Consider the following 239,008-nt stretch of genomic DNA (forward strand, 5'->3'; position numbering starts at 1 on the left):
CAATAAATTGTCAAACTCACATGTCTAATGGAGATTCTCAGCCATGCTTGTCCCAAAGGTGCTTTTTTCAAAAGGCAACTGGACTTTTCTAGTTTGTTTGCTTTCTTGAAAACGTTTTGCTTCTCATCCAAGACCTCAGAACTGAAGAAGTTCCTTGGATGAGAAATGAAATGCTTTCAAGGGGGAAAAAAAACAAGAAAAGCCCGGTTGTCATTTGAAAAAAAAAAAGCTCCTTTGTTGAACTCACAGACTTGAAAAAATTTCAGGCTACCTCAGAAGGTCGTAACAAACACACTGGGTTTTAATACAATTATAATTTAATACAGCCACAATATGCCTCACGCATAACCTGGGTCTGCATAATCATCTATCTCCCCTCCCCACCTTTGTTGTTGTTCAGTTGCTAAGCTTTGTCCAACTCCATGGACCATAGCATGACTGGCTTTCCTGTCCTCCATTGTCTCCTGGAGTTTGCCCAAATTCATATTTGTTGCCTCAGTGACACTATCTCATCCTCTGCCATCCCTTTCTTCTTTTGCCTTCAATCTTTCTCAGCATCGGGGTCTTTTCTGATGAGTCCTCTCTTTTCATTTGATGGCTAAAGTATTTGAGCCTCTGTCCTTCCAAACCATCTCCCTTAACCCAGTTTGTATCTTATATCAGATTAGTCACTTCATGCTTCTGATGAAGTGAGCTACAGTTCAAGAAAGGGTATGAAAAACAGACATTATTTTCCTCGAAATATTGAGGGGAAGTATTGATAATGGGGTAGAGAGGGATTGAGACAGTGTGATGTAGTGGGTAAGGTACTGGGTTGGAGCCGAGGTGGCGCAGTGGTTAAGTGCAGCACTGCAGGCTACTGCTAGATCAGCAGTTCAGCGGTTCAAATCTCACCGGCTCAGGGTTGACTCAGCCTTCCATCCTTCCGAGGTGGGTAAAATGAGGACCCAGATTGTTGGGGGCAATATGCTGACTCTCTGTAAACCGCTTAGAGAGGGCTGAAAGCCCTATGAAGCGGTATATAAGTCTATTGCTATTGCTATATTGGAACTGGAGATATCCAAGCTCAAGTTGATCCATAGTTACAGAAGACCACTGGATTACTTTGGGACAATTGTCTCTCCCCCCCCCTCTCTCAGAGAGGCTGACACAAACTTGCAGTTTTAGATAAATAAATATATTTTGATTTTATATTTACAGCAGACAAGATAGTCAGGGAAAGAGGAACATTATGAGGTAAATCAGACAGCATACAGAACACCCAGAGGAAAAAGGCGGGAAAAAGGGAAACTCCCCCTCCACACACAGCAGCCAATCATAACGTAGATTGCCTCACGCATGAGCCGGCACTCTCCAATCAATCAACTACCACTGCTTGTGTTCTGGCCCATTGTACCCTTTACTACGAAATTCAATATCCTAGCAGATCTTGACTGAAAGATCGGAGATGTATCTAAAAAAGAAATAAAAGGAAGATTCAGGAAAAAGCTCAGGAAGGCAAAGAGAGGAAGTGGAGAAATGAAGCAGAAAGGTCCACTCAGGAAAAAAAAGGGGGGGGGAATTATAAAACAAGAAGGAAAGGCAAAGGAAAGAATAGATTAAAGTGGATGCTAGGAGGAAGCTGCCTCCCCCCCCCCAAAATGGAGCAAATAAAAGGAACCAAGAAAAATATATGCATGTAAGGATAATTGTCGCCGATTTCCTTACAACTTCATGCTGTTGATCTGAGAGATGTTTTTAAGGCTGGCCTACCTGCCAGTAAATTCTCTGTGCTGGGGTGGGACAGAAGAAGAGGAAGAGGAGGCTCTTTCTACCTGGCCTCTAGAACAGTCTTTCTCAACCTTGGCAACTTGAAGATGTCCGGACTTCAACTCCCAGAATTCCCCAGCCAGCATTCGCTGAGAAACACTGCTCTAAACCAGTGTTTTTCAACCTTTTTTGTGCAAAGGCACACTTTTTTCATGAAAAAAATCACAAGGCACACCACCATTAGAAAATGTTTAAAAAATTTAACTCTGTGCCTATATTGACTATATATAAAGTAATTCTCCCACGGCACACCTTACACTATGTCACGGCACACTAGTGTGCCGCGGCACAGTGGTTGAAAAACACTGCTCTAAACAAACATAAATTCCTTGCATTTATAAAGCCCGATTTACATGAACATGAATTCTGGGAGTTGAAGTCCGGACATCTTCAAGTTGCCAAGGTTGAGAAACACTGCTCTAGAAAATGCCTCTCCTTCTCCCAGAAAGGAGCTTTCCTTGCCTTAAGAAAGGGATTTCCCAGGAAGGTTTGAAACAGAAGTTAATTGCTAGTCATGCACTTGACTTTTTTCCCCTCCTCCTTTTTTTATTTCTACATCAAAGAAGCCTCCTTTTATCTGGTGCTATCTTGTTTGCTGTTATGGGTATTTTATTTAGATTTTGTTTTAGTTTTGTTAGTTGGGATTCCATGAGAAAGCAGGATGCCATTTTAAGCCCTCCCCCCCCCCCAGGCTTAGAATATTAAGATATTAGCTATTAAATAATTGAGAGATTGAGATTGAGATGCTTTATTTGTATGCCGTCCTTTTCCCTGGGGGGACTCAGGGCGGCTCACAACTCAAGGGGAGGGAGGACAAACAAGCCACAGACATAAAAACGATACATCATTAAAAACACAACAGTCATACAATTCGAGTGGGGTCAAAATCTTTAGCCCCAGGCCTGTTGGGACAGCCAGGACTTAAGGGCTATGCGGAAGGTCTGGAGGGTGGTGAGTGTACGAATCTCCACGGGGAGTTCGTTCCAGAGGGTCGGAGCAGCCACCGAGAAGGCTCTCCTCCGGGTAGTTGCCAGCCGACATTGGCCGGCTGATGGAATTCGGAGGAGGCCTAATCTATGGGATCGTATCGGCCTAGTGGAGGTAATTGGCAGTAGGCGGTCTCTCAAGTTTAATATCTAATATTAGATATTAAATAATATCACCCAATTGCTAGAGAGATATTTCAATTCTTTTCTCCACCCTTGCCTATCCTTAGAGACCCTGTGCCTTTTTCCCCACTGCTTTTGCAAATGCTGATCAGAAGTTCTGATTTATAAACTGTTCATGAGAGAAGCTGTTACATCACAGAAACAAACCCAGAAGCTTCCCCACTCCGGGGGGGGGGGGGTGCTCATCTCCATTTCTAAGCCGAAGAACCAGCACTGTCCGAAGACATCTCTGGGGTCATATGGCCGGCATGACTAAACGCCAAAGGCTCACAGACCGCTGTTACCTTCCCACCAAAGGTGGTTCCTATTTTTCTACTTGCATTTTTACATGCTTTCGAACTGCTAGGTTGGCAGAAGCTGGGACAAGTAATGGGAGCTCACTCCATTACGCAGCATTGGAGATTCGAACCACCAAACTGCCGATTTTTCTGATCGACAAGCTCCTTGTCTAAGTGTCTAAGTGCTAAGTGTGTGCATGTGCACACACATACATATACACACACACACATACACACACACACAGAGTGTGTTAGTGTACGGCCTTTATTTTTCTGATTATAGGAATTAATTTTCTCCATTCTCTCCTTATCTTTCCAAGATTGGCATTTTATACCAACTGTACAAAATAATTTTGACAAGGGGTTTTGCTCCCCAAACTATCTTTTTTTGTTAAAGCCCTACTTTTCTCTCTCAATCTTCTGTTCTCAAGATTCAGCTGACCCAATCATTCCATTCTCCATCATTTGCCTTATCTCTGAGCCCAGAGGCAGAAAATCCAGGATAACAAGGTCAGTTGTATGCCAGGTGTCTTTTAGTCTTCCCAACCATTGCAAAGGGGGTGGGAGAAGGAGAGATGAGGAGCCCTGATAGGGTCAATGTTATTTTAGACACAGTTGGACAGTCTTAATTATCAATATGTTTTTCCTTTTTCCTCCTTTTTCTTTTTCATCCTTTTTTCTTTGATTTTTTATTTTACATTGCTCTTCTTTCTATGTAGTAATGACTGCATCTCAAGGGAACCCTCTGCTAAAGTTCTGAAGTTTGCAGATGATACGACGATCATTCACCTTATTCAAGAATATGATCAATCTGCATATAAAGTGGGAGGTTGAACAACTTACTCTGTGGTGCAGCCTTAACAGTCTGGAGCTACACATGCTTAAAACTATAGATATGAGAATGGAGTTTAGGAGCAGCCCTTCTATTTTACTCCCTCTTACTATATTCGACAGCAATAGCAATAGCAGTTAGACTTATATACCGCTTCATAGGGCTTTCAGCCCTCTCTAAGCGATTTACAGAGTCAGTATATTGCCCCCAACAACAATCCGGGTTCTCATTTTACCCACCTCGGAAGGATGGAAGGCTGAGTCAACCTTGAGCCTGGTGAGATTTGAACAGCCGAACTGCAGAACTGCAGTCAGCTGAAGTAACCTGCAGTGCTGCATTTAACCACTGCGCCACCTCGGCTCTCAGCAGTAGAGTCCTTCAAATTTTGGGGTTCTAAAATCTCGCAGGCCTTGAAATGGATGCTTAACATTAGAACTATCATTAAAAAGGCACAACAAAGAATATTCTTACTGCATCAACTCAGGAAGCTCAGACTGTTCCAGCAGCTGTTGATACAGTTTTACAGAAGAATTATTGAGTTTGTTATTTGTACTTCTAGAACTGTCTAGTTTGGTTTGACTCAAGACTGCAGAAATAATAATTGCAATCAGCCTGCCTTCCATAGAAGATCTGTATATTGTGCAGGTCAGAAGAAGGGCTGGGAAGATATCTGCAGATCCCTCACATCCTGGACATAAATTGTTTCAACTCCTCTCGTTACATCAAGGCAATGTATGATGTAACCCAGGTAAACCACATTGAACTTTGTAAGAACTTTGTAAACATTTTGAATTAGGCTTGAAAGCCTATTATGGGCATTTTCACAGGATCTCTCTGAATTTTGCCTTGTGATTAGAAGGAAAGAGTCAATTAAATTCCTTTATATCATTCAGATGACCCAGCTGAGTGGGTACTGTTTCAGGTGCTGAGCTTCAGGATTAGTTAACAGACAGTTGTTATTATGTTGTTGTGTCCTCCCCATGATCCAATCAACTATACAGGTAACCCTCGTTTAGTGACTGCCTTGTGTAATGACCATTCACAGTTACACTGGTGATGAAAAATAACTTTATGATGAATTATCACATTTATGATCTTTGCAGGTCTTAAAGCAAAGGAAAGCTGAAGAAAGATTGTAAGCACAATTGTTGTTTGACTTGAAGTGATTTAACCACTTCATTTAAATTGCCAGTTACAGTTGTGGTCCCTAAATGCAAACTATCTGTATTGTACAAGCAGACCTATAATGCACTAAAGGTAGAATAGGAGTATTCAGGGGGGAGATCAGGATCTATTTTGTCCAGAGATAAATAGGACTGTCACAAATTTCTCTGATTGCAGAAACTTTCAAATTCTGCAGGCACATAATATGAAAAAACTGCTTGAGATTCAATGCTTGCTCTCTGAACCGTTACCCATCATGGTTTGAATCTGCAGTCAGCCAGATTCAGTTGGGTATTTGGAAGTCAGAAATAATTAATGGCATGTTTCGTTTGAAGCATAAGAGGGGTGAGGCAATTTTTAAAGAAATCCAAGGTATTAATATTTTAGGCAAGGTTAAGAAGCATGGGCACTACTACTTTTACGTAGTGATGAGCAATAGGGATTATCTTGATATATTTTGATATTAGATTTCTGAATAGGTTTTGTGAGAAAAGTAGCCCCGCCCCAGTAGATTGTTAATGTTGTGTTATAAATAAGAATGGAAATCTTTTCCTGATCCTTTCAGGGATCTTTGGTGCAATCAATCACTAATCATTTGTCTCTATATTTCTAGTTCATCCTGAATGAAAAGTTTCAGAAGATGGTAGTGCATGACTTTCATTTAACCTTTTGGATTGTCAGTCTTGAGAGATGGCCCAGGCAAGAAGCACACCGAGAAGTACTAACCCCACTTTATTGTATTACATTAACATGATCTTGCAATTCTGAAAGTAAATCTCTCTCCCCACGCCTTTACAGTACAAGAATCTAGGGAGGGTAACTTCTGAGACATTTACCATTCCTATATTCCTTCGGTAGACTCAGCTGCAGAGTTTGACCATTGTCTAGTCTATGTCTCTTCCATCTATCTCCCAAGATCTTCCCCACTTACTATTAAAGTTATTCAGAGGATGAGTGGGTGAAACTGAACTCGGCCACCCATTTCCACATTCTGAACTTCAGAAAGCTATCATACATGAGCAAGGATTCAAGTAAGATAGAAGTACTGCAAAGGGAAAAGGGGTCTGTTAATTTGGATGGAGAATGACATCTCAGGTAGATAGAACTACCCATACTAAAAGAACAAACATATCATTTAGGAAAATAGTGCAGTGTGTACCATAAACTAGTACAGTGTGCCCTGAGGGTAACTGTCTTTAAAGATTGTTCAAAATCTTCAGCTGATGCAGGATATGGGTGCACATGATGGTGATAAGGGAGTTTATTCAAGTTCAGGGCACTAGTTGTTAGGACACAGGAGTTATTGGAAATGCTATTTTCATATGTATCAGCAAAAATAAGCTTTCTTGTTTAAAACGGAGAGGAATTAAAGCAGCAAATTAAGACAGCCATTTCTGCAGCCCGGTCTCTTTAAAACGGGTTGTCATCTAGAAAGCTCCAATGGTTTATTTATTTCCTTTGGATTTCTCTTGAGTTATATATTATATTGCTGAATTAGCCTCAATTAGCATTTTCTGGAGAGGATTCGTCTTTATTATTGTTAATTATATTCAACTGTGCTATATAATTGTATTAGGTTTTTAATTGTAGTTGCTTTGAGAGAGCTGAGCCTTTAAAGGCAGTCTAGAAATTTTTAGAAGAAATTAATTTAAATGAAATACTACTAGATCATTGGATGATGTCCAACAGATTCACAAAGGTTTCCAATTTCTGCTTGTTTACTGTGAGTTACAACAAAAATGTTCTTACTACCACTAAACGTAGTTAGTCCGATCCCAATCTGTAATAAATTAGATGTGGATTTGTACTTAAATATGCATATTATATTTTTTGTAACTGGGACCATCCCTTTCCATTATTTTAAATATACTTTGGTTGATGCACACTGGCTTTTTACATATCACACAGAATCTGGAATAGAATACAAATTTCTATTGAAAAAAGACAGTGCTTTTAATTACAGTTTTTTTAAAAAACAAATCTGCAGCTAACCTATTATTTCCATTATTTACTTTCACTGCTTATGAATCAGCCTTCTCTGTCCTTTACTTTGCCTTCATCTACTGCTTGATTTCCAAAAGAGAAATAACATAGTTCAAGCTACATGTTTTGCATAGAAATATTTATATAGCATCTCAGTGGTATATGAAGTGGCTATGATACTGCTTGTTACCAGAGTAGAAAAAATAATTTATATATATTGAATAGATACTGATTATGTGGCATCAAACTGTTGTTGACTCAACAACCACACATATAGATTTTTCTCCATGGTGATCTCTCTTAAGCCTGTCCTTTCAGGTCTTTCAATGGTGCACTCATCAGCACTGTAACTGGAGCCACCCACCTGCTGCTGTTTGTCCTCTTCTTCTCTTTCCTTCCATCTTTACCAAACCCTTTTACAGAAGATTTGGTCTTTAATAGCCAAGACAGGATTTGAACTCATGGCCTCCCAGTTTCTATGCCTGATGCCTTAACCACTAGACCAAACTTATTCTCAGAAGTCTTATCCAACATTAAAGTTCAAATGTGTCAGATAGGTATCAAAATATATAAATATATAAATATAAATAATTATTATCTTATCAGTTCAAGGTATCATGCCATATTGATTTGGGGTAACATGGCTTTAAACAGAGCTTAAAACAAATAATAAGGAGCCGAGGTGGCACAGTGGTTAGGGTGCAGTACTGCAGGCCACTTCAGCTGACTGTTATCTGCAGTTCAGCGGTTCAAATCTCACCGGCTCAAGGTTGACTCAGCCTTCCATCCTCCCGAGGTAGGTGAAATGAGGACCCAGTCTGTGGGGGCAATTTGCTGACTCAATTTGCTAAAAATCTGTAAACCGCTTAGAGAGGGCTGAAAGCCCTATGAAGCGGTATATAAGTCTAATTAATTAATTAATTAATTAATTCATGTTGGAGTCCATTGAAAAGGAAATGGAACCTCCATTTATGCATTGAATACCTGATCACAGCAAGGAAAAGAATTTGTGCCCCTAAATACTCCATTATTTGCAAATAAGCCTCCATACTGTGGCTTTTTTTTAGGGTTGCACAATCATTAAGCCAATTGATCAGGCAGAAGGAAACTTCATTCACAATCTGTTCAATGATGAAAAAGGATATTGATTGGTATTATAATTGTACCACAATGTACCATGATGTGCAAGGAAGCAATATTTCTACTTACAGGTTTACATTCTTCCTGCAATATCTAATAAAATAATCCCCAGGTATGATCAATAATTATCCAGGGTTCGTATGAAAATCTCTGTGTGTTTTAAGAAGAAAGATAAATGTTATTTGGTATCCAACTAGCAATCGTCTAATGTGATAAAGGCAATTTATAATGATATGCCAAGGGAATTAAGGAAATACTTACCAAGCAGATGGTGCAAAACTAGGAGGGGTGGATAATATTTGGGAAAAGAGAGAAAATATACAGAAAGACACAGAAAGGCTAGAAAGCAAATAGAATGAAATTCCAGAGAGAAAGATAAAATTCCAAACAAATGATTTGTGCCAGAATTTGCATAGAAAATTCATTGTTCCTGAATGTCCTATTGCTGACTCCTTACTCTAGAACAGAGTAGCTGCAGACATTTCAAAAGGCTTAAATCAGTGACCCCCCCAACCTTTTGGGCACCATGGACCGGTTCCATGGAGAGAGTTTTTTCCATGGACCAGAGAGAAGTGGTTTCACATGCTGCCTGCATCCCGTGGAGGGGGCTTCGCTTGTTTGCGCAGCCCAGTTTCTGTCATGCCGCAAACCGTTGCTGGTCCATGGACTGGGAGTTGGGGAACCTCTGGCTTTAAATGGTTGGACATCAAGAGAGAGAGGGGGGTAAGCTACAAGCTTTCCTAAAGCCCAACAATTGTGCTTGTGTATCTTGCAGGCCAAACAGCACAATAATAGAGAGTTAGTCAACATAACAGGAAGCAAAAATGTTCTCTTACCTTGGGAGATAAACTAATAATTTATTTTATTAAATTTACATGACACCCATCTCTCTCTGAAAAGCAGCTCTGGGTGGCTTATAATTAAAATCATACATGTAGAGAATATTAAATACATTAAATAAAAAGGCAAGAGGCAGAAAAGGCAAGATCAGCATGGGGGCTGCCTCTTCTCAGTTACTCCACCAACCACTTCCAACGTCTCAGGTTAGTTAAGGTGAGTCAAGTTCCGATAGTATTCTAGAAAGCCAGCAAGATGGGAGCAGATTCACATCAGGCAGAGATATTCCAAGGAGTGAGGGGCCACAGCAAAATTTCTGTTTGTATGATTGAATGTTCCTTCATATATTACTAGTCCCTTTAGGTTGAAAAGTAAACTTCAATGTGAAGAATTTTTCTAGACTAGTATTTCCCTAACATGTTTGTTAGGAGTTTACATCACCAGAGTTATTGCAGGGTTAGCTCATTATACTACCATGTGAAAGAAGATAGGAGAGCTTCACAAAACCCATCAAGAGCAGAATCCAACATTACCCTATGGAACTCAAATATTTCCTTTCCACCCCAGAAATCTGGAGGCTAGCTTTTTCCAAGTTATTGACCTACAGATGGAGATTTCAATCATCCAGGTCATGGTTCTCCCAAAGGTGCTTTTCCAAAAGGCAACTGGTTCTTGGTTGTTTTTTCTTTGAAAACCTTTCGCTTGTCATCCAAGAAGCTTCTTCAGTTCTGACTGACTGGGGAGGGGGAAATGGAAGGATTTATATTTTTCGCAGTCGTCTGAATGACTGCAGGGATGATCCAATTTTCTCATCAATTTGGTATGAAATGGTTGCTAGGCTAGACAGTTTCACACAGTCACAAAAAGGCCCTTTCAGGTGACAGAAAAATGTTCCTCTTAAGCCAGAAGGTTCAACTCTATGCAGTGCATAGTTCCCAAATTTCAAACTATTGAAAATTAATTCTATGTATCTTTTTTGTGGATTTTTTTTGCTCACAAAGAATATACCCGGAATGGGCACTTTGTGAGGAATCATTGAGATGAAATATTTAATATACCCTTCCCGTGCAGAGAAAATATTGTATAAATAAAACCTTAACCAACATTTACAAAACACGTGAAGTCAGTCATGTATTTGCATCACTTAGGGCAGGTTTACTATTGTTCTCAATTTTAGTGCAATATTTAAACTCCAACTGAATGCTCAAGCTTTCAGATGAATGGATGCCTGCTTCTACTGTATCATTTTAGTAATACTTTATACACTTCTGTTCTTATGTTTTACATGGACTCCCCCTTATTAATTTGTCTTTCATATTTTCTATTGTGGTATTGCAATAGATTAGGCAGCCTTATTTATGTCTGATTGCCATCATTCTTTTTGCGGAAAGTTAGGGTAGAACTTTTTTCCCTGCCGTAACTCTGCCTACGTAATGCATTATCCTCTGGATCAGCAGTATTTACATTTTATAAACCTTCATAAATGAAGGGTAAAATTGATCTGAGTCTATGTGGCACAGCACCCTCTAGTGATCTATGTCCTGGCAACAAACAAAATATTTCCAGTGGAATAACTGTGAAATCTGCTGCATCTAAAACAATAATGTTACAGGCTTTCAAAGAGTAAAAAACATTTTTATTATTTGCTTATTTTATAGTATTTATAGCCTCTAGTAAGCCAAATGGATTTTTGTGGGGTTCAATACAGTAAAAATAAAAACAGGACAATAAAAATGCAATTAGTAAACATCCCCCCCCCCCCCAAAAAAACCCCAATACATCATAAACTAACTAATTTAAACTACTCCACTTTTCTCAAATAAAATCTGAGAGCTAATTTGGGGTAGTGGTTAAAGGCACCAGATGAAACTGGGAGATTGTTTTGTTAGCCACAAATCTAGTTAAGTGATTCTGCGCCAATCACTCTCTCCCAGCCCAAAGATAAGCAACTTCCAAAAACCTGCAGGAATCTTGCAAGAAAGGTTCAATGGGTATTTTTAAATGTGTCATGTATATAGAATAAAATATGAATGGCTTATAGCTGGGTTTTCTTAAGGGCTGCTTAATTCCCTTTCCTGAGGATAGCATATAGGGATCCATTTACCAACCTATTTTTAGAAAAGATCAAAGAGTAAATACCAAGGAAGTCTAAGCAGAAAAGAAATACAGAGAGAGAGAATACCCATAGGCACCCCAGTTGCAGAATTCTCTCCCTAGGAAAACCTGCCAAGCACTCTTCCCTTCCAGTTTTTATATACCTGCTGAAACTGTTTGTATTTCTGCTACCAGTATTTCTGTACCTAATCAACTCCAAGAATTAACTCTAAGGTTAACATCAGACCAACAATACACCAATCAAAAAACTTCCAAAGAGCCAATAGTAAGCAGCCCAACCAAAACCACCCCCATCAACACTGACGGGACAAAGCACCAAAATAGAAAGTCACAGCAAAACTGACTCCTTACTAGCACTGATGATGTTACCTAGTTTGGGTAATGAAACATCTGCAAGAAAACAAGCAGGCTCAGAGAGAACCAAGGACCCCTCAAATCAGCCCTGAGCCACAAACATTCTCCTTTATGGGTGCCACCAGTCTGTGTGCATCCATATGCATATACTCAGTCTCTTTTGGATTTCAGTACAGGTAGTCCTTGACTTACAACAGTTCACTTAGTGATCATTCAAAGTTACGGCACTGCAAAAGTGACTTATGACTGTTTTTCAAACTTATGACCTTTGTAGCATCCCCAAGGTCACATGATCAAAATTCAGGTGCTTGGCACCTGACTCATAGTTATGACCATTGCTGAGTCCCAAGATCATGATAACCTTTTGCAACCTTTTGACAAACAAAATCAATGGGGAAGCCTGATTCATCTAACCACCGTGTTACCAACGTATCAGCAGGGGTGATTCATTTAACAACTGTGACAAGAAAGGTCATAAAATGGGGAAAGACTCACTTAACAAATGTCTCACTTATTGACAGAAATATTGCGCTCAATTGTGGTCGTTAAATCGAGGATTATCTGTATTTGAAATGTGCTACATCTTATGTTGTGTCGGTTTTCTTATAGACAGCTTTGGAAAACAGCTTTTTCAAATCAGTCATTAGCCCAAAATATCAATATCAGCATGCTCATTCTTATGAGAATAATAGAATCATTGACAGAATAGAGTTCTCCCTTTATGGAAGGAATCTAGATGGAAGCACTGTAAGGTTAACAGAGAAAGCGGACATATCCTATTTGCCCTCATCTTCTCCATCTGACAGGCATCATCTTAAAATCCAATATTATCTGGCTTTTTGAGTGTCTTTAAAAAAAACCAATTTAGACTGTTTTCACAACAGTAGTCATTGAAACTTTCATCTATTGAGACTTGTACGTTGTCTGCTTTGTTGTTTCCCTCATCCATCAACAGCCTAGATTTATGTTATTTATTTCCTGATTCCAGCAATTGCCTTCAATCCAGGCATTTCACACCTATGATCTCTATAGTCTGTAGATTACATGATTTGTCATACATTCCTATGGTGAAATTGGAAGTGTCGTCAGTGCTATATTATTCCTAGCATTATTTCTATGTTCTTGAAAGTAAAAATTTGGTAGAAAAATGTTTGCAGCCTTGAGTTATTTCTAAAAATAATGAAAGGAGGAGGGAGTCCCTGTGGATTTTACTCCATTCGTCATTGCCGACTTTAGGGGATAATGCTCATCTCCGTTTCAAGGTCGTTGAGTCAGCACTGTCCAGAAATATTTTCGTGATCATGTGGTCAACATGATATCATGGAGACTTGAAGGCCCTGTTTCCTTCCCACTAAAGTAGTACCTATTTACTCACATTTGCATGCTTCCAACTGCTAGGTTGGCAGGAGCTAGGATGAGGATGAGAGCACCCGGAGCCCATGAGAGGCTGTTTTCACCCTCCAGGAGCATCAGAGAAAGCCTGTGGTGAAAACACACCCCTCCCCCCATAGTGCAGGAGGCCGAGTAGGCCAGGCCCACCATGGCTATGCCCACCCAGCAACTGGGCGGAGAACCAGGTTGCTAACATTTTTTAATCCCACCACTGGTCTTAACCAGTGAGCCACCACGCTACCCTCATATGACAATAAAAGCAGGATACAAATAAATAAATAAATATTTTGATTGAGGAACCAGTCTTTCTGATGCTGGAAAAAGTAATTTCAGATACATGTAGATCTAATGTTTGGCCAGGTGTTTGGTTTTTTTTTCAATTTTTCCACTATCATTCTTGTCACGGACACCAAGAAAAATTAAACAGCGTGTTCTCCTTTTGCTCCCCACACCCCACTTGTCCTCCTTTTCAATTCTGTTGGATTTTGTCTGTTCAGATATTTGGTAACCTTAGGTGAAAGAAAGTTTCTCCCACAGCACGAGACTAACTAAATGCAAGAATTCACTGATGTAATGGAATGCATGGATAACCTTGAAGGACAAAGAAAGAGAAGCTGCTTAGGTAACAATCAGACAAGAGAGGCAGGAGCCCTCAGTGGCTTCACAGTTGGTGGAAGAAACTTAGGAAGGATCTGCCACAATTGATACAGCAGTTAAAAGTGTAAGTGGGAGATCTGAATTTCAGAATGGAAAATTTTTGGTAATGTAGTCTTACAATAAGTAGAATTAGCTCATCTAATCATGTTTCTTGTCTGGTATACACAGGAGGCTGACAATGACTACTAACCATATGAAAACAGGTTATTATTTATGACCTAAGAGGTGTTTTCAGTTTTTTTTTAATATATCTAATTATCTCATTTCTCTGTGAGACTATTCTATTTAAGTTGTTGGCACCTTTTCCTGAACCTTGATTTCCTTGAACAAAATCCATTTTAAAATGAGCCTGAAGCTCGCATGAAAACAACCATGACTGTTTCTTGCTATTTCTAGAGAAGTATGTAGTTTTTTTAAAAAAAAATGTGGCTTACTTTGTATTTTCATACTGTGATCCTGCATTTTGAATGAACTTTGATTTTTATCCCAATGTTAATCCCGTGTTGCATGTTTATTTTTATGTCCTCCCTTTATTATTTTTACAAATAATTCAAAGTGGCAAATATATGTGCCTATTACCTCTTGTTCCTCCTATTTTCCCAACTATAATGACCAGGTGAGATGGGTAGGGCTGAGAGAGTATGATTGGCCCAAAGACACCCAACTGGCTTTCATGATTAAGGTGGGACTTGAACTCACGATTTACATTCTTTTGGCACTGAAGTTCCCATTTATATCTTATTGAAGTTCCCATTTATATCTTATTAAAATTCTACGATCAATTTTTCCCTTTGATAATGAAAGAGAAACAGACAACCAGAATAATAGTTTGGGGCTGCTTAAATCTGGAAAATCACTAGGTGGTAGAGAAGAATTAGAAATGTCTATCACTTTGGTGCCATCTAGTGGTCATCTGAATTATTGCAACCCATATCTGTTTTAACAGAATAACAGAGTTAGAAGGGACCTTGGAGGTCTTCTGGTCCAACCCCCTACTCAACCAGGAAATCCAATACCATTTCAGAAAATGGTTTTCCAATCTCTTCTTTAAAATACCAAGTTTTGGAGCATACAGAAATTCTGGAGGCAAGATTAATTGTTTCTAACTGTCAGGAAATTTTTCCTAAGTTCTAAGTTGCTTCTCTCCTTGATTCCCATATTTTTCAGAGTATAAGATGCACCAGAGTATAAGACGCACCAAGATTTTGAAGAGGCAAATTTTAAAAAAAAGTTTTTGCACTCTGCAGATCTCCCCAAAACGGCCCATTTTTCACAAAAATGGGCCCATTTTTTGTCCAAAAAAAGGGCATGAATAGCCTTTAGGAGGCTTGCAGAGTGCTCCTGGGGGCTGGGGGGGGAATTGAACAAAAAATAGTCTGTTCACCCATTTTTGTCCTCCCCAGCCCCCAGGAGCACTCTAAGTCTCCTAAAGGCTATGCACGGCCATTATGGTGAAGGAGGGGCGGGGTTTCAGGAGGCAAAAAATGCTGTATTCAGTGTATAAGAAGCACCCAGATTTTCAGCCTGTTTTTTGAGGGGAAAAGGTCTGTCTTATACTCCCCAAAATATGTAGTTTCTATTCATTGCTTCTTGTCCTGCCTTCAGGTGCTTTGGAGAATAGGTTGATTCCCTTTTCTTTGTGGCAGCCCCTTAAATATTGGAACATTGTTATCATGGCACCCCTAGTCCTTCTTTTCATTAAACTAGACATACCCAGTTCCTGCAACTGTTCTTTATCTCTTTCAGTCTCCAGGTAAACTTAGATTTAATAGCTTCCACTGGAGGAGGAATCCATTTCAAAAATAACACTTACATGGTTCTGCCTGTTGCCTTGAATTCTAATACCAGAAAAACAACTGCTGAAGTTATTATGTACCATCAAGTTATTGGTGACTCTTTGTGCTCATGGAAGGTAGGGTTTTTTCCCCCTTCATGATCTCTCCCTAACTTGTTCTTTCAAATCTTCGAAAGATGCATTCACTACTGCTGTAACTGAGTCCATTCATATTGCTGTGGTTATCCTCAAATTAGAGCCTTCCCCAGAGAACTTGGTCTCTGCACGATGTATCCAGAGTGGGATAACTTGAGCCAGGTCAGTTGTGCCTCAAGGGAAAATTCAGTGTTGATTTAATTGATGATTCATTTTTTTATTGGCTGTTCCTGTTATTCTCAGAAATCTTCTGCAACATCAAAGTTCAAAAGCATCAATATTCTTCCTATTCTACTTCTTTAAAATCTATCTTTCACTTCCAGAGAGAGTCACAAAGAATTTGGTAGCTTTCATGATCCTGATCTTTATACATATACAGACATATGACAGCATTTGAACCAATTCTCCAAGCCTTCGTGGCTCTTCTATTAAGTGTTGGTCTGTTGTATTATTTCTTAAGTGCTAGTACCTTTACTGTTGATGTTTGATCCTAAAAGGCAGAACCTATCAATCATTTTATTATCTTCATCATCAGTTCCAAGACAGGCTGTTCTATCAATTGAATTAGCTTGATCTTCTTTACATTTCATTTTAGACCCATTTTTCCACTGTGATCTTTGACTTTCATTAATAGAACTTACAGATCTTTTGCCTTTTTGGCTATGGCTGCAGTGTCACCAACACAGCACAAGTTATTTATGCTTCTTCCAGTTTTAAAACCACGCACAGCTTTTTAAACAGATATTCAGCATAGAGATTGGTTGAATTAAATAAAGGGAGAATATATAGCCTCATCATACTCATTTGCTAACCTGGAGCCATCTTTTTCTCTATGTTCTAGTCACACTCTGGCTTTCTGGTCTGTATATACTTTTCTCATGAGGACAATGAGATGTTCTGGGATTCCCATTTTAATGAGCACATTCCACAGCTTGATGTGATTGACATAATCAAAGGCTTTTGTGTAATCAATGAAGCACATACTGACTGACTGTTAAAAGTACAAGCTTTGAAATGCAGTGCAAAGACTTTACATGACCAGATAATCTCCTGCTGTTTTATAAATTGCTAACAGCTGTATAATACAGGAGAAGCCTCAGGTCTTAGTATATAGAGCAAATTGCCTTACAGCTATCGAGATTAGAGCTCCTAATATCTTATTCCTCTTTGTAGAATCTCTTGCTTTGCAGGACACCTATATTTGTAGAATCTGTGTAGGTGTACATAACTATTCTAGATACTTTTTTTCCTGAACATCTTTGGCTTATTTAATTGAACAATTCTTTTTGGTTTCTTGATCCCTGCCTCTAACAAAAAGCTTTCCTATGTTTGTAGGACCTTGCATTTTGTTATTTTTCTGCTAAACATTTCATCACAGTTGTTGTATTGTCAGCTTCAGTCTCTGAAATGAGGCAATTGTTTCTCTTAACAGGTAATGTCAAAACATTGCATAATGGTGTTGCAGACATGTCTAAAAGAAGCATCATTATTCCAAGCATGCTTTATAAATAGAGATGACATCAGTCATTTCTGATACTTCAGTGCAAGCTTGGTTCAGTAGGAACGTCATGAAACTCTTAAGTGCATTATTCATTTTATAGTCATTAGCATCAAAAGAGAACTCACAATCTTAATTTGTAACACATGAGAGAGCACTCAACAGAATCAGAAGGAAAACAATTTTCTTTTAACTTTGGTAAGATTCTTCTAAGGTCAAGATCTCCATTTATAGTTGGTTATAATTAAAAGGTTTCATGTTATCTCTTGGATCATTTTTTTTTCAACTGGCTCATTAATAATTTGACAAATAAAAGCACAGGCCAACCAACTCAAGGTCAGTCTATTTAACAAGAGCTAGTATTCTCAATGGCTATGTTCATATACCATATTAAATCATTTTTATTTAATCAAGGTCTGTTGAAATTATAATAGCCTGGTTTACACATTACGGTAAACCATATTTCGAACTTAGATAAAAATTAATGCACACAAAATTATATAAAAAAATTCAGCAAACTATGACATGGTTTAATATAATGTATGGACCAGGCCTTTGTAGAGACCAGCAAACTAGTCTGATACGAGGAAAAAGAAAACATAACTACATGTTCTGCCCCATCCAGATTCTAAGTCAGAGGAGCAGGGATGGGTTCCTGCCAGTTCTAACCTCTTCTATAGAAGAGATTCCACAAATCTACCCTGCCATTTAGAATTGGTTCCGGCTCCCTCCCCCTCCCATCCACACCACACTTACCCTGGCCGCCGCTCACTGATTGACTGGCTCACCAATCGCCCCGCCCACCTCTTAAGAGTCCTATCTAAACCTTAAAGTCTTAAAGCTGTCAAGTTTGAACACCCCTAGGATTTTTTTTCTAAAGGGTTAGGGGTGCAAGGGTCTTGTAACTTGACAGCTTTAAGACTTGCGTGCTTCAAATGCCAGAGTTTCTGAGCCAACATTTTGGTTGCTAAACGAGAACGTTGTTAAGTGAGCTTCACCACGTTTTACAAGTTGGCCATGCCCTCCCAGTCACGACTGCCAAGCCACTCCCACTCAGTCATATGGCCGGCAAGCCACTCCCACAAAGCAGGCCACACCTACAGAAGAGGTTCTAAAAAATTTTGAAACCCACCACTGCGGAGGAGGTTCATCCACTTCATTAGTGAGCTTTCTAAACAAGCCTTTAGTTCCTTGGGTCCCCCAAACTTGATTGCATGATCTAACCAGCGCAAGGCAGACAGCAAAATTCCCCCAAGTTTAGATCACATAATCATTTCTCCAGCACGCATGCCGCGGCGGCGTCTGCAAGAAAGAGTCGGGCGGGTAGCTTCGGGGCAGGCTAGAGGGGGCTCCTGCCCTGAGGGAAAGTGCCCCCGAGGCCGCCCGCCACATGTAGCTCTTCCTGACATCCCTCTTGGGCCCAACCGAGGAAGTCTTCCTTGCCTTGTCCCGGGCGGCAGGGCTTTAAAGTGGCGGCAGGGCCCCAGAGGAGGGCTTTAAAGTCCCGGCGCTGTCCGCCATAGAGCCAAACTCTATGGCAGATGGCGCCAGGACTTTAAAGTTCTGCCGCCGGGGCCCTGCCGCCACTTTAAAGCCCTGCTGCCGGGGCCTGAGCGGCCATGATCTCCCCCTCCCCAGCCAGCCAGCCCACCCAGCCCATTCCTCCCCCCCTCCACCACTGTGTCCAACAGGCCAGGCATCTCACGTTTATGGCGGACATAAACGTGAGACACCTGGCCTGTTGGACACAGCGGCGAGAACGTCCCTGCCGCTGCTGCGCTCCGCCGCCTCGCCCCCCGCCTCCTCCGACCCCACAATTAAATTACAACAATTTTGAATCCCCCCGCCTCCGTCCGATCCACATACCTTTTCCAGCTGTGGATTTCAACGCTCCTCTTGTCCGCCCACCATGATGAAAATGTAAAAAATTAAATAAAAAAGCAACTTACTTAGGCAAGGCTGCTAAGGCATGATTTGCTGCTCCCAGATCAGGAGGCTGGAGAATCACGTGCCTCTTTTGCATAGGAATTTTTCGCCTTTTAACCCTTGCTTAACTCTGAGCATGGGTTAAAAGGTGAAAAATTCCTTATGCAAAGGAGGCCCATAGTTCTCTTGCCTCCCCCTACAGTTAGCACTAAGCAGACTCAGAGTCACTGTGACTCTGGAGTCTGGCAGCAACTACCTTAGCCTTTTTAATTATTTTAAAAATTCTTTTCTTTTCCTCATGACACTGGTGAGGCCCCGTTTCCCCTGCCTCCCCTGACTGCTCCTATCTACTCTAATGATAAAACACATAATTTGTCTCTAAACTGGTTGCCTTCAATAGAATTTTAAAATATACATGTATGAATAAGTTAAAAAGATATATGACAGAAAACAAATCCATTCTGCCCCATGTGCTTCACATTTATCTAATTTATGAAGTGATACATCTCCCATTTGCCTTGAAATATTTTTTGAACAGAACGAATTAACAATGAAACAGCCCCATTGAGCCTATCTCCAGCTTATTATGAGCTCTGTGGAAATATTTCAAAAAACATTGCAGAGAAAAATGGTGACAGTGAGTTAGGGATGAAGTATGCAGGCAGAAAAATAACTGTATAGAATGAGTTGTCAATTAGATAAAAAAACAAATTATTATACTGTTGGTATAACTTATAATCTCTACAGAATACTTTACAGTTCATATATCACATTAAACTCTGGTTTCCTTCAATATGGTCAGAGTTTGCATAATACACCAAGCCAAAAACTAAATAAACTGCAATATGACTTTGTGTGTAGGTAGTCCTCGGGTTATGACCACTTGCTCTGTACTTGTTCAAAGTTAAGATGGTGCCGATGATGGGGACTTACAACCAGTCTGCAAAGCTGTGATCATCATAGCGTTGACACAACCAATTTAGTTGTATTTAAGTACAATGACAATAAAGATTATACTTACTTATACTTATGTGATCACCTGGCAATCAATTTCCATTAAAATGGTCACAGCTTCCAATGATCATGTGATCATTTGCACCTTTCCCTACCTGCTTCCCATAAGCGAAGTCAACGGAGGAGTTGCTCCTGCCACCCACCAACCTTTCACCCACCAACCCAGGCTTCAAAGTGTCTGTCTCCAGCATCCACATTCTGTTGTTGCCCACCTGTGGCGCTTGCTCGACTTCTCACTCTGTGGCACCCACCCACAGCACCAAATACCAGTCAGCTTCAGCCTCTGCAGCATCAGCAGTTGGGCCGTTAAGACTTGGATTACTGTGATGCTGAATGGTTTGCCTTGTATATGAACCGAGATAATTCTCCCATTTTTGAAACTGTATCCCAGTACAAGTGGTCCTTGACTTAAGACCACAACTGAGCCCAAAATTTCTGTTGCTAAGTGAGCTTTGTCCCATTTTATGACCTTTCTTGCCATAGTCATTAAGTGAATGACTGCAGTTGTTAAGTTAGTGACATGGTTGTTAAGTGAATCTGGTTACCTTTGCTTGTCAGGTTACAAATGATGATCACATGATTCCAGAATACTGCAACCATTATGAATGTGAGTCATATAAATATGAGGCCAGCTCAACATTACTCGGGTCAGGGTGGCCCCAAGCGCTCTGCCAGCGAAAACGGGCATCCAAGCTCTATTTTCGCCTACAACGACCTCTTGCAACCCTGCCAGCGAAGACAAAGCTCAGGATGACCGCCTGTGGCCCCCACAAGCTCCGTCTTTCTGGCTGAGGCACTACAGGCCAATCTTTCTCTGTACACAGGGTGACCCTGGTGACCAGATCTAAGCACCCTGCGGGCCGAATCTTGAAACCCTTGAGTTTGACATCCCTGCTTTAAGGGATGCCCACAGTAGTACCGGTAGATATAATGGTCACCTACATTAAATTCACCCATTCCCATCTAGTTTAGTTCACTGATCCCCAAGATGTTGATGTTCAATCTTGCCATCTAATATTTGAACACATCCAGCTTACCTTGTTTCATAGATCTTACGTGCCAGGTTCTTGTGCAATATTGTTCTTTACCTTATCGGACTTTCCTTTCATCACCAGACACGTCCACTGCTGAGCGTTCTTTCGGCTTTGGCCCAGCTGCTTTACTCTTTCTGGAGCTACTTATAAATGCCCTGCAGTCTTCCCCAGTAGCATGTTGGACACCTTTCAACCTGAGGGGCTCATCTTCTGGCATCATATCTTTTAGCCTTTTGATACTGTAGGAAGTTAGCACCCACCCCTCTCCTAGGAAAATGAAATATTCTAGGAAATATTAAAAAGGCAGAATATTATATTTTCCCTAAAGGAGAAACATGTTTCTAAAGACAAACTCAGAGCTTCAGCTCCCCTCCACCCCCAGCAGATCTACAAGACAAAGTCTGGGCCACCTTATGTACAACACAAAAGACCTTCAGCTCCAGGGTGATAGGATTAGCCCTCACTCAAGATCCAAACCAGGGCAAAGCCATTAAGCCATAATAGGAATTGCCCAAAGCCCCTTCATTACATCATCCAGCAAGATTCAGCCTGGCCCCGTGGGAGTCTGACAACCAATCAGAGTACATTCCTTACACAGGAACAGGAAACTCCAAGGCAGGGTCCCAGGAGGGTATAAGTCTACCCATGTGCATTTTCTTTGCTCAGGACCTCAAATCATGTCCTGTCCACCATTAAACCATCTTTCCAAGTAGTCTCCATGTTTCCATTGCCTTTCTTTCCACTTGGAACTGAACCCAGATGGACATTTCTTCCAACACTACTGACCATAGGGCTTCCTTGGCAAGGATACTGGAATGGGTTGCTATTTTCTTCTTCACTGTACCATTGTTAGACCTCACTTTAATCTTTCCATCCTGGATGGCCGATCACCGCGTAACTTATGGCTTCTGCACAAGCCCCTTTGCCACCACAAGACAATGATCCATGAAGATAATGGTTGATCCTAAAAGGCAGAAGTAGCCACTATTTCAATGTATTGTTTGTTAAGTGCTTTAAGGTTGGTTGCTGTAGCTGTCGTTATGTTGGTATTCCTTATATTTAAATTTAGTCCCACCCAACTAGTCATCCAAAACGTATCTTCTCCTTCAAATGTCTCTTCTCGTTGCCTGCTTGTCAACAGACATAAGTTTTAGCACCAAGTACTCTTGATTATTTGGTATTAGGCTTACCCCAAATTTCATTATATCACTCATTTCTTTGAATATCTCAATTTCGTCCCCCAATATTTAGCCATCACTAATCTAGCTGCCATTATCAAATTTACATCAATTATTTTTTTTGTTTCCTTTATATCCCATTTTTCCACCAGCATCAGTAATGCAATTCTCAGTGACATCTCTAATTTATATTCAAAAGTGCTTTAATGTCTCTAAACACCATGTCCCATATTTTTGTGCACTATCACTCCCATCACATATGTTTATATTTTCCAACCTCTTTCTTGATCCACCAACAAATATTTGTATATTTACCATCCAGAGGTGGGTTCCTACCAGTTCGCACCAGTTCGGTTTCAAATCTATCGAACCGATTAGAAGAGGTTCCACCAGAAAGCAGGCCACACCTACAGAAGAGGTTCCAAAAATTTTTGAAACCCACCACACACATACACAGAGAGAGAGAGAGAGAGAGAGAGAGAGAGAGAGAGAGAGAGAGAGAGAGAGAGAGAGAGAGAGAGAGAGAGAGAGAGAGAGAGAGAGAGAGAGAGAGAGAGAGAGAGAGAAAAAAAGAAAAAAGAAAGAAAAAGTGAGAGAGATGAAAGAAAAAAAGGAAAAATGGACAGAGAGACAAAAGGAAGGAAAGAGAGAGAGAGAGAGAAAGAAAGAAAGAAAACACATGGCCGGCAAGCCACTCCCACCAGGTCACATGGCTGGCAAGCCACTCCCACAAAGGAGGCCACACCCATAGAGTAGGTTCGAAAAAAATTTGAAACCCACCCCTGTTACCATCTATTTGATTTAATTTACATGGTGTTAGGTACCACCTCCATATCACTTTATATCCATTTTCCTTAACTCTGACATATTCTTATACACTCTTCTATTCCAAATATTTTTCCAATCGTTATCCTTTATTTCTCCCAAATCTGATTCCCTAATTAATTTTAAACCTTTTGCTGGCTCTTCTAATTCAGTTAATATTCTATATATTTTCCAAATTCTTCCTTTCCCTATATATTCTTCATTCATCGCACATTCTTTTCTAATCATTTCAAATTTTGCTGTCTTGTCTTTCTCCTCAAATCCTTCTTCCACTTTTATCCATTTCTCTAGTTGCCTAAAATTTATGTTGCTAAGTGAGACATTTAAGTGAATTTTGCTCCATTTTATGACCTCTCTCGCCAGATTTGTATCCAAAACTACATCAAGAATAGATTCCATAAGGCTCATGCTGTTGTAAAATTGCCTCGCTGTACAAGTACTCAATTTATCTGAGAATAAGATAAATTGAATTCAGACGGGCCTATTTCGAAATGGGAATGCAGAGGATTGCCTAATAAGCCTGTTAAGCTTTCGATGCTACTGCCTGGTTCTCTGTTTGTCTATGAAGAAAGTAAGCCTTCTCTTCCGTCCCACTTTTCCTAGAATTTCCGAAGAAGGCAGATACCAAACACGCCCAGAACTACGGTGATGTTTTTTTTTAAACCGCCTCTTTGAAATGGCCAAGAATCCCTTGTGATTTCATCTAAGGGCGGAAGCGGGAAGCTTTCGAACCAGAGAAAGCTCTCTGACGCTAGCCGGAAGTGCATAAAGCTCCGGGCGGATATAAAGATGCTCCGAAGGCTTTCGTTTCTCGTGCCTTCTCGGTTGCTAGGAGGGGGCCTGGCTCCAGCTTCTCAGTACTGAATCAGGTGAGGAACAGGAAGGGCGAAGGCTGCCTCGTCTTTTTCTTTCTTTCTGCCTAGACGTAACCTCCTGTCGGGTGGGGGTTGTTTAGTTGTTTCCCACGGGGTGGGGGTGGGGGATGTCAGGGCCAATACGGGGCAGAGAATTGCTGGGGTAGAAGCCTAGGGATTTAATTTTTTTTTGAAGGAAGGCTGTAGGAATCCTGGGAATTGTAGTGCTCACAATGCTGGACGGCATCATCTGGGGCAGGGGTCTCCAACCTTGGCAACTTTAAGACTTGTGGACTTCATGGGAGTTGAAGTCCACAGGTCTTACCAAGGTTGGAGACCCCTGCCTTATTTACACATACAGTACCTTTCCTCTTTTCCAAATGTATGAAGGGAGATGAATTAGCCTGGTATACCTGCAATGCTATCCACACCTGTGCTACCTATTGGAAAAAAGCCAGGTCTAGAAAATGCTTTGCTGGCTGAGGAATTCTGGGAGTTGAAGTCTACAAGTTTTAAAGTTGCCATAGTTGGAGATCCCTGATCTGGGGAATATCTCATATTTTTGGGGAAGATCTGAAATGCTGTGGGAAAGAGGTGGCCTCATTTTATTTGTGATTAAGCTTCTACATTTTTTATTTTAAGAGGCACAGAAGGTTAGTCCTATGAGCGATCTGTTGAACTACCAACAGTACTCCAGGGCGTAAATCTTGAGTTTCTTAAAGTAAGGGCTAGGAAAACTTAGAATTTTTGTTGTGGATGGTGCCACCAGGCACCAAGCTGAGGTTTTTTTGTACCAGCTTTCATTGCCAATGGTCTATGAACCGTGGAATGGACTTCCAAACAATGTTTTGGCCTGTTATCACCTGCCATTTTTATTTCCTAAGATGGGAGCCCAGAGGCATTTTTATAAATTATATATTATATGATGTTGGAAGAGTATGCTTCTGGAAAGTGGTAGCCCACTTTCCTTTTTTATATTAAGATATGTGTTTAAAAAGTTGGAGTAGGACAAGTGTGTGTGTATCCTGATTTCTTAAATTCAAGGTGGCTGAAAATAGAAATACTATGATAATGTGATGCAAGGCCTAGCCTCTAGAGAGACCAACATTCAATGTCACTTTTATCCATGGCATCTTACAGAGTGACTGTGGGCCGTACACTTTCTCTCGGCCCAGACTTCTCCACAAGGCTGTTGTTGGGATAAAATGAAGGGGATCTCTATGGAAACTGCCTTCAGCTTTCTGAAGAAAAGATGTTAATCTAAAAAATCATGACTAAAAAATATCCCTGTACCTGGCATAGCTTTAATGCCATTTAGCTCAGAAGAGCTTGCTTCTGATAGTAGGAATGCATTATAAAGAAAATAGATGTTCCTTTTTAAAATTTAATGTTCTGTCTTATTTTTAGTGCATCAGATGTGTTGGGTTGCAGTTCTCGTGTTCTACAGCCATCTTATACCCATTCTGGCTCATTTTATCAATTTGACCGGTTTTCAACTGTTATTCTTTTAACCTTTAATTTCAGTTCTTTTGTTAGCCTCCACAATCTTTTCTCTGAAATCTTATATGAAATAAAGTCACCATCATGTATTCAGAGAGAAGAGCTCACACCTAGAGACGCTTATGAAGGCATAACAATGTTAGTGTGTAAAACAATGTTTCTCAACACCTAAAGTGAAAATCCTAGGTAAATGTATTTAATCTCTTGAGCTCCATTGATATGGTCTCCACCGTTCAATCCCAAACTTTTTTGTCTTGGCAAATGTAGAAGAGCATTAGCTCTTAAATTACAAGACAGCTGTAGAAGAGCCTTGAAGTAAATACGAAGCAGCTATTAGTAAGACATGAACTTATTTCAGAAGAAAGGAAAGTTTGATAAAGAAATTCAAGATAGCCCTGATGTGTTTTAAGAGAGAGAGAAAAACTGGATCTGAATTATCAAATCAATATATCCTGCCATCATTGCCTGGGGAAAAACCAGTCTTTACCTCCTTCCTAAAGGCTAATAGAGTCAGGATCAGCCATATCTTGAGGAAGACTGTTTCATAAGGAAGGCAACATAGCAGAAAAGTACACCTCTTTAGGCCTTATCAGGTGACACTGTCTCACCATAAGGACCTGGAGCAATACTAATTTGCCAACCACCATGGATACATAGTCCTACAACTACAGGTAGTCCTTGACTTATGTCCACAACTGAGCCCAAAATTTCTGTTGCTGTGAATTTTGCCTCCATTGACAACCTTGCCACAGTAAAATGAAACACTGCAGTTATTAGTAAGTAGCAAGGTTAAGTGAATCTGGCTTCCTCATTGACTTTGCTTGTAAGAATGTCACAAAGGGTGATCACAATACTCCGGGACACTGCAACCGTCACAAATATGAATCAGTTGCCAGGCATCCAAATTTTGATCATGTGACCATGGGAATGCTGCAAGCATAAGTCGCTTTTCTCAGTGCTGTTATAACTTTCAACAGTCACTAAATGAACTGTTGTAAATTGACCTGTAACACGGAGGCTTAATTAACTCCCTCTAATCAGCTGATTCCCCAACTCTGTTGTAAATTAGTTGCCTGGGAATTGATCCTTCTTTCTCAATGCTGCTCTGTTTTCTCAATAGCACTGGGAGGAATTAGAAATGGCTGCCATTTGACCAAGCCACAGTTGTGGCACACAAACACTTTTAATATAAGTGGTAATGGATAAGACTTTGCAAAGTGAGTGTCCATGTGGAGACAGCCAGGAGAAGCTTTTGAGTAGAAGGGTCTTGCAGAAGACATGGTTGCATTATTAGAAATTTGATGAGGCGCACTTTGATTGCAATTTGCAAAGTGTTCCAAGTATGCAAAATATATTCATTTTGAACACTTTGTATAGCCCTAATGGCCGAGTCCTTCGTGTTATATACAATGAGCCATTGGTTGAAATGAGAATTGAATCTTTTTTTTTTTTGCATCTTTATTTTCCAGTACCAGACATCAAATGCTATTCTCATTTTTGAATATTGAATTACAATTTAGTTCTCAAAATGCTTCAGTTTATTACATTGCTGAGATAATTCTTTCAAGAGCAATAAAATAGTCTCTGGATATTGTACCTAGAGAGTAGCTGGCTGAAGGCCAGACAGTAAGTCTGGATTTGAATAAGTTTTTGCTGGATCTGGTCAGAGGTCTTTGATTTACTCTTACAGTATCTTCTGGTCCCAATGTTTCCTTAATTCTGCTCAGCTTTCAAAAAGGGGGTAAAGTTGATGTGTTTATATTTGACTTTTATTCTGTTACAAAGTTCACAGCATCATGCATGGTTTTCTAGGAGAACTCTTATTGAGTCATCTTATCAGAACCAGAATTGGATTGCAATATCTATACCAGGTGCCTGCAAACTGCTAGTATACTGTGTACCAGTTACTATCTCTTCAAGTAAGAGCTCTTCCTGAGTTTTACCTCAATTGCTTTGCTTTTATAGAGAGTCCTCGACTTATAATCAGTTAATTAGCAGCCATTCAAAGTTACGATGGACTTCGAAAAAGCCACTTCCAACCCAGATTTGAAGTTACAATGACACCCTCCCCATTACGGGACCATATTTTGAGCACTCAGTGATCAGCTTGGCTCCCGTTTATGGCCATTTGCAGCATCCTATGGTCACATGACTGTGATTTATGACATTCTTGATGGATTTTCAGTTTCCCCAAAAAACATGCCACAGTGAACAGTGGGCTTGCTTTATGACTGCCACAAAAAAAGGCATAAAATTGGGCTGGCCATGTGATAATCTTAACAACCGTCATAACTTACGATCAAAATTGCAGGATCAATTGCCGGTTTAAGTTGAGAATTACCTATCAATTGAAATTATAGCCCAAGATTTGTTTTTTTTTCCAATGGGAATTGGTAATCTTCTGTGTCAAATTCCACTTCCCATTCTTTCATTGCTAATTTTCCTAAAGCATAAACAGCTATTGTGATGAACGGCTTTGTTGTGATAGAAATTCTCGGCTGTTCAAAAATTAACACACAAAAAAAAGTCTGCAAACTGTTAATAACTTTTGCAGCGCTGTTAAAATTTAGTGCAGTGCTCAGAAGGGGATTGTTGGAAGGAAGAGGTTCTGTGGAAGGAAAGTATTATTAGACAGTCCACATCAGCAAAAGTGGGCTCAGTTAATGTTTTAGTGCTGACCCAAACACCTGCGTTGATGAGATTTTTGTAATATATGGGAAAGGCTACTGAACAATGCCCCGAAGAGGCCAGTTTAATATTACAGTATAAATGTCCTTGAGATGAGTAGATGCTATTAGTAGTAAATATCTTTTAAAAGGACCCATCAGATCTGTTTACCTGCTCCTTTATGCCTTCTAAAAATGACCCATTTCCATTTGCATGAGTAACTTTATATTATAAACTATATTTTTGAAATAGGGGAAGGTTCCACAATGGCCTTGTAGTTGCAAGATCCAATCTGGGTCGGTCACGGGGACCAGAGATTTTGTCTTCCGAGCTTTCGGACTTGTGCTGGAGCCCATCTTCATCTTCCCAGGCTAGAGAGAAATTCCCTGAGGATGGGCTCCAGCACGGAGCCAGAAAGATCAGAAGATAAAAACCTCTGGTCCCCGTGACCGACTCAGATTGGATCCTGCAACACTGTCCTGGGACACATATATTCATCATCTTTCGTGACTTTGTAGTTTCTGGGCCAAACTAACCATTTCTGCTATGTTCTATATTTTAAGGGTCGGCTCAGATGACCCACTGCAACTAGCTATGGCTTATATCTGTGAACTTATCCACTCCGAGGGGAAATAATAATTTATATCTGTGGTAATTTGGTTTTATTTGTAACAACACAATTGCAAATATGCCAAGTGTCTGAATTTTGATCACATGGCCATGGGGATGCCACAACAGTTGTAAGTATGAAAAGCAGTCGTAAGTCACTTTTTTTTAGTGCTGTTGTAACTTCAAACAGTCACTAAACAAACCGTTGTAAGTCCAGGGCTACTTATATATTACTTGTCCTTATAATTTAGTCTCGTCTTCTTCTTGTCACACTTTTGAGCCAGTGTCACATGTGGAACACATGTTCCCTTAACAATCTTCTGTTGCCATTTTTCTAGCGGCAACAGCTGTTACTCCTTCGTAGTGAGGATGCAGTGTATAAAAAGAGCACACAGAAATTACTGTGCATTTCTTGTGGCCTAATGTGAATGGTTCGCTAGAGCTACCCAATTATCAAGGAACTGGGAAATCACTCCAGCAGTTATGAAGACAAGAGAAAGGACCTCTTTGTCCAAGTTGCTTGCCTTCTGGTATTAGCTACTATCCCCCTCACCACTGTGGGGAAGTCTGAAGACTAAGGAATCTTTTTTCACATAAAGTTCTATAGCAGTGTTTTTCAACTCTGGCAATTTTTAAGATGTGTGGACTTTAACTCCCAGAATTTGGCCTTGCTGGCTAGAGAATTCTGGGAATTGAAGTCCACCCATCTTAAAAATTGCCAGAGTTGAAAAACACAGTTCCTAGGGTTGATTGCAATAAAATTTGACACCAGCACTTCCTTTGGCCTTTCTCCCTCTTTGCTTGCTTCTATGTCTTGGTGTCCCCGAGTGTAAACTCCTGCTCCTGAGCTCTGTTTGTCTGTTCGCATTTGTTTCTTTTGCTTTACTTATTCTGATTACTTTGGCTCCTTGGGGTTACTTTATACTTGTCAGACCATTTCCCAGGTTACGTCAAATCTGTTTTGCTTTACTGCCGTTGTGTAGCCTGTGGCAAGCTAGCAATCCTAACTGGTTCTCTTGCTGCCACATATAATTTTGGGGGGAGTGGGCTGGTATGTCATCACTAGATATAAAAGGGGACTTTCTTAATTTGTGGATCTTAATCTTTCTTATTGCTACTGCTTGCATTCTTTCTTTGCTATTACATGTGCAAAAAAAACCACTCGTTATTTAATGATAATTGCAGTAAGCCCATGAGTCATATTCTGTGGGATACTCATATTATCTGAAGAATTGTGATATGTAACTATGGATGGTCCTCAATTTACGACCACAATTTAGCCCAAAATTTACATTGCCAAGTGAGACATTTGTTAAATGTATTTTGCCCTGTTTTACAACCTTTACCGCCACAATTGTTTTTTTTTAAATGTGTTTTTTTATTTTCCATTTTCATTTCGTACAGTCACATATATACTGTGCATAACCGGGGCCATATAACAATAAACAATAAACACAGCCATTCCTCTTGTCAACAATACCCCCAAAAATAGAAACCCAATGTACCTCTTCGATCCTCCATACACCCTTTCTTTCGCCCCCTACAACTTTCCCGCCACAATTGTTAAGTGAATTATTTCATCTGTTAAGAGAGTGATATGGGTGTTACATGAATCTGGCTTCCCCATTGACTTTGCTTGTTGGAAGGTCACAAAAGATGATCTTGGAAAACTCAACAGGAGAATCATAGCATACTGTCGTCATCCCCCCCCTTCCCGCCCCCAATCATCCCATTTCTCTTTGCTTTAATTTTTCTCCATTTTATGATTTTAATAAGTTACCAGATTATTTGTTTTTTCTTCTATTACTGTGTTTGTCCAAAAAGATGACCCACCTTGAAAAAAATTTACAGTATGACTTGGATGTTAAGCAATGAATGCAAAAAAAAGTCCTGCTTTTGTATTTTCTTTGGTTTTAGGAATTTATTATAGCTTGTGGTATATGTGTAGTAATTGGTCTACACAGTAGTAAAACAATTTATTGCTGCAAATTCATCATATTTCTGTCTAAAAAACTATGGGTACTTAATGGACCACAAAAAAAAAAGAAAAGAAAAAAAGCCCTATCACATTTTTGAGCGCATGCGATCAAATTAAGCCCCACCCACAAAAGTAGCCCTAATTAAGACCCCACCCACCCCAAGGTGTAGGGAGTGGGGTGAGGCATACAGGTAAAAAATAAGCTAGGGCGGGGATGGAGGGTGCAGCTGCCCTACTTGCCAGGCCTCGCGCACCCTGACACCTGCCTTGCCTTCTTCTGAGGCTGCTTGCCCCCAGCCTCAATTTTACCTTCAGATGCCTCCCTGAAGGCAAAACGGAGGCCGGGGTGATGCATGCGAGTGGTGGCAAGCGGTGGTGCAGAAGAAGTGGGCCAGCAGTGGGCTCCTGCTGGGCAGGGCTGTTGGTGCCACCGCCATGAGGTGAGTCAATAATTATAACCCCCCAAAAGAAGGCCTAGCCTTTTTTGGGGGGGTCAAAGGAAAATAAGACCCAGCCTTCTTTTTGGAGAAACACGGTACTTTATGGAAATATCCTGTGTAAATGCTCTCAGTTGTTTTTCAAGTCCTATGAAGTGCTACAAGGGGGGAGATAGTTCTCCAAGAGCTAAGTCAGAAAGACAAGGACTCCATTAGGGTTAGGCTCTGAGTTTTCATTTTCTCTGACCACCACAGCAGATTTTGCAACTCTCCATGTGATGAACAAATCATAGCCTGCAGGGAGCATCCGGTTCTTGCAAAATCAGCTATCAGCAAAAAGTGCAAGAAAGAAGCACAGTCTGCTACATAATGGTAACCATTCTCTTCAGTTTTGGCCTACAAATACTGAGTCAAGGATCAATAGATGCATCCTTGAATCTTCCGTTAAATAAATCAGGGACCATAGGTTAAGTATTGAACAAAGTAGCCTCTGTTAAGTAAAGACCATTTCTTGCCCGGTTAATTTATAGGGAGACGCAGTGGCTAAGATGCTGAGCTTGTCGATCAGAAGGTCGGCAGTTCAGCGGTTCGAATCCCTAGCACTTGCGTAATGGAGTGAGCTCCCGTTAATTGTCCCAGCTTCTGCCAACCTAGCAGTTCAAAAGCACGTAAAAATGCAAGTAGAAAAATAGGAACCACTTTGGTGAGAAGCTAACAGTGCTCTGTGTGCCTTTGGCATTTAGTCAAGCAGGCCACATGACCACAGAGATGTCTTCGGATAGCACTGGTTCTTCAGCTTAGAAATGGAGATGAGCACCACTCCCTAGAGTTGGGAACGACTAACACATATGTGCAGGGGAATCTTTACCTTTACATAGCAATGGAGTGGGAGCTGAAGCAAGAGAAGAATAAGTAAAAAGGTAAAGATCCTTGTTTTTTTAGTCTATCCTCAGTAGGAAGCCATCAGAGATTAGAGACTGGCAAAAGTTAACAGATGTCTGAATTCATCACGTGCAGAGGAGTTTTGAAATTAGACCAAAGACTGCATGAAATTAGTCTGAAGGGCATAATTGCCTTGAAATCATAAGTTGCTTAATAATGTTGTAAGAAATGGGATGGTGAATTACAAGATGTTATGTTTGGAGACTTGAACCACAGAAAATGAGTCTCAACCCCATGAACCATGGGTAATAGTAATGTTGGGAATTGTTGTTTGGCTACATTTGAAGTTCCACAAGATTGTCTATCCAAAGTGTTAAAAAATTAAATTGTCTTTCTTTTAAGTAATCTTGTATTTTCCTGGGATCAAAATGTAAGTAAACCATAAACATCCTTACTGCTGATATATCTAGTTACGTTTTACAAGTTGATGGCGCTAACTTTTTGTTTGATGTATCCGTCTTATTTTCTTTCTTATTTCCTGAGACTGTCTATAGTAAATCATAGTGCTTTCTTTCTTCTCACTATAGTACAACATGAATGGCCAAACCAAATTTTTTTTGCTGACTGGGGGAAATTCACATTTCATTCTTTCAGGAATGAGTAACCACTAGTTCCTCCAGATGTTGATGACCTAGAGCTCCCCTTTTCCCTCATCATTGGCCAATTTGATTTTGATTTTGATTTGATTTTAACTTTATTTGTATGCCGCCCTTTTCCCTGAAAGGGACTCAGGGCGGCTCACAATTCAAGGGAGGGGAAAACAACAACATTACAAAATATAAAGACATACACAGTTAAGAACTCAACAATCATACCATTCGGAGTGGGGCTACAGGTCTTTAGTCCCAGGCCTGTCGGAACAGCCAGGTTTTAAGGGCTATGTGGAAGGCCTGGAGGGTGGTGAGGGTACGAATCTCCACGGGGAGTTCGTTCCACAGGGTCGGAGCAGCCACAGAGAAGGCTCTCCTCCGGGTAGTCGCCAGTCGACATTGGGCGGCTGATGGAATTCGGAGGAGGCCTAGTCTGTGGGATCTTATTGGTCTAGTGGAGGTAATTGGCAGTAGGTCAATTTGACTAGATCTTATGGGATTTGGAGCTCAGTGGCACCCAAAGGGCTGTGTTGGTCTTACCTTGTTATTACATGAACCTCTCTTCGAATTGAACAGAATAAGCATTGGAGGAACTATTTGACATCAAGGATTTCTCCTCAGATACAGTATTTCTGGAGAGAAGAGCGATATCAGAGTGCCTTGCTGAGAGGATACTTCTGCTAGACAACTGCCGCCGCCTAGTTAATTGCCTGTCACTGCTACATTTACATTTCCTAAATTAGAGGAATTAATAAAAACTTCAAAAGTCTTGACACTTCATTTCATGCATCAACATGATTTTTTAAAAACTATTCAGCTGCAGCAAAATATTTAACACTTGTCAGGTATATTTGTTGAAACTTAACTCTCTCCTCCTCAGTTGAATTTGAATAAATTCTGAGAAGCGCCATTGCTTGGCAGATGGAACTGGGCCTTCAGAGTCATCGCTTGAGTATGGTTGGCTTGGTATCTCATCACAGTGACTCAGTGGCTAAGATGCTGATCTTGTCGATCAGAAAGGTCGGCAATTTGGTGGTTCGGATCCCTACCACCGCATAATGGAATGAGCTCCAGCTTCTGCCAACCTAGAAGTTCGAAAGGAGGTAAAAATGCAAGTAGCAAAATAGGAACCTCCGTTGGTGGGAAGGTAACAGTGCTCCGTGCGCCTATGCTGGCCACATGACCACAGAGATGTCTTAGGACAGTGCTGGCTCTTCAGCTTTGAAATGGAGATGTGCACTGCCCCCTAGAATCTGGAACAATTAGCATGCATGTGCGAGGGGAACCTTTACCATTACCGTATACTTACAATATTACAATATTAAAATATTCACAAATTGTAGTACGTTTTTGATTTATAAATGATGATTGTTCCTGAATCTGGGGGTGGGGGTGGGGGAGATCTAGGTAAAGACATAAAATTATATTCAAGCTAAAATCCTTCTAAAATTGAGAGAATTTATAATGCAGTATATATGCTAATAATTTTCCCATAATCACAGGGTTTTTCTCATACCTCAGTTCCTATATCAGTCCTTGTTGGGTTCTCATGTCAACCCAAAGGTTAGATTACTTTAAAATAGTGTTACTGAAACTCGACCACTTAAAAATGTTGGACTTCAACACCCATGTCCACTGGCTGGGGAATTCTGGTAATTGAAAAAGTTGGCAAGTTTGAAAAACATTGCATTAAAAGGTGCTATAGATCATTAGTATGGAAGACACTTACACAAGTCTTTGGTCAGGTTATGTTAATTGATAATTGTCATGGGATTAAAACCTCTTATTTTTAAGCTATTATGGGCAAAACTATGGTATATCTCACATGGTGTTCAATAATTTCATGTTGGCAACTAAGATCTAAGTAAGACATATTCCATGGAAGTCTGTAGAATAGGATTAGTACAGAAATATCTGTTCAAATGACTATAAAAATATTTTGAAACTAATAAAATTAGGTCCTGGATTGCAGGTTTGCTCACCTTTCAGTTCATTCATATGGATCTTTTTCCCCCCTTTTAAAGATTTGGTTCAGTATTGGTATATACTTTTATACAATATTGTTGGGTATGTTACCTTTGTTAAATTCCCTTGTAGTTTAAAATTGTTTTAAGAAACATTTAAGTACATCTGCCTGATTGAATAGGAAGGGCTAACCACAAATTGCACTGTAAAATAATGCTTAACCATTTGGGGATGCAGAGAAGAGTAACAAGGATAAGTGGTCTGGAGACTAAATCACATGATGAATGATGAAGGAAACTATGTCTAGCCCAGTGTTTCCCAAACTTGGCAACTTGAAGATGTCTGGACTTCCAACTCCCAGAATTCCCCAGCCTTTAGCTGGCTGGGGAATTCTGGGAGTTGAAGTCCAGACATCTTCAAATTGCCAAGTTTGGGAAACACTGGTCTAGCCTATCAAAGAAAAGATCTTTAGTTGTCTTCTTGCACTTGAGGGGCAATCCCAAGGAGGAGACAATCAACTTACTCTACAAAGTACCTTGAGGACAGGACAGGTGGAAAATCATTAAAGAAAGAACCAACCTAGAACTAAGAAGTTTCCCGACACAGCTGGCCTTCAAAGGTTGTGGGTTGTCCATCACTCGAGGTTTTTAAGAAATTGGACACATTTGTCTGAAATGGTGTAGGGCAGGGCTTTCCAACTCCAGGCCCACGGGCCGGATGCATCACATGCTGGCCACACCCAGTTTAGTAAAGAGGAAAAATGTCATGATACCCTTGATATAGGGTCTCCTGCTCAAGCAAGAGTTTGACTACAGACCTCCTAGGTCCCTTCCAACTCTCAATTATACTATCAATAATACAATAGCAGAGTTGGAAGGGACCTTGGAGGTCTTGTAGTACAGTCTTGAACTGTATTAAAGGATCATGGCATTGGGAAGGTAGAGAACCACTGTTCTAGCCCAACCCCCTGCCTAGGCAGCAAACCCTATACCGTTTCAGACAAATGGCTATCCAACATCTTCTTAAAGACTTCCAGTGTTGGGGCATTCACAGCTTCTGGAGGCAAGCTGTTCCACTCATTAATTGTTCTAACTGTCAGGAAATTTCTCCTCAGTTCTAAGTTGCTTCTCTCCTTGATTAGTTTCCACCCATTGCTTCTTATTCTGCCCTCAGGTGCTTTGGAGAATAGTTTGACTCCCTCTTCTTTGTGGCAACCCCTGGATCAGTGTAGTAGTGTTTCTCAAGTTGTTCTCCAAATATGGTAGTCTAATCCTAAGGGTAGGCTTAATCATAGTTTAGTTTATTGAATAAAACCTACTTGACTGGGTCACCACAACATACCATACATAATTCAAGATTTATAAACCACAGAGGTTGGATTTATTATAGACCATATTTGAACCTCTCTAATCCATAACCAGCAGAATAGAGATTAGGTAGTGGAATTATCCCCATGATGGAGATAATAGTGTATCTAAAGAATAATTGTCAGATCATAACTGAAGGTTCATTGGATCTGGAGACTTTCTAGCTCTCCTTAAAGCAGTGGTTCTCAACCTTCCCAATGCAGCGACCCTTTAATACAGTTCCTCATGTTGTCGTGACCCCCAACCATAAAATTGGTGTCTCGGTTCCTAAAACCATCGAAAATATGTGTTTTCCGATGGTCTTAGGCGACCCCTGTGAAAGGGTCGTTCAACCCCCAAAGGGGTCCCGACCCACAGGTTGAGAACCACTGCCTTAGAGTATGTTCTAAATGTGATAAAATGGAATTTGGCATTCATTTTCTGCACTCAGCTTTTTCCACAGGTGTGGATAGCATTGTAGGTATACCAGCCTAATTTATTTCCATTCATACATTTGGAAAATAGCAATAGCAATAGCAATAGCAGTAGACTTATATACTGCTTCATAGGCCTTTCAGGCCTCTCTAAGCGGTTTACAGAGAGTCAGCATATTGCCCCCAACAATCTGGGTCCTCATTTTACCCACCTCGGAAGGATGGAAGGCTGAGTCAACCCTGAGCCGGTGAGATTTGAACCGCTGACCTGCTGATCTAGCAGTAGCCTGCAGTGCTGCATTTAACCACTGCGCCACTGCGCCATACAGGGTACTGTATGTATGAGGCAGAAGTCTCCAACCTTGGCAACTTTAAGACCTGTGGACTTCAACTCCTAGAATTCCTCATCCAGCTTTGCAGGAATTCTGGGAGTTGAAGTCCATAGGTCGTGAAGTTGCCAAGGTTGGATACCCCTGATATAAGGGATTCCCAAATCATTCTCCTGTGTTTGTGTACCTGGATGGGGATTTACAGTTTGGTTTTGCCTTTTGATAGGAATCTTTGATAGAAATGATAAAAGAGGGCGCATTTAAAGAGATGCCCCTTTAAAAGAAAACATTTTTTGTAAGTTTATTATTTTCTGTTGGGATTTGTTAAACTAGAAAGCACACGCTTCCAGTTGATTAAAGATGGTGCGTAAGTTCAGTAAGTGCTCCCGAAAGCAGCTGTTAAGTCTGTAGAGCAAAGTTGTGCTCTGTGGCTAGAGACTGAGACTTTGGAGCAAGTTCTTTTTTTATTGCAGAAAAGCAATCTTGTCTCTTAATAACCTCTATGCTGACCCTTCACGGAATAATTTATGGCCAAATGCAACCCGGTTTGCCGTTATTTCCAGCTTATTGATTTCTTACTGGACCTAGAGAAATAGGACTCTCCCCCCCCCCACCTCCTTTTGATCACAGAGTGCTTTTGAATATCACTTTTTTAATGCTGTTTTTGTGGATGTATTTGTGCATTACGGTAACTCCTGGAATATCTGTTATTTTTTAAGAGTCACAATTATTTTTTCTGCTGCCAAATGCTTAGTGCAGTAGCTTTGGGTTGCCTCTGTAGAATTTATACTGCTTCTTACATATTTTAAATGCAGTTTTCCACACTTTCCGCCTTCCAGATGTTTGTAAACATCTGGAAATTCTAGACATTGCCAACCCGGTACATTTGAAACTGGAAGCCAACCGCTTGGAAGAGTCTATTTTAAAGTTTGTAAGCATTGCACGAAATGTAAATCATGGCTTATCAAATGTACTGGCTTCAGTGGTGGGATTCAATTTGTTTTTACTCCTGGTTCTGTGGGCATGGCTTGTTAGGCATGGCATGGCTTGGTGGGCATGGCAGGGGAAGGATATTGCAAAATCTCCATTCCCTCCCCACTCCAGGGGAAGGTTACTGCAAAATTCCCATTCCCTCCCCACCCCACTAACCTGCTTTCCAGCTCCATTCTCCTGTGCAGGGCAACAAAAGAAGATCCAGCCAATCAACTGGGACTCAGGAGGCAGCAGATAGATCGGGGGTGGGGCCAGCCAGAGATGGTATTTACCGGTTCTCCAAACTACTTAAAATTTCCGCTACTGGTTCATCAGAACCAGCTGCATATCACCTCTGGCTGGCTTCATATATTATGCTAACCCACAAGCAAGCAAACCATATCATGGCTTAATGCAATATATGGCTAAGACTACAAGCATGTGCTGGGAAGATAAACTAGTAAGAATTAGCATTTGTTCTTTGTTGTTGTTTTTTAAATTTCTTAGAATATTGAGATCAGCAACTCCAAGGAGCCGCTAGTTATCCCTGATAGTCCACCCATGATCTGCATGCATAATTCAACATTTGGACATTGATTTTACTTTATAACTAAAAGAAACCTGTTTAGAATTGAAGAGCCTTGTTTATTTTTGTGCAAATTAACAGCAATTCATACTTTCCCTAGTTCCCCTCTCTGCCTAAAATACGAAATGCCAACCTAAGCCATCACGCTAGAAAGCCAAAAGCAATTTGAATATCTTGTCATACATGTGTGGGCATGGTTTTTTTTGTGCTTATCGGTGCTGTGTGGATTGAATAATTTTTCACCTCGATCCCTAGTGAAAATATGAAAGTCCTGGATAGTTGAATTTTCTGTGGTTAGAAAGTGTTCTCTGCAAACTTGAAATAAATTAATGACTTGTTGAAAATAATCTTAGTGTACTCCAGAGTACCTTTTGGAAATCAAATGAGATGCCTTGTTACAGATACAGATAAGTGTTACAGATAAGGTAAAGGTAAAGGTCCCCCCACATATGTGTGCTAGTCGTTTCCAGCTCTAGGGGGCAGTGCTTATCTCTGTTTCTAATCCGAAAAGCCAGGGCTATCCAAAGACGTCTCCGTGGTCATGTGGCCGGCATGACTAAAGGCCGAAGGTGTATGGAGCACTGTTACCTTCCCACCAAAGTGGTCCCTATTTTTCTACTTGCATTTGTTACATGCTTTCGAACTGCTAGATTGGCAGAAGCTGGGACAAGTAGCGGGAGTTCACCTAACACTAAAGATTCGAACCACTGAACTGCCAACCTACTGATCGACAAGCTCAGTGTCTTAGCCACAGAGCCACCATGTCCCTTGTCTTACAGATGGTCCTTGCTTAATGACTGGACTTTCAAAAAAAAAACCTTACTTACAACCCATCCTTGAAGTACCTGTTGCACATACTTGCAGCCACATGATGCCATTTTGGGCTTGCATTTACAACTGTCATGGTCACCTAACTTCAATTCGTGACATTTTTTGCCATTTTCCAGCAGAAAAAGCAAAATATGCCCACAGAATATGCTGGATTCACTTAACATCTTGGTGGATGACGTAACGTTATCAAATAGATACAAATATCCACAAAAATTTTGGGAAGAATCTCTTTTGGTTTTTAATCTTGGTCATATAAATCTTATCAGAAAGCTTACGTACCATATTACCTTTGTGATTTGATCATTTATTTCTGACTTCTAATAGAATTATCTGAGAGAGTACACAATAAAGAGGTTTAAGAGCTGCATGTGACCCAAACTTTGTAGTCCAGTATTTTTAGCGTGTGGAACAGGCAATGCTTACCTGAATCCATGAATGAAGTTGAGTGGTATTAGAGGAAAGTCCCAGGAAAAGAAGGTGGGACATTGGCATGAAGATAAAAGGTCAGTGGTTTGTTTTTGAGATATAAGTGCTTAGGCTGCCCTAAGCTAAGAGGAAAGCTATGGCTAATCTAGACAGCATACTAAAAAGCAGAGACCTCACCCTGCCAACAAAAGTGTTTATAGCCAAGGCTATGGTTTTCCCAGTTGCAATGTATGGCTGTGAAAGTTGGACCATAAGAAAGGCTGAGCACCAAAGAATTGAGGCCTTTGAACTATGGTGCTGGAGAAGATTCCTGCGAGTCCCTTGGACTGCAAGGCGATCAAAGCGGTCGGTCTTAGAGGAGATCAACCCTGAGTGCTTTTTAGAAGGCCAGACCCTGAAGATGAAATTCAAGTACTTTGGCCACCTGATGAGAAGGAAGAAGGGCTCCCTGGAGAAGAGCCTAATGCTGGGAAAGATTGAGGGCAAAAGAAGAAAGGGACAACCGAGAATGAGGTGGCTGGATGGAATCACCGAAGCAGTCGGCATGAGCTTAAATGGACTCCAGAGGATGGTAGAGGGCAGGAAGGCCTGGAGGAATGTTATCCATGGGGTTGTGATGGGTCAGACACGACTTCACAACTAACAACAACAACAACAAGGCTGCCCTAACCCCCATGATCAGCATGCAGCCTTCTTCATGTAGTGTAACTATGTGTGCTGCCATCATGTGGACATGTGCACCTGGGAGAAAAAGATCAAGCTAGGTGAGGATCTGGTTCAGTACTAATTGGTTCACAGGTTTTGATACTGCTCTTTCACTTGTGAGTGGAGATAGTATGCGTTGGTTCAAAAAGTTCATTCTTCTGCTTGTTCATTGATTGATTCATGAGAAATAGGTTGGAGCAGGACAGATCATTTCCTTTTAAAGATAAATACCATCTTGCAAAATTGGCTGCCCAATTTAATTATCTTACTTTAAGACTGGCCAAAGAATACCCAGCTGGAGGTAGAAGCTCTGTTGGGGCATTTTCTCATTTCTGATTTCGTGGGAGACTGAACTCCACCTGGCCTCCCTTGTCCTCGAGCAATGCATTTTGACTGTGAAATGTGACCAACGGCTCTTTGGATTAAGTCGATTGGTGTGCTTAAGATTTTTCTCTGGTCTCTCGACTCATCACCATTGAGGAGCTGCGTTTAGACAAGTGCCAAGTAATGAGAACAGCCATGAAGTGCAGGTTGCTGGAGGGTCTAATTACACCTCGAGTTGTGCTGCTTTTTTTCCTCACTTCCTTTTCTCCCATCAAGATGATGATTAGCCCTATTTATAGGGGCACTGGTTTTTACTATTCAGTGCAGTGTGCCGTGTGCCAATCAAATCAATATCATCTGCATTTTTGATTACTGCTTAATAACACCACTGAACATAGTTTAATTAAAGGAAGATAAAAATAGATTTTATCTCTCTCTTCTTCATCTGACATACCTGAGTATCTGCTGCTGCCTCTCTTACACAAAATAAATACAACTTGCCTGCCTGCCTGCCTGCCTTCTTCCTGCCTTCCTTCCTTCCTTCCTTCCTTCCTTCCTTCCTTCCTTCCTTCCTTCCTTCCTTCCTTCCTTCGAGACTGGCAGATGCTTACCATGGAGATCTGCTAAATCATAGATTATTCTGCTCTTTTGCAAGTTAGTCTGATTTCTGTTCCCAAGCCCAATGCATAATGATGTTGTCAGTGGAAAATGTGTGTGCATGTGTGTGTGTGTGTGTGTGTGTGTGTGTGTGTGTGTGTGTGTGTGCTCAATCATTCAGATCATGGTTGTCTCAAAGGTGCTTTTCAGAAGGCAACTGGACTTTCTTGGGTTCTTTTTCCTTGAAAACATTTTGCTTGAGATGGGATACAATGCAGGTAGTCCTCGACCTGTGACCACAAATGAGCTCAAAATTTCTATTTCCAAGTGACACATTGGTTAAGTGAGTTTTGTTCCACTTTATGACCTCCCTTGCCAATGTTGCTAAGTGAATCACTGCAGTTATTAAATTAGTAACACAGTTGTTGTTAAGTGAATCTGGCTTCCCCACTGACTTTGCCTGCCAGAATAATTTCAACTAACAGAACAAGTATTGTGTGATTCTGACGTAGTGCCAACAATGTTATATTTTATTTGATGCAACAAAGAATAAAGAAAATCACATGGACAAATCAGATTTTTAAGTGCAACAAAAAGCAAAAATAGATCTTCCAGTCTTTGAGGTTAATATGGGAAGTCATTACCAATAATAGGATAAATTGCTAGTGGACAATAAGGAACTAACCCAGATGTCCAGTGTGCATCCTTCAGATTAATATGAGATTAATGGGAATGGCTCAATATCTGGAGAAGCCAACAAAGGAGTATATTTATAGCTCAGATTTGAAATGAGGGGTCCCTGATGCTCTCTAAGCTGGATTGTTTTCTTGCAGAAGTTTCATTACCCAAACTGGATAACATATCCAGTGCTATTCCAATGCTACCACTGATAATATTACCTAGTTTGGGTAATGGGTAATATCTGCAAGAAAACAATCCAGCTCAGAGAGCACCAGGGACCCATCATCTGGAGAAGCACACACTGTCTTTGTTCTAGAGATACCTGTTTTAGAGATTTTTCTTGCTGCAAAATACCTGGTAGAACAATCTTGAGTTCCCTTCTAATTTAAAAATGAAAGAAATGTGAGTTCCTGGAATCCAATGGAGTTTTGGTTTCTTTGCAGGAGATGTCCACTATGACCCAAAAGTATTTCCTGGAAGGTCAGACATACTCTGTTCCCCTCATCCAGCCTGACCTCCGCAGGGAAGAAGCTATTCATCAGATAGCGGACACCCTTCAAAATCTGCAAAAAATCTCAGGTGACATCTTCAACAGGTAAGGGTCGCTTATATTAGAACCTCAGAAGGTGAAAACTGACATATCCGTAGGTTTTAATAATGGTTCAGAACATGCAAAAAACTGCATAGTCAGTTGGTCTGGTTTTATTCTATCTCCAGTAGTGAATAAGTGCTTTGAAAGTAGCTTTGTGAGTTCTCATTTGTCTTAACTATGAGAATCTTGAAGGAATTCTCATGGGTGTTGTTGGTAAGAGTGCAGTTTTCCAAATATAGCTGACTTTGGAAAGAGGGATGTAATTTAGATTTGATATATGCTTTGTTAGTATTATGGACAGTTTAACCATTAAATTGGGGCTGTGATATATTACTGTTGCACCCGCAGTTACTGGGTGGCTTATTGTCATATTGTGTCTACAGCTGCATGCAAACCACTTGGGGGTACAGAGAGGCTAAAAATATTCAGAAAGGGGCAGCCAGCATGACTAGGAAGCTAGGAACCCAAAGAAAGATTGAAGTACAGCATTCAGGGCTTTTGAACTTAGAGCCAAGGTTGAATAAGCAGAGATTAAAAGTATGTGTGGCTTTCAAACTATGAGCAAAGTATTATTTCTTCCTCCCCATTGTTGCTGAAATTGTCTACTGAAACTAATTGAGAGGAACTTCAGGAACCAATCTTCCAATGGGATTTATATAAATAAAAATTAATAACTCCCCCAATTCTTCCAAATATATTTACTCATGAGAAGTTATTTCATCTCTCCGACTTCTGCAGGGTCACAGATGTAATTATTTTTCAAAAGGGCAGTTGCCTCAGTTACCAAAAGGTAGCTTTCTTCCAATCTAGGACCAATAATTTTTCCTGTTGGTCTGTGAGACCCCAGATGTATACTTCGTTTCTTTATGGATCAGTATAGATTAGAAAAAAGAATCTTCAAACTCCTGTTCCGTTTAATGTTAATGACTGAAACCTCCTATCAGATTGTTCTGAAGGATCCTTTGCGATGCCACAGGTTTTGATTCTTTTTTCTACTTAATATCCACATGAAACCATTGGTGCCAGGCCCAAAACCAAGAACGACACCTGGTGATTCTTTCAGGCTGAGTTATTTATTGTTTTCATACCTTTAGACAAAATCCTGCCAGACCAAGCAGTTTCCTGTCTGCATCTACAATATACTCTGAGCTATTAGGGAAAGATCTTTCTTTCAAACATAACATCAGGATGGAGTTGCCTCTTCTGGAATGCTCCCCCTGCTCTTGGGAATCCAGCTCCTTACTACATTCCATCACAATTGGGGGAGTATGGAATCACATGTCAATAGTATGTCAGTACTCAGCTTGACCTCAGGTTGAACAAAGTCAAGGTACTATTAGAATCTGGAACAGATTTAGGTTCAGTCACAGCATGATGGAAAGGCAGTAGGTTCAGAAGTGATAGGAAACAAGTAATATTCCATCTTGGATATTCATGCCGAACTGGTTTGTAATCTGGGAATCCCGTGGATTTACAGCTACTGTTCAAGGAGCAGCTGGCAAATACGGTAGTGGGAACCTTCGCACAGCTCCATCTTGTGTTTTGACTGTGTTATATTTTGTATTCAAGAAGCTCTTTCTTCAAGTCTGTCATGCTATGGCCACCTCTTAGATGGACTGTTGCAATACATGCAGCTCCCCCAGGGGTGGGTTTCTCGCCCCGTTCCAACCGGTTCGGTTGGAACGGGGCCGGCGGTGTCCTCGTACACGCGCGCAGTGCACGCATGCGTACTAGCGTCTGTGCGATGCTCCAGCTGCTCCTGGAGGATCGTGCAGGCGCTGTATGCGTCCTGCGCATGCGTGGAAGCGCAGAACTCGTCAAAACCGGGTAAGGAGCGCGGGCGGCTGGGCCAGTCGCCGTTCCCGGAAGTTACTTACTTCCGGGTTCGCCGACCAACCGGTTCGCAGGGACCGCCGCGAAGCGGTTGAAACCCACCCCTGAGCTCCCCTTTGAAAACCCCTTAGGAAGCTGCATCTAGCCCACAATATGGTGGGCTTACTGATTAAATACCTTCTCATTTCATCAGCAAAACTGTGTTGGTACAAAAGCTGGACTAGACTTACTTAGTAACTTCAAGAGTTAGGTTGTCACCTTTAAAGTCCTTCCTGACCTAGGTTTCTACAGAACTGCCTATGGCCAGAATCATAATCTGATAATAGGAGGGCACCTCTGAGGAGTGTTATTATCAGGGGCCAATCGAGTGGCTCGTCTCTTTCATTGCCCGCTTTTCTGTGGAATAATTCTGCTAAGGTTTCAGAAAGCCATTAAGACCTTGGGTTGCTGGCATGAGCACGAACCCTTCCTGCGTTGGTTCTGTTGTTTTGGTTTTGCTGTCCCTTGGAGTGGTATTTGGTAAGATTGTTACATCCACTATTTTTAATCCTCTTACTATAGTGGAAGCCCATTTAAACACCAACTCATATACGGTTGAAATGGCATGTGACCTTTAGCACAACAGAATTATAAAACTTAGTTTTCTAGGTGGCCTTTACATTTTAAAAAAAATATTTCCCCCCTTTATTTTCTCCTTAAAAACACTCAGTGGGCTTAATGTCAGATGTAAATAAACCATATAGATATGTTTGTATAACGTTTAGGAGAGAGTGAATGGACTTTTAGAATGTTCTCCCTTCTTGGGCAAGTTGACTTCTAAAACACCAAAATGCAAAATGTTAAAAATCACAGGAAATAATGACTATGGTATTCCAGGATACAGATAAGATCACCCTTCTGGTTAATGCCTCCTAGGGGCAAACAGCAATTCATTTTGTGACCCAGAAGTAAACGTAAGCACAAATTGTAAATCCTGTTCTAGTCTGTGCAATAAAAATAGAAGTCTTATTAAATAATATCCTCCCAAATGTTAATAATTCTAACAGTTGTTGCAATCCAGAGGGCATCACGTGGGTCACCATTCTTCAGAAACCTCTAAGAAGGTTGCAAAACTCTTTTATCAATAGCTATAAGCTGTTAGACATGATCTGGTTTCTCCAACAGGCTATTAACTTCCGTAAAATTTTTCATATACTTTATCCATATAAAGATAACCAGGTTGGAGTGTTTTAATTTCTTGGCATTTTAGCAATCTTCCATTCTTGTACTTCTCTTAACAAGCCCATCACAATCAAATCTTGGAACACCAGCTTGGTTCTGCTCTCACTCTTGAGTACACTTATGACTGTAATTATTAATTCTTTCCAATAGCAGAAGAGACTTCCATCAGGTCTTTTGTTTCCTTTGCCTTGCCTTGGAGCTCTGTGATATAATTAATAATGATTTGGTAATTATGCAGGCCTCTGTTTTAAAAGTTTTGCAACCTTGGGTGTTCTGTACCAATCACAGGGGGAAATTTTCAAGGTGAGGGATTTGCCATTTAGCAGAGAATGACCTCTTCTTCCTGTTTTCTTGAGATAAGGTGTCTAGATCTCACTTTTTTTTTTTTTTTGTTAAAAAAAAGCTTCAGCTTATCAGAGGAAAACATTCCGTTTGAGCTCTTGGAGTGAGAATTTGCTTCCTGAGATCATGGATCAGGAGTGCCTGTGGTGCAACATGTGCGCTAAATATGCCAAAAGAACTTGGGCCTAATATCAAACTGACACAACAGCTCTTTGGAACAAATGTTGAAGCAAGAAAGGGGTTTTTCCCCCCTGTGTTCTAAAATTTCCTTAATGTAGAAGCTTGTTCCTGTGAGTGCAATCCCAAGGCTTTCGGCTTTCATTTTAAAAACAAAATTTCTCTGTCCCAGATCTCCAACATGGTACCTGTGGGCACCAACGTGACTCATAGACAACAGTGTTCCCTATAGGCTCTTCCCTTTTCATCTGCTGAGATTCCTACCCCCCCCCCACACCCTCTAGTATGTGGAGGACTCAATCTCAATTATTTCTAGGACATTAGTACAAACATACATTTCCAATTGTAAATTATTTTTAGAACCTTGCTTTGCATTGCTTATCTTGTGTTTTGGCCTCTTTTTTTCCTTGGTCCTTTAATCCATTCTGATTCCACATCTTGTTTAGGACAGAGTTCTTCAACATTGAGAACTTAAATTTATCCTCCTTTTTGGGAGGGAGGATATATGCTCCTTTTTGGGAGGGAGGATATATGCTCCTTTTTGGGAGGGAGGATCACGGTGGCTCAGTGGCTAAGACGCTGAGCTTGTCGATCAGAAAGATCGGCAACTCAGCGGTTCAAATCCCTAGTGCCGCATAACGGAGTGAGCGCCCATTACTTGTCCCAGCTTCTGCCAACCTAGCAGTTCAAAAACATATAAAAAATGCAAGTAGAAAAATAGGGACCACCTTTGATGGGAAGGTAACAGCGTTCCATGCATTTTTGGCATTTAGTCATGCCGGCCACATGACCACAAAGACGTCTTTGGACAGCACTGGCCCTTCAGCTTTAAAACAGAAATGAGCACTGCCCCCTAGAGTCAGGAACAACTAGCAGATATGTGCGTGGGTAACTTTACCTTATACAGAATATGTCAGTCAATGATGCTTCCCCCACTGATGTGATAAACAAAGTACTTTTGACCCCAACCGCAAAAACAATATTTCATTTTAGTTGGGCATTCATTTTAATTGTAAACTAATTAATGAAAATGGACAACAGAAAGGGTATTGGGAACCTCAGGAAAAAAATGTGGTGGGTTGAGTTTCTGAGATGACAGAGTCCTACGTTGTCTCTAAAACCCTTCCATGTGGCCTCCAGACTTGTCCAAAATTTTTGCCAGTTGCAACTTTTCTTGTAGGAAATGACTAAACATATGGTAAGTGATCCTATTTGCTATATGTAGTTTATTTGATTTTCATTAACTTAAAATGAAATAACAGACAACACTTCTTTGGTCTGTCATCATTCTGTTGTCATCAGTTTCATTTGATGTAATCTGTGATATCATGGAGTCTTTCTTGCCTATGCAAAACAGGCAAAAAGTCTTTTAACATTTTAAAAATTAACAAAATTTAGTATTACCACCTAAATATTCTTTAGATGCAAGGAAGTAATAAAATATATACATAGATAGTAAATAGGTAAGGTGTAGCCTTAGTGAGGCCACATCTGGAATACTGCATGCATTTTTGATCACCACATTACAAAAAAGGTGTTGAGACTTTGGAAAAAGTACAAAGGTGATTAAAGGCCTGGAGACCAAAACATATGAACATCTGATTCGATTGAAACTGCTGTTAAGAAGGAAGGGGAAAAAATAGAAGGAAGAAAATTACAAGAGGTGGTAACTTTCACCAGAAGTCAATCTTTCATTGTATGGCAGACTACCAGCCTCTTGGTACATTTGTCACCTGTCACGTCCTTCAAAAAAGTTCCACTTGCAGGCTACTATGGCAGTTTTTAAAAAATAAAAAATAAATTCAAGATTCTTTGCCTATTTATATTGCAGCAGCAACCGGGCTTCCCCACCATAGTCAATCTTACGCTCTGTTGGTATGGCTTAGTATTTATTATTTTGCCATTCATTCAGCCCTGAAGGAAGAGATTCAGAGAAGTCACTTCGCTTTACAAGCATGATTTCAGTCAGAGATTTAGTGGTGTGTGAGCTGTCTTGAGATATCACACTCCCTGGCTTGAAATATCTATTGCTGAGAACTGCTAGCAATAAAGTGGAGAGAGAAAGATCTGCTCTTTACACTTGGCTGGTAGATTACAACCTCTCTCTGCAGTCTTCTCTTTCTTGGACTAAATTTACTTTAGTTAATTAGCTTTGCTTGAAATTAGAAAGTCTTGAGAAGAGTAGTGCTGGTGAAAAGTCTTTTGTTAGCTAATTAATTTTTTTTTAAAAAGAAAAACTCAGTACTTTGGGGTAAATAAAATCTGTGCCTCAAAAGAAATGGGTTGGCTCTGCTTTCTCCTGGCTGGTTTGTAAAATATGAAAACCGTTCAGTTTTAAGAATATGTCAACAAAACCCAAAATATTATGCTAAACTATGGTTTATGTGTTCCTAATAAACACGGTGGCTCAGTGGCTAAGATGCTGAGCTTGTCGATCAGAAGGTCGGCAGTTCAGCGGTTTGAATCCCTAGTGCTGCGTAACGGAGTGAACTTCCGTTACTTTTCCCAGCTTCTGCCAACCTAGCAGTTCGAAAGCATGTAAAAATGCAAGTAGAAAAATAGGAAGCACCTTTGGTGGGAAGGTAACAGCGTTCTGTGCACCTTCGGTGTTTAGTCATGACAGCCACATGACCACGGAGACGTCTTTGGATAGCGCTGGCTCTTCGGCTTTGAAATTGAGATGAGCACTGCCCCCTAGACCCGGAAACGACTAGCATGCATGTGTGTAGGAACCTTTACCTTTAATAAACTATCATTATCTGGGTTTACCCAATATTCTAAGCCATAAAGCAAGGTTTGCAAACTCCAGTGGTTGGTTTCAGATAACAAAACCTCCAAAACAAAACAAGAAAGTTCCCTTGCCTGCATTCAGGCTTTTTTAAATGTTAAATTATAGAGTGCCATGCAGACAAGTATTATGTCCTTTTAAGTTTTAGAATGAATTAAAAAAAGTGGGAATGTGAAAAGAATAAGGAAGCTAGTTAAAATGCAGAAAGCAAAACACGTAGGCAGATCAGCAGGCATAAAGGACGTCAAATGGCAAAATAAAAATCTGGAGGATTAGAGGGAGATAAATCAAGAAAAAAGAACATTGCAGTACAGTTAGTCCTCAACCTACGACCACAATTGGGCCCTAAATTTCTGTTGCTAAGCGAGACAGTTTTAAAGCAAGTTTTGCCCCATTTTATGACCTTCCTTGCCACATTTGTTAAGTGACTCACTGCAGTTGTTAAAGTTGGTAACACGGTTGTTAAATGAATCTGGCTTCCCCATTGACTTTGCATGTCAGAAGGTTGCAAAAGGGAATCGCTTCACCCTAGGTAGGACAATGCAACCGTCATAAATGCAAGTCAGTTGCCAAGCCTCTGAATTTTGATCATGTGACCATGGGAATGCTGCAACAGTTGTAAGTGTGGGAGAAAAAGATTATAAGTCACTTTTTTCAGTGCCATTGTAACATTGGTCACTAAAGGAAGTGTTGTATATTGAGGACTACCTGTTATCTAGAAGGGCTGTAGACTTCATGGAAGAAAAGACTGGTTGCAAACATTTGCACAGGAGGACAAAGCAAGCTTAGGGAAGGATAAACAAAGAGGACTCTAGCATTCCAGCAGTTATAATTGCAGAATGTCAACATTTGCATATGTCTATGGCAGGACTGCATTCCAAAGAACCATGGGCAGGATCTCGTTAACAGTTAAAATTAATTTCATTTACTTCTAATTAAAATTGAATAGAATTACTTTCCAGTCGTGTAGTTAACCTTTTTCCCCCTTCTGTCACTTCAAAAATTGCAATTTGATTACACTGAAAGCATTTGGGATGCGGTGGCTCAGTGGCTAAGACGCTGAGCTTGTCGATCAGAAAGGTCGGCAGTTCGGCGGTTCGAATACCTAGTGCCGCGTAACGGAGTGAGCTCCCGTTACTTCTCCCAGCTTCTGCCAACCTAGCAGTTCAAAAGCATATAAAGATGCAAGTAGGAAAAATAGGAACCACCTTTGGTGGGAAGGTAACAGCGTTCTGTGCGCCTTCGGCATTTAGTCATGCAGGCTACATGATCACGGAGACGTCTTTGGACAGCGCTGGCTCTTCGGCTTTGAAACGGAGATGAGTACCACCCCCTAGAGTTGGGAACAACTAGCACTTATGTGCGAGAGAAACCTTTACCTTAAAGCATTTGGGGACTGCACACCACAAGCTCTCTTGGACTTGTAATGACAATCTAATTGTTCTGTTAACTTTTTCCATACAAGTGCAGATATATGTGAAAAATTAAAGTTCCCTTAATTCAACCGTAGTGTTACAATCATCACATGCAACTAAAGGTGCTTATAATAAAAGATGAGTAAACGTTTGTGGGGCTTCTTAAATCACATTGTTCCTGAAATGCTATATTGAGATACTGGGTGCGCACCTTTCACATTAGATCTATAGCAGCGTGAGATCATTTCCCTCCCCCCCCCCCCCCCCCCCGGAATGATAGATTTTGTGCATTTATATAACCACCTGCTTGATATTTCCAAGTCAATTTTATGGGCTTTAATTCGTCAAACAGTCAGATGGGATCTTTCCTTGTTTTGCCGCACTGGTTGCATCAATACAGAAGTGACACTCAAGGTTATGAGCTGAATTGCTAACAGCAGTGAGAAACATCTTCAGTTTCTCTCCCAGATCAACTCGGGCTCTTATCATGATCTTAGCTACTTCTTAGAAGTATTATTTTTGGCACAGAGATTTTCATGTGGAAAGGGCTGTGCAGTCTCAGATGGCATAACATTTTCTAACTTAACTGTGTTACTAGAATTGCCCACGACTGAGGCTAGCTGCTTATGGGTGCCATGCTGAAGAAAATTGCAAACACCTACTCAGTGACATTCTTGGAATATATTACAAATAGTCTTCAGTTAACTGGCTCATAATTGGACAGCATTGGATCATTCAACTGGATGGTTTATATCAGCTCTTATGTTTAGTATTCTCTCTCTCTCTCTCTTTTTTATAAATACCAGCTGCTGAACTCAGAAAATCATTAATCCGGTCATAGTCTGCTGATGGCTGTCTTGGTGGTGCTATGAGTTGCCTCACCTTAATCATCCCCATCAGTCATTTTCCTCGGAAGTCCTCCCAGTTACTTGCAAGCCAATTTTAATATGTATTCTGTATTTCTCAGAATTGAAACATGATTGACAGACAGCTTTTAAAGGAGCTTGGAAGTATTAATGGGCTTTCATTGTAGCATCTGCGGCTCCGAATGATAACTAGCCTGTCAGCTATGTTCTGCGTTACTTAAAAATGTCAGAATGAAGCCCTGAGTCGTATGGAAAGACTCGGTGACAGGTCTGCCCTCCACCTTAACATCCGAAAGGGCTCATTGTGGTATCCTGTGTAGGCTCCCAATGCAGCTTGTATTCTCTTCCAGATAAAGAGCTGAGAGTAGGGATTAGCTTGGTTCGTTTAGGAAAGCTTTCGTGGGAAAAGGGGCGGGAGGAGCTGCAAGTGTGCCGGTATCAAATCCCACACCGGCATTTGAGATAAAATCAAAACAGAGAGGATTCTGGGAAATGGAAGACTGGAGAGATGTCTGTGGAGTTGCTCAATCATCCAAGTTACGGTTGTCCCAAAGGTGGTTCTTCCAAGAAGCTTCTTTAGTTCTCACTGACTGGTGGGGTTTGGAAACCCCACCAGGGGTTATAATGGATCAGAAGCAAAACATTTTCAAAGGAAAAACCAAGAAAGCCCTGTTGCCTTTTGGAAAAAGCACCTTTGGGACAAGCCTGGAGACCAGAAGTTTGAAGATTAAATGACAGCAAATCAGTTAGAAATAGAAATAGAATAACAGAGGTGGAAGGGACTTTGGAGTTCTTCTAGTCCAATGGTTCTCAGCCTGTGGGTCGGGACCCCTTTGGGGGGGTCGAACGACCCTTTCACAGGGGTCACCTAAGACCATTGGAAAACACATATTTTTGATGGTCTTAGGAACTGAGGCACCAATTTCATGACAAATGGTTATGCAATCTCTTCTTAAAAACTTCCAGTGTTGGGGCGTTCACAACTTTTGGAGGCAAGTTGTTCCACTGATTAATTGTTTTAACTGCCAGGAAATTTCTCCTCAGTTCTAAGTTGCTTCTCTCCTTGATTAGTTTCCACCCATTGCTTCTTGTTCTACCCTCAGGTGCTTTGGAGAATAGTTTGACTCCGTCTTCTCTGTGGCAGCCCCTGAGATATTGGAATACTGCTATCATGTCTCTCCTAGTCCTTCTTTTCATTAAAATAGACATATCAAGTTAAATTGGCTAATGAAGACTTATAAAGTTTTATTGAAAAGAGTTTTGTTGAAAAGGGACTGCTAATTGAGAAAGAGTGGCTGGTGATCCCCTAGTGCAGTGATGGCTAACCTTTTTGGTGTCTAAAGAGTGTGCGTGCATGCACACGCAACCCCAAAATGCAATGTGAGCAACCCCCGCACATGCGCCCCGCCCCCACACATGTGCCCCCCCCCGTGCAATTTTGGCTTCCAGGTTAGTGCAGGAGGGTTTCAAGGCCCACGATGGGGGTACTAACGCCAAAATGCAATGCAAACATCCCCCGCTCATGCACGCGTGCATCCCCCGCATGCTCCACCCCCCACATGCGCGGCAGAAACCCGAAAACCAGCTGGATGGCAGGAGGCGCACTTGGATCCGTAGTGGAGAGGGCTCTGCGTTCCATCTGTGGCACGCATGCTATAGATTCACCACAGGGCCCTAGTGGATTAGGTGGGTTTTGGTTCTTCTGGTGGTTCATTTGATCCTAAAAGTGGGGGGGAGTTGGGGAAAAAACTCTGTGAAGAGGACAAGCACTTTAAGACCAATCAGTAACCAAAGCAAATGGCATGTTAGATGCCAGAAGACAGACAGTAGATAAGAAGATCAAGATTTCCCTATCAGAGGGTCACCGATGATATCCAGGCCAACTGCCAGAATAGCAATTGAGAGAAATGGAAAATTGCTCATAGGTTCTCCTGTCTTAATTCAGATGGAAATAGTTCTACTATTTAGCAACATTGACTGGTGCAGGCGCACTTGATACCCACATATCTTAAATGCATATTCTAATAAGTGATTCATGTTTAGAATAGCTTTGAGCTAAATGTTAGAGTGCCTTAGAAAAGAAACGATTGTCGCCCACACTTTGGAACGAGAGGGGGAGAATTATTCACCAAAGAATGCAAAACATTAGCTGGGGAACTAAAACTGTTTGACTGTTCTGGTAAAGCTTAGCTGAACTTGCTCATTACTATGTCTGTTAAGTAAATGAGATGGGGGGGGGGAATATACTAGCAAGCTATGGCCCTGCTTCTTTCAGGCAAATCCCTTGAACCCTTAAATATATTCAAGGACAGCCAATGTTATGAGGGAATCCCTCTATGCTGCCCTCAGAAACTGAAAGAGGATTTTGATGGGGCAGATCATAAAAAGAATTCATTTTAAGTAGCTTTGGCCTTTTGATATTTCTTTAGAAGAAGGAGCTGTTTTGCAAGCAGCACTTGTGTTAAAATATTCATGACTGGGAGAGACATGGGAACAAGGTCAGCCAATGAATAGGCATAGCAACTAAGTCAGACAATGGGAGCTTAAACAGATCTGAGTCTGTGCAGAGAATTGAAACAGAAACTTAAGAAGAAAGCAGTCTGCTGCTCTGAGAAGAAAACTAGCAATCTGTCTGGGCTTGTCTGCTGAAATGAAGCTAACTGCTTGTGTTCGCCTGTAACTCTTCTGCCTCGGGTTTACTTGGAAGAACCACCTGTTGGTATTTTACATTTATTCATCTATTCTTACGTATATAAAGAAGTTTTGCAATCCAGCTCAATCCATTATCTCTGTGTGCTTTCTGGATTTGATTTTTCTGCAACAAACTCTGACAACTTGTATTTCGAAGGTGATTAGGAAAGTGGTCAGGGAAAGATGTCCTTAGAACTGAATGAAACTTCCATTCCGTGGCATAGTATTTCTCAGCCGTGGCAACTTGGAAGATGCACGGGCTTTAATTCCCAGAATTCCCCAACCATCATGCATTGGCATCCAGGAATCTTCAAACAGACAAGCCTGAGAGACACTATCCTACGGAAGGGATATTGCGTTCGATTGAAGGGCACCATTCCCTGACTACTTTCCTGGTTAGCTTCAAGATACAAAGTGCTGCTTGCAAAGCAGCTCCTCCTTATGAAGAAATTTTATAGGACAAAAACATGTGGTACAGGCTCCATGAGGTCTGTGCCCAAGAGATTCTGTTCTGTGCATAGGCCCACCCACGTAGAACCTGATAGCTTTGATCTTTACTTCCCCCCCCCCCCCCCCCCCCGCTAGGCAATTTTGCACTTCCCAAAGTGGGACTGTCTACTAGCAATTCAGCACCTGGAAATCAGGCTCAAGGAGTAATCAAAATGTGATAAACATTAATTAGTATAATAACCCATTGCTTAATGGAAGGAAAGAAGGAACCTTGATTATGTTTTCTCACGGGATTTTTAACCGTCAACTTTGTGATTGCACTTACTCAGACTTCAAAGAGGAGGTGAAGAAGCTGTTTTTAAATCTGAAAATGAAAATAGTGGAAGGCCAACAGTGGGAGGTGGAAGTTCTACCCCTTCTGACAGATTGCTTGAACTTATTTTGCCTGTGGGGCAAAAGCACATGCTGCAATTTGCTGCTGTTCAAACTTTTGAGATGAAGGTGGGACTGATAGCAGACTTTTAACTGCTCCCCTAAGCAGCTATAAACAGAAAGCATCTATTTTTTTTCATAATAAGAGTTTAGGCTTGTGGTTTACAGGTTTGCTTTATCTTTGGGACTGTGGTTTATAGGATTGCTTTATCTTTGAGGGGAAAGGAGAGTGATATTCCTGGCCCTTTCCCTGGGGTCTAGAACAACTTGCTGAGGCCAGCTTATCACGGCCATTTCGCCATGGCCAACTCATCGTGGCCATGGTCACAAGTTGTGATAGTCATAAAGGGGTCATCAGGTTATTTGACCTGATTTTGTGGTCTTTTCAGCAACGGTCATAAAGCAAACAGAAGTGTTTGTAAATGAACCCATTGTTCACTGTGTGCCATTTTTTTGGCCCGAAACCAGAAATAAACACCATCATAAAACATGGTCATTTGGCTCCCAGGACTCTGCAAACAGCCATAAGTGGGTGACAGTTACCAAGTGCCCAAAATGTGGTCATGTGACTGCGGGGTGGAGCAATGTAGGAATTTTCAAAAATGGGTCATCAGCAATTTTTGAGAGGTGCAGTATAACCTTATAATGATCACTAAGCAACGGATCATGAATTGAGGACTACCTGGCTTTATTTGTTTGTTTGTTTGTTTGTTTGTTTGTTTGTTTATTTATTTATTTATTTCTACGATTTATAGGCCGCCCAATCCCGGAGGACTCCGGGCGGCTTACAACGAAGGAAAAAAAAGTAATAAAAAAATGAAAATAAAAACAGGTTAAAATCAACACACATACATTCGTTATGATCAGGACTGGACCTCAACAATGAGGTCAACAGCCCCAGGCCTGCCGGAATAGCCAGGTTTTAACAGCTTTTCTGAAGGCCATTATTAATAGCAATAGCACTTATATACCGCTTCAAAGTGCTTTAAAACCCTCTCTAAGCAGTTTTACAGAGTCAGCATATTTCCCCTAACAATCTGGGTCCTCATTTAACCCACCTTGGGAGGATTGGGAGGCTGAGTCAACCTTGAGCTAGTGAGGATCGAAGGAATCGAACTCCTGGCAGTAAGAGCAGAGTTAGCCTGCAACACTGCATTCTAACCACTGGGCCACCGTGGCCATTAAAAAGCATGATTCTGATCCCCTTCCAACTGCCTGCTTCCCTATGAATCCAAACGTCATGAAAACAAGCAGAATTTCACTGCCTTTTTCATTTTTGTGCTATGAATTCCCTGGGCACCAGCTGTTTTCAGCATGTTATCCCATCCATGTGGCCTCTTTGCACAATTAACTAAAGAACAGTAATTTCTCTGCATACACAACAGAAACATGAGAGAAGAGGACCATTCCAAGTCCGAGTGATATTGAATCTAGAGACTTAATTCCATGTGAGACATGCTTACCGGGACGAGAAGTCTGCTTCATGATCTTGTGAAGCCTAGATCAGAACAAGTACTACTTTGAGTTGACCAAAAATAAAAAGGAGATAAAAAAATTCATTCAAAATACTGGAACTACCCTTGAAGAGCTTTCAGAAGCTTCAGCTGGTCCAGAATGTAATGGTGTGTTGCAGTATGAGGTATCATGTGGTACATCCATAACACAACCACACAAGTTCCACTGTCTCCCAGCAGAATTCGAAGTTTGTCACTTTAAAGACCACAGGACAGGGCCCCAGGTTACTTGAGGGATCATCTTTCCCCGTGGCTTCCACCCATCCTACCAGATCTGGCAGAGAGGACATGTTCCAGGTTTTGCCAGTAAAACAATGTCACTTGGTAGGCCCTAGGAAGTGAGTCTTCTCTTTCATGGCACTTGCCCTATATATCAGTCTCTCCCCCAAAATATATGGAGCCCCTATTCTGTTGGCCCTTTCGAAGGCTATGAAGATCTGGCTCTTCCCCCAAGGACTGGATCAGGATGTTAGTATGGGCCTCTGGCATGGCTAAGTGGTATTGCTGAGGCCTTGACGTAGTTTTATTTGAATTCTTTAGGAATCCCTTCTTTATATTTAGTTCAGCGTGATTGATGGGCAACCATGTAAATTGGATTAATAAATAAATAAAAGTACTGACAATCCTGTAAATTACTCTCCAGGTTGTAACAGCAGTTTCTTTTTCCACGTTCAGCCTAGAATCCTTGAAGTTTGAAAAATAATGAATCAGGACAGCCTGATCTAAATGCTGGTTTTCTACAACAGAGAACTGGCTGTGTCAGTGAATATGATTGGTGTTCCCCTTCACTGGCACATTGTTTCTGTCCTTTAATCTCGATATATTTATTTTGCAAAATTGGGGAAGGGGAGGATATTAATCTGTCTCCTGCAGATATCAATCACTTTTTCACTGGCTTAGTGTGAAGGATTATAACAGTTCTTTGTTTCCAACTTCCAACTTTAATAACTTAGGGAAACTTGCCGTGTTTTCATTTGTAAGGCTAGCACTTTAGGCTGGATTTTATTTGGAGAGAAGATGGTGTCATACGTTCTAGCTAGCTTAACAAGGAATTTTTTTCCTGTTAAAAAGAGGATGTTAAATTATTTACAGGTATTTATTGAGTGTGTGTGTGTCTGTGTGTCTGTGTGTGTGTGTTCCAGCATAACTCTGGAACATCTCGAGCAATTTCAACCAAACTTGGTACACAGATGACTTACTCTCTGGAAACAAATACTAGGGGGTGGGTGGGTGTAAGACACCCCTGAAGCCCCTTGGGGGGTGTTCTGTTAAGATACAGCCTGCTGTGCCTTAAAATGGCTTCTACTGTACAACACAGTGGAGTTGCCATGGTAATGGCTTCACAGTACTCCACAAGAGGGCTCCAACATTAGAAATTACCTTTGGTCCTTGATGCTATGTATTATCATGTATGGTGGATTTGTAAAAAAGCTAAAGCATTTTGGATAAAAATATGGTGGATTATTTAAAATATTCTTAAAAAGAGGATAAAGTTCACTCCTCAGTTGTTTTTGCTAGATATAATTACAGACTGTACAGTTATAGAGACTAATTTGATTCTGAATTTAATAATGGCAACAAGATTGCTGGAAGAAGGAAGAATTGCTTATTATTCAAGAATGGACGTTAAAAATAGTAAACTTAGAGATGGCTAAAATTTCAGCATATTGGAAAGATTATTCAGATAAGAAATACAAGTTGGAATGCAGAAGATGGAGTGACTATATTCAAAATAAACATTGGGCTAAGGAACTTCAATTAGTTTATGAATGAACAATGAATGTTATAATTTATCCAAATTTAGCTTAATAAAAGGGGAGTTAATTGATTTTGATTTGATTTTATTACATTTATATGCCGCCCTTTTCCCCAAGGGGACTCAGTTAAAGTACAAGAGGGAGGTAAGACATTATAGTTAGTTAGCTTATGTTCGTGTATGATTGTTAAATGTTTATACCCTGTATTTTGCTCTGGGAAGTTGGGGGGAGGGAGGGTTGGAGGGGTGGCAGGGTTGGGGTGGAGGGAGGGAAGGGGAAGGGGAAATATTTGTAAAATTTATTAAAAATTTTCAATAAAAAAAGAAATTACCTTTGTTTATGTTTATGTTTATGTTTATGATGTTTATGTTTATTATGTTTATGTTTATTAACATTTATAGGCCGCCCTTTTCCCTGAGGGGACTCAGGGCGGCTTACATAAAATGGGGGAGGGGGGGTACAAACAATAGACACAAAATAGTACATAAAGATAAAAATAGAAGCAACATTCATTCATCATTCGGGTGGGGGCAGATTATCTTTATCCCCAGGCCTGGCAGGCTAGCCAGGTCTTAAGGGCTATGCGGAAGGTCTGGACGGTGGTGAGGGTACGAATCTCCACGGGGAGATCGTTCCAAAGGGTCGGAGCTACTACTGAAAAGGCTCTCCTCCGTGTGGTTGCCAGTCAGCACTGACTGGCAGATGGTACTCGGAGGAGGCCTAATCTATGCGATCTAATTGGTCGCAGGTCGCAGGGAGGTCCAAACATTTCCCCCCTATAAATAAATACCTGGGCAACACCGGGTTATCGGCTAGTATTACATACACACCTTCTCAGATATGTAAATGAGTGCTTTTATGGTTTCTTTTGGGAGACATTTCATGTGTGTGATGACTATTCTGGGTGATTGATTGACTGATTGTGCCTTTGATTCAAAGTTGACTTCTGACAACTGCCTGAATGTATCCCTACAGATTTCTTGGCAAGATTTTGGAAGCGGTTTGCCATGGTTCACCGACAAAAGGGCGACCGACAAAAGCGCGCCCGACTAAACCACGATGACAAAACCACGAGTTCTAAACCACGCCAACGAATGAGCGCTGAAGCACGCCGACAACAGCGCACCGACAGAAGCACGCTCTAAACCTAACCCTAAACCTAACCCTAAACCTAACCCTTACCTTAACTTAAATCGCGCTTCAGTCGGTGCGCTGTTGTCGGCGCGTTGATGACGTCGCGGTTTAGAACTCGCGGTTTTGTCGGCGGGCTTTAGTCGAGCGTGCATTTGTCGGGTCACGGTTTGCTATTACCTCCTTCCTAGAGCTGGGAGAGAATGACTGGCCCAAGTTCACCCAGTTGGCTTTGTACCTAAAATGGAAGTAAAATATAGTCTTCTGATTTCTGCCACAGTGCCTTAACCCCTACATCAAACTGGCTCTCTGTTCTGGATATAATAATAATTTACTTTTTGAAAGACTTTCCTTGGCCAGTCATGTCTGTATTAGCTACTTGCCAATCATACCTAGTATATCACCTCATATTTTATTTGTCTATTGTTTTATACAGATGTTTCTATACTGCCATACTTTTTAAGACCTGAAGTATTTTATAATAGAATAACAGTAAAAACAGAATAACAGAGTTGGAAGGGACCTTGGGAGGTCTTCTAGTTCAACCCCCTCCCCGGGCAGGAAACCCTGTGTCATTTCAGACAAATAGTTATCCAGTCTCTCCTTAAAAACTTCCAGGGTTGGAGCAAACAATAATCACCCAACAGCCCCAAAACCTTTCAGTGGTACCCAGATCCAGTTGAAAACTCACTAGAACATAATGGTTTTAATCATGTGATAAAAGGAAAATAAATGGACAAGGCTTTCCACTGTGTAGGACTGATACCCCTACTTCCTGAGGACTGGAAACTTGCTGCAATTTCTCTTGAGATGAGTACATAGGGAAGACCGAGTTACAGCTTTCCTTACCTTACCTAGGAGAAATATCTCATTAAAGTTTTGAAAAATTAAAACTAATTAAAATTTAAAAACATAACATACACAAGAGATTGGATCAGCAAGGAAACTGCCTCAAGGTTTCAATGTTGGTACACTGAATAAAACCAACACTTTAAATCATTGTTAGTTGTGAAGTCAGGTGCAACATATCACGGCCCCATGGACAACGTTTCTCCAGGCCAGTGGTGGGTTCCGGATCCCATTGCAACCGGTATGGTTGCAACGGGGCCTGGCGTCCTCCACATGAACACGCACAGCACACGCATGTGTCTTACCTTCCAGCAACGCCCCCGCGAGCCTCCGCGACGCTCCAGCTGTTTGGCGGAGTGTCGTGCAGGCGCTGTATGTGCCGTGCATGGAAGCACCAAAGGCTTTAAAGGACAGGTAAGGAGCGCGGGCAGGCAGGTGGGCCCTCCGGAGCACCATACCGGAACGGTAGCTGGTGCTCCGGGCAGGCTCCAGTGCTCCAGGCCTTCCTGTCCTCTACCATCCTCTGGAGTCCATTTAAGCTCACGCCTACTACTTCAGTCCATCCAGCCACCTCATTCTCTGTCGTCCCCTTCTTCTTTTGCCCTCAATCTTTCCCAGCATTGGGTTCTTCTCCAGTGATTCTCTTCTCCTTAAATTGCACCCAGAGCTTTTTGGCAGCAACCAAAACACTGGTATGATGTCTTGGTTGGTCTTATTAGGGGAAAGGAGGGAATTGATGGTGTTTAAATGATAGCTATTTAATTGGAAAGACATTGTTTTACTTAATCTATATGCCAACCAGTGCAGGCTTTCTCATTGCCCATTTGTTAAATGCTGCTGCAAACTGATTGACTGACTGACTGACTGATTGATTCTTAGGATCTCCCAACAAGTGGAAACCAGCCGGGCACAGCTGAGAGCAATCAATGAGCGGGTCACCCTTGCCCAAGCCAAAATTGAGAAGATAAAGGGCAGCAAGAAGGCTATCAAGGTTTGGATACCAATTGCAATGGTTCTTTTAAATGATGCTGCTTCCATTAACCTGTGATTAAAGGCCAAGCTGCCAGTAAGAGCAGACACACAGTTCACAATTGCATAGTGTTTTTTTTTTTAATGCAAAATGCAAAGTGATTGCAGTAATAACCAGTATCTTAATGATTAAGGAAAGAAGGTGCTCTAATCGGTTGCCTTCTGTAACAGCCATGATCTAGTTTGGGGATCAGGTAGTAAGCCTGTTTATTTCCATTGTTTTATTATATTCCAGAGCCTCTTTGTCTTTCAGCAGCATTTTTTAAAGCATTCTTATAAGCATCCAGAATGAAAATTTCTGGTATGTTAAGCCAGAGACTGGCTTGCTCGGTATAGTTAACAAACTGGTAGTAACATGAGCCAGAACTTGGAACTGAATCCCACGACTCTAGCTAGCATCATAGTTTCCCCCAGTTCAGTGGCGGGTTCCGGATTCTGTTGCAACCGGTACAGTGCGACGGGGCCGGGTGTCCACCACATACACGTGCGCAGCACACACACAGTACACGCATGCGTACTTACCGCCTGCGACGCTCCAGCTGCTCGGCGGAGTGTCGCGCAGGTGCCGTACGCTCTGTGCGCCTCAGCCCTGATCAGCTCAAATACAGGTAAGGAGGGCGGGCAGGTGGGCCCTCCAGAGCACTGTACCAGAACGGTACCTGGTTCTCCCAGCAGGCACCGGTACATCTGTATCGGGGCGTACCGGTCGTATCTCACCACTTCCCTAGTTGTAACTTGTCCAACTCATACTTTTGTTTATGGGTTTGCATTTGCCATATACCGGTAGTCCTCAACTTACAACTATTTGTTTAGTGACAGTTTGAAGTTACAACAGCACTGAAAAAGTGACGTGACTCTTTTTCACGCGACTGCTGCAGCATATGCCATGATCCCATGATCAAAACTCGGGCATTTGGCGATTGGCATGGGTTAATGAAAGCTGCCCTGTCCTGGGTTCATGTCATCACCATTTGTAACCTTCCCAGCCAGTTTCAGACTAGCGAAGTCAATGGGAGGAGCCAGATTCACTTAATGATTGCATGCTTCACTTAACAACTGCAGCGTTTCACTTAGCTTTGGCAAAAAGTTCATACAATGGGGCAAGAACTCAATTAAAAAGTGCCTTACGAAACAGTGGAAATTTTGGGATCAGTTGTGGTCTTAAGTCAAAGACTACCTGTATCAGAGTCTTGAAGATTATTTTGTAAGTGAGGAATTAAATTCCAAGATAGTTCATTCATACTTCCAGGGGTGGGATTCAGATAGTTTGGACCAGTTCAGGCAAACCGGATATTAATTTTAATCTGGTTCATCGAACTGGTAGTTGGAAGGACTGGCTGGCCCCGCTCTGCCCTCCCAGGAGTCTCCATGCAGCGCATTCATTATGCCAGATAAATGCAGGGCTCACGTGGGGGCTGTGGGGGGGGGAAATGGGCCTACTGGAAGTCCAGAAATGGGCCCATTTCCGGCCTCTGGAGGGCCTCCAGAGCCCAAGGGAGGCCATTTTTGTCCTCTCAGAGGCCCAAGGAAAGCCTCCGGAGCCTGGGAAGGGTGCAAATGTCGTGTCCCACCCGCACCCCCCGCTGTGGTGGAGGAAGCCAACTAGGCCACGTCCTCATGGCCACGCCCACCTAGCAACCAGGCAGAGAGCCGGTTGCTAAAGAATTTCAATCCAACTCCTGCATAGTTCCTGCTTCTGTATTCGCACATTAATGATGTGTGTTTTCCTTTTCTTTTCAAAACCACCCGGCTGTCTTGATTATGTGCTGACAATCTACTTTCTATGCTTCAATTCTCTCACCTTACTTCTCCCCCCCCCCTAGGTGTTTTCCAGCTCCAAATACCCTGCCCCAGAACGGCTGCAGGAATATTCTTCCATCTTCACCGGTGCTCAGGATTCAGAGGCGCAGAAACAACCGAGGCACAAGATTCAGAGCAAGCACAGACCCTTGGATGAGAAGTCCTTACAGGTAAGGATGGTCAGATGGGAGCCAGAGGCCACATCATTACATTTCTAGACTCAAGAGGCTTCTCTTTGCTTGGGTTTTTGAGAGCGTCAAGCAGCGTAGTGCTGAATCAGGACAGGAATTGCTTGAGGAGGTCCCAGGCAGCAAAAGTATAGTGTGGATTAGGGGTGGAACCTTCTTTACGTAAGAATCTGTTTGGGCTGTTCTGTAGCCCCAAAAGGATCCTAACTATTTTAAAAATGAGCTCGTAGCAAAGAGCTTGCATTTTTATGCTTGTTCAGTGTTCAGTCACATGCATAAATAACAGTGGTGGATTCCGGATCCCAGTGCAACCGGTGCGGTGGAACGGGACTGGGTGCATGCGTACTTACCGCCCGCGACACTCCAGCTGCTCGTCGAAGCATCGCGTGTGCTCCATGCGCGTGCGCAGAAGCCTAGAAAATCTCAAATACCAGTAAGGAGTGCGGGCCGGTGGGTGGGCCCTCTGGAGCACTGTACCGGAACAATACCTGGTGCTCCCGGCAGGCCCCGGTATGCCCATATCGGGGCGTACAGGTCATAACCCACCACTGATAAATAAGTAAATAATAGCAAGAACACTTAGACTTATATGCCGCTTCATAGTACTTTACAGCACTCCCTGCACTGTTTAGAGTCAGCCTATTCCCCCCCCCCCCAAACAATCTGGGTCCTCATTTTACTGACCTTGGAAGAATGGAAGGTTGAGTTAACTTTGAGCTGATCAGGATCGAACTCCAGACGGGGCAGAGTCAGCCTGCATTACTGCATTCTGACCATTGAGCCACCAGGACTCTTATAAGTTAATTTTTTTGTTTGTATATTGCACACACAGACAATCTGTGTTCACTGATAGTGTCGTTGGGAGGTGTGGGATAAATGTCATCCCTATTATGTTTTCTAATATGTTGTTAGTTGCAAAATCGTGTCCGACCCATCGCAACCCCATGGACAATGTTCCTCCAGGCCTTCCTGTCCTCTACTATCCTCTGGAGTCCATTTAAGCTCACACCTACTGCTTCATTGACTCCATCCAGCCACCATATTCTCTGCTGACCCCCTTCTTCTTTTGCCCTCAGTCTTTCCCAGCATTAGGCTCTTCTCCAGTGAGTCTTTCCTTCTCATTAGGTGGCCCAAGTATTTTGAGTTTCCTCTTCAGGATCTGGCCTTCTAAAGAGCAGTCAGGGTTGATCTCCTCTAGGACTGACCGGTTTGATTTACTTTGCAGTCCAAGGGACTCACAGGAGTCTTCTCCAGCACCATAGTTGAAAGGTCTCAATTCTTTGGCTTTTTGATCTAGTCAATGTGAATAGAGAAAGGAGTGATGGAGAAGTTCGCACTTCTCTTGGCTATTGCCTGCTCTTTCCTGCCTGTAGTCTAGGGTCTTTTCAGGCTGTATTTTTAGAAAACTTAAGATTCCTTCAACATTTATTAATGAGTGTGTAAAATGTTTTGGGAAATTTTGGGACATTCCGTTTTTCCTCCTGAAACCTGCTGATCTAGTCATTCTTGGGGTGATCAAGCAGTTTTCCAGAAATAAATCTTCCACAGCAAGAAGTTGTTTGTGGTTTGGTTTTATGCATCTCTCGTTATCAGCGGCCCTGAATTAGTGCTTCATTTTGGTACAGTCTTTGTTCCAGTCATTGAACTTCCACAAATAACATTGTAGATCCTGGTTTGGACTCCATGTGCATAAGCCCTAAGTGCATTCTTCTGAGCAGATGAGTTAAAATTAAGCTGGCAGGTTTTCCAATATTTAGGAGTCTCCCGTGGCTGCGTAAGACAGTCAACAACAAAGAAGAGCAACTAATACTGTAGAGATTTTTGTTTTGTTTTCAACAACTCTCCTAGCCAAGGACACGTTCCATCCCCTAGAGAATTTTATTTTATGATGATAATTTCTTGGGATACCACATGTATCTACATCTGGATCCTAATGAAGAGGGAAAAGCTATCCTACCAGACGAGGGCCAGTGAAGTTGCTTCAGGCTCACACTCTTGTTTTCTTTCTCAAACACCTCCCCCCCCCCCCCAAAAAAAAGCTGCTGTTGAATAATTCAGCGCTTTGCATTTTCCGGTAGTTTAATGGAAGCAAAATCAGTCACGGTGAAAATAAGTATGAATATTTTAGCCTAGCCTCAGAACTCAGTGCACTAATGTACAGGATACGCAGAGAACTTCAGAGTCCACCAAAAATAGCTTCTTCCTCCTTCTCTACTTGAAACTTGACCCACACATTGGTCAAACATACTGTCCTTTTTGTCTCGAATAGCATTTCTCAACCTTGACAACTTGAAGTCACGTGGACTTCAAGTCCCAGAATTCCCAGCATGCTTGCTGGAGAATTCTGAAAGTCAAAGTCCACCCATCTTAAAACTGCTAAAGTTGGAAACTGTTCCCTAGAAGCAGATTTGGGCTTAATATCCCCACCCCTGTCTGACTTTGCAGTGGAGAAAAACCAGCTAAGATTAATCTTCCTTCCTTGGAAAATCTGCTGAAACTACACATATGGAAATAAAGTTGGGCACTGAAAGTTGTATGCTGTACAGTGCAGCAGTTAATTATGTCTAAAAGGAGAGCTTACATCAGAAAAAAAAGTGCATTTTAAAGGCCTGCATCAGAAAAATTTAACTCGAAGAATTAATGCTGGCCATTTGCAGTTTTTTACTGTTGGCATTTCCCCCCCTGCATATTAGGAGAAAATAAGTAAAACCATCCTCTGATGCTGTAAGCTGTTACAATGCAGTTACTATATTTTTTTGTGTTATTTTTTATAACCCATCAGAAAGTATGTCTGTCAAGATCACTCCTATTATTATAACAAAGAGTTTTAGAGATTCACATGTCCCCAGACCACAAAACCCTTTGAAAATACTTCATGAAAATACTTAAACCTCTTGCAAATACATTTAGGTTTGTTTTATTTTGATATGAATCTAATCATCTCAATATTGTTTACATTTGATAGTGACTCTTGAGGACAGGGGTGTCAAGCTCACGTACCAGATGCATCCCGCACTAGCAATGCCCACCCCTGGTTTAGCAAAGGGGGGCAAAGTCCCGATACGTGATGGCAACGTGACGCCACGAGTTTGACACCCCTGGTCTAGGACTTCAGGCTTTCTAAAATACCCAGTTCAAGCTAGACAGAGAATGTGTGGGGTGCAAGGTAACACCAAAGCAGTAAAAAGAAAAGCACAACAAAGAATGTTCCTTCTGCGCCAACTCAGGAAGCTCCAACTGCCCAAGGAGCTGCTGATTCAGTTCTACAGAGGAATTATTGAGTCTGTCATCTGCACCTCTATAACTGTCTGGTTTGGTTCTGCCACCCAACCAGACAGACACAGACTTCAGAGGATAATTAGAACTGCAGAAAAAACAATTGCTACCAACCTGCCTTCCATTGAGGACCTTTCCACTGCATGAGTCAAAAAGAGGGCTGTGAAAATATCTACAGACCCCTTACATCCTGGCCATAAATTGTTTCAACTCCTACCCTCAAAACGACGCTATAGAGCACTGCACACCAGAACAACTGGACACAAGAACAGTTTTTCCCTGAACGCCATCACTCTGCTAAACAAATAATTCCCTCTGTAAAACTATTTACTAAGTTTGCATTACTATTACTATCAATCTTCTCATCGTTCCTATCACCCATCTCCTCCCACTTATGACTGCATGTTGCTTGTATCCTTACGATTTATATTGATATTGACTGTTTCCTGATTGCTTATTTGTGCCTGATTGCTTATTTGTACCCTATGACTATCATTAAATTTTGTACCTTATGATTCTTGACGAATGTATCTTGTCTTCTTATGTACCCTGACAGCATCTGCACCAAAGACAAATTCCTTGTGTGTCCAATCACACTTGGCCAATAAAGAATCCTATTCTATTTGGAAAGGGGAATACAATGATTGGATAGTTTGTAGTAAGGGGCAAAAATTGGGTTGCAGTGAACTGATTTCCAGTAACTAACGAAAACCAGAACCACAACGGCAGGAATTAGTTGCCTGAATCCTAACCTACAGTTCAGGTTGGACTGATTAAGAGATTTGCCTGCTATATGTGCTGCTTTTGGTACCCCAGTCCGTCTCACTGAATAAGTTTGATATTACAACAAAGCCATGAGATGTTCTTACACTGACTTTTCCCCATTCAACAGGTGAGAACCGACAGCAGGAAAGAGAGGCAGAAAGACTGAAGGGTATTGAAAGGAAACAGGGCTGTGGAATCTAGGAGGGGCATTGGTAGCTTTAAGTTTTTATAAATGCCCAATTTAAAGAATCGAAGTAAAGGACTGCTGGGATATTGACAGCTATTGTTGCTTGAATTTTTGTAGGAGAAGTTGAAGTACTTCCCGGTTTCAGTTACCGCCAGAGTCCATCATGAAGATGATGCAGAAGAAGGCCTGGGCAGTCTTCCCAGAAACATTAGCTCCCTCAGCTCCCTGTTGCTCTTCAACACCACCGAGAACCTGTAAGTCTTCCCTGTAGTTGCTTCTCTGGGCCTCCTCTCCTTTCTGAGGAAGCCAAAAACTATCACTGGCCTCCCTCTTCTCTCCACAGGGGTGGGAAACCAGTGGTGAAGTTCAAAAAGTTTCCCTACTGGTTCTGTGGGCATGGCTTGATGGTCGTGTGACTAGGTGGCCGTGGCTTGGCAGTCATGTGACCGGGCGGGCAACAAGCAGGAACCTCACAGAGTCACAGAGAGCTCAAAAACCAACTATCACATTTTGCAGAAAAATAATACAAAAGCTACACAACTGACTGATACACACACAATGCAAAAGCAGCTGGACTTGACACACACACAAAAGGTCCCGACAATCATGCAGCACAGCTGATTGTCACAGCTGATCCTTGAAACCTTCTTTTTTTTTTTTTTAGCATTTTGCCTAAATTGGTAGCAAAAGAACTCCTTAAAAAAGCATTAAAGAATTATCGGAATGTTTTAAAATACTTTTTAAAGCATTTTTTTTACTGCCGGTTTGGGTGATCCGGACTGAACCGATAGCATTTCAGCCCTGTGGGAATCCATAGGTTGAACGTGACTGCCGCATTCATTTGTGTTCCCCAAGGTTCCCTGGATTGTACTACCCAAAGGTTTCTGGCAATAAATTAAACTAATATATGTAGTCCTTAACGTACAACAGTTCATTTAGTGACCATTCGAAGTTACAACGGCAATGAAAAAAATAATGAACATTTTCCACACTTACAACCGAGGCTACATCCCCATAATCATATGATCAATATTTGGGCGCTTGACAACTGGTTCATATTTATGACTCGTAGGGCCCTGGGGTCTCCTTTTGTGACCTTCTGACAAACCATGGGGAAGCCAGGTTCACTTAACCACTGTGTTACGCACTTAACAACTGCAGCGATTCACTTAACAACTGTGCAAGAAAGGTTGCAAAATGGGGCAAATCTCATTCAAGGGCAGTCTCACTTAGCAACAGAAATGTTGTGCTCAACTGTGGTTGTAAGATGAGAGCTATCAAGTGCCTTAAGATAGGATTAGTGGGGCTAAAATAAGAAATAGCCTCAAGAACACTCCTCACCTGTTAAAAGGCTGAGATGGTCTTGGAATGTGGTCCTGAACCCATTTTTGGTGGCGCTGCTTGTTTTTATTAGTTTTGGTCGCCACGGTGTAAAAAAGATGTGGAGACTCTGGAAAGAGTGCAGAGAAGAGCAACAAAGATGATTAGGGGACTGGAGGCTAAAACATATAAAGAACGGTTGCAAGAACTGGGTATGTCTAGTTTAATGAAAAGAAGGACTAGGGGAGACATGATAGCAGTCTTCCGATATCACAGGGGCTGCCACAAAGAAGAGGGAGTCAAGCCATTCTTTTTTTTTTTAACAATTTTGGGGAAAAAAGACAAATATTTACCTCCCCTCCCCCACCCGAGCCCAACCCCCTCCCACCTCCCCCACCTCCGACTTCCCAGAACAGATATAGGGTATAAATCTTTAATAAATATATTCTAAAATAAACTTAAAGAAAGTTAGTATCATCTTTCATTTGAGCTTTAACTCCTCTTTTGTTAGGCTAACTCTAAACAGATTATAACATTCCTCGCTTTTTCAGTCATAAACTATCTGGAATTTCTTAGTCCCGTATTTATTTTGAATATAGCCAATCCATCTTCTCCACTCCAGTTTATATTTCTCATTTGAGTGGTCCTTAAGATATGCTGATATTTTAGCCATCTCAAGCTATTCTTCAAGGCACCTGAGGGCAGGACAAGAAGCAATGGGTGGAAACTAATCAAGGAGAGAAGCAACTTAGGAGAAATTTCCTGACAGTTAGAACAATGAATCAGTGGTTTCAGCTTGCAGCTTGCCTCCAGAAGTTGTGAATGCCCCAACACTGGAAGTCTTTAAGAAGATGTTGGATAACCATTTGTCTGAAATGGTATAAGGTTTCCTGCCTAGGCAGGGGGTTGTACTAGAAGACCTCCAAGGTCCCTTCCAACTCTCTTATTCTATTCCATTCCATTCCATTCTATTCTAGGCTTAAGTGACCAAATACGTGTAGTGGTGTTGTTTTAAAGCAGGGGTGTCAAACTCCCGACACATGGGCTGGATGCGTCACACGCTGGCCATGTCCAAGCCAGTTTAGCAAAGAAGAAAAAAGTCCTGATACATTGTGACCACATGAGTTTGACACCCCTGATTTAAAGCATCCCCCAGTCTTTCTCTGCTTTAACTCTACCATTTTGAAGCCAAGTTTCCAGCCCTCATCCTTATTTCTCAGCATAAGCCTTAAATCCCGTTGATGCTTCTTGACTTTGTCCATCTTTTTCTCTCCCACCCCATTCCTCCTTTTTATTGCACTTTCCTTTGGCTATTTTTGGTTATTATTAAACAGTTATGTTTATAAAATAATAGATGCAGAGGAGAAAGTGGTATAATCTTAGATTGCAGAAAAGGAGACAAGTCAGAGCTGATGCAGGACTGATTACATTAAGTGGAGGGAAACTTGACAGGTTGATAAGTTTATTCCCACTCTTGCAAATCCCTCTTTAATTTTGTAGCGTTCTCAAAATATTGCTTTTGCCCCCTTCTCCACGAACCCCGGTGATATAACTAATTAAATGTGAACTAGATTTTAGGCTTGTGCCTCTGCCTTGGTCCCTTGGATAAGCTGTCAACTTCAGTTTTTCTTTATTAAAGTGCGTATGACAGTCTCAAAACACACGAGCCAAGTAAATGTAAAAAAAAACCCTCGCAGAACAAGCACCGAGCATTGAGAAGTCTGCTTCTGCAGGGCTTTTAAAATTCTTCAGATTCCTCCCGTGTTTTTATGGTTAAAAAACAAACAAACCATGATCTATTGCGGGTGTTCTGACCTAGGCTTCCTGAGAAAGCATAAATCACAGTCTTAGTCCCCCAAACCCTTTATTTATATGGCTGTGTATTATAGCCGTTCACAGCCCGCAAGGCTTCACAAACAGTCTGTGAAGGTTCCGACAGAGGTCTGCTCGAGTTGCCACAGTCTTTCAGGGGAATGTTGATAAACACCGACCTTATCTCCCTGGGAATGCTGCCAGAGACCTAATTCCCAAATGCAAACTTAGCACAGAGTCAAACAGAACTTTTCAAAGCTTGAACCGACTAGATGAACTAATTGCTTCCTGCAAAAGCTCACTTCCCGTTCGCGCCTCTTTTATGTCTTATGGGAGGGGCCAATCATCTCTAAGCCTTACTCCTGAGTCGACCCTGTTTTCTTAATTGTCCTTGTCTTCTGGCAGCTCTGTGCACGTGCATGCTGGAAACAGGCTCCTGTTGTTCTTCTGCCTCGTTGTCTGACTCCGGAGGGAGCACATAACTACCAGATGGCCTTGGCCCCCTCTCTGCCTCCGACGCAGAGCACTCGTCCGAGCCTTCCCCAGACCCCAGGACTGGTCCATGTTTCTCCCCAACCTCCTCACTGTCCGACTCTGCTGCCAGCTCTGCAAGCTGCCGGCGCACCACAACAGTGGGTGGAAATCTCAGTGGGCAGAAAGTTATTCCAGCATTGTATTTTACTGGAGTGCCTGTAAAAAGCATGGGAAATCCTGATAATGAAAATACATTTTCGCTCCCTAAGCATTTTTGCTTTGTTCTCTTTGTAGTAAATAAATGAGACTGTCTTTTCCTTCTTTTGTTCTTCCCCAGGTATAAGAAATACGTCTTTCTCGATCCTTTGGCCGGTGCAGTAACCAAGACCCATGTGGCTCTGGAGACAGAGAGAGAAGAAAAGCTTTTTGACGCCCCCCTCTCTATCACCAAGAGGGGGCAAATCGATCAGCTGGTGAGTTACTTAAGCAGGATGGGAGGAGAAGAAAAATTCCTCTGCTTCTCTCTTGCTAAATCCCCAAGTATTGACGGTGAACATATCTTGGCAAAACACTCGCTTTTCTTTTCAATAGTCCATCATGTGATTTGCAATAAGCCTACTTTTGATTTCAAAGTAGGACTATCCTCTGAACATACTGGGATTACAGGTACAGTAGTGAGAAAGTCCTTGGTGCTCTCAGAGCTTGGTTTTCTTGCAGACATTTCATTAGCCAAACTAGGCAACATCATCAGTGTTGAGGGTAATGAAATATCTTCAAGAAAACAACCAAACTCAGAGGGCACCTAGAGAGCCTCATTGCAACCCTGAGCTACAAATTTATAGGTATCGTAGTCTTCAACCCAAGAGGGACGTGGTGGCTCAGTAGCTAAAGCGCTGAGCTTATTGATCAGAAAGGTCAGCAGTTCGGCAGTTCGAATCCCTAGTGCCGCATATGGAGTGAGCTCCCATTGCTTGTCCCAGCTTCTGCCAACCTAACAGTTCAAAAGCACATTAAAAATGCAAGTAGAAAAAATAGGGACCACTTTGGTGGGAAGGTAACAGCGTTCCGTGCACCTTCGGTATTTAGTCATGTCGGCCACATGACCACGGAGACCTCTTTGGACAGTGCTGGCTCTTCGGCTTTGAAATGGAGATGAGCACTGCCCCCTAGAGTCAGGAGCGACAAGCACATATGTGTGAGGGGAACCTTTATCTTTAGTCTTCAACCTACTAGCACAATTGGACTAAAATTTCCATTGCTAAGCAAGATGTGAGTCGTGCCTGATTTTACAACCTTTTTGCTATGGTTGTTAAGTGAATCATTGCAATTGTTAGGTGAATGACATGGAAATTAAACGGATTTGGCTTCCCCCCTTGACCTTGCTTGTCAGAATTTAGTTAGGAAGGTCGCAAATGATGATCACATGAGCCCAGAATGTTGCAATCATCATAAATACATGCTGGTTACCAAGCTCCCAAATTTTAAACACCTGACCACAGGATGCTGCAATAGTCATAAGTGCAAGGATTGGTTGTAAGTCACTTTTTTTCCATGCCATTGTAGTTTTGAATGGTGGTAACTTGAGGACTACAATAAGGGTTCTAGCTAGCATACACCTTTAAAACTTTAAAGATTTTGTCATACTGACTTTTTTTAAAAACCCTAATTGTGGAAGCAGAAGAGTTTAGAAAGTGTTTTCTGGGTGTTTCTAATTTTGTGCCTGCTTTCAGGTGGCTGAAAATTACTTCTACGTACCAGACCTGGGGCAGGTACCCGAGATAGACGTGCCATCCTATCTGCCGGACTTGCCTGGCATTGCCGCAGACCTCATGTATAGTGCTGACCTTGGCCCTGGCATCGCACCTTCTGCTCCTGCGGTTGCTATACCTGAGCTGCCCACCTTCAGCACAGAACCCACAGAGGTCTTCCGACAAGGTACGGAGTCCTCCTGAAGGGCACAATAAAAAATAAGCAGAGCCGGGTGAGAGCAAATGGACATTTTGAGGCAGTTCTGCCCAGTTTCGCAGAAGTTACCCCTGCCCTGACTCTTGCCTTCATCACATCTGGATGCTCTACTCAAGGAGACTCTGTACGTCTCCATGAAATGAACATCCCTAACGAAAGAAGACTCTGAGGTTGAGGTTCCTCAAAGTTCCATTTTATTAAATTAAGTGTGGCAGGCCTGAAGGCCCAATGCAAAAGGAGGCTTACAGGCCTGACACACACTGTAAGTGTGCAGGAAACAAGCACCTGTTACGTGCTATTCGCACCTACAAACAACCTTCATAGAATCTGTAAGAATCAAGAGATCTTTGGGGCTCTAAGAGCATGGTTGTTTTCTTGTAGATGCAAACTAGGCGATATCATCACTGCTCCTAAGGAGCAAGGTTTACTCTTCGTTCATATTCTAGTTAGTGGCTGGCCTTAGAGCTTCTTCGGTTTTATTCTTAGCTTGTTTGGCAGTTCCTTGACTGGAGTATTACTTATCTGATTGTTGGTCTGATGTTTATCTTGGAGTTAATCTATGCTCAGCTGGGTGCTGATTGCTGGTGGGGCAATGTTTTGATCTTTTTATTCCCCTTTCGGCTTAAGAATACTTGTGCTTTTTATCATCTAGCACAGCAGTGATACTCAGCCTGTTCGGACTGGTTTGTCCGAACTTGTAGTGCAAATCTTGGGTGGAGGTAGCCCGCCCACCTGCCCTGGCTCTCTGCCATCCTTTTTAGGCACATTTTTGAGGCCAGGCACATGCGTGGAAAGCACATGTGTGCCTGCTTTGTTCACAAAGCAGGGACACACGCACATGGCAAACCGGTAGTAATGAAATGTACAACCCACCGCTTAGTGGGGAACTATGGCCCCTTTACGACTTGTGGACGTCAACTCCTAGCTGGCTCAGGAATTCTGGGACTTGATGTCCATAAGTCATAAAGAAGCCATAATTCCCCACCCCTGATCTAGGATATCGGTAAACTAATAATCGGTTTTAAGTCCATGCATACTTTCAACTAGAGTCGGATCTCAGATTACTACAGCAGGCTTGGGAGGGGTGCACCTCATTGGGGAATGTGATTTATGATACAGAGTGAGGGGAGGGAAGGAACAGGGATAAAGTTCAGCTATAATTCAAATGCGGCTCAGATCTGACTGCAATAGGGTATTGTGAAAATGGTGCTCCTAATAAATGACTGGTTTTCTTGTGAAACTTGGCTCAAGGCTCATGAATCAATTAAGGCATCTTTCGGAAACCTGACAGTCTCGCTTTCTTTTAGGCTCCTTGTGAACATCAGCCAATAGTAGTATGGAGATGACAGTAAACCTTCTTGTTTTTAATGAAGCTTAGGAGGCAGTGAGATTCATCTAGCTGGTAGACAATAAACCACCTATAAAAATATTTGCTTATGGAAGAGCCAAGTCACTTCATTGATTTGTATGACTGTGTCTATAGTTTGATGTTGCTGCCAAAAGAAAAAAGAAAAAGAAAACATGGTTATTGGTTGTATTAATAGCGGTTCACTCTCCAAATCAAAGAAAGTCATAGTTCTACTCCGCTACACTTTGGTCAATTGGCACTTTGAATGCTGCCCCAAGGTCAGAGCTCCAGTCTTTCAAACTTTTTCCCCAAGCTGATAAAACAAAAGTTTTTAACACTGAAAAACAAACCTTCCCCCTCCCCCCAAAAAAAGATTGAGATTGTTTGTTTAGCGCCAAATAAAGACAACTTGAGTATCTGAAGGGAGTGTTGCAGAGGAAAAATAGTCACGGTCTATCATCCTATAAGACAGAAAATAATAATCTTAAAATGACAGGAAGGCAACTTCAGCTGAATGCTTGGGAAAAAAGCTACCTAATCATAAGAAATAAGTCTGACAGCGGAACCAGTTATTGAGGGAGACGGTTAACTGAACGTGTTGAAGCAGAAGCTGGTCAGCCATCTAGTACAAATGCTTTAATCTGGATTTCTGTACCGAGCATGGGGTTGAGCTCAACAGCCTCAAAGGCCCCCCGGCTGTGTTGTGTCGCTTCTTAGTTAGTTGATTTTCTGCTCTTTCAAGGATGTCGGTGTATTGCAGCATTTCTGGCCTACAAGTTCACTTAGGCAATATAAACCGATTTACAGTCCAGAATGTCTATAGAGTTTGCACTTCACGTTAAGGCAAGTCAAACTCGGGGTGGTTTAGCACAATGTGTAAACTTATTTTATTTTATTTTTATTTTGTCAAGCATGTATAAGATAACAGATATAAGTATAAATATGGAAGGAAGGAGGGAAGGAAAGAAGAAAGGAGGGAAGGAAGGAGAGAATGAGAGAAGAAAGGAGGGAAGGAAGGAAGAAGAAGTAGGATTGTTGTAAAATAAGATGGGTGTATGGGATGGTAAGAAAGCAATCTCAATTATATTGTCAATTGTAGGGGAGAAAAATTGTTATAAGTACATATTATTAACAACAGTTATGAGATTATATAATTGTGAATGTATATATGAGAAATAAAAATTTAAACCCCCCCTCCCAAAAAAAAGTATAAATATGATTATAAATACAGGAAATGGGTATGAATAAGTGGGGACAGTAGGATAGGGACGGAAGGCATGCTTGGTGCGCTTATGCACGCCCCCTTTACAGACCTCTTAGGAAGGGGGTGAGAGCAACGGTAAGTTTAAGGTTAAAGTTTTGGGAGTTTGGAGATGAAACCACAGAGTCAGATAGTGCATTCCAGGCGTTGACCACTCTGTTGCTGAAGTCGTATTTTCTGCAATCGAGTTTGGAGCGGTTTACCTTAAATTTGTATCTATTGTATGCTCATGTATCGTTGCAGTTGAAGCTGAAGTAGTCATTGACAGGTAGGACATTGTAGCAGACAATTTTGTGTACTATGCTCAGGTCAGACCGAAGGTGGCGTAGTACAAGGTTGTCTAAGTCCAAAATTTCAAGTCTGGTGGTATAAGGCATTCTGTTGCAAGCAGAGGAGCAGAGGACTATTTTCGTGAAATATCCTTGGGCTCGCTCGATTGTATTAATATCTGATATGCAGTGCAGGTTCCAGACAGATGAGCTGTATTCGAGAATAGGTCTAGCAAAGGTTTTATATGCCCAAGGTTGCAATACAATATTATTGGAAAAGAAGCTTCACAAGATTAGGTTAACTTCCTCAGGAGAGGGCCAATAATCACCAGGTGGTGACTAACTACCCAGTGCTACTCTCTTCATTTTTTGGTGTTCAAAAGGAAACTTTAAAACGATCGAGCGGATAACTAGAGATTGGCAGAGCATTTCCATGGTATTTGTGAATACTAATTTCTGTCCCTTCTCTATCATTTTAGATCTTCAAGAGGGAGGACCTCCCCCTCCTCCCCCTCCGCCTCCCCCTCCTCCACCTGAAATTCCTGTTCATATCCCGCCTCCCCCTCCTCTTCCACAAGCGCCACCCCCTTCTCAATCTCAAACAAGGGAAGACAGAAGCAATGCCACGCCATCTGGTAAGACTGGAGGATTAAAGCTGGGGCACCACTCACTTAATGTTACTATTGAGAGAGCAGCCAGGTATGATATGCAATATATTTTATCCCAGTGAAGACGACACGCCCTGGAAAATAGAAGAACTGGCTCTGTGATTTAGTTCAATAGCTTTGAAGGAATTATCTGTAACCGTAGTACAGTTACTACATTGCAAATGTTCAAAATGCTGCAGATACATGATTGATGTAGTTGACTAAATTAACAGTCATTCTATAAGAGAAATCACTGATATTCCTTTCCTATTATATCATGAATGGGGAAAAAATGAGAATCTGTGAAAGACTGAGATTCAAACCAACAGGTTTTTTATTTTCTGGCTAACCCCTAATTAGCCAGCGCATATCAGGTTTTGTTAGTGGCAGTGAAAGTTGGGTAGCATCACTTTAGTGCTGGAAACAGCACTTAAAAGATGGAAATTTCTGCAACGGATCATGTTCCCTCTAGAGTAGCTTCTCTTTCTGCTTAGCTAGCTGCAGCTGTAGCTAGCTAAGAAAACCACGTGGTGTATAAGCATCTCCTTGTGTTTCCATCTGATACTTGATAGGCTGGAGACACCTAAGGCATAAGAATATGAAAGTTCCATTCTGCTATCAGGACTAATAAGCATTAGTTTAGCCTTCCCAAAACTTTTACGACTTCCAAATGCTCTTTATCAGATCCTACATCCCCAGGAACAATGGCTAATAATTGTGTTGGCTGTTAATTATGAAAGCTGAAGGTCCCACAGAAACAGAAGGCACAAAGATGGAGAACATAGCATTAAGAGAACCATCCTGTCTCAGTAGTGAACATTAGGGTGGGGCAGGGTGGTTCAGAAGTTAGAACTCTGGGCTGGCAATCAGCAGGCTCGCGTTCGAGACCTGTTGCTGCTGCAGGGCAAGGTGAGTTCCCATCACACGTTCCAGCTCTTGCCGACACAGCAGTTTTGAAGAGCCAAGGTGGCGCAGTGGTTAAATGCAGCACTGCAGGCTACTGCTAGATCAGCAGGTCAGCGGTTCAAATCTCACCGGCTCAGGGTTGACTCAGCCTTCCATCCTTCCGAGGTGGGTAAAATGAGGACCCAGATTGTTGGGGGCAATATGCTGACTCTCTGTAAACCGCTTAGAGAGGCCTGAAAGGCCTATGAAGCGGTATATAAGTCTACTGCTATTGCTATTGCTATTGCTATATTGAAAATGGGTGACGTAAGTAGATAAATAGGCACCACTTCAGTGGGCAACCGCTTGTAGACATGACAGGAGCCCCCAACCAGGTGTCCCCCCGGGCAACCGTAATGTCACCAGTAAATCCTTTCACCGTGAAAGTACTTTGGTGCTTCCAACATAAGAGCATTAGTATTAGTGAACGTTATATTTTGTGTGGAAAATCCCGTTTTTCCAGAGCATGCATTAGAAACCAACTAAAATACTCAATACTTTGAGGGATGTAATGGCTAAGATGCTGAGCTTGTGGATTAGAAAGGTCAGCAGTTTGGTGGTTCGAATCCCTATTGCCGCATAACGGAGTGAGCTCCCGTTACTTGTCCCAGCTTCTGCCAACCTAGCAGATCGAAAGCATGTAAAAATGCAAGTAGAAAAATAGGAACCACCTTTGCTGGGAAGGTAACAGCGTTCCGTGCGCCTTCAGCGTTTAGTCATGGCAGCCACATGACCACGGAGACATCTTCGGACAGCGCTGGCTCTTCAGCTTTGAAACAGATGAGCATTGGCCCCTAGAGTTGGGAACAACTAGCACATATGTGCAAGGGGGAACTTTTACCTTTACCTTAAAATACTCATGAAAAAAACAATCTTGAGAAAATAGACAATGGCTTGATAAAAGTTGAGTCTCACAGAATCAAACTATAAAGTTCTTAATACAAAACAGCGGATTCTTTGAGGGAGGGGCATCTTATGTCTGTAGCCCTCAGCGCCTAAGGGCATTGCAATGAATTTACTTTTCTGCAGCTGCTTTGCAAGGAGCACCAAAGGAAGTTGTGAACCCGTCAAATGGCCGAGCCACACTTTTGGAATCCATCCGCCAAGCTGGTGGCATTGGAAAAGCCAATCTCCGTAGCGTCAAAGAGAGGAAATTAGAAAAGAAAAAGCAGAAGGAGAAAGTGCAAGGTAAGTTACACCCTATCCTTCCACCCTAGGCCACTTCCTGTCCTTAGATTTGACTGCATGGTTCATCAGGGTGAGTCAAACATTGAAGCATCTGTCAGACATCTGAATGATAGTTAATATTATGCATTACATCGTGTATTTTTTTTGCAAATTTTTTTTATTTTATTTTTAAACATAAAAAAACCAACATAAAAAAGATTCTCATCCATTACATACAGCATGTCGTTTGGTTACAAGTATTTTTGCATCTATATTCTCAATTACATTTACAATCACAGATTTTTCATCTAATATAACTAAATACCTCACTTTCATTGTACAACGTATATTCAGTGACGATTAATTTTTTTTTTCTTTTCAATAATCCTAATTCCCTTACATTCTTGATTGTCTGTTTAATAACAATATACCTTTATATAATCACTTATCCCATTCTGAATATTTTTACAATATAAAAAAGATTTACCAACTATTTATATTTATATATCACTGTTTTCAATTGTGTATAATCCCACCAATCATCTATCGAGTATGCTTATGTTCATTATTGTCTTTGTACGTCATACATTCGAACAGATTTGTTATTCCTTCATTTTTCAACAAGGTATTCTAAATAATCACTTCATATATATATACCAATTTTAATTACTTCCTTATTAAACTTATTTATCAATAACAAGATATCTGTATGATATATACTTAGTGTTATACATTATATCACCAATCCTCTATCAAGTATACATAAATTCATTGTTATCCTTATCCATTTTAATACAAAAAGTTCTAAATTATTCAATTCATATATATATCACTCTTTCATTGTATCGTTATTGATCTATTTTACAGCATAATTGTATTATCACTTAACTCCTTCAATTAAAACAAACATGGTGTATTTTTGATTGTTAGAATACGTTACTGTATGGCAGAGAAATTTGTGGCCTTCAAGGGGTTATTGGACCCTAATTCCCTTCAGTTCCTTCCTCAATCACTCCCCTTGATCACTACACAAAACATGGGTTATTCTTAGAGGCAACAACAAATATTTTCAGTTAGTCTAGACCAGGGGTCAGCAACCTGTAGCTTTGGAGCCGCATATGGCTCTTTCATCCTTCTGCTGCGGCTCCCTGTTGCCAGCTAGCATCACAATTATGAGAGGAGCTTCCAGTGAGGCGGGGAAGCAGGGCATACCAGGAGAAGACTCTATGGCAAGGGGTGGGTTTTCCAGTCAGCCCCACAATTGATAGGTCTTTCGGTTAGGACAGGTAAAAGAAAAAGGGTGCCGCGCTAGGAGACTCTATGGTGGGGAAAACCGGACTTCCGGTCGGCTTCAGAATTGAACCAGGGACTTCCGGTTAGGACCTTTGTAGCTCTTTGAGTGTTTAAGGTTACTGACCCCTGGTTTAGACCAAACTAATTTGGACATCCATCTTCATATTACAAGTTCAAGGGGATTTTGGTTATTTATTTTTGTCATTTATTTGCATAAGACAATTCTATCTAAATAGTGATAATTACTAGTTTCTGTCCCAAACTCACTTTTCTTAGGAAAAATAAGTTTAGCAAATGTGGTAATATTGAGAAGCACGAAAGCTGTATGAAAAGAGCTGCTTCTTTTTTTTTATAGCATCGTCTTCCATTTCCTTGGCTCCATCTGAACATCTGTTTATTTATTTTATTTTTATCTACTTCATGCGTTTTATTTATTTGATAAGATATCTATTTAGCAAATTTGTATAGCCACCCATTCCAGTAAGTGACAAACGACAAACATTCTCGATACAACAAAAACAATTACAATCATAAATGTGTGATTAAAATGCATAGGAAATAACACAGTCAACAAAATGAGACAGAAGATTGGTCCCGTCACATACTCAGGGCCTTAAGCTGGAGTTTTTAGGGCGTTGCTAAAAAGTCAGCAGGATTGGGGCCATCCTACTCTCTAGAGTGAGAATGTTCCTAAGGCAGGCACCTTGGCAGAAAAGGCAGGTTAGGTATTTAGTCAACGGGATTCTGACATGCTCATCCTTCCAGACCAAATCAGACAGGAAGAAATTACTATGCCAAAGGTTCAAGTCTAGATAAGTACAATTGTGAAATTTATGCCCAACTAGCTGATAACATGGCCCTGCTCGGCTATTTATTTATCCCAACCCTCCTTCCATGAATGTCACTGCAATTTCTAATGTTGGATTTTCCCCCTTACCAAGGGGGGAGGGGGGTTATGGAGTACTGTGAAGCCGTTACCCTGTCAACTCCACAGCGCTGTACAGTAGAAGCCATTTTAAGGCACAACAGACTGCATCTTAATAGAACACACACCCCCAGGGTGTTTTACCCCCACAGTATTTGTTTCCAAAGAGAGTAAGTAATCTGTGCAACAAGTATGGTTGAAATTGCGCAAGGCACTCCAGAGTTATGCTGGAACATACGCGCACACACACAGCCATTTTTATATATTGTATATAGATTGGTACTCTTTATACCCTGGGTCTCTATTGTGATAGTTAGCACACCACTTGCAGTCAGGTTCCCTGTATCAGGTGAAAAGATGTAGGGTGCCTTATCTGATTTCATAGAACATCCAATCTGATAATCCTTCTGTATGGTAGTCTCCAATTTTCTCTGCACATTCTACCAAACCATCACAGAATAGTCTCACAGCATGAGGGTAATTATGGCTGTCATATTGGGTATTACGCTTTTTAATACTCGGATGTTATGATGAAACCAATAGCATAAGCACCACATCCAGCCCAACACGTACATTCCCCTTTTCAATTTGTTTTTGCAACCTTGGGTAAAGTGATTAATAGCACTTAGACTTACATACGGCTTCACAGTCCTTTACAGCCCTCTCTAAGCAGTTTACAGAGTCAGACTATTTCCCCCTCAACAATTTTGGGTCCTCATTTTATCCACCTCAGAAGGATGGAAGGCTGAGTCAACCTTGAGTCTGGTGAGATTTGAACTGACAAATTGCAGGCACCCGGCAGTCAGCAGAAGTAGCCTGCAGTACTGCATTCTAACCATTGCGCCACCATGGCTCATAGATACATTAAATCAAATGTAATGATCGTTGGTCTAGAGGAGATAATGGGGAACATCCACCAGGAAACCATTTTTACAAGAATGCCTATGATATTTTCTCCCCAGCGTGGCTAAGTGCCTGAATAGATTGGGATAGCAATCATATGTGAAGACTTCATCCAAAACAATGTCGGATTTATGTGCAGATTCCTGATTTTCTCCCATTTCCTGTCTTCAGTCTTTGATTTCTCTTTTTGTGTTTTCTCCAGTGGGAGCTACTGAGCAAGGCGGAGATCTGATGTCAGATCTTTTTAACAAACTGGTCCTCCGGCGCAAAGGTAAAGAAGCTTGTTGTGGTTTCTCCGCAGTGGTGCAAGAAACAAAACTTAAGGTTTCCTTTTAGCAGAAAACAAAGTTTTCTTTTCACTGTAACTATGATTAAAAGATAAGTTATAAATTTCATATGGCTGCTTCTAACATTAAAAACCATCAGTGTTTGAGACAGAGAGGCAAGAACAGGATCAGGATAGAACAGCCAAAACCATGCTGAGCTCCATTCAGAAAAAAAGATTAGTATGTTCCCATTCAAGCAACATACTTAACTTCTTACTGAATCAACCCATTTTCTGGGTCAGCCATTTAAGGCATTAATTAAATAAGTGGGCTGAATTAACAAACTGTTATCCAAAAGCTAACATTAAAAATGTTAATCATGTTGTATGGCTGCATCTCTAGCTATTTACCCAATCAGGTTCTCCTGGTTATGGGAACAATGCTATCAGGAAGAAATAGCAGAGAAAGATCAATTCTGCACAGTGAGAGCTAAAAGGTTTGATTTGCGTAGAGCACGGGTGTCAAACTCACTGCGTCACATTGCCATCATGTGATATTTCGTGACGTTTTTCCCATTTGCGGAGCTGGGTTGTTGTGTGGCCTGTGTGTGACACATCCAGTCCGCAGGCCACCAGTTTGACACCCCTGACATAGAGCATCAAGCCCACCACCTTCATTTTTGCTAAGATCAAGCCATATGGCTAAACAGATATGCTCCAGGTTTTAGCCCAACTAAAAGTATTAAACATCTAAATGGAGAACCTGCAACTATCCAGATTTGGTGAACTGTTATTTCACAGGATTTGCAACAGGCTTGTGCGTTTTCTACCCTGTTTCCCCGAAAATAATAAGCCCAATCGGGCTTTTGAGCATATGTGCTAAAGCCCTCTCCCAAAAATAAGCCCTCCCTGAAAATATTGCAACACAGCACCAGCTATGAGGTGACTACGCCCACTGCTCCTGCACCTCAAAAATAATAAGACCTCCCCGAAAATAAGGCCAAGTGCTTATTTCAGGGGTCAAAAGCCTAATTTTCTAATTATTTTATTGTCTTTACCCTGTCTTGTTTTCTGGGAAATACGGTAGAAACATCCACCACTTTGAACCCAAAGCCAGAAAGATATTTCCAAATAGACTCAGGCCTGCATCTGCTAATGCCTTCCTTCTTTGTCCCATAATCCCAGGAAAATAGGCATTTGTTAAGCAGGCAGTGACAAGGCTGCAAGGTATTTTGTAGTGGGTACAGTACATTGTTGGCACTTTTTAAATTCCAACCAGTTTTCCATATACCTATCATACTAAGGCGGGGGGAGGGGGGATGCAGCTTCTTTAAAGAAGCATTAATAGATGTGGTATGTGTACTCAAACTGACTCTGGAAGACTTTTTGAGTTTTGGATTCAAAGCACTGCACTTAAGCTTCCATGAGTGTTCTAGATAGGAGTCTCCTCCGTAGCAGGTTTTAAACTCTTAACATATTTAACTGATAAACAGAGTTGGAAGGGGCTTTATAAGTCATCTAGTCCAATCCCCCTACTCAAGCAGGAGACTCTACACCATTTCTGACAAATGGTAGCCCAATCTCTTCTTGAAAGTCTCAAGTGCTGAAGACCCCACAGCTTCCCAGGGCAACTTCTGTTCCATTGGTTGATTGTTCTCACTGTCAGAAAGTTCCTCCTTATTTCTAGGCTGAATCTCTCCTTGGTCAGTTTCCATCTTTCAATTTTCTTTGCAATTTGCCTCTCTTGGTGCAAAATTCTGAGTCAATTAAGAAATGTGTTTCTGTTTGTCTTGGTTCTCATTGCCGGGGCAGCACTTCCCCGTGTCAACTCTCCGTCTCCGCCGGATCTCAGATTACAGTAGCTGGTTTGAGATGGGTGTATCTATTGGGTAATGTGATTTATGATACAGACTGAGGGGAGGAAAGGAACAGGGGCAAAGTTCAGAAGTAGATAAACAAACCAAAAAAAATGGCTGCCAATAAATCTTGCCTAATGAATAATTCCTATGAAGCTGTAAATAAATCACTGGTTTTTGTATTAAAACATTGGCTCGATTATTATGAATCAGTTACGGCATCGCTAGGAAACTTTACACCCCGTCTTTGTCACTTAGATGTCATGCCTGCACATTTGAGGAAGTGTCGATCTCCTGGTGCCACGTCCCATTTTGTCTTCTCTCCCGTAGGCATTTCGGGCAAAGGACCAGCCGCTGGTGGAGACAGCAACGCGCCCAATGTACCAGCAGGTGCCTTTGGCCGCATCTCCGACACCATTCCGCCCCTGCCACCTCCACAGCAGCCAGCTGGGGAAGAGGACGAAGACGACTGGGCTTCCTAGATGGCACTTCAGAAGGCAACATAAGGAGGCTTAACAGAGGGCCCTCTTGCTGTTTGACACGTCCATCTTTTTAAAGAATACTCACTACAGTGGATATTGCCACTTTGCCATCCAATCCTGAACACCAACATGAATATAATTACGCACACAGAAGAATCTGCCGCCGTGCAATTTGTCCTCAAGGACGAGAGCTAGTTTCCATCTTAGAAAAAGCCTCTGTGACCGAAACATGGCATGTGAAAACATTTGGCATGTGCAGCAAGACTCTGCTTGCTGGGAGCTGGGAGGCTTCAGAGGCTACCCAGCCACTACTGAGAACAGTTTCTGTTTTCTTTCAATGCTCATATCCTTTTTAGCTCTCTAAAGAAGGGCTTTTGCCTGCTCGGTGCAATTATTATATATATAAATATGCATTTTACTCTACTACTTGCTTTGAATGTCCTAAACGAAAACCTGAAAGAAGCCTGTTTTTGCATCCAAGTGCAATAAGAACACATTTCGGGGGACAAAACTGGAATGGAGGGTGCTGCATTATTAGCTTGCATATAGGAAAATGCATTAACCTGTTTCAAAGAAAGGCACGCTTTGCTTTACTTTCCTTGTCCCGTCTTCTTCCTTTCAATTTCTTGTTGCGGAAGGTAGTATTTGTTTGCAGCATCAGGATGGAAACTCAAGTGTGTGAAAAAGAACAAGTAGTCCTCGACTTAACGACCACAACTGAGCCCCAAAATTGATGTTGCTAAGTATAACATTTGCTAAGTGGATTTTGCTCCATTTTACGACCTTTCTTGCCACAATTATGTGAATCCCTGAAGTTGTTAAGTTAGTGACGCGGTTGTAAAGTGAATCTGGTTTCCCCGTTGACTTTGGTTGTCAGGTCGTAAATGGGAGATCACATGACCCTGGAACACTGCAACCGTCATAAATATGAGTCACTTGCCAAGAGCATTAATTTTGATCATGTGATCTTGGGGATGCTGCAACAGTGTGAAAGTGTGAAAAACAGTCCTGGGTCACTTTTTTTCAGTGCTGTTGTAACTTCAAACGGTCACTAAATGAACTGTTGTAAGTCGAAGACTACCTGGACTAAGTAGCTCAGTTGTTAGCAATAGCAATAGCAGTCAGACTTATATACCGCTTCATAGGGCTTTCAGCCCTCTCTAAGCAGTTTACAGAGTCAGCATATCACCCCCACAGTCTGGGTCCTCATTTTACCCACCTCGGAAGGATGAAAGGCTGAGTCAACCTTGAGCCGGTGAGATTTGAACCGCCAAACTGCAGCTTAGCAGTCAGCTGAAGTGGCTGCAGTACTGCACTCCAACCACTGCGCCACCTCGGCTCTTAGTTCTGTTGTTCTGGGTATCTCTGCATGTTGGTGGAAATGTTTCTCAGGATATCCACCTAAGCGAATCTTCTGGGCCATGCTCATTGAACCATGTTATATACCATATTTTTCGGACTATAAGACGCACCCCTCCCCCCCTTAAAAATAGAAGTGTCTGTGCAACTTATAGAGCCGTGATAGTGAACCTATGGCACGTGTGCCACAGTTGGCACACAGAGTCATTTCTGAGGTCACGTGAGGCATTGCCCTGTTGGCACACATGTGGGTGGTGGCCAGCTGATTTTCCGGCCATGATTTTTGGCTGTTTTTCGCCCTTCGGAGACTTCCCTGATGCCTCTATAGGGCGAAAAACGGCCCAACGTGCAAACCAGAAGTCCGTTCCCAAACTTCTGGTTTGCGTATTGGGTTGTTTTTAGCCCTCCCAAGGATTCGGGAGGCTTCCCTGACACCTGAGTAGGGCAAAAAACAGCCCAATGCAAATGGGCTGCGGAGATCCCCGCCGCCTAGAACACCTGATAGGCAGTATTCCAGGAGGCAAATCCAATCACCAATCAGCTACTCGGCAGCGACGGCTGCAGCATTCCCCGGCGACGACAGCTCAACTCAGTTGACCAGTGGTGGGTGCACTGGAGTGGAGCCCTGATGAGCCACGCGCTGGAGTTGCGATAACGTGCTGAAGCTGACCAGGCTCTTTGCTGCAAGGACACTAGCCAGATGAACATCGAATGGATGCTGGGAGGCAGAGGCAGAATTTTTCTTTCTTGTTTTCCCCCTTTAAAGCTAATGTGCATCTGATGGTCCAGAAACTCTTATATTACCGAAAAATACGGTAATACTTCTCTGGTTTGCAAATGCTGCTAGGAAACTGTGTCGCTTCTATGAAGTGAGCTTTTAAAAAAATGATACAAAAGCAAGTACTTAGAAAAGGAAAGGCCTGGATAATGCAGGTGTGCAGCAATTCAGAGGTTAAAAAAAGACACTTTGAAGCTCTCCCGCAGCACCTGCCTGCAGGCTTTTCCTACCTAAAACCATGCAAGCTGCCTTTGGTTTAATGCAGTGCTTCTCAACCTCAGGAAGTTCAACTCACAGAATTCCCCACTCCACACATCTTAAAACATACTGGGGAAATCAGAAACTGCTTTTACAGTTTTACAGCGTGTATCTACCCTACCGTTTTTCAATTCCCCTTTGCCTTTGCATCTGAAATGTAGCCCAGTCCTTTTAGATGAAGTTCTTTTTAAATCAGCATCTATCTACAAAGCACATTTTAAAGTGTTTTTAGCAGCTCCTTTCATTAACCCTCCCAAAGCTAACTTTGACCAATAGCAGTAAACCTATGTAAACAGCTTTTTTTTTAATGTAAAGATAAAGTTTCCCCTTGCACATATGTGCTAGTCGTTCCTGACTCTAGGGGGCAGTGCTCATCTCTGTTTCAAAGTGTTGTCCAAAGATGTTTCTGTGGTCATGTGGCTGGCATGACTAAACGCCGAAGGCGCACGGAACGCTGTTACCTTCCCACCAAAGGTGGTTCCTGTTTTTCTACTTGCATTTTTACGTGCTTTCGAATTGCTAGATTGGCAGAAGCTGGGACAAGTAACGGGAGCTCACTCCATTATGCAGCACTAGGGATTTGAACCGCTGAACTCCTGATCTTTCTGATCCACAAGCTCAGCGTCTTAGTCACTGAAGGGTGGATAGCAAACTGAAGCCAAGAATTCCTGGGCTGAAGGGATTAAGGAAAGAGTAGTGCTTCAAAAGTGATCCCTGCATCACTAGCTTTCCTGGCTAATACACCAGATAGCAATGTTTTTCAACTTCAGCCATTGTAAAATGCATGGATATAATTCTCCAGCCAGCAGTATTGCTGGCTAGGGAATTCTGGGATTTGAAGACCGTGCAACTTACAATGGCCAAAGATCAAGAAACATGGCCATAGCACGTGCGTTCCTTTTAATTTTGCTGTGAGCCCTGTTTTGGCACAAAGAAAGAGAAAACTGAAACATCTCACGGTTCAGTAGAAAGGAGAACCGGGAGTCTATAACCGATTATATCCCACATGCAGATTTTAGCAAATGATGACTGCTGGTGGCATAGAAAACATTTTGAAATTGAAATAGCTGTTTCTGAGTGTGAAATGCATTCAGAATGGCTGGAACAAGCTAATTTAAGCTTGAAATAACCACTTCAAGCTCCCATTCAATGTCAAAATGTTTGCACACCCTTATTAACCACCTGCCTTGAACTTTGAATAGCATATATTATAACCTCAAAATAAAGTCCAAGAGGCACCAGTTGTGCAAAATGAAATAGAGGGAAAACAAGGTTTTTGTCCAAATCCTTTCAGTGGAGAGCTCAGTTTCCACTATAAACAGAAGAAAGCGCATCCCTTTTCCAACCTTAATTTAGTTTAGAAAACTTTTTTAGTGACTGGAAGTGGGTGGGAAACAGGTTCAAAATTAAGATTGCACAATACAAGTATAACGCATTTAAATACACAGGAGACATTTGGCATCGGCGGAGGAAGCAAATCCCTTATTCCTCACGAAGAGTCGGACTTGGAATTGGATTTCTTTTCCCAATGGAACTGCAAGACAGAAATGAGGAATTACATGAGGCAGGTAGTGACAAAAGTCAATAGAGATAATAATGTGCACATTTCACCCGCAGGAAAATAAATCTTAAAAGAGTCTAGCTTTGATTGATTGATGCTTAGATTCTCTGGGATGATTAACATTTCAGAGGAATTTGCAACGGAGCCTGGTTTTGGGACTTACTTTTCTTAGCGCTGCAAAAGCCGGTCCAAACCTATCCTTGATTTGGGTTCTGCTTTTAATCCACCGAGGAAGTTTGTTGAGAACTGCTGGACGGGTGTATCTGTGATCTAAAAGCACAATACTGGCAAAGTCCTTTTGATGCCGAATTGCCCTTCCTGTAAAAGCAAACCATCTTATTTATTTAATCCATTTATAATGGCCGCCCAACTTCTCCTTGTCACACTGAATGGCTAATACAGGATTCAATTCAAAGTGAGATGTCACAGGGAAAACTGTTTAAAGCAGTTTTTCTCAACCGTGTCAACTTGAAGATGCATGAATTTCAGCTCTCGGAATTCCCCAGCCAGCTTGAGATTGGCATACAAATATTTCCTCTCTCGTGATGACTAGGGCAGGGGTTGGCAACCTTAAACACTCAAAGAGCCACAAAAGTCCTAATTGGAAGCCCCCCATTCAATTCTGGAGCCGACCGGAAACCTGGTTTTCCCACCATAGAGTCTCCTCCTAGTGTGGCATCCTTTTTCCTCTACTTGTCCTAACCGAAAGCCCTATCAATTGTGGAGCTGATCAGAAAATCCATCCCTTGCCATAGAATCTCCTCCTAGCAGGCCCTGCTTCCCCCCCCCCCAAAAAAAAACGGCAGCTCCTCTCAAAATTGAGGTGCCAACCAGTGATGGAGCCACAGCAAAGGGATGGAAGAGCCACATGCGGCTCCAGAGCCACAGGTTGCTGACCCCTTGACTAGGGCAAAGAACAGCAGACATAACCTTCAGACCTGTGAATTTCCGCTCTCAGAATTTCCACAGCTGAGAATTCTGGAAGTTGAAATTTACATTACCTGGAAGGCACTCGGGTTGCAGAAGGCTAGTATGTTGAAACTGCTGTGCGTGAGTGACTAATAAAACAAATTTTGCTCTAGGAATATTTTATACTGATAAACCACCTGATCTTTCTGTGCCCAAACTTAGCAAGACAGGAACCTACTTTATGAAGGTATGAAACAAGGTAGGAGAAAGTGGCACAGATTCTTCCTGCTATTTTCTCCCAAATTGTTCTCTCCAACATTTTGGCAGGTTGGCTACACACAAGGAAGTGCCTTCTTACAGCCCAATTCCAGCTGACACTCTTTCATGTTCAACCAGAAGATCCATCTTACCCATAGCAATTGTCCATAATTGGAAGCAGAGGTTTTTCTGCCCTCTTATGTACAAACCGTGGCCTAAACGATCACTTGCCCATTATACTTCATTACTTTGATGGCGGTAAGCCAACTTTGCACAGAAGCTTGTATGAAAAATGTACCAACAGTACCACTGCGTGATAAACGGGTAACAGAAAAGATCACCAATTCCTAATTTCTCTGCTAACTTACCACATCTTCCCTGATCGGTTGCTTGGGAGTGTTTAAAGCTGTTTAAAACGGGCAATGACGTAACCAGGTTCCATCTGACCAACCATAAAACTCCGATTGAGAGAGCTCTCTGTATTTTAGAACCAAGGGCATACTTTACCTATTGACTGGTTGACTGCTTTCATGCATAGATTTTCAATGAGCAAGTTCCCTGGAGACTGGCCTGCAGACTTTGGCTAGAGGAAACCAAGACAGGTGGGATACATAAATGGGGTTAGAAGCTAACATTTTATTTTATTTATATCCCGTCTTTATTATTTTTGCAAATAATTCAAGGCAGTAAAACATATCCAACATGCCTTCCTCCTATCTTCTAAAGTGAACCTTCTAAAGTGAACTGGGCTGAGAGAGAGAGAGAGAGAGAGAGTGACTGGCCCAAAGTCACCCAGTTGGCTTCCATGGCTAAGGCAGGAATTGAACTCCCCTACTGCTTTAAGCAGTAGACCAAACTGACTCTCAAGTACGCTCAAGTCACCCAACAATCCAGCCTTCTGCGACAATTGATGCCACTAGTGTTATTTATTTGATTTACACCCTACCTTTCTATCCAAATATTGAAGTACTCCTACATATGTTACATAGAATTTCCTTAATCCTATTCAAGGATAAGTGTGATACAGCTTGTTTAAAGTACCGTATTTTTCAGAGTATAAGTGGCACCTTTTTCCCCCCCAAAAGAGGGTGAAAATCTGGGTGCGTCTTATACACTGAATACAGCATTTTTGGCCTCCCGAAACCCCACTCCCTTCACAGAACTGGGGCATGCAGAGAGTTTGAGAGGCCTGCAAAGTGCTCCTGGGGAGGTCAAAAACAAGTGAAAAACGGGCCATTTTTCACTTGTTTCCCCAGCCCCCCAGAGCACTCTACAAGCCTCCTAAATGCTATGCATGCCCTTTTGGGGCAAAAAATGGGCCCACTTTTGCAAAGAATGGGCCATTTTTTGCTTGCTTTTGGCCCAGCCCCCAGGAGCACTTTGTAGGCCTCTCAAACTTTATGCATGCCTCGTTTTTCACAAAAAAATGAGGCGTGCACTGGGTTTGGGAGGTCTTCGGAATGCAAAAAACTTCTTTAAATTTTTTTACTTCTTCAAAACCTTGGTGCATCTTATACTCCAAAAAATACGGTAGATAAACCCAGTCTTGATCATTTCTAGCCTAAGGAAGTACATGTAGTCCTCAACCTATGGCTGTAATTGAGCCCCAAATTTCTGTTGCTAAGCAAGACAGTTGTTAAATGAGTTTTGCCCCATTTTACAACCTTCCTCACCACAGTGGTTAAGTGAATCACTGAAGTTAGTAACACGGTTGTTAAACGAATTTCGTTTCCCCATTGACTTTGCTTGTCAAAAGGTGATAAATCATACGTCTCTGGAACCCTGCAACCGTCAAATGAGTCAGTTGCCAAGCGTCTGCATTTTGATCACGTTGAGTTGAAGTCTACATATCTTAAAAGTTGCCAAGGTTAACAAACGTTGCTCGGGGCACTTCAGAAATTCCAGCAATCAGAGGAAGTAAAGTTACACTCCCTCACCAGGGCAGGTTGGGATAGGGAATGCTGGGAGTTGAAGTCCACTCATCTTAAAGTGGCCAAGATTTGGAAGCATTGCCATACATCAGAGCTGTCAAACTCCTGGCCGGATGTGTCACATAATGGCCATGGCCATGCCCGGTTTAGTGAAGGGAGGGGAGGAAAGTCCCAATATGTCATGTGACGCCATGAGTTTGACACCCCTGCCTTAGATCAAGCTAAGTGGAAAACAGAGGATCTTTTACCATTGTTTTATCCAGGTAAGCCATTTTCTCTTGAAGTTCTGGAGATTTTATGTTGGGGTAGGGCATGCCCACCATAATTACACACCTGGGGAAAAAAAAATGAGGAAAAGTAAGGAACACATAAATCACTCGGCGTCATCTCTTTAACTTGCATAATAATCCTGCAATCTCTTTCAATCCAAAGAGTTCTTTTTCTCCCATGTAATTTTAATTTTATTATATGTTTTAAAAAAAGATATACAAAAATAGGAAGAAAAGAAACTCAGAAACTCAATTGGAGTAATTTGCAATCCAAGCATGTCACATACAAAGCAATATCCAGTGTATAAAGCTTTCTTTAAGCTCAAGAAGAGAAACAAACAAACAAAAAATACCCTATTTTGGCCAAGTAAGGTGAAAAACCTACGCCAAGGAGAAACACGCTGCACCATTTTTGATTAGTGGGTAAAATTGCCTTTTCAAAAACAGATTACAATTTCAATCGAAGGCGCCTGCAGTGGATAGGCCGGTATATCAAGTGCATTCAAGATAGCCTAATATTTTTACCCTTGGAATCTTAAACAGCAATTTGAGGGAGCTTTAAGTAAAAATGTGGGGAAAGAAGCGATTGGGGAATAATATTCTGCATACAAATTAGCCTCCTACAGGTTGGGTTTATGCTACAAAGCCCATACCTCTTTCTGGATAACTATGGCTTTACTCGCCCGAGAAGAAGCCTTGTTTCATTTCAGATTCATTTGTAAGAAGAAATGGCTTTCTCTCTGAAAGCGTTGGCTAGGCATCGCAATTTACCAAACCCTCCCACCTAATTGCCTTCACAACCTGCTTGTGACAACAGGGGGCAGTTAATATGCAGCAACCGCTTTCTGTCATCCCGCATGTCAAGCTTAGCTGTCCCACTAAGGCAGGTGCAGAGAGCCGGGTGGGAGGAATAACACTGGCGTTAAAAATGGAAAGTGGAGCATTTATGAAACAACAGATTTGCCTTAAAGGAGGAAGTGACAGCTTTGCCCACTTGCCATACAGATTTTCTCTCTCTCTCTCTCTCTCTTCTTCCCGCTCTCTCATCCTAATACCTTCTATGTTTGGCCTTCAGTCTGTTGCACAATGGGGAATATGTCTCATTAAAGTCAAACACCCTGTGCTAAAAGCTAAGCCCCGAAATTAGCACTCGAAGGGCCCTTCCCAAAATTAAGACTTCGGTTTGCATTAGCTCAAACCTAAATGAGCTGCCCCCACCCAATCAATATTTCATAACTCTCTAAATTCTAATATTCCAGTGAATAATTCCGCCACCACTACCCCAAGGCCAAGCAATAATTTTTACCTTCCCAGGTCATCTGAAAAATTGATTCCTTCGCTCATTTTCCCACCAACTACAGAAAACAGCAGTGCTCCTGTCATGGGGCCATCTGTTCGGTTGCAGCGCTGTGTGAAAGGAAGTCCACAATGCAATGGTTAAAAGCTGGAGCACCTCTACAGTCAATTTACTGCCTCTTCCCACCTGCTCAATAATCGTCCAATCTTCTGTTTCGTACCTTGATACACTTGGCATATTCTGCCAAGACCTGCTCCACTTGGTTAGCCTTCTTGGGTTCCTGAAATATCTGTAAATGGCATCATACGTCAATTATAGGAGAACATCCTTCATACCATGTGAGTAGTACGATCTCAGGAGCTAAAGGTCTGTAGAGATTCTCAGTCATCCAGGCCATGTTTGTCCCAAAGGAGCTTTTTCAGGAGGCAACTGGATTTTCTTGTTTTTTCTTTGAAGACATTTCGCTTCTCATCCAAGAAGCTTTTTCAGCTCTGTCCCCACTATTCTGTCAGAGCTGAAGAAGCTTTTTGGATGAGAAGCGAAACATCTTCAAAACAACAAGAAGAAAGTCCAGTTGCCTCCTGAAAAAGCACCTTTGGGACATCTACAGGAGCTGTGAAATTGTGTGGCTTTTGTACAGTGACCAAACTGAAAAATAGTGATGTTGGCTTCAACCTCCAGTAAAACCTTGATTTAAATTAGTTTCTCAAACCTGGCAACTTTAAGGTATGTGGACTTGGACCGCCAGCGAATTCCTCAGCAGGTTAAGTTGGGGAATTATGGGAATTGAAGTCCACACATCTTAAAAGTTGTCAAATCTAAAGAACGCGGACTTAAAGGATCCCCATTTCACCAACTTTGGATACAACGGACAGCATTTCCATCCAGACATCCCTCTAAAAGAAGAGAACTGTCTCCTGCATCTGAAGTAATCTAGTCTTAATATACAGATGTTATGATGACAAATAACCTTACTTGATGCAAATAACAAGATGAGGTTGATGTGTGTCATGGGGATGTCATACTTTGAGTCTTAATGGACATTGAGGATTAATGGCTGATGTATTCTCCCCCACCTCTCTAGGTCTACTATTACTAAGTAATGGGCAACGTGCTTTCAACACAGGTGGCTGGGAAATCACAGTGGAAAAGGATGGTTGCTCTGCTGTCCGTGCTTGTGAGCTTCCTAAATGTATCTAACTGGCCACATGAGGACATAGGATGCTCCTAGAGGAAACATTGACCAGATCTAGTTAGGTTCATATTACTACTTTAACCCCTATTCTCACAGACAAGCCCACGTTTCAAGACCATTAATGGACTAAAAAGCTACTTGGGCTCCTCGCTATGGTAGTATTTGCCACAACTGGTGCGCCTACAAAAGGAGAAATGGAAATGCTGGGTTTTAATTTTCCAATTTACAGCATGCTAATGTTCAACTTGTAAAGAATAACCGTGATGACCAAAGATAAAGATTCTCTTAAGTCAATCTTGACTGCTGATGGCGCTGAAGTTCATTAGAATTTCTTAGAAATCTGTGAAAGTAGTAACCACCTTGAATGTTTTTCAAGCCGAGGTGGCGAAGTGGTTAGGGTGCAGTACTGCAGGCCACTTCAGCTGACTGTTATCTGCAGTTCAGCGGTTCTAATCTCACCGGCTCAAGGTTGACTCAGCCTTCCATCCTTCCGAGGTGGGTGAAATGAGGACCCAGACTGTGGGGGCAATATGCTGACTCTGTAAACCGCTTAGAGAGGGCTGAAAGCCCTATGAAGCGGTATATAAGTCTAACTGCTATTGCTATTGCTAACTTCCCAGTCCAGCCCACAGCCCAGGGATTTCTCCCATCCAAGAGCTATTACATCTGACCCTGCTTTCCTTTTTTTTTTTTTGCAATTTGTTTTTATTTTTAAACATAAAAAAACCAACATAAAAAAATTCTCATCCATTACATACAGCATGTCATTTTGTTACAAGTGTTTTTGCATCCATATTCTCAATTACATTTACAATCACAGATTTTTCATCTAATATAACTAAATACCTCACTTTCATTGTACAACGTATATTCAATTCCGATTAATTTTTTTTCAATAGACCTAATTCCCTTACATTCTTGATTGTCTGTTTAATAACAATATACCTTTATATAATCCCATATCCCGATATGAAAAAGATTTACCAACCATTCATATTTGTATAGCACTGTTTTCAACTATGTATAATCCCACCAATCAACTATCGAGTATGCTTATGCCTGCTTTCCTTTTTCTGAACAGTCCAAGGCTGGCATAGTGGTGCCCTCAGCCAAATTTCAGGTTGGCTTGTGCCCTTTTTCCTGTCTCCTACACAAATAAGCCATCGTTTCTTGGCTTTGGAAAGGATGAAGCGATATATCAAGTATAACGATCAGCTACCTAGCAAGTACGGTGGCGAGGTCAACAGGTAAGGATTGGGCCTCTCCACTTCACTGTACAGGCAACAGGACCAGTATTAGTCATTACTGCCTTGGTGGTGCAGTGGTTAGAATGCAGTACTGCAGGCTACTTCTGCTGCCTGCCGGCTGCCTGCAACTTGGCAGTTCAAATTCCACGAGTCTCCAGGTTGACTCGGCCTTCCATCCTTCCAAGGTGAGTAAAATGAGGACCCAGATTGTTGGGAGCAATATGCTGACTCTGTAAACCGCTTAGAGGGGGCTGGAAAGCACTGTGAAGCTGTCTATAAGTCTAAGTGCTATTCCTATTGCTACAACAAAACTAGAGGAGAGGAATCAGCTGATCATTGCCATATGTTTGATTTTACTAGCAGCATTGGGATACCAAATTACCTTTTTCTTAGTAGCCAGCCGGGCAAGCAATCCGGTCTTTTCCCAGTGCAAGTAGACCTGTTTTTCATAGTCATAGGAAGGGAAGAAACACACCAGACCTCCTGGGACGACGTTGCACAAGTTAGAAAGAATCCGCCCCGTCTCCTCCATCTGAAAAATGGAGGAAAAACCAGCAATGTCTACCTTTAGCCAGAAAAGAAAATCTTTCTTCTATCAAAGGCTGTGTTCTCTTGGAGAACACAATTTCCTGCCTGGGCTGGAAGGGAGTTCATGAACCCAAAGGCTTATGCTTGGAAAGGATCAGTTGCAGGGATGCAGAATAGGCAAATTTGATGCAAACAGAATCTGGTGTCTCATGATATCCTACTCTTTCCGACACCGCCTTTCCTTTCTTTTTTCCTGCTCGATTCCTTCTTTCCCACAGTTACAGGCTGCTAGGAAGGAGCAGACATCTCTACTCAGAGGTCTGCCCTGATCTCTTTTCACAACGCTTTTGAAATTAATCCTATGAAAAAGTGGTCTACTCGCTTCAAAGCTCCAGGTCCGACTGTCAAAACAAAGATGAGACATCCCTATATAGTAGTCCTTGACTTATGACCGAAATTGGGACTGGAATTTCAGTCGCTAAGTGATACAGTCATTAAGCAGGTAACCAGGCTCATGTTTACAACCATTTTTACCGCAGTTGTTAAGTGAATCCAATGTTCCCAATTGACTTGGCTTGTTAGAATCTGTGAAGCTTGCAAATAACTAGAAAAAACTGCAGACATCAAAAATGTATGCCAGTTATCAAGTATCAAAATTGTGATCACCTTCCTCCCTCCCTCTCTCTGTCTCTCTTTCTGTCTCACACACACACACACACACACACAAATATCATGGTTGTCAGAGTGCGCACAGCATGACTACTATTTTGAGACAATCAATCAATCAATCAATCCTCTATTCTACACCGAGAACCACAATGGAGTTAGAACACAAGGAGAAAGATACACTAGGAGAGAGATAGACCCTCACATGGCCTCCCTTATATAGGCTGTTTCTTAAAGTGGCAGTAACCTTGCTGACTCATTCTCATTTCATCATCCCGGTTTACAGCCTTACAGCAGCTGGTCAGCTATTAAGTAATCATTACCCTGACAGTGGTGATGCAGCAGTCATAATTTTGACATCAGATTGTAAATCAGTTTCTCTGAAGTCATAACTTCTAACTGTCATTAAACAGATGATCATAAGTCAAGGACAACTTGGTATTATCACTGGCTTCCCAATCCACTCTATTCAACACCAAACACCCTCTTTCCCCATTTGTGAGTATCTATGCTTCAATACTCTAAGGATGGCTTCTCCCTTGACATGCAAATACAATAAATCAGATCGCCACAAGGAGAGAGACTTGTGGAGTCTGACAGCAGGTTAATTGCTAGGGAAAACCACAAAGAGGATCTGTTTCCTTTGCCGCTGTCTAATCCAGGTGACAGAAACCAAGAAGGAAGGGCCTAAGCAATACAAAAAGGACAATATGGTCACCCAGGGAACTCAAACTATGAAACCCAATTGCCTGAAGAGGCAATGAAGTGTAATAATAATAATAATAAAAAATACTGACCAACCGAGGCAAGCCTCTTTTCTCATAAGTAAATTCCAACAGCTGATTGGACGGACCGCTGGAGAGGACGATGGGCAAAATGTTGTCAGGGGGAATCACATGACCTGTAACACAAGAATCGAAGGAAAAAATGAACAAGCTGCTGTTCCTGTTAAGATGCTGAAAGGCTAAACTTCCTGGCTCTTGCGCAATTAACCAGATACTCAAGTATAGGGGCTGTCAAACTCATGGCCCGCGGGCCAGATGTGTCACACACTGGCCACACCCACGCCTGGTTTAGCGAAGGGGAAAACAGTCGTGATACATCACGTGGCAACGCCGTGACAACGTTAATTTGATACCAGTGCTCAAGTACAATGACTGAACAAATGTACCACGTTTCCCGAAAATAAGACATGGTCTTATTTTTTTAGCCGCCCCCGAAATAAGCCCTTGGCCTTATTTTAGGGGAGGTCTTATTATTTTTGAGATGCAGGAGGCAGTGAGCATGGTGCTGCTGTGTTGCAATATTTTCGGGGATGGCTTATCCGTTCAAAAGCCCGATTGGGCTTATTATCCGGGGAGGTCTTATTTTCGGGGAAACAGGATAGTCCCATGAGATCCGCTTGTTTCTTCTTCCAAGCAACACTCGGTGCAACGTGAAACTGTGGAAGGAAGTGTGGATGGCCTTAAATGACAGGAGGAAGACTCAAGACAATGAGTTGAGATATTGTCACTATCAAGACAATGGTGAAATAGGCAGGACTTGAGCCAGGGGTGGCAGCCGCTTACTTTCCCTACAGGTTCGCAAATGTGATTGTTAGCGGGCTGGCATCACTCCCACGTGCCACATCCCTGCATGCACTTTGCTTGCGCATGTGGCTTGCACGTATGACACAGCTTGAAAACATGCCTAAATAGGATGGCATAGATCCAGGAGAGGTGGGTGGGCCCAGCCGCAATTACCACTACCGGTTTGGGTGAACTGGTCCGAACCAGCTGAATACCACCTCTGACTTGAGCCCAGGCCAAATGTCAGCCTCTATCTCACATGCTTGCTATGGACTTCCATAGTAACGAGGAGGGAGGGGGCTCATGGTATTTGGAAGGGGGAACGTGCTGGTGGAGACATCTCGGAAAAGGGAGTTTTGTTCTCAACATCTTCTGTGCATGCTGATGGCTTGTGTTTGGGTTTGCTCCACGCCCAACTGTCTCCGCATACCAGCTGAATGAGGCCACCTAAAGATGCGCCCCACATGACACCTTTGGCAGTTGGAGATTGGACATTAGGTCGGGATAACTGGGGGGAGGGATTTCGGTAAACGTTTGATACCTACAAGTTCTCGCTTTTTTGCTTCACCTCTTGTTTCACTTTCGCTGTTTTCATTTCATATCCAGTAAAAGTACCTTTTCTCTAACTAAATGGAGTTGGGGGTTTTCTTTCTTAGATGTTGAATGAGGCAACGCCTGACACCAAGAATATAACTTGAGAAAATCTATCTCAGATAAGTCCCTCCCTGGTTCACAGGAAAATAAAAGTGAGGGTGGGTGAGGGTGGGAGGGGGTGGAAGCACATTCAGATATGCAAAATTCTGTACTATAGTTATTACAATAAAAGTAGTCCTGATCTATATTGCATTCATGTCTTAGTCTGGTGTATGTTGTTCGGTTGACGGAAACCTTCAGAGCATCTACCAGAACCTACGCTTAAGACAATGAAACAAACAAAATATTAAAAAGTTATGACGCTTATGTAGTTACTTACCAAGCGCATCTAAATTCTATTAAAGTATATAAAAATATCTTTACAATCCCCAAGGCAGGTCACAACTTTTGAGCACCGCTAATGTTTGGAAATTAAGAGCCACAGTGGCGCAGTGGTTAGAGTGCAGTACTGCAGGCTACTTCTGCTGATCACCGGCGACCAGCCATTTGGCAGTTTGAATCTTACCAGGGCTCAAGGTTGACTCAGCCTTCCATCCTTCTGAGGTGGGTAAAATGAGGACCCAGATTGTTGGGGGCAATAGGCTGACTCTGTTAACTGCTTAGAGAGTCCTGTAAAGCACTATGAAGCGGTATATAAGTCTAAGTGCTATTGCGATTAAAAGTTGAAAAATTTGACACGCCCTATCAGGACTTCCTCATTTTGAAAGTTTTTAATGCTGGATACTTTTTTAAAATTTTGCTTTACTTGCCACATTCTGCTTGCCCCATGGTCAAATCCGGAAATCACAGTAATTTTGCACATTTTACGGGTGATCTCTGAATTGGTTTACCAAAAATAAATTGCTCTGGTATTAATTTAACCCTTGTTATTTGCAATCAAAGTCAAGGCCTATAAAACCAATGATAGCAACATTAACAGAGATTTTGATAAGGAGTCAGAACACAGCTGGGACTCTATAGTAAATCTGAGCATTTTGCAAGAGATCATTTTACTTTTATTATAAGAGAAAAGCTCAAAGATTGCCACAATTGATAATTGAATCTTCCACGAGCCATTCTTTCACATTTTCTTCTCATTAATAGGCTTCTGGGTTCTAGTAAAACAAACAGATCTTTCAAACACCGGGACCTGCCTCTCATCATCTAAGTGAAACAAGGAGCAATTACTGTCAGTTGTGACAGCTGGAAGTCACAACTCAAGTGTGAAATGGAAAAATTTAGGAAATATGATCAGATGCTTTGAAGAGAAACGATCTTGGCACTATTTCAAGAACTCACAAATTTAGCGTCTGCTACTGAGTCCACCCTAATTTTTATTCTGAAACATTTGAAGAAAAAAGTAAGCCCCTTTTCATCATGATCACTTAAATCTGTAGCTTTTTGAAAAATAAAAAGTTTTGGAATACTAACCCAAGCTGTCCCTGTTCTAGAATTCATCATAAATACTGTATTTTTTGCAGTATAAGATGCATCTTTTTCCCTCAAAAAGGCTGAAAATCTGGGTGCGTCTTATACACTGAACACAGCATTTTTGGCCTCCCGAAACCCTGCCCCCTTCAGCAAAATGGCCGTGCATAGCCTTTAGGAAGCTTGGGGTTGGGGAGGGCATAAATGAGCAAAAAACGGCCCATTTTTTGCTCAATTCTGCTCCCCCAGCCCCCAAGAGCACTCTATAAACTTCCTAATGCCCTTTTTTGGACCAAAAAAAAGGGTCTGTTTTTTGCTAAAAACAGGCCGTTTCCCCCCCCCCCCGCCGCCGCCGCCGCCCAGGAACATTCTACAAGCCTCCTAAAAGCTATTCATTTGGGAGGTTTGCAGAGTGCAAAAACTTTTTTTTAAAAAAAAATTGCCTCTTCAAAACCTTCAAACATCCAGATTTTCAGCCTCTTTTTTGAGGAAAAAAGGTGCATCTTATGCTCTGAAAAATACGGTATATATATTTATATTCAATACATAACACCCATAGCTCCCCAAAACTCACCACAGGAAAATTCCTCAATCCTGTCAGCATCAACACCAGCACTCAAAAGCAGCTGTTGCCGGAAATCAGCCACCTGCAAAGCACATCATGAAAATCCTGTTTGTTTGTTTTAGAAGACTTACACAACATGCCCTACTCAGAGTGTTCAACTCTTGAGGAGGAAAAGATCCAAATTCTGCCCTCGTAGCCCCGTATAGGCAGCAAGAGAATCAATATCATTTTTCTAGGGTCCCTATAACTGTGATGGCGAAACTATGGCACACATGCCAGAGGTGGCACACAGAGCCCTCTTTGAGCACACGAGCCGTTGCCAGCTCCTCTCCTGGGCTCCGGCATGCATATGCGTACCGGCCAGCTGCTCTCTTCTGGGTTCCGGCACTCCGGCACAGATGTGCACAGGCTCCAATTTCAGCACTCAGTGCTGGAAAGGTTAATCATCCAAGATGATTAGGGGACTAGAGGCTAAAACATATGAAGAACGGTTGCAGGAACTGGGTCTGTCTACTTTAATGAAAAGAAGGACTAGGGGAGACATGATAGCAGTCTTCCAATATCTCAGGGGTTGCCACAGAAAAGAGGGAGTCAAACTATTCTCCAAAGCACCTGAGGGTAGAACAAGAAGAAATGGGTGGAAACTAATCAAGGAGAGAACCAGCCTAGAACTAAGGAAAAAATTCCTGACAGAACAATTAATCAGTGGAACAACTTGCCTCCAGAAGTTTTGAATGCTCCAACACTGGAAGTTTTTAAGATGTTGGATAACCATTTGTCTGAAGTGGTGTAGGGTTTCCTGTCTAGGCAGGGGGTTGGACTAGAAGACCTCCAAGGTCCCTTCCAACTCTGTCTATTCTATTCTATCACTGCCCTATAACATGCTCACATATGTTATTCTTGACTATTGGACCTTTAATTCACTATTATTCATCCTATTTGGTATTAGAAGCTTCTCGGGTAGCAATCCGATTCTCAAAGCTGGAAGAGCCCGTTCAAGTATATTTGAGAGGTTCTGCATGTAACAGAACTGCTCTTCCTCCTGGCTAAGGCCCTTCCCAAGCTTACCTCTGGGTGGGATACAGAGAAAGAAGACTAACTCCACCTCTTTATTCAAAGATAAAATCAGATCAAATAAGAAACTGTAGAGGCAATGCTTTACAGGCCCCTTCATTCAGCTGCGTGAGGGGTTCGGTAGTCCTCACTTGCTGACTGTCTCATGCAGCAACTATTCAAAGTTAAAAATAAATAAATTTGTGACCAGCCGTTGCACTGACGACCATTGTGGCTTCTCTCCATTCCATGATTGATGTTGTCAGCTTTTTACCTAGATTTTGAGTCCAACACATCTGGAGCTCACTAGATTAGGAAAGTCTGTTATAGAAATTGCTTAAGTGAGAGAAGGCTACACGGGGAAGAGGTATCAAAAAAAAATATTCAAACTTTGGGGAGGGGAGGGGGGGATGGAAGTGAGGAACCATTTGTGTGGTGTTTCTCAAAGGCCACTTGTCCAGATCCTGCCTCCTAACTTTATTTCTTGATAAGCTACCATGATGATAGTACTGATTAATTTCATGCAGTTAACAAACCAAAGAGAGGCTGGGATTTTTGTGAATAGACCAAAGGAAGGACAGGAGATAGACAAGTTGATCTCACCTCCCACCTTACATCCCTGACAAGAGTTGCTTTACAGAAAGACAATATCTAACTACCTCTCCCAACTTCTGTGGGGGGGAAAGATTGCAAGCTAAAGAATAAACCACTCAAGTTCATGATGCAACCTGGATTTTCATGGCCAACAAATCACTAGATCTGTATGCGAAGAGTTAGTCTTTATAACCTTTCCTATAGACTAGGGGTGTCAAACTTGCACCGTCATGGCAGCATCACATGACGTATTGGGACTTTTTTCCCCTTCGCTAAACCGGGTGGGGGCGTGGCCAGCACGTGACGCATCCAGGCCGCGGGCCACGAGTTTGACAGCCCTGCTCTAGACCACCATTCCGATGCCACCAGACTCAAGCCTAGATATCAGTACTCTAAGTGTGATGGAACTTGCCATTATGGTGTTACTAAAATCCTCTTACTTTATGGGAAAACTAAATGTTTACTGTTAGATGCAAAGATTTAGGATCTCTCTAGGACTTGGGAAAAACAGCAGGCAGACTGAATAGACCGAGAAGCTAAACCTCTAAATAAATGTTTCTTAAATTTGGGGATTTTAAGATGGGTGGACTTCAACTACCAGAACTCTCCAGTCAGGCCTGTTGGCCAGGGAATTCTGGGAATTGAAATCCAACCATCTTAAAGTTCCCAAGGTTGAGAAACACTGCTGTAAACACTGTGAAAGGCTTGCCAGGTGTGTTAAAAGCAAAATATAGTGCCAAAGAGAAGGAGCAGAAGGAGCTGAAGATTCAAAGCGACATCTTCATTCTGCTGCTTTTAAACAAGAAAGACCTGCTCCAACACTTTCTGTAGAACATCTGCTATGAAGGAAGTTGAGAAATCAGCTCCTTTAATTTGTTGTTTAAAATGTGAATAGAATAGAATAATTGTTGGAAGGGACCTTGGAGGTCTTCTAGCCCAACCACCTGCCCAGCCAGTAAACCCTATACCGCTTCAGACAAATGGATATCCAACATCTTCTTAAAAACGTCCAGTGTTGAAGCATTCACAACTTCTGGAGGCAAGTTGTTCCACTGATTAATTGTTCGAACTGTCAAAAAATTTCTCCTCCAGTTCTAAGTTGCTTCTCTCCTTGATTAGTTTCCACCCATTACTTCTTGTTCTACCCTGAGGTGCTTTGGAGAATAGTTTGACTCTCTCTTCTTCGTGGCAACCCCTGAGATATTGGAACACAGCTATCATGTCTCCCCTGGTCCTTCTTTTCATTAAACTAGACATACCCAGTTCCTGCAACTGTTCTTCATATGTTTTAGTCTCCAGTCCCCTAATCATCTTTGTTGCTCTTCTCTGCACTCTTTCTAGAGTCTTCACATCTTTTTTTACATCGTGGTGACCAAAATTGAATGCAGTAGTTGCCCATCACCCAAACGAAGTACAAAGATGCCCAATTCCCTGCTCACCGGCTGCATGGTGCCCCCAGCGATGACCACAGCTCGACATTCTTTCAGCACCGTGGCAAAATGCACAGCTGGATTGAGCAAAAGAAACTTGAGGCTGCTCAGGGCTAAAGTACCTGGGGGGAAAACAGCACATTTAGAGAGTTGGCAGGTAAACAATTAAAAACATTGAAGGGCAGCCTGAAATGCAGGGGGGGGGCTTTCCACCACCACTCCTGCCACACCCCATCCCACCCCTGCCTTGCTACTGTCAATTTGCTGGATGCTTCAAATGAAACAGTGAAAATATTCTTAGAGAAAGAGGACAACGAAAGCAACCGTGGTTGGTTCCCAGGGGCTAATATGGGAACATCATTTGATTAAGTTACAGCAATACTTAATGAAGTAATTCAGTAAGGAGCAATAAATATCACAACCTCCTTAATATTGCTATAATCCCAGGATCCAAAATGAATAAGGGGCAGTAATTTAGCAACGCCTGGAGAATAATATTTCCACGACTTGAATTGCAATTGTTTAGGTAAGTGCTCCTATAAAAAAGCATCACGTGTTTACATAAATATGGATATATATATATGTAATATATATATATATATATATATATATATATATATGGATATATATATAAACGCAGATACACAAATATAACAAAAAGGCAACAGTAAAAATATTGGGTTTCTGTCGTGATGGACTCTTGTGATGAGCCGATTGACAGATGTTGGAAGCAGTTAGCTTCCTCCCATAATTGGGGCTTACCAGGGGTTGTGACACACACACACACACACACACACACACACACACACACACACACACACACACACACACACACACACACACACACATATATATATATATATATATATATATATATATATATATATATATATGTTATATTTATGCTGATAAATAAATAAAGGGAGACTAGTATAGATCTATTTCAAGCTATTTAGCTCTCATCAGCTAGCCATACCCATGTTGGGAATCGAACCTGTGCTCTATTGCCTCTTAGGCAGATGTGTTAACCATTGAGCTACAGAGCTCGACTCCTTATATTTATATTTATATATATTTATTTTCAGATGTTTCCTCCAGGAAAGGCATCTGTGGGGATATAGACAGACCTCACTTAATGACTGCCATGTTTTAGCAACTGTTCAAATCACAATGATCTCGAGAAAGGTACTTTGTGAGATCGAGAGGGGCAGTTTTAAAAATCTGATAAATAAATAAAAGTAAATTAACGTTATGATCGGTCCTTACAATTATGACAACTCCAGCATCCCAAGGTCATACAATTGCTATCTGTGTGCTTCACAAGCGGTTTCCAACAAGCAGAATCAATGGAGAAGCTGGCAGTCAAATCACAAGCCACAGCTCCATGATAGAAAGCCGCGGTGGCACAGTGGTTAGAATGCAGTACTGCAGGCTACCTGTGCTGACTGCCAGCTAACTGAAATTCGGCAGTTCGATCCTCACTGGCTCAAGGTTGACTCAGCCTCCCATCCTTCCGAGGTGGGTAAAATGAGGACCCAGATTGTTGGGGGTAAATATGCTGACTCCGTAAACCGCTTAGAAAGGGCTGGGAAGCACTGTGAAGAGGTATATAAGTCTAAGTGCTATTTCTACTGCTATCTCTCACTTAACCACAAGCCGACTTACTTAATGACCACATGGGAAGTGACGTAAGCCCATTGCAATCATGCAAAGTTCTGTTTGGTGACCCTGTTGATTAGTGAGGGAGTTACCAATCCCAGCTGTGATCGCTAAATAAGGAGGACGAATAATGGAATGACCTTGAAATAATTCAATATATATACACAATCAGGTGTACTTATTTTTAAATAAAGCAAATCAAACGCAGATACACAATACCTTGCCTGCTGAGAATGACTCTCCCGTCTTGGTTTGCATTTGTGAGCGCGGCTAGGAAACTCTCAATGTGCATTAGTGGAGATGCCATTTTGGGGTGGTCGTCCTCACCTTCCCCGGGAGAACTTTGCAGAGCCCCTGCAGATCAAAAGGCAGCTTCTCATTTGGAAAGGCCTCTTCTCCCCTGAAGACCATCATCTCCCAATTCCTAATTTCAACAGCCACACAGGTAGCATGTCCAATTTATTTGCATTTGGGGCTATTGTCAACCCTGAAGTGAACCTGGCTGAGGCCACCTTGGAGGCTTCAGGGTTGCCACACAACAGAGGGAGAAGGGAAATAGTTAGATGGGGTTTTGTAGCCAAAACAATAAAGTTTCCCTGTGGGAACCAAGGGCATTCTCACAAGTGGCTGGCCAGAGGAGGAGCGAAGTAACCAAGCAACCGGATTGGACAGCGTGACCAGTGACTTGGGGGGAAAGAGGGAACTTTAATTAGGTGAAAGCTGCGGGAACTTTCAGAGTCGGCTTTCACCAGTTGTGCCAATATGATGTATCCAATAAAACTGTCCTTTGGGGAATTTGCCTGCCTCGGAGTTCTTCTTTCTATGGAGTATGGAGTAGTTTATTTATATGCCGCCCTTTTCCCTGGGGGGACTCAGGGCGGCTTACAATTCGAAAGGAGGGGAAAACAAACAGATTAACACATAAGACAGTACATCATTAAAAGCACAACATTCATACAATTCGGCTGGGTTACGGTCTTTAACCCCAGGCCTGACGGGATAGCCAGGTTTTAAGGGCTGTGCGGAAGGTCTGGAGGGTGGTGAGGGTACGAATCTCCACGGGGAGATCATTCCATAGGGTCGGAGCTGCCACCGAGAAGGCTCTCCTCCGCGTGGTTGCCAGTCGACATTGACCGGCAGATGGAACTCGGAGGAGGCCTAATCTATGGGATTTAATTGGTCGAGTGGAGGTAATTGGCAGTAGGCGGTCTCTCTCTATGGGTGCTTGGAATCCTGACAGCTATGTCTAAATGTGTGTTAATAGAAAAAAGGCTGCCGACAAGAGGCTGAATCAACATTCTTGCCAAAGAAGTTTTTGCATTCTTGTCCCAGAACAATTTATCAAGGCAACAATGACATATGGCTCTTACAGAGGCCCTCAATCTTGCAAAAAACTGAATTACTGTAGCAAGAAAAGTCAAAACTCTGATTCTTCATTGCCTTTCAAGAGACAGGTAGAAAAAATGACTTTTTCTATGCATTATTTATATTATTATACCTATTATTTATATCTTCATCATTCTATATTTTATTTTTCATTCTTCCAAAGGGAAATAATATGTTTGTCCTAAGCCACAACTCCGCATGAAGTTGCGCAAAGACATGGACGTCCTACTTACACTAAAATGAAAAGAAAGAAGCCAAGAACAGGGAAGCTCCGTAGGCCCAACTGTTTCCAAACCTACTGAAACATCACTACAGGTGGCCCTCGACTTACCAACACAATTGAGCCCCAAATTTCTGTTGGGAAGTGAAACATTTGTTAAGTGAGTTCTGCCCCATTTTACGACTTTTCTTGCCACGGTTGTTAAGCGAGCCACTGCGGTTGATCAGTTAGTAACCCGGTTGTTAAGTGAATCTGGCTTCCCCATTGACTTTGCCTGTGAGAAGGTCGCAAAAGGAGGATTGCCGTGTTCTGACCGGGGCTTCCCAAGAGCCTGAAGCAAACTCCTTGTCCCGGCAAAAAAAAACTTTTATTAATTTCCTGTGAATTCTGCTCATTCACATCCAGCAAAGTCTTTCAAAGGAGGATTTACAGTCACAGACCTTATCTGGCTTGGAGAGCTGCCAGGCTGATATCTGCAAAACTTGGCAAGGAGTCTCAGAGAGTCATGAACCAATTAAGCGAACTAATTGTCTCCTGCAAACTCCACTCCCCTTTCACCTCTCTTTTATTTCCTCTGTGTGGGGCCATTCATCGTCCACCTGTGCCTTTACTTCTGAGTCGGCCCTTGTTCTTAGCTGTTCTCTTCTCCTGGCAGCTCTACGCATGCACACATCGGGAACAGATTCCAGCTGTTCTTCTGCCCATTGATGTCCGACTCCGAAGGCAGCTGATAATTGTCAGATGTCCCTGGTCCCCTCTCTGCCTCCGATGCAGAGCCCTCATCAGAGCCTTCCCCAGACTCCAAAACTGGCCCATGTTCCTCCCCAACCAAATCTGCTGCCAGATCCACTGGCTGCTGGCGGGCCACAACAGACACAGCAACAGTCATCAGATTCAAGGTACTAATTATGACCTTTAAAGCGCTCCATGACTTAGGACCAGGATACTTGCGAGACCACCTACTGCCACCGGTAGCCTCCCACCATCCAGTGCGATCCCACAGAGTTGGCCTCCTCAGGGTGCCGTCAGCCAGACAGTGTCGGCTAGCGACCCCCAGGGGGAGAGCCTTCTCTGTGGGAGCGCCTTCCCTCTGGAATGAGCTGCCCCCACAGCTTCGTATAATCCCCAACCTCCGGTCCTTCCGACGCGCTCTAAAAAGTTGGCTTTTCCAGCAAGCCGGCCTGGCCTGAACAAAATAAAATAAATTATTGATCATTGTTAATTTTAATCAATTTTTTTTTAAAAATATTATTGTTAATGCTAATTGGGTTTGTTTAGGATATTCTATTTAATTTTTTTTAACTTTTGTATTATGTGTTTTTTTTAAATGTTGTACGCCGCCCTGAGTCCTTGGGAGAAAGGCGGCATATAAATACAATAAATCCAAATCCAATCCAAATATGAACCAGTTGCCAGGTATCTGAATTTTGATCACATGATCATGGGGGGGAAGGCTGCAACGGCCGTAACTGTAAAAAAGGCTCACAAGTCACCTTTTTTCGGTGCCGTTGTAACTTTGAACTGTTGTCAGTCGAGGACTGCCTGTATTTTTATGTCTTGTCTCTTCCTCCTCGCCTCCTTCCAATTCTGAACCCTGCCAAAAATTGCTTTTTTGTAGCCAAACTCACCTTCTTTTTCTGGTCTCTTGTTCAAGGTTTGCAGAAAGTTCTGCAAACCAGACAACTTTTGGTGGTCTTTGCTGGTTTTGGAAACTCCGTATTTTTCCACAAATCCTAAGAGCTGCAAGACAGGAAAAAGACCAGAAAATATTGTTTAAATATTGTTGTCTGTAAGCTTTTCCCTGTCTGTTAATCATAACCCTGCAAAGGCAGAAAAGAGGAAAAACATTCAGACAATCTGTCTTCCCAAGGGAGACCAACAGACACACCCCAGAAACCATGAAGAGACTCGGCTGGTTTATAAATGGCCGCACAGGTAGTCCTCAACTTACAACCACTCATTTAGTGACCATTCAAAATTGCAATGCCACTGAAAAAAGAGACTTATGACCATTTTCCACTCTTAGGAAAATCTCAGTGGTGCAAGGGTTAGAGTGCAATACTGCAGGCTACTTCTGCTTTTCTGATCACCTTTTCTGACCTTCCGACAAGCAAAGTCAACGGAGAAGGCCGATTCAGTTAACAACTGTGGCAAGAAAGGTCATAAAATGAGCAAAACTTAATCAACGTCTTGCTTAACAACATAAACCTTGGTCTCCAATGTGGTGGCATGTTGAGGACTATCTGTACGCCGTAAATTTGATTTAATGCAATACATTTAGCTCAGTGTTTCTCAACCTTGGCAACTTGAAGATGTCCGGACTTCAACTCCCAGAATCCTCCAGCCAGCGAATGCTGGCTGGGGGATTCTGGGAGTTGAAGTCCGGACATCTTCAAGTTGCCAAGGTTGAGAAACACTGATTTAGCTTACCTTTCAATTCAATTATAATATAATTATTTTCCTCCCGTAGATTTAATCAACGTTCCCTTCCACTCAAGAAAAGTTACAGTAAGGTAACATCTATTGAAATTTTGGGGAGCCTTACCCCAACTGTTCACAAGTCCCCACACAGTTTATTCTTGCATCTCTGCGGAGGAAATAGCTAACCAGATTGATCTGACTCAATCTAAGGCAACTTATGTTCCCATAACCCATGGAAAATTCCTGAAAACAGACCCCCACAAGGCACCCAAAGGACACGGAACCAGAATTTTATTGTACTCTGTTGATGCAGTTACCTTCTTGCTGATGCAACTTTTCTCACAGTAACGCTGAACCTGTTGAAAAAGGAGAACAGGCACATTAAAAGGTGCCTCGTTGTCTTAACAGGTTATCTCCAGTTTTAACCTTCTTTGCCAGATTATCACAATTTATTGTTCAATCCACACCTTGAAGAAGCAGAGTCTTCAGTCATCCTGGAGCTCCTTCATGACTCCTTACAGAAACTCCTAAAGGTTACTCAAAGGACCATCTAACTTGCATCCTTTTGCTTAACTTTTCTCCTCCCTTCCTATCCAAGCTATCTGGTTGACAGGCATCTCACTGTAAACTGGCAGCTTTCAAGCCACCGCAACCATTCAAGGCCTGTAGTGCAACTAGACTCAGGCCAGTTGAATATTCTACAATCCATATTATATGCATGACATGTGTGTTTGGGTGTGCATGGAAAGTAACACATTTGCTGCCAAACTCAAGCAGGTCCAGAGCAATTCTGCTATTCATTAGCATCGGTATTACTATCTCTTTTCAGTCTTATAAAAATAAAGGTAAAGGTTCCCCCGCACATGCGTGTTAGTCGTTCCCGACGCTAGGGGACGGTGTTCATCTCCGTTACAGCGCCGAAGAGCCAGCACTGTCCGAAGACGTCTCCGTGCTCATGTGGCCGACATGACTAAACGCTGAAGGCACACAGAGAAGTTACCTTCCCACCAAAGGTGGTCCCTATTTTTCTACTTGCATTTTTTAATTGGTTGGCAGAAGCTGGGACAAATAACAGGAGCTCATTCTGTTACGCGGCACTAGGGATTCAAACCGCTGAACTGCCAACATTTCTGATCGACAAGCTCAGCATCTTAGCCACTGAGCCATCGCCTTCTTTATAATCCAGCCTAAATAAATGTTGAGGTTTCTTCAAGAGTAAGAGTGAGGTTTTAATGGAAGTGAACATTTCTCAGGCTCGTACTGCAGCCTGAGAAAAAGAGAGACTGGTATAATCAACAGCCGTAAATGCTGGATTCACACAATGGACAAATTGCTTTTTCCAAATTATTTTCTAAAGATGTCCTTGGTTCCAATGCTATGATTTTTTTGCCTGTCGATATAAGTATGTCTTAGCTATTAATAAAGAATTAATACAGGCAAAATCTGATCAGGGTGTAAAAGGAAAAAGGAAACACCTCTTTGGAGGGCTCTAAGTTTCAGCTCCCTACCAAATTCTAAACTTTAGTGCAGTTCTTTACCTTGAAGAGATTGATGTTGTCAACTTGACACTGGAACAGAAAGTCATTGATGGATTTCAGCTGCACCCCTTAGAGAGAAAGTGGGGAAAAGCAATTTTAAAAAATCTGGTTTGCTTACACCAGATAAAAACAAGATTTTTCAGATCGGTGGCAATCATCTTCTTAAACCCCATACTAGCCAAATCATGACAATTTACACACTTTCTGGAGTCGCACCCACCACTTACCTCCTTCTGGTATGCTCTGTGTATTTGGATTCTGATTTACATTTCCTGGAGAAAAGCAGAGCAGCAATGGTTATGAAATTATAGGCTAAACTATATATCACTATGGGCTACACAATATATCACTAGGGGCTAAACTACAATACCAGTGTACCATCGTGACCCGACAAATGCGCGCCCGACAACAGCGCGCCGACAAAACCGCGATGTCGACAGCGCGCCGACGAATGAGCACAGAAGCGTGCCAACAAAAGAGCGCCGACAGAAGCGCCATTACGGTTAAGGTAAGGGTTAGGGTAAGGGTAAGGGTTAGGGTAAGGGTTAGGGTTACGTTTAGGTTTAGGTTTAGGGTTAGGTTCAGGGCTAGGTTTAGGGTTAGGTTATTGTTAGGTTTAGGGTTAGGTTTAGGATTAGGTTTAGGGTTAGGTTTAGGGTTAGGTTTAGGTTTAGGGTTAGGTTAGGGTTAACTTTAGAGTTAGGTTTAGAGCGCGCTTCTGTTGGCGCGCTGTTGTCGGCGCACTTCTGTGCTCATTCGTCGGTGCAATTTTGAACTCGCGCTTTTCTCCCCACGGTTTTGTCAACGCGTTTTTGTCAAGCACGCATTTGTCAGTGAACCGTGTACCATTAGTTCTTGACTTGCAACCGCATCTGAGCCCCAAATGTCTGTTGCTAAGTGAGACAGTTGTAATGTGAGTTTTGCCCCATTTTTGCCAGGGGTGAAATGCTACCGGTTCAGATCGGTTCGCCTGAACCAGTAATAAAAAATGCTACCAGTTCAGACAAACCGGTATATTCGACGATATCCTGCTTTCTAGCTAATCTAAATCACCTGGCACAGCGAATTTCGCCCTCCCGCTGTTCTACTCATCTTTGCAGACATTCAAAATGTTCCTTTTTTAGGGATGTGCGGGCGTGCCTCAGGCGCACATACGCGCAAAGCGAGTACTCGGTAGCAAACTGACCGAACTGGTAGCAGACTTCAGAGGATTTCACGGCTGACATTTGGTAAGTGAATCACTGCAGGTATTAAGCAAGTAATACGGTTGTTAAGTGAATCCGACTTCCTCATTGACTTTGCTAGTCAGAAGGTTGCAAAAGAGGATCACATGACTCCAGGACAAATACAATTACAAATACAATAGCAGAGTTGGAAGGGACCTTGGAGGTCTTCTAGTCCAACCCCCTGCCTAGGCAGGAAACCCTATATCATTTCAGACAAATGGCTATCCAACATCTTCTTAAAGACTCCCAGTGTTGGGGCATTCACAACTTCTGGAGGCAAGTTGTTCCACTGATTAATTGTTCTAACCGTCAGGAAATTCCTCCTCAGTTCTAAGTTGCTTCTCTCCTTGATTAGTTTCCACTCAGTGGCACATAAATATGAGTCAGTTGCCAAAGTCATAAGAATAAGTTTTTGGGGGGGGGAAACATAGCACTTGTAAAAATGAACCACTAGATTTTTAACTGACTTAATTAAGCACGTGATATGAATCCGGTCAAAGAATACATACCAGAAATCAACTGTAGGTTTTTGACCAGCAAGCAACTATATAACCACGAGGCTGGCTTTTTACATTTTAGTCTCTCTCTTTTTTTTAACATAACGTCATCCCCTAAGAGAGAAGTATTCTTTTTCTGCTATGTTAATTCAAACTTACACTTCAAATAGTTTCCAATTTGCTTGTAATTACATTTATTGCATTGGTACATGCATTTAAAAAAAATTAAAACAAGCAATTTAGACTTTGAGTACATTAAGCTGGTAGCAAAGATCTGTAAATATTCAACACTAATGCAATTATAAAGCATCTATCCAGAGCACAAGTATACACCTGAGGAAAAACAGGCATCAGAAGGCATGCAGTAATTCCATTACAGCATTGCTTAAAATCAGAATTTCATCCTTCATTTGCTTTGTGCTTCTATCTATTCTGTTCGGGATGAGCAGAATGGAAGGAGACAAAGACTTGCCGGAGAAGTTAAAGATGGTAATGATCAAAGGACGATTGCCTTGGGGTGAGGGGGGGGAGGGGAAGAGATGAAGCAGGGTTGCTTGTTTCATTTTTCAAGAAATCTGTGAGACGACAAACTGATATCCCTGCAGTCCATATAATGTCAAATTAATTAATGTTAAATTCTTGGATGCAAGTTGGCCATATAAACAGTGGCATGGAGCTTGATGGGACATTCCCCTGCAGAAGGTAGCCGGCATTGGAAAGATGATTCTCGGGACTCTGTTCTTACCTCCTAGGACAGCCACAAACTTCTCCAGCAAAAACAAAATCTGTTTAATGTACATCAAATTCTTGGCCTTCAAGCGTTTCCTAAAAAGAGACCAGATGATATATGAGTCAGTGGTGGGATGCTCTTACCGTCGCTACCAGTACACTGATCGTGATCTGTTCATACACACGCCTGACGTGCGCTGCGCACGCATGCGCAATCCACTGCCCCTGCGACAACCAGCTCCTTGTTAGGGTTCGCGCAGGCACCGCACACTGTGCCTTTTGGCATAAATACAGCTATAGAGTGCGGGCGGGTAGGCAGGTGGACCAAATGAGCTCTCAGCTGCTCCAGGCCACTACCGGTACTGCCGTACCGGGCCATACCCACAGCAACCCACTACTGTGTTACAAGGGTAACACAATGCAAGACAACCAGGCTGAGCTTACAAATATAACTGGGAAGGCCCATGGAGTGAGTAACGTGAATGATGAGGGACAAAAAACATATATAGCCATATACCAAAATGGTTGGAATTTCAGTATCTTTGCCCATAGAGCAGCAGTCACCAACTGCTGGTCCGTGGACAACCATAAGAAAATTTTGGTAGTCTGCAAAAAAAAAAAATTTGCATTTTTTATATTGCACTAAATCAGGGGTCCTCAAACTACGACCCCTGGGCCGTATACATGCAATGAACGTTTGTGTTGCTGCAGAGAGTCTCGGGGTCTTTTTGTGCGGGTCGGAGGGGGACAGTAATTCTGACTTGGGGTCTGCTTCATCCTCCTGGTGTGGGGCTTTGGGCAAAGGCTGGAGGAAAGTGCCACTGGTGGTGAAGAGCCGGAGGGCCTTGCTCCAGTGGGACTGCATCATGGCCTGGAAATGTCTGACCATCTCAGCCCACTGAGCCTGCAGGCGCCGCTACCTGGCCTTGAACTCCCACAGGTCTTCCCTCTGCTTGGAAATCCTATGCTCATAGTCCTTAGTGAGGTCCTTCTGCTGAGCCTCTTCCTCCTCAGCCAGATCCAATTTGAACTGAGCCAGCTGTTTTTCATGGTGGCTGGGTCATGGTCTCATTAGCTCCAGCAACTGCTTCCTGTTGGGGCCCTAAGGAGCCCGGGTGGGGAGGCGAGGAGTGGCGAGTAGAGGCTGGCAAGTCATCCCTCGACATGAGTGACATCATGTTGGCCACACCCACCCAGTCACACGATCACCTAGCCACACCCACCCAATCATTAGGCAGATAAATAGTGGATTTAAAATTATGAATTTAGTGGCCCCTGAGGTCTGAAAGGTTGGTGACCCCGCCATACAGTTTCTTTCCCAAAAGCATCAGTAATCTTCTTTCTGCTATGAAAGATCCAGGAAGATAAACTTTGCATCAGAACTTCCCCATTGTCCAGACCAGAGTTACACAACTCAATGGATGGGAATGAGACACACGGAGACCTTAAAAATAATGATGGGTCACAAAGGAATAACTGGCATGCCAAACGGTGGCTGGTGGTATGGCAGCAGCCCTGGCGCTGGTAGTGTTGGTGAGACCTGGAGGCACTGGAAGGCCTTGGCAAGCATGTTTTTAGGGCCGAGGTGGCTGTGAAAAACCACCGTATTTTTGGAGTATAAGACGCACCTTCCCCCCAAAAACGGGTGAAAATCTGGGTGCGTCTTATACACTGGATACAGCATTTTTGGCCTCCCGAAACCCCGCCCCCTTCACAAAAAATGGACGTGCAGAGGATTTGGGAGGCCTGCAAAGTGCTCCTGGGGGTTGGGGAGGGCAAAAACGAGTGAAAAACGGGCCATTTTTTGTTCCTCCTCCCCCCCCTCTGAAGCTCTCTACAAGACTCCTAAAGGCTATGCGTGCCCATTTTTTGGCAAAAAAAGGGCCCATTTTTGTAAAAAAACGAGTTGTTTTTTGCTCGTTTTTGACCCCAGCAGCACTTTGCACGCCTCTCAAACTCTGCATGCCCTGTTTTTCACAAAAAAATGAGGTGTGCAGAGGATTTGGGAAGTCTGCAGAGTACAAAAACTTTTTTTTTATTTACCTCTTCAAAATCTTGGTGCATCTTACACTCTAAAAAATATGGTAGGTGGCAGCAGTCATGTTGTGGGAATGGATTTTGTTCGGTTTTCAGAAAACGACAGACTGCACAAGGCTGTTTTGCAAGCTATATGGCGCCATGGGCTATATTTATTGATTTATGGATACAGGCAGTCCTCAATTTGCAACCCTAATCCGGCCCAAAATTTCTGTGGCTAAGTGAAACAGTTATTAAGTGACTTTTGGCCCATTTTGCAACCTTTCTTGCCACGGTTGTTAAGTGAATCACTTCAGTTGTTCGGTTAGTAACACCGTTGGTAAGTGAATCTGCCTTCCACATTGACTTTGCTTGTGTTAGCAGGTCGCAAAAGGAGATCACATGATTCCGAGGCCCTGCAGCCGTCATAAACACGAGTCAGCTTCCCATGCATCTGAATTTTAATGACTTGAGCATGGGAATGTTGCAATGGTCGTAAATGTGAAACACAGCCATAAGTCGCTTTTTTCAGTGCCTTCCTTGTAACTTTGAATGGTCGCTAAACGAAAGGTTGTAAGATGCATTTTATGTTTCTAGCCTATATAGGTAGTCCTCCCTTTAGGACTGGCTGCTTAACAACCATTCATTCCTGGGGGAGCTTACGACCTACTTCCAAAGATCTCATCAAGTACCACCATTAGCAACATCCTGCAGTCACATGACTATGTTTTATTACCGTTTTGGCAAAAAAACAACAACCAGCAATTACTTAGTTTTCTGCAAAATTGGCGCATAGCCAACTGTGGATTAGTTTAGTGACTGTTACAGTCACTACATGATTGCCACAATGAAGGTCGTAAAATTGGGTCAGTCTTGTGGCTGAGCCATTTTTTTGACTATCTTGAGTTACAACCAGGATGGGCCTGCTCCATTACGGTCATAAGTCAAGGACTACCTGTATGTTGTGCAGGTCCAATCTCGACCATAAAACTACTTGCTAGGTGTGCTTCTCCTCCTCTCCCTCTAAGAGTGGAAAGTTAGAAATCGCCAGGTAGTTTGTAGCAAACTTCAATTTGCCATTGTAGATGGGATTTAGATAGAACGGACAGACTGACAGATAGATGATAGATAGATAGATAGATAGATAGATAGATAGATAGATAGATAGATAGATAGATAGATAGATAGATAGGGAGGGAGGGAGGGAGGGAGGGAGAGAGAGAGAGATGATAGATAGATAGATTATAGATGGATTTGGATGGATGGATGGACAGACTAATAGATAGATTGATTTAGATGATAGATAAGATTATAGATGGATTTGGATGGATGGATGGATGGATGGATAGATAGATAGATTATAAATGGATTTGGATGGATGGATGGATGGATGGATGGATGGATAGATAGATAGATGATATATAGATAGATGAGATAGATAGATGATATATAGATAGATGAGATAGATAGATGATAGATGATAGATAGATAGGTGATAGATAGATAGATTTAGATGATAGATAGATTATAGATGATTTGGATGGATGGATGGACAGACTAATAGATAGATTGATTTAGATGATAGATAAGATTATAGATGGATTTGGATGGATGGATGGATGGATGGATAGATAGATAGATTATAAATGGATTTAGATAGATGGATGGACAGATAGATAGATAGATAGATAGATAGATAGATAGATAGATAGATAGATAGATAGATAGATAGATAGATAGATAGATAGATAGATAGATAGATAGATAGATAGATATTGATTATAGATGGAAGGATGGATGGACGGATGGACAGATTTAGATAGATAGATAGATTAAGATAGACAGACAGACAGACAGACTATAGATTATAGATGGATTTGGATGGATAGATGGATGGATGGATCTGTCGATGGACAGACTGATAGACAGATAGATTTAGATAGATCAGTGGTAGTCAACCTGGTCCCTACCGCTCACTAGTGGGCATTCCAGTTTTCCTGGTGGGCGGTATGGGTTTGCTGTCACTCTGCTTTATAAATTTTATAAAGTAAAGTTACTTCCCTACTTTATAAATCACCATTACTGTGGACCCGGTGGGTGGTTAGAAAATTTTACTACTAACAGAGATACAAAAGTGGGCAGTAGGTATAAAAAGGTTGACTACCCCTGAGATAGATAGATTATAGATGGATTTGGATGGATGGACGGACAGTCTCACATTTCCACAAATCAGGACCTTGAGTTGCAAACACTCACCTGTATCGTTCCATGTACTGAAGGAGCTGGGAGTGGGCGCGGCACAGCTAAAATTGATATAAAACACAAGACAATATTGAGGCCTATCACCTGACCAGCATCATTTTGCCCAAAAGGCTTCTTTTTTCCCCATCAAGTTTTTTTATTTTATACTATTTATACATATCAGTGCGTGAAGGGTGTGATACCTGGGTATCATACATTTCAAGACAAATAGACATAATATTATTACTCATAATTATTACATTTCATTTTCATTGCTTCATATTGTTTACAGATACCTTTTACTACTGCCCTTCAGTTTCAAAACCTCCCTCTCCTTCTTTCATATATCTTAATGTATGTATGCATGTATGTGTATGTGTGTATATATGTATATGTATACACACACACACACTATTATTCCCCTCTTATTTCTAACTCTATTTTAACTCTTTTTCCCCCCCATATCACTATAATATTCAAATATGTAAGGAGAAACTTCCTAACAGTGAGCACAATTAACCAGTGGAACTACTTGCCCCCAGAAATCGTGGGTGTGCCATCACTGGAGATGTTGAAGAAGAGACTGGACAGCCATTTATCTGAAGTGCTATAGAATCTCCTGCTTGAGCAGAGGGCTGGACTAGAAGACCTCCAAGGTCCCTTCCAGCGCTGTGTGCTTGATTTGAATCCCAAGGGGTTCGTAGGCTGGTTGTAGGTCAATGTTTCTTTTGATGGAATTGCTTGTGGAATGCCAGGTTTATGTTAACCAATATTCAGGGACATCCATCTCAGAGACTGGGAGTAATTTACAGTCTCTTACCAAAGCCTGACACCGGGCTTTTGGCACTGGGCAAAGAGAGCACAAGAAAGTTGCTGGTAGGAGCAGAGGGGCCCTCAGGCCTGACTCACCTGCGAGCCGGTCACCTGAGTGCTGTAGATGGAAGCAATGGTATCGATCAGATTGTGTGCTTCATCAATTATCACTACCTGATCCTTCAGCTGGATCCCAGATGCTCTTCGGGTTGCTTCATGCAGAAGCATTTGGTATGGCAGCACCACCATCTGTGCGACGGACGGAAGCATTCGTTCAATAGGAAGTCCATATACATACATACATTCATACATAATCTTATTTGTTAGATTTTATATTTCACTATTTTTCTAGGAGTTCAAACAGGTATATATTGTTCCAAGTCTACAAAGTAGGCTAACCTGGAAAATAATCACAGGTTCAAAATCACCCTATTTCTTAGCTAACGATCATTTTGAATTTATCTATCTATCTATCTATCTATCTATCTATCTATCTATCTATCTATCTATCTATCTATCTATCTATCTATCTATCTAAATCCATCTATAATCTATCCATCCATCTATAATCTATCTATCCATCTATCTGTCTATCCATTCATCTAAATCCATCTATAATCTAACTAAATCCACCCACCCACCTACTTACCTACCTACCTTCCATACCTACCTACCTACCTACCTACCTACCTACCTACCTACCTACCTATCTATCTATCTATCTACCTATCTAAATCCATCTATAATCTATCTATCCATCCATCATCTATGTCTGTCTGTCTATCTATGCATCCATCTAAATCCATCTATAATCTATATATCTAAATCCACCCACCCACCTATCTATCTCCATCCATATCCATCCATCTATCATCTATCTGTCTGTCTGTCTATCCATCCATCTATATCTATCTAAATTCATCCATCTATCCATAATCTATCTATCTATCCATCCATCTATCTGTCTGTCTGTCCGTCTATCCATCTATGTCTATCCAAATTCATCCATCCATCCATCCATCCATCCATCCATCCATCCATCCATCCATCCATCCATCCATCCATCCATCCATCTAATCTATTTATCATCTAGATCATCTATTAAATTTATTTGCAGCCCATCTTGCAGGGGCTACTCTGGGCAGCTTCTAACAATAAAATGGGAAAAATGATTTTAAAAAATTAGTAAAGGAGTAACACAATAAAAAAATCCATGAAAGTAGAACGTTATGAAATTAAAAGCTGAGGTGATATTTATATTTATATTGTATCATAATAATGGACCATCCATCTCAGTCATGGAGCGGTTTTATAATCCACCACTTTCACCACTACACCATGCTGGGCTTGCAAATATGAAGTTTGCTCTTTAAAAATTGAGGTTCCATTTGAATTCCTATTGTGTGTGACTTCAAAGCAAACCCAGTGTCAGGCCTGCAATTATATTCTTTTTAGAATTTTGGCCTGCCACACTTTCTCTTATTTCATTATGCTGTTTCATTAGTATAGTCAATGGGAGGGGGGAATAGACAGGAGTGAGATTGTGGAATGTATTGTTTTTGTTCTTTACTAGAAGCCAAGGTCATCCTTTGTCTCGGCACCAGTACACCTGACCGGAAGAAGCATGGTATGGATGCCAGCGTGGAAGAAGATTGGACCATGTGATGGATTGTGGGTGTGGGGACAAGATCATGAACTTTTAACTAGGTGGAATGCTGATGTCATTTCCAGTATTGGGATTAACACAGATGTGCCTAAGATGTCTGCTTTATTAAATTGGAACCGAAAGGATTGTTTTGCCTTGGACTCTGATTTAATTCTACATGATACTAGGAACGCTGACACCCAGGTGATCCCAAAGGCTACGCAAAAAGTCCCAAGGACAGAATATTTACAAAAGAAGAGAAAAAGTAGGAAAACTGGGGGGGTGGGGGGAACCGAGCCAAAAGAGGTTGATGGAACCTTTTGAGGCATGAAAAAATACCAGCCTAATCATCCCCAAGTGATTTAGTGAAAGGATACAAGACTACACAGAAAGAAAGGAGGCCATCTGTTTCCAGACGTCAGCAAAGCTTCAAGAGGAGATCCACAAATGTCTACCTGAGCAGCTGGGATGGCGTATCGGCTTCCATAATAAGGGCAGGCCTTCATTTCTTTTCCCAGAGAAACCAGCTGCTCTATATCTTTCACTTCTACCAGCACTTCATCCCGAAGGAGCTGCAGAGGCTCATAGGAGTGAAATGGACACGCTGTTCGGCTCACGCGCCTCTTCTTGCCCTCTGCCGTCTCTGCTCCCATATTCTTTTCTGGAGGCAAAGCAACAGAGGGTAACATTTTCAGAGCCATGCGGTGCATTGTTTAAGACAGCATGGTGACCGGTGTACAGGGGTCATCCTTTATTCCCAAATGAAATATTATATGCTTTATATCAGGGGTATAAAACTTTATTTCATTGAGGGCCGTATCGGAGTTGTGTTTGACCTCGGAAGGGCGTGGTGTGTGGCCAGCTTGACGTCACTTGTGTCAGGGGCGCCTGTGGTGGCCCAGCACTCTGCCAACGAAAACGGGTCCCCGAGCTCCATTTCCAACAGCGCTGGCCTCCTGCAAACCTCCCGAGGTCCATTTTCACTGACAGAGGCGCCACGGGCCGGTCCTTTGCTGTTTCCAGGGCGGCCCCCAGGCCAGATCTACACACCCCAAGGGGCCAGATCTGGCCCCCCGGCCTTGAGTCTGACACCCCTGCTTTACACCACAAATCCCATCAGCCTGACTCAGGCTTCAGAGTGTTTCTGTGATATCATGCACACTTTTTTATTTGTTTGTCCTTTTTCCCAGTAGAGGTAAGTCTTCGACTTGCGACCACAATTGAGCCCAAATTTTCTGTTGCTAACTGAGACAGATGTTAAGAGAATTTTGCCCCTGTTTATGGCCTTTCTTGCCACAGTTGTTAAATGAACGGGTGCAATTGTTAGTTAGTAGCAATAGACCTATAGGCCACTTCACAGTGCTTTACAGTCCTCTTTAAGCGGTTTACAGAGTCAGCCTATTGCCCCCAACAACCTGGGTTCTCAGTTTACCCACCTCGGAAGGATGGAAGGCTGAGTTAACCTTGAGCCTGGTGAAAATGGAACTGCAGCCAGTAAGCAGAATGAGCCTGCAATACTGCACTGCGCCATCACAGCTCCTAGCAACACCATTGTTAAGTGAACCTGGCTTCCCATTTTGTTTGTTAATTTAATTAATTTATTGTGAATTTTGTTCATTCACATCCAGTAAAGTCTTTCAAGGGAGGATTTACAGTCACAGACCTCATCTGGCTTGGAGAGCTGACAGGCCGATATCTGCAAAACTTGGCAAGGAATCTCCGACAGTCACGTACCAATTAAGCGAACTAATTGTCTCCTGCAAACTCCACTCCCCTTTCGCCCCTCTTTTATTTCCTCTGGGAGGGGCCATTCATCCTCCGCATGTGGCCTTCCTCCCAAGTCGACCCCTGTTCTTTAGCTGTTCCCTTCGTCTGGCAACTTTGTGCATGCACACCCTGGGAACAGGCTCCAGCTGTTCGTCTGCCTCACTGATGTCTGACTCTGAAGGCAGCTGGTAACTGGCATACAGCTGTGGGCCTCCTCTATGCTTCCGACGCAGAACCCTCATCAGAGCCTTCCCCAGACTCCAGGACTGGCCCATGTTCCTCCCCAACTTCCTCACTGCCCGAATCTGCTGCCAACTCTGCTGGCCACTGGCGGGCCACAACAACCCCAGGACACTGCAATTGTCACCAACATGAGTCAGTTGCCAAGTTTCTGAAGATGATTGTAAGGATAAAAACCAAAATCAATGCACATCACTGTGATCGCCCTTGAAGTAGTGCTAAATATAATGCAAACATTATTACTCTCTATATATGAAGGGTAATATTAGGGCACCTCACCTCTAAAAAAAAAAGCTAAAATTGTGAGAAGGACTCATAAGGACGGTGTTCTTGCATAAGGTTTCTCATGAGATTTGAGGCTTTTAATTTTAAAAAAACTAATTTAAAAAAATATTTTCATGTGCTCCGGACATTGCAGGAGATCAAATACCGGTGCCTCAGGACATACAAAAGCTTCCATTCAAATTGGTTCGTGCACAAAACGTTCCATTTCAATGAAATTACTGTATTGAGTACCAAAATTGACTGTTCCAAGGATTTATTTGGGAAGAGTTTTGCATCCAAACAGATCCCTTTCAATGCAACACTCTGTTTTTACACTCAGGAGCATTTTTAAATACATTGAAAACAGCAGCTTTCATAACCTAAATAGGAACTTTGGAGAAACTTTTACACACTTTGGAGCCAAGCATCCACCGACTGGTTCCTGGTTCCTACTACTTACAGTGAGTTCCATTTGGACTCTAATGTAATGCAGTTCGCCCATAATATTCCAAGCACCAAATAGTCTGCACATCTTTACGAAAGGAAACCTAACCCACAGGTACAGAAGAATCCCAACATTAGCAAACTACCAGGAAAAAAGCTTGGGATAAACCCCGTATCTGTCCCACCACATGGGTGGATGGCATGGAATATTTACTGCAGGGCTGAAGGAAACAAAAACAGAAAACCAAGAAAAGAGAAACAAAGGAAATACTCCACAGTAGGAAAATAGCAATGGCACTTAGACTTATCGTATTTTTGGAGTATAAGAGGGACCTTTTTTCCTCAAAAAAGTGGGTGAAAATTTGGGTGCATCTTATACACTAAATACAGCATTTTTGGCCTCCCGAAACCCTGCCCCCTTCACCAAAATGGTCAAGCACAGCCTTTAGGCTTCCAGAGTGCTCCTGGGGGGCTGGGGAGGGCAGAAATGACCAAAAATCAGGCTATTTTTGCTCATTTTGCCCCCCATCCCCCAGGAGCACTTTACAAGCCTCCTAAAGGCTACTCATGCTCTTTTTGTGACAAAAAATGGGCCCGTTTTCACAAAAAACAGGCCATTTTTGAGAGGTTTGCAGAGTGCAAAAACTTTTTTTAAAATTTGCCTCTTCAAAATCTTGGTGTGTCTTATACTCCAAAAAATACGATAGTCAGCCTCTTGCCCTCAACAATCTGGGTCCTCATTTGACCTGCCTCGAAAGGATGGAAGGCTGAGTCAACTGTGAGCCTGGAGAGATTTGAACTGCTAAATTGCAGGCAGTCAGTAGTCAGCAAAAGTAGCCTGCAGTACTGCACTCTAACTACTATGCCACCGAGGCTCTTAGCTGGTTGGAATGCTGAATAGGAGCAATCCAGACTACAGGTAGTCCTCAACATATGACCACAATTGAGCTCCAAATTTCTCTTGCTAAATGAGACATTTGTTAGGTGAATTTTGGCCCATTTTGCAACTTTCTTGCTGCAGTTGTTAAGCGAATCACTGCAGTTGATAAGTTAGTAACCCGGTTGTTAAGTGAATCTGGCTTCCCCGTTGACTTTGCTTTCAGAAGGCTGAAAAAAGGTTGTACAAATAATAACAGCAGCTAGAACTGTATTCGCACAAAACTGGAAAGCAGACAAAAAGGCATCGGAAGGAGAGATAATAAAGAAGATATTGGATTGTGCAGAAATGAATAGGTTGACATTGAGAATAAAGGACAAAGAGGAATCACTGTACTACAGGACATGGGGGCGATTTTATGATTGCCTTGAAAAAAGATACAAATAGAAAGAGAAAAGAACAAAACAGAAAACAAATAAATCAGACGACACATTATTAAATCAGGGGAGAGGTGAAATAAGAAAGTATGAAAATGTAAATATACAGGCAGAAAAATGATATGAATTGACAAATATTAAATAACAATTATAAGAATGTATATTTAAGAATGAATTTGAAAGGAAAAATAAAAACTTTTAAAAAAAGAAGGCTGAAAAAAGGGATCACATGACTTTGGGACACAGCAACGGTCATAAATATGAATCAGTTGCCAAGCATCTGAATTTTGATCACAGGATCATGGGGATGCTACAAAGGTTGTAAGTGTGAAAAACGGTTCTAAGTCACTTTTTCCAGTGCTGTTGTAACGTTGAAAAGTCACTAAAGGAACTGTTGTAAGTTGAGGACTTCCTGTACAGGTAGCCAACAAAGTTACGACGGACCCCACCCAAGATGTTTATGACCTGGTTCCAAAGTTTTGACCGATTGCTGAACCGCTGCTGCAGAAAAAAAAAAGATCGTAAAACTGGTCGGTCATATAGGATGACCCATTTTACGACCATGACAACTTATGATTGCAATTGGCAGGCTCCATTACAGTCATAAGTCAAGGATTGTCTCTAAAAAGTATGCTTTAGTTCCCTCTGGTTGCGGATTGTCGCCACCATCACTTTAACACACACAGCCTCCACTGACTTGGCTTCAGCAAAGTAATTACATGGCTCCATCAGGAGTCCTCGACTTACGTTTATTCTTCTGCATCTCCAGACAACGATCATTGATGAGCTGGACAGGTCCCAGGCAGCGGACTTCCTCATTCACACATAAGTTCTAAAATAAATTGACAGGTCAATTATTAAACCAGTTATTACAGTTTTTTTTATTTAGAGCAGGGGTGTCGAAACTTGGAAACTTTTAAGACTTGTGGACTTCAACTCCCAGAATTCCCTAGGAGTTGAAGTTCACAAGTCTTAACGTTTCCAAGTTTCGGCACCCCTGATCTAGGGATTAAGGCAGAATTCCCCAGCCTTTCCGGCTTTGAGGGCTTGGGATGGAGGAGGGAAGAAGGAATGGTTCCGCAGGAGTGGCCAGCACGTGCATGTGCTGTTCTATTTGCACATGCTCGCCAGTGGTGGGTTCCGGATCCCGTTCCAACCGGAACGGTTGCCCACATGGACGCGCGCAGCGTGCACACACACGTCATACCTGCCAGCAACGCTTCTGCAAGCCTCCGTAACGCTCCAGCTACTCGGCGGAGCATCACGCAGGCGCTGTATGCACCATGCATGTGCACGGAAGCGCCAAAGGCTTTAAAGGACAGGTAAGGAGCTCGGGCGGGCAGATGGGCCCTCCGGAGCACCGGAACGGTACCCAGTGCTCCGGGTAGCCTCCGGTACGCCCGTACCGGGGCGTACCGCCTGCAACCCACCACTGGTACTCGCCCACTTGCACAAGTGGGGATGCATATGCATGCACGCTTGCCCATCACTGCTGCGGCCCGCCAGCAGAGCTGGCAGCAGACTCAGACAGTGAGGAGGTTGGGGAGGAACATGGACCAGTCCTCGAGTCTGGGGAAGGCTCCAAGGAGTGCTCTGTGTCGGAGGCAAAGATGGGGCCTGGGCCGTCCAACAGTTATTAGCTGCCTTCGGAGTCAGAGATCAGTAGGGCAGAACAACAGCTGGAGCCTGTTGCCGATGTGCACATGCGCAGAACTGTCAGGAGAAGGGAACAACTAAGGAACAGGGGTCAACTTGGAAATAAAGGCACAAGTGGACACTGAATGTCCACTCCCATAGGAAATAAATAGGAGCAAAAGTGGAGTGGTGTTTGCAGGAGACAATTCATTTCTTAGTGGGAAGATTTGCTTATCTTAGTCTGTGCCCCACAGAGACTCCTTGCCAAGTATTTCATTGTGCAGCATTGCACCTGGAAGCTATCGGTCTGGCAACTATCCAAGGACTGATAAGGTCTGTGTTTGCAATTCACCTTTGAAAGACTGTTTGCTGGGACTTTACTGGATGTCAATGCCATGAATTCAGTTTAGCCAAATAAAAAGGGTTTTTTGGGGGGGATAAAGAGTGTGTTTCATGATTTGGTGGAACCTAGGTCAGAATAGTCACTTCTGCAGCCTGGTTTCAAATGGCTCATGGCCCAGTAAGTACACCGCAGCTCAGGGGTTGGGAAAACCCTGGTTTACGGCACTGGGCTAGAAAGTGGGAAACCATGAGTTTAAGTCCCACTATAGGAAGGAAAATGATCAAGATGACTCTGGACTCTCACAACACAACCCGCCTTACAGAGTTGTTGTGGGACAAATAGTAGAAAAGTGTGTGGTGCATATGTCTGCCACCTTTGGTTATTGTACAAATAATAAGTGAAAGAAAGAAAGAAAGAAAGAAAGAAAGAAAGAAAGAAAGAAAGAAAGAAAGAAAGAAAGAAAGAAAGAAAGAAAGAGGGAGGGAGGGAGGGAGGGAGGGAGGGAGGGAGGGAGGGAGGGGGAGAGTTCATTGTGTTCCCTTCAGTATCACAGTTAGGTAAGGAGAAAACAATGCAAATTTCTTTCAGCAACCAAACAAGTTGTGAAGATTCACAAATATACGAATTCACAATGAAAATAATGCATGGTCTCCAAGGCTGCTACTAAGATGCATTGTTTGGCTACGGAATACTTACATTGAATTCAGGAATTCCTGGAATTACTTTTAAAACTATTCTTTTAGTTGGCATTTTAGAATGCCAGAGGACTATCAAAGCAAAGCCACACTGAGTCCTTTTTATCTCCCCTTTCATCACTTAGTCAAGCCTTGGCCTTCTGCCTTTTATGCATCCCCACCTCATACCACAGACTGGTAAGAGGGAAAATGCAGTGTGTGGGAATAAAAATGATGTGAGGCGACACAGGGGAACTAAACACAAACTTCTTCATTTTGGTGGCAGTTCCTAAGTTATGGTTGTCAGAATTCTTTACTCCCCCTTTTATTATTAGTGTTGTTGTTATTATAGTTATTATTCTGTTGCTTTGCATGTACATCGACAGCAGTGGTGGGATTCAAATAATTTAACAACGGGTTCTCTGCCCTAATGACCAGCTGGGTAGGCGTGGCTCAGTGGTCATGTGATCGTGTGGCCAACTTAACATCACTCAAGTCAATGGGCACTTTGCCTTAGCTGTTACAATGTCATAAGGGGAGGCTGTTTCTATAAGCAGGGCAATAAAGATTAGGCTAGAAACAGCACCAGAATGTTTCCCTCCTGCCTTCCTTACAGGATTAGCTTTGTAAAGTGGTGGGGGGAAAAAAGAGAGATTTCTTCCAACAACCGGTTCTCCGAACTGCTTAGAAAGTTAACAACCGGTTCTCCCAGATAGGTGCGAGCTGGCTGAATTCCACCATTGATCGACAGTTTCTGTACCAGAGACAAATTCTTGTGCGTCTAATCTAATTTTGGCTAACCTTTTTGTCATCGCGTGCCGAAAGTTAGCGTGCACCTGCATGACAGAACCCCCCTGCATCCCATTTTGGGCCTAGGAGGCCTCCTAGCAACCTCCTGGGACCAAAAACAGGCCGCTTAGGTCACGCGCCACACACCCCCACACCCTATGAGGCTTCCCTGCAGCCTTCTGGGACCAAAAACGGACAGTGGGGGGAGCACCACCCTCCCGCTCCCACCTCCCATGACTGTGCAACTCCCAGCGCATGCACACAGAACTCCCCCGCACATGCACGTGTGTCTCCCGCATGCGCCCCCCAACTTGCGCGGCAGAGACCCGAAAACCAGCTGGCTAGCAGGAGACAGACGTCCCTGCAGAGGGCTCTGTATCTATGGCACACGTGTCAATAGGTTCGCCATGACGGGTCTAATCACTCTTGGCCAAATAAAGTCTTCCATTCCATTCTATTCCTTTGAGAAATATACCTACCTGTCTTGAGCCCAAAGACACCAGACGCGTCTCCTTACTAAAAGGGCTCTTTTGAACTTCATGGATAAATTGAGCCAGCTGGGAATGTGTCCGGCTGCAATAATAAATCTGCAAAAGAGACGGAGAAGATATCAGAATCCTATTCGTAAAGAGCAATGTTTCTCAACCTTGACAACTTTTAACGTGTGTGGACTTCAACTCCCAGAATCCCCTGTCAGAATGCTGGATGGCTGGATGACTATTGAGGGAGCTTGGTAGTTACAGCAGCACAGAATCTGTTGTTTCTTGTCCACCGTCTCCTCTTATTTTGATCCTTGAAATACTGAATAGAGATTACAAGACAAGACGAGAGGATGGTTGGAGTAAAGATTTTAAAATAAACTTACAAATTAAAGGCTCTTGCAGATAACTTGTTGTTTGCTTTTGGGAGATCCCTGAAAGGGATTTGAAACATTAATGGGAAAACTAAAAGAATTTGGTTCATTAGCAGGTTTTAAGTTCAGCAAACAAAAGATGGAGATATTAACAAAAGTATTAAAAATAGATGAAAGAGAATTAATGAAGAAAAGGGGTTTTGAGAAGTAAATTATTATTTGGGTATCATTCTGACAAATATGAACTGTATGTTATTTCAAAATAATTAAGCTAAGACATGGAATGAGGTTTAAAAAGACATGTTAGGATGGAGAAAACTAAATTGTCATTGCTAGGAGTATTTTTGTGATAAAAATGAACATCTTGCCTAGAATGATATTTTTGTTCCAGACAATACCTGTTTTGACAACTGACATACCATTTAAATGGTGGGAAAAGACAATTACAAATATTGAATCACTTAATTCCATATTCTGCCAAGCAAATATTGGCAGCGTGATATTAGGCTCCTTCGGGGCTTCTTTTTAAAAAGATTGGCTATCCCTGATTTAACAATGATGTCAGCTTCTGCTTTGCTGTCGCTTCAGCTGCCATGAAACGGGGAGGGAGGGCATGGTATTTGGGAGGGGTTACTCATTGTGCTGGAGGAAGGTTCTGGAGTTCACCGACTGATCGGACTACGCATGAGTGGGTGTTTCCCGCCAGGACTAACGGCACCGACATTCCATCTTCGTGATGCCTTTTGAAGTTATCTCACACCTGACACTTGAAAGAATTATGATTGGGCTGGGACTATGATGCCAAGGGGTGGGGAATGGGCTATTCTATATATCAATCGCTTTCGCTCCTAAATAATCAGACTTCGCTATGCTTTGCCTTTAATCATTCTTAATTAGTAAAAGTACACTTGATTTCCACACATGGAGTCTCGTGGTCTTTCTTTCCTAATTAATTAATGGAGAGGAGTTGACAAATATGTTTGAAAATGGAACAAGGTGCTAATTTTAACTGAAAGAAACAGGGAATGATTAAAACCAATAAAGGAAAATTGGCAGGCTATGGAAAGGGGGAAAGGAGGTGGCCAAACAGTTGACTGGTAATTCCCATGGATGGTTCTGCAAAGCAGTTGCAGGAGGAGACATATACCCCTTGCAACTTGCCTTTGCAACATGCTCTTCCTGTAGGTCATCATCATCATCATCACTATCCATTCCAGTTAACCTAAAGAGTAAAAAGAGAAAAGTTATGCTCAGAGACATTTTTGCCATACACTAGTAAAGGTGAAGGTAAAGGTTCCCCTCGCACCTACGTGCTAGTCGTTCCCAACTCTAGGGGGCAGTGCTCATCTCCGTTTCAAAGCCAAAGAGCCAGCGCTGTCCAAAGACGTCTGCGTGGTCATGTGGCCGGCATGACTAAACGCCAAAGGCGCATGGAATGCTATTACCTTCCCACCAAAGACGGTTCCTATTTTTCTACTTGCATTTTTACATGCTTTTGAACTGCTAGGTTGGCAGAAGCTGGGACAAGTAATGGGAGCTCACTCCGTTATGCGGCGTTAGGGATTCGAACCGCCAAACTGCCGATCTTTCTGATCAACAAGCTCAGTGTCTTAGCCACTGAGCCACCGTGTACACTAGCCTGGTCTATTCAGATTATTTTCTAAACAACACATTTCAGAATGGCCCAGCAGTTTCTACTAGTCCAGTGTTGACGAATCTTTTGGACTCAGTGTATCAATAATTTTAAAAATGCCTAATCTGACTCTGCTGATGCATGTCACACAAGCACACACACCACTTCTGAATAAAAGAGAACTAATTGTACATTCCTTTAATCATGTGTCTGATTCCCAAGGATCTTCTGTGTGCTGTTTACCTTCAAGCAGTGCTCCCTTTCTATGGACAGGCCCCTATGGCCTGCCCAAGGAAGCTGTTGTGGCCTATCGGCCACCAGCTCCTCCAACAGCCGAATCAGATGAGGAGGAGGCATGGGAGGCAGGTCCAGCATCAAGGCAACCTGAAAGCTACGAGGGGGAAGGGGGAATGGAGCTGTCAGAGAGAGAGAGACAGAGGCGGAGCCTGGGCCATCCATCAGCCCTCAGATGGAGAGTCAACAGCCCCCAGGTCTGGAGGTGGCTGATGAGGAAGAGGAGGAACAGCTGGGTCCAGTGTCTGACGCACAGATGCGCAGGAGAGGAGAGCAGTGGAAATCTATGGGCGGATCCTTGGGACAGAAGAGCCACCACTCTTAGTGAAGCCCCATCCTAGCTCTGGGGATAAAAGGCAGGGGCCAGAGATGAATAGGGGTGGCAGACACCTATTCATCTCCCTGCCAGACAGACCTGTTAGCCTACTATGAGAGAGAGGGAGACTTTTTGTCGGGGCTGCTGGCACTCCTAATAAAAGAATCATTGATTTAACTACAGAGGGCTTGTTGTGTTTGGGAGACGGATCAGTACGGAAGCTCTGGGTTGCACGAGGCCTTTGTTCTTGAAGCAGCTTTAGAGAATGCTCTTCTGCGGCCTTGGCAGCCTCCAAAAATCACAGGAAAGCAAGTCTTCTTGCCCAATTTTCAGAGGCTGTGTGAGAGCACGGCCATCTTACGCAACTTCCAAAGACATCACATATAAATGAGGGCATACTTTTGAGATTTGTTGTCCATTGTTAGTGAATGCTGACGTGTCATCCAAAACATCGTGACATGTCACCTTTGACATGCATGTCATGTTCACCATTACTGCAATGCACATCCGCCCAAACGTTGGCTTCTGGATTTGATTGATTGATTGATTTATTACATTTATATGCCGCCCTTTTCCCCAAAGGGGACTCAGGGCGGCTCACAATTCAATCAGGGAAGGGGGTACAGACAGGGGGATAAAAAAGACGAGACATAACAATACAAAATTTAAAAACACACAACAACCATACCATTCGAGAAGGGGGGCAAAAACTCTTTAGCCCCAGGCCTGTCGGAACAGCCAGGTTTTAAGGGCTTTGGGGAAGGCCTGGAGGGTGGTGAGGGTTCGAATCTCCACGGGGAGCTCGTTCCAAAGGGTCGGAGCAGCCACAGAGAAGGCTCTCCTCCGGGTAGTCGCCAGTCGGCATTGGCCGGCGGATGGAATTCGGAGGAGGCCTAATCTGTGGGATCTGATCGGTCTATTGGAGGTAATTGGCAGCAGGTGGTCTCTCAAGTACCCAGGTCCAATACCATGAAGGGCTTTATAAGTGACGACTAGTGCCTTGAAGCGTATCCGAAGACCAATAGGCAGCCAGTGCAGCTCGCGGAGGATAGGTGTTACGTGGGTATCAATTATTATTTAATAACTGGAAGATTTTATCACCTCTTGGTAGGACAAAAAATGATGGAATACCTGTTGCTGAGTCTGAGTTGAGCTCAATTCCTACCTAAACCAAAGGCTTTCATGGATGCTAACCCAACCTTTCTAGAAAACGTGCAAGAGAGATTGCTCTGACCGAGGCTTCCCAAGAGCATGAAGCAAACTCCTTGTCCCGACAAAATCCCCTTTTATTTATTGTGAATTCTGCTCATTCACATCCAGAAAAACCTTTGAAGGGAGGATTCACCGTCACAGACCTTATCTGTCTTGGAGAGCTGACAGGCTGATATCTGCAAAACCTGGCAAGGAGTCTCGGAGAGTCACTAACCAATAAAGCAAACTAATTGTCTCCTGCAAACTCCACTCCCCTTTCGCTCCTCTTTTATTTCCTCTGGGAGGGAGGGGCCATTCATCGTCCACCTGTGGCCTTACTCCCAAGTTGACTCCTGTTCTTTAGCTTTTCCCTTCGTCTGGCTGTGCATGCGCACACTGGAAACAGGCTCCAGCTGTTCGTCTGCCTCACTGATGTCTGACTCTGAAAGCAGCTGATAACTTGTATACGGCCCTGGCCCCCTCTCTACCTCCGACGCAGAGCCCTCATCAGAGCCTTCTCCAGACTCCAGGACTGGCCCATGTTCCTCCCCAACCTCCTCACTGTTTGAATCTACTGCCAGCTCTACTAGCTGCTGGCAGGCCACAGCAGAGATACATATTTCCCTAGAGAATTGAATTCCTCACTTCAAGCTCTTGTAGTCATACCAGCATTCCTACCTATTTCCTGTTTTCTGCTCCTCGTCACTCTGGTATTCTGCAAGGATCAGATCTTCCTCACTTGCATCTGAAAGCTCCAAAGAACCAGGCTCAGCAGGGGTAGATAAACTGTCCTTGCTGAGCTGAAGCAGGTGCTCTGCCTCCTCCTCCTCCATCCGCTGAAATAAGCACAAGGAAAACATCTGTCAATCCAAGCCAGGTAATCCGGGCACGCCTAGGAGGTCTTCTGAGCCCCTGTTTTTCTCAATGAGGAATCAGCTGATGCTGGAGACCAGAGGGAAATGGGTGGCTAGCTAGATGGAGGGATAATAAATACAATTTATTTTTCAATACTCGTCTAATATGTTATGCCTACAATATTGGGTAGTCACTGCAAATAAAATGTCAGGGTTCCAAGTAACACCCCCAATGAAAGAAGACTCTGAGGCTTGAGATTCCTCAAAGCTCCATTTTATTACAATGTCATATTGGCACATCTGGCAAAACCCAAATATGAAAGCTTTCAGGTTTCCCCCACCTAAGTGAAAGTTTAAGTCCCTGCCTAGCACCCACATGTCCATCACATGGTCCAATCAGGTCCAAAACTGGAGATGTCTCCCAGTCACAGCACTCCAGCTGCAGGGCAAGATGTCCTTGACTCTCTGAGAGAGGAATGTTATTATGGCTATATATCTCCCATACTCCATATAATCCCCCTTCCCATTTTCCCACAGTAGAAAATGTGGCAGGAAAATGTGAAGGCCCAATCTAAAAGATGGCTTCCAGGCCTGACATAAAAATCAACACAGAAGCCAGTTCCAAAAGAGCAATTCTTATCTTATAGATTTAAGTTCATAAATTCCTCGTTTATCTATTATCCTCAACTCATACATTGTTCGTGTAGTTTTCTTTGAGGCACTATAAGATAACCTTTGGATCAACTTTTTTTCCGTTACAATCCATTAATCTCCAATGTTATTTTTGTGGAGAAATTATTTTAATTTTTATTCACAGCTCTGGAAATGCTCACCTTCCGTTTAGACACATATTTCAGTTTCACATTGTGTCGAATTTGCTCAAGGTATGCTTCTCGTTTCTTCCTCTTGATCTGTTCTTCCTAAAGAAATCAGAGAATTGCATGGAAACTTCCAACACCTGGAACCTGAAATTTGTTGTCACAAATATTGCTGCAAAATTACTTCACAACATTTAACATTTAATGGTTCTTTACAGAAATTCTGAACAATTCATACGTTGTCAAATATTTGATGGGCAAAGGCCCCGACTGTGCTTTAAGCAGACGTTATCTTAACATTTCTCATTTTAAAATGTTCTCAGAGTAAAATGAGATCTGTTAGTAAGCAAGTCTTTAGATAAACAAAGGAATACCAGATTTTGTCTAATTTAAAAGCATTAAATCACCCACTAAACATTTTTAAATGATAACTGCAACTTGTTTGCTGTTTTTAAGGGCCCACATGCCACCATTGTACTGTGTTCATCTATTTGAGGATGGGAGGAATACATTCTAGGTTTTTTTAATAAAACACTGCACGAGTGCCACCAAATATGTTCATTTGTAAGTTTCTAAAGCAGGAGTGTCAAACTGGCAGCATCACGTGACATATTGCAACTTTTTTCCCCTTCGTTACATTGGGCATGGATGTGGCCACTGTGTGACGCATCCACCTGCAGGCCTCAAGTTTGATAGCCCTGTTCTAAAGTATCAAGCATCAATTTTATTTTCTTAGATGCCATTTTCTTCTTAGAGCATCATATCTTGCGATTCCTCCTTTGACCTTGCTCTCTTTATTAAAAACACAGCACATGCAAAAGGTAGAAGAGTGGCGTTTGATGGTTGCAAGTAAAAGAAGAGCAGGCGTTACCATGGGGCAAGTGTCAATAGTACATAGCTTTCTATTTATATTTGTGAATACATCATCAGGATTGAATAAAGACGGACCTATAAGCAACCTTTTTTTACCTTCAGTCTATGAATCATTTCCTGCTCTTTTTTCTCCTGCACAAATTGCATTATCCAGTCTGGTTCATTGTTTGCTGGCTGGCTGGCTAAAAGCTTTGTATTGCTTTTCTTGAGTTCCTCTTCTGCATCTTTTCCACCAATTTTACTTGCTAATAGCTGGGCCTCCTCTAGTTTCTTTTTCTCTTCAAAATCCCGGAGCCACGAGAGAGCACCACAAATCAAACTTAATGATTTACCCTAAGAGGAAGAAGTAGTGCAGGTACATCTTTATACCATACCATAAACAGGATGTCAACATTTCCAAATAAAATTCTACAAGATTTTAACATTTATATTTGTGTTATTTTTGAGGAAATGTTTTCTAGGCTGGCTGTAAGAGTCACAATAGCCATCTATTAGATAGCAAGTAGCTATCCATCCACCCCATACTTTGCCATACTTGTCTGGCAAAGTGCTTGTGTCCTATTGCTCCTAATGCTTACACTTAGGTGTATCCCCAGAGTATGGTCAATGAAGACTATATGGGTACAATACCCATGAAAAACAGGTGGTGCATATATCACACTTTCATGGATGCCATATGGACTATTTTCAACATTCTCTAGGGACATTCCTGCTCACACCACTATCTTGATAACAGAGAGGCGAAGTGTGAGTTAAAATAAAAAAGAGACTTACTGTGCCAGTTGGGCTCTCAAATATGCCAATCTTTCCCATCTCCAAGACCTGATAAAGTTTAGCCATAAATTGCTCTTGAATGGGATATGGTGTATAAGGAAAGGGAAAGTTCACTCTAGCCTTTTCTTCAGTTTCTTCTGTCATCTCCAGCCTTGTGGGGTGGGGGGGTGTAAAAAAAAATTCTAAGTATAATTCCAAAAGAAAACATTAGACAAACACACACAGAGAACCAAACTGACTCTCTGCAATTCTCAATAAATCTGATTGTTTTGGGTTATAAGTCCCTCTTTGGTGGGATTTACACATAAATCTGCTAAATTCAGAGCTTTTTTTATTGTTTTGCATTTTGATTATTCATTTTTCTTGCTCTTTATATATTAGTCTCGTTGTTTAAACAAGTGTTTTCCATGTTTTCATCAACTAATGAACAATTATAAACTATAATTTAGGCCAGTTGACAGCCTAGGAGATGTATGTATGTATATATGTATATGTAGATGATAGATAGATAGATAGATAGATAGATAGATAGATAGATAGATAGATAGATAGATAGATAGACAGACAGACAGACAGACAGACAGAAATAGATAGAATTTTAATTCACTTTAACCTATTATTGCATTTATACACTTACTCCTAATAAACAGCGTAGGTTATCTATATCCATATCATCTATATCTATCTAAATTTATATATAATTTTAATTCACTTTAACCTGTTATTACATTTATACACTGCCTAATCCCCAATAAATGTCAATTATCACACATTTAAGAGTCTACAGTAGGACACGACGGAATGGCTGAGGATGACGACGATAGTTCAAATTGGCTGGGGATTTTGGGAGAGGTAATCCCCTGTAGCTTGGGAAAAGCCAAACTGAATAAAGTTTGCTAGTTCATTTGCAATTTCCGGGTGAAATTTGCGGGATAAACTGACTTTGACTTCCAACATGCCCACTCACTGATTCATATAAAGTTCTCCCACTTCCCAGGATCCCCCCCTTAGCGCCACCTACTTTATGTCGCTGCTGCCCCTGGAAAAGCGAAGTGACTTCGAATTGAATTTCCGACCCACTTTCGCTCTCCTCGAGATGACGTCACTGGCTTCTCCCTCGCGACCGGCAAAAAAGGGGGGGCGGAGCTCTCTGCGCCAAAACAACCCCCGCCCGTTTTTTAGAACTTCCCGCTAAACCCGCGCGCTCGAAGGCTATTGGCTAGCCAGCCTGCCGCCGCTGGACAGCGTAACCAATCAGAGGACAACAGTAAGAAAGGATGCCTTCTCCAGAGCGAGCGCGCCTTACCGCCGCTTCCGGTTGGCTTTTGTGAGGCGGGTGGTGACGGGGTCGGCTGCTCGCGCTCCTGCCAAACTGGAGCCGGCGTTTCAGTTCCATTTACTTTGAATTGGATTTGCGTGAAGATAAATTTACTCGAGGGTTAATCCTCGCGGCGTGCAGGCCTATTTTTAGACAGATTTGCCTTAGAGCAGGGGTCTCCATACTTGGCCGCTTTAAGACTGGCTGGGGAATTCTGGGAGTTGAAGTCCACAAGTCTTAAAGCGACCAAGTTTGGAGACTCCTGGCCTAGAACGTCCTTGTTGGGAGCCTGAAACATCCACATTCATTATGGGTTCAATGTTAAAGAATTATATATTTTTTTCTACACTGTTCAGAAAAAAACATCATGTACATTCTGCTTCCTTCCCCTTGGATGGCTCCAGCTTATTTAATAACCATCTTCCCTGCTGAGGCTTTTCCTCCTGCTCACCTCTTACCCAGGATGGCCCCAGAAGCATCACCTGTTGAGATGTACAAGAAGAACAGGGTGTATGTGATGTTCAGGGAGGGGTAGCACCTCTGGTGTAGGGTCACGTCATGTCCTTTTAGGGCAGCTCATCCACCTTTGATCCCCCACCTCAGCTCTCACCTGTGGCCCCTAGTAGTTATAGTATGCGCAGCGGCCACACCACAGGCAACAGCTTCGACAGGCTGTCCAAATCAGGTTGAAGGTAACCATTGGCGTTGGGTCATTTGCCTTCGGTAAGGTAGGGACTTGTCTATCCCAAGCATGTGACAACAGATCCTGACGGATCGAGGGATGAAACCTAGAATAGGACAACGGTCATGAAGGCGATCTTCGAGCAATGTGCTACGCTAAAAGCATGGCAAGATGCAAAAGATGGCCTGGTCAACCACTGCACCCAGCCCATCTCCAACTGTCTCGGCTTGGAGCCAATCCTTCAGTTTCTGAACTTGAACACCTGTCCAGCCCAACTGATCCACGATGCAAGGAACCATCAACAAAGACAGAGGTCATTCCATCGCCCAAGTTATTCATCGATGTCGTACAAAGACAGTGGGCGGCTCCTGTATCTGGGCCCAGCCCATCAACAACTGACAAGAGATTCTACAACGTGGACCAGGACCTAGCTCATGTCTTGCTATTGGAGCAAGATGGAACCCGGGAAGAGAGAGTGAGGCTGACTGTGTACCTCTCCCTCACTTTCATCCAATTCACACGGAAGTCTTGACATCCCCACATTCCCGTGATCAAGAACAGATGTTCAGGAGGGCTGAGCAATTTAGTCTGAGAAGCCTTGGGACACTGATGCCCTGGTCGACTGGGCACCACTGGAGCCAAGAGACATGCTGGGTGAGGCCAAGGAAGCAGCTGTTCCACTGTTTTTTCTTTCTGGACTGCCAACCTATGGTCAGTGTGCCAGTTGGTACCCTTGTCTTTTCAAAGTTTGGAAGGTTACTTGGAGGTCTTCTAGCCTGGTACAATGCCCTGTAGAAGAATCCTCATATCCTCTTTAAAAAGTGTTCAAACTTTGCTTGTAAAACTCCACTGCTGCTGCATCCATGACTCTTCAGAAACAAGTTGGAGATTTATTATCCCAGTCAAGAAATTTCTTATTTCAAATTTGGATTTCTTCCTGTAAGTTTTTCACCCACCGGTTGTTGTCATACCATCAAGCACTACAAAAAATAAATCCACACCCTCTGCCCAGTGACATCTCTGCATCCATTGGGAAACGGCTATCATCTCTTCCCTTAAAGTCTTCTCTTTTTTTACCCTAAACATATAGCAAGTTCCTTCAACTGTTCTTCGTAAGCTTTAACCTTCAAGATGCTTACCATTTTGTCACTCTTCTCTGCAGTATTTCCAATTTCTGAGCATCCTTTTGGTATTGTGATTACCAGAACTGGACACAGTATCAGAGGTGTCGAGCTGGCGGTCCAAGGGTCAGATGCGTCATGTGCAGGCCACGCCAGCCCCAGCTCCGTGAAGGGAAAAACCATAAAACATCATGTGACAGCAATGTGATACTGCAAGTTGGACATCTGTGGTATACAAGATGCAATTTGAGCAGTGCAACATAGGGCAATACTATCTCTTTCCATGATCTTGACAATATACTGATGATTCACCCAAAAACTGCATTGGCGTACAGTAGTTGTGGCATACTAATAGCTCATGTTTAATCTGTGGACTACCAGGATACCCAGATCCTTCAAGTACTACTGCTGAGCCAGGTACTGCCTGCCTTGTGTCTGTGCACATGATTTTTTCCTAAGTAGAGAACCTTACATTTTTCACCATTGAGCCACATATTGTTGGTTAGGACCCAATATTTAAATCTGTTAAGATTCTTTTGAACCTTGAACCTATATTCTGAGGTATTGGCAATGTCTCCAGCTTTGTGTCATCCACAAATCTCGTGAGCATCTTTCCTATTTTTTTCATCTGAGACATTTATGAATATAGTACCTGGTTTAAGACAGAACTCTGTGGTACCCCACTGCATATCTCCCTCCATGTCATTGTAGAACCGTTAAGTATATTTGACAACAATTGTTCAGTCAACTCTGAATCCATTTCATAGCGTGACCATCTATCACATATTGTTCCAGTTTATCAAGAAGTTGGTCATGGTCTACTTTATCACTTTACTGAAGTCTAAATATACCACAGACCATTTCCTTGATTCACTAATCTAGCTGCATTGTCAAAGAAAGCAGTAAGATTTATCTGGCACAACTTATTTTTAATGCATCCATGCTGGCTTCTGATCATAATCTTGTTTGTTTTTTAAATGCTTGCAGATCCATTGTTTGGCAATTGTAGGATTTTTTGGGGGGAGTATTAATCTTAAACTGGACAGGGTCTTGGTGACTACATAGCAATATTGTGAGCTACAAAAAAAAGAGCCACAAAAAAGTCACATATGGCCATATGTGACACATGGACTCTGAGTTTCATTAACACCATTTGTAAGAATGTGACAGATTTTACAAACTTGTACAGCTCAGAGTAAGAGACATCTAGTGAATGTTCATATTAAAGGTAAAGGTTCCCCTCGCACATATGTACTAGTCATTCCTGACTCTAGGGGGTGGTGCTCATCTCCATTTCAAAGCTGAAGAACCAGCGCTGTCCAAAGATGTCTCCGTGGTCATGTGGTCAGCATGATTAAATGCCGAAGGCACACGGAACACTGTTTGTTACCTTCTCACCAAAGGTAGTCCTATTTTTTACTTGCATTTGTATATGCTTTTGAACTGCTAGGTTGGCAGAAGCTGGGACAAGTAACAGGAGCTCACGCCGTTATGCGGCACTAGGAATTCAAACCACCAAACTGCCAACATTTCTGATCGACAAGTTCAGCGTCTTAGCCACTGAGCCACCGCATCCCTATAAATGTTCATATTAGGAACTGACAAACATTCTATAGGCAATAAATGCCTACCACTTAGCTCATTTCCCCCCTCCCTTTTGGCAATGAATGCTTATTTCCTTCTTTTATATTTTTATTTTTCATGTCTTGTTACAATAACGTATCATAATTGAGCAATTTGAAAATGAATGGCTCTCAGCCACCAATTAAAGATTGTCCTTGTGGGTTTCAACAATGAGGTTGCACTAAAATTGTAATTGTGTGATCCAATAAAACCTCCGTTAATGTGAAGGAACACCACAGCAGTCATTATTTCCTATTTGAAACAGATTAAATTCATACATTACCATCTTCCACAGTTCTTCCATAAGTGGCTCCAAAGCTATTCAAAGCCATGAAACCAAGAGACAACCGAAACCTCCCCAGAGAAACCAGCTGGATTAGTAGTTGCATTTTACTACAATACTGATGATTAGGTAATGTTTTCCATAATACTCGAGCAATATAATTTATGTACGCATGACCGAATTTGACATAGAGAGCTTTGTCTTCTAACACAAGGGAATCCCTTAAAGGTTCTTACAGGATAGCCAACAGATTGCCTGGATTATCTCTAGTGGTTGATTTACATTACATAATGGAAGGATTTAGCTCTGTTTTCAGCAAAGTATATTGGAAAGAATCTTGCCACCCAATGGTGATGTCACAAGCATCTCTTGTGACCTAGCCTATTGGGGTGGCTCTTCTTCATTCATCCTTCCCATTCTATTTTCTCTTTTCCCCTTCAATATGTCTGAACATAGGTGCCACCTGGCAAGCAGAATAAAGTAGAAATTGAGACAGTTTGAGACCTTACCTTTATCTACATACCTGCTAATGGTTCCTCCATTAAAACAAGTGCGTTCCCAACGACTCCACCAGGAAAATGGGGTGGCATCCAGCTATTCTGGTTCTGCTCCTTATTTGTGGTGAGTTAGAACATTTGCATAGCCTTTTCCTTACTCTGTCCTCTTTTTCTCGGACAATTTCACTGTCGGGGCCAATGCGTTGATTTTTTTTACTATCCTATTTATGGAAAACCCTGCTCCCATGATAAGGCCAGGACAAGAGAATCTCCATTTCCCCTCGGGAATTTTGAGTCCTCTTGCACAAAGAGATGTCCTTGGAAAGTCAAAAATGTTGATTTTTTACTATATGTTTAGAGGCAAGGAGAAAAGGAAGACATGCATTCAGTGAGAGTGGCATCACTGAAAGTTATTAACACAGCTCATCATTTTATATGAATCTTATGTGTAACATATTCCTTGCAGAAAGATTAGAGAGGTTTTAATCAGTTCTGGCAGAATCAATGGCGAGAGTTTCCTGGTTTAAGTTAGGCTGCATTTGTTGGTCTTTGAGGCTGGGTTTTGTGGTTGTGTGGGGTTTTTTGCTCTGTACTCCTGTATTATTACTGCCAAGTTAAAACATTTTATCTGATGGTAAGGGAAAGGAGCTGAGAAGGTTTTCAGTTATAATAAAGGTAAAGGTTCCCCTCGCACCTATATGCTGGTCATTCCCGACTCTAGGGGGCAGTGCTCATCTCCATTTCAAAGCTGAAAAGCCAGGACTGTCCGAAGATGTCTCCATGGTCATGTGACCGGCATGACTAAAAGCCAAAGGTGCACAGAACGCTGTTACTTTCCCACCAAAGGTGGTTCCTATTTTTGTACTTTGCATTTTACATGCTTTCGAACTGCTTTGTTGGCAGAAGCTGGACAAATAACGGGAGCTCTTCCCAGTTGATTCGCTTTCTGAAATGAATGCTGTTCTTACACTCCTAAGTTCTGGAGAGACTTATTTGCAAACAATTGTCAGTCTTTCGAAGTAGGGGAAGTCAGGAAGAACAGCAGTGAATTTAGGAATGGTCTTCAAAGTTGTAGGGTATTATAACAGAATCAATTTCTCGCTACCACATCTTAAATTAAACCAAATCAAGGCAGGGTTATTCTGAGGGGTTTTTTTTCCCCTCATGGTTTTTTCTTTCCCATTCAGAAAAGAAACGAAGCCATGGTTCATTCATCCCATTTCCAGGGCCAGAGATACGTTTCAGCACATTATGTAGAGAGAAGATTGATTCTTGGCAGCTAAGCACAATGGATAAATAACCTACCTAAAACCCATGTAGAACAAAATCTCTTTATTCACAGTGTATATGCCTTTTTGGAATAGAATGGGACAACTTGCTTCAGCCAACTCACCACAGCCAACTCACTGCAGGTCAACTCACCATGGCCAACTTGCCATGGAACAACTCACTGCGGGACAATTTAACCATTCTATTTAATTATTTAAAATAAATAAAAACTTATTTTAAGTTTTGCCATTCCCATTTCATTCTGTCCTTCCTTTTGCATCCTTTCTTCAAATTATTCTATTCTACCATTTCTTTCATATTAGTGTAACTCTTGTCCTGCAGCGATTTGGCTGTGGTGCGTTGTCACAACATAGACCTTTTTGGAAATGGTCACATTTTTGTTCTTGTTTCCTTTATGCAGCGCTCTCAAAATGGCTTCTTGCAACAGACATACAGATACAAGATCCATCGCTAGCTGGCATGCCACTCTCAGATGCCGAATACGACCATTTCTTCAAAACATTGAACAGTCCACGCCGAGTCAGCGCAGTTTGCTTCTTAAGATCCATGTATGGCTGCCAGAACGCTTTGGTCCAGACTTTAGACCTGTATGAAAATCATGGAATCGTCCCAGAAGGTAAAGTCTATCACAGTACTTGCCATTACAGAATTGCTCTTAATCCTCTTTTAGACTTATTAAAGCTTGATTTGGAAAAAGCAATAGCAATAAACTTATAGACCGCGTCATAGTGCTTTATAGCAATAGCAGTTAGACTTATATACCGCTTCATAGGGCTTTCAGCCCTTTCTAAGCGGTTTACAGAGTCGGCATATTGCCCCCACAATCTGGGTCCTCATTTTACCCACCTCGGAAGGATGGAAGGCTGAGTCAACCCTGAGCCGGTGAGATTTGAACCGCCCAACTGCAGAACTAGGAGTCAGCTGAAGTGGCTGCAGTACTGCACCCTAACCACTGCGCCACCTCAGCTTATAGCCCTCTCTAAGCATTTTACAGAGTCAGCCTATTGCCCTCAACAATCTGGGTCCTCATTTTACCCACCTCAGAAGGATGGAAGGCTGAGTCAACCTTGAGCCTGGTGAGATTTGATCTGCCAAACTGCTGTCAGCTGGTGATCAGCAGAAGTAGCCTCTAGTACTGCACTCTATCCACTGCACCACTGTGGCTCATACTTACATTCATGCAAGCCTGTGGCTCTCTTACAAGGAAGGATGGAAGGCTGAGTCAACCCTGAGCCGGTGAGATTTGAACCGCCCAACTGCAGAACTAGGAGTCAGCTGAAGTGGCTGCAGTACTGCACCCTAACCACTGCGCCACCTCGGCTTATAGCCCTCTCTAAGCAGTTTACAGAGTCAGCCTATTGCCCTCAACAATCTGGGTCCTCATTTTACCCACCTCAGAAGGATGGAAGGCTGAGTCAACCTTGAGCCTGGTGAGATTTGATCTGCCAAACTGCTGTCAGCCGGTGATCAGCAGAAGTAGCCTCTAGTACTGCACTCTATCCACTGCACCACTGTGGCTCATACTTACATTCATGCAAGCCTGTGGCTCTCTTACAAGGCAATTAAAATATTTTTTGCCAAACGCATTTGGTAGATTCTTCCTGCTATTATTCTCATTGATATATCTAGTGAATAAGATAAAAGCTAGTTTCCAATTCTTGTTCAAGGTAATCCATATGTATGTGTTCATATGTTTCTTCTCAGAACTGATTTACATTAAATTAGATAAAAAGAATCATGGGTTTAACGTCATTAAAAATGAACTGGAAACTCCACTGTGTGGTAGTGATGAACATATTATTGGTAAAGTCTATAAAGTGTTATTGAATTTAAATTTGGAAAATGAACAAGTAAAGCATTGTATGATTCAGTGGGCAAGGAATTTTGGATATAATGTAATGCTTGAACAGTGGGATAATATGTGGAATAAAGGTTTACAATTTACATTAAGCTATAATTTAAAAGGAAATTTCTATACAATGATGTATCGTTGGTATTTGGTACTGGATGACATTGCCAGGTCTCACTGCTTTAGCAGAGTAGGGAAGATACTCAGAGATGATTCACACCCTAGTCAGTGTCTCTTCGCACCTACCATCGGGCAGAAAACATCAAAGCACAGCCAGCTGAACAGATAGGTTTAAAAATAGTTTCTATCCTTCGGCTGTCAGACTCTTAAACACAACCACAATCACTCCACGCACATGCGAATGACTAGTTTTTCTTTTTCTTTCTTTTTCTTTTTTCTTTTCCCCTAATTATTTGCATCGGGATTATTCCTTATACTATTTATGTTGTTTGTATTTGTTGTCATGGATTACACCAGTGAGGCTAAAACCAATTTTGTTGTATTTATTTTGTACAATGACAATAAAGACTATACTATACTATTTAACTCCAGATAAGTTGTCAAGAATGTATAAAGATACTTCAAATGAATATTGGAAATGTAAATGTAAAGAAGGGACATTTTATCATTTATGGTGGATGTGTGATAAAGCAAATAAATATTGGAGTAGGATGCATATCTTAATATCTTATTTCCGTATATATCTTAATTACTTATATTGTGAGCTGTCAAAAGTCAGCCTGGAATTGGGCAGCTCCTAAATCAAGCAATCAAGCAAGCAAATAAATAAAATTGGGTTCTGGGAAAGACGTCAGTGAAGATTCTCAGTCATCCAGGTAGAGTTGTCTGGAAGTTGAATCATGGCAATTGGACTTTTTCTCTTTTTTAGATTTGAAAGATTTTACTGCTTTTTCATTTATTATTTAGCATATGGAATCCACAGAAATCATAAATCCATTGTGAATGAAGCATTAGCAGATGATAGATGATAGATAGATAGATAAATAGATAGATAGATAGATAGATAGATAGAGACAGACAGACAGACAGACAGACAGACGTATACATATACATATACATATATATATACAGTATACATACACATACACAGTGTATATGTAGGTGTGTATATATATATATAGAGGTATATATGTGTGTGTATATGTATACGTGTGTATATAGATATGTGTGTATATGCATATGTATACATATGTATGTATGTTTTGTTGTATTTGTGCTGATAAATAAATAAATTTATTTAATAAATAAATTTATTTAATAAATAAATAAATTTATCAGCACAAATACAACAAAATGTAACAAAAAGGCAACAGTAAAAATATTGGGTTTCTGCCTGGATGGTCTCTTGTGACGAGCCGAAGGACAGAGAATGGAAGTAGTGATCTTCCTCCCATATTTGGGCATACCGGGGGTTGTAAAAAAAATCTAATATGTATGTATGTATATAAGTATGTATATATGAATGAATGATGTGGACAATACAACATAGGAGACCCTAGGACACTTGCAACCGTCATAAATATGAGTCAATTGCCAAGCGTTTGAATTTTGATCACGTGACTATGGGCATACCGCAACAGTTATAAGTGTGAAAAATGGTCATAAGTTTTTTTTCCAGCGTTGTTGTAATGTCAAATGGTCACTAAATGAATTGTTATAGATTAAGGACTACCTCTACTGAGGGAAGGATTTTTTACTTTGCCATAAATGGATTCTTACCCTCTCAAACCATTTATCTTCCCTTTCCAAAACCTGAAGTGTATTGAGATCATCCGGGAAAGATCAAACCATTATAGAATGGTGTGGTGGACGTTGTGAAAATATAAGGGCAGAGGTGACATTCAGCAGGTTCTGACAGGTTTTGGAGTGGGGTGAGAATGGGGATTTTGCAGTATCCTTCCTCTGGAGTAGGGAGGGAATGGAGATTTTGCAGTATCCTTCCCCTGCCATGCCTACCAAGCCACGCCCACAGAACCGGTAGTAAAAAAAAAATTTGAATTTCACCAATGCACCAGGGTGTATGATGTCTTCTGAAATTCTAGGATTCGGGGGTCCCAGGCCTCATGCATATAAATCCTAGGAAATGTAAAGTGTCAAAACGGGAAAATTATTAAGTACAAGATTGTTAAAAATACAACATCATTCATAACTGTATTAACTATTTTTTGTTTATTGTTATTCAAATAAAATAAAATATAGGGTTTTTTTAGGCCTCACCTAAGCAAAAGTAGAGAGAATCCTAAGAGACCCAGCTGATCTGAAAAAAAAAAAAGTTCCTCTACTATGTTTGTAAAGAAATCAAATGTTATAAAGTGCCAAGAACTTTCCAATGGCTTCTTTCCAAAAGATCTGGATAAGTGCTCCTCCAACACAATTTTTCACAGTTCGAAGTAGCCAGTGGCAGAAGTTAAAGTTGCAACCTGGCACGACTTAATGGAATTGCTGCAATGTTTGGTAACCTATTTGGAGGGAAACAAGACCCCCGTCATTTGAATTCTCAAAAGCTGGCGGAGACTCTAATGATACAACAGTGATGCTAGCAACTCTATGGGTTATACATACTGGATCTCAATGAAAATTAATGGAAGTAACCTGAAGGCCTTGGGGATTTTTCTCTAATCCTCCACTTCTCTCCTAGGGAGGGTATGTTCCGACATGGCAGAAATGCCCAGCTTTCCTGATTTCTGCACCCTCACTTTTTATCGCTGCACCTTGAAGAGGTATTTTGTGAAGGTAAGAGAAAGGAAGAAGCTGTTGTTTATTGATTTGAGGCATTTCTTGCCCAGAGATCTGTTTAGGCAGCACTTGGTGTTGGAAATAGAATGGGCTGAAAGCAGGGGTGGGCTTCAGCTGGTTCAGACTGGTTCAGGCGAACCGGGTGCTAATTTTGCATCTGGTTCCCCAAACTGGTAGTTGGAAGGACTGGATGACCCCTCCCACCCCACCTCACCCCACCCCTCCCTGGAGTCTCCATGCAGCCCATTCATCATGCCAGGTAAGTGCAGGGCCCCCCGCAGAGGCTCTTGGAGGGTGAAAAATGGGCCTTCTGGAAGTCCAGAAACGGGCCTGTTTCCAGCTTCCGGAGGGCCACCTGAGTTGGGGGAGGCCATTTCCGTCCTCCCAGAAGCTCGAGGAAAGCTTCTGGAGCCTGGGGAAGGCAAAAATGCCCCACCCACCGCCATGGTGCAGGAGGTTGAGTAGGCCGCAGCCCCATGGCCCTGCCCACCCGGCAACCAGGCAGAGAGCCAGTTGCTAACATTTTTCAATCCCACCCCTGGCTGAAAGGTTCACTGAAGGCAAAAGAGGTGCCGAGGTGGCACAGTGGTTAGGGTGCAGTACTGCAGGCCACTTCAGCTGACTGTTATCTGCAATTCAGCGGTTCTAATCTCACCGGCTCAAAGTTGACTCAGCCTTCCATCCTTCCGAGGTAGGTGAAATGAGGACCCAGACTGTGGGGGCGATATGCTGACTCTGTAAACCGCTTAGAGAGGGCTGAAAGCCCTATGAAGCGGTATATAAGTCTAACTGCTATTGCTATTGCTATAAGACAGTCATAAGCACAGGAATAGCAATAGAAAGGAAATGGAAGCAGCTAGTCCTCATTGAGAATATTTACTCATTGAGTAAATATGATTTTCACTGCATTGTACTTACTTTGCTTCCAAGAGGATCAGGCTAGTTATATAGGTTAGAGTTATTTAAATTGAGACCTCAGTCATCTGTATCCAGCTCCAACGCCTCCCTTGGCTTCATAGCATGAGTAGCAAGCTTTCCTCTGCTTGTCACTTACCCCTGTTTCAACATCACTGCCCTACACATGTCTAGTCTAGTTTTTGCAATCTAACACTGTTTATGCCAGGGACCGAACATTCTCACCACCCCACTCTATCAAAATGCTCCAAGTATTTCACATTATAATATATCACCAGGATTCCACCCACCCTGAATAAAGAATTAGATATTATAACACGAATATAGATCCTTGTTTCACTCATATCTGTTTACTCTGATTCAATGTTATTTACTAAATGTGAACCACTTTCATCCTTGTGAGGTAGTCCAGACAAGAAGCACGTCCAAATAGCAATAGCACTTAGACTTATATACCACTTCACAGCGCTATACAGCCACTCTCTAAGCAGTTTAGAAAGTCAGCCCATTGCTCCCAACAATCTGGGTCCTCATTTTACCCATCTTGGAAGGATGGAAGGCTGAGTCAACTTTGATCCGGGTGAGATTTGAACTGCCAAATTGCAGGCAGCTGGCAGTCAGCAGAAGTAGCCGGCAGTACTTCACTCTAACCACTGCACCACTGCGGCTCAATCAACTATTTCTACTCTAGTGTAAGGTAACATTAGAATAATTTTGCAAGTCTGAATGTGCATTTCTCTCTCATCATCTTTACAGCCCAAGAAACTAGGGAGGGATTCTCCCACATTCTTGTTGAGGACTAGCTATCTTTTATCCAATTGATTCCCTGGCTATGGCTCTTTTTCTTTCTCCCAAGGTCTTTCCCACATACCATTACAGTCACTCTGGATACATGGAGTCCACTTCCCAGAATTCTCAGCACTGACTACTCTGTAGTCGAAAACCATATGTCTGGAGGGTACCCAGTGCTTTTTCCACACACTCCACATAAGTATGGATGGCAACATGGTGGCTCAGTTGTTAAAATGCTGGACTTGTCAGCTGGAAAACGGCAGCCCATGTTTGAGACCTAAGCACGACGTGATGGGATGAGCTCCTGTCCTTGCCTCAGCTGATGCCAACCTAGCAGTTCGAAAGCATCCAAATGCGAGTAGATAAATAGGTACCACTTCGGTGGGAAGGTAACAGTGCTCCGTGACATCATGCTGTCACATGACTGAGGAAAGGCTCAGCAGCCTTGAAAGAGAGATGACCACCGGCCTCTATATAGTCAGTAACAACTAATGAAGTAAAATCTGCAGGGGCTCCTTTACCTTTACATGAGTAGGGGCCCTTATGTTTCAGATTTCTGGACTAGTATCATCACTGGCCATTGTATTCTCTCTTCCTTAGAATCACCAATGTGGAGAAGCTGACTCTAGGTCAGGGGTGTCAAACTGGCAGCCTGCAGGCCGGACGCGACACGTGGAGACCACACCCACCCACGCTCCACGAAGGGGGAAAAATGTCGCGATATGTCACAGCAACATGACGAGGCACGTTTGACACCCATGCTCTAGGTCCTGTTGAAAATTGTCAGAAACAAAGCGTATAACTCAGTGCGTACAGATTATATAGGCTGTACAGCAGTGTTCCCATCTGGCATCACCACATTTGCAGTCAGGAGAAGATGCCAGTTTCTGCATCACCGGCTTCCAAGGTGATTCTTTCCATGCTATGCATAAGCATCACTTTCTGCTCATGGGGAACAAATCCAAGTCCCCATTTATTACCAAGGGCAAAGCAGCTTTAGAAATGACAGGGGCTTAGGGCAGTAATGGTGAACCTTTTTCACCTCGGGTGCCAAAAGTATGTGTGTGCGTGCTATCGCATGTGTGTCCGTGCCCACCCCCACAATTTAATGCCCCCCTGTGCTCCCTGCACATGTGCGCGTGATACACACACCATTGCTGCCCTGTGCATGCGCGCACAGCTTTCTTGGAGCTTGGGGACGGCGAAAACGGCCTCCGCCGCCCACCCTCGGAGGCCCTCCGAAGGCCGGAAACAGCCCATTTTCCAACTTCCGGTGCGCCCGGTACATTTGTTTTTCGCGCCCGCGCCCCCCCCCCCCCCAGGCTCTAGAGGCTTTCTAGGAGCCTGGGGAAGGCGAAAAACGGCCCAACATGCAAACCGGAAGTTCGGGAATGGACTTCCAGGTTGTCATTGGGCTGTTTTTCTCCTTCCGGAGGCTTCAGGAGGGCAGAAAATGGCCAAAACTCAAGGTCGAAAAAGGAGCTGACAGGCCAACGCCTCATGTGGCCTCAGAAATGGCTCCACATGCCACCTGTGGCACATGTGCCATAGATTCGCCATCATGGGTTTAGGGAAATCTAGGGGGGGGGGTGTTCTGAGAGAGAAGGGAAGAAATGAGGGAAGGACAGGCTAGCAAAGGGTCAGACCAGCCATATCTTTAAGTGAAGCAAAAGAGCCATCTGCCTTGAGGATAAGTCTTGGCATGTCATTAAGGGGAATGCTAGAGGTGAAATTGTTTATGGCATTCACTTTGGCATCAATTTCCGAAAAATTAGTAGCAGCTTTTCTTAATCTGTTGTTATGATTTTAGGGGTGTCAGTCAGGGTGTACCCACACATACAAATCGACCAGCTGTCCTGCATTTGCAGTTTGCATTGGAAGAAAAGGTTTTATTGGCACTAATAGAAGTTTTCCTCTTGAGGCACATTACTGTCTTCTTTCAAATATTATATTGCACAAAGACTAATGAGATTATTACCATACCTAATTTGGTTCCAAAAAGCAGAAAAATGTTTTTTTTTAAATATTAAAGAAAAAAGATCCATGGAAAATACTGCAAGCCGCAATCTGTTTTGGTCATCCCCTTGGGGATTATTGCAGACTCCACCTTTTATTGGTGACAGAAGTCCTCCATTTTGAAAAGCTGTTGTTGTGGCCCACCAGCGGAGCTGGCAGCAGATTCGGACAGTGAGGAGGTTGGGGAGGAACATGGGCCAGTCCTGGAGTCTGGGGAAGGCTCTGATGAGGGCTCTGCATCAGAGGCAGAGATGGGGCCAGGGCTGTCTGACAGTTATCAGCTACACTATATTGCCAAAAGTATTCACTCACCCATGCAAATAATCAGAATCAGGTGTTCCAATCACTTCCATGGCCACAGGTGTATAAAATCAAGTACCTAGGCATGCAGACTGTTTTTACAAACATTTGTGAAAGAATGGGTTGCTCTCAGGAGCTCAGTGAATTCCAGCATGGAACTGTGATAGGATTCCACCTGTGCAACAAATCCAGTCATAATAATAATATAGCAATAACAGTAGACTTATATACCGCTTCATAGGGTTTTCAGCCCTCTCTAAGCGGTTTACAGAGTCAGCATATTGCCCCCAACAACAATCTGGGTCCTCATTTTACCCACCTCAGAAGGATGGAAGGCTGAGTCAACCCTGAGCCGGTGAGATTTGAACCGCTGAACTGCTGATCTAGCAGTCAGCCTGCAGTGCTGCATTTAACCACTGCGCCACCTTGGCTCATGAAATTTCCTCGCTCCTAAATATTCCACAGTCAACTGTCAGCTATATTATAAGAACATGGAAGTGTTTGGGAATGATAGCAACTCAGCCACAAAGTGGTAGGCCACGTAAACTGACGGAGCGGGGTCAGTGGATGCTGAGGCGCATAGTGCAAAGAGGTCGCCAACTTTCTGCAGAGTCAATCGCTACAGACCTAAAATGTCATTTGGACTTCAGATTAGCTCAAGAACAGTGCGCAGAGAGCTTCATGGAATGGGTTTCCATAGCTGAGCAGCTGCATCCAAGCCATACATCACCAAGTGCAATGCAAAGCATCGGATGCAGTGGTGTAAAGTACGCTGCCACTGGATTCTAGAGCAATGGAGAGGCATTCTCTGGAGTGACGAATCATGCTTCTCCATCGGGCAATCCGATGGACGAGTCTGGGTTTGGCGGGTGCCAGGAGAACGGTACTTGTTGGACTGCATTGTGCCAAGTGTAAAGTTTGGTGGAGGGGGGATTATGGTGTGGGGTTGTTTTTTAGGAGCTGGGCTTGGCCCCTTAGTTTCAGTGAAAGGAACTCTGAATGCTTCAGCATACCAAGACATTTTGGACAATTCCATGCTCCCAACTTTGTGGGAATAGTTTAGAGCTGGCCCCTTCCTCTTCCAACATGACTGTGCACCAGTGCACAAAGCAAGGTCCATAAAGACATGGATGACAAAGTCTGGTGTGGATGAACTTGACTGGCCTGCACAGAGTCCTGACCTCGACCCTTTGGGATGAATTAGAGCGGAGACTGAGAGCCAGGCCTTCTCATCCAACCACAGTGTGTGACCTTACAAATGCGCTTCTGGAAGAATAGTCAAAAATTCCCATAAACACACTCCTAAACCTTGTGGACAGTCTTCCCAGAAGAGTTGAAGCTGTTATAGCTGCAAAGGGTGGACCAACGTCATATTGAACCCTATGGATTAGGAATGGGATGTCACTTACAGTAAGTTCATATGCGAGTAAAGGCAGGTGAGTGAATACTTTTGGCAATATAGTATACCTTTGGAGTCGGAGATCAGTGAGGCAGACGAACAGCTGGAGCCTGTTCCCAGTGTGCGCAATCGCAGAGCTGCCAAACAAAGAGAACAGCTAAAGAACAGGGGACGACTTGGGAGTAAGGTGGTCAATAAATGGGCCCTTCCAGCGGAAATAAAAGAGGAGCGAAAAGGGGAGTTTGCAGGAGACAATTAGCTTGCTTAATTGGTTTGTGACTTTCCGAGGCTCCTTGCACTAGATCCTGTTATAGGAAACAGGTGGGGATCTGAATCAGTTAATAGTTTGCTTCATGAGTGGAGAAAGGAAAATGCTTTACAACCTGGGAGTGAAGGAAGAGCACAATCAGAAATACTTGACATTTCTGGACAAAGCACTTTAGAAACCCTCTAGAGATGTCAGAGCACAGTCTTCTCTCATGCAGAAGAAAATGAAAGAAATGATAGCTTAGAAAAATCATAGCAACCCAAAGGTGTGACTTCTGCTTTGCATTATTTCTCCTGTTGTAGCGGATTCAGTGTCCAGATGAGATCAGTGAAACATCTTCAATAACACAAAACACCTATCAAGAACTTGAAAATACTGAATCATCATCTACCCTACAAGAGAAGCCACTTATCAGCATTCTCCCTACCACTCTCCATACCACCACGACATCTCCTGCGCCTCTCACCCCTGTATCCAATACTCCCACAGCAGCAACAGAAACCATCACAACTGTTTCCGACCCTACCATTGGAATCATTCCTAAACATCCCAGTATTGCTTCTGATATTACTTCCACGAAGCCTTTGCTTGAACTGCCCACCACTTCTACTCCTGTCACAACTGACTCAGAATCCTTGCTTGAGCTTCTCACTGGACTTGATGCAGTGATAGCCGGGCAAAGTTTTCCTGAATTGTTTACCACCAAACCTAACCTGTCAGAGGGGTCTTTCTCCCAGCACCTTATGCTTGATGTGCCTTCTCTGACTCCTGTTCCTAAGCTTCCTTCCACTTCCAACGCTATGACAGCTACCCCAGTTACTTCTGTATCTGTTGTCACTGGATCCTCCTCTAAGCCTACCATCCCTCAAGCCACCACACCATCAGTGGGTTCTGTTTCCACAAATCCTGCCACTAGTGTCGCTACAGTCAGTAGCCCAACTTCAGCATCTCCTAGTCCTGTTGTCACTGTCACTGAATCCTCTACACCATCAGTGGGTTCTCTTCCCACAAATCCTGCCACTACTGTTGCTATAGCCAGTAGCCCAACTTCACCATCTCCTAGTCCCATTGTCACTGTCACTGAATCCTCTACACCATCAGTGGGTTCTCTTCCCACAAATCCTGCCACTACTGTTGCTATAGCCAGTAGCCCAACTTCACCATCTCCTAGTCCCGTTGTCACTGTCACTGAATCCTCTACACCATCCGTGGGTTCTCTTCCCACAAATCCTGCCACTACTGTTGCTATAGCCAGTAGCCCAACTTCACCATCTCCTAGTCCCGTTGTCACTGTCACTGAATCCTCTACACCATCAGTGGGTTCTCTTCCCACAAATCCTGCCACTACTGTTGCTATAGCCAGTAGCCCAACTTCACCATCTCCTAGTCCGGTTGTCACTGTCACTGCCACTGAAACCAATACACCATCACTGAGTTCTGTTTCCACAAATCCTGCCACTACTGTTACTACAGTCAGTAGCCCAACTTCAGCATCTCCTAGTCCCATCACTGTCACTGCCACTGAATCCTCTACACCATCACTGGGTTCTGTTTCCACAAATCCTGCCATTACTATTGATATAGCCAGTAGCCCAACTTCAGCATCTCCTAGTCCCGTTGTCACTGTCACTGCCACTGAAACCGATACACCATCACTGAGTTCTGTTTCCACAAATTCTGCCACTACTGTTGCCCCAGCCAGTAGCACAACTTCAGCATCTCCTAGTGCTGTTGTCACTGTCACTGCCACACCTACAACTTCCTGTTCTTCTTCCCCTCCTTCCTCATCTTCTACTGCTTCCACAACGTCTGTGCTATCGACCAAGCACCCCATCCGTAAAAGTTCTGCTCATGTCTCGCCTCCTGCCAGAATTGCTGGATGGCCTATTGTCCCAATCTCTGCTCTTCTTGGGCAGTATCCCTTGCAGCCTACTTCTGTCGTGCAGCTTCTTCTCCTTCCTTCTGGCTTTGGTCCTAGGAAGTCCAAACCTCAGACCATCGCCCTCTCTTCTCTGCTTCCGTTCGAAGGAGGGCCTGCAAATATTTGGCAAAAGATGCCTAAGCCCCCGATGAACTCCCCAACGACTGCAAAACGGGAGACGTTCTTGCCAATGAAATCATCAACCACTGCAAGATTGGAGAACTCCTTGGCAATGAATGCTCCAACTGCTGCAAAATTGGAGAACTTCTTGACGCAGCTAAAGGATAAAAGAGTGCAACAGCTGCTGCAGAAAATGCGGGAGTTGATGGCTAAAGGGAATGCCGTAAAGAAAGAGGTGTTGCAGTCCACCTCTCTGCAACTGCTCGCTGCACTGAAGAATGCCAAACAAAAGTCTGTGGCTTCCTTAGTAGCCGCGAAGCAACTTCAAAGATGATATCGTCCCGTAGGCCGTTCGCCTCTTTTGTACAGTAGACAGGATGCTTAATGGGCGAGTGTCTTACAGCACCATTACACGAGACTTTTCCGTATCCTTGCTTGTGGTTTACCTGATTCCATTCCTGAATTCTTTCTAAGGCGTTCCTTATCCCTTTGAGAGGATGGGATCAAAGCAGAAAGGTTTTCCTCTGCAGATTTGAAGGACCGAGGGACTTGGAATTATTTGAACCCGCACTTAGAGGGCACTTCCAGACCCTACTTTAATCTCTGTTAAAGTGAAGAATCTCATTGTTGAGTGGGCCTTCCTTTAACTGAAAGCCCTCTCAGATTCCTGAACGGAGGACACAGATTATTTATTCTTAATTTCAGTTTGAGATTGGACATTAAAGAAATGTTTTGGAGAATTGAGCGGAGTTAGTTCACAAATTCTGCCCCCCTCCCCCAAAGAGGTTATCTCCCAAGTATTATAGATAGTCATCGACTTATGACCACAATTGGGACAGGAACATACGTTGCTAAGCAAGGCTGTCATTAAGCCAGTCAGCCTCGATTTTATGACCTTTCATGCCACGGACATTAAATAAATCACAGCAGTCATTAAGTAAATCATGTGTTTGTTACGTGAATCCATCTTTTCCTATTGACTTTATTTGCTGGAAGCCTCCTGGGAAGGTTGCAGTATTAGAATATTCTCAATACACAATTATTAGGAAACATATTAGAAGGAGACGTATCCAGACATTCAGAAACCATATGAGTTTTTCTACTTAAAGATATGCAGACTTGGGCATCATGCTTTCAATAAATAGCAAGATGGCATTAGTTTCTCCAGAACTGATTCTGAGAAAATACATGAAGATTTGGCAACACTTGACAAATTAGTCCTTCTGAAGCACAACTTCTATTACAGTTGTGCTTTTTTAAGTTCATTTTTCACAATTGTCCATAAATCACTGCTGAAATCCAATTTCTGTAAAAAGAGATTTGCGTGTAGACTGTTGGAGACTCTGGTTCACAATGGGCACTAGTCCAGCTCTCAAGACCAACAAGCTTATAGCGTCCATCAATCTTGCATATAAGAGGTCCCCCCAACTCTCGCTGTAAACAGAAGGAGGGACAGAATGAATAGGATGCAAAATAATAAGCATTTTCAGCCATAATACATAGCTTAAAATCAACCCATCATTCTATAGCAGGGGTGTCAAACGCAAGGCCTTGGGGCCAGATCCGGCCCACGGGATGCTGAGATCTGGCCCACGGGACCACCTGGAAACAGCAAAGGACCGACCTGCGGTGCCTCTGCCAGCAAAAACGGAGCTCAGGAGGGTTGCCCGCGGTCCTCCCAAGCTCCATTTTTGCTGGCAGAGGGCTGCAGGAGACTGTCACAGCTGAAATTGGAGCTCGGGAACCTGCTTTGGCTAGCAGAGTGCTCAAGCCACCACAGGTGCCCTCGGCACGAGTGTCGTCAAGCTGGCCACGCCTACCCTGGCCCCCCAAAGTCAACTATAACACTAACATGGCCCTCAATGAAATCGAGTTTGACACCTCTGCTCCATAGGGTTATATATCTATGGCACAAGAAATGCAACAATTAATGATACCCTCCTGATATTTTAACTGCAGCTTTCTTTATTGCTGCTAATATTTGCCATCCAAAACATCTGGAAGGCAACAGATTGTCTGTTTCTGATTTATGGCTTCATACTTTCAATACCCATCTGAAGTTCTTAAGATTTAAGATTTAGTTTATTTGTATGCCGACCTTCTCCGGGAGGGACCCAGGGCGGTGAACAAATCAAAAGGGGAAAGGGGATACAAACACAATACACATAATTAAAATACACAAGAGTCATACAGCCATACAAGTCGAGAGGGGAGGGGAACTCATCAACCCCAGGCCTGCTGGCACAGCCAGGTTTTGACGGCTTTCCGGAAGGCCTGGAGAGAGGTGAGGGTCCGAATCTCCGTGGGGAGTTCGTTCCAAAGGGCCGGAGCTGCTACAGAGAAGGCCCTCCCCCGGGTGGTAGCCAGATGGCATTGGCTGGTAGACGGAACCCGGAGGAGGCCGACCCTGTGCGATCTAACGGGTCTATGGGAGGTAATTGGCAGCAGGCGGTCTCTCAAGTACCCAGGTCCAATACCATGAAGGGCTTTATAAGTTACGACTAGCACTTTGAAGCGTATCCGGAGACCGATCAGTAGCCAGTGCAGCTCGCGGGGGATAGGTGTAACGTGGGTGTACCGAGGTGCACCCACAATCACTCGCACGGCTGCATTCTGGACGAGTTGTAGTCTCCGAATACTCTTCAAAGGCTGCCCCATGTAGAGTGCACTTTGTACCACTTGGGGACAATGATTCAAAATAAGCAGAACAGTATCATATCCAGGGGTGGAATTCAGCTGATTTGGACCAGTTCGAGTGAACTGGATGTTAATTTTAATCTGGTTCGCCGAACCCGTAGTTCCGACAACCAGCTGGCTCTGCCCAACCCCTCCCAGGAATCTCCATGCAGCCTGTTTTGGATGCCAGGTAAGTGCAGGTCCCGCACAGAGACTCTGGGAGGGCGAAAAATGGGTCTACCAAAAGTACAAGAAGTCCTGCCTTCGGAGGGCCTCCGGAGCCTGGGGGAGGCCATTTTCACTCTTCCGAAGGCTCAAGGAAATCCTCCGGTGCCTGGGGAGGGTGAAAATGCCCCCCTCCCCATGGTGCAGAAAGCCAACCCAACCACGCCCCCATGGCCACATCCACCCAGCAACTAGTTGCTAAAAATTTTCAATCCCACCACTGATCATATCCATAGGTAATTTTGTTTGTTTCTGAAGAAGCACATTATGTATGCTCCCTTCTTCAAAACGGCGGGAAACCGCTCTGCTAGTTCTCTACAGCTGCAATGCTGATTTGTGGCAGCGCAGCCGGAAAGCTTTCTGATGTCAAATACAGTCTTGGGATCATATCCCCCGTCTTTTTAATGGATAAACTTACTGATCACATTAGGAATTTCAGTATGATTGGCGCCTCTTCAGTTAAGTGGTCCCAAATGCAAGATTACACTTCTCCCATTTAATGACAATATCCCACACCCGTTACGTACAGGACATGAAGTTGTCCCCGTAGCACTTCCACATATATTCGTGTTTTTAATGTCTTCACCCCAGTATCTGGTACAGGCATCACTTGTGAGGAGTGATATTTCTGTTTGCTGCAGCCTTCTGGAAAACCGATTCTCTAGATGGAAAACAAGCAATACCAGACAAATATGATTCGATACATGCAACTGTGGGAAAAGACTTATTAAGTTGTTTTTAGCAAGTAGTTCCCGACATCCCAGGTATAACTTTCTACTAGTGAAAATAAGAATATGAGTCACCAAGCCAAAATAATAATAATATAGGAGTCTAAATGCATGTTCAAAGAAAATAACCTTTACCGAAGGCTTAGATGCACACATTTCTATACACACTCTTCTCGTGGTTTTGTTGTGAGATTATTTAGGAGTCAACAAGAGGAGTCCCTCATTTTTTCTACTGAGGAGTTATTCCCCTAGGAGGCCTTCTCAGAACAGCAGATGGAATTTTAAAAAGGAGGAGATGGATAGCTAACTATCCTTTCTTCTTTGCTCTCTGACCTCCTCTTTTTCTCTCTGTAATTTAGCTCTCTCCCAAATAACAAGTTACAGGGGGAGAAAAAGATCTTTCTCTTGCTGGTGGCCTGAAATGATCCCTTACACAATCCTTGATTTGGGATGTGCAGACTTCACATACCGGTGCTTGTCGCATTAAAATGAGATCTATAACACTCGAGGTGTTCCAGCCGATGTAGGAGAAAATGTAAGGTTTTTTTTCTTGAGGGACAAAAGAACTTGGTTTAAGTGCTGCTAACCCACCTGGAAACCTAACTCTCTGGAGAAAACTCTGCTGCTGGGGAAAATGGCAGGAAAGAGAACAAAAAGATGAGTAGTAGTTGAAAGGTGGATGGGCTCAGTTATAGCGGCGATGGGGGCGCCGTTGAAAGCGCTGAAGGACAACGGTTAGGGTCAGATCAGAGTGGGCACAGTGGCGCAGAGGCTTAATGATTTTGAGACTGCTGGCCAGAAATGATCTACACCAGGGGTGGGTTCCGGCAACCATTACTGCCAGTTCGCTCATGGGCATGCGCATGCGCACTACAATAAAAATTGTTTTGCACATGCGCAGAAGCCAAAAACAAGATGGCTCCATCAGGTGAAGCGGTTTGGTGGCGTGGAAGGTCTGGGCTGCTGCTGCCACTACCAGTTCAGCTGAACTGGTCTGAACTGGTAGCAACCCACCACTGGTCTGCACTCCAGTGGTTTGAGCCCGGCAACGTGACACAGAGTGAGCTCACATTGATCGATCCCTAACTCTTGCCCACCCAGCAGTTTGAAAGCAAGGCAATATTTCAAGTAGGTAAATTGGAAGTGATGCAAAGACACGTGGAAAGTCCCCTTCAAGTCCCTGGAAATTGACACCACCTCCTGGGAAACCCTGGCACAAGATCGATCAACCTGGCGCACGCTGATCCACCAAGGCTGCCAGACATCTGAGGACAGAAGAAGAGCCATAGCATAAGAGAAGCGAGCACTCCACAAAGCCAGAGCTGCAAATGCTGCGACAATGGTACTCACCCACATCTGCTTGACATGTGGCAGAACATTTCATGCCCATATAGCAGTGGTGAACTTCACAATTTTTTATTACCAGTTCTGTGGGCTTGGCTTGGTGGGCGTGGCAGGGGAAGGATATTGCAAAATCCCCATTCTCCCCCCACTCCAGGGGGAAGGATGTTGCAAAATCTCCATTCCCACCCCACTCTGGGGCTAGCCAGTGGTGGTATTTGCCAGTTCTCCGAACTACTCAAAATTTCCGCTACCGGTTCTCCAGAATCTGTCAGAACCTGCTGAATTTCACCCCTCCCATATAGGCCTTACCAGCCACCTGCGGATACATCATAGACAGCCCACAACCTGTTAGATGTCAAGATCCTCTTCGAACACGATGGATGAACATCATAAATTGGTACCACTTTGGGGGGTGGGCGGGGAACCTAGCTGCGCTTGTGTGTGTAGAGCAAAAGCCAATGGTGGACATAGCCAGACATGAGGCAAGACTGTGAGACCAGTGGTGTAAAGCTAGTTCACCCACCCACCCACCCACCCACCCCACAGTGCACCAAGGATCGGTATACAAGCACTGAATGGAATGAACTCGCAATCTAGGGTGTCAGGACTGCATTATGTCCAGCATTTGTAGATTCCCCTGACATTGTATGCCATATGCTAAATAAATAAGGGTCAGATAATCATGGAGAAGAGAAAGGAAATTACCAGGAGGAGTTTGAAGGTGGGGTCAAATGCTTGATGAGTTTAGAATCACTACACTTCCACAAGAGACTTAAGTCCTGCCTCCTGTGAATTCCGTTGAGTCTTCTCTAACGTCAATTTGCCTTGACCATCGTAGATATATCAGATTCTTGTGTATAAGGTAGCATGTAATAAACTTGAAGTGCTTTGAACTAAACCTCTTCCTGGTTCCTTGTGCCTGACAGAAAATCTAGTTATGCGTTCACTAAGAGTCAACACCGGCTTGATGCTACATAATCAATCCAGCAGTACAGGATTCAAATATCCCAAATAAAAAGGAGGACTTCTTATGCCCAACGGCACCTCTACCTGCCAGCCTAGCAAGGTAGTCCAGAAAGGAAGTAGGATCAGATGGACTAATTCTACTTTATTGTAAGGTTACATTAATAGAATCTTGCAAGTTTGAAAGCACATTTCTTCCCTGTTGCCTTTGCAGCCCAAGAAACTAGGGGAGGGGTCCCATCGGAGATGTTCATCATGGTCACTTTCCTTTTATGAGCTAAGCTGCTCTTATTGAGCTATTCCCTGGCTGTGGCTCTTTCCCCTGTCTCCAAACGTTACTCCTATATACATTACACCATGGAGGAGGGGGAGGGGGAGGAGGAGGAGGAGGTGGTGGTGGTGGTGGAGGAGGAGGAGGAGGAGGAGGAGGGAGAAGGAGAATTAGAAACACAATAGTGAAAGGAACAGAATGTAAGAATCCTGAATGCCAGCTTCCCATACTGCAATATTTCGTTTTAACTCTCATTTGTGGCAGTGCAAAGCCATTTTTCATAAATGTATACTTTCAGAAACACAACACTGTTAGATCAGTGATGGCGAACCTTTTCGGCACAAAGTGTTGAAAAGGGAGCACACATGCTCGTCTGGGCCACAACCCGGAAGAGGAGCTGCCCCTGGAAAATGAACTTCCGGTTTCCGATGCATGCCAGCCAGCTAGTCTTCCTGTTACTGGCATACATGGGTGCATAATGATCAGCTGGCTGGCGTGCATGCTCACACCAGAAAACAGAAGACCAAGCAAGCTCTTACAGTTTCTGGCACTGCTGCATGCCCGAAGGTTAGCTGATCATTGCGTGTGTATGCGCATCATTGCATCCGTATGCGCACCAGAGAAATGGGTATCTAGCCATGCGTGCCAGGTGACATGGCTCCACGTGCCACTTTGGGCACACGTGCCATAGGTTTGCCATCACGGGGCTAGATAGTACCAATCACCCTCACCTGTTATGTTCCATCCTGCAGTCAAGCACTTGGCATCAGTGGCTAGTTTCTCCTCCTGTTCTGGCAGACAGGTAAGTCCTACGGTGTCTCCTAAAAAACAAAAGAGGAAATAAAGCAGAACTTTATTTCTGGTATCTGGTATATTCTAGGAAAGGTATTCAGAAATCTTAAAATTGTTAACATCCCTTCAAAGTAGGTCTCGAGTCTTGAGAGCTTGTCCCAGTTCCCCTTTGTCTCGTCTTAAATTAATACAATCAAGCCAGGGTTATTTTGAGCCATGGTGGCACAGTGATTAGAATGCAGTATTGCAGGTTAATTCTGCCAACTGCCAGCAGTTCGATTCTCACCGGCTCAAGGTTGACTCATGCTTCTGAGGTCAGTAAAATGAGGACCCAGATTGTTGGGGGCAATATGCTGACTCTCTAAACCTCTTAGAGAGGGCTGTAAAGCACTGTGAAGTGGTATATAAGCCTAAGTGCTATTGCTATTTTGAGTTTGTTTCCCACGCTTCCCTCTTCCTGGAGACCATGTAATCTTTTCTGCCATTCCCCAATATCTCATTCTTCTTTTGCTTTCCTCCCAATTTTCTAAATTCCTTTATAATGTCCGATCACAATCGTAGGATGAGATATTCTCCTATTTATGCAGATAGGAATAGATTCAGACATGACAAATACTGGACTATTTCAGTCAGATCGGATGAATCAGTTGCAAAATAGCATTTGTACAGCCTAGAGAGCCCTTTCTTTTCCATTTACACACAAGGCTTTTTACTGAAGTCAGTTCACAGAAGATACAAATCAATGGGGCTCAATATGACTATTTTAGTACTTTTGACAAGCCATTGTTACAAGAGCTTTAGCTTGGTTCTGGCCCATAAAGTTTCTTTTATCTAGCAACTGTGGTTCAACTGCTTTTCAGCTCAAATTTCTTTGCATTGACATTGTAGATAAAGGTCTTGACCAGAGGTAGTATTCAGCATGTTTTGAATGGAAAACTGGTAGCGGAAAATTTGAGTAGTTCGAGAACCGGTAAATACCACCTCTGACTCTATTCTCTGCCTCCCAAGGGAAGCCCAGCTGATCGGGAGGAAATGGGGATTTTGCAGTATCCTTCTGGAGTGAGGATGGAATGGTGATTTACAGTATCCTTCCCCTGGAGTGGGGAGGGAATGGAGATTTTACAATATCCTTCCCCTGGAGTGGGGAGGAAATAGAGATTTTACAATATCCTTCCCCTGGAATGGGGTGGGAATGGAGATTTTACAGTATCCTTCCCCTGGAATGGAGTGGGAATGGAGATTTTACAGTATCCTTCCCCTGCAATGGGGATGGAATGGAGATTTACAGCATCCTTCCCCTGCAGTGGGGTGAGAATGGAGAGTTTACAATATCCTTCCCCTGGAGTGGGGAGGGAATGGAGATTTTACAGTATCCTTCCCCTGGAGTGGGGTGGGAATGGAGATTTTACAGTATCCTTTCCCTGTAGTGGGGAGGGAATGGAGATTTTACAGTATCCTTCGCCTGGAATGGGGATGGAATGGAGATTTTACAGTATCCTTCCCCTGGAGTGGGGTGGGAATGGAGATTTTACAGTATCCTTCCCCTGGAGTGGGAGGGAATGGAGATTTTACAGTATCCTTCGCCTGGAATGGGGATGGAATGGAGATTTTACAGTATCCGTCCCCTGCCATGGCCACCAAGCCATGCAATGGCCACCAAGCCATGCCCACAGAACCAGTAGAATTTTTTTTTGAATCCCACTACTGTCTTGAACCAAGAAAGTTATTTCCCCCTTTATAGTACCTGTATGAATGGGGATCTCCAGTTCTAACAGACTAATGTCATTGCTGGGAGGCAACCCACTGAAGTTGGTATGAAAGTAGACAGTTTTCACTGAGATCTGAGTGCCACCTTCTGCACCAGGAAGCCGGTTAGTGATCCCTAGGACAGCTTTGTCTGTTTGAGTGCTAAAAAAAAAAATTCCAAGTTCACCATATGCACAATTTAATAACAGCAATAGCATGTTTCTTTTTTGCAGAGCAATGTTGCATATTATCTATACTCTGAGACCCATATCTAAGTCCAGAAACTCACAACCCCAACTCCCTGTTTTTGATATGAAGATAATCTAGAGCCCCTGGAAGAGAATAAGATATAAATTTGACAAAATAAAGAAATAATACAGTCTTTTGATATTCTTGAGGGATTCTACCGGAGGTGGGTTGCTAATTTTTTTTACTACCGATTTGGGTGCATTCTTCTGTGTGTGCGTGTACACGATGCCTCTGCGCATGCACAGAAGCTTCTGCACATGAGCAGAAGCATCCGGGCGGGTGAGTGAAACCTCCCACCCCCGCTACTACCGGTTTGCCCGATCTGGGCCAAACCAGCAGCAACCCACTCCTAGATTCTACAATATATTGCAGTTAGCAAATTTGTATGGTTAGTTTATAAAACCAATAATAAAAATTGGATCATTTATGACTAGAGGTAAAATCTATTGAGTATATACTTTAAGGAAAACTTATCCAATGTGCACTTCATGGATCTGTGCACTGGGAGTTGCTGAATTACAACTCCTAATGTGAACAACATGGAGAAATACTAAAAATCCGAGTCTAGCAACATCTGGGACACCTGTTATATAGCAATACTATATCTACTATATTGCATTTCAGTTTGCTACTCAAAATGTTTGCCCACCGATGCATACATCAGAGGATGGTAAAACAAAATTATAGGAGAAGCAATTTGCATAAACTGTGTCTGTTTAGGAAAAATGTACATCTGAGTTAGATAGATGATAGATAGATAGATAGATAGATAGATAGATAGATAGATAGATAGATAGATAGATAGATAGATAGATAGATAGATTGAGAGAGAGAGAGAGAGAGAGAGAGAGAGAGAGAGAGAGAGAGAGAGATATGTATGTATGTATATATGTATGATTATGTATACATACATACATACATACATACATACATACATACATACATACATGAACTAAATGTAGTCCTAGACTTACACTCGGGCATTTAGTAACTGTTCAAAGATATGACAGCTCCTCTTCTAATCACATGATTACATTTTGGATATTCAGAAGCTGGCCTAAATTCACAGAATTTCAAGTGTCCCACAGTCACATGACCAAGGATTTATGACTCTCTTTTTTTGCTGGAAATCAGTTTTTTAGCAAAAAAACAACAACACCCCAGTAAACAATGGGTTCACTTAACGACTGTGGCATTTGCTCAATAAGTGTGATGTTCTCTTAAAGATTGCTGCAAAAAAAGGTCATAAAATCAGACTCAGTCATGTGATGACCCACTTAATGGCCTTTGTGTCTTACAACAGTGGTAGGATTAGCACCTATTCGGGAGAACCGGTTGTTAATTTTCCAAGCAGTTAGGAGACCGGTTATTGGAAGAAATCTCATTTTGGTTTTTCCCCACTTTACAGGGCTAATCCTGTCAGGAAGGCAGGAAGGAAACATTCTGGCGTTGTTTCTAGCCTAATCTTTATTGCCCTGCTTACAGAAACTGCCTCTCCGGTTAACCCTGATTATATTGTAACCGCTAAGGCGAAGCACCTATCGACGTGAGTGATGTTGAGTTGCCACGCCCACCCAGTCACATGACCACCGAACCACGCCTACTCAGCTGGTCATTAGGGCAGAGAACTGGTTGTTAAATTATTTGAATCCCATCAGTGTCATACAATCATAACTGCGCACTCAATTATGATCGTAAGTCAGGTTCTACCTGTACCAATAACCTTCTTACAAAAAATGCAAATGCTGCATTGATGCAAAAAAACATAACGTTAGAAGATAATGATGTCAGCAAAGTCCTTTTTTGTGTGTGGATTCTGGGCCCTTGGCAACCCGTTTCAAATTTTTCGACCCAAGGATGATTCCCATGAAATATACTTCGGTTTCATTCAGAGAACACAACAAAAGTCCCTCGTCCAGGGGTTGTATCCTAGGTAGGGATATAATCTTTTGAGGGGGAAAAATCCCAGTATATTTGCTTACCTTACATTACAATCTCCAGCAGTCAGAACCCAACTTTTCTCAATCAGAATTCCTATGCAAAAGGATTTGTTTTCAAACTGTAAGCTCACAAGCCATGGCCAAGATGCTGGAGATGCTAGATTGCCACTAAACGGTTCCAATTCGCCCTGTCCTTCCAGTGAGGTGTTTGTCAGCATTGCCTCCATGGAAAACAGATCTTCTACTGGAATTCCACACTTCCCTAATGCCAGAAGGAAGGGCTACTATTAATTGTGTCCTATACATTGTAGCATCCAAGTGATAATTCCATAAATTTGTGCAAAACTTGCAGCACCTTTACTACGTCTGCTTTAAGACCCTTTTCAACTACCACTTTTTTTTCCACATTAAGCATTACATTTGCTGAGAGAAGCAGCAGAATTAAGTAGAATTATTCTGAATAATCTCCCATACAGACATGCATTCAGAAATAATTGCTATTTCATTCCCAACACATCACCTCCACGTTAATGAATAAAGTGTACGTCTGGAGGAGGAATGTCTGCAGGAGAAATTCAAAAAGTCAAGATGGCAGTCATGCCATGCAAATAAAGGCCTGCAATTCTGTTATGCCTAATCAAGCAGCCAATATCAGAGACTTTACCAAAACCAAAGAATATTTATGCAACAAATCAAAGAGAGCCAGTTTGAGGTAGTGGTTGAGGCGCCAGGCTGCTATCAAAACCAGGTGATTGTAAGTTGTAGTCTCACCTTTAGGCATGACGCCATCTGGGTGACCTTGAGCCAGGCCCTGTCCCTCAGCCCTGGGAAGAAGACAATGGCAAACCACATCTAGAAACGCTGCCAAAAAAATCCTGCACATATTCGTCTAGGCAGTTGCAAGGAATCAAGACTGACTTGAAGGCATCAAAACAAAAACTCCACCCAGAACATCAAAACAAGCGTACAGTAATTTATTGCTCAATTTTTTCTTAAGACATCTCTTTATAGGAGGCCACTTGGCCAGAAATCGATAGACATATGCACACTGCGCAGGCTTCTAAATGCGCTTTCAAAACATGCTTCCTTCAGTTTGCTTGTTCCGATGCTGGGTTTTTGTTTTATTGGTAAAACAGATTGAGTTTTTCTGATGTGTCATAAAAGGTGACCAATAAACTTTCTAAATGAATAGGAGAAAAATACCAGAATCGGAAGGTCTGTTGGGAAGCCTACAGTCTAGGAAAAACAGACACACACACACACACACACCCTCCTCCAGCTTAAAATTATTACATGGACTGTTGAGTTCTATCCCATTCTCGCTTCTCTGAACAGATCCTTGATTCATCTCTTCAAAACTGATCTTGAAGCCCTTGGCCCCAACCGAGCCATCTGTTCTGAAATGCACGGTCAAGTAGCTGCTGCTCGAAAACAGTTGAAGGTTCCTTTTGTGGCCACACAGTGTTCCTGCAAACCATAAGACAAAGAAGATGGTATGCCAGAAAGGTTTCCATTTACCATATGGTTGGGGAAGAGCCAGAAAACCTAAGGTGAATTGTTGCTGCCTGCATGAGCGGTGTATCCCCTCTATGATTGATCCAACTATTTCTTTTCGAGATTTATTTTCTGCCTTTCCTGCAAGAACTCCAGATGGCATAGATAGCGCTTGTCTTCAAAGTACTTAAGTACTGAGAAGCAAGCCCGAAGAGATGGATTGGGCTAAGAGACTGTAATTGTTCAATATCCCACAATAAGCTGCCAGGATAGAGGGTGGACTTCAACCCTGGACATTTCATAAATCGGCCTCTTAGTTGCTGCACCAGACTGAAGGCACTTCCACATGGTCAGTGCAAAGGTGGTATTCAGCAGGTTCTGACCATTTCTGGAGAACCGGTAGCGGAAATTCTGAGTAGTTCGGAGAACCGGTAAATACCACTTATGACTGCCCCTGCCCCCATCTACTCCCTGCCTCCCGTATCCCAGCTGATTGGGAGGGAATGGAGAGTTTACGGTATCCTTCCCCTGCAATGGGGTGGGAATGGAGATTTTACAGTATCCTTCCCCTGGAGTGGGAGGGAATGGGGATTTTACAGTATCCTTCCCCTGCAATGGGGTGGGAATGGAGATTTTACAGTATCCTTCCCCTGGAGTGGGAGGGAATGGTGATTTTACAGTATCCTCCCCCTGCCACACCCACCAAGCCATGCCCACCAAGCCAAGACACGCTCACCAAGTCACACCCTCAGAACTGGTAGTGAAAAAATTTGAATCCCACCACTGGGTCAGTGTTACCACCCCCCAATATTCATCAGAGCAACTTACTCCTATGATGCTTATCCTGATCACACCATTATAACCTGCACTTTTTCTGCTTGTCCCAACAAGGGGACATCACCATAAGCCTTTGGTCAGCTCCCTGCTTGCCCTTGTCACACTGCATTTGGTCACATTGAAGAAAACAAAAGGCCGTTAATCTGAATGATGTTTGACCCCCTTAGTCTGGACAAAGGATTTCATGGTACAGTGGGACTTTGTGGCCAAAGAAAAATCTGCAGCTTTAAGAGATGGGACTGGCTGGGAGTCTTTATAAATGGACAAGCAGCCTTAGCTCATGAAGCAGATATTTTGCGATTTTGAGTAGCTGAGCTGGAGGAAAATTGCTTGAGCTGCCCATCAAGCAGAGGTGGGTTCCTACTGGTTTGGGCTGGTTCGGCCGAGCAGGTAGTAATTCAGCCATGCACATGCCCAAACTGGTTCTATCGGTGGAGCTGTAGATGGCACCATTTTGTTATTTGGTTCTGCGCATGCGCAGAAATAATTTTTTTATAGCATGCATCAAGCACATGTACGCCCGAAGCGCATCCCTGAGCGAATCGGCAGTAAAAGAATCCGGAACCCATCCCTGCCATCAAGGACCTTGTTATGGGTACCCAAAAGTACAATGGTAACATCCCATATCATGTCTCTCTCCGAGACCACCATCATCTACACCAAATGATCAGACTTTCAACGAGAAATGGCTAACAATGCATAAATATTCATAGAGGGGAAGGCAGCAGTTAATAGTCTACAGCTCCATTCGGAAAAGCTCTGATGCGTTTCTAAGCCTAATCAAACAAAAAATACAATTTCTTCGCTATTTGTAGATTTGCCAACCATCTGGGCTTAATCATCAGTTTGGTAATTCCGGTCCACAGTCAGGAAAAGCAACAATATTTAGGGCTATGAACTAAAAGACAGAGGACAACGCACCAAGCAATTGTGAATGTTGATCTGGTCCATCATAGAAGCTCAGGGAGTCCCAAATGCAGTCTTTAGCATCCTCAATAACAACATCTTGTATCACGGTTTTTAGTTTGCTTCCTGAAGCAGAATAGATGGTCCAAGTGCAGTTTAGTAAATTAGGATAGATGTCTGGATAGTTTGGAGAAACTATTTCTGCGACCCCCACTGGGATCAAATCCAAGACTGGACATCCTTAAAGAAAGCGGGAAACAAGACTTCTTATATTTCTGGATTTTTTATTTTGCCCACTATAAAATATAAAACAAACAAAACAAAACAGTCCCTCTGTTATCCAGACCAGCCTTCATTAACTTGACATCTGGCTGATCAGTTTATACCACAGCTCACAAAGTTTCCAACAAACAGGCTGAAGCTTCTAGAATGCCGAGAATTGTAGTTTCAATAGATTGTAGGAATGTAGTATTTAAAAGTGTACTTAAAAAAACAACAACAATACATTATTGGAACTTGGCTTTTTCCAGTTGCAGCACGAGGCAGCATGCCTTGTCTATTAGGCCAAGTGTCACCAACCTTTCGGACCTCAGGGACCATTAAATTCATAATTTTAAATCTCATGGACCACTAATATGAATAAGTGAGGGGATGAGGTCCTTCAGGCACTTAGCTTGGCCGCCTGTTAGTGGAGAAAAGTGCTCGGGGTCAACCGTAGGTTTGCTGTTCATTGAAGCTAGGAATTGCAAATATGGCCAAAAATGAATGTTTGTCTTGTAGCCAGCCTGGGCGCTAGATCGGCTCCCTGCAAACTCTGTCTTTTGAGGAGCCTGGCCGAAGTTTCGCGCACCACTCACTGAAGCGCCTGGACTCTCAGTGAGGGAGGGAGTGCCTGAAGGACCCCATCCCATCAGCAAGTGGGAGTAATCGCTTTGGCGGGCTGTATCTGGCCAGGGGCCATAGTTTGAGGATCCCTGATTTAGTGCAATATTAAAAAAATGTAAAAATGCAAAGATTTCTCTGCGGACCACCAAAATTTTCTCGCGGACCACCAGTGGTACACGGACCACTAGTTGGTGACAGCTGTAATAAAGTAGAATAAAATATGGACTAAAAATATAAGAATGAAGACGTGGCATAAAAGGGACAGTTAGAAGTTTGCTTAAAGGGAATGTCATCAGCCTCTAACCACAAGATGTTCTAGCCAACGTCCCCATGTCAAAAGTCCAAACCACAAGGTTCAGATAAAGTTTGTTAATGACACGTGGTCCATACCTGTAACAAAAGGAGAAGTAAGACCCTCATCTACTTATAAGGCTTTTTCCCCAAAATAACCAATAAGAAATGAGTTAGTATTTCCGTGTTGCAATGCTTTTGAGAATGTATAAAAACGCGTGCTTTGATGATGAAGGTTGTTCAGAATTTACAATGTTAGCCATTGTGCTAACTTTCTGAACCTGGCTACCAAATAAACTTTTCCTGTATCCTGAGAAGTTTAAAGCCTGTCATTTTCTGCAACAGTATTAGGCCACCTGCCCTAGAAACCAGGATAACCCTGAAGAACAAACAGTCCATTTGGTCTTTCACCAGGCTGTGACCCAGGGATTGTAATCATGGATGGGTTGGCATGACGAGTCTGGCATGGGTAGGTGTGATTAGGGGTTTTGTGATATTACTGGGCTCTAGTCCAATTTTATGTGATTGGTTGCATTAATGGAATTCTTTCTTTTTATTTTGTTCACCTTCCGGAGCCTCCTGGATAGATTGGCAGATGTAAAAAAAAAAGGATCAATGAATAAATAAGGTATCAATAAATGTTTGTACACACAGGCATTGTCTCCCTCCAATATAGCACAAGACTGTGCTTGCATTAAAGGTTGCTATTTCTACTGGGAAAACATACTTGGTTCAAGTGTGTTTTTTCCTCCGGTGGGACCAGTCTATCAGGGCAAGCTGGTCTACCCAATTCTGGGGCGGAGCATACTACTTCTGTTTTCACCTTTCAGCCCCAATCCAGGGGCCTTCGCAGGCAATCACTTTATTTCTCCCTTTATTTCTTTGTCGGTAAAACATAAATTTAACGTGCTTGGTTCAGGCTACCTAGAAAATTATTTACACATTAATGGTTTGATTCCCTGCACTGTTCTGACCGAGGCTTCCCAAGAGCATGAAGCAAACTCCTTGTTCCGACGAAAAACCCTTTTATTAATTTAGTGTGAATTCTGCTCATTCACATCCAGCAAAGTCTTTCAAGGGAAGATTTATAGTCACAGACCTTATCTAGCTTGGAGAGCTGACAGGCCGATATTTGTAAAACTTGGCAAGGAGTCTCGGAGAGTCACAAACCAATTAAATGAACTAATTGTCTCCTGCAAACTCCACTCCCCTTTCGCTCCTCTTTTATTTCCTCTGGGAGGTGCCATTCATAGTGTGGCCTTACTCCAAGTCGACTCCTGTTCTTTCACTGTTCTCTTCATCTGGCAGCTCTGCGCATGCGCACACTGGAAACAGGCTCCAGCTGTTTGTCTGCCTCACTGATGTCTGACTCTGAAAGCAACTGATAACTGGTTTATGGCTCTGGCCCCCTCTCTGCCTCTGACACAGAGCCCTCATCAGAGCCTTCCCCAGACTCCAGGACACGCCCATGTCCCTCCCCAACCTCCTCACTCTCCGAATCTGCTGCTAACTCCACGGGCCGCTGGCGGGCCACAATATACCTACTCCTTCCTACTTTAGTACATTTTTCATACACAAACACAGCTGTCGTACCTTTTCGAATATCTCTATCTTGTAGAGGACCTCAATAGAAAAAGAAAAAAAGGAATAGAATGATACATCTTTATATTTCTGAGCTAACACAAAGGTAATTGATGGTTCAGCAAGTAGAGATATACGTATAACTATTAAAATTTATTCCTGTTTTATTTATTTATTCTTATTAATAATTTCTACAATAAAAGACAAATCAAAAGAAAAAAGAAAGAAACAGGAAGTGCAAGAACCAAAAAAAGAAAACTAAAGTTAAGATAAATGATTTCTGACCTTTTCAACAGATAATTACGATCTTATTGTTCCTTCTCCCTCTTAAATATTTTACCTCATGACTCTCAATCTTCAGTTCCATTAATCATATTTTTTTCATCTTTCAGCAAAAAGCCCACATAAATCTTTCAAAAAGAAAATTCTTTTTGCTCTCCGACCAGATTGTCCTGATCAGTAGAATCACATTTTCTTGGATTCTATTCTACAACTAATTTAGTTCTCACAAACAAGATTGAGTGGTGTCAAGCCCAAAATATACAAATTGAACAAATTGAAAATTGAAAGATGATCAATATTAACAGCTTATCTGTCCCATGTAGAGCAACAGAACATTAATCAATTACTGTATTTTTGGAGTATAAGATGGACGTTTCCCGCCCCAAAAAGAGAGTGAAATCTGGATGCATCTTCTACACTGAATACAGCATTTTTGGCCTACCAACTCCCCCCCCCACCCTTTGTAAAAATGGACGTACAGAGGGTTTGGGAGGTTTGCATAGTTCTCCTGGGGGCTGGGGAGGGCAAAAATGAGCAAAAAACGAGCTGTTTTTGCTCATTTTTGCCCCCCAGCCCCGTGGAGCATTCTACAAGCCTCCCAAAGCTCTGCATGCCTCCCCCCCCTTTTTTTTGCAAAAAATGAGGCGTGCAGAGGGTTTAGGAAGCCTGCAGAGTGCAAAAAACTTTTTTAAACAATTTACCTCATCAAAATCATGGTGCGTCTTATATTCCGGTGCATCTTATAGTCCAAAAAATACAGTAAATCAATTAAACCAAGAAATTCCACCATTGGATTCACATCCTTCTGGTCACAAGTCCCTTACCAGATTTTGATGGATTTCCTAAACCCTGACGGAGTCAGAGCCATCTGGATATAGAAGGAGCACCTTCCATGGTTCCTCTAGGTGACATTTCCAGATAAAGGAATGGAGTCCACTCTACCAGATCTTATCAGGTAGAGAGGCATTGTTGTGACCAGGTAATCTGCAGGTACCAAGTCCTGAGTCACAAGGGAATTTAACAGTGACAAACATCGTTCTGAATTTCACCCAGAAAACAATTGTCTGTCAAAGCAGCTCTCCAAGTCGTGATGTTATATGTGGCAATCAGGAAATATTCATAGCTACTTAGCCTTTGCCTAGGTGACACTTCCAAATACATTAATATGGTAATTAACAGAATAGTTAATGCAGCTTTCTAGAAATTAGAATAACAACGCTTTTAGAACGTATTACAATGAGGCAAAAGATGGTTATCAGGCTTGTTGATGTTATGTACCTTGTCCATCAACAGCTTGCAAAAAGTTCATAGGTGACTCCAATGACCGTTTCAATGAGGTTTCAAGACCAATGTTATTGACTGGCATCTCTGCTGGTCCCTTCCCTATTGTGAAGAGGGAGGGGGAGGGACAGAGGGAGGGACAGAGGGAGAGAGAGAGACAGACAGAGAGAGGCAGACAGACAGACAGACAAAGAGAGAGAGAGAGAGAGGGGGGGAGGGAGGGAGGGAGGTATAAGAGTTATTGAAAAAAATTGAAATAATAGATTCATAGGCTGGAATGGACCTTAGAGGTCCTCTAGTCCAACCCTCAGCCCAAGGAAGAAAAACTTAATTGCGTCCTGTACAAATGGCTGCAAACTTTTTTCTTGAAATCCAACAGTGATGAGACACCCACAACTTCTATAAAATAAAATTAGCTATGTTAACCTCAATGAGGCGTAAGTAAGCGTACTGTACAAAGTTAAATCATATTTAAATAGCGGGGTCTGACTTGGTTTGTTTCCCTGATTATATCATCCTTCTTCCTTTTGATTACATAGCTTTTATAATAGTAGGACTGCTTGAATTGATTACTGATCTAAACCTATTGTTCTACTAGGCCTCTTAGCTGAAAGCGGTAAACATATGCTAAAATACGGAAGTCAAACAATCAAAGCTATTTTCCTCAGATTATATTGAAGCCTATGTCTTTCACACGTTTATGCTAATCTTACAATTGCAGTAGGCTTGTGCTAACTTGAGTGCTGGCAAAAAAATCTGACATTCTAAGGAATTAGAAAATACATTCAAATGATGCTTGCTTTGCTCAAATCTAGAAGTTCCTAAACATTTTGCCATCTGATCTTCCTTTCGTTTAATCTTTAAGAGCTCACCTCCCCTAATATTCCAAAGAACAAAATGAAAGAACAATGAAAGCAATACAATGAAACTTTATCTTCTTCTGTATACATACAAAATGGCTCTGTGTGTATGTGTGTGTTCCAGCATAACTCTGGAACGCCTTGAGCAATTTCAACCCAACTTGGTACACAGATGACTTACTCTCTGGAAACAAATACTGTCGGGGTAATAGACCCCTAACACCCCTCAGGATGTCGGAGTGTGGGTGTATTCTAGCATAATACCAGAATGTGTGGGCTGCTGGAGTGAAAAGGACTGAATTATATCTATAGTGTCAAGTCACAGTACTTTTGACAGTGATAGTGCCGAGGTGGCGCAGTGGTTAGGGTGCAGTACTGCAGGCCACTTCAGCTGACTGTTATCTGCAGTTTGGCGGTTCTAATCTCACCGGCTCAAGGTTGACTCAGCCTTCCATCCTTCCGAGGTGGGTGAAATGAGGACCCAGACTGTGGGGGCGATATGCTGACTCTGTAAACCGATTAGAAAGGGCTGAAAGCCCTATGAAGCGGTATATAAGTCTAACTGCTATTGCTATTGCTATAGTGTGCATTTTTCGATTCAAGTTCTGTTAAGATACAGCCTGTTGTGCCTTAAAAAGGCTTCTACTGTACAGCACAGGGGAGTTGCTATGGCAATGGCTTTGCAGTACTCCACAAGGGAACTCCCTCTAATACAGGATTGGGATAAATACATACCTGGGCTACGCTGGGTTATCAGCTAGTTTTTTAAAAAAGACATAAAAAAGAAAAATCTTCAAACCTCCTCTGGCATCTGCCTGCACCTCCCCAAGGAAAGTATACCTCACAATGTGGGAACCCTGCTCTAATCCAAGCAGACAATGCCACTCAAATATCGGAAGGCAGTATTGTTTAGCATTTAGAACCAAAAAGAGACCATGGGCAAGAAGTAGGACGATACTTACCTTTCATTACAGATACAATCCAGTCAAAAAAGGCACTCACTCGTGAATAAACGCCTGGTCTCTTAGGCTGAGCACAGCCCACACCCCAGCTAGCAAGTCCGTGGAGCATAAATTGCTTGTGTTCATTTTGGCAAACCAGCAGACCTGAATCCCCCTGGAAAAAAACATGCACACAAACACACCCAATTTGCAAAATGTATAGAAAAAACACGCTGCTTTATATTTATATTTCTAATGCACACGTCTAAATCCATCATTTTTCCAGGAAGGCATGGAATTTTATAAGCTGAGTTGCAGCAAGGGCAATAAAGAGAATGGCTGTGAGACCCGTGGATCAGAGTTACGGCTTTCAGCAGCAGTAGAGATTCTCTCTGAGCTCGGTGGCTTTCTTGCAGATGTTTCATTACCAAACTAGATAACCTCATCAGTGCTAGAACGGAGTGGGATTTGCTCTTATTTTTATATACTAATGGCTTGCCCCGTCAGTGTTGCTCTTGGTGATTCCTTGATCTACGTGCCACTCAAACGAGACAATCAAAAAACCCAAAAGGAAACCAAAAATCCAAAACACTTCCTCACAAACAATCAACATCCATATGAACAAAGATTGACATCAAGATTAACAACGTAACAGGTGAAGCATACCCCAATCAAGAAGCTACCAACACAAATAAACAAACTAATAATAAACAACAGCCTAATTAAGAGCACCAAGAACAATCCCATCAACACCAGAGGTGGCATTCAGCCAGTTCTGACAGGTTCTGGAGAACCGGTAGCAGAAATTTTGAGTAGTTCGGACAACAGGGAAATAGGCTGGCCCCACCCACGCTGCCTCCGGGCTGATCTTCTTTTGTTGTCCTGAAAAGGAGCTGGAAAGCAGGTTAGTGGGGAGGGGAGGGAATGGGAATTTTGCAGTAACTTCCCCTGCCATGCCCACAAAGCCACGCTACGCCCACAGAGCCACGCCCACAGAACCAGTAGTAAAAAAAATTGAATCCCATCATTGATCAACACTGATAGGACAAGCCACTATACTAGTATATAAAAACAAGAGCAAACCCCAGTCTCTTCTAACACTGATGATGTTACCTAGTTTGGTAATGAAACATATTGCAAACAAACATCCCACCAAGCTCAGAGACCTCAATTCAACCCTGAGCTACAGGTATTCTCTTCTGTTGGTACCAGAAGAGCCCAAAAGGAACCTTGTTATATCCCTGTGATGGCGAACCTATGGCACGCATACCACAGGTGGCATGCAGAGCCATTTGTTAGGGCACACGAGGTGTTGCCCTGTCAACTCAAGCACACATGAGCACGCTGGCCAACTGACTTCGGCCTTCATTTTCGGCTGTTTTTCACCGGCTGCAACCCAACACACAAACTGGATGTTCGGGAATGAACTTCCGATTTGTGCGTTGGGCCATTTTTCTCCCTCCAGAAGGTTTCAGGGAAGCCTCCGGAGGATGAAAAACAGTCCTACGGGCAACCAAAAAGATTAGGAATGGGCTTCTGGGTTGCTCGTAGGGCTATTTTCGCCCTCCGGAGGCTTCAGGGAAGTCTCCTGAAACCTCCGGAGGAGCAGGGAAGGACATTTTCGCCCTCCCCAGGCTCCTAGAAAGTCTCTGGAGCCTGAGGAGGGCAACAAATGGATCTATCGCACGCTAAAAGTGGGGAGAGGGTGGGGGTCGTGCGTGCATGCGTTGGAGGTCACGCGCATAGAATTATGGGTGTGGGCACGCCCGCACACGACCCCCCTGCACTCCCTCTGCTTTTGAATTGAATTAAATTGAATTGATTATATTTCTATGCCGCCCTATTCCCAGAAGGGACTCAGGGCGGCTCACAGACCAAGTCAGGGTGGGGAGGGAATACAAATAGGAAAAAAAAGACATGGACAAAACAATACCACAATTTAAAAACAATCAACAACCACACCATTCAAGCGGGGACAAGAACTCATCAGCCCCAGGCCTGTCGGAACAGCCAGGTTTTAAGGGCTTTGCGGAAAGCCTGGAGGGTGGTGAGGGTCCGAATCTCCACGGGGAGCTCGTTCCAGAGGGCCGGAGCAGCCACAGAGATGGCCCTCCTCCAGGTGGTCGCCAGTCGGCATTGGCCGGCGGATGGAATTCGGAGGAGGCCAACCCTGTGTGATCTAATGGGTCTTTGGGAGGTAATTGGCAGCAGGCAGTCTCTCAAGTACCCAGGTCCAATACCATGAAGGGCTTTATAAGTGACGACTAGCACCTTGAAGCGTATCCGAAGACCAATAGGCAGCCAGTGCAGCTCGCGGAGGATAGGTGTAACGTGGGTGTACCGAGGTGCACCCACGATCGCTCGCGCGGCTGCATTCTGGACAAGCTGAAGTCTCCGAATGCTCTTCAAGGGCTGCCCCATGTAGAGCACACAATGGGGAAAAGGCTAGCCATCACTGTTATATCCCTTGAACAATACTGATGCCCCGACCTCCAATCTATTATTCTTCCCTTCCTGAAAAAGTGTGAAAGAGTTCCAAATTCAGCCTATAAGTTACTGATCCTCTTTGGTCTATAACTGTAACTTATTTAATATAATAAGGTGCGGCTGATCCATTTTTGGTAGCTTGAGCACACTTTCCTTATCCCAGTTTACCCTTCTGGGCTGCAGTCTATGTTTTTCTTGTCTGCTCTCTTGATACCTGGCAGGAATCGCGGCCTTCCAAAGATGCAAAACCAGCACAGAGCATCTGAGGTGTGATGCCTCCAGGGTGATTAAAGTAGTAGTTTTGCTCACAGAGGTCATTGGCCACCAGTGGGACATGCATTTGCTGTAGACGGGTAGCAAGGCCTTCAGCTATAAAACAGGAAAATAATATTTCAGAATAATGCATTTTTTTCCCTTTGATGGGAAAAAGGGGTTGGAAACCTTAAACACTTAAAGAGTCACAAAGGTCCGGAAGGCCCACGTTCAATTCTGGTTATCCCACCATAGAGCGGCGTCCTTTTGCCTTTTACCTTTTACTGACCGGTGACAGGGAGACACAGTAGAGGGCCACATGCGGCTCCAGAGCCGCTGATTGCTGACCCCTGAACTGGGTACTAGGGCCTGATGGAGAACCTATGGAACCATTTGTTAGGGCATGCAAGGCATTCCCCTGTCAGCTCCAGCTGACTTCGACCTTCCTGTGAGCCTGTTTTTCGGCCTCCGGAGCCTTCAGGAGCCTTAAGGAGCCTTCCCTGAAGGCTCCGGAGGGTGAAAAAACGGCCCTATGAGCAAAGCGGAAGTCTGTTCCTGAACTTCCAGTTTTCCCATAAGGCTGTTTTTTTGCGCTCCAGAGGCTTCAGGAAAGTTCCTGAAGCCTCTAGAGGGCCTGCAGAGGGAGGCAGGGGAGACTGTTTTCACTCTCCCCAGGCTCCTAGAAAGCTTCTGGAGCCTAGGGAAGGCGAAAAAAGTGTGTCAAAAGCGGAGGGGAACACTGGTCATGTGTGCATGCGCGCTGGAGTCACACACATAGCACCCATACACGACCACCCTGCACTCCCCCAGCTTTTGGCACACAAGCCAAAAAAAAGTCATCACTGCACTGGGGGAAAATCTTCAAAATGCATTACTAAGTTTTGGATCACATCTACGTAAGTTACGCCTAAAAGAAAAAGATTGCAGTTTTCCTCCCCAAAAGCTAGGCGCATCTTATGGTCCGGAGCATCTTATAGTGCCAAAAATATGGTAGTTCTAAGAACAGGTTCATTTGATTCTGAATTCCGAAGTGCCACAGAATAAACATTTCTGCATGGATATAAAATCTATATAAATTGATTTGGATGCATTCAAGTTGATATAAATAAACTTGCTGAGTTGATTAAAAGATCTGATTTGGCTCAGAGATTTCAACGGATACATTTTCAAATTGAATTCCCAAATCAAATATTCATACCCCTAACATATATTTACCCAGGATGCGTGCAATGTGCTCATACAGTTGTACATTGATCTCAAAATGCAGAATCTCTCTTTTTATTAAATGTCATGGTGTGTCCCACTAAATCAGTGGTTCTTAAAACTGTTTGACCTTATTACTCGTATTCATGGCCTTGAATTATGTCATTATTCCCATTAAAAACAAACAAACTCTTGTTTTACATAAAGTATCTTGGCGGGCGACAGTCCTCAACTCACAAAACAAGCAATTACAAATTGCTCCATCATCACCCCTCAGGATATCTCCAAATTGCTCCCTTGGATAATTACGCCCAGTTTAAGAATCACTATTCTAAATGGAGAAGAACAATAAAAGGAGATTGCCAAATTTCACATCAGGATTTGGTGGTAAATCACAGTCTCTAAATTGCTTTAATCTGAATTGCTCTGGTTAGATTTTGCAGCAAACTTCCAGACAGAACGTGGCTAGATTACTGTAGAAGCTAGCCATAAACAAGGCCTCAAATATAAGAATGCAGGAGACCCTACACCAGGGGTATCAAGGCCCGTAGGTTGGATGCGGCCCACAAAGTGCTTAGAGCTGGCCCACAGGGTCGGCCTGGAAACAGCAAAGGACCAGCCCGTGGTGCCTCTGCTAGTGAAAACAGAGCTCGGGGAGGGGGCGCACATGGGCTCCATTATCGCTGGCAGAGAGCTATCGAAACAAACTAAAAACAAAACAAAAGGATAAATGTTTCCCCTTTTGCTTTTGAGCCTGCAAGAAGGGGCAGGAAAGGAGAAAGGGAAAGAGGAAAGACAAAGAAAAAGATAGGAAGGCGGGAAGAGAGCAAGGAAGGAAAAATCAGGAAAGAGGAGAAGGAAGAAGAAAGGAGAAGGAAGGAAGGAAGGAAGGAAGGAAGATTATAATGGGACTGAGGGAGTCTGCTTTGGCCACCATAGGTGCCCCTGGCATGAGTTCTATGTCAAACCCACGATGGCCACGCCCATCATGGCCATGCCCGCCCCACCGGCCCTACAAGATCAAACACAACCCCGATGCAGCCCTCAATGAAATCGAGTTTGATACCTCTGCCCTACACCATTCCGGACAAATGGTTGTCCAATCTCTTCTTTAAAATGCCCAGTGATAGTGCATCCACGACTTCTGAGGGCAAACATATCCATTGTTCTCAAGGACAACCAATCTCCTTAGTTCTAGATCGGTTCTCTCCAGTGGTGGGATTCAAAAAATGTTACTATCGGTTCTGTGGACGTGGCTTGGTGGGCGTGGCATGGCTTGGTGGGCATGCCAGAGGAAGAATACTGTAAAATCTCCATTTCCTCCTGATCAGCTGGGACTCGGGAGACAGAGAATAGGGGGGGGGGGCAGTCAGAGGTGGTATTTACTGGTTCTCTGAAATACTCAAAATTTCCGCTACCGGTTCTCCAGAATTGGTCAGAACCTGTTGAATATCACCTCTGGCTCTCTCCTATTTTTGCTAATCTTTAACGAAGGTGGAGCCTTGACAGTGTCAATGCCGCGTGAGGGAGAACATGGACTTCACCTTCTTGGAAACTTGCCCATCCAGTCACGGTACAAAGCTCCAAGGACAGCAACGGCTCCATGGAACTTGGCAAGCATACAGGCCTCACCGCTGCACTATAGATCAGAGGCGTTTGCAGCTGGACGAGAGCAATATCAGAATCGTAACTTGCAACCTCAAAGGCCGGGTGCACCGTAATGCTCTCGACTCTTCTCACCTGCATCAAGAGAATGGAATCAATAGAATCAGTATCCAGTCTTTTTCACTCAGTACCGTACATAGGAGCTGTTTAGCGGATGGGAAGAGTGGGAGGGGGGGAAGAAAGTAGGGGAAATACCAGATTAGTTACAAATTTCATTCTTAGCCAACATCTCTTTGTAAAATAATCAGCAACTTTCTCTACGGGGCTCTCCCTAATCAATAAATGCTCCTGCAGCAAGAATTGTCTATCCTTTTTTTTTTTTTAGGCTGTAGCAAACACTGAATTCAGATAAGAGCTGCCAGCACCGCTACCGTAGTGCTGCCTTTGGCTGATAAGCTATGAACCTCCTTATTTTAGCCCGCACTTGATATAAATTGGCCACCTTTCATTCTCGCTGCAGCGTAATTCCTTCTTCCTGCCAGCATCCCCATCTGAACAAATATATCACACAATATGCCCTTTCCTTTTATTAACGCTTTCATTCTGCCATTTTGGACAACACTCTTAGACGTATACGGTTTTTTTTAATTGATTGCTTGGGGTTGTTGACACAAAACATTAAGCCAGAAAGTTTTTTTGCCCACACTAGAAACAGTTTCAACCAGGGTCATCCCCCCCCCAATAGTTCAGACGTACCTTGTTTCCCCGAAAATACGACCTACTCAGAAAGTAAGTCCTAGCTTGATTTTTTTATTTTTTTATTTTTACATGTGTGCCCAATTTAAGCCCTGCCCCCCCAAAATAAGCCCTAATTAAGACCCCACCCACTATAGGGTGTACAGGTAAAAATTAAGCTAGAGTGGGGGTGGTGTGTGTGTAGAGGTGGGTTCCTACCAGTTCGGGCCTGTTCAGCCGAGTAGGTAGTAACTCAACCTGTCACGCCCCGAACCGGTTCTCTCGGCGGTGCCTACAGTGGCACAAGTGTTGGATTCTGGATCCCGTTCCAACTGGTACGATTGGAACAGGCCCGGCGGCATCCACATGGATGCTCGCACTGCGCATGCACACAGGCGCAGCACATGCATGCATCTTAGCGCCTCCGCGAGCCCCTGTGACACTCCAGCTGTTCAGCAGAGCATCGCGCAGGCGCTATACATGCAGTGTGCATAAGTGCCAAAGACTTAAAAGACCGGTAAGGAGCTCGGGGGGTAGGTGGGCCCTCCAGAGCACCGGAACGGAACTGTATCCGGTGCTCCGGGCAGGCTCCGGTACGCCCGTACCAGGGTGTACCATCTGCAACCCACCACTGAGTGACATCATCTTATTTTTTGCTTCTGTGCATGCGCAGAAGCATTTTTTCAGTACTGTGCATGTGTGCATCAAGCGTGCATCCGCGGGGCGTCCCTGAGCGAACCGGCAGTGGCAGCAGCCAGAACCTACCCCTGGGTTTGTGGTGCTGCCCTACTACTTACCTTCAGATAGTTGCAGTCAGTCAGGCCTCACACACCTCAGTCCATTTCTTTTGCTGCAGCCGGCAAGACTTTCCTGAAGGCCTCTGTAACTTTTAACAGAGCTCTGGATCGACCTGGAGCTGTTATCGGGTACAGAAGCCTTCAGGAAAGGCTTGCTGGCCTTGCCCAATGAAGAAGCCTCTGACAGTGAAAAAGAGGCAACACGTAGTCAGTAGATGACATCCCCCAAAAATAAGACCTTTGATGTCAAAAAAATATAAGACAGGGTCTTATTTTTGGGGGGGAAACGATAAAAATCATGGTGTGTTTTTCTAGGACAAATGAAAGAAATGTGGTTACATCAAATCAGCATTTTTTTAAAAACGAATTGTGCTTTGCTATCAAACCCTCATGAATTGGCAAAACCTGTGCAGATTTGTTTCTCTGGGGATTTTAGAGTTGGAATGATTTGCCTGCGGTTCTTAACCCAACTTCATGTAGCCTTCAGTATAATAATAAGTGATCATCTCAGAATACCATCAGTTTGGGCTTTACGGCAAGAACAATTCATGCCATCCTCACCAAAATCAGAGGTGGGTTCCTACCGATCCGGTCCGGGCTTGCCATGAACCGATTCTCCTAGAATCGCCATTTTGTTTTTCGGTTCTTCGCATGCGCAGAACAACTTTCATTGCAATTTTCTTCCGTTTTTTAAGGCTTTGCGCATGCGCAGACCTTTTTATTTTGCAAATGCGGATGCGTGCATCTTGCACATTTTGCATGCGTGTGTTCAAAGCTAGCGCATGCACACAAAATTCCTGCATGCACCAAACTGGCAGTAATGCCAGCAGCAACCCACCCCTGATCAAAATGGCCAGAGAGAAAGAAGAAAGAGATGAGAATTCCACTGGTATGCTTAGCAAGATGGAAAGTAAAGTTTTATTTATTTATTGGAGAGGAGAGGATTACAAGAGCTAGGAACGAGGCCTAGGAACCATGAGTGCACTATGTAAACAGCTCAGTGTATTTCCTATTGTCCGCCTGCTTATTCCCTTGTAATCCCTTCTTCTCCAATCTTTTTATTCTGTAAGTGGATGGTGAAGATAGAAATGTGTTCTGACCCCCACCTTGATCATTTAGAAACTACAGCCAAACAGAACTTCAAAGGAAATATTTTTATCAGTCCCGGCTCTTGCTGGCTGCGAGCCTATAATAAACACAGATAAATTCTCTGGCAAAAGTAAACCACAGCAAAACAGGTTTATATAAATCAAATCACTTATCCAAGTGCTTCTTCTTGATGATTGCAAACAAACAGAGAGTTGACTAGAACAGGAACGGAACGGGATGGAACGAACGAACGAATGTTGACTTCTGCAACTAGGGTGTGGCACCATCAGTCTTTTATCCGCAGGAGGAGATCCTTAACGAGCCACAACTGCTGTTATCCTCTCCTGTGACCATCCTGAAACCACTCACAGGAGGTTTCTGTGTCAGAGTCTGATAGCAGCTCCAAAGGCTCCTACCGAGCCACAACAGAAATGTATCAGGCACAGTAAAGATTACCTACAGAGATTTTTTTTGGGGGGGGTCCCCATTTTTTTCTCTCTCCTCACTAGTTTAAACTCTGCAAGAATTTTCTCAGTCAAATCTGAAGATGCTGAATAGGGGCTGAAACAAGGACCATATGTGCATAAAACAGGTGAGCAAAAAGAAACATACAACTAAGTAGTTTGCCTCTACCTGCTCAGCAGATTCTTTCAGTAGCCTGTCATGGCTTCCAGCAACAACAGTCCAATATGCTGGATTATTTGTTCTAAAAAAGGAAGGAAAGGAATATATATATAGATCTATACTAGCCTCCCTTTATCAGCACAAATGCAACATTTATGCAATATAGATAGATCTACAACACAGTTGTATTAGCCTCTAAGCCACAAGCTCTCCTCCCTAATCAGCTGAGCCAAGGAAATGATTAAGTGAAGCAGTATGCTCCCTCCCATATCTGGGTATACCAGGTTCTTTGACATGACACTTATACATACGTACGTACGTACGTACGTACGTACGTACGTACATACGTACGTACATCTTTCAATTTAACTTCTTTAACTTTTTCATTTAACTTGTTCCTGCAACAAATCCCAGGAATGTTTGTGTGAAAGCTGAGATGTTCTTCATTATATTCATACCCCCACTCTGCAGAATGAATTAAGTTGCTGTAAGGTTCCAGCAGTTTCCCTGAGTCATTGAAATGCCCAAGAGAGTGAGACTTGCCAAAAATATCAGCTTTTATTTATGGCCATAGCAAAAGCTGGGTGATAAAACTATCTCCAAAACATACAATCAAATGCATGTAAGGAATAGCCACACCCTACAAGAGGGGCTCAGAGTATTATATACATTTTTTTAGGCAGATATAAACAAAGTTTATCCAATCAGAGACAAAGATTCGTTACCAATGTGATCTTTAAAGCGTTCTTTTGTTCCAGCGTCTGTCTCTGTCTACCTTATCTAGGGAGGATTCCTATAGCCTAAAGGGGTGGCAGCCCCCCTTTGCCAAGTTGTTTTTCGGCAGAATGCTTTAAAGATTTATGAGCCAGGAAAACTCCCTAGTTTGGTTCTTTTATCTATGGGGCCTGATATTCCCATGTAACAATTTCTTCTATGTTTTCAAGAATGTCCCTAGCTTTGAAGCCAAGAATAGAAGCGAGACGCAGCAGTGAGATAACATTTGCAGTAATGCCATCCAGTATTAAAGTTATATTAATCTAGCTAGGCTAGAAAAACAACTAATTTCTGACAGTATATCGTATCAGAAGCAAACAGCAAATATTGGTTTAATCAGTAACAATTATATAGTAACATAAGCAATTCATAATAAAAGCAAGTAGTCAATATTGATTCTTATTTATTCATCTACTCCTTCATTGCAGAGATGATCCAAAATGTTTCAGGACCCTGTAGGAACTGAAGCGTCATAGTATTCTTCCCTGGTCTAAATTAAATCTTACCTACTTTATACCAAACAACCAGTGTCTGCAAAAGGCTACTTTGCCCAGCTTACCATCTGTACTTACATCTTTACGCAGTGAGCGGCTGTGAGCACCCAAGTCGCGTTGATGATGGCACCGCCACACCTATAATCACCCAGAAAGTGCAAACTCACATGCCAGGGCCAGCAGTGAGGGCAAGCTTCTTCTCCCCCAATGATATGTCTTGTCAGCCTCTGAGGACTAAAAGGGGGGAAACCACATATATCTACAACAAGAGAAGAGGAATCAAAAGCTAGAGGACATCCTGGAGAATTCAATAATGCATTGGCTGGAAAGTGAAGTTTCAAGTTTTTATAATCATCACTAGCTAATAACACAGCGTTGCCCGGGTATTTATTTATAGGAGGAAAATGTCCGGACCAAACGTAATTTCTAATATTGTATTTTCCCCCTTACCAAAGGGAGTCCCCTTGTGGAGCACTGTGAAGCCATTACCATGGCAACTCCACTGCGCTGCACAGAAGAAGCCATTTTACAGCAGTACAGTAGAAGCCATTTTAAGGCACAACAGGCTGTATCTTAACAGAACACAAACTCTGAGGGGTGTTAGGGGTGTCTTAACTATACAGTATTTTTTTTTCCAGAGAGCACGTCATCTGTGTACCAAGTTTGGTCGAAATTGCTCGAGGTGTTCCAGAGTTATGCTGAAACACACACACACATTTTTATATATATAGAAGATTTGTCCTCTCATAGATCTAGAACATGATAATGTAAACATGCATGCATGCATGCATGCATGCATGCATACATACATACATACATACCAGAGGTGGGTTCTTACCAATTCGCACCTATTCCGTAGAACCGGTTCATCAAATCTACTGAACCGGTTAGAAGAGGTTCCACCAGTGGACCCGGAAAGCAGGCCACACCTACAGAAGAGGTTCCAAAAAATTTTGAAACCCACCACTGGTCCTTGGATATGATTATTCTATACTATCATGCTCATATTTATAAAACTCGGTGCCTCTGTGAAAGGTAAGGATGACTACTGCGTTTGTGGTGCAATCAGAACATTGCGTGTGTTGAAGTTGTTTTAACGCAAACCAAAGATGCCTTTTAAAAAACAAGTTTACATCCTATTCTTATGCATGCCAGTGCTGTGTGTGAGGTAATTTAAGGTGGTTCTGACAAGTGTCGTCGGCATCTTCATATCCGGTCACATGGGCGGCAAGCCACTCCCATCCAGTCACATGGGTGGCAAGCCACTCCCACAAAGGAGACCACACCCACAGAGTAGGTTCGAACAATTTTTGAAACCCACCACTGATACATACATACATAAATACATATGTCTCTTTGGTATTCATCTTTCTAGAACTAATATTTCTTCTAAAATCCAAAACACATTTTGCGTTTAACAACATACATCAGACTTAAAGAATCCAGGCTTAGCTACTTTTTGTCCATACAAAACTCAGAGTGCGTTAGGATTTCTCTAGCAGTCGTTGCCAAATGCAAAAAACCGAAGCATTTCAAATCTAACCATTTCAGCCACTGCACGTTTTATGTTCCATTGGGCGACAATGGAATCCATAAACCTTCAGGCATGAGAGAACAGACAGCTCAAATGGGAATATTTCCAGACAGACACATTTTGGCGTTATCTGTCAAAAGATATCGTAAAGTTAATTACTCCTTTTCTCTTAACAGCTTCTTTATATGCACAGAAGACAGCAATAATGATAGGAAGATTCCAGCATAGTTAGAAGAGGGAAGTCTTGCAATTTGGAGTTTTCCCAATTCCCGTATCATTTTATGAATGAATTAAGCAGACTGATGTTACAATAACAGCCCTGTCTGGAAATGCCTAACTCAAATTAAAGGTAAGACTGCTGGGCTTTAGTAATCCTCCTCTTTTCATATTCAGGTTGTTTCCTAGGGAATCCAAGAGCGGAGCTATTATTAATCCTTGAGGAACTTGCTTACCCAGTGGGATATCTTTTGGTTCAAAAGCAGATACAGAGAGCAACCCTTCATATTCAGCTTTAGATGTTGCTGTAGGAAGAAAATGAAGCTTTAGTTCAGCAAAAAGTTATTTCTCAACCATTCAACACAGAAGAGTCAAGTTTACCCAATTCATTGCTCCACTCATAGAACTTATTCCTATTCTTCTGATTCTCTCTTCGCTGGGATCTTTCCCCAACATACTTGTGTTTTCCTGAAAATAAGACCCTGTCTCAGTGGTGAATTTCAATTTTTTTTACTACCAGTTCTGTGGGTGTGGCTTGGTGGGTGTGGCTTGATGGGCGTGGTGTGGCTTGGTGGGTGTGGTTTGGTGGACGTGGCAGGGGAGGGATACTGCGAAATCTCCATTCCCACCCCATTCCAGGGGAAGGATATTGCAAAATCTCTATTCCCACCCACAGCCAGAGGTGGTATTTGCTGATTCTCCGGACTACTCAAAATTTCTGCTACCGGTTTTCCAGAGCCTGTCAGAACCTGCTGGATTTCACCCCTGCCCAATCCTATAATTTTTTTGCCACCAAAAATGGCACCAGGTCTTATTTTCGGGGATGGATGTCATCCACTGCCTCATCTCACTTGCGTACATCACCCCTGGCTTCCTTTTCGCTGTCAGACGCTTTCAGGAACTTCTTCGGATAATTGCAGCAGGGCCTCACACACCTCGGCCTATTTCTTCTGCAGCCAGCAAAGCTTTCCTGAAGGCCTCTGTACCCAATAACAGAGCTGTGGATCGATTGGAAAGCCTTGCTGGCTGCAGAAGAAATGGGATGAGGTGCGCGAGGCCTGGCTACAACTATCCGAAGGTAAATAGTAAGGCAGCTCCATCCCATCATCCCCATCTTAGCTTAATTTTTACCTGTGCATCCTGGAGTGGGCAATGTCTTAATTAAGGCTTATTTGGGGGGTAGGGCTTATATTGGGCACATGTGTAAAAATCAAGCTAGCACTTATTTTCTGAGTAGGTCGTATTTTAGGGGAAATACGATACATATATACTTTCTTTCTTTATTTTATTTATTTATTTACTTACGTATATACATACAAACATTCTCTTTCTTAGAAACTTAGACTTAGAATAACTTTATTGTCACTTTGACTGTACACTACCGGCTTAAATTAAAATGAAATTTCATTGCATACAGCTCTCAAAGGGTCACCACCTCCAATATACACTACATAAAAATGACTAAATAAATAAATACAAAATTATGTATATACCAGAGGTGATATTCAGCAGGTTCTGACCAGTTCTAGAGAACCGGTAGTGAAAATTTTGAGTTGTTCGGAGAACTGGGAAATACCACCTCTGACTGGCCCCGCCCCATCTATTTTCTGCCTCCCGAGTCCCAGCTGATCGGGAGGAAATGGGGATTTTGCAATAACCTTCCCCTGGAGTGGGGAGGGAATGGAGAATTTGCAGTATCCTTCCTCTGCCATGCCCACCAAGCCATGCCCACCAAGCCATGCCACGCCCACCAAGCCATGCCCACAGAACCAGTAGTAAAAAAAATTGAACCCCACCACTGGTATATACCCACATATATTACAAGGCATGGAGAAACAACACAGTCTAGTTTGGATATATAAATGTAAACATGGCAAGCAAAACAAATCTTTCAAGTTTACCAGATGGATGGCATCTCTCCCTCTCCCTTCTCAGAATCATGATTTCTGAAATGTTTTGAAATGGAAGTATTACTAGTTTCACTTGCAAAATGCTGGAAAGTCATGCTTGTTATACTGTATTAACAAGAGGGAAAACACTAGTGAAGGTTTTTTTAAGCGTTGCAAAGCTGGGTAGTATAGAATAATACATCAAAAACAATTCAGAAGCTGTAGAACGCAGTTGCCGAGATTTGCAAGTGGGCATTGCACACTGCCCAGAGGCTACCATAGAAGGACAAAAATTATGCATTGTAAAGATCAAAAATTATGCATTGTAAAGATCTATTGGAGGTGAGAAGTACTTCCAATGTAGCAATAGAAATAGCAGTTAGACTTATATACCGCTTCATAGGGCTTTCAGCCCTCTCTAAGCGGTTTACAGAGTCAGCATATCGCCCCCACAGTCTGGGTCCTCATTTCACCTACCTCGGAAGGATGGAAGGCTGAGTCAACCTTGAGCCGGTGAGATTTGAACCGCTGAACTGCAGATAACAGTCAGCTGAAGTGGCCTGCAGTACTGCACCCTAACCACTGCACCACCTTGGCTCATGTATTCTACCGAATACCCTGCATGGATTTCTCCTGTGACTATGTAAGAAAGAGGAAGAGGAAGAGGAAGCTAACCACCAGATTGCAAGAACACAAGTGAGCAGTTAGGTGAAAAGACCCGAATTCATTGGTACATTCACATTGCAATGAACAAGGACACTCATTCAATTTTGCAGCTACTAAGATTGTTGGACGAGCAGGCACAAAAACATCCAGGGAAGTGTTTGAAGCCTGGGAAAGAGGCCCCTCATCAGTCAACAGGAGTGCTGATTTACCATCAGCCTACCAAGTACTTAGAAGGGGAGAGCTGGGCAGCACAAGCAAATGACAGCCAACGACTTAAAAACCAGCCATCAACACACCCTGATGAACATCTAAAAAGACATATACAACAAGCACTATAAATACCGCACAGAGAACAACACACAGTTTGCTAGAGAAAAGTTCCTTGAGGATGGGCTCCAGCACGAGTTCAAAAGTTCAGAAGATAAAACCTCTGGTCTTGGTGACCCAGATTGGATCCTGCAACATTATCTTGGGACACGTATATTTGTCTTCATTTGTCAGAATAAAATCAGATTCACTGAATAACTTGTAAAACTGACGGGAAGGGAGGTAAAATGCTAAGAGGAAGATAGGAAGGTGGGGGAACTCAATGACTTCGACATTCCCCAAAAATTGTTGCATAAAAGGATCAATTTCTGTTTTTCAAAATCTCACACTAATTGCATAGAAACAATGGAATGGGGATTCAAAGTGTGCAAAGTAATGCACAAAATAAGTCCAACATTCACCGTTATAATGTTGAAGCCTGCAACTGCAATGTTATTTATTATCAAAAACGTATAGCCTTCTTAACATTTCCGGAAAGAATAAATTATATTCCTTGAGATGGAGATCTGAACGTAGCAGATGTTTTGCTGGTCCTTTCTCATGAGTCTAATGTACAACCAATTTCTTTTTGAAAATCTTTTGCTTTACACACAAAAGATACCACACAATAGAACCTGTCCAAGTCTTCCTTTTCATTTTTCTACTCCAAATGTCTTTTTTTCCTGCTATTCTCATTCAGAAAGAAAGCTATGATGAGATCATTTGAACATATTTTGTCATTTGAAACAATTATGCATGAATTTTTTGCAGGAATTGTCACTGTATAAGAAATTATGAGATGGGATAGCCACAACGACAAGTCAGCCAATGGGAACTGTTTGGTGACTAAGAAACAGGATCTGTTGTGAGCCATGGGAGGCAGCTCGGAGCCTGGGCGTGGCTTAGCTTAACTGGTCTGTATATAAGATGTGGTTTGTCCTTGGATTATAGAGTCTGTGCTTCTGTGCTTCTAGATTCTGAATTCTGGTTGTTCTGATTCTGGCTTCTGCTGCATGGGTATTGTATACATGCACCATGCTTTATATTATTGTATATAAACAAGTTTCTTCTAAAAATGAATCCTGCTGAATTATTTACTTGTGTGCTGGTTGAATCACTGCAAGCTCTAAAAGGAATGTGGAAATCTTTCTAGAAGTAGCAAGATCTTAAAGTCAACATAGCTGCACAGCTCAGAAGAGCCATGGTGGCACAGTGGTTGGAATGCAATATTGCAGGCTAATTCTGCCAACTGTCAACAGTTTGATTCTCATCAGGCTCAAGATTGACTCAGCCTTCCATCCTTTCCAGGTTGATAAAATGAGGACCCAGATTGTTGGGGGAAATATGCTGACTCGGTAAACCGCTTAGGGAGGGATGTAAAGCACTGTGAAGTGGTGTATAAGTCTAAGTGCTAGTGCTACATGTAACAGGTTGTATTTTCCCTTTCAGATGCCTTTGATTGGACAAAGTTCAAGGCCTCCACGTCCCACTCAGAACAAAATTCACAATGTCTTCTGAGAAAAGTATATTTTCTTGCATCCTAAAATTTTCATCATTGTACATCTTGGAACAGTTTGACCTAAGAGGCTTTTAAAAAAAGGATCCTGATGAACAGATAAAAGATTGAAAACTAACCAGTTAAATGCTTATTGTGCTCCACCGGACAAGTCAATTGAGAACCTCAAAAACACTTGATAATGCCAAATAATTCTCCCTCCCTCCCTCCCTCCCTCTGTTTCTGAAGTGGAAAGGACACAAATCCTCGGCCCCTTTCATTTATTTTTAATTTTCACATTTTGCAACCATTTGATCCATATACTTTATTCCATAATTCGTTCTGCCCCCACGCTTTCTCCACCCTAGTTTACCTGGCTAAACTGCAGCCATTGAAAAGAACACAATGCGTACCCACCCACATTCCAAACAATCTCGGTATGACTGAGGATAATATGGGTAGTCCTCGACTTACAACCGGAAACAAACCCCAAATTTTCCTTGGTAAGTAAAAGATTTCGTTAAGCGAATGAAAATGGTCCAATTGCAGATGACTCTGAAAGATAATGAGTATTTAACCACAAAAATACTCCTGCCCCAATAGGCTACTTCAACTGTTTATGTCATTGGCATCAAATCTGCAGCCATACCTTTTACCTTGGCCTGGAGTTGATACTAAGTAGAACCCAGTGCCATCAAGAAATTCCCCAGCCTGATTTGTACAATCAGGTGAGGCCTTAAGGCAAAGTGAATCTCTCTAATTTCTCTCCATTCCCATTGATTCCGGATCAAAAGACATGCAAATTTTCTATTTAGTGGAAGCCGACGTTGAAGAGAACATCCCCAACCAACCTGAAGAGCAAAAAGTGAACTTGGCCTTGAATCCCCGGAAGTTATTTTCTTCATCGCTCTCAAACTGGATCAGCATGATGTTCCCTGAGCTCCACACAGGTGAAGGAATTGAGAAACCACACAGGAGAGCTATAAGGGGGCAAAAAGAACACAACTCAGCGGTGAAGTTGTAGTAGTTGTAGTTGAGTTTATTTATAGGCTGCCCTTTTCCCTGAGGGGACTCAGGGCAGCTAACAACTTGTATAGGAGGGGGAACATACGATGACATATAAACACAATGTATAATTAAAATCGAGCAACATTCATTCAACATTCGGGTGGGGGCGGATTATACTCTTTACCCCCAGGCCTGATGGGATAGCCAGATCTTGAGGGCTGTGCGGAAGGTCTGAAGGGTGGTGAGGGTACGAATCTCCACGGGGAGATCGTTCCAGAGGGTCGGAGCTGCTACTGAAAAGGCTCTCCTCTGCGTAGTTGCCAGCCAGCACTGGCTGGCAGATGGCACTCGGAGGAGGCCTAATCTGTGAGATCTAATGGGTCGAGAGGAGGTGATTGGCAGGAGGCGGTCTCTGAAGTATTTTTCACCAGGGGGCCATATCTCAAATAAGGGAAATGAACTCCCTGAGTCTAAATCAGGGGTCCCCAACCTTTTGGACCTCAGGGACCACTGAATTCATAATTTTAAATCCCGCGGACCACTAATATGATCTGCCTAATGACTGGGTGGGCATGGCCAGGTGTTGTGGCCCAGCAGGAGCCGTTGGAGCTGCCACCAGACTCCGACAGTGAGGGGCCCTATGCGTCAGCTCTGGAGGATGTGGAGGACCCTGGACAGGGTTCCGACTCCGAGCAAGGCGCAGAGAGGCTGGTTGGACACCAGGGGGCGCCTGAGCCTTGGACCAGTGGAGAAGAGACAAGGGAGTGTGATCCTGAAGTCATGCATTGGAGCAGTGGGGAGGAGCCAGGGGAGTTGTTTCTGGATGTGTGGCAACGCCGGGCAGATCGACGTAGAGAGCAGCTACGCAGTTACCAAAGGTGATTGTAATTAGGCTCCTCTCAAGATAGTATTTAAAGAGAGACTGGGAGGAGCCTGGTTTTGCAGGATTCAACGCCATTCCTAATGCTGGAGAAGTTGTTATCTGTCGAAGTCTGAGTTGCTGCCAAGGTTCTTATCTGTTTGTTATGCTTGGCTTTCAGCCACCGAGGTTGTGATTTCTTGCTAATAAAGTGCTGTGACATTCCAGTTAAGCTTGTCTTGGCATTTGTTACTGGACGGAGGAGGGGGTCAGAAGAGCCAGGTGTCATGTGACTGGGTAGGCGTGGCTAACTTGATGTCACTCACATCAAGGGGCACCTCGCCAGCCCCTACTCTCCCCTCCCCTCCCAGCCACTCCTCGCCTGCCCGCCCGGGCTCCTTAGGGCCCCAATAGAAAGCAGCCACCAGGAGAAAGAGTTGGCAAAACAGCTCAGTTCAAATTGGACCTGACCGAGAAGGAGGCTCAGCAGAAGCACCTCACTAAGGACTATAAGCATAGGCTTTCCAAGCAGAGGGAAGGCCTACGGGAGTGCAGGCCAGGTACTAGTGCCTGAGGCTCAGCGGGCTGAGAGGGTTAGCTAGTTCCAGGCCATGATACAATCCCACTGGAACAAAGCCTTCTGGCTCTTTGCCACCAGTGGCGTTTCTCTCCAGCTTTTGCCCAAAGAGTCCCACCAGAAGGCTGAAGCAGACCTCGTCAGAATTTCTGCCCCTGGTACCTGGCCCGGGGCCTGTAGTTTAAGGACACCTGATTTAGTGCAATATTTAAAAAATGCAAATAATTTTTCTGCAGACCACCAGTTGGTGACCGCTGGTCTAAATCACCCCAGGAAGGTTGATTCAAGATTTTGGGGACAAATGATTTAAACCAGAGACATTTTACTTTGATCTGCTATCTCTTGTCCACCACCACTGCCCATTTTATTTTCTTTCAGAATATAATCCACAGCATCTTCAAAAGTCAATGGACAAGGTCCACCTTGCCAAGTCAAAACAGTTATTACCTAGCTGGTGGTCTTCTTCGGTGTCTCCATAAACAACAACAGCATCATAAATACAATCCTGGCTGATTTCAACAGCAAAGTCTTCAAACTCCAACTGAAAGGGAGAATATTAGCATTCACCCCCATAGAACATACACAATAGCATCCCCATCTTTATGTCTTCTAGGACAGGGGTGTCAAACTCAAGGCCTGGGGGCTGGACCTAGTCAATGGAGTGCTTAGATCTGGCCCACGGGGCCACTCTGAAAACAGCAAAGGACCAGTCCGCAGTGCTTCTGTCAGCAAAAATGGAGCTCTGGAGGGCTGCGTGGGGCCCTCCTGAGCTCCATCTTTACGGGCAGAGGTTTACAGTAGGCCACTGCAGCTGAAAACGGAGCTCATGAGGTCCACGAGCAGCACTCCCAAGCTTCGTTTTTGCTGGCAGAGGGTTGCAGGAGGTTGTTGCAGCTGAAAATGGAGCTTGGGAGCCCGTTTTCGCTGGCAGAGCACTCGGGCCACCACAGCCCCCTCCACAACAAGAGTGATGTTGAGTTGACCACACTCATCCTGACCACGCCCATCCCAGCCCCCCAACGTGAAACATAACCCTGAGGTGGCCCTCCATGAAATCCGTGACCCGACAAAAGGGCGAACGACAAAACTGCGCCCGACTAAACCGCGTCGCTAAAACCATGACGTCATCAACGCGGCGACAACAGCGCGGAGACAGAAGGCGCTTTACAACAGCGCGTCGACAGAAAGCCGATTTAACTTAAGGTAAGGGTTAGGTTTAGGGTTAGGTTTAGGGTTATGTTTAGGGTTAGTTTTAGGGTTAGGTTTAGGGTTACGTTTAGGGTTAGGGGTTAGGTTTAGGTTTAGGGTTAAGTTTAGTTTTACAGCACGCTTCTGTCACTGCGCTGTTGTCGGCGCGATTCAGCGCTCATTCGTTGGAGCGCTTTAGAAAACACGGTTTTGTCACCACGGTTTAGTCAGGCGTGGTTTTGTCATTTGCCCTTTTGTCGGTGAACTCATGAAATCGAGTTTGACGCCCCTGCTCTAGGGCTTCTGATGGTACATGCTAGAAATTGTGGCCCTAACATATCTGAAGGGCATCTAATCCAACAACATCTCTGAGGCCATAGCAAAAAACTCTATCCCAACCTGATCAAGGAGCATAGCAAGGCAAATCAAGACATGATTTTTGGTCCCCAAAATAGGAAATCCTTTCAGCGTCTTTCCCTACATATGGCAGGAAAAGAATTCAGTAATATCGAATTAAATCATAATCTATTTCCCTTTCTTGACCTCCAAAATCATCAGCTCAAGGCAGTTGCCTCACTCTGCCAATGACAAGGCTCTCGTGTGAAGCCATTTTAAGTGCTTTGAGAACACAGATAAGTAAGATCATTGCCTCAAGAATGATTTGTGACTGACTGACACAGGCATCGCAAAAAAAAGTTGGTTGCATTCCAACCTAGGTCATCGCTCCTTATTACCTTGATGACATGGTCCACTGGGGCTTCAATGAGCCAGTGGCATTTTGTGCCGCTGGGATATAGATCAGGGTAATTAGCCGTGTCAATCTTTCCTTCTTCCACCAGCATTGCAACACTGCCACAGCCAGAGCCTAGGACATTGGAGCAAGAGAGGCGGCAGCAAATAAGCAGAGATGCTATGCATCAACTGCACCTTATTAACTGGTGAATCAACATTAAGATCTTTTTTTCCACCCGAATATACTTAAAATATGCAAATAGAGGCAGCGTGTCAGAATAAGGAGAGACGAAGAAGCTGCCTGTTCCCCAACTGTCCTCCACAGAGAGGTTCAGAGGCAAAGGTGAAATTACCTGCTTCAGATGCTGGATGCACAGCACTGAAGGTGAATTCAAAGCCTCTGCCACCAATGCTGCCATCCGACACAAATATAACAATGGCTTGGTCCGACTCTATCAGCAAGGGGGAAGGCAGGACATCACCACAGATTTTGCCTGTTAGAAAAGAGCAAAGTCAAGATGAACCCCGAGGGAGCCACATGCATCCTACTGACCCACTCTTTGTGGGTCTTTAAGGACTACAAAAGATGCAACTAGTATAGCTCAAGGATAGGATTCTTGGGTCCAGGCAATTCTTTCCCCAGAGCCCTCTGCAAGGCACCAATTCATCTATCTCAGGGGTGTCAAACTCGATTTCATTGCGGGCCACATCAGGGTTGTGTTTGACTTTGGAGGGCTGGGATGGGCGTGGCCAGAGTGTGCATGGCCAGCTCAGTGTCATTTATGTTATGGCACCTGTGGCAGCCCGAGTGCTCTGCCAGAAAAAAAATGGGCTCCTGAGCTCTGTTTTCTGCTGCGACTGCCTCCTGCAACCCTCTGCCAGTGAAAACGGAGTTGGGAGTGCCCCCCATGGCCCTTCCAAGCTCCATTTTTGGCTGCAATGGCCTCCTGTAACATTCTGCCAGTGAAAATGGAGCTCAGGAGGGCCACACACAGCCCTCCCGAGCTCCATTTTCACTGGCAGAGGCACCGCAGGCCAGTCCTTCCTTCATGTTTCCAGGGCGGCTCTGCAGGCCAGATCTTAGCAACCTGCGGCTGGATCTGGGGGCCTTGAATTTGACACCCCTGATCTATCTGGTAAGATGAATTGTCCTTCGCCTCCATCCAATTGCAGGGCATGGTAGCTGAAGTAGAGAGAGAGAAAACAGGAGGTCAGAAAAAGAAGACGGGGGATTATTCTATCACTGAATTTGGATCTACCATTGCACCAATTTGGTCTCCAACTCAGAGATGGCAGGTTCTCAAACACATTTCCCAGACTCAACCCTTAAAACTTTCCTTTATGTCAGAAAAGCCACCATTCCAGAGAGCAGCTGTTAGTCATAATTGATGCACTGGGCTAGACAGAGAAATAGTCAGTCAAGGGAAGCTTCCTAAATCATAGACTGAAATTTCACAAAGAATTGCAGGAGGGACCTTCCACCTACCAATTAATTCCTTCTCACTTGAATAGAAAGCAACGTAGTCATGGTCACATTCAATCTGATCTTCTACGTCTAGTTTGATAAATTCCACCAGAATGATTTTATCTTCAGATACAGTTAGGTTCCAAACGCACCAGCTGGAAATAGACAATTTAAAGTACGGCTTGGGCAGAAGACATGAGATTACTGAGCTCCTGGAGTCAGGACCTGTCATGGCCCCCTCGGTGGAAAACACCTTGCACTGATTCTTCTTCTACCACCTACAAACGTATCCCAAAGGAATAGAGCAGCAAACTCATCTCCCTCAACTTTTATTTGTTTGCTTGCATGCGACGGGGAGCTTGAACCACAGGGAGAAAATAGGAACATAAAGGACAGAGGTGGTATTCAGCAGGTTCTGACCAGTTCTGGTGAACCGGTAACGGAAATTGTGAGTAGTTGAGAGAACCAGTAAATACCACCTCTGACTGGGCCTGCTCCCATCTATTCTCTGCCTCCTGAGTCCAAGCTGATTGGGAGGGAATGAAGATTTTGCAGTAACCTTCCCCCAGGAGTGCGGAGGGAATGGAGCTTTTACAGTATCTTTCCCCTGCTACGCCCACCAAGCCACACCCACAGGACCAGTGGTAAAAAAAATTTGAATCCCACCACTGAGAAAGGATCCGTAGTTGTGGTATTTATAGCCTGCCTTTTGTCTAGAAACCTAAGGCAGCATATATAAGGCCCCTCTGTCATATTTTCCCAACAACAAGAGTGTGACTCAGATGACTAAGACAGACTGACTGGATCACGATCTCCCAGGAAGCTCCCATGGATGAGGGTGGACCTCCCCATTCTTATTTGCCTTAATCACTACAGTTTTTTTCACACTTGGCAACTTTCAGGTGTGTGAATGCCCAGGAATTCTGGGAATTGAAGTCCACACAACTGAAAGTTGCCAAGTTTGAAAAACACTTCACTACACTATCCTGGCTCCATAATAGAGTACTTACGAAAAATTAAAATTCTGTTGTTGTTGTTTAGTTCATGGCTTGGTGAACCAATAATGGAGAAATTAGCCTAAAATAGAAATCACAGGTATTGGTCCTGACAGGGGTGGGTTTTAACCGGTTCGCGGTGGTCCCTGCAAACCAGTTGGTCGGCGAACCCGGAAATAAGTAACTTCCGGGAACGGTGAAGGGTGCGCCCGCCCGCCCGCGCTCCTTGCCCAGTTTTGATGAGTTCTGCGCTTCCACGCATGCGCAGGACGCATACAGCGCATGCGCGATCCTCCAGGAGCAGCTGGAGCATCACGCAGACGCTAGTACGCATGCGTGCACCACGCGCGTGCACGAGGACGCTGCCGGCCCCGTTCCAACCGAACCGGTTGGAACGGGGCGAGAAACCCACCCCTGGGTCCCGAGCTTTATTTTCAGCTGCCACGGCCTCCTGCAACCCTTTGTCAGTGAAAACTCAATTTTTGCTGGCAGAAACACCGCAGGCCGGTCCTTTGTTGTTTCCAGGTTGGCCCTGTGGGCCAGATCTAACTATCCCATGGGCTGTATCCGGCCCCTGGGCCTTGAGTTTGATACCCCTGTTCTATTGCATCTTTATCAACAAACTCTCCTTTTGTTCCAAAAAATCCTAGCAAGGCAGTCCACTTAGTAATGTCCCTCAAGGAAGCTCAGCACCTGTGGTAAATATATACCTATTATCAAGGTAGTTGTCTTCAGCCAAGCGGGGATACCGAACAAGGCCACTTTCACCAAACACCAGCGTTCCATGGGGATTGCACTCTTCTCGGCTGGATGCAAACAGAAAGCTTGTGCCAGATTCTGAGCAAGAGAAACCAAAAAGTTTCCTGTAAAATATTGTCAGCATGAAGATGTAATTGAATGTGCCCCTTCAGCAGCAGAGGGGGAAGATTTTATACCAATTTTGTTGTATTTATTTTGTACAGTGACAATAAAGGCTATACTATACTATTTTGCCAACGCAGAACTTTCCCAAGAGACGCAGGTCAAGAAACTGCACAGGTTCTGACCTAGGCTTCCCAAAAGCACGAAGCCGACTCCTTGTTCGATAAAACCTCTTTTATTTAGTTTAAAGTGAATTCCTCTCCAGCAAAGTCCCGGCCAATAGTCTTTCAAGAGATTTCACAACTACAGACTTTTATCAGGCGTGGGGAGCGCCAGGACGATATCTTCTAAATGTCACGCTGTAGCAGCAATTACTTGGCAAGAAGTCAGGAACAGATCTTCTCCCTAATGAATTGAACTAATTGTCTCCTGCAAACTCCCCTCCCCTTTCGCTCCTCTTTTATTCCCCATGGGAGGGGCCATTCACCGTCCACCTGTGCCTTTATTCCCGAGTCGACCCTTGTTCCTTAGCTGTTCCGTTCTCCTGGAAGATCTGTGTATGTGCACACTGGGAACAGGCTCCAGCTGTTCTTCTGCCCCATTGATGTCCAACTCTGAAGGCAGCTGATAACTATCAGACGACCCTGGCCCCATTTCTGCCTCCAACACAGAGCACTCATCAGAGCCTTTTTCAGACTCCAGGACTGGCCCATGTTCCTCCCCAACCTCCTCACTGTCCGAATCTGCTACCAGATCTGCTTGCTGCTGGCGGGCCACAACAGCACAATCCTGAGCTGGAGGGGAGGAAGGGGAAAGATGTTCAGAGTAACTACACTTTAGAATCTCTAAGGATATACTATATCTATTAGCTTAGACCAGGGGTGTCAAACTCAAAACCCATAGGTCAGATCCAGCCTGCGGGATGCTTAGATCTGGCCTGCAGAACTGCCTTGGAAACAGTGAAGGACTGGCCTGCGTTGGCTCTGCCGGCCCTCCCTGGCTCCGCTTTCTCTGGCAGAGGGCTGCAAGATGTTGAGCTGGCCACGCCTACCCTGGCTTCATCCACCCCACCCTTGCTCATTCAACGCCCCCCCCAGGTCAAACACAACCCTGATGCAGCCCTCAATGAAATCAAGTTTGACACCCCTGGCTTAGAAAATTATAGCTGTACTTAGGCAAGATTCTGTCTATTAGATGTAAGCAAATAAAGATTGCAGTTGATTGGATTTCAGTCTCATCTCTGGGCATGAGCCTAACATCAGTGTTGCCAAACTAAATATTACTAGATATATATTCTGAAGCATTCTAGGGTGAGGGGTCCTGGGTGCTCTCTCACTTGGTTGCTTTCTAGCTCAGACAGTACCATGGACCCCACATTTGAACCCTGAGCTACAAATATTCTCCTTTATCAGCATCTAGGATGTAGTTGCCCTCAACCTCTTTCTCCCTTCCCCGTCCAGCTTGGGACAGTATAATCTCTCAATCCAGGTCTCCTTCTGGGAAGGTTCTGAGTTGACAAAAATTCCTCCTTCGGTAATGCAGGTGCTCATTCCATCTCAAAAAATATCTTTCAGGTACACAATTTAATTCTTAGCAGAGTAATTGCTGCATTTGACCCAGTAATTCTGTGCGTTCTGCCACCGACTTGCCACAAATCACATCATGTTTTCTTCTAGCGGTTGACCAGGTGAGCACTATGACCACAGGGGAGCAAAGACTTGTACCTTTCTCCCTTCAATTTGGGGAAAAAATAAATGTGAAATATTCTCCTTTTGCATACTTAATTATCTAACAACAAAGCCACTGAACTCCAGTCTCATCGTCCCATCTTCAAAACTCTGCTGTTTTCTGACTTGGTCACCATTGATCAGTGATGGCTAACCTTTTGGTTGCCGAGGGCCAAAAGTGTGCACATGCACCCATAATGCAATGTGTGTACACCACCCGGTGCACCCCACCCTGCGTGCATGCATGCATGATCCCCCATGTGTGCCCCGTGCATACGTGCGTACCCCCTGCACTCTCCCCACCTCCTGCTCATGCACATGTGACCCCCACACACTCCCCCCACACCCTGCACATGCATGCACAAACTCCGACGCTCCCCACATCACCCACACATGCATGTGTCACCCCGTGCATGTGGCCATGAGCTCTGCATGTGCGCCTGCACGGCAGAAACCCCAAAACCAACTGGTCAGCAGGAGGCGCACGCCAAAGCTGGGTTCCTACCAGTTCGGACCGGTTCAGCCAAGTAGGTAGTAACTGGGCCGGTCACACCCCCGAACTGGTTCTATCGGCCATAGGCACTGCCATCTTGTTTTTCACTTCTGCGCATGCACACGTAGTATGCAAAGTGCATCCCTGAGCGGACCGGCAGTAAAAGAAGCCGGAACCCACCCCTGGCATGCACGCATGTGTGGTGGAGCTGAGCCAGGTGATGACTCACATGTCTGCAGAGAGGGCTCCGTGTGCCACCTGTGGCAAGCGTGCCATAGGTTCGCCATCACGGCCATAGAGTGTACTATAGAAAGAGCATCTAGAACCTGGAAGTTTCCAGAGAAAACAACTATCCCTGTCCACATTTTTGCTGTGGGAGAAAAGAATTACGTGATTCTAGAGAACGGTCAATGGTGAAAGAAGGATAAGTTGAAAGCAATACTGACCAGAGGTCATGTGTTGAGTAATGAAATCCAGGAGCTCATTCACTTTAGAGAAAATGCCTGGAGAACCTCTACTGCCGTTGATCCTCTTGTCAGTAAGCCAGCCTTTTCCACAACCAATTCCCCACGAGGTGATGCCTACCAATGTCCAGATGCCGCTGGCTTTCCTACATGCCAGGGGCCCTCCAGAATCACCCTGATATAAAACATAATATGAGGGGGGTAAAACTTCCAGGTAAGTAAGTGGTAGCACCATCCACATTTTTGGAAACATGCCAACAACATGATGCCCTCTCCACATTATTTATTTTATTGAATGTATTGAATGTAGAGATTGCCTTCCTTTTGGAGCTCAAGGAGGCATACACAACATTTCTTCATCCATTTCCCCCTCCCCATATCAATCTTGTGAAGTAGATTGGGTTGACGGGGAGTGACTGGATCAAAGTCACCTACAAAGTTTCCGTACCGATGCATGGATGTGAATTTGGGACTTTCTGATCCTAGTCCAAACACCTTAATACAGTATATCAGATCTCTCGTTTCACTGACTTACATTTCACTCTTTGGGAATGTACACTTCGTTAAATATATGTAGCAATAGCAACAGACTGATATACTGCTTCACAGTGCCCTCTCTAAGCGGTTTACAGGTTCCACCACAAATGCGCGCACAACAAAAGCGCGCCTGACTAAACCGCGGTGTCTAAACCGCGGTGACAAAACCGCGTGACGAATGAGCGACTAATTAGCCCTAAAGCGCGCCGACAAAAGCACGCCGACAGAAGCGCGCTGTAACGTAACCCTCAACCTAACCCTAAACCTAACCCTAAACCTAACCCTAAACCTAACCCTAAACCTAACCCTAAACCTAACTGTAAATCTTACCTTAAATGAAATCACGCTTCTGTCAGCGCGCTGTTGTCAGCGCGCTGTTGTCGGCGTGCTTTTGAAATCGCGGTTTTAGCGCCGCGGTATTGTTGGCGCGCTTATGACGTTCGCGCTTTTGACGGGTCACAGGTTTACAGAGTCAGCCTCTTGCCCCCAACAATCCAGGTCCTCATTTTACCAATCTTGGAAGTTTGGAGGGCTGAGTCAACCTTGAGTCTGGTGAGATTCGAACTGCCAAACTGCAGGCAGCTGGCAGTCAGCAGAAGTAGCCTTCAGTACTGCATCCTAACCACTGCGACACTCTTATATGTACTGTAATTGTTAATGTGCTAGTATAGACCAGTGTTTCTCAACTTTAGCAACTTTAAGAGATGTGGATTTCATCTCCCAGAATTTCCTCTCTAGCAGCAGCAGCTGACTGGGGAATTTTGGGAGATGAAGTCCACATCTCTTAAAGTTGCCAATGTTGAGAAACACTGGTATAGACCATAATCTTGTAATGTCCTACTTTCCAACCAACACCATTTCAGTATTGTATTGCCCAAATTCAATATCTTTAAAGAAAAAAAATCCAGCAAATAGACAAAATTCAAAATGGTCTCAACCACAAAGGTAAAACAGGATATCACATAAACCAAGGCTGCAAGCACACAATTTTTTTTCTTTTTTAGTTTTATTTTTAATGGGAGGCAACTGCTTTAGAATCCAGCATTGAACGGACCCTTGTAAGTTATGATATTAAGTTATCAGACAGGTCAATATTTTCATCAAAGCAATAAAACTGATCATTAGAAATACAATGCCAGCAATGATTTCCCCACAATTGGTGCATCACCCTTAATTAGAAAAAAAAATTACTTTGTTCGAGGATGCTGTCAGACACATGGAGTAGAGAGAGAGATTCCTAACAATAGAAAAACAGAATACTGTATTTTTCGGCGTATAAGGCGACTGGGTGTATAAGACGCCCCCCTACTTTTCCTGTTAAAATATAGGCTATACTCGCCGTATAAGACGACTCTTCTTCTGAGGCACACCAAATAGCCAATCAGCCTCCATTTTATTTCCAGCGCCTTTCTCCCAGCTTGGAACTGAACCAAGTGGTTTTTCCTTCCAACGCTCCCCTTCCCCAAACTGGACTCCAGATGAGTCAGGTTGGCTTCTTCAGGCAACGGGGGTGAGGTGGGGAGAACAGGCTTCAGTCCAATTCAGGCTGAATATCCAAGACCCGCATCGCTGCATTGAAAGCAAAAGCGGCTCCGGGCCAACTATTGTACCCAGAGGGCTTTTCCCAGAGTTTTGAAGAGAGAAGCCGCCGCAAGCATCCTCCCTCCCAGCAACTCTCCCCACCGCCTCAGTTGACAGAGGAAAAAGACAGGGAGCTGAAGGAAATGCCGGGACGTGGATACCCCCCACTCTCATCAAACAGAGGGTTTCCTCGCTCAAGGAGAAGTGAACGGCCCACAAACCACCAAGGCTACGAGCATTGCCTGTATTATAGGGCTTCTCAGGCTACTAGACCGGATTCTGTCTCCTATATGCCCGAAAAACAGAATATGAGGCGCTATACCGGCTTTTTTTTTTTAAAGCTCCCCTAATCCTCCACCTCTTTCCAGAGTCCCACAGCAAACCGCAGCCACCACCATCACATCCGCAACCCAAACCCATTTACCTCAGGCACCCGCGAGCCGGCTGAAGGCCTCCGCACTGCCAGGCTTCAGTAGTTTGAGCTCAGCGCCTTCCGCCTCCAGACCGCCAGCCAGACCTTATTAAGCCATCCCAACGCTCATCCATCCACGTGCCCAGGCGAGGAGTGCCGAGGTTATCGATTGAAAGGCTGGCGTATGCGCTGGTGGCAGTACGGCCTTTTGCTTGGCGGTGTTGCTTTTTTCTTTCTTTTGTTTTTCCCCCCAAACAACCTCATTCAAATAGCAATAGCAATAGCAGTAGACTTATATACCGCTTCATAGGCCTTTCAGGCCTCTCTAAGCAGTTTACAGAGAGTCAGCATATTGCCCCCAACAATCTGGGTCCTCATTTTACCCACCTCGGAAGGATGGAAGGCTGAGTCAACCCTGAGCCGGTGAGATTTGAACCGCTGACCTGCTGATCTAGCAGTAGCCTGCAGTGCTGCATTTAACCACTGCGCCACCTTGAACATGTTTTTAATCAACGTATCATTCTTTTATTTTTTTATATACCGGTTGATTGGGTTTTTTTTGTTTTTTTTTGGTATGGCCTTTCTTTATGCCCGTTTTTTGTGCACAAATGCGTCACATCTTGGGGGTGGGGGAGAGAATCCCAAATTCTTGGAACCGGTAAGTTTCAGCTTGCCATATAACGGGCATATAAGACGGGCCCCGATTTTTGGAATGATTTTTATAGGCTAAAAAGTCATCTTATACGCTGGAAAATACGGTATCCTGTAAATTCTTTTTCTGAGGTACTTTAAACACTTGTGTTGTAGTTTCTACCTTGCACGCATCTCTTCCACCATCTGGAAAACCAGCACACAGCATGGACCTCTGTCCTGGGGGCAAATTTAAAGTTTTCAGCACTTCACTGCAGGTTATGCTGTCAATGATGGGAAGCTCCACTTCCTGTAGGACGTTTGACAGGGGCCCATCTGCAATAATAACAACAACAATAACAATGACAACAACTCTTCAAGAATCTAAGAACAGGAAAACTCTCTTCAAATCAAGCCAATAATTTGCATATGCTATCAAACTGGGATGTGATGTAGCTTCTTTTTTTAGAACTACTCCAACCATCATTTTAAAAAAGCCCTCATTGTACTGGAGAATTGTACGAAAGCTATTTCATAGTTGATATAAATCCTAAACTCACTTAGTTGCAAAATTTTGCCATTTCCTTAGTGACAATTTTCCATGCGAAAGCCACCATCAATGGACAACATAACCCCCGTTAACCTGGATTACATTTTAAAAATTGTTTAATTTGTTATTAAATTGTTTATGTGTGGAATCTTGGATGCTCTCTGAGCTTGGTTGTTTTCCTGAAGACATTTGATTACCATACTAAGTAACTTCATCAGTGCTAGTAGGGTATGGGGTTTGCTCTCATTTTATATACTAAAGGCTTGCTCTATCAGTGTTGGTGAGTGTGGTCCTGGTGGTCTTTTGACTGTTGTTTACTATTAGTTTGGTAATTTGTTAATTGGGTATTATTTGCTTCTTGTTTGTGTAATGTTAATCTTGGTGCTAATTTCTGCTTTTCTGAGTGTTGATTGCTGGTGAGGAGATATTATGCTCTTTTTGTTTTCTTTCTGTGGTTTTTTTATTGTCTCTTTCGGATTGTACTCGTGTACTTTTAATACATTTCATTATACATCATATTTTATTTATCTTATTGGATTTTTGGTCGATAACTATAATAAAGTTTTGATCTGATGTGCTCGGACTTGGTTTGTGGATCAATCATCCACACACTGATTGGGTTCATACAATAAGCCAAATAAAACTAAACAAGTGAAAATATTGTGATGCTGAAACGCAGACAACATCTTTGCATTCAAAATGGTTTCTTAATATAGCAATTAAGTAACCCAAAGAAAGGGTGATAGGGAACATTAATTTTATTTATTTATTCATTTATTCAGACTATACCGCTGCCCACTCATGTGCAACTCTGACTGGCTCACAATTTTAAAAAAAAAAAAAGATAAAAAGGAAGCAGCATATTTCACGCAAGTTATAACAGTTTACAAAAGAAAATAAAGGTGGCTTCCTTGACATCCTGTCCTAATGCCTGGAGCCATCCTACTTTTGTGGGTTATATTGTTCCATGGAGCAGGGAGCAATATTCAGGCAGTAAACCATCTTCAATTTTATGTTTTTATTAAAAAATATATTTAAAAAATTATATCAAACATCTTAATATAAAATTTGATGCCCTAAAATTGTCACTGGTGGAAGAAACACCTACAACAATAGAAAAAGAAAGGAAGAGAGGAGGAGAGGAAGAGGATGGAAGGAAGAAAGAGGTGAGGAGAGGAAGATGGAAGGAGAGAGGGGAAGAAGAGGAAGAGGAAGAGAGGAGTAGGGGAGAGGTAAGGGAAGAAGGAAGGGAAAGGCGAGAGGAAGGAAGAAAGTAGAGAAGGGAGGGAGAAAAGAAAGGGGAGTCAAAACAGGCGAGAGATGGTAAACAAAGCAAACGAAACAGTATGTTATAACCAGGGTGGGTTCCTGCCAGTTCTAACTTCTTCTATAGAAGAGGTTCCACAAATCTACCGTGCCGTTTAGAACTGGTTCTAGCTCCCTCCCTCTACCCGTCTGCACCACGCTTGCCCCGCCCGCCACTCACTGATTGGCTGGCTCACCAATCGCCCCGCCCGCCTCTAAGAGTCATATCTAAACCTTAAAGTCTTATACCTGTCAAGTTTGAACACCTCTGGGGGATTTCTTTTCTACAGGGTTAGGGGTGCAAGGGCCTTGTAACTTGACAGGTTTAAGATTTGCATGCTTCAATGCCAGAGTTCCTGAGTCAACATGACTGGAAGAGGAATTCTGGGAGTTGAAGTCCGCAAGTCTTAAAGCTGTCAAGTTTGAACACCTGTGGGTTTTTTTTCTAAAGGGTTAGGGGCGCAAGGGTCTTGTAACTTGACAGCTTTAAGACTTGCGTGCTTCAAATGCCAGAGTTCCTGAGCCAACATTTTGGTTGCTAAGCAAGAGCGTTGTTAAGTGAGTTCCACCACATTTTACAAGTTGGCCACGCCCATCCAGTCACATGGCTGGCAAGCCACTCCCACCCAGTCACATGGCCAGCAAGCCACTCCCACAATGCAGGCCACACCTACAGAAGAGGTTCTAAAAAAATGATGGTGAACCTATGGCACATGTGCCACAGGTGATAGGCAGAGCCCTCTCTGTGAGTATGAACCATCACCTCAGCTCAGCTCAACTGCGCCGTTCATGCGCATGCACCTCCCGCCAACCAGCTGGTTTTTGGGTCTCTGCCACTCAGGCATGGGTGGTTGGGATGCATGCAGGTGATGTGCACGCATGCATAGGGGGTGGGGTGCATGTAGGGATGTTGTGCGCATTGCCTTATGGGTGGGTGGTGCACGCTTTCACTGAGATAGAGTATATTAAGATTACCCAGCCAAAATCACTCCATCCTCCTGGTTAAAGCAGCCAATGCCAAAGTCATTCCTATGACTTTCTTCGAGGTTAAAAGTCTAGAGCTGGTGTATTAAACTCAAGGCCCACAGCTAGATCTGGCCTGCAGGGTGCTCAAATCTGGCCCCTGGGGCTGACCTGGAAACAGTGAAGGACCAGCCCGTGCCAGCAAAAATGGAACTCGTGACCGCTGCGTGCGACCCTCCTGAGCTCCATTTTCACTGGCAGAGGGTTGCAGGAAGTCATTGCAGCCGAAAATGGAGCTCAGGAGCCCGGTTTCACTGGCAGAATGCTCATGCCAACCCAGGCTCACCCTGCCCTCTCCCACCCCGCCCTGCCCCCTGAGGTCAAACACAATCCTGATGCAGCCCTCAATGAAATCAAGTTTGACACCCCTGGTCTAGAGAACTATAGTTTCCTTGACATTCCCTCTGCCTCTTTCAAGTCTTTCTGGGAAAATAGATCTTCCCTCCTCTTGCACTGTAATTTGCAAGGAAACTTCAAAGCTCCAAGCAGCTTCAAGGCTTTCCCTTCAAAGAAGATTAATGGCATCTCTCATTGTGTACTGACCAGAAGGGCTAAAGGCCGTGTGTCTTACAGACCAATATCTCTGGAGGGTGCCCAAGGAGCAAGGTTGTTCATGCTCTTCCCAATTACCTTGATGTGTCATATAACCCCTAAAGCACTTGTCATTCCAGATGTCCAGGTGTTGGCTTTGGTTACTACCAACTGCTCAATGATATTGAGGATGGAAATGGAGAAGCAGAAGGCTCCACCGAACAAAATATGATTGATGGCCTTTCCCCACATGCATTTAAACCTTGGAACAAGCCCATCAGGCCAAAAGCTCTTGTCCATCAAGTCTCATGATGTTTCCTTTAAACTTGCCCCTGGACCCTGTGTGAATCAGTCTTATGTTCTCTTTCAGTTAACACTGTCTGGGGTAACTTCAAACTGTGTAAAATGTGTTGGGTCTTGTCTCTCATTACCCTAGAGCAGGGGTGGGCTTCAAAAATTTCAGCAACGGGTTCTCCGCCCGGTTGCTGGGTGGGCGTGTCCGTAGTGGGTATGATCTAGTTGGCCTCCTGCACCACTGTGGGAGGGGGGATTTTCACCTTCCCCAGGCTCCAGAGGCTTTCCTTGAGCCTCTGGGAGGCAAAAACGGGCCTCCCCGGGGTCTGAGTCTCCGCACAGGCCCTGCACTTACTTCGCATCCAAAACAGGCCTTGTGAAGACTCCTGGGAGGAGTGGGCAGGGCCAGCCAGGGGTGGGATTTGGAGGTTTTCCAAACTAGCCATAACATTAGCTACAGGTTCTCCCAAACCCGGGCGAACCCATAGCAGCCCATACCTACCCTAGAGCCAAGGGTAATGCTGGCAACTTTAAGATGCATGGACTTCAATTCCCAGAATTCCCCTGGCTGGGGAATCCTGGTAGTTGAAGTCCATGCCTCTTAAAGTTGCCAAGGTTGGGACCCCCTGCCTTAGAGGGAAGCCAGATGACTACTATGACTTCAGACAGTGGCATTAGAAGCAGGATAGGGTGCAGCATCGAGATGGTCCACCCTCATAGAGTTTTATGTGAAGCACTTCAATGAATTAGTGGGGAAAATTCATAAAATAGTAGGAGAAAGCGGGTTAGCCAGTATGGAGGAGAACCTGGACTTTATAAGGTCCTGTACTACTACTCCTGGCAGCCCTAGGCAACAAAGCTAATAGTGAGTCCTACTACATTTTGTAGCTCTACTGCAGGCAGGGCCGGATTTTCCTATAGGCTAACTAGGCTTCAGCCTAGGACCTCAAGATCAAGAGGGGCCTACATTCAAATTGTTAGCAAAATTAAAATTACACTATTCTAAAAACAGGGAACACTAAAACACTGAACCGAAAATAAGGAGAAATTCTACGCATATGACTAATAAACAAACATAAAAATGTATTGGTTAAGATTGTTCCAGCGCCGCAGCAGTTGGGGAGCCCGCCCACGTTCCTGGCACCGGCGGTCGGACGAGAGGCGCGGCCGCTCCCAGTAGCCGCCCCGTCGACGCAGAGCCCACCAGCGGCCAGGCAGGTGAGGGCGAGAGGGCCGAGCCGGGCAGCTGAGCACAGCAGGGGAGGCAGCTGGCCTCGCTGCCTTTGCCGCAGAGCAGAGCTGCCCCCCGTCAGGAGGCCAGCTATATATATTGATATATATTGATATATATCACAGTAATGATTATTTTATTGTCTCTCATGTAATTTACAAACTTAAAAATGGGAGGTGAAAGGGCCTCATAAGTGGAATAGCCTAGGGCCTCTTTTCATCTAAATCCGGCACTGACTGAAGGGGTGGGTTCCGGCAGTTGCTACTGCTGGTTTACTCACGTCCACGTCCCCTGCGTACGTGTGCTACGCACACATGTGCAGTGCAATAAAAAATTGCTCTGCGCATGCGCAGAAACAAAAAACAACATGGCAGCACCTATGGAGCCACCCAAAGAACCGGGGCTGGGCAGGCCTGGGTTGCTGTCGATTCCAGCGACCCAGGCCACCAAACCACTACCAGTTTGGTTGAACAGGTCCGAAACAGTAGGAAGCCATCACTGCTCTACAGGTTCATCCTGCAATAATTAAAAAGCAGCTCACGAGCAAACTGCATAAGCTATTTCCTCCTAAGAAGCTCAGGGCCAAATACTCACCCTCAGAGGTTTTGCCCCATCCACTCACAACACAGAGTGTTCCGGCTTCAAATACATCATCCTTGTGGGGAAGACAGATAGGCTGTACTTCATAGCCTAAGAGAGGGAATACACCCGGCAATTTTAAATCAATGTTTTCTTTTGATGAACGCCCACAAATTTCACAGGGAAGATTTCATTTCTACATTTCTGTAGCCAAAGAATAGCTCAGGGGTACATCAATGCCACATGCAGAAGTTCCCAGATTTGATCTCCAGGTTTTTTCCCCCTCCCCGTTTAAAAAAAGAATCCAATAAGAAATAAAAAATGTATTCCTAGGTTCCAGAGAATGGTTTTCCTCTACAACAGGGGTGTCAAACTTGATTTCATTGAGGGCTGCATGAGGGTTGTGTTTGACCTTGGCTGGCCGGGGTGGGCGTGGCTAGGGTGGGCGTAGCCAGCTTGACATCACTCGTGTGGTGGTCCGAGCGCTCTGCCAGCAAAAATTGGGTCCTGAGCTCCATTTTCAGCTGTCATGGCCTCCTGCAGCCCTCTGCTAATGAAAATGGAGCTCCTGAGCATACGGCCCTCCTGAGCTCCGTTTTCACTCACAGAAGGTTGCAGGAGGCCATGACAGCCGAAAACGGAGCTCAGGACCCTGTTTTTGCTGGCAGAAGCACCCAGGCCAGGTTTCATTGTTTACAGGGCAGTCCCATGGGCCAGATCTAAGTACCCCATGGGGCGGATCTGGCCCCCGGGCCTTGAGTTTGACACCCATGCTCTACAGAGTCTCTCACAGCTATGGCCACCCTTAACTCCCTTAACTCCCTTTGCAAAAAAAAAAAAAATCTTGGCCAGACCCCTTCTAGTGATGTCATAGGCTCTTCCCAAAGTTGGGAGGTTGAGTTACAGCCTTCCTCTCTCTCAAGCATTCTCCATTTTTGGCGCACACTCCCACCATTTTCTTTAATAGTGCTTCGCTCGAGTCTCTTCTTACCATATTGTACCTGGTGTTTCAAAAACAGCAATGCTATATCTGAATCCATATGCCCAAATCTGTTGAAGTCAGGATGGACAACAATTTCAGAGACTGAGACGCTCTGTTCTTCTTCATCCCCACTGCTGAGATCAAACTCCCCAACAGTCACAATCAGATTCTTCACAACTTTTCTAAAAAAGAGCGGAAAGAATTATTGTTCAGCCAGTTGGCCCTATCATAAAGTATATGTCCGATGTAGTAAAATCAAAGTTATGATTCCTTGATTCTACACGGGAGAAAAACTCCCCAAACTTGCAGTGGTGATACCAAGCAAATTCAAGGAAATTCATTCAGCTCTCATTTGCTTGCAACAGCCTTTTCACCTGTTGGGCTTGCAAATCCCAGAATTTCTAGCAAGAAACCCAGAATTCCAAGGCTTCCTTCTTAGAAACTGGAATTCATAAAACATCTGTCAAGCACCTGAACAGAATCATTTTAATGTGAGAGGCATGTAGTAAAGATAAAAGGTAAATGTTTCCCTGTCCAGTCGTGTCCAACTCTAGAACGTAATGTTCATCTCTATTTCTTGGCTGAGGAAGCCAATGTTATCTGAAGAAATTTCCATGGTCATGTGGCCAGCATGGCCAAAGGCAGACAGTATGCTGTTACCTTCCCACCAAAATGGTACCTACTTATCTACTCACAATTGCATGCTTTCAAAGAGCCGAGGTGGCGCAGTGGTTAGAGTGCAGTACTGCAGGCCACTTCAGCTGACTGCTATCTGCAGTTCAGCGGTTCAAATCTCACCGGCTCAAGGTTGACTCAGCCTTCCATCCTTCCGAGGTGGGTGAAATGAGGACCCAGATTGTGGGGGCAATATGCTGACTCTGTAAACCGCTTAGAGAGGGCTGAAAGCCCTATGAAGCGGTATATAAGTCTAACTGCTATTGCTAACTGTTAGGTGGGCAGGAGACAAGTCACCTTCAGTACTTAAAGCATTTGTATGATCTCGCCACACAACCAGACAAAATCAAAGATTCAAGAATGAGACAAACTTCATTAAGGTCTGTTCAGTGCTGGTCTTGACATTTTGGAAAGTTAGGAAAAATTTCCCAGTCTTGTTTTTAAATTAGCCAATGGTGATAGAATGCTTTTGAACACTTGAAATGCTTCCCTCCAGATTTTTTCCACATTTGGATTAAACTGCTGTAGTTTAACTCCCACCTTACTGCCATTTATATGATAAATTGACAACTAACTAACCTACAGTCTCCTGACTGTTTATGTCTTCTCACTCTTCCATTCCTTTCCCAGTCTCCCTGGGTTGGCTAGGAAATTCTGGGAACTGAAGTCCATAATCTCAAAATTGCCCAAGTTTAAAAAAAAAATTGCACTAACACAGAGGTGTCAAACTCAAGGCCCAGGACCAGATATGGCCCATGGGGTGCTTAGATCTGGCCACGGGGCTGCCCTGGAAACAGAGAAGGACCGACCTGCGGTGACTCTGCCAGCAAAAATGGAGCTCCATTTTCACTGGAAGAGGGTTGCAGGAGGCTGGCACAGCCAAAAAAACCAGAGCTCAGGAGCCCATTTGCTCTGGCAGAGCACTCAGGCCACCACAGGTATCCCAGAGACGAGTGAAGTTGAGCTGGGCACGCCCACCCTGGCCACAGCCACTCCCTACCCGAGGTCAAACACAACCCTGATGTGTCCCTCAATGTAATCGAGTTTGACACCCTTGCACCAACACCTCCTCCCTTCAGCCTTAGTTTACATTTTGCCTGCCAACTCCACAAGCTTTTTGCACAATGCTACTCCGTAAGCTGCCACCGTATCTCAGCAGTCCTTTAACCAGGCATCTTCTTCAATTACTTTCGGTTCCTCTCCAAGCAAGTTATATAAAGTGTAGCTTACAGATCTAAATCTACGACGCAGTGAGCTGCAGTGGCCACCACATCATCACCAATCAAACTGCCACCGCAGAAATGAGAACGGCCTCGCTTGACGGAGACCTATTCAGCAGGGAGAAAGAGGATGGGAGGAGACAGAAATCAGATCGTTGAAAAAAAAAGAGTTTCCAACTTTAAGTAATTGCTATAAGGCAGTCTGGTCAATTAGAAGTTTGATTAGACAGGAGAATTGTGATCAGCAGCCAAGGTTGGTCCTTGTATTCTAGGGAAATCAGTCATAGAACTGAAGCTATATAAATGGGTTTCTCTTGCCAAGGCATTATTAGAACTGAATTGGGGTTTGATATATGTACTAAGCAGTGTATCCTGGACTACAAAGCATTTCCCTTTGACCATTCTACTGTGCAGCTGGTAGATGCATTTGAACCTTCTTGGAGAATTTACTGAGGAACACCTGCTATTTATGGTTTAGCTCTGCACCTCGTCCTCGTTTACCAACCACAATTGGGACCAACCACTCCGTTACTAAGCGAAACTACAACCGTGTTTACGATCTTACTTCGGCTTCCCTTTTGCTTTACAGACCTGTGAAGGTCGCAAATGGACGGATGGGTTGCAAAGTTGCCCTTTCGTCACCCTGATCGCTGCAAAACGGTCGCTGTATGAGACAATCGGTAAATGAGAACGATCTATAAAAGCTGATCTTTGTTTTGTTTTTGTTTTTAAAAAAAGATGAACGGCAGTTCCTGGGAATAGCAATAAGCAATTACAATTAATTTGCTTAATTAATAAATAATTAATAAAAGCAATCATTTTTTTTTAAAAAAGCATAGATACCTGCCATGGTTGCCCTCCTGGCATAGACATTCGTCCTCCAATAATTCTTGAAAAAGACCCAAGTTGTAAGTCATCTTCCAGATCCATGAAGCGAAATCCACATTTTCTTCCTTGGGAAGCAGAAGGGAGGGGAAATGGATTTGAGGGTGTACTATTTTGGGGTTCCACCACAAAACCGCGCTCGACTAAACCACGCCTGACTAAACCGCGTCGCTGACGTCATCAACAGGGCGACAACAGTGCGGAGACAGAAGCACGCTGTAAATCCTAAACCTAAAATTAACCCCTAAATCTAAACCTAACCCCCCTAAACCTAATCCTAAACCTAACCCTAAACCTAACCCTGAACCTAACCCTGAACCTAACCCTGAACCTAACCCTAACCCTTAAGCTAACCCTAACCCTAACCCTAACCCTTAACCTAACCCTAACCCTAACCCTAACCCTAACCCTAACCCTAACCCTAACCCTTACCTTAAGTTGAATCGGCTTGCTTTCAAAGCGCTATTTAAAGCGCCCTTCTTTCTCCGCACTGGCTGTTGTCGCCCTGTTGATGACGTCAGCGATGCGGTTTAATCGGGCGCGGTTTAGTCGAGCGTGGTTTTGACGGGTCACGCTATTTTTGTAGTCTTATATGAGACCAAACCAATGGTGGGTTCCTACTGGTTCGGATCTGTTTGGCTGAACCGGTAGTGGTTTGGTGGCCTGGGTCGCTGGAACCGGCAGCAACCCAGGCCTGCCACACACCCCAAACTGTTCTCCTACGGCGGCACCATCTTGTTTTTTTTGCTTCTGCGCATGTGCAGAGCAATTTTTATTGCACTGTGCATGTGTGTGCAACGCACATCAAGCGTGCAAAATGCCCGTGCCTGGTGCAGCCACGGCCAAACTGGCAGCAGTGAGTGCCAGAACCCACCCCTGGACCAAATACTACCTCCAAGTCATATTTGGATATCTTGTCCCAAAGGTTCACAACTGGGACCAGAATTTCCATTTGTTAAGCAAGGTAGTCTTTAAGTGAGTTACACCCAGTTGCACAACCTTTGCTTGCCACAGTTCTTAAATGAATCACTGCAGTTGTGAAATGAATCATACAATTGTTAAGTGAATCAAGCTTCTCTTCCCTCCCCCCTCGCATTGACTTTGCTTGTCAGAATCCAGATGGGAAGGTTGCAAATGGAGAACAGATGATCCCGGGAAAACCCATCGCCATTGTAAATACATGCTGATTGCCAAGTGCTCAACGTTGTTGCCATGCGACAGTTGGGATGCTGGAACCATCGTAAAGGTGGGGCCTGGTCAGATATCACTTATTTCAGTGTTCTTGTAACTTCATACACTCACTAAACAGATGATCTTAAATCAAGAACTACCTGTACCTAAAGCCAGGAATGTCCAGCAGAAGTAGAAAAAGATAGTGGATGCAACCATCCATATGAAATCTTGTCGCTTTCTCATGTACCATGTGTGCAAAGCATCAGGGGTGGGTTCCGGTTTCGATTACTGCCAGTTCGCTCAGGGACGCGCTTCGGGGGCGCGTGCACACTTGATGTGTGCTACACGGGCATGTGCAGTAGTAAACAAAATTGCTTTTGTGGATGCGCAGAAGCAAAAAACAAATGGGGGTCCCTATGGTGCCACCACTAGAACCGGTTAGGGGCCATGGACAGCCAAGTTACTACCTACTTGGCCAAACCGATCCGAACCAGTAGGAACCCATCTCCGCAAAGCATGTAAAAAAGGGCAGACTTCATTTACAGTTATGACTTCCATCTTGATTTTTGGGCACACTCATCCCCATGGATGCACCTGGATAAATAGTGTAAATATTAAAAGAAGGACAACCTTACCTCTTTCCATCCTCTCAAAGTCCAGTGATTTAGAAAGGGCAAAGTTCTCAGACAGGTGTTCATGAGAAGACAACCTCTGCCATTCATCCATTCCACTTAACTTGCCTGTTTCTGAACTCTGGAAAACTGTGAAAGTAAAACATTTTGTGGGAAGTCTTGTGGGACCAATTAACAGGCAATGATGGTTCTTAAGGGATTTGTACCCTGAGATACTTTGGTCTTAAAGTTCTAAGATCACTTCCAATTTCTATCATACAATAAACCAGGGGTGTCAAACTTAAGGCTTGGAGGCTGGATCCAGCTGGTGGGTGCTTAGATCTGGCCTGTGGGGGTCACCCTGGAAACAGTGAAGGACTGGTCCGCAGTGCCTCTGCCAGTGAAAATGGAGCTCCGTCTTCACTTGCCAAGGGTTGCAGGAGGCCATTGCAGCTGAAAATGGAGCTCATGAGGACTGCGGGCAGCACTCTCAAGCTCCGTTTTCACTGGCAGAGTGTTGCAGGAGGCTGTCGTAGCCGAAAACGGAGCTCGGGAGCCTGTTTTCACTGGCAGAGTGCTTGGAACACCACAGGTGCCTCCAACATGAATGATGTTGAGCTGGCCACACCCACCCTGGCCATGTCCACTCTGCCCCCCACCCCAAGTCAAATACAACCCTGATGCGGCCCTCAATGAAATCGAGTTTGATATCCTTGCAATGAACCAACCCGGAATGTGTGAAAAATGTCCTAATCTTTCTAAAACATTCATTGTATGAATGAAATCAATGGAAATTGAACGAAACAAATAAATTGTCCATGGCGAACCATGAGAATGTTCAGTAACAGAGGAAGCACTGCATCTACATCATGGGACTCAGGGGAAAGAAGAACACAAAATGAAAGGTGAGAACATCACACATTCCTAGTGTGATTCACAGACAGGCAGACTGAAAGTGACAGGAAAAAAAACCATTGTGCATGTTGTCCAAGGAATAGTGAGAATTTGATCTGAATTATAGATAGTCCTGAGTTAACAACCACACACCCAGCAAACTTTCTTTTGTGTGTGGGAAAAATAGGAGGACGAAGGAATATTATGTATGTTCACCTCCTTGAAATTATTTATAAAAATATAAATGCAAGGTTGTTTTTTTTAAAAAAACTAAAAAATAAATTTTAATAATGTTTCCCGTGTTTTCCTGAAAATAAGGCCAGGCCTTATATTAATTTTGCTTCAAAACACGCATTGGGGCTTATTTTCTGGTTAGCTCTTATTTTCGGGGAAATGCAGTACTAAATGCACCAGGGGTGGGTTTCAAAATTTTTAGAACCTATTCTGTAGGTGTAGCCTGTTTTGTGGGAGTGGCTCGGTGGTCATGTGACTGGGTGGGTGTGTCTTGGTGGGCATGTGACTGGGTGGGTGTGGCCAACTTGGAAAATGTGGTGAAACTCACTTAACAATGCTCTTGCTTAGCAACCAAAATTTTGGGCTCAATTGTCATAAGTTCTCTCCCTCTCTCTCTCTCTCTCTCTCTCTCTCTCTCTCTCTCTCTCAAACTTACTCACTCACTCACTCACTCTCACTTTCTTTCCTTCCTTCCTTTTGTCTCTTTCCACCTCTTTCTTTCTTCTCTCTCTCCCACTTCCTTTTTCTTTTTTCTTTCTTTCTATTTGTCTCTCTCTTTTTTCTCTCACTCTCCCTCCATTCCTTCCTTCCTTCCTTCCCTCCTTCCTTCCTTTCCTGTGTGTATCTTTCCCCCTTCCTTCCTTCCTTCCTTCCTTCCTTCCTTCCTTCCTTCCTTCCTTCCTTCCTTCCTTCCTTCCTTCCTTCCTTCCTTCCTTCCTTCCTTCCTTCCTTTTGGAACAAATTTCACAAATCGGTTCTGGCATACCGGTGCGAACTGGGAGAAGCACACCCCTGAAATGCACCCATCTGGCTGACGATCTTAACTGGGGCTTTATTTTTGGGCTAGGGCTTATATTATGAGCCTCCTGAAAAATCATCCAAGGGCTGATTTTCCAATTGGGTCCTATATTCGGGGAAACAAATGTTTCCAATGTCTGAAAACGGTTCAGCCTCAACTAAAAAACAAAGATTCAAAAGGTAAGAATGTAAAGCAATCTTCCACAACATTATGAGTAATTCTACACAATGTTGATCACGGTGACTAATCATTAAGCATGCATCTGCTAGAAGACATGCAAATCTGGCTAGGCTGCAGTAAGCCACCATGCAGTTTTCTAAGAACACATCTAAAGTTTATATTTATGTAGGACCCAGAAACTTTGCTGAAATAACAAGTTGTGCTTGAGGCTAGGGTTTAGGGCCACAAAATGGCAACATCCTATTCATATTTTAATTAAAATAAATTAAAAAAAATAGGTAGGGCAAGAGGTTTAGTGAACTATTTAAATTTCACTGGACAAAGTAAAATCCACTGACAAAATTTGTGTCATCATTTAAACATACAGGTCAGGGGTGTCTAACACAAGGCCCGCAGACCAGAGGCGGCCTGTGGGGCCATCCTGGAAAATATAAGGAGCCAGCCCGCATCGCTTCAGCCTGGCCTACCTGCATCACTTCACCCCAGTCTACCTGCGTCCCTTGTCTACTCAATGTGAAGAGGAAACATCTGGCCCACATAGCTTTGGCCCAGTCTACCCAATGCAAAGAGGAAACATGCCAACAGTTTCGGGAGTGGCGTCAAGCTGGCCATGCCCACCCAATTAGCCATGCCCACAATTGGCCACACATACCAGTTAGCCATGCCCACAATTGGCCACACACATCAGTTAGCCATGCCCACCTAGCCCCCCAAAGTCCACCACAGCCCTGATGCAGCCCTCAATGAAATTGAGTTTGACACCCCTGATATAGGTAATCCCCATTAGCAACCATTCAGAATTAACTATAGTGATGAAAAAGTAAGTTTTCAACTAATTCTTACATTCATGACCCTCATAGGTCTGTAGAAAGCCAAGAAAAGCTGAAGTATGATCATAAGTACAGTCGCAGTTTCACTTAGTGACTGCTAATGCCTAATGAAGTGAGTTGCTGGCCCCAAATGTGATCACTAAATAAGGACTACCTGTATTCTCCAGAAATATCAGGTGACTCAGAATTCCAGATGTAAAGATGCTTTTGATAACTGGCAAGAGAGTCCATGGGGTGAAAGGCAGTGGTGGGATTCAGCCGGTTCGCACCGGTTGTTAAATTACAACCCTCACACACATACACTATCAAAGTGGAGAAATGGGCAATGGAGCGGCTGGCATGAGGGAAGGAGAAAGCAGTTTTCTCACTTTCTTCTCCCTGCTCCTCTTCCTTCCCTTGTGCCAGCTGCTGCATTGCCTGTTTCTCCATTGCAGTGCAGGATCCACTTTGATAGCGGGGTGATGGTGGTGGTTAATTTAACAATCGGTTCACCCAGAGTCAGGTTGACCATCACGGGAGGCTCATCCTGCATGTGCGGCAAAGCTGGAGAACAGAGATGAGCCACACCTTCCACGACAGCCAACCCAATCCTGGGCGAACCGGTTGTTAAATTATCTGAATCCCACCACCAGTGAAAGGGAATTTAAAGACTCAGAAGAGTCGGGGTTAGTCACTTGCAAAGCTTTTGCTGGGCATTTAGGAGGGAACGAGACAAATACTACTACCTGAGTTACCTAAATCGTAAACATGTTGTAGTACAATAATTGAAAGACCACTGGGATAAATTCAGAGTTGCTTTTGAGAGGGAAAACCCATCGGGGTCAGGGAAAGTGAAAGACCTTTTAGCCATTATGATGCCAAAAAAAATCGATATTTTGCAAGCCATTTTATAAACAACGAGAGTCAAGATCTTTCCCTTGGCAGTTGGGGAGACCACACACAGCAAGAAATGTAAAAACAGAAGCCATGTAAAAAGAGAAATGTAAAAACAGAAGTCCTGCAAGAATCCTTCAAGTCCTTCAAAACCTTTTAAAAAGATGCTTAGCTATAGTTTTAATGGGGAAAAAAAGACATTTTAAAGACAAGAGGACTCAAAATACAAATTTTACATTTTGACTCCTTTTATTCCGTGCCATCTGGACTTTTTTCAGTTCCTTAAGGAAGACTGACTAATCCCTCTGGAATACTGATGTTTGGCTAGTTTAGGGGTTGGCAACCTTAAACACTCAAAGAGCCACAAAGGTCCTAACTGGAAGCCCACCTTTCAATCCTGGAGCCGACCGGAAGTCCGGTTCCCCCACCATAGAGTCTCCTCCTAGCACGTCCTTTTTCCTTTGCTGACCAGAAGTCCGGTTCCCCCACTGTAGAGTCTCCTGCCAGCATGGCATCCTTTTTCCTCTACCTGTCCTCACCGAAAGCCCTATCAATTGTGGAGCTGACTGCAACAGGGAGCTGCAGAAGAGGGATGAAAGAGCCACATGTGGCTCCAGAGCCCCAAGTTGCTGATCCCTGGGTTAGTTATAGGAAAAGGGGGAAGTGGGTTTGTTTGTGAGTTGCTTCCCAGGATTGGAGGTGATCTTTCCTAAACAAAGCCAGTTATGTAAAAAGGACCATGGATGCATATTGCTCAGTAGTAAGGCCTCCTGTGTTAGATAGAGCTTACTTTCAAGAAAACAACAGTTTGGATAACATTCAACACAATACTCCTGGAAATTCAGAAAGGCATTTTAGACACAACCCTGGTTCTCTCATTAAGAGCTCCCTTTCCTTAGAATATTTTTAAAAAGCCAAATCAAATACTTTCCTGTGGCTACAATAATTGCAAACAAACCAACATAATCACCCAATTTTGGAGGGGGAGGGTATTCCCCAACACTTACTATGTAGATGGAGACAGACAACGGGATAGAGGAACCATTGCGATATTTGCATGGTTTGTGTAAATCACAACCAAACAATCCTTTTTAGCAGCAAGTGGGAGTTTAAGAAAGGATGGAAGCAAAAATAGGCTTCAAAAGACTTTTTCTACAACCCACCACGTTGTTCTAGAAAAAGGAGAAATGAAGAAAAGATTCTTGTTAACCTGCTGTATTTAGTCAAGGTCCCCTTTGCAGAAACAGGACAATTTAGCACTTTGACCTTAATGATTTAATACCTGTCCTTTTCCAAGGGATTATGGGAATTGTAGTTTAAAGGGAACAAACAGGTATTTTATTAGGTAAGATTCATTGGGGAGAGAAGTGAATGAATTATCCCTAAAAACTCTTACAAATATTTTAAATGAAGTGTTCAGAAAGGGGGATGTTAGAAACTTTCTCTTTTTCTTTCTTTCTTTCTTTCATTCTTTTTTTCTTTCTTTCTTCTTTCTTTCTTTCTTTCTTTCTTCTTTCTTCTTTATTTAAATTATTCTTAAACTTGCTTTATCTTTTTTCCTTTGTCACCATGTAAAAAAACATTAAGTAGCAGTACAACGAAAAACTTATGCTAAGTGATCAGCTTAAGTTGGAAAATGTTATTCTACAACAAATACAATGATCTTTTTTTTAATATTGCTGTATTCAATATATTCAATTCTGGATTTTAAAAAAGACTAATGCTCATTAATATTGATAATCCTTTTTTATCTTCAACACTCTAAGTGATGTAAATATTAGAAAGTTAATAATCAGTACAGATATCACTGTACTGTAACTATATGTTTTATATTAACATTTACACCATCAAAAAGAAAACATTCCTACTATATAAGTAATTGGATGCACATATAGTATAGTGCTTTTAACCATGATTTACTGAAGAAAACGTTTTTGTTAGTTAAGCTGTAAATATATGGGACTAATCTATAACCATGATTTACAAATTACATATGTGAATTTTCACAGCACAGGAAACTAAAAATGAAAGAAACAGCATCAGGGTTTACTGTAATGTTTGAACCCCTCACACTAAATCAAAACCTAAATGGACTAAATGATTAATTGTCATTTAGGAATGTTAGTATTTTGTAGATTGGTTTAGATTGTTATTAAATGTTCATTCGTTAACATATAATTAGCTATGATAATAATAATGAAATGATAACCTTAATTGGTAAAAATAACTTGGATATAAATTGTAAATTGGGACTTAGGGAAAAGACCTATACATTTTATTAATAAATTCGTGTTTAGAGCTTGCTATAAAGGTAAAACTTTTTTTGGGAGGGGGGCTGATGAGAGGAGAGGTGATATAAATAGAAAATAATTTTTAGTTAACTACAATAATAATAAGGAAATGTTAATGGATAATGTTTAATTATATAATTGGGGCTTACCAGGGGTTGTAAAAATCTAATATATATATATATTGGTATGCCCAAGGGTTGTGACTTTAAGTATATACCTCCCACCCTGGCTGGCTGATAAAAGGAGTCGTTCTCTGTAGCTCAAATGGTTAACTCCCTGCCTGGGGAGGCAATAGAGCACAGGTTCGAATCCCAGTAAGGATATGGCTAGCTGATGAGAGCTAAATAGCTTGAAATAGATCTATACTAGTCTTCCTTTATTTATTTATCAGCACAAATAATAACACAAATATAACAAAGGCAACAGTAAAAATATTGGGTTTCTGTCTGGATGGACTCTTGTGACGAGCCTAATGACAGAGAGTGGAAGTGTGACCTTCCTCCCACACTTGGGCATACCAGGGGTTGTGACTTTAAGTATATACCTCCCACCCTGGCTGGCTGATAAAAGGAGTCGTTCTCTGTAGCTCAAATGGTTAACTCCCTGCCTGGGGAGGCAATAGAGCACAGGTTCGAATCCCAGTAAGGATATGGCTAGCTGATGAGAGCTAAATAGCTTGAAATAGATCTATACTAGTCTTCCTTTATTTATTTATCAGCACAAATAATAACACATATATATATATATATATATATATAGTGTCACAACCCCTGGTAAGCCCCAATTATGGGAGGAAGCTAACTGCTTCCATCATCTGTCAATCGGCTCGTCACAAGAGTCCATCACGACAGAAACCCAATATTTTTACTGTTGCCTTTGTTATATATATATATATAACAAATATATATATATATATATATATATATATATATATATATATATATATATATATATATATATATATATATATATATATATACATACATATACATATACATATACATATACATATACATATACATATACATATACATACATACATACATACATACATACATACATACATACATACATACATACATATATATATATATATATATATATATATATATATAATATTTGTGCTGATAAATAAATAAAGGGAGACTAGTATAGATCTATTTCAAGCTATTTAGCTCTCATCAGCTAGCCATACCCTTACTGGGAATTGAGCCTGTGCGGTATTGCCTCTAAGGCTGATGTGTTAACCATTGAGCCACAGATATATATTATTAGTAAAAGCAAATTGGATATAAGCTTTAAATTGTGAGTTGGGGGGAAAGGGCGGGCGGAAATGCTTAGATATTTTATGAACTGACTTTGTTTCAGAATATGTTATAAAGGTGTAATGTTATTGGAGGTTTATTGAAATTGCAAATGAATGCCAGTAGGTGGTTGTGTCTTTAAATACAAATGATTTTAGATAAAAACAAGTCTAAGTAATTGCAATTAAATGAGAATTGTGGTGCAGTTAAACTAAAATTCATTAAAAAGTTTGATTTAAAATGTACAATTCAATTTGAATGAAGTATATGCAATGATCGTGGAAGAAACGCACAAAATGTATTTGTAACCAATCGGCACGCTTTCTACAAGATGTAACGAAAGATGATTCTTTTTTTTGTGTTTTTGTTTAATTAAAACAATAAAATTCTTTTTTTTAAAAAAGAAACCTAAATGGATGGGTTTAAATTCCGCTTGGAGGAATGTATGAACACAGTTCTTGTAGTGTGTGAAGGATGATTTGGGGCTTAACCTATTAGATAAACATTCGCTAATTTTATCTTAGTCATCAAACTGTAACTAAGCAGAATGCATGAATCTAGCTGGTGAATGGATGTCATTGGTTTCTATGGGGAAATATAAAGATCTCAATCGAAGAGTGGGAGTAGTCTGAGCACATGAAGGGGGTGGGGTTGAAGATGCAGAGAAGAAAAGCGAACGTTGGCCATGTCAACGGAAGGGCTGTGAGTAAAGTCTAGCACACCTGGGGACTCTAGAGGGGTGCTCCATTTCAAGCTTCCTCAGATTCAGGTCCAATTTAAATACTGAAGAAGAGCAGAGGACTTAAAACTGCCCGATTTTCAGCCCCAGGAATACAGTCTGAGCAGGTGCAAGAGTTAAGCGCTCGTAGTTTGCCAGAACTCCTTTGCTGCAATATTGTATTTCTATTTAAATTATTACTGTACTCTAATGCAGTGTTTCTCAACCTTGGCAAGTTGAAGATGTCTGGACTTCAACTCCCAGAATTCCCCAGCCAGCGAATGCTGGCTGGGGGATTCTGGGAGTTGAAGTCCAGACATCTTCAACTTGCCAAGGTTGAGAAACACTGCTCTAATGAATCCTTCTAACAAGGGGTGCGGTGGCCTAGAGGGGGAGCTCTCGCCTCACAATCAGGAGGCTGTGGGTTCAATCCTAGGTTGAGGCAGATATTTCTCTCTGTGGGCACAATGAGAATAGATCGTAGATGTGCTGTGTCTTTCCTATTGTTTTTAAAGGTCAAAACATTTAATAAAAAATATTTTAAAAAAAGAGAATAGTTCTGCTGAATATAACTCCGTGTTGGCAACAGGAAGGGCATAAACACTCAGCTCCATTCAATGAATTCTTCTAACATTGCATCAGTAGAATCCAACAATTTCTGTCTATACATGTCCTCCCTTTATTCTTTCCTCTCTTCTGAATAAGCATTTTCTCTTTATTTTCCTAGATCAGTGACGGATAACCTTTTTTGGCTTGCATGCCAGAAGAAGGGTGAGTGGGGGGGGGGGTCATGCGGGAGCGTGCCACACCCATAATGCTATGTATGCAACCCCAGCGTGCATGCACGTGACCAGTGCTCCCCACTGCTTTTGGTGCGCTTTTTTTGCCCTCCCCAGGCTCCAGAGGCTTTCTAGGAGCCTGGGGAGGGCGAAAACAGCCTCCACCCGCCCGGAGGCCCCCCGGAGGGTTCAGGAGCTTCCCTGAAGTCTCCGGAGAACAAGAAATCGGCCCTACGTACAAACCGGAAGTTTGGGAACGGATTTCTGGTTTGCTCAAAGGGCTGTTTTGGGGGCTCCGGAGGGCAAAAAACGGCCTCAAAAGAAGGCCAAAGTCAGCTGGCCAGTGCACGCATGTGCGTTGGAGCTGACAAGGCAACGCCTTGTGTGCCCTAATAAATGGCTCCGCAGTCCACCTGTGGCACACGTGCCATAGGTTCGCCATCACAGCCCTATGCAATGTACAAGTAGTCACAAGGTCTTGATATACTTAGAAGGAAATCAGTTTCCTTCTAATTGCTTTGAATGTTGACTGCAATCCATTTGCACGTTCCAAGTTCCTTCTCTGGACAACTAAGCTTGTGGCATTCTTTACACCAAGACAGTGTTGGAACTTTCAGCCCAGCTCTGCTTCCCCGAGGGGGTGCCCGGCTGAGCTTACCTCCTCCTCAAGGCAGCTGCTGTTGTTCTTACTCTCCTTGGTCAGGTTGCTCATGGTGTGTGCGGGAGGGCTAAGTGTGTGGGTCAGAGGGAGGCCGACTCCCTCTCCACGCAAGGAGACCTGGCTTTGTAAACAAAGCATCCTCAGCAATAGGATGGGAGACCACCATGAGAGGTCAGGAGGAAGGGATAAGGGGATGGTGAAAGGGAAGCAGGGCTGCCGATGGCCAAGTGCTAAAGCAGGACATACTTCCTTCCTTCCTTCCTTCCTTCCTTCCTTCCTTCCTTCCTTCCCTCCCTCCCTCCCTCCCTCCCTCCCTCCCTCCCTCCCTCCCTCCCTCTTTCCTTCTTTTTTTTCCTTCCCACCAGGGCCATTTCCAAGAGTTCTGGGTGTTTACATAAATATATCTGGAAGACAACCAGATGATGAAAAGCTGTGTTCAACCAAAACATGATTGTGGCCTAACATGTTGTGCGAGCCTATCTTTTGCAATGGATAAAATATTCAAGATATTGTGATTAAAATAAGTGATTAAGACATGTGATTCAGCCCAAGTTTTGCGTCATTCCTTTGTTGTTGTTTAGCAATAGCAATAGCAGTTAGACTTATATACCGCTTCATAGGGCTTTCAGCCCTCTCTAAGCGGTTTACAGAGTCGGCATATTGCCCCCAACAATCTGGGTCCTCATTTTACCCACCTTGGAAGGATGGAAGGCTGAGTCAACCTTGAGCCGGTGAGATTAGAACCGCTGAATTGCAGATAACAGTCAGCTGAAGTGGCCTGCAGTACTGCACCCTAACCACTGCGCCACCTCGGCTCTCCTGTTTGTTGTTATGCTTAGCTAAGCTGAAACTAGCATCAGTTGGCAGTTCCCCAATCATATCCAAACACAATCATTTGGTCAAGAACTATCAAGGAGGAAGAATATTTTGTGGTCGGGAACTTCCTAACTGTAGCACTACCATAATCTTACTACGTACTTTATAAGAATCCAGTATATTCTGATAACAGAGCCTGATATACCCTTGTTGAAAGAAATGTTCTTCTGGGTTCGGCTCCAAGTGGGGGGAAAAACCACTGGAGACATGAAGGCTGCTTGGAAAGATGGTTTTAATGGTGGACAGGACCACATGGCTTGAGTCCTGAACAGAAAAGGTGATCACATGCTTCAATGTTGGTGGAGAAAAAAGAGAAGGGAGGCTGAGATGCTGAGTCCCTGGTTTTATGCCCTCTCTTGCCTTTGATCTTGAGCTTGTATTCTGATTGGTTGTCAGACTCCCATGGGGCCATGCAGGGACAACTCTCTAGGCTGCGTTTTGAATCCAGGTTTGGTTGAGTTCTCAGATGCCATGTGGTCAGTCGAGTAAAGGGTCAATATTATCATGCCTTAATCCCATCCCCCCTAGAGCTGAAGTGGAGAACCCTTTATTATGTAAAGGGACTGGCTTGGCCTTCTTAACGGCCCATTGACAAAGCGGGTGGAGGCAGGAAGCTACAGGGAGCTATTCTCTCTTTATAAAACATGTTTCTTCCTTTTCACATCCAGGGAAATATAATATTCTGCCTTTTCAATATTTCCTAGGATATTTCATTTTTCTGGGAGAGGGCTGGGTGATAACTTTCCACAATCCCTCCTCTTTTTTTTTTTTTTTTCAAAACATGACCCTACAGCACAAGTTCAAGAGAAGGTAATTTAACATTTTGGCCTTGCAGCTCTATTCAAAATATTTTCTTTGAATACTTTGGGATTTAGAATCAGTTCTCCCTACTGATCTTTGTGTTCCTGTGAATCAGTGGTGGGTTTCCAGTTTTTTTTACTTCCGGTTTGCTCATGCGTGCAGACCTCTGGGTGGGTGGGCGGAGCCTCCCACCGCCGCCACTACCTGATCCGGGCCGAACCGGGGGCAACCCACCTCTGCTGCAAATATTTCTGTGGCTTCAGCTATGGAAATATTGGACCGACAGTCAGGGTTCATAGGCAAGTCAGCATATCAACTTTCCCCATTATGACTGCGCATATGCTGTATCTAGTTTTTTTTCTTTAAATAGCCATTAACTTGATCCATTATTTGAGCTATTGGCACTCTGATCTTCAGACTATATCAAGTCTGAAATGCAAACATTTTAATTTTTCTAGAGAAGACTGTAATTTTCTTACATTGCAATTCCCAATTAATACATTTTCTGACTTTACTTCAAATAGGAAAGTTTTATACAGGTAGTCCTTGAGTTACCACCAAAATTGCCCCCAAAGTTTATGTTCCCAAAGTGAAACACTTGTTAAGTGAGTTTTACGACTTTTCTTGCCGCAGTTGTTAAGTCAGTGTTTCTCAACCTTGGTAACTTGAAGATGTCCGGACTTCAACTCCCAGAATTCCCCAGCCAGCAAATGCTGGCTGGGGAATTCTGGGAGTTGAAGTCCGGACATCTTCAAGTTGCCAAGGTTGAGAAACACTGTGTTAAGTGAACCATTGAGTTTGTATAAGTTAGTAAGATGGTTGTTAACCCATTGACTTTGCTTGTCACAAAAGGAAATCACGTGACCCAGAGACGTGGCAACCGTCATAAATATGAACCCTTTGCCAAGCATCTGAATTTTGATCATACAGCCATGGGGATGCTGCAATGGTTATAAGGGTGAAAAATGGTCATTGCTCACTTTTTCAATGCTGTTGTGTTGTGGCCCAGCAGCGGCCGGCTAAGCTGTTGGTGGACTCTGACAGCGATGTCCATTATGGGACTGCTCTGGAGGATGAAGACTCTGGAGTGTGTTTGGAGTCAGAGCAGGGACTAGAGAGGCCCGCTGGTAACAGGTGGCATCTGAGTCAGGGAGCCATGAAGAGGAACAGAGGAAGGTTGTCCCTGATATGCGTGTGCGTAGAGCTGAGAAGGGAGCAGCTTTGGAGAAGATATCATAGAAGGGAATAGGGACAAGAGCTTATAGGTGGAGCGACGGGAGGGGAATCTTTGCAGGAAACAACAGTCCACTTTACTAGCCGTTGAGAAAACATTCCGTAAGTCTAATCTTGGTTTCTTGAAGATAGCGTTCTAGGCTCCTAGCCAAGGGGTGGCTTATCTCTGTCATTAGTCTGGCAGACAGCCAAGCCTGTGTCTGCATATTCATTAGAATCACGGGACAGAACATGTTGTAGTTTTGAACGGTTGCTAAATGAGCTGCTATAAGTCGAGGACTACCTGTAGTATAAGGCATCAGGTAGCTGATGCCCTATACCACGGTATACATTATTACATGAACAACTACTATAACGCTAAATTGGACTGTTTCCCTTCCGTATGCTGCCAGCCTGTGAGTTACATCTATTGAGGATATTCTCTAAAGCACGGGTGTCAAACTCACGGCGCCACGTTGCCATCATGTGACGAATCACACCGTTTTCCGCCTTCTCAGAACTAGGGTGGGCGTGACCTGCACGTGACCCATCTGGCTTTTGGACTGCCAGTTTGACACCCTTGCTCTAAAGCAGGGATGGCTAAACTTTGTGTCATCTTATGATGAAAGCGCATGTGCCCATAATGCAATGTGCGTGTGACCCCTCCATGCCCTGCTGCCCACGTATGCGCACGCAACCCCCCCATGTGCACCCCACCCCCATGCCTGTGTGCATGACCCACCTGAGCTCCCCCCTCCCCGCATGCATGCGCACGTGACCCTCCACATGTGCCCCACCCTCCATGCATGTACGTCTGACCCTCTGGATGTGCCCCGCCCCTGCGTGTGTGACCTCCGCATGTGCACTTTGCCCTCTGCACATGCGCTTCGCCCCCTGCACATGCGCATGTGACCCACACATGTACCCCGCTCTCAGTGCCTGTGCAGCAGACACCTGAAAATCAGCTGGCCAGCGGGAGGTGCGAGCACATGCACAGTGCACGTGAGCTGGGGCAACAGCTCGCATGCCTGCAAAGAAGGCTCTGCGTGCCACCTGTAGCACACGTGCCATAGTTCGCCATCATGGCTGTAAAGGATTTCTAAAGTGTTATCACTTGCTAGGGGATAATCTGAGTTGAGTATCTCCCCACCTTGTGTCATTGTTCACACAACGGAGTTAACCAGGTCAGTTGCATTTATGCAACATGCTATGGTTATTGGTGTTAATGTTTATTAGCATTTTAGCCTGCCGTATGACATCAACCCAACTGGCTTAATTTCAAGGTACGAGGTGCAAAGCTGGAAAACGGATTAATTCATAAACTATGCTTGTGTTGTAAAAAATGCATTCAATGTTTGCCAGATTTAGTTGAAAAAGCTTAGAAAGCAATTTTTTCTGGAATGATGGTCGCTCAGGAGTCAAAAATTTTTTAGAGGTTCCTTCTTTTTATGAAATTTATTTTTCATTTTACTGGGAGTTAATAATATTTTATTCTATTTTGCGATTTATTACTTTCGGCACATTGAAATGCTTCTCCATAAATGCACAGAAACACACCAACTAAAATGAAAGATTAAGTTGCACCACACACATTCCAAAGCAAACACTCAAGGAAAAAAAAAACACCAGTAGTTTTATCATTTTTATATAAAATAGACATTTATATACATCTGCTTTGTCCCAAGACTTCTTTGATAATAATTTCTGAGGTCAAAAATCCATCCGTAATTTGACAATGAAAATAAAGGATCTTTCCAAATCTTGTTACCACTGGCATACAGTACACTGCTAAATTGTGCATTTAAATCCAATGAACGAAAATCAATATCTCAAAACTAAGAAAGGCAAAAGTGAAAATGAAAAATTCCACATCTATGCAATTAGCCTCAATTGGTAGAATTTTAAATAGCATCCAGATTTGGCAAAGAGAATTCTGAATGTTCATAGAAGCCATCAGTTACAATCAGTGTCCTCAGAAAAAAATATTTTTTTCAATGAACTCAGATCTACACCACAGAGAACATTGGCACATATTTTCTTTCAGAGATTACCATAATCTAAGTTGACACTCCCCCCCCCCCAAAAAAAACAAGTTTTCTTGTTGCTCCTTGTGTACGTAGAAGCAAGCTGCTAACTATTGCACATACCCTAGGCCAGTGATGGGCAACCTTTTTGGCGTGGTGTGTCAAAAATAGGCAAAAAATCGAGCATAACTCGCGTTGTGTGTCACTTCGACAAAAACATAAGACTCTGTGCCGGCCTGACTGGAGAGAGGCGCGCACTGTTCCCGCGCTCCTCTTCTGCGGGTCCTCCCTCGCTGCGCTGATGACGTGTGTGCGCACAGCACGCACACCTTACCAGCAGCCCCTGCGCTCAGAAAGGGGTGGTGGCGATACAGTAAGTGAGTGTGGGCGGGGGAGATCACACGTCCCATCCCCCCCCCCGTTCCTCCAGCACAGATTCTTCGGCGGCCATGCAGGAGCCGAGGATGAATCGCATGAAATCCTGTGCGTGTCACCCCAAATGGCTACGCGTGTCAGCACTGACACGCGTGTCATAGGTTCGCCATCACTGCCCTAGGCAAAAAAGCCCTACGGGGCTGTATTTTCACAAAGGAAAAGCGTGCAAGCAATAAGCTAAACACATAGTGCAACTGTAAAAAGTGTGCAGGGATTTTGGCAGGCTTTCAAATTTAAGATCAGAGCGGCTGTTAAGAAAACAATCTGAACCATGTAATTGCAATTCCATGACTCCAACTGTGGTCCCCGGTCTGGTAAGGCTTTATAAATTTTCATACACTGTCATATTTAATTATCCTTAATCCCCAGAAGTCTGATCATTGCTGGCATCCTAAGCGAATGCATGTAATTGTCAATATCCCCGTTTAGAAAGACTGAAGCTCAGTGACGGAATGCATGCTTTACATGCAAAAGATCCCAAATTCAGACTTTGGTTAAAGCAAAGATTAGATAACGGATGGTGAAAAACGGTTTGAAATAAATTGGGATTGTAATGGACAATACTGGGCTGCCCAGATTGATGATCAAACTGGAATAAGGCAGGTTCCTATAACCCAGGGGTGGGATTGAAAAAGTTTTACTACCGGTTCTGTGGGCGTGGCATGCAGGCGTGGCGTGGTGGGCGTGTCAGGGGAAGGATACTGTAAAATCCCCATTGCCTCCACACTCCAGGGAAAGGATACTACAAAATCCCCATTCCCTCCCGATCAGCTGGGAATAGAAGGGGGCAGGGCCAGCCAGAGGTGGTATTTGCCGGTTCTCTGAACTACTCAAAATTTCTGCTACCTGTTCTCCAGATCTGGTCAGAATCTGCTGAATACCACCTCTGCTATAACCGTATAAATCAGGGGTGTCAAACCAGCGGCCCACAGGTCGGATGCGTCACGTACAGGCCACGCCCACCCCCGTGTAGCAAAAGGGGGGGGTATTGCGATAAGTCAGGTGACAATGCGAGTTTGACACACCTGATCTAAATAATGCTTGTAAATATTTGAAGCAATGCTGAAACCCCAAACTTTCTGTTTTTATTTAGCATGTGAAGGAGAGGCACTTGCCACATGGTTGTATAAGTATATGAACAGTCTTTGAAGCAAGGGAAATAACACAAAGTAATCACTTTTGTAGTTCTGACAGCAGTGGTGCCCCTCCTCTCCAGCACATTCCTCCAGCAAAGGAATTGCTATTCCCTAGTATATTACATATATTTCTATATTCCATTTATTTTCAGCAATTGTGGCCAGATGGGACTCCAGAGACTGCAAAATATGCAACTTGGGACCAAAAGATGTTGACTTCTCTTCTACAGCACAAATTGCTTCTAAAAAGAATCACAAATCCACTGTAAAGAAAGGAAGATGGGAAGTTTCCTCGACTCAACCTATTTGTTGGGCTAGCTGACCCAATATTGCCTACGCTGATTCACAGGGGCTATCCAAGACAGAACCATCAAACACAGATGAGCATGGAAAGTAGATGTTCCACTATGTAGAGCAGGGTTCCCCAAATCCTGAGCCGTGGACCGGCAACGGGCCGTGGCATGGCATGCCAGCAACCGGGCCCCGCAAACAAGCGAAGGCCCATCTGCAGGATGCAGGCAGCATGCAAAACTACGCCGCCTCTAGTCCACAGAAAAACATTTCTCCGTGGAACCATTCCCTAAGTGCCCCAAAGACTGGGGGGTGTTGATGTAGAGCAGGGGTGTCAAACTCAAGGCCTGGAGGCTGGATCCAGGCTGCAGGGTGCTTAGGTCTGGCCCACAGGGCTGCCCTGGAAACAGCAAAGGATCAGCCTGCTGTGCCTCTGCCAGCGAAAACGGAGCTCGGGAGTGCTGCTCACAGTCCTCTCGAGCTCCATTTTTGCTGGCAGACGGTTGCAGAAAAATGTCGCAGCCGAAAACGGAGCTCAGGTGCCCGTTTTGCTGGCAGAGCACTCAAGATCACCACAGGGGCCCCTGACATGAGTGACATCAAGCTGGCCATGCCCCCACCCCCGAGATCAAACACAACCCTGGTGCATTCCTCAACGAAATCAAGTTTGACACCCCCTGATGAAGAGAATCCCTGAAGTGAGTTAGGGAAATGCCCAGCATTCAGCTGTGTGTGTGCCTCTATCTCCCTCGGCTTCATTTCAAAGATCCATTCATAACCTTCCAACAAACCTCTAAAAAGTATGCTGAATACTGCAGTTTGACAGCAAATTATGTTAATACAATGACTTTTTTTTTAAAAAAATCTGCCTTTAAAAGAAGGTCGTTGTTGATCACCAGGAAAACAACTGCACAAAATATTCGGCAAAGTGCTCAGTTTTGCGCTGTGTGGAAATGGATCTGCTCATGCTCCATGTTAAACTATAGTTTGCTGAATAACCACTGCTGACTGCGTTCACCAAAGATGCTAAGGTACATATTTGTAATCATAATATATAGTATTGTATGAACGGAAATACTCAGGGACAATAGCTAATGGCAGGCTCTATTCAGTTACTTTGTCTTGTCATATTACATGAGTTTCACCACTGGGGTTTATAAAGCAGTCAAATAAACTATAAGCATATCTTAATTGTGAACACAGTCATAAGTTTTTACTAGAAGTAGAATAACTTATCATGCCTAACAATATTTCTAGAGCTCCTGCACTTCAGGTTTTTCCCATGCACTTCAATGGACTGGATCCTTTGTATAGATCAGTGATGGTGCACTCGTCTGGAATGCAACCCGGAAGAGGAGCAGAATGAATGAACTTCCAGTTTCCAGCCCGCACATGTGCACCAGCTAGCTAGTCTTGCAGTTACCATGTGTGCACGGTCAGCTGGCTGGCGCACATGCTCACGCTGGAAAATTTAAGACCAGCTCTTCCCCAAGATGAGCCTAATTCAGCTTGAAAAGGACCCACATTGTCTGCATTTGCACAAGTGTGCAATACCAGAAGTTACCCAGAGGTAGTATTCTGCCGGTTCTGATGGTTCGGCCGAACTGGTAGCGGAAACCTGGCTCTACGTCAGTGTTTCTCAACCTTGGCAACTTTAAGTCCTGTGGACTTAAGTCCTTAAGTCCTGTGGACTTAAGTCCTTAAGTCCTGTGGACTTAAGTCCTTAAGTCCTGTGGACTTAAAGTTGCCAAGGTTGAGAAACACTGCTCTACGGCATCCCTCACATATGCATGCACTCACATATGCGAACCGATAGGGAAGGTGTTCTGACTCCCCCTTCGGCCTGTGAGTAACGCAGACACAGGCTTGGCTATTTGCCACTCTTTAATCACAGGAATTACAACTCCGATGGCTGAAAGCCCAGACAGATACTCTCATGCAAGAAGGGTTGCCAGCAACCCAAACCAAACGGAAATACAAAACAGACCAGACAAGAGTTCCTCAAGTCTGTTACGAACAGTTGTGTCCTACAAAAGGACCCCTCCCAATTTCTCACTTATATACTCTCTTGGGAAGGGCCAAGCCACAACCACCTGGGCTTGATTATCTCTTATGAGTCTGCCTCTGCAGCTGCTGCTTCCGTTTCTCCGCCCTCCTTTGCCTGGCATCAGGAACAAACTGCCTTGAGTCCTCCCCACTGCGCCACGCCTCAGGTGCCTCCTGGTGGCCAACCAGCCTCTCTGGTCCCTGCTCTGAGTCTGAACCCTGCCTAGGGTCCTCCACATCTTCCATAGCTGACTCATATAGGGTTCCTCGCTATCGGAGTCCATCAGCAACTCAAACGGATTCTGCTGGGCCACAACAGAAAGGTACCGGTAAGTGAATTCCACCCTTGAAGTTACCTCAGCAAGTTGCTGCTCACAGAAAGAGGAACGGTCCGGCTAATGCTGGATTTTTGAGAGCAGAAGGGGAAAGCAAAAAGGAATGAGAACTACTTTCTTTTCTAAACTCAAATTTTAGATGCTGTCTGGGGGGAAAAACATGGCTTGAAATGCAGCCCACTTTCAAGGACAGGAGTTAAAGTAATAATAATGATAATAATTGAACCAGTCCTGAGCAAGCTGGAATTGAAGTGCTTTTTGGTCCTCAAATTTAAAATTTATTAAAAATGAAGGCCGGATGGCTGATATAGGCAACCATGAAGAGTTTTCAGTCATGACCCATTCCTCCTGAGTGCATTTCAGTTCAAACATATAGAAATCAAAAATGGGAAAAGAATGCCCCTGTGTTCAAATCCACCCAATAAATCAGCCAGCCTGATTTATCTATCCACTCATTGTGACTTCGTTCCCCATTGCTTCCTTGAATGCCCAGCAAATATAAATCTGTAAATACTTGAAGAAATAGTTTCTTAGTAAGAAAAAATGTCAACTCTACTTAAATATGATAGTATTTCAACCACTGTCATTGTCAGATAATTGGTTATCATCTCAGTTCAAAGGCTAATTTTCCAGAATGTATACATGTTCTTCATTAGATTGCGAAAAATAAGCGGTAAATTTCAGCACCTGCATTTTTAGATCCATAAAGATGATATAAATAATCCTAAATGATCACATGTAGCCAGATTTACAAATTTATGTTGCCATTAAGTTTGTAAGATATTTTTACCATATCATATATCAATGCTTGAGATTCAGTCAGTCCCAATTTGTGATATTCTCTAATGGACTAAGGAGCATTTTCAGCTCAATTGGCTGTGATCAATTTCCCTTGAAAGGTTATAAATAATTTGTTGCATTGTTTTTCAGTATATCTCATTTATGCCTAAGGTCAAAAACACATGCGTTTAAAGCATTTAAAACAAATCTATGATTTCAGAGTGTTCCTTCATTTCAGCTGCTGCACATTTCAACATTCACAAATGAGATTTTTCTTCTTATAAATGACACCACAGCTCCTCCAGCTTGTGCAGAGGAGAATAATCTCCTATTTCTTGCTGCTCTACAGATTTGCAACTCGATGCAGATATAACTCCACTCTCCTGCACCATTTTCTTTGCTATTCTTCATTAAAACTAACAAGTAAATCTGGTTATGTATATATATTCTTTGGAAGGGGGGAAAAATCAGAAATTCCCAGTTTTCTCTTCAAGTCAGGATTAGTAGAGAATTTCTTCAGCATTGATGAAATTGACAAGAGTTGAACCTCCCTTAGACAAATTATGTCAGTTTCATTGAACTGAGAAGCGAAGGGAAATCATGGTCTATGACATTAATAAAACCTGACCCTGAACACGCTGTTTTCAACAAAGATGGAAATATTTATGGATGAAACAGTTGAGGCATCCTTCATACATTTATTCATGAGGAAATAGTATGTGAAATATTCATAGCTGTGCAAATCTGAACACACTGGTGGGTATAAGATTAAAATGTGCTTATTTATGATAGCTTTCCCAAACCAGATGATCTCTAGATGTGGACTTCAGCCTGCTTCATGTTCCTCTAAACGCATCAATTGGGTATGCTAAAAACTTCATCCTGGTAGATTATAATATATTTGGCACAATGGTTTTAGTGTAAATATTTATTCTCGATGGGCTTACATTTTTCCAAAAAGCCCTGAATCACAGCCATGTTGATCCATCAGGAAAAAAGATTTAAAAAAATAATAATCTACAGCTGGCTAATAAATTTTGATTTATTGCTTGCAGAGCTGTTGAGGGCCCACATTTAATGGCTAAAAGCCTCAGATTTCTGTATTACCAACTCCCTGAAAGTTCAGGATGATAACAAGAGCTTATTATCTAGAAAGTGCCACTTGTATAGTCAGATCTGTTACTCTGTCATTCGATGCTTCATTGCCTTATTCAGCATTTAAAATCTTAACTTCCCATCATCTTAATATAAATATCTATCATGCCATTTCACAGATAGGCATTCACTCTCTTCATCACCTGCCCAAGTCCAAAGAAGAAATGGGACTTGAATCAAAGACCCTTCCATGCAATCTCAGAATTATATATGCTATGTGTTTAAAAAATAATAATTCTCTAGTTTCCAGATAACAGGTAGTTTTTGACTTATGACCGCAATTGAGTACAAAATTTGTACTTTTGACTGTAATTGAGTGCAAAATTAAGTGAGACAGTTGTTAAATGAGTTTTGCCCGATTTTACGACCTTTATGGCCCCAGTTGTTCAGTGAATCACTACTGTTGTTAAGTTAGTAACACGATTGTTAAGTGAATCTGGCTTCCCCAGTGACTGGGGAAGGTGATCACATGACCCCGGGACTCTGCAACTGTCCTAAATATGAACCAGTTGCCAATCATCTGAATTTTGAACGTGTGACTGTGGGGATGCTATACTGGTCATAAGTGTGAAAAACAGTCATAAGTCACTTTTTTCAGTGCCATTGTAACTTCCTGAACAAATGGTTGTAATTCGAATAACACCTATAGATGATTTGAATTCTACTATGTAAAACATGCTGCAGAGCTGTTATGCCTTTCCCTTGTTAATGGATGCTGTGCAATAAACTAACAAATAAGAACAAATAGGAAAACGTGGGATGTTTATAAAAAGAAACCAAAAGGGCTTCTGCAAATGGGCAACTGCTCCACTAAAGCGAAGACTTTAGATCTGCTTCTTTGTGACCATTCGACATTTACATCAAGTTTCCCCAAATTGATCTTATGTAGCAACAGCAGAGAAATCGCTCTAGCTAGATGCCAAACTATTTGTAATGGATAGTTATTGTCTCGCTCAGGGACCTCCAAACCTGGAACTTTATGGCTGGCTGAGGAATTCTGGCAGTTGAAGTCCACAAGTCTTAAAATTGCCAAGTTTGGAGACCCCAGTCTAGCCTAAATCAGGGGTCAGCCACCCGTGGCTCTGGAGCTGCATGTGGTTCTTTCATCCCTCTGCTGTGGCTCCCTGTCACCAGTCAGCACCATAATTTTGAGAGGAGCTTCTGGTTGGGAAGGGGGGAAAGCACAGCGCTCCAGGAGGAGACTCTATGGAAAGGGGCGGGTTTTCCGGTCAGCTCTACAATTGATAGGGCTTTTGGCTAGGACAGGTAGAGGAAAAAGGACACCACGCTAGGAGGAGACTTCTGGTTGGCTCCAGAATTGAACAGGGGTCTTCCGGTTAGGATGGCTCCATGAGTTTTTAAGGTTGCCAATCCCTGAGCTAAATGGTTAGGAACATTTACTCTTCCCCACATTTTTGGAAATGATGGACTATCTTCCCTCCTGCTTGACAGCTCCCATCAATGAATGTGGTAAGGCAAGTCCAAACAATAGATCCAAGACTAAGGAGAGAAAGAATCAAACTGGATTACCAAGCTGGAGATGTTATTAGTATATTATCCAATGTACTATTGCAGCCATCATGGGGTTACTACTGCTTTTCCAAGGTACAATGGCTCAGGTTTTTTTTTAATTTATCGCCATGATCCCCATCCATTACAGTAGGCCTGAGCCCAAGGCTGATTTGTGTTAGCAGAGCTTCCCCTTAAGAACTCAACCAAACAGATGCAAAAGCTGCTATCCAACTAAGTCAGTGATAGCTAACCTTTTCCCCATCACGTGACAAAAGCGGAAGGGAGCACAGGGGAGTCATACGCGGGTGTGCCCACACCCATAATGCTATGCCCTCCGGAGGGCAAAAAATGGCCAAAAAAGAAGGGCGAAGTCAGCTGGCCAGTGCACAGATGGCACTGCAGCGGACAGGGCAATGCCTCGCAAGCCCTAACAAATGGCTCTGCATGCCACTTGTGGCACACATGCCATAGGTTTGCTATCACGGAACTAAGTTGTAATCAAACTAAGAAGACATTTCTTAACATTGAGAACAACTTACTCAATGGAACAGCTTGCCTCCTGGAATTGAAGGTGACCCATTGCTGGAGGATTTAAAGAAAAGACTGGACAACCATTTGTCCAGGATGGAATAAGGACCCCCCTGCCTTGGGCAGTGGGTTGGACTAGAAGACCTGTAAGATCCCTTTCAGCTCCATAATTCTATTTCTAATTCAATCCCATGGTAGGTAGGTCCACATTCCTTCTCCTAGGGAGAATATTTTCAAATCCTACTCAGAGGCACCTACTACCCTTAGAGCAGGGGGTTCAAACTCAAGGCCCGGGGGGTGGATTTGGCTCTCAGGGTGCTTAGATCTGCCCCGCAGGGCCACCCTGGGAATAGCAAAGGATCAGCCCACAGTGCTTCTGCCAGCGAAAACAGGCTCCCGAGCTCCATTTTTGGCGGTGACGGCCTCCTGCAACCCTCTGCCAGCAAAAACAGAGCCTTCCCAAGCTCGGGAAAATAGAGCTCAGGAGCCCATTTTCGCTGGCAGAGCACTCAGGCCACCAGAGACGTCCCCAACATGATTGACGTCGAGCTGGCCATGCCCATCTCAGTCACTCCCACTCCAGTCCCCTGAGGTCAAACACAACCCTGATGCGGCCCTCAATGAAATCTAGTTTGACACCCCTGTCTTAGAGTATCATCCCCATCCCTAGAAGTTCTATCATATTTGGCTTCATCAAAATAACAACCACAGATACAAGCCATCTAACGCCGGAAAAACAAGAAACTCAATTTTTTTTTTTGGTTATGCCAAATAAATATTCAGAAATAAACGCTATCTGTGACATGAGTTAGCAATAGCAATAGCACTTAGACTTTATATACCGCTTCATAGGGCTTTCAGCCCTCTCTAAGCGGTTTACAGAGTCAGCATATTGCCCCCCAAAACAATCCGGGTCCTCATTTTACCCACCTCAGAAGGATGGAAGGCTGAATCAACCCTGAGCCGGTGAGATTTGAACA

The 239,008-nt window shown here is 43.1% G+C and overlaps 4 protein-coding genes and 1 long non-coding RNA gene across 5 annotated transcripts; 2 read left to right on the forward strand and 3 right to left on the reverse strand.

Moving 5' to 3' along the window:
- Positions 1 to 23,917: 23,917 nt before the first annotated feature.
- Positions 23,918 to 84,736, forward strand: WASHC1 (WASH complex subunit 1). Its single transcript, XM_087722948.1, has 11 exons — positions 23,918 to 24,004; positions 42,352 to 42,503; positions 60,846 to 60,957; positions 62,819 to 62,965; positions 67,329 to 67,465; positions 71,155 to 71,290; positions 72,548 to 72,752; positions 76,140 to 76,295; positions 78,282 to 78,440; positions 81,743 to 81,811; positions 83,992 to 84,736. The coding sequence occupies exons 2-11, from the start codon at positions 42,355 to 42,357 to the stop codon at positions 84,141 to 84,143; spliced, it is 1,422 nt and encodes a 473-aa protein (XP_087579074.1). The 5' UTR covers positions 23,918 to 24,004; positions 42,352 to 42,354; the 3' UTR covers positions 84,144 to 84,736.
- A 3,153-nt stretch (positions 84,737 to 87,889) lies between these two features.
- On the reverse strand, positions 87,890 to 135,281 carry DDX11 (DEAD/H-box helicase 11). Its single transcript, XM_087722467.1, has 26 exons — positions 135,138 to 135,281; positions 134,460 to 134,696; positions 133,506 to 133,592; positions 132,497 to 132,654; positions 129,546 to 129,606; positions 128,011 to 128,118; positions 124,838 to 124,922; positions 120,517 to 120,722; positions 118,513 to 118,665; positions 117,619 to 117,665; positions 113,363 to 113,442; positions 111,122 to 111,166; positions 110,895 to 110,962; positions 109,674 to 109,712; positions 108,564 to 108,675; positions 105,549 to 105,683; positions 103,680 to 103,792; positions 100,603 to 100,675; positions 97,197 to 97,300; positions 95,588 to 95,737; positions 92,984 to 93,052; positions 92,773 to 92,873; positions 91,446 to 91,530; positions 89,774 to 89,849; positions 88,263 to 88,417; positions 87,890 to 88,072 (listed from the first exon to the last, which is right to left on the reverse strand). The coding sequence occupies exons 1-26, from the start codon at positions 135,279 to 135,281 to the stop codon at positions 88,028 to 88,030; spliced, it is 2,736 nt and encodes a 911-aa protein (XP_087578593.1). The 3' UTR covers positions 87,890 to 88,027.
- Positions 135,282 to 140,729: 5,448 nt separating this feature from the next.
- LOC148044054 (uncharacterized) lies at positions 140,730 to 155,070 on the forward strand. Its single transcript, XM_087722538.1, has 4 exons — positions 140,730 to 140,785; positions 142,352 to 142,567; positions 146,460 to 146,554; positions 152,550 to 155,070. The coding sequence occupies exons 1-4, from the start codon at positions 140,743 to 140,745 to the stop codon at positions 154,620 to 154,622; spliced, it is 2,427 nt and encodes an 808-aa protein (XP_087578664.1). The 5' UTR covers positions 140,730 to 140,742; the 3' UTR covers positions 154,623 to 155,070.
- A 192-nt stretch (positions 155,071 to 155,262) lies between these two features.
- Positions 155,263 to 161,312, reverse strand: LOC148044055 (uncharacterized). Its single transcript, XR_015697648.1, has 3 exons — positions 161,227 to 161,312; positions 157,717 to 157,850; positions 155,263 to 155,722 (listed from the first exon to the last, which is right to left on the reverse strand). It is a non-coding gene; the product is annotated as an uncharacterized LOC148044055 (long non-coding RNA).
- A 524-nt stretch (positions 161,313 to 161,836) lies between these two features.
- Positions 161,837 to 215,449, reverse strand: OVCH1 (ovochymase 1). Its single transcript, XM_087722539.1, has 25 exons — positions 215,359 to 215,449; positions 213,509 to 213,618; positions 212,676 to 212,773; positions 210,780 to 210,952; positions 209,804 to 209,899; positions 204,460 to 204,611; positions 201,098 to 201,290; positions 199,166 to 199,225; positions 198,281 to 198,407; positions 196,597 to 196,730; positions 195,464 to 195,604; positions 195,113 to 195,243; positions 193,638 to 193,731; positions 191,598 to 191,726; positions 186,627 to 186,695; positions 184,719 to 184,938; positions 183,382 to 183,454; positions 180,067 to 180,262; positions 177,282 to 177,436; positions 174,602 to 174,755; positions 168,475 to 168,699; positions 166,516 to 166,689; positions 165,265 to 165,484; positions 163,032 to 163,195; positions 161,837 to 161,862 (listed from the first exon to the last, which is right to left on the reverse strand). The coding sequence occupies exons 1-25, from the start codon at positions 215,447 to 215,449 to the stop codon at positions 161,837 to 161,839; spliced, it is 3,405 nt and encodes a 1,134-aa protein (XP_087578665.1).
- Between the last annotated feature and the right edge of the window lie 23,559 nt (positions 215,450 to 239,008).

The sequence above is a fragment of the Thamnophis sirtalis genome, unplaced genomic scaffold (assembly GCF_051295495.1).
Source record: "Thamnophis sirtalis isolate CommonGarterSnake01/CBP01778 unplaced genomic scaffold, rThaSir2_p1.2 scaffold_9, whole genome shotgun sequence".
In the NCBI taxonomy this organism is placed as follows: domain Eukaryota; kingdom Metazoa; phylum Chordata; class Lepidosauria; order Squamata; family Natricidae; genus Thamnophis; species Thamnophis sirtalis.

Bases quoted from the DNA above. Each gene is read 5' to 3' on its own strand.
- WASHC1 (XM_087722948.1), top strand. From the start codon at position 42,355: ATGTCCACTATGACCCAAAAGTATTTCCTGGAAGGTCAGACATACTCT. The intron at 60,958-62,818 runs GTTTGGATACCA...CCCCCCCCCTAG, and splicing joins GCAGCAAGAAGGCTATCAAG to GTGTTTTCCAGCTCCAAATA. The intron at 78,441-81,742 runs GTAAGTTACACC...TGTTTTCTCCAG, and splicing joins GCAGAAGGAGAAAGTGCAAG to TGGGAGCTACTGAGCAAGGC.
- DDX11 (XM_087722467.1), bottom strand. From the start codon at position 135,281: ATGACAGAAGAAACTGAAGAAAAGGCTAGAGTGAACTTTCCCTTTCCT. The intron at 113,443-117,618 runs GTGAGTGTTTGC...GTCTCTTTTTAG, and splicing joins CAGTACATGGAACGATACAG to GAAACGCTTGAAGGCCAAGA. The intron at 95,738-97,196 runs GTCAGTATTTTT...TCCATTTTTCAG, and splicing joins AAAGAGGCTTGCCTCGGTTG to ATGGAGGAGACGGGGCGGAT.
- LOC148044054 (XM_087722538.1), top strand. From the start codon at position 140,743: ATGGGGTGGCATCCAGCTATTCTGGTTCTGCTCCTTATTTGTG. The intron at 140,786-142,351 runs GTGAGTTAGAAC...TCCTTTATGCAG, and splicing joins GGTTCTGCTCCTTATTTGTG to CGCTCTCAAAATGGCTTCTT. The intron at 142,568-146,459 runs GTAAAGTCTATC...CTTCTCTCCTAG, and splicing joins TCATGGAATCGTCCCAGAAG to GGAGGGTATGTTCCGACATG.
- OVCH1 (XM_087722539.1), bottom strand. From the start codon at position 215,449: ATGGATGAATGGCAGAGGTTGTCTTCTCATGAACACCTGTCTGAGAAC. The intron at 210,953-212,675 runs GTAAGCTACACT...GCTCTTTTTTAG, and splicing joins TGCGTCGTAGATTTAGATCT to AAAAGTTGTGAAGAATCTGA. The intron at 198,408-199,165 runs GTGAGGAGGTTG...TCTCTTGCTCAG, and splicing joins TCTGGTAGCAGATTCGGACA to AATCTGGCACAAGCTTTCTG.